Source organism: Strix uralensis, chromosome 22 (genome assembly GCF_047716275.1).
Source record: "Strix uralensis isolate ZFMK-TIS-50842 chromosome 22, bStrUra1, whole genome shotgun sequence".
Lineage (NCBI taxonomy): Eukaryota > Metazoa > Chordata > Aves > Strigiformes > Strigidae > Strix > Strix uralensis.
The window spans coordinates 10,058,328-10,298,509 of record NC_133993.1 but is presented as its reverse complement, the minus strand read 5'-3'; the positions used below and the strand labels follow the sequence as shown (position 1 = coordinate 10,298,509).

The 240,182-nt window shown below is 54.7% G+C and overlaps 11 protein-coding genes, 1 long non-coding RNA gene and 15 other non-coding genes across 41 annotated transcripts; 20 read left to right on the top strand and 7 right to left on the bottom strand.

Annotated features, from left to right (window-relative positions):
- Positions 1-3,069: 3,069 nt before the first annotated feature.
- Positions 3,070-16,400, top strand: CACNB1 (calcium voltage-gated channel auxiliary subunit beta 1). Of its 4 annotated transcripts, XM_074892033.1 has the most exons (14): positions 3,070-3,274; positions 4,997-5,083; positions 6,840-6,959; positions 7,418-7,540; positions 7,668-7,804; positions 7,901-7,977; positions 8,293-8,438; positions 10,101-10,181; positions 10,269-10,327; positions 10,839-10,948; positions 11,741-11,892; positions 12,026-12,121; positions 12,890-13,075; positions 14,340-16,400. In XM_074892033.1, exons 1-14 carry the CDS (start codon positions 3,188-3,190, stop codon positions 14,778-14,780), a joined length of 1,902 nt encoding a protein of 633 aa, XP_074748134.1. In that variant the 5' UTR covers positions 3,070-3,187; the 3' UTR covers positions 14,781-16,400. The 4 variants fall into 4 exon arrangements, with proteins under 4 accessions (XP_074748134.1, XP_074748138.1, XP_074748137.1 ...); XM_074892037.1 differs by lacking the exons at positions 8,293-8,438; positions 14,340-16,400 and adding an exon at positions 9,889-9,908 and having other exon boundaries at positions 12,890-14,198; XM_074892036.1 differs by lacking the exon at positions 14,340-16,400 and having other exon boundaries at positions 12,890-14,198.
- A 1,490-nt stretch (positions 16,401-17,890) lies between these two features.
- Positions 17,891-17,981, bottom strand: TRNAI-UAU (transfer RNA isoleucine (anticodon UAU)). Its single transcript is given in 2 exon segments — positions 17,891-17,926; positions 17,944-17,981. It is a non-coding gene; the product is annotated as a tRNA-Ile (tRNA).
- A 3,445-nt stretch (positions 17,982-21,426) lies between these two features.
- On the top strand, positions 21,427-21,498 carry TRNAC-GCA (transfer RNA cysteine (anticodon GCA)). Its single transcript has one exon. It is a non-coding gene; the product is annotated as a tRNA-Cys (tRNA).
- A 1,905-nt stretch (positions 21,499-23,403) lies between these two features.
- On the top strand, positions 23,404-45,501 carry PLXDC1 (plexin domain containing 1). Its single transcript, XM_074892087.1, has 14 exons — positions 23,404-23,497; positions 25,000-25,148; positions 27,923-28,066; positions 28,448-28,517; positions 28,919-29,041; positions 29,501-29,619; positions 29,828-29,927; positions 31,899-31,994; positions 34,025-34,106; positions 36,409-36,469; positions 37,375-37,510; positions 39,094-39,129; positions 40,267-40,427; positions 41,592-45,501. Exons 1-14 carry the CDS (start codon positions 23,443-23,445, stop codon positions 41,709-41,711), a joined length of 1,452 nt encoding a protein of 483 aa, XP_074748188.1. The 5' UTR covers positions 23,404-23,442; the 3' UTR covers positions 41,712-45,501.
- An 11,591-nt stretch (positions 45,502-57,092) lies between these two features.
- FBXO47 (F-box protein 47) lies at positions 57,093-69,159 on the top strand. Its single transcript, XM_074892176.1, has 11 exons — positions 57,093-57,228; positions 58,980-59,186; positions 59,611-59,781; positions 62,578-62,654; positions 63,201-63,278; positions 64,381-64,489; positions 65,391-65,567; positions 66,154-66,300; positions 66,892-67,034; positions 67,401-67,560; positions 68,154-69,159. The coding sequence occupies exons 2-11, from the start codon at positions 59,006-59,008 to the stop codon at positions 68,270-68,272; spliced, it is 1,362 nt and encodes a 453-aa protein (XP_074748277.1). The 5' UTR covers positions 57,093-57,228; positions 58,980-59,005; the 3' UTR covers positions 68,273-69,159.
- Positions 69,160-72,062: 2,903 nt separating this feature from the next.
- Positions 72,063-73,271, bottom strand: LOC141953544 (uncharacterized). The gene is made up of 2 exons (XR_012631924.1): positions 72,942-73,271; positions 72,063-72,393 (listed from the first exon to the last, which is right to left on the bottom strand). It is a non-coding gene; the product is annotated as an uncharacterized LOC141953544 (long non-coding RNA).
- Positions 73,272-74,402: 1,131 nt separating this feature from the next.
- On the bottom strand, positions 74,403-109,894 carry LASP1 (LIM and SH3 protein 1). Its single transcript, XM_074892144.1, has 7 exons — positions 109,726-109,894; positions 104,674-104,768; positions 89,312-89,396; positions 80,911-81,018; positions 77,767-77,923; positions 77,555-77,643; positions 74,403-77,282 (listed from the first exon to the last, which is right to left on the bottom strand). Exons 1-7 carry the CDS (start codon positions 109,792-109,794, stop codon positions 77,109-77,111), a joined length of 777 nt encoding a protein of 258 aa, XP_074748245.1. The 5' UTR covers positions 109,795-109,894; the 3' UTR covers positions 74,403-77,108.
- Positions 109,895-110,259: 365 nt separating this feature from the next.
- On the top strand, positions 110,260-110,331 carry TRNAC-GCA (transfer RNA cysteine (anticodon GCA)). Its single transcript has one exon. It is a non-coding gene; the product is annotated as a tRNA-Cys (tRNA).
- A 2,807-nt stretch (positions 110,332-113,138) lies between these two features.
- TRNAC-GCA (transfer RNA cysteine (anticodon GCA)) lies at positions 113,139-113,210 on the top strand. Its single transcript has one exon. It is a non-coding gene; the product is annotated as a tRNA-Cys (tRNA).
- A 293-nt stretch (positions 113,211-113,503) lies between these two features.
- Positions 113,504-115,866, top strand: RPL23 (ribosomal protein L23). Its single transcript, XM_074892166.1, has 5 exons — positions 113,504-113,620; positions 113,875-113,958; positions 114,609-114,737; positions 115,404-115,517; positions 115,736-115,866. The coding sequence occupies exons 1-5, from the start codon at positions 113,608-113,610 to the stop codon at positions 115,816-115,818; spliced, it is 423 nt and encodes a 140-aa protein (XP_074748267.1). The 5' UTR covers positions 113,504-113,607; the 3' UTR covers positions 115,819-115,866.
- LOC141953733 (small nucleolar RNA SNORA21) lies at positions 114,910-115,042 on the top strand. The gene has a single exon (XR_012631984.1). It is a non-coding gene; the product is annotated as a small nucleolar RNA SNORA21 (small nucleolar RNA).
- A 2,117-nt stretch (positions 115,867-117,983) lies between the features above and the next one.
- On the top strand, positions 117,984-118,055 carry TRNAC-GCA (transfer RNA cysteine (anticodon GCA)). Its single transcript has one exon. It is a non-coding gene; the product is annotated as a tRNA-Cys (tRNA).
- A 280-nt stretch (positions 118,056-118,335) lies between these two features.
- TRNAC-GCA (transfer RNA cysteine (anticodon GCA)) lies at positions 118,336-118,407 on the top strand. The gene has a single exon. It is a non-coding gene; the product is annotated as a tRNA-Cys (tRNA).
- Positions 118,408-118,837: 430 nt separating this feature from the next.
- On the top strand, positions 118,838-118,909 carry TRNAC-GCA (transfer RNA cysteine (anticodon GCA)). Its single transcript has one exon. It is a non-coding gene; the product is annotated as a tRNA-Cys (tRNA).
- A 361-nt stretch (positions 118,910-119,270) lies between these two features.
- On the top strand, positions 119,271-119,342 carry TRNAC-GCA (transfer RNA cysteine (anticodon GCA)). The gene has a single exon. It is a non-coding gene; the product is annotated as a tRNA-Cys (tRNA).
- Positions 119,343-119,721: 379 nt separating this feature from the next.
- On the top strand, positions 119,722-119,793 carry TRNAC-GCA (transfer RNA cysteine (anticodon GCA)). The gene has a single exon. It is a non-coding gene; the product is annotated as a tRNA-Cys (tRNA).
- Positions 119,794-120,152: 359 nt separating this feature from the next.
- Positions 120,153-120,224, top strand: TRNAC-GCA (transfer RNA cysteine (anticodon GCA)). Its single transcript has one exon. It is a non-coding gene; the product is annotated as a tRNA-Cys (tRNA).
- Positions 120,225-120,623: 399 nt separating this feature from the next.
- On the top strand, positions 120,624-120,695 carry TRNAC-GCA (transfer RNA cysteine (anticodon GCA)). Its single transcript has one exon. It is a non-coding gene; the product is annotated as a tRNA-Cys (tRNA).
- A 361-nt stretch (positions 120,696-121,056) lies between these two features.
- TRNAC-GCA (transfer RNA cysteine (anticodon GCA)) lies at positions 121,057-121,128 on the top strand. Its single transcript has one exon. It is a non-coding gene; the product is annotated as a tRNA-Cys (tRNA).
- A 375-nt stretch (positions 121,129-121,503) lies between these two features.
- Positions 121,504-121,575, top strand: TRNAC-GCA (transfer RNA cysteine (anticodon GCA)). Its single transcript has one exon. It is a non-coding gene; the product is annotated as a tRNA-Cys (tRNA).
- A 950-nt stretch (positions 121,576-122,525) lies between these two features.
- Positions 122,526-129,489, top strand: CWC25 (CWC25 spliceosome associated protein homolog). Of its 2 annotated transcripts, XR_012631922.1 has the most exons (11): positions 122,526-122,623; positions 122,942-123,114; positions 123,333-123,569; positions 124,260-124,329; positions 124,843-124,970; positions 125,216-125,285; positions 125,777-125,967; positions 126,540-126,626; positions 127,223-127,384; positions 128,636-128,805; positions 129,252-129,489. XR_012631922.1 is itself a non-coding variant. In XM_074892117.1 (10 exons), the coding sequence occupies exons 1-10, from the start codon at positions 122,606-122,608 to the stop codon at positions 128,748-128,750; spliced, it is 1,251 nt and encodes a 416-aa protein (XP_074748218.1). In that variant the 5' UTR covers positions 122,526-122,605; the 3' UTR covers positions 128,751-129,489. The 2 variants fall into 2 exon arrangements, 1 of the variants encoding a protein (XP_074748218.1); XM_074892117.1 differs by having other exon boundaries at positions 128,636-129,489.
- A 759-nt stretch (positions 129,490-130,248) lies between these two features.
- PIP4K2B (phosphatidylinositol-5-phosphate 4-kinase type 2 beta) lies at positions 130,249-155,174 on the top strand. 6 transcript variants are annotated; one of them, XR_012631964.1, is made up of 13 exons: positions 130,249-130,505; positions 139,925-140,022; positions 141,632-141,728; positions 145,640-145,792; positions 146,561-146,707; positions 147,069-147,107; positions 148,475-148,588; positions 148,889-149,147; positions 149,538-149,641; positions 149,748-149,947; positions 150,347-152,425; positions 152,611-152,647; positions 155,083-155,174. XR_012631964.1 is itself a non-coding variant. In XM_074892456.1 (11 exons), exons 1-11 carry the CDS (start codon positions 130,329-130,331, stop codon positions 150,369-150,371), a joined length of 1,413 nt encoding a protein of 470 aa, XP_074748557.1. In that variant the 5' UTR covers positions 130,249-130,328; the 3' UTR covers positions 150,372-155,174. The 6 variants fall into 6 exon arrangements, 3 of the variants coding, with proteins under 3 accessions (XP_074748557.1, XP_074748560.1, XP_074748558.1); XR_012631963.1 differs by having other exon boundaries at positions 152,611-155,174; XR_012631962.1 differs by having other exon boundaries at positions 150,347-152,647.
- A 382-nt stretch (positions 155,175-155,556) lies between these two features.
- PSMB3 (proteasome 20S subunit beta 3) lies at positions 155,557-158,453 on the bottom strand. The gene is made up of 6 exons (XM_074892460.1): positions 158,308-158,453; positions 157,672-157,856; positions 157,179-157,286; positions 156,621-156,798; positions 156,288-156,382; positions 155,557-155,682 (listed from the first exon to the last, which is right to left on the bottom strand). The coding sequence occupies exons 1-6, from the start codon at positions 158,308-158,310 to the stop codon at positions 155,634-155,636; spliced, it is 618 nt and encodes a 205-aa protein (XP_074748561.1). The 5' UTR covers positions 158,311-158,453; the 3' UTR covers positions 155,557-155,633.
- Positions 158,454-160,611: 2,158 nt separating this feature from the next.
- Positions 160,612-160,685, bottom strand: TRNAN-GUU (transfer RNA asparagine (anticodon GUU)). The gene has a single exon. It is a non-coding gene; the product is annotated as a tRNA-Asn (tRNA).
- Positions 160,686-162,445: 1,760 nt separating this feature from the next.
- On the top strand, positions 162,446-173,806 carry PCGF2 (polycomb group ring finger 2). Of its 2 annotated transcripts, none has more exons than XM_074891982.1 (10): positions 162,446-162,742; positions 166,382-166,521; positions 166,789-166,885; positions 169,051-169,106; positions 169,688-169,738; positions 169,824-169,932; positions 170,499-170,547; positions 170,737-170,832; positions 171,049-171,129; positions 171,508-173,806. In XM_074891982.1, exons 2-10 carry the CDS (start codon positions 166,410-166,412, stop codon positions 171,844-171,846), a joined length of 990 nt encoding a protein of 329 aa, XP_074748083.1. In that variant the 5' UTR covers positions 162,446-162,742; positions 166,382-166,409; the 3' UTR covers positions 171,847-173,806. The 2 variants fall into 2 exon arrangements, with proteins under 2 accessions (XP_074748083.1, XP_074748082.1); XM_074891981.1 differs by having other exon boundaries at positions 162,449-162,742; positions 170,734-170,832.
- On the bottom strand, positions 173,687-174,983 carry CISD3 (CDGSH iron sulfur domain 3). 2 transcript variants are annotated; one of them, XR_012631918.1, is made up of 3 exons: positions 174,688-174,983; positions 174,112-174,344; positions 173,687-173,964 (listed from the first exon to the last, which is right to left on the bottom strand). XR_012631918.1 is itself a non-coding variant. In XM_074891983.1 (2 exons), exons 1-2 carry the CDS (start codon positions 174,946-174,948, stop codon positions 174,189-174,191), a joined length of 417 nt encoding a protein of 138 aa, XP_074748084.1. In that variant the 5' UTR covers positions 174,949-174,983; the 3' UTR covers positions 173,687-174,188. The 2 variants fall into 2 exon arrangements, 1 of the variants encoding a protein (XP_074748084.1); XM_074891983.1 differs by having other exon boundaries at positions 173,687-174,344.
- A 5,586-nt stretch (positions 174,984-180,569) lies between these two features.
- On the bottom strand, positions 180,570-226,868 carry MLLT6 (MLLT6, PHD finger containing). Of its 4 annotated transcripts, none has more exons than XM_074891999.1 (20): positions 226,749-226,868; positions 223,173-223,252; positions 218,184-218,238; positions 216,504-216,613; positions 215,937-216,040; positions 215,131-215,224; positions 213,797-213,904; positions 204,553-204,669; positions 196,749-196,923; positions 195,382-195,972; positions 193,724-193,905; positions 192,862-192,979; positions 189,080-189,146; positions 188,600-188,742; positions 188,130-188,318; positions 187,853-187,941; positions 187,078-187,433; positions 186,821-186,929; positions 184,937-185,314; positions 180,570-184,133 (listed from the first exon to the last, which is right to left on the bottom strand). In XM_074891999.1, the coding sequence occupies exons 1-20, from the start codon at positions 226,855-226,857 to the stop codon at positions 184,089-184,091; spliced, it is 3,219 nt and encodes a 1,072-aa protein (XP_074748100.1). In that variant the 5' UTR covers positions 226,858-226,868; the 3' UTR covers positions 180,570-184,088. The 4 variants fall into 4 exon arrangements, with proteins under 4 accessions (XP_074748100.1, XP_074748102.1, XP_074748101.1 ...); XM_074892001.1 differs by having other exon boundaries at positions 204,571-204,669; XM_074892000.1 differs by having other exon boundaries at positions 213,797-213,901.
- Positions 226,869-240,182: the final 13,314 nt, after the last annotated feature.

Here is a 240,182-nt window from a genome sequence, read left to right as displayed (position 1 = left end):
CCCGGGCTCAGGCTCCTTGTTGGGTCTGAGGGGAAACCTGGGCCCGGGTTGTCCCTCCTCACCCTCCCCGCCTGCCCGGGCAGGTGTAGGTTAGGAGGAGTTGAGCGTCAGCTTTGTCACGTTGCTTTTCGTCACAAGAAATGGGATGTCGCGTTCTCCAGCGTTGGTGTGCGGTCAGTCCTGGTTTCCCAAGAAATCGCCCCAAAGGAGGGTGGTGTGAGCGTCCGGGCGTTGGTGCAGGAGAGTGGCGAGCTGGGAGCTCGGATCCTGCTTTGTTTCCGCTGTGGATCAAGTTCCACCTCTTGCAGCGATTGGGTTACGGTGCTGCTGAGAAAGGGGGGAATTTGTATTTTCCTGTGAAATAACCCCTTGGGAGGGGTGTAACAGCGCTACAGCGAGGGCTGGTGTTGGCAGAGAGCGTTTCACCTTCCCAATATTTTGTGATCGAAAACACTTAAGTGAGGTCTGGGCCTGTTAGTGGCCCATTTTGCAGCTGGAAAACTGAGGCAGGGACAGGCGGAATGATGTTTCATGGCTCTCCCAGCCAGAAGCGCTTCCCCAGAAAATGCCGTAGTGAGGCTTGAAATGGGCCTGGTGGCAACTGGTGTCCCCGGTGTCAGAGAAACGACCCAGAAAAACGCTGGAGTCTCTCCAGGAACAGATTGTTGAAGAGTTCCTGGAAGAAGGGAATGCTTATAAAACGCTAACGTATAGATTGTAACTGGCCTAAAAACACAGGGGTTTCTCCATGACTTGAATTTCTACTTTAAAGCGAACTTGTCCAGTGAAAATGTTGCTTTTTAACCACCCAAATGTGAAGTAGCACCCAAATTTCATCATTTTGCACCTTCCTTTCAACCGCTGAAGGTGGCGAGTGGCTGGAGAGTGAAAGCCTCCAAAGGAGCCTCGCTAAACACCCGAGACAAGATGCTAACGGTTCCTTTTGAATCTGGCGGCCGTAGCGCAGTCAACATATGGCGTGAGAAGAGGAGCCGATGGCAACAGATTTTTGGTTCATTTTGAGAGAAAAACACGGATAAACACAGGCTTTTGCTGTTTAAAAACTGACTCATCATTTTCATAAAACAAACAGCAAAATCTGGAGGTTCCTGAGGCAGGAGAGTGGCTGGGTTTTAATTATCGGCCCGGGAGTGGCTCTTGGGGTTTTGCCGATGGAAATTAAAGCGTGGAGGGTGCGTGGGAGACGCGGGGGTGCGCGTGTCCCCGAGCCCTGGGGAGGTGTCCCGCTGGGTGCTGAGATTCCAGGGGGAGCAGGAACAAAGAGACCGATTTGCCCCCCAATTTGAGGAGAGGTTTCAGCCTGGGTCCCCCAAGCGAGCCCCCCAGGAGGGGCCGTGCCCCTGGCAGCGCCGGGGGGGGGCCCGGGGAGCGGAGGAGCTCTGGCAGCTGGAAGGGAGAGATGCTGTAATTGCGTTACGCTCCCACGCAGCTGCCTGGGAATGGTGCGTTCGCCCTCCGCCTCCGGGCCCCCGCTGCCTCTGCCCTGGCACCCGGCTCTGCCTCCCCAAAACACCCTCGTCACCACCCTCTGCTCCCCACCACAGACACCCCCCCGGGGCGGGGTGGGGGGGCTTCAGCTGCATCAGCCTCATGGCCCAGGCCGGGGCGAGGAGGGCAAAGCCAGAGACGGGCAGGATTCGGTGTTGGGGGTCAATGAAATCCCAACACCCGGCGCTTGGCCAGGCACGAGGCGCAGAGTCAGGGCATGGTTGGGGCTCCGGGGTTGTGTCCTGGGCTCAGTGTGACCCCCCCCTCCTCCCCGAGCCCCCCTTCCCCACCTGCCCGGCTGCCACGACGTGTGCGCCGATGTCGTCATAGGCACCTCGCGGTGCCAGTGATGGACGGGGGCTGCGAATGGAAACTCTGGTGGCAGCTGTCCCGCTTCCCCGGGCGCATTGTCCCGCAGCTGCGGGAGCTGGGCCTGGAGCAGGAAAAGACCCGCTGGCGCGGGGCACGGAGCAGGGGAAGCGGGGGCCCAAGGAATTTTTAACTTTCCAACAGCCGGCGGCGGCAGCTCCTGCGGTGCAGTTGCCATGAGATGAGTGCGGGAGGTCTCAGCCTGGTCCTGCCCAGGGAGGAGGTGATCGGCCCCGGCGCCGGCAGGGTCCCCGGGGAGGGGGCAGAGGCAAGCTGCGTCCTGCCCGGCACACGCCAGCCCTCGCCCACCCACCGGCACGCGTGGTCTGTCCCTCGGAGCTGCTGGCGGGAGGAGGCAGGGACGGTGCTGGGGACAGGGGCCCCCCCAGACTCCTGGTTCCCCTATGCACTATAGGGGGGACAGTGGGTGCCAAGTGAAGCCCCTTCCCCACCGTGCGTGGGGCCCATCGGCCCCCGGGGAGGGGGGTGTGTGTGTGTCCCCAACATTGCCACGGGGTCCCCAGGGTGCCTTTTCCCTGGGTGCTTCACGTGGGGGGGTGCAGATGGCTCTGGGTCTGGGTGTGGGTGTCTCTGGGGGGCAGAGGGGCTCGGGGGGGGTGTGGGTCACTCTGAGGCTGCAGGGATCCCAGTTTGGGGGGGGGTCTGGGGAGGCAGAAGCTGGAGGTTTAGGGGCAGCCTGATCCTGAGGGAGCCCCGGGTTCCCCAGACTGTGGCACATCCCGCTCTGGGCACTGATGTTTGGGGATGGGGGCACACGTCCCTGTGCGACCCCCCCAAAATGAGCCACACAACAGCCTGGGGACCCTGTGTCCCCCCCCCATCTCTTTTTGGGGTTCCCCCCCACTAGCAAGCAAGCCTGCTCCGGGCTAAAGTCTGGGCGTGTGAGCCACGGTGGGCACCACTGTCCCCCCCCAATTTTGGGGAGGGGGGATCCTCCTCACCCCCAGGGGTAGGAGCCGCTTTGGGGGTACCCTACGTGGGAAGGGAGGCGGGGGGGCCGCATCCCCCCATCCCTGCCGGGAACGCGGTGGGAGCGGCCGAGGCGGAGGCGGCCGCCCGCCATCCCTTGTCCCCCCCTGCCGCCGTCCCTACTCCTCCTTCCTCCTTCTCCTCCTCCTCCATCCTCCTCCTCCTCTCGCTCGCTGCACGCCGGGGCCGCCGTCACCGCGGGGGCCAGGCCTGGGCTCCATCGTCATCGTCATCGTCTTGTCCCTCTCTGTGTGTGTGTGTGTGTCTGTGTGTGTGTCCCCCCCCCGCACCCCAAAACCCGCCGACCCCGGCGAGCTCCATGGTGCGGGAAGGCGGCATGGCCCGAACCCCCTACAGCTCCACGCAGGACATCCAGATGGACGTCTTCGACAACGCCGCCCTCCAGGTGACACCCCCGGGAATTTGGGGACGAGAAAAGGGGGGGGAGTCTGCGTGGGGACCAGCGCGCCCACTCCCCGGGGTACACTGGCGGGGGGGGGGGTGTGTGTGGTGAACCCCATCGATTCCCAACCCCTACACCCTGTAACGGGGGGGGGATTTCACCCCCCAACATGCAAAACAGGGTGTCCCCCACCCCTACCCAAAGGAGGGACCCCAAATGCAGTCACCCCCCCCCCCCCGCAATAACAACAAGCATTCCAGGGAAGGGGGTGTCCAGCCCCCAGGTTTGGGGAGCGCATGGGGGGGGGGCTCTGTGCTGCTTGCTGTGTCACCGCACCCCCCCACCCCATCCCCTGGGGTTTGCCCACCCGCAGCACCCCGGGGTGGGGAGGTGGGTGTGTGGGGGGGTTGTGTGTACCGGGAAACTTTTAGGAATTAGGAAAACTCTGCCGGGGTGGTGCCCCCCCCTTTCCCCCCCCCCCCTCCTCCAGCTTGTCCCCTTCAGCCTGGGGGGAGAGAAGGGATGTGTCCCCGGCTGGTTCCAATGGGGTGGGGGGCACCAGTGGAGAACCTCATCCCCATGGCCTGGCTGGGTGCTGCCCCCCCCGTGCACCCCCATGAGGACAGACACCCCCCCGCCCCCCCCCCCCCCCGTGGCAGCCTGGGGAGGATCAACCAGTTGAGGTGACAGTTTGAGGGGGGGGGGACACACACGGGATGGAGACACAGGCCCTGGCTGCATCCAGCCGCCCGGGTGCTGGCAGAGCTGGGTGTCCCCCCCCCGCCGCACTACCTCAGGGTGGAGGGGGGTGTCTCTGTGTGGCTGTGGTGAACCCCGCGCCGGCAGCGGGGCCACTGTGTCCCGTCCCCCCCCCTCTCCGGGGACCTTCACCACTGCCCCCCAGCCATGTGCATCCACTACTGGGAGCGGCGGATGGCGGAAGGCGGGGCGGGGCGGGCAGGGGTGGGGGGGGGTCCGGGGGCGAAGGACCTAAAAATACCCGGTGCTGCCCGGCGTGGGGACCACCCGTCCCCCGGCTGGGTGGCAGCTGGGCCCAGCTGTCCCTCCGCGACGCCGGTGAGGTGACAGCCCCGGCATGTCCCAGCCTCTCCCACCCCCCCACAGGAGACCCCCCCACCCCGAGGAGGTGCTGCAGGCACTGGGGCATCCCCATCTCCTCCAGTCCATCCCAGTAGGAGGCACTGGAGGAAGCAGGGCGGGGGGGGGTCCCTTTGGAATGTGGGGTGGGTGGTGGGGGTGGGCACGGGGGTGCACACGCATGTGCGTGTGCTCTGGCAGCGGGGGGGGGTGGTGGGGGGGTGTGGGGGTGCCCCCCCATAGCAGCCACCTCCCTGTGGCGCTGGTTGGGTTCTGGTTTGGCCAGGCCCGGGGTGGGGGGGCAGAGTGTTTGGGGGGTGCAGCGAGGAGCCAGGCTCTCCCCCAAATCTGATCAGCCCCACCAGCTCCCCCACTCCTCCCCATGGGGATCCAGCCCCCCCGGATAAAGCAACGCCGGGTCCCTGGGGGGGGCTGCACGGCCCCCATGCAGGGGGGCAACCCCATCCCTTCCCTGCCTCAGTTTCCCTGGGAAGGAGCTGGGTTTGCTTGCGGGGGGGTGGAGGGGGATGAAGCATCCCTGGCAGCTGGGGCTGGGGGGGGCAGAGTTGCCCCCCGAGTCCTGGGGCTCCAGCGCTCCCCTCTTGCCCCCCCCCCTCCTCTCCCTAGAGCAAGTACAGCAAACGCAAGAGCCGCTTCAAGCGCTCGGACGGCAGCACCTCGTCTGACACCACCTCCAACAGCTTCGTCCGGCAGGTGAGTGAGGCGGGGGCAGCTCTCCCCGGAAGGGGGGGTCCCGGAGGTCCTGCCTGCTTGTGGGGGGCCCTTGTCCCCCCAGGGACTAAGGTGGGAGTTCAGGTTTGCAACAGAGCCTGGCCTGGAGGTGGGGGGGGGGGTGGTGCAGGCGTTGCAATGGCTGAGCCAGACCTGGCCGTGCCCCCCACCCCCTCTCTGCCCTGCGGTGGGTGCTGGGGGGAGTTGTCCCCCCCCCATATTGGGAATATTTGGGGTCCTGGAGCCCCCCAGGTGTTCCCTGTCCCTGCTGGGGGTGCCAGGCAGGGGACACAGCCCTGGCATCACCCAGCTGGCATCAAAGCCGCCCTCCCCAGCCCCGGCCACCCGGCTGGCTTGGCAGCGGCCCCTGCGGCCCCCCCCTGGCCCCCCCCACCCCCTGCCCGGCACCGGGCTAAATATACCCGGGGCGGCTGCGAACATCCCAGGGCTGAAACCTGACCCACGGGTGCCCCAACCCAGCGCCCGCCCGCCCCACTCGCCCCCGGCCCTGCCACCATGGAGATAGCCGGCAAAGACCACCCCGCCGCCCCGGTGAGCGTCCCCCCCCCCACCGCCCCGCAGCCCCCCCCAGCCCCCGGGGCACCCTCCTCCTGTCCCGGTTTGCCGGCTCTGCCCTGGGGGCAGGGTCCCCCCCTCTCGGCTCCATGGGGGTTGGAGCGGGTGGTCCCAGGAGCTGGGGGGACCCATGGGGTGTGCGGGGTGAGGGCATCGTGCCTGGACCCCAGGTGACACGCCCCCCCCCCCCCCCCCCAAAAGGCCCCTGCAGTCTCACCATGGGGCTGGGGGGCTCAGGAGGGGCCAGACCCCCAGCAGCGGCAGGAGGAGATGGGGCAGCTGGTCTCTGCCCTGTGGTTTTTGGGGGGGGGGTCCCCTGGGGGGCTGCTGCCCCATGGCCAGGGGTAGGGGCCTGTGTGAAGGAGAGCGGCCCCCACCTCCCTGCTCTTTGGAAAAGAAGGGGAAAAACGGGGGGTGGGGGGTCCCGCAACCCCGGGGGGCTCTGGGGCGGCTGAGGGGGGATTATAGAGGGGCTGGGGGGGAGCAGCCCCTCAGGGCAGTTGGTGCCTTTGCCGTCCCCCGCAGCACCCACTACCCCGGGGCTGGGGGACCCCGTGGGTGTCCCCGTTACCCCCCCACCCAGGCTTCGTCCCCAGAGGCTGGGGGGTGAGCAGAGGGTCCCCAATCCCACCCCAGCTCCCGCCTTGTCCTGGGGTGACCCCAAGTCGCCCCATAGCACCCTTCCCCCATTGCCATGGGACCCCTTGGGGGGGGTGGAGGGACAGCGCTGTCCCCGCTGGCCTTCCCTGAGGTGGGGGACAGCCGGGGGGGGTGCAGCGGGCAGGCGTGGGGGGGTCCTCGTGGCTTTCCCAGCTCTGAGGAGAGGCCCGGGGAGGCCGACGGCAGCGGGACGGGAGCAGGCGCCGGCTCGGTATCACGTTCCACGCCGGAGCGGTGGGAACAGCTGCGGCCCTCGGCCTGCCGTAACCCCGCCACCGGGGATGCCACTGGGCAGGATTTGCCCCCGCCTGGGCAGGAGGCAGCTTTTGGGGGGGTGGTTTCTCCCCAGCGTGCCCAGAAGCCACGATGATGGGCACCAAGCCCTAACAAGAGGATCCTGATGGTGCAAGGGGGGGAAAAGGCTGCGGGGTCGGGTTTGGGGGTGGGTTCCCCCTTTTGGGGGAGGGCCAGCGCGGGCTGAGCCCTCTCCCCGCTCTCGCAGGGCTCGGCGGAGTCGTACACCAGCCGCCCCTCGGACTCGGACGTGTCGCTGGAGGAGGACCGCGAAGCGCTGCGCAAGGAGGCCGAGCGCCAGGCCATGGCGCAGCTGGAGAAAGCCAAGGTGGGAGGGCTGGGATGGAACCCCCCCCCCCCCGCTGCCTCCCCAGTCACCCACCCAGACCCCTCCGCACCCCGCTGCCCCGGCAGGATGGGACCCACTGTGGGATGGGGCTGACCCCAGGCACAGGGACCCCCCCCGGCGCTGCCCCTGCTCTCCATCCCCGCAGCGTCCCGTCCCCCGGAGCAGTGGCACTGGGAAGGCAGTGGGGTCTACTGGTTAGAACTGGGAGCCCGGACACCTGAGTTCTCACCTTGGCTGAGCATCGTGTGGGCCCAGAGCAATTAGCTAATGAGCCCCTCGTTAGCTCCTGGGGTGTGGTGACCACCCTGTCCCCAGCCCAGGCTTCGGTGAGCAGCTGCGGTGCCCGTAGGAGCCTGGGGGGGGGACCAGCTCTCCCTGGGGGGGTGATCTCCGTGGGTTGGGGTGGGGGGAGATGCTGAGCCCTCTCCCGTTGGCAGACTAAGCCGGTGGCGTTTGCCGTGCGGACGAACGTCGGCTACAACCCTTCCGCCAGCGACGACATGCCGGTGCAGGGCATGGCCATCTGCTTCGAGCCCAAAGACTTCCTGCACATCAAGGAGGTGGGCACCGGGCTGGGGTAGAGGGGGGGTGGCAGGGGTGCGGGGTTGGGGTCCCTCTGGGGGTGGGTGGGGGCGTTTGGGGGTTTCAGGTGTCCGCCCCCCCCCCCACTTCCCTTTCCCGGCGCAGAAGTACAACAACGACTGGTGGATCGGGCGGCTGGTGAAGGAGGGCTGCGAGGTGGGCTTCATCCCCAGCCCCGTCAAGCTGGAGAACATGCGGCTGCTGCAGGAGCAGAAGATGAGGCAGAACCGCCTGAGCTCGAGGTGGGGTTCATCCCTGGTCCCCCCCCCTGCGTTCCCCCCGGCCCCCCCCATCCCACCCTCACTCCTGTGCCCCCTCTTTGTGCTTCTCCCATCCAGCAAATCAGGGGACAACTCCAGCTCCAGCCTGGGCGACGTGGTGACAGGGACCCGCCGGCCCACCCCCCCGGCCAGCGGTAAGAGTGTCCGGGGTCCCCGCAGCCTCAGCGGGGCAGGGCCAGCCCGGGGGGGGGTTGATCCTTCCCCCGTCCCCCACTGGGTAACCCCCCTTCGTCCACAGCTCCGGCCCCTCCGCCCCGGGTGCAGGCAGGCGGGTGCACACCCCCCTCCCTTGGGGACCCCCTCTCCCCTGCTTCTCCTCCCACCCATCCCCCCCACCCTCCTGCTCTCTCCAGCCCCCCCCGTCTCCATTTTCTCCTTCTTCCATCGCCATTATCGCTCTTCTTTTCTCCCTCCCCTCTCCCCGGCTCCGGCTGCCCCTCCGTCCCCAGGTGCCCTGGACATGCCTAGCTTTGCCTTTGACCCCGATGAGTTAGAGGAGGAGGAGGCCATGGAGACCCACCGCTCCCCTAAGAGTAGCGTGAGCAGTGTCACCACCCCCCCCGCCCACACCAAGCGCATCCCCTTCTTTAGGAAGGTAACGGCACCCGCCGGGCCCCCCCCTGCCCCGCTCGCCTGCTGCACCCTGCCTGCCCTAACACTGCCTGGGAGGGCTGGCGGGGGCTGCGGGGGCACCCGCCGGGTGCTGGGGGCCACGCGCTGCCCGAGCACCCTGCCTGCGCCGCCACGGCGCGTCCCCACGCCGCAGCATGGGCATGAGAGTCTGCGGGGGACGGGGCGGCGGGGGGGTCCCCCATGCACCGTGGGGTGGGACAGGCCGTGGCTGATCCTCCCTCCCGTGGGCCATGGGGCGGATCAGTCCGTGGCTGCCCCCCCCGTGGTCTATGGGATGGATCAGTCCGTGGCTGCCCCCCCCGTGGTCTATGGGATGGATCAGTCCGTGGCTGCCCCCCCCCGTGGTCTATGGGATGGATCAGTCCGTGGCTGCCCCCCCCCCCATGATCTTTGGGATGGATCAGTCCGTGGCTGCCCCCCTCCATGGCCTATGGGATGGATCAGTCCGTGGCTGATCTCCCCCCATGATCTATGGGATGGATCAGTCCGTGGCCGCCCCCCCCCCGTGGCCTATGGGATGGATCAGTCCGTGGCTGATCTCCCCTCATGGTCTATGGGATGGATCAGTCCGTGGCTGCCCCCCCCCGTGGTCTATGGGATGGATCAGTCCGTGGCTGCCCCCCCCCGCCATGATCTTTGGGATGGATCAGTCCGTGGCTGCCCCCCTCCATGGCCTATGGGATGGATCAGTCCGTGGCTGATCTCCCCCCATGATCTATGGGATGGATCAGTCCGTGGCCGCCCCCCCCCCCGTGGCCTATGGGATGGATCAGTCCGTGGCTGATCTCCCCTCATGGTCTATGGGATGGATCAGTCCGTGGCTGCCCCCCCCCATGGTCTATGGGATGGATCAGTCCGTGGCTGCCCCCCCCATGATCTATGGGATGGATCAGTCCGTGGCTGCCCCCCCCATGATCTATGGGATGGATCAGTCCGTGCCCCCCCCCACCCCCCCCCCGTTGCCTGGGGTCCCCCAGTGTGCGCATGGTGTGTGCCAGCACGGCCGGTGTCTCGTCTCCCCCCGCGAGTGGGAATGGACTGTTCCTCCCCCCCAAACTGGGCAGAAGCTGGGGGGGGATTCGGGCGCAACCACAGCCCGTGGCGGGGGGGGGGGAGTGTCTGCAAGGGCTTGTGGCCCCCCGCCACCCCCCCATCCCACTCTCCAAGCCCCGCAGAGCCCCCGCTTGCCCCCCAAATGGAAGATCAGGGCAATGCTTCATGTGAACCCACTCATGGAGCAGCCCCCCGGGGGGGGGACACACACACGCAGCCCCCCGGGGGGGGGGGACCCACACGCACACCCCCGTCCCCCCCAGCCCAGCTCGGTGCCCCCGCTCCCCGCGGATAACACGCATGCCTTGTTTGTCTTCTCTTGCCCCCCCCCCGGCCCCGTGCGGCCTCTCGGGACGTAGCGAAGCAGAAGCAGAAATCGGTGAGTAGCGTCAGGACCCCCCCGGGAGGGCCCGCGGGGAGGGGATGGGGTGCCCCCCGCTTGCAGCCCCCGCCCCTTTCCCCCCCATCCCCAGAGCTGCCCTTGCAGGGGTGAAGCTGAGCGTCCCCCGGTGTCCTGGCCCCCCTCCCCGGCCCCCCCAGCCCCACTAACACCCCGGTTCTGCCCCCCCAGGCCGAGCACGTGCCCCCATACGACGTGGTGCCCTCCATGCGGCCCATCATCCTGGTGGGGCCGTCGCTGAAGGGCTACGAGGTGAGGAGTTGGGGGGACGAGGTGGGAGACAGGATATGGGGGACACACACACACCCCCCAGCCCCCATGCTCTTCCTCCCTCCCCAGGTCACAGACATGATGCAGAAAGCGCTCTTCGACTTCTTGAAGCATCGCTTTGACGGCAGGTGAGACAGGCGGCTGCATGGCCGGGGGACCCCCCAACACCACGGGGGATCCTTCACCCCATGGGGGGACCCCTGACCCCTTGGAGGACCACTAATCCCATGGGGGGACCCCTAATACCACAGGGGGACCCCTAATCCCATGGGGGGACTCCAACACCACAGGGGACTCTTCACCCCACGGGGGGACCCCTAACCCCATGGGGGATCTCTAACCCCATAGAGGACCCCTAATCCCATGGGGGATCCTCTAACCCCATGGGGGACCCCTAACCCCGGGGGGGGTCACCCTCAGCCCTGCCCCATGGCTCTTGCTGTTGCGGGGGGATCTGTCCCCAAGGAGCAGGAGTCCCGTGGCCGCAGCTCCCGGCAGCGCCAGGGGTGGGAGGAAGAGGATGGCAGGAGGATCCCATTCTGCCCCCCCAGGGGGGTGGGTGTGTACTTGGGGGTGGGGGGAGGGTGTTTGCACCCACTGTTGCTCCCCCCACCCACCGGTGCCCTCTCGGCCTCGCAGGATCTCCATCACGCGGGTGACGGCCGACATCTCCCTGGCCAAACGCTCTGTCCTGAACAACCCCAGCAAACACACCATCATCGAGCGCTCCAGCACCCGCTCCAGCCTGGGTAAGGCTCACCCGCCCCACACTGACCCCCCCAAACCCCCCCAGCCCCCCCCCAAGCCTCCATCTGTATCAGCCTGGCAGCCTCCTGCCCCCCTCAGCTCGTCCATCCCGGGGTGCTCGTCCCGCCAGCGCCAGCGCACGGCTGGTGGGGGTGAGGTGTGGGGGTGTGGGGTGACTAACGCGGGGGGGACCCGGGGCTGTGCGCTCCCCCCTGGCTGGTTTGACTCGGTCTCTCTCTCCCTCCTCCTTTTTATCTTCTCTCTGCTGTGTTTTTCTTTCCTTCCCTTTTTTTCCTTTCCTTTGGGTTTCCTCCCCTCCGTGCTGCTTCCTTCCTCCCCTGCTCCTGATACAGATGTCTTGGGTATGTAGCGTGGACCCGCCGGGACCCCTGGCAGCCCCCTGCCCGCTGAGGGGTGGGGGGGCAGCAGGGGACATGTCCCCTGAGATCCCCGTCCTCCCTGCCTGGCTGTGACCAGGCTCTGGGATGCAGCAGGGTCTGAGGGTTGGGGTCACCTCGGTCACACAGCCCCATCTGACCCCCCACCCCAATTGTGTGTGGGCCGGGGGGGGCTTTTTGCCCCTTCCTCACCCAGCCGGTGCCAGTGCTGGGGGCCCACTGTGGCGAACTCCCCCCCGTCCCTGGGGCTGGAGTGACACTGGAGTGGCCGAGCCCCAGCACAGGTCCTGTCCCCATCCTGTTGCCCTCGTCCCATCTCCCAGCCATTGTCCCCTCAGCCCCCACGTCCCCCCCGGCGCTGTCCCCCTGACCCTCGCTGTCTCCCTGCTCCCACAGCCGAGGTCCAGAGCGAGACCGAGCGCATTTTCGAGCTGGCCCGGACGCTGCAGTTGGTGGCCTTGGACGCCGACACCATCAACCACCCGGCCCAGCTGGCCAAGACATCCCTGGCCCCCATCATCGTCTACATCAAAATCACCTCCCCCAAGGTGGGTGCGGGCCCCGGGGGCGGGTGGGGGGCAGTCCTAGACCCCACCCTGCCACGCTGTGGAGGGGTGGGGGGCCGGGTGGTGACAGCCGGGTCCCTATGGCCCCCCCCGGGGCTGCCCTCCCCTGCCCCAGGTGCTGCAGCGGCTGGTGAAGTCCCGGGGTAAGTCCCAGGCGAAGCACCTCAACGTGCAGATGGTGGCGTCCGACAAGCTGGCGCAGTGCCCACCCGTGAGTACCCTGCCCGCCCTGCCTGCCCTGCCTGCCCTGCCATGCCCTGCCTGCCCTGCCCGCCCTGCCCTGCCATGCCTGCCCTGCCCGCCCTGCCCTGCCCTGCCATGCCCTGCCCGCCCTGCCCGCCCTGCCCTGCCCTGCCCTGCCTGCCCTGCCCTGCCCTGCCATGCCCTGCCCGCCCTGCCATGCCCTGCCCGCCCTGCCCGCCCTGCCCTGCCCTGCCCTGCCTGCCCTGCCCTGCCCTGCCCACCCTGCCCTGCCCTGCCATGCCCTGCCCGCCCTGCCTGCCATGCCTGCCCTGCCATGCCCTGCCCGCCCTGCCTGCCCTGCACTCTGACCCCCCCCAGCCCCTCCTCCTGGTGTCGGGCTCCACCCCCTTGTGGCCCAGAGGCACCGCCGGAGTCTCCTCCCAGCACCTCGGGGATGTCAGTGGCTCCGCCCCGAGGCCGGAGGCTCCGCCCCAACGGGCCAGATGCTCCTCCCACCCCCTCAGCTTGGACCACAGGCTCCGCCCTGGGTCTGGAAGCCCCGCCCTGTCCCCTAGGCCCCACCCTGTCCTTTAGGCCCCACCCCATCCCTTAGGCCCCGCCCTGTCCCATAGGCCCCACCCCATCCCTTAGGCCCCACCCTGTCCCCTAGGCCCCACCCCATCCCATAGGCCCCACCCTGTCCCCTAGGCCCCGCCCTGTCCCATAGGCTCCACCCTTGGTCCTGGCACCCCGCCCCGCCCCGCCCCGCCCCACAGCCTCCTCCCGTCGTCCCCAGGAGATGTTCGACATCGTGCTGGACGAGAACCAGCTGGAGGAGGCCTGCGAGCACCTGGCCGAGTACCTGGAGGCCTACTGGAAGGCGACGCACCCCCCCAGCAGCAACCCCCCCAACCCGCTGCTGAACCGCACCATGGCCACGGCCGCCCTGGCCGCCAGCCCCGCGCCCGTCTCCAACCTCCAGGTACAGGTTCTCACCTCCCTGCGCAGGAACCTGGGCCTCTGGGGGCGCGGGGGCACCGAGACCACCCCCAGCCCCCCCGCACCCCTCGAGGAGCACGCGCTGTGAGACGGCAGCGGGGACATTCCCCCCCCCCCCAACCCCCTCGTTCTTGGGGATACCCTTGGGATTGGGGACACCCCGCGGAATTGTGGCCTCCCAGGAGTGGGATCATCCTTGGGCTGGCCCCCTCTGGGGATCTGTGGCCCCCCCCAGGGGTACTGCAGCGCCCCCCAGGGGTGGGACCATCCCTGGGATTGCCCCCTCCCACCCCCCACAGGCACCTGCTCCCCTCCCTGGGTTTGGGGCCACCCTGGGGAATTGGAGCACCCCCGGGATGGGATTGTCCCTGAGATCATCCCCCCTGGGGACCTGTTTCCCCCACCCTGGGTTTGGGGCCACCCCTGGGGACCTGTTCACCTGCCCCCTCCCCGACTTTGGGGTCAAACCTGGGATCAGGGCCACCCCTGGGGACCTGCTCCCCTTCCAGGATTGGGGTCACCCCTGGGATCAGCCCTGGGGAGCTGCTCCCTGCCCGGGACTGGTGCCAGCCCCAGAGTCGGGGTCCCCCCTGGGGATCTGTGTCCCCTCCCAGGCCTGGAGCTCCCCTGGGGATTGGGGCCCCCCCAAGAATCTGGCCCCTCCAAGACCCCCTGGGTCCCCTCAGTGCCTCCCTGGGGGCTCCTGGGGTGCCAGCACCCCCCTCTCACACCTCTCCAGAGCTCGGGGGGGCCGTGGCAGCCACGAGGCCTTATGGGGTGTCCTGGTGTGAGTGAGGGGGGGACACAGAGCCCCATCCTGCCCTGGGGTTCACGGTGCTGAGCCTGGGGGGGGCCGCAGCACCCGCCCGGGGCAGGAGGCAGAGGAGGGACGTCTGTCCTGTGTTGTCTGTCGCTAATTCTTCCAGCGAGCGGGACGCTGCAGGCACGCCAGCCCCCCCCCTTTCCCTGCAGCCCTCCCCATGCTGCTTGTCCCCCCCCCCACCTGCCCCCCCGTCTCTGGCTCTGCCCCAGTGACCCCCCCCACTCCCACCCCGGGGCTGAGACCTGCCGCCGTCATGTCCCGAGTGAGCGGTGCGATGCAGGCAGGCCAGGCTGGGCAGGAGTGCATGTGCCACCCCTCCTGCACCCCCCCAGCTAACCCACCCCCCCACTAACCCCCCCCCACCCCGTCCCTCTGTCCGTCTGTCCGTCCCTCCTTGCACGGTGTGGTTGCTTCTCCTAACCAGGGTCCGTACCTAGTGCCCGGGGAGCCGCCGCGCGAGGGGGAGCACGGCCGCCTCCGGCAGGGCCCCGGCGAAGCGGGGGGCCGCGGGCAGGGCCGCCCCCCCCCGCCGCCCTCCCGCCCGGCCCCCCGCAGCCTGTCCCGCCAGGACACCTTCGACTCGGAGACCCCGGGCAGCCGGGATTCGGCCGGCACGGAGCCCGGTGATTCCTGCTGCATGGACATCGAGACCGACCCCGGCGAGGAGGAGCCGCCGGGTCCCCCTGGGGCCGCACCCCACGCCCCCCCCGGCCACCAGCACCCCGGAACCTGGGACAAGGACGAGCCCGGGCATGGGGGCCGGGGGCCACGGGGCCGAGACCGCTGTGACTCCGACCCGCCGGAGCCCCTCGGCCTGGACCGGAGCGAGGCGGAGGGCTGGGGCCAGGACGTTTACATCCATTAGGGTGAGGGGGTGCAGGCAGGGATGGAACCCCCCCCCCAGCTCCCAGCGTTGGTTTTGGGGTGGGGGAGAACCCCCCTGGTTGCCTTTGTGCCCCCCCCCAAGCCCGGCCAGCTGTGCCATGGGGAGCCCCTGCTTTGTCCTGGGGGCTCCCCCTGCCCCACTCCTTGGTGTGTGGGGGGTGTCTCCCCTCGCCCTCCCACCACAGCCCCACAGCATCTCACGGTGCCTCGGGCCTTCCCCCCCCCCCGCCCCCCCAGGGAGAGCAAGTGACCAAAGGGGACCCCGGGTGGCCGGCGTGTCCCCATGTCCCCCCCCCTCCCCGGGTGCCCCCGCTTCTCCATGGTGCTGTTTGCCACCCGGCTGTGGGGGGACCCCTGAGCTGGCCGTGGCAGTGGGGGGGGGGGTCCCTGCCAGCTGCCCCCCCCCACATCCCCCCCCCAGGCAGTGTCTGCAGCCTAGCTCTGCACCCCTGCAGGGCTGTGACCCACAGCCCCCCCAGCAGCAAGGTGGGGGGGGTTGTGCATGCGTGTGCGGTGTGTGCAGGACTTTGGGGTGCTCCAGTAGTGGAGGGGTCCCCGCTGCCCCAGGTTGTGCCCCCCCCAGGGGTGCTGCCTGCACCCTGGGGGGGCAGGGGCAGTTTGCATGTGTTTGCCTTGGAGGGGCTCTGCCTGAATGGGGGGGGGGGGGTGGGGGGCAAATCTGAGCCAGTTTGGGGGGGTCTAACACGTGCTAACAGCTGCCCAGCCCTGGCCTGCTGCGGCAGCACCCGGAGGGTCCCTCTGCCCTGGGGGGGCTCCACGCTGCCCCCCCCTTTCCTTGGGACCACCGGGGTGCGCCGGACAGTGCCAGACCCCTGCCCCTCCGCCCCCCCAAACACCCCCTGTGCCAACCCCCCCACCCCACCGTGCCTGACCGCTCTCACCCCATCCAGCTGTGTCTGTCCGTCCGTCCGTCCGTGAGCCTGTCTGTCCGTGTGTGTGTGTCTGTCCCCCCCAGCCCCATAGGGCTGCCTTTGCCCCCCCCCCCCCCCCCCCACGGCACTGCCTTCTCCTGCGCCCGCCCCGGGGTGTCCCTCGGCCCCCCCCCACCTCTGCGGGGGTGACCACACCAGGGTGGAGCGGGGACACCCCACATCCAGCCCTTGCCGTGGGGCTGCGCTTGCCCCGCTTATGGGGCAGCGCCTTGCCCCCCTCCCCTCCCCGGGGGGGGGAGATGCTGGGGGTCCCCGGGGTCGCTGCCTTACCCAGACCACCAGCCTTGCCAGCCCAGGCCGGGGGGGGGCTCAGGGGGCACCCAGCCGCTGCCAAGCCGCCTCTGCCCATCGCGTGCCTCAGTATCCCCTTTTTTTTGGGGGGTGGGGGGGGGGGGGGGGGGGGGACACGGCACTCGGTGTCACTGCCTGCCAAGTGCTTTGAGACTCGCCTGCCCCCGCAGCGGCCAGGGTCCGGGCAGTGGGTTCCCCCCTCACGGGCAGAGGGACGTCCCGTATTTATGTCACTCCACAAACTTTATTTAAAAAGACCCAACAAAGTGTATTTTATTTATTTATTCTCGTTGGTGTGTGGGGGGACTCGCCCCGCTCGCTTGGTTCTTTGTAATAAACATTTCGGTGAGACCTGCCCCGCGGCCGTGCTTGGTGGGGGCTGCGCCGGGCTGGGGGGACACACACACACACACATGGGATCCGCAGCCACCAGGGAGGGGCCAGCGCTGAGACCGGGCACAACTCAGCTCTGCAGTGACCCCCCCCCATATCTCTCCGTGGGGTGGCCCTTCAGCGGGTGCCCGGGGTGGGGGCACTGCCAGGGCTGGAGCTGGGACCTGCCCAGCTCCTGGGAAGGGGCGAAGACCCAAAGCAGGAGTTAGTGGGGCTCCTGCTGCCCCGCTGCCAGGGTGATGGTCGCCAGCGGCAGCCACCGGGGTTTAGCGGCGCTCGGCCGGCTCCAGACACGTTATTTACAGGGAATAAATACAGCGCTGCCGGCTCAGGGCTGCCGGCACCTCCACTCGCTCTTCTCTGGGCCGTACTCGAACGCCTTCCTGCGGAGGGGACACGGGGATGTCAGTGCCGCCGCGGTCCCCGGGACCCAGGTGTCCCGCAGTCCCCCTCCCCCGCTCGGGGGGGTCCCCAGCAGCCCCCCGTACTCACTCTCGCCCGGGCGCTGTGGCCCGGCAGACCAGCCCGGCCTGGCACGGGCAGACCTGGTTGATGCTGAAGGCCAGACCCCCGGGGGGCACGTGGCAGCTCTGGGCCAGCTCCAGCCGCCGCTGGCACACCCGCTCGCCGTGCCGCCGCGCGCAGCAGCCACCTGCGCCGCAGTCCTCGTCCCGCTGGCACCGGGCTCCTGGTGGGGCAGAAAACGGGGTTAGGGGACCCCCCCACATACACCATCGCCAGGCTGGGGGACAGGGATGGAACCACAGGGGCTGGGAGAAACGGGGCTGGGTGCCCCCAGCACCTGTTGGCTTCGCACCGTCGAGGCTGACGCTGGAGGTTGGCGCCCGCCCCATCAGCGTGACTCAGGTCACCGGGGTGAGGCTGGCAGGGCTGTCCCTTGTGTCCCCCCCCCATCCCCGACCCCGTCTCACCCTCCTGCCCGTCGGGCACCGGCTGTTGGCACTTCCCGAACATGCAGAGGAGCCCGTGGGTGCAGTGGGTGTCCCGGCGGCAGTACTGTCCCGCGGGGCGCGTGGGCAGGCACAGCCCGAAGTGCTCGTCGCAGAAGTGTCCGTGGGCGCAGGGGGTGGCCGGGCTGCACGGGGTCACCTGCGGGGGACACACACACACACAGCACGTCAGGGCACCAGGCCCCATCCCTGACCCCCATCCCTGACCCCGGGGACAGGCCAGAAACAGCAGCAGGGGGCAAGAAGCGTGTTTGGACGTTAGGAAGCGGAGCGGGGGGGGGCGGTTTAGGGAGTGGGGGGCGAAGGCCGGGGGCAGCTCAGCAGCGCTGGGGCGACCCATCCCCGCGGGAAACAGCACCCCGCAGCGTTCCGGGTTTTTTTCTCGGGAAAAGAAAACCCAGCGGGGGATTGGGGGGTGCGTTTTGGGGGGGAAGGGGAAGAGCGAGGGGTGGCGGCGGCGTTGCCGGAGCCCGTAAAAGTCCTGCTCCAGGTGAGGCTCGAACTCACAACCTCGGCATTGCTCCGCGTACTGCCCTATAAGTACCGCGCGCTGACCGATTGCGCCACTGGAGCGCCCGGCGCCGCCCGCCGCGCCCGCGCCCCCTCCCGGCCCCGCCGGCCCCCGCCCCCCGCATTGCGCTGCCCCCCCCCCCCCCCCCCCGCTCCCACCTTACACCCTTACACCCCCCCCCTTGCTGCAACTCCTGCACCCCCCGGCTGTAAACTCAGCTCCCACCCTGCTGCGAATCCTGTGCCCGCTCCTGCTCCCACCCCGCTGGAAACTCAGCTCCCCCCTGCTCCCGCTACCCCCCTACCAGCTGCAGACCCTGCTCCCCCCACCCTGGCTGCAAATTCTGCATCCGCTCCTCTCACCCTGCTCCCCCCCGGCTGTAAATTCAGCTCCCACCCTACTGCAAATCCCACACCCGACCCTGCGCCCACCCTGCTCCCACTCCCACCCTGCTGCAAATTCTGTGCCCACCCCTGCTCCCACCCTGGCTGCAACCCCAGCTACAAATTCTACTCCCACCCCAGCTGTAAACTCAGCCCCCACCCTGCTACAAATCACCCCTGCGCCCACCCCTGCGCCCACCCTCTCCCACTCCCACCCTGCTGCAAATCCTGCACCCACCCTCCTGCAGCGGCACCCCCCGCTCCTCTCCCCCAGGAACCCCACGCCCGAGGGGGGGGGGGGGGGGTGTGTGTGTTCGTGGGGGGTCACCCACCCCCACTCACCTCCTCCAGGTTGTCCCCCGGGCTGGCGGCTTCGTGGGGCGGGTGCTGGGGCAGGGAGTACATCCAGGCCCAGAGGTGCGCGGGGGCCACGGGCAGGAGGGAGGCGACGAGGCAGAGGATGGCTGGGGACGTCACCATGCTGCTGGCGGGTGGCACTGGGGTGCTCGGGCCCGCGGCCGCTGGGTTTATGTAGCCCACGGGCTATCTTGGCCCCCGCTGCTAAAACTGTTTGCCCACCTAATGGGGAAGGAGGAGGCAATCAGGGGTTAAGGGATTAACATAATTGCCACCTTCCCCTCGCTGGGGGCAACAGCCCCAGAGTAAACGGCCCCCTCGGAGCAGTCTGGCTCCGGCGCCGGGGGGGGGGGGGGGCTCCAGCCTTGGGGTGCAGCCCGGGGTGCCCTGGGTCCCTGCCAGCCCCTGGGGTCCCCCCACGGCTCGGGGTGGCAGTGGGTGCCAGGTCACAAGCGGCTCCGTGCAACAACAGGCTTCGGTTCCCGGGTTTGTCCCCCCACTTTTTTTCTGGGGTGGCAGTGGGTGCCAGCACCCTGCCAGGTCACAAGCAGCTCCAGCAACAACGGGGTTCAGTTCCTGGGTTTGTCCCCCCCCCCTTTTTTTCTGGGGTGGCAGTGGGTGCCAGCACCCTGCCAGGCCGCGAGCGGCTCCGTGCAACAACGGGGTTCAGTTCCTGGGTTTGTCCCCCCCTTTTTTCTGGGGCGGTGGGATGCAGGGGACAGCGAGGATGAGGGGGAGGCGGAAGGAGAAAGCGGGGGGCAAAGGTTGGGACCCCCAGGAAGGGCAGCGGTGGGCACCTGGTTGGCATCTGGCCTGTGTTTTGTGTCGTGTCCCCGCTCCCCAACCCCGGTGCTTGCCCCCCCCCACCTGCCCCCCTCCCCTGCACACAGTCCCCGGGGGTGACGGGCTTTGCGCCCTCCCTAACGGGTTTGCAAACGAGGTGTTTGCGTGTCCCGCCCTTATCTCCCCGCGGAGCTGGCACCGGCCTGGGCAAACCCGCAAATGGCCCCCCCTGAGCGGATCCCCCAGACAATGCCACCACCATGTCCCCAAACAGGCGGGGGGGCTCAGCCGGGGCCCCCCTGCGCTCCCCCCAACCTCTCCAATACACTTCGCAGTGGGAAGAGCCCCCCCAGGACTGGCTCCCTGTTGCCAGGCTGTGACACGGGGGGGGGGGGGCTTTGTCCCCAGGGGCAGGAGTTGGTGGCTCGCTGGGAGTGGGGGACACCTGGGTGTCCCCTCCTTTGGGCTCCAGGGACGTGTCCTGCTGCGAGGAGGGAGGTCACCCCCCCGTGGGGTTTCCCTCGCTGCGACTGGGCGATTGCCCCCTGCTTCGTGCCTCAGTTTCCCCGTCTGTAAAAGGGGAGGCTGATGGGTGACACGGGCGCAGCTCAGTGAGGGGACACCCTAGATCGGGGGCTCGAAAGCCACCGCGGCTGCTTGCACCGGGTGGGGGGACCCCAAACTTCCTTTCTCCCCGTGGTCCAGGAGGTGCCGGTGCCCCGGGACAGGATCCGGCCCCGCACATCTCCGTTTGCGCAGCGGCTTAAGGAGCAAATATTGACCTCGCTCCTCGGGCGCGACCCCCCTGCGCCCCCCATCCGTCTCCCACTGGGCGATTGCCCCGACACTGCTGTCTCTGGCTAATCCTCCCCCGCGCCACGGAGGCCCCCCACGGCAGCTCTGCTCCCCCAAACCCCCCGGGGCTTACCCCAGCTGCAGCAGCTCGGGGGGGGGCCCATGTGCTCCCCCAGCCCCCCGAGCCCTGTGGTGGGCTGCACCCCCTGTGCCTGCTTTGCCAAAAACTCGGGGTTTGGCCCCATCCCGCTCTCTGCCGATGGGGTTTTGGGGCTGATGGGGCCATGTCCCCCCCCACCCTACAACCGCTGAGGCCTGGGTGGAGTGTGGGGGCTGGATCCTGCTTCCCCCCCCCAACCCGCTGTGCAGGCAGAGATGTGGGGGGACACTGGGCTGGGGGAGGCCGGTGAGGTGTGTGTGGGGGGGGAGTGTGTGTGTGTGCACCATGGCTGGGTGTGCACGTGTGGTTGGTGCACAGGGGTGCACGTGGGTGTCAGTGGGTGTCTGTGGGTGTCCATGGGTGCACGCAGGTGTGCAGGGGTGCTCGTGGGGGCATGTGGGTGTCTGTGGCTGCGCAGGGGTGTCTGTGGGTGCACACGGGTGTCCATGGGTGTGCAGGAGTGTGTGTGGGTGTCTGTGGGTGTCCGTGGGTGTCCATGGGGGTCTGTGGGTGCACACGGGTGTCCATGGGTGTGGAGTGTGTGTGGGTGTCCATGAGTGTCTGTAGGTGTCCGTGGGTGCCCACGGCTGTCTGTGGGTGTCCATGGGTGTCTGTGGGTGCCCGTGGGTGTCCATGGGTGTCTATGGGTGTCCACGGATGTCTGTGGGTGCCTGTGGGTGTCTGTAGGTGCCCATGGGTGTCCATGGGGGTCTGTGGGTGTTTGTGAGTTCTCGTGGGTGTCCATAGGGGTCCGTAGGTGCCTGTGGGTGTTTGTGGGTGCCCGTGGGTGTCCATGGGGGTCCGTGGGTGTCCACGGATGTCTGTGGGTGCCCATGGGTGTCCATGGGGGTCTGTGGATGCCCGTGGGTGTCTGTGGGTGCCCATGGGTGTCCATGGGGGTCTGTGGGTGTCCAGGATGTCTGTGGGTGCCCGTGGGTGTCTGTGGGTGCCCGTGGGTGCTCGGGGGGGGGTGCCCAGGGCCCGGCCATGCAGCGCTACAGGCCCGAGGCGGGGGATTGGCTGCGGCGCGGGGGTATAGCTCAGTGGTAGAGCATTTGACTGCAGATCAAGAGGTCCCCGGTTCAAATCCGGGTGCCCCCTTGTTTTCTTTTTCTCCGTTGAAGGTTAAATTTTTAGAACAACGTAGCAATATTACGCTCTAGGTCAAGAAAGCTCTTCTTTTGCCGCGTTAAAGCCAAAGATCCCCGACCAGCAGAACCAGTCGGCAGCCGCCTTTGAGCAAGGACATCCCGGAGCAATTAGACCCTGACGAGGATTCATGGCCAGCTGGGCGAGCAGAGCCACGGTCCGTGTGCCCTCCGCTGAGCCCCCCTCGTTCGAATACCAAAAATCCCGCCTCTAGGTCAAAAAGACCCTTGTCCAGGTGAAGACCCTTCCCCTGAGCATGCGTAGCAGCAGAAGTGTTGTGTCAGCAGTATTATAATTGTATGTAAATTCTGACCAATCATTGTAGAGGGGATGGACTTGGCAAATCACCAACTCTGCAAGTTTTGTGTCTAAATGTTGCTCGAAAAGTCCCGTTGGGGGGTTTGATTTGGGGGAGACCACCGAGCCCGCGGGTTTGCGCAACCCGGAAATAAATAAGCGATGTCTCTCCTGAGGGTGCGATTGTCGACCTATCACCGGGCCATGAACCCGCTTTTTGGATATTTTCACCCTTTTTATTCGCTCCCCAACCCCATGGCAGCGAGGGGAGGTCGTGTCCTGCTCCCCCCCGCTCCCCCCTGCTCCCCCCTGCTCCCCGCAGCCGCGGGTGCCCCCACCGGGGAAGCACCTTCTCTTGCAGAAGGATGGAGCGAACTCTCTGGCAGTGACCCCCCCACTCCAGACCGTTGCCCCCCCCCCCAGACCGTTGCCCCCCCGCCCCCGATTCCTCAGTTCAGAGCAGCCAAAGGGCCCCGCATCGCTCCCGCACCCCCCGGCTTTGGCCACGGGTCGGCGGGGGCCAGAATCGCTCCCCAGGCCCTCGGCACGGGACGCGTCTCAGCAGGTGTTTGCACCCTCCTCCTGCCCCGGCACCCGGGACTGAGCCACCCCCCAGGGAACCAGCGAGGGAGGGGATGGGGGTGCAGGCTGAGCCCCCCCAAAACGCTGCCCAAAATGTGGTGTGGCCAGAAGCCAGCTCGGCTGAACATGGGGCTGGAGCGTCGGGCAGCTGCCGGGGCTCTGCAGTGCCAGCTGGACCCCCCCCTGTGACCCCCCCACCCTGTGACCCCCCACCCTGTGACCCCCCCAACCCTGTGACCCCCACCCCACCCCCCCCAGCGCCCCCAGTAACCAGTGCTCCTGCTACAAAGGGAAAAACTGGGGGGACAAACACATCTGCTGCGGAGACGCATCCCCTGTGCGGGTGGGTGGGTGGGTGGACCCCGGGGGGGGGCGAGGGGTGCTGGACCCCCCCCAAACATGGTGGCTGCCATTGCCCTGCGGCTGCTCCGGCTCCTTGTCCCCGAGGGCAGCGTGTGGGGACAGGCAAGGCCACGGGCTGGGCTGGGGGGGCCACGTACCCCCCCCCCACCCGGGGCTGGGGGAGCTCAGCCGGGCACACTGCCCCCCCCCCCCCGCAGCCCGGTGCGGGGTCACCGACCCCCGGCTGCCCGCAATGGGGACCCCCCAGCCTCATTGTTGCCCCCCTCCCCGTGTTGCTGGGGGCGTTGTCGGCACATGGTGGGGGTCAGCATATGGAGGGGGGGGTCAGCATATGGAGACCCCTTTCCGGGGGGGGGGTGTGCAGCGCAGGCTCGGGGCAGCCGCCAGCCCTACCCGGGGTGGGGGGACACTGCCCGAGCCCCCACTTCGGGGTCGGGGGGGGGGTGTGGGGGGGTGTCCTGCCCCCGGCTCCAGCCCCACCCCCGGCCCCACCCCCGGCGCCACCCCCGGTTCCCGCCCGGGCTCCGGCACCCGCTCCCGCTCCGGCTCCGTACGCGGCTCCCCGGGGGTGCCGGCCCATGGCGGGGCGCTGAGCCCCCCCCCCCCCCCAAAAACCCCCAGAGCCGGGGCCGAGCGGGGCCCCCCGCCCCCACCATGCACTGGGGGGGCCTGATCCTGCTCTGCCTGCTGCGCGGGGCGCTGGGAGCAGGTAGGGGGGCTGAGGGGCGAGATCTGAGGGGGGGGGCCGGGAGTGGGGGTCCGGGGGGGTTGCTGTGCCCGCGGTCCCGCGTGTCCGTGGGCAGCGGGAGGTGTCGCGCCTCGCCCCGGGCTCGGGCTGCGCTTTGGGGGTGTCTTCGCGCCCCACTGGGCACGCAGGTGCGTGACACGCTGCGCCCCACCGCAGGCTGCACCCACAGCAGCCACCCGACGTGGGACCTGACGTGGGGGGGCCCTTCCCCGCCCCGTGTCCCCCCACCCTGCGAAACCGATGGGACTGTGGGGTGCCCGGACCCCCCCAAGCAGTGCGGGGCAGCCCTGGGGTGGAGGGGGGCTGTGGCTCCGCTGCCGGGGTGCCCCCACCCAGAATTCCGCCCCCCTCGTGGCACGGCTGGTGCTGGCCTGGCGGGGGGGGGGGGTGCAGCTGTCGAGTGAGATTTTAGGGGGGATGCCGGAGCCTCCGTGGGGGGCACCACAAACCTCCCAGCAGCGGTGAGGGGTTGGGGCCCCCCAGGGAAGGCGAGTGTGACCCCCCCCAAGCACAGAGCCCCTTTCCCCGTCCGTCGGTAGCGGGACGCGTCCCGCCGGCTCCTGCCAGCTCAGCCCGGCTCCCCCCTGCCTCAGTTTCCCCTCCCGGAGGTGCTGGGAACAGAAACCAGCCCCACGGGACCAGGAGGGGACCAGGAGCTCATTAGGCAGCAATTAACTCCCTCTCCCCAGGGAGCAGGTGGGAGCCCTTTCCCAAGGGTGAAGGGAACAGCCTGCGGCCCCCCCGGGTGGTTTTGGGGTCCCGCTCACAGGGGACAGACGTCCGGGCTCTGTCCCTGCCCGTGGGCGAGCATGTGCCGTCTGCACCGCCTCCGCCCGTGCCGAGCTGCCAGGAAATCTCATGAATCTCTGCAGATTTGGTCCCAAACGGTTTTTTCATCCCCCCCCCACCCCTTCATGCTGCGCTGTGTTTCTGGCCTCCGCTCCCTCCCCAGGGCTGAGCCGGGCAGGGAGAGACGCGGCAGGAGGGGACGAGGGACACGTTGCTTTTGGAGATGGGTGCTCAGAGTCTGCCCCAGCACCCACACCCCACGCCAGCCCCGACCAGGGGGACATCGAGGACACGGCCACGCTGGTGCCCCGTTGTTGAAGCTGCATCTTCCCCATCCCCGGGGCCTCACGCTCCTCCCTGTGCGAGGTGTGAGCCAAGCGGGGAGGGGTTGTAGGTGTTTTGCCTCTGTTCACCCCTCCATCGCAGCTCTCCTCCCCTGCCTGCGGGTGTCTGTCACCCGTCCCTGCACCCGCAGCCACCCCTGACCCAAGAAGCCCTTCCCTGCCGCCCCATCATTGCAGGGATGCTGCTTATCAGGGCTGAGACCCCCCCAGACTCGTGTCACCTAAGCAGAAACTGCCTTGCTGGGGGAGAGGGCTGATCCCAGCCCACAGGCCAGTGCCCTCCTGGTGCGGGACCCTGCTGACCCATCCCTGTACCCCCCCACACCCCAGGACGCCCCCCCAGGAGCCCGGTGATAGGCGAAGGGCGGCGGAGAGCTCGGGAGACCTCACCGGGGACCGAGGGGACCCGCATCAGCCAGGACCTGGTGGGGGGCAGCCTGGCCATCGACACACTGCCGGCCAACGAGACACGGATCGTGGTGAGTCGGGGCCCCCCCCAGCCTGCCCCGCGGCAGGATCCGGCCAGCGCCTGACTGCCCACAGCTATTTCCAGGCTGGGCAGGGACCTGGTGGAGACGCTGGCTCTGATTTAATGTGTGGGGCAGCCCAGAGGGTAATTACAGCCCAGCGCGGAGGTGGCCGTGCCCTGGGGATTCCGCCAAGCCCAGTGGCCGTCCCTGCCAGGTCCTGGAGCCATCCCTGGCCTGAAAACCCGGGGCTGCTTCGCTTGCCACGATGCCACGTGTGCGACGGGGACGATGCTGCCGAGGGTATCGAGGCCGAGTGGGCTCGAGGCCGGGGCGAGGGGGCTGTGTGGGAAGAGGGGGGGTCTCTGGCTGGGGAAGGCGACAGCCTGTGCTGCTGCTAACGAACTCGTGTAGCAGCAGTGTCACCTCCTGGGACATCTCACTCCGGTTCTCACATCCCGGCTGTGCCTAATTACCTGCCCTCAATTAGCTCCTGGTTATTTGTGGCAGGGCCATGTGTCCCTTGGCAGCTGGGGGGGGTTTGCCCAGCGCTGAGGGCTGGGGGCTGCGTGGCCGTGGCTGGTTTCTGGTGGAGGACGCGCTGGCCGTGGGGACTTGTTTTTGCCAGTGGCTGGTTCTGGCTTCGGTGGAATCGGTGCCCCCGTGGCACAGCGTGCAGGGGAGGGAGGAGCAGCTCTGGCTGTTTCCACTCCGCTCGAGCTCCAGCTTGGCCTTGCACATTGTTGGGGTCGGAGAGGGGCCAGAAGCCAGAAAAGTCCCTGATGTGGAAGTGTTTAAAAAAAACCCCAAACCAGCCCAAAACCACCAGTGTCACCATTTGGAGATGCCGGGCAGCCACAGGGAGGGTGTGATGGTGCTTGTGGTTCCCAGGAGGAAAAGGCAGCAATTTCCTGGCGCTCGGCGCTGTCGGGGGGTGAGGAGCATCTGCCCCGAGAGCGGGGCCACGTTCAAGGTCAGGGATGCTGCCTTTCCACGTGTCACTGTATCTCGCTGTGTCCTACCTTGGGGGGTGCCAGCCCAGGGTCTGGAGGGGTTTCCCCACTCTCCTCCCAAAAGGTTTGGGGCGCAGAGGGGCAGCTCTGGACCCAGAGGATGAAGAGGGGTGTGATGCCGGGCATCGTTGGGGTCCCTCCCCGAGCTGTGCCCCACGGCGGCTGCGCTCCCCACTGCTTTGTGGATCCAAAACCTTCCCTCTCTTAATTCCTGCTGTAACCAGAGCAAGGTGACAGATTAGGACATCCTTCTGAGTCATCGATGAGGTCAGGAGCTCGGCAGCCAGCTCCCCCGCGCTCCCGGCCCTGCTTATCCCCCCCTTTTGGAACACATTAGGAAGGCACAGGCGGGGGGAACACGACGAGGGCATGGGAGGTTTTGTCATTTGTCACCCAGTGGTGGCCTGTCCCGGCGTCCCAGGGGGTTTCCAAAGCTTTTGCGTGGGGAGGTGTGTGCTGGGATGCAGCAGGTGGTGGCACAGCCTTCCCCGTGCCTCAGTTTCCCCATCCATAGGGAAGGGGCTGCACCAGTCCCTCCGAGCGAGGAGGGGCTTTGATTGCCGTAGGGAAGCTTTCCCGGGGTCAGAGCTTACGCAGGAGGCAGAGGAGTGTAACGACTCTCCCTGAACTTTGCCGAAGCTGAAAAATTTACACATTGCAGGCTTTTGCTCAGAGCGTTTTATTCCTTGTGACTCCTGCAGACCTGCAGGAGCTCTCCGGGGAATAACACGGGACTGGGGGCGAGGGGGGGTCGGAACGGGCCGAGCAGCAGAAGCGCAGCAGACGGGGACGAGCGGCGAGCGTGGCGGCACGCCAGGTGCTGGCGCGGAGCAGCGGAGCAGCGCTTTCCCAAGGAAAATTAAGATGCTTCTCTGTCCGTACCACCCCCCCGGGTGCGAACCAGCCTCCCCTGACAGGCGACGGCTCCCAGCTGTGTCCCTGACCGGCCGCACGCCGAAGCCCGTTGGAGAGGCCCTGGGGGGGGCCAGCGTGGCCAGGCCACAGGCTGTGCAGGGCTGGCTGCGCCCCGGGAAATGGCCGGTGTCCCCACGGAGCTGCCCCAGAGCCACGTGTGCAGGTCCCCGGCGGGGATGCACGTCCTTTGTCAGGCTCCTGCCCAGTTTGGGATGGTCTGTCAGGGTTCGGGGAGCCTGGGGGTGCTGCTGGTGGCTGCGGGGGGATGCCCGGGGTCCCTCTCCTTGTTCAGGGTGAGAAGAATGAGGGGGGATCTGATCACAGAGCCGTGCCCCAGCCTGCGCTCCGGGGGTGTCACCCGGGAGAGCAGAGCCCCGCTCCCCACGCCAGGTCCCCCGTCCTCAGCCCCTCGCTCCCGCTCGGCTGGCTCGGCCGCTTTCCTCGCGCTGCCTGTTCCAAGGTTAATCATTTCCTCTGGGCTTCCATGTCTTCAGTTGTTTGCTTCGCTTCTAGTGGTCACTTCAGCTGTAACTTCCAGCCCCTGGCTCTGGAGCAGGATATTTTCTTGCCGGGAAGGTTGCATCTGCTTCGCTCAAGTCTCTCGTGAGTCACGTCTCGTTCTCGCCAGCCAGCCCATCCTCTCTGCGCTCAATCGGTCTCGTGGGCTTTCTCTGCACCTTCTCCAACTGCTCAGCATCCTTTGCTGGCTTCACCCGGGGTTTTTCAGTGCTGGTTTTGTTGCTGTTTTGTGCTGAGGTCGGGTCCTGACTGCTCTGAGCCGTGCCTGGGGGTTTGCATCTCCACGGAGTGAGGTGGGTAACGCTGTCCCCTGTCCCCCCCGTCCCTCCCCGCCCGCAGGAGGACAACCACAGCTACTACGTGTCACGGATCTACGGGCCGGGGGACGCCCGTCTGAGGGGGCTGTGGGTCGACATGGCGGCGGCCAACAGGAGCCAAGTGAAGATCCACGGGATCCTCTCCAACACGCACCGACAGGCCTCGGTGAGCCCGCGGGGCTGTTCCGCCACCGGGCGCGTCCCCCGCGTCTCCTCTCCCCGCAGGGATTTCCCGATGGTGGCACCTCACCCGCGGCAGCAGCATCCCCTCCACGTCCCTGTGACAGTCTGGGGGAGACCAAGGCTTGGGAGGCGTTTGGTCCCCCCCCAGCCCCTGTCCAGGGCTGCAGGGGATGAGCCATGGGGACCAGGCACCCACAGCATCCCCACTCCCACCCCTCTGCCACCCCTCCAGGCACCGGCCCCGGGATTTTGCTCCAAGCCAGGGCAGAGCCAGTGCCGGTGGGCACAGACCCGTCCCCCCACGTCCCCAGCAGGCGTTTTGCCAAGGACCGAGCGTGATTGTCACCCCATTTCCCTCCCGCAGAGAATCGTCCTCTCCTTTGACTTCCCCTTCTACGGCCACCTCCTGCGGCAGGTCACGATAGCGACGGGCGGTGAGTGGGGATGGAGGGGGTGCCCGCGCTCGGTTGGCGTTGCTGTGGTGGGAGGGCTGGACGTGGCTCTGACCTCACCCCACGTCCCTGAGCCCCGGGGAGCTCAGGCAGAGGAGGGGCTACAGCCCTTCTAGCTTCCTCCCTGCACCCCAAATCTAACCCCTGCCCTGCTGCTGCTGTGCGGGGAGGCGGGTGCTGCCGGTGCCTCGGTTCCCACAGCGGTTGAGGGGATGCAGTGGGGTCTCACAGGCTTGGAGGAAATCTGGGAGGGGATGCTGGGGGTGAAAAAAGGGCTGGGTGAGCCAGGGCAGGGTGGTGGGAGGTCAGGAAGAGGGAGGGAGCATCCCGGGGCCGTCGGTGGAGGGGAGCGTGCGCTGCTTCACCCTCCTCTGCTCGCTCAGGTTTTATCTTCATGGGGGACGTCATCCACCGCATGCTCACGGCCACGCAGTACGTCGCACCCCTCATGGCCAACTTCAACCCCAGCTTCTCCCGCAATTCCACCGTCCAGTACCTGGACAACGGTGAGCCCTGTCCCAGCCACCCCCCGCACAACCCGCGGCGGCTGCGGCCGTGCGTACGGGCAGAGAGCAGGCAGCCTGCCTGCCCGCTCCCGCCTCGTGAAACAGGGCAAAGCTCAGCTCTCCGGAGCAAATAGAGGGGCCGGAGGCAGGTGGGGGTGTGGGGAAGGGGAGCCCAGGGCAGCGGGGGCTGTTCAGGGGGGCTTTGGGCAGGGGCAGCAGGGGTGTTTGACAGGGGCTTGCTCATGGGTCTGCTCAGAGCGAAGCGCTGGGGATTGGGGGATGAGGGGACGTGGAGCTTCACTGGCGGAAGAGATGGGTCAGGCTGTTGAGATGTGGAGTGAGGAGAGATGAATCACAGAGTCATCTCGGTTGGAAAAGACCTTGAAGATCATCAACCATTAACCTCACACATTACATTGACCTAATGAGAGGACTGATCCGCGCTGGTCCCTCCCCCAGGGACGGTTTTTGTGGTGCAGTGGGACAAGGTCTATCTTCAGGGGAAGGAGGACATGGGCAGCTTCACCTTCCAGGCGGCCCTGCACAGCACCGGCAGAATTGTCTTTGGCTACAAGGAGGTGAGAGATGTTTTTCTGCTGGGGACAGCATGGCAGGAGGGTCCCTCGGGGGATCCCTCTGGGTCTGGGAGGAGACTTGCTGTTGTAACCGTTCACACGCTGAGTCTGGGCATTCCCAGTGCCACCAAAGCACTGGAGAGCTCTGCAGCAGCACCAGGAGCCCCGGGGCCAGGCTGGGGTCCATCACCCCCTCTCTCCCTGGCTGCAGATCCCCGTGCCGGTCCTACAGATCAGTGCCACCCAGCACCCCGTCAAAGCTGGCCTCTCCGATGCCTTCATGATCCTCAACCCATCTCCTGATGTGCCTGGTGAGTTGCTGCATTCGAGGGACTGGGGAGGCGGCTGCCAGGGCTGGGAAGCAGCTGGTCCTGCGGGGATGCCAGGGCTCGCCAGGCACCGCAGCTGGGAGAGGGGGCACGCGGGGACGGAGGGGTGAGACCTTCACGTCTTGGGGCACTTTAGGACATGAGGGTGCACGGCCTGGATTCACGGCGGGGAGCAAGGGAGCGTGAGGAGGGGCTCGGCTGCCCCTCATGTCCTGTGTCCCCTGGTGCATCTCTCTTGGGCTGCATCTCTCTTGGGCTGCATCTCTCTTGGGCTGCATCTCTCTTTGGGTGCATTTCTCTTTGGGTGCATTTCTGCTGGGCTGCAGCTCTCCTGGGCTGCAGCTCTTGGGCTGCATCATCTTGCCCAGACCATGGCGCAGCCTCATGCTCTGGGTGGCCCCAGCCCACGAACGCTGTGTGCTTTGGCGAGGCGCTGCAGGCAAAAGGGCTTCGTGCTTCTCGCCCAGTGTGTTCAAAATCGCTGTGAGCAGCCAAGCTCTCGCTTCCCTGATTTCCAGCTGATGAGGAGGAGGGGAAGAACATTTGCAAACGAGACTGCAGATGGACGAGAGGCTTGGGGGATGCTCGGTGCCCCATCTCGGTAGGCGTGGGGGTTCAGGGGAGCCTGCAAGCCGCACCGCTGCTGCTCCGGACCGTCCCTGGACGCGTATCACAGCACGGCTGCCGCATGGCCGCTGCGGGCAGGGCTGGGACCTGCACCTGTGTCGGCAGGACTTGGGGACGGCTACGTGCATGTCCTCATGCTTATTCCACGTGTGCTGCGAGCTGCGGGCCTGGGCCGAGCTCACCAAAAAGGCTCTTCCAGCCTCTCCCGTCCCCTCTTGTCACGAGGAGCCCAACCTCGCTCCTGCCTCCCCGCGCTGCACCCGGCGCCGTTGCTTTTTCCTTGTTATTTATGGAGCCTGCCATCTGGCCCTCATTTATTACCCGTTTACAACAGTTTGTGTAAAAACCTCGGCCAGGCTGGATGGTGCCTCCCCTCCCCACCCTGCCAGCCTGCCCTCGCCGGGCTGCTGCCCTCCATCCCCATGGGCTTGCCAGCCCCTGCCTGTACCTCCTGCCTGCCCTGGCGCTCTGAGGGGAAGCGGGGGGAGAAAAAATGCAAGAACTGGGCACGAAAACCTGATGAGGTGAAGAAAGAAAGGAAGGAGAGGAGGGAGTAGGAGGGGAGAGTCCTGCTCATCCGCTGGTCTCCAAGTGCGGAGCAGAGCTGTGAGGAGCCACGGCCGTGCTGGAAGGGCGGGTGTGATTCTCCTCGCAGATAAGCGTGATGCCAGAGGAGCATCTTGGCTGGTGTCACCATGTGAATTAGTGGCAGACGCTGGGAGAAAATTTGGGAGAAGCTTGAATCCAGGATAGACCCCTCTGGCCCCCAGGATGAAGGGGAAAGAGAAGGAAGGGGGCAAAGCGTGAGGGAGATGGGGGAAGGAGGAGGCTTTGGGGGGAAGGCGGCTGCAGAGCGGGAGCCTGGGGAGCGGTGCGGAGCTCCGGGCGAGCGCTGCGCATGGGGGAGGCTCACAGCCCCGTGAGTCACTGACGAGCAATGTGTTGTGCAGCTTCGTGTTTGTTTAGAGCGATGCAGGACTGGACCGCATCCATCTCGGGAGTCTCTGGTTGGGGAGAGGGGGACAGAGAGCTCCAAGTTCCTCCTAGCAAAACAAGAAAGAGGAGCTCTGTGCCCTGACATCCCTCCTCCCCCCAAGCACCTCCTGCATTGCTTCTGCTGCGGCCTGAAAGCCTCCGACACCGTCCTCCCCCCCAGGAACGACCCCAAGACCTGGGGCTGCCAGCTGGGAGTCAGCAGCAGCCCCACAAGCTTTCCCCAGGGGCACACGCTGGGATTGACCTGTGGGGTAAAACCCCTTCGCAGGGTGGGGAAGGGTGCGCAGGGTGGGTTTGTGCCCAGTCTAAAGCCGAGGCTCTGTCTTTCAGAGTCCCGCCGTCGGACCATCTACGAATATCATCGCGTGGAGCTGGATACCAGCAAGATCACCAACATGTCAGCCGTGGAGTTCACCCCGCTGCCCAGTAAGTGGGACAGGCTGGCGTGGTGCCCCAGAGCGGGTTTCCCTCCTGTGGTTTCATCCAGCAACTACAACAGCCTCTTATTTAGAGCCAGAGGGGGACACCAGGGCTGGAGGAGGCAGGTTCAGTGGGTGCTGGGTGTGGGGCTGCCACCCATCACCTGATGGTTGGGAACCTACAGTGCACCGGAGCGGTGGAGGGTGGGGGGGTGCTATCAGTCCTGCTCTGGGGTCCCGTAGCCACTCTCTGCCTTTGTGAGGAGGCCTGTGCGTGGCTGTCGCTGAACGTACAGCCCTGGCGGGAATTATCAGCTCAGAGACCACCTCAGCCAACAGCAAATCCCACGTGCGTGCCGGCCTGGCTGCGCCACAGCTGAGATGGGATGCAGCAAAGCTCAGCTGGCACAGGGGAAGCTGATAAAGGAGGGATCTGCGGGCAATTACACCTTACCCAATTTGCTCAGTGCTCCCCAACTGAGTGACCAGAGCAGTGGTGCCAGCCACGATGTCCCTGGGAGCGATGGGCCACGGTCCCAAGCTGTGCTCCACGCTGCTCTGCCACCACTCAGTGCGCAGCTGAGTCGATGGCTCTTGTTGCTCACCAGTAGATCCCCTCTCGCCCCAGTTCTTTAATTCCTTATTTCCTGCACTGACAGCTCTTCCCACCTCTCCCATCGCTGAAACTCCTTCTCTTTGCTCTATAAGCTGCAGCTAATTTTGCTGGACACTGGTTCACTTCAGGTCTGTCTACAAGACATTTTCTACGCCTCCACACTCAGATGAAATTTCTTAAGGATCCTGTTAAATAGATACATTTTTAGTGTTTGGATCCAAGGACACATGCGCACGAGGGAAAGTCGTCATGCAGTCCATAAATACAGAGCGGAGAGTAAATCTGTCATGAAGATACCAAGGTTATGCATTTAAACGGTCTCCCCAGGGTATTTTATGACAATTTTAACAGCAGGCAGGGTTACTGCAAAGCAGATCATAAATAAGTATTCTGCAATAATTCTATTTTTTCTCCTTAAGACTTGCTATTTTGTATCTCCCCAGCATCTAGGATAGCTAAGAGCAGTATCTTCAGAGGAGCCACAGAGGTAGAGAGAACTAGCCTCCACTTTTTCTTCTGGGGATTTAATTTTTAGCCTTATTCAGGTCAGAAGTGGATGAACTGGGTTAGCCTTGGCCTCTTCTCCAGAGGTCCTTGCTTGCTGGCTGCCTCCACGTCTGCTCGGGAGAAGTCCAGGGTGGGAGAGCGGAGGAGATCAGGACTGGAGGCCACCAGAAGAGTGTGGGCAGCCCAGGTCCGGGGCAGCCGCTGTGGTGAGTTTGGAGAACAGGGAGCCCGTGGGTGGAGAAGTGATGGAGTGTGCGGGTCAGGACGGAGGAGTGCCAGGCGTCCCCGCTGGGATGGGGACGCTGCTGCCTTTCAGGGTCCTGTGCACCGAGGCAGGACGGGAACCTCTCGTGCTCTGCCTTCATCACCTGGTAGTTCAGAGCACCACATCAGCTCTCGGCTCTGTCACCGCAGCTGTCAGGGACTCCCCAGGGGCTTGTTAAAGCTGCCAGTTTCCTTGACTTTTTTTGCAGACAAGCCCTCTTGGCCATCTTTTCTAGACAGGGTGACAAGCAAATGATGGTGCTTTACAAGCAGCTAGTCCTCCCCAATGTGGAGATATTCTTGCAGAACTATTTAGTATGGACATAGCAACAGAGGGTTAAACTGCTTGTATTGCTTCCTTCCTTCTGAGAAACACCCTCCGTACAACAAGAAATGGCATAAATCTCAGATGTGTTTTAATTCCCAGCCAAACAGAATGGGAAGACAGACGTTTACAGACGGACTGTGAGTCCACTCCTGCTAGAAAGGTGCTGCCTGGTGCTGCAGGTCCGTTGCAGAGAGAGGTCGGGTTAGAGACTCATCTGTTGATGCTCCGGTTCTACCCAGGCCACCAGCTTTCAGCAGATGCTCCCTTGTGCCCATGCAGATGCTGGCGCATCGCTGGTACGTCTCTCCTCTCTCTTTTACAGCTTGTCTCCAGCATCAGAGCTGTGAAATGTGCGTGACCTCGGAGCTGACCTTCAACTGCAGCTGGTGTCATGTCCTGCAGAGGTAGCTGGGATGAGTTTCCTTCCCATCTCTTCTCTTGCTAATGTTTCTGTAGCTGGGAGAGCAAGTGCAACTCCAGGTCTGATGCCTGTATCAGTGGTGCTGGTTTTTTATTATTATTTTCCTTTTTTTATTGTTTTTTTTTGTTGCTTTTTGGTTTAGTTAGGGTGCTGCTCTCAGTCTCATAGCCATGGTTAAGCAGTGATCTGATCTCCGGTTACAAGCCATTGAAAGGAGACATTTCCCGAGGCTTGGGTTTTTGGTCCTGATGTTTCCATGCAGCAGCTGGAACAAGTTGAGACCAGAAGCAAGACTCACATTTTTGTCAGTGAGCTTAAACGTGGGGGAAACTTGCCCTGACTTAGGATGTGATTGCAGAAAGAAGTGCAGGGCAGGGAGGCTGGGACAGGCTCAGGTCTGAAGGACGGCCGGGGATGCTCATCAGCCCCTCAGCTGCAGGGGACAGGCCCTCTTTGTGGGGGACGAGACACAACAAGGGTGGGGGGCTGCTTTTTTGGGGGTAAACAGAGGATCTGGGGGACGGGGCTGGCCCTGCTGCAGTCCCAGCCATGCAGCAGTCCTGCTCCGTGCTCTCCTTCAGCTTGAGCAGCGCGATACGGAGCATGAGAGAGTCTAATGAGATTTTGCTGAAGTATTTATTTAGAGCTAGTGGCAGGGGAGAGGACCCAATAACACAGATCCTCACAGGCGGCACGGGGACGGCCGTGCTCGGGAAATGCCCGGCTCTCCCAGGAAGGCACATGGGCTGGCCCCTTCCCCAGCTGCCTCCTGCAAGAGCTCGCCCTGGCATCGCTCGCAGGGCACCTTCATTCCTCCTTTCTGTAGCCCTTCCCTCGTTACGCTCAAGACTTGCACCCTTTCCTTACACGCAGCAATTTCAGCAAGGTATGAGCAGGGCAGCTGGGATGAGGAAAGATCCTGAGACATCAGCAAAGCAACCCTATAAATCAGTGTTGATTCACTGCCTTTCGGTGGGCTGGAGAACAACCCGAGCCAGGGGAACATCATTTTTCAATGACAGTTGCTCAGCGGTGGCTTCAGATCAGAGAATATTATGTTCTCGCAGCTGAGAGAGATGCGTGAAACCAGATGTGGCTTTGGTAGCAAAACCAAGCCTGAGATACAGCGGCTTAGTCTGGATCTTGTTTGGGCTGAAACCCCAGGGTTCAAGGACTTTGTCATTCTGCTTATTCCTAATCCACGGTGTTTGCAAACCCCATCTTCCAAAATCCAAGTCGTCGTTGCTGATGTTTGCTCTTATCGCTTGTAGTACGGTGACTTGTTGATGCGTTGGCTAAAAGCCACGCTTCCCGCAGCCGCAACGGCGGATTGACAGCTCGGCCCTGAAGAGCTTAGGTTACAAATGGAAAGTACAAATGGCAAGCGTGGCGGAAACTGCAGGCTAGAGCAAGCCTACTGCTATCTTGTTGGCTTTCAACCAGGTTGGTTTTGTAAAGCCAACATCATCTTTTCCAAGGAAGCTGGTAGGGTGGCTTCCAGGGTTTGAACATAGATCCTGAGTCCAGCTCATTGGTTTAACCCCAGAGTCCTCTTAGCTCTCTTCTGGATGGTGGAGTTTGTATTTTTGCTTTTGCTGAGCCCGTAATTGTTACAGGAACTGTACTTTCAGCAAAGATCTCAGTGACTCAGCAGGACCTGAAGTTCTTTGTGGCTTCTCCTCTTTTACTGGTTGGTAGTTGGGTACATTAGTGCTTGTATGAGCTGAACCCCTGATTCATATTTTAGTATCTCCAGAAACTTCCCAAAGGTCAGAGTGCTATTTCATTCCCTCTGTTTCTGTAGAGATTTCTCTAGCTGGTGTTTTCCTGATGCAGTTTATAATTTCTTTAATGTGTTTTTCCTGTGCAGATGTTGCTGGAAAAAAAACCACCTCGTGAAGATCATGGCCTTGTCCTGGCACAGAGTCTGGGGAATGGAAATTCAAACTCAGTCTATATATTTTTCCTATTTCTCTGCTTCTCCGTTTCCCTTGGAGAAGCAGTGTTGACCCTTTTCCTTCTCTGTGAAGAGGAACATTTGGGTCCTTCCAGCACAGCTGTACTGGAAACCCCATGTCTTTGGAGACCAACTTGTATATAATCTTTCCAGTCCTCAGATATTTGTTTGTCCAAGTGTACACAGTGCCCATCGGGGCAGTGTTTGGGACTCTCAGGCAGCTTAGAAATCGCTAGTGATGCCCCCCCCCGCCCCTAGAGTGAGCATTATTATTGCTGTGTCTTTTGGGAATTCACATGCCACAGGTTAATCCTGCTTTTCCCCGCAGATGTTCCAGCGGCTTTGACCGATACCGTGAGGAGTGGCTGTCCTACGGCTGTGGCCAGAAGGTGAGACTGAGAAGAATCACATCTCTTAGGTCCTCTGCTAGGAATGATGTTGATCTGCAGAAAAAACAGTGGTCATATCCCAGCTCAAAACATTCACGCTCGGCTCCTCTTGACCCGTGCTGTTCTGGAACAGACCGAGTATCCCTTTGGATGTCCCCTTCCCGTTACAGCAGGACCTCACAGAGGATGTCTGTACTGGAGTGGTTAAAACATGGTCCATCTAATCCAGCATTTGCCTTGCTGGTGTCTTGTTTCTGTGTTGATCGGTGCTGGATATTCAGTAAAGGTGCAGAGACCTCCATAAATTACCAAACGGTGCAATCTGAGTACACTGGGATATTTTTTCCTTCACCTTCTGAAGCATGACTCTTAGTCACTCACAAGCCAGAAGACATTAGCCCTTGTGATTTTTTTTTTTTTGTCCTTGTTAGCACAATTATCTCCACATTGGATGAACTAGTTTCTTTGTCTCAGAAAGATCAACTCTAACGAAACATCTGTTTCTGCTTTGGGTTGGGTTTTTTTGTTTTATTTTTTCCCCACTGAAAACTCGGCTTTGTTCCCTGTTAACCAAGAGGGCTGAGTGAGGGAAAAGGAGGTCACAGGACCGCTGTAAGGTCATCCAGTGATGCAAGAAGGTCAGACTGTAGGACCTTGCCAGATCATTGTCATTTGTCCTACTTCAGTGGTTCCAAAACATTTCCTCCTCTTCTCCAACCTCCAGGTCACCCCCCTGCCCCATACTTGTGGCACTTCTGGACTATGTCCCCTGCTTCCACTCCAGTGTTGGAACCCCAAGGGCTCGGCAGCCCTAAGCCTGGGAAGCACAGTCCTCACCACTGGCTTCCTGGCACTCCTGCTGGAGGAGAGCTGGGAAAAGTAGCTGTTCTCCATTTTCCTTCCAGTCAGATGAGAAGACCTGCGAGGATTTAGCAGAAGGCGACCACTATTCAGCACCTCCCGACAGCTCTTTCTCACCTCTGGATGAGGATGTCACCACCTCCACGTCCTCGCTCTTCATCGACAGCCTCACTACAGAAGGTAGGGGCAGGTGGGGTGAGCAGCTGTGGCAGGGACACCCCATCCTTGACGCTTATCCCTGGAGAGATCTTTCCCTCCAACGCCTCGTAAAGGCAACTCGTATCCAAATAAATGCAACAACAAACCCGTCTTTGAAGCGCAGGGCAGGGGTGGGAACAGGAGGCAGTGGAAAGGAGAAGCAGGGCCAGCCTAGGAGGTGAGAGTCGGAGTGATGTGGGAAGGGGAGAGATGAAACCCGCCAGTGGGAAGAGTTTTACAGTTGCATCGCAGCCTTTTTACACATTTGTGAAGGTCAACGAGCAAGCAGTTCCTGGTGGACAGACACCCCAGCATCGTAACAGGTTAATATTCTTATAGTGGGGCTCAGGCTTTTAATGTGCTTGGTCCTGAGGGCTGCCAGTGCTCTCAATAATACAGCCCAGGCTTGTGATTGCCCCCTGCTCGGGAGTGGTGTTCGTTCCAGCATAGGAAAGCTCCACACAAGGACCCGAGTTTCCCTCGAGACACCCATGTTCTAAAGCTTGATAAGCCTATTAAGACAGGGCTGGCTCCTCCGATCCTAGCGGCAGGTATCACTTCAATTTTGCTGCTTAATAGTCCCTAACGCAAACTGCTAATTAGAATAAATAGAAAGGAACATTAGTAATTGTCCTTCAGCAATGGGAAGGAGTTGGGGAGGGGGGAAACGGAGCGCCTGGCTGACAGAGTTGACTTTGAAAGGAGCAATTAAAGGAGGGGGGAGTGTAACACCACCACTGAGATTATTTTCCAACTCATCGCCAATTCTTGGAAAAAGAACAAGAGGCTTTCTGTGACATAGTCAAGCATGAAGTTAATTTGTAATCTTGGAAGGAAACAAACAGCCAGCTGCATCAGGCAGCGAACTTTATCTGGAGAAGCACAGCAAAGGAACAAGCAGAGCAAAGGAGTGGAGCCACCCCTCTGCATCCTCCCCAGCCAGCCCAGCTCGCTGGCTCTGCTCATGGAGATGTTTGTGAACGTCTCTGACTCGCTGGTTGTGTGTCAGCGCTGCAGCCACCCAACGCGTCAGCCCAGGAGGAGAGACTCCTGGACGAGGATTTCAGCTGGACTCGCAAGGGTGGTGGTGTGGAGAGCACCAAGACACAAAGCCCTGTACAATATATCCTGGTTCTTCCAGAATGAAATGAAGAATGGAACTGGATTTTGGGCCCCTGTGCCAGACGTCTACAGCGTAACATCCCATTGATTATTCAGGGTGTATTAGCAGCATATTGTGCAAATGCCACAGTCTGAACGCTCGCAGGGGCTCAGGGCCCGTGCAGCATTCAGTTATTGTTCTGCTTTGCACACTGAACATATTTAGGTTTCCTCAGATGTTCGTGCTCCAGGTGCCACCTTTGTGAAAGAAGACAATAAACTATAAGCCACGTGCTTCCACCAAACTTGGAGGTTTAAAACTGTCGCTGGCCACATAAATGCTGTGCAGGAGGTGTGTTCTGTCACTGGCCCCATTACAGGGGGATGAAAGCGGGTGGGAAGCATACAGAATATCATAGAAGGCTCCTAACTTTACTTTTGTTGCCTTTGTTTTCTTCTTTTAGATGATACAAAGCTCAATCAGTATGCCGGAAGCGAAGGTAAGCCCTTAATCTTCTCTCTGCCTGCTCACATTCGTTCCAAGTGAAAACATGTTACACTGAAATCAAATGCACTGGGGAGTTGCGATCAGTCAGCGGGGTGGACAGGTGACTGAGATTGGAGGGATGTAATCAAGATAAGACTCCTGTTGTCCTCACCCTGATTAATACCATTTCAGATAGTGAAAAGTGAGAGTCGGGACTAATCTGTTTTACCCTGATGCTGTTTGTCTACTTTTCCCACTTAGTCCTGCTGCGCAAACTAAGATGATGAATTTTCTCTTTGCATGTAATTCCCTTTCTTTGCAGTTTTTGCGTAGACACAAAGTCCTTTTTTCTTTTGAATTTCCCCAGCTGTGCCAAAGAGCACTGTAAAATCCAAATATAAAAAGTCTCCTTAGCCCAGCTCTGCCTTTTTCACCTCTGTTCCCATGAATCCCCTCTCAGGCCGAGTCTGTCGATCACCCCAAGAGCAGGGAACCAAACTGCCCTTACTAATTCCAGAGTGTGGGAAGGATCCAAGCCCTCTTTGCCTGCAAGACCTGTGGTCGGACGCAAACCACGAGCCCATCCCTCTTACCTGAAAGCAGCTCGTGGAAGCTACACTGGCTAAACTGGGTGCAGGATCCATTCCTTTGCAGGCACAGGGCCTTTGAAATGCACGATCTTCCCAGTTTCAGCCAAATTGCTCCCCAAATGGCTGGTAATGTCACTGTTAATATATGCCACACACCCCCTCTGTGGCTCCGTGCAATTGCATATTCATAGCCGAGCACTGAGGGCAAGCTGGAGGGCTGTGGGTAAGACACACTGAGGACCCTGCTCAGCATATGGCTAATGGCTTTCTATCGGAGTGAGCAGCCAATATATAAAGAATATGGATTGAGGAGGGGGTTTACTGCATGGTGGTGGTTTAATCTTCTTTTAAACCAGCTACTGCCATCAACTGAAAGGGATGCTGGAGCTCAGACTACTCTCTGCTGCATCTTCCCCTCTTGTTGAGCCAGACAGCAGCAGGCTAAGTTGCTCAGTCGTACGTGCAGAGCTCTGGAAGGTCTTGCCTTGCTTTTCTTTTCTGTCCTTTCTTTCCCCGAGGTCTCAGCACAGTTCAAGACTCAAGTGAATTCTTTTTCGCAGGTGTGGGAAGCAGCCTTCCTTCCAAGAAAGCAGGCGCCCCGATTCACACAGGTACTATTGTGGGGATCGTTCTGGCTGTGTTGCTCATTGCAGCTATTATCCTTGCTGGGATTTACATCAACAGCCACCCCACCTCCAACGCTGCCCTGTTCTTCATCGAGGTGAGTGGACAACCTTACCCCTGGCTGTTTTTTTCCTCCTCTGCCATCAACACAAATCCCAACCTAGAGGAGAGCAGGGAGCAGAGAGAAAGGGAGAGAGGAACTTTGACAGAGTTCATATCTGAGTTTCTTTTCATGGTCCTACAGTCACAGCTAATCTTCCAACCTCCAGTTGATGATGTTTTAAACTTAGGCTCTCTCCCTCCCACACTGTTTTATTTTGCTCCCTTTCACACATTGCCTTTTTTTCCCCCATGCAACGTTAGACTTTTCCACCTGCTTGCATGAGCAGTCGACATGCAGCCTGGTTGGAGGGCTCAGTTGGAGCTATGACATAATTGAGATCGCTGCCTTTTGAATTGCCCAGCTGGATTTTGTTGACTAAAATTGTCAGACTTTACTGATAGATGTCATGCCATCAGCTACTGTGTAAGTGGTGGTGTGAATGCTCTAAATGGAAGATTTTAATTCTCGGAAAGACAGGGGGTCCGACAATCTCCATCTGCTGTTAAAAGCCAGAAGACCGCTTGGTGTAGGATCCCGAGGCAGTCAGAAGTGGGCTGAATCCTGGCATAGGAGCTGCTGCGGAGGGAGTGAGCAACACTTAGCCCTCAGCCTTTCCTTATCACTTGCTGACTTTTTCCTAGAGCACTTGTCTTTCCTCCATCTGTCCTGTTTGCAGAGACAGGCTTCAGAGAATTGATCTACACAGCCTCTACCAGCTTAGTACCTGAGCGCTTGGCAATGTTTGATGCATTTATCTACCCCCGGCTGAGAAGGGGCAATGCATTGTCCCTGTTTTGCAGATGGAGGGGACACACAGAGCTGACGTGTATGTGGTTGCACGGGAAGCCCACGGCCAGCCTTGGCCGCACAGGGCACCCTTGTTCTGAGGCTGATGTGGGATTTCACTTCAAATTTCCATTTCCTCCCCACTCCCCATTTTAACCTTATTAGCGGGTCAGCTCAGTGAGATCGATGCATTGTAATGAACTCTTTATTAATAAAAAATAAATTTTAAAAAATCGCTTCCTGCTTAAAAAAAGTCAAACTTCCACAAAGACAGCATTGTTTTTGTTGCAGGACCGAGTTTCCAATTTCCCCGCAGGCTTGGCGTAAAAGGCTCTGTCACAGCTTCTGATGGGTCTTTGTTTCTGTCCACAGCGAAGGCCACATCACTGGCCTGCCATGAAATTCCGAAATCACACCAACCATGCAACGTACTCGGAGGTGGAGCCGACCAGCCAGGAGAAGGAGGGCTTTGTCGAAGCAGAACAGTGCTGAGCGCTTCTCTCCCTGCGTCTCGAACCTCCCATGTCTCAAGTGTTGGAGTCTTCTGTTATTCTATTGCAAAGTCTTTCCCCTCTTGGAAAAGAAACGGCAAGTAGAGGAAAAAGACCCAATGGAGCATTTGGAAAGAAAGAGTCAGGGTGATGTGAGGCTGGACTTGCCTGGATTCCCCACGGGACAGCAGAGCCTGCAGCCCCGCACTGAAGCCCTGGATGTGGCGGTAGAAAAAAACACAGTCAAAGTTTTGGTTTGGCGTGGGTTTTTTGTTTTGTGGTTGGGTTTTTTCCCAGCTGTGTGTGGCTGACCTCTTCCCTCCTCCACCAGGACTCTTAACAGGGGCAGCAAAGAGGGGACAAATCTCGGTACGGGCAAAATACGCAGTTGCTTCAAGCAGCAGGCCCTTGGGGACAGCAAAACAGTTGATTTTTGCTGCACACCGGCTCTGCCCGCACTCAGGAAAGTCGGCTGGTTGCCTCTTCCCCTCTCCAGGGAGAGGCTGGGTGGGTAGGGGTAGGGGCTGTTGGTGGCCCAGAGAGGCAAGGTTGGCTCTCCAGGGCTCACCTCCCCTCTCCCATCCCCTCTCTCCCAGCTCTGTCCCTTTCTCCACTCTCCCCTTCGCCTTCTTTTGGGGCAGGCGACATTTAATTTTGTCCTCATGGCTGAGAAGCCTCGAGCCCTTGTCTTTTCATCCTGCAGTTGGTCTTCCACCACCACAGCTGCAACTCCCTCCCCTCCTCTCCCTTCAAAGCAAACAGCTTCCACCCCCTGGCTCTGGAGAAGGGGAAACCTGATCTATTTTAAGGGCAAAACCCTGCGGAGGATTCACCTTCAGGATGTTTGTGAGCCAACGGCTCTGATGCACTTTTTGGCATCTAACTAGTTTGCTAAATTACTATGACCCTTAGCCCAAAGGAGACAGAGTGTGAAAAACATCTTAAGATTCCTTCAAAATATGTCCTCATGATGTGGCCACTAATCCAGCAGGAACAGGGTAGGTTTTGGTGGAAGAGAAAGGGGACTAGTGAAAGCAGTGTCCTCCCACGGGCTAAATCCTGAAGTAAATCCAAGCTCCTTCATGGGCATTTCACATAAATAAGGAGTGAAGGCATACACGCCTTGACACTGTTGAAAATCTGAAAATCACCTTGTTAACATCATAGTTTTTAGAGCCTACTCAAGTCAGTGGAATTTTTTTCTATTTGTTTATTTTGTGACGTCTGTGATAGGCCCTGGTCTGGATTTGTACGTATATCATGATTCCAGAATCTAACCCTGACTAAGGGCTTTGAGATTCCAGAATCTGACCCTACCTAAGGGCTTTCTCAGGGTTTACTACTCCTTCTGTGCAATCAGAATTCAAGACTAATCTGCAGAAACACTCTACCCTACTTCCACAGACACCAGCTGCAGGACTGGGCCCTAAACTGAGGAAAGTTTGTATAAAAAAAGAGACCAAAGTCCAGTGTAAGGTAAAGTTTTCTTTCCCCCACCAAAAAAAGGTGTTGGTTGTATGGGGCTTCTTTTCCTTTTTTTTTTTTTTTTTTAATTTTCCCTTGATCCTCAGTTATTTATTCTGATAATCATGTTTGGTGCATATTTTATCCACTGGCTGGTTCAGCTGTCACTGGTGGTGATTACTGCCAAAGGCAGGGTCTGTCTAATTAATGTTTTCCTTCTCATCTGCTGAATTTATATAGCCATTAAAGATAAATATGGATGCTTTGTGGCATTTAGACCCCAGATTATACTTTCTCATACATAGCCACTAGGGAGACTTTTGCTGCATCTTATTATGGCATAAAGGCACCAAAACGCTCAAACAGGGTAAGTCAGACTGAGCCGTGCCAAGTTGTTAAGGCTCAGACAGTCTCTCTTTAGACATATTTTGAAGATAAACTTTATTCCCAAATAAAGCTTGCAACTGGAAGGTTGGTTTTTTCCCCCTGTTTCCCTGAAGTAGAAAGAATTCAAAGGGATGCTGTCATCTAGTTTTTGCCCAGGATCTGATCTCCTTTGAAATGGTTATGAGCTGGTAAGGAGTTTTCTCTGGATTTAACTCTTTTCAAGTAATGGCCTTGTTTTTACTGTTTTTCTGAACATGCACACACAGTAACAGCAAGATTTTAGGTACTCCTCTTACCCCTAGAAATGCTAGGTAACATCCGAGAGTTCTGGAATGCTGAGAATTTAGAAGGAATGAGACTTTAAATAGTGTGCAATTGAGCTGTATAAATCACTGGTGCATTACTGCAGCCAGGATCTTAGAAGGATTCAGAAGAGGATCAGATACTCAGGTGGAGAATAACAACATCCAAGTGCCATAGCACAGAAATGGCTGAGATACGTAAGACACCTGTACTTCAGGGGAGAAGCCAAGTTCTGAGTGCCTGGAGTAAAAAAGGCTTTTTTTTTTTTTTTTTTTTTTCCTTTAAGGAAAGAAACAAAACAAACCAGGCTTTTCTGTAGCTGTGCACCAGATGACTGGTCTACCTTCTACTGAGGAATGTGGTTTGGGGTATTGTCAGGTAGAGCATTAACGGCTCCAATTCACCATCTCTAAGACCTTGTGGTAGAGTAGGTGGAGAATTTACTGCCCATAGTCATGTGCGTGCTCGGAGCTGAACGTCTGGATCCAACCAGCATCTCCCACTGCCCAGCCTGGAGAACCTTGCTGTGTCTCAAGAAGGAGAAAAAGAATATTCTGTCCTACCTTTCGACATGAGGTGTAGCTCTGGGCACCTGAAGTACCCATCTGGGAAGCTCGTGAGTCAGCAATATTCTTTGCACATGGCTTTGTAGTGGAAGAGAAGAGGTTTTCTATTAAATTCTGGAAAATGTAATGGTGGCGTTGCCGATGCCTAGAAGAAAGAGAAAAATGTCTTTACCATCAACAAGTACTGCTCTAATGTTGAAGAGGAGAGTCTGGGTGCAAGTTTAATGCTGGCTGCACCAAGTCAAACACCTCAGGATCAACACTCCCTTCCTACCCGTGTAACTCTGACTTCAAGATGCCGGTTAATCTTGGTAGTCTCGAGTGCCGAAGCAAGAACGTGATGATGGCAACTATGGCATAAAAAGAGTTTGATTTTGCTTTTAATCGTGTGGCTTCTCTAGCCACATCCTGAGGTTTTCCTCTGGATTCTGATGAACCCAGCATTGGGGCTTGCTTCAAAGCAGACTGCATAATGTACATGTGTATATTGACCTGTATATTTTATAGCTATCAAATGGGCTGGGGCTGTTAGCTGTGCTCAGTCCGCTGCTCAGCTGGTTAAAAGAAGATGCAAAACACAAACAACTGCTACGGCTCCTCATTTGTCTTTCCAAGCACCGTGCCCTGGCAGTTTGTGGCGACTGCTGAGCACGTCGTTCGGGCGTAAGGCAGCTGCCTGTCATCAGGCAGAAAATGGCATCACGTGTCTGCGCCTTGGCCACTCGCCTGCGTTCAGCAGTTGGGAAAACACAGCGCAGGGTTTATCGGAGACCAACGAGAGGTTGGTTGGTTCTGCTCCTGTGAAAGTTGGGGGCTAACCCCCCCATTTTTGACATCAGTGGGAGCAGGACCCAGATCAAAAAATATTCTCTTAATAACTAAAGGCCTACTTTCCACATACTTGAATTTACAGCACAGTTGGACTATTTTGAGGGACTAAAGGCACTTTAACTGTCTTTTAATGCAATGTATTTACTATGGATTATCTGCATGGAACACAGTCTTAATATTAAAAAAAAAAATCTTCCTTTTGGACTGCTTTGTTTTCAAAATAAAACATGCAAAGGATTATTGGTCATGTTATGTGAACTTCTAAGCGGGATGGGAATTATTTTCATCTTGTATTCTTTCAACTGACGTTGTAAGAATACAAGGATTTTTTTTTTAAGACATCCTTTTCTGTCTTAGTAATAACACATCATTATCAGGAGGTGTTCCCAGGACATCTCTAGGATAAAAACTAATGTAATTGAGGTTTGAATCAAGACTGTAATTTTCTTCTCATTTTATTCTGCTCAGCTTATTTAGATTTTTTTTGCAGGCTTCTCAGCTTGAACTATGAAGTTTGCTTGGCCCATTTGACTTTTTGACAGTAGTCAGGTTAAGTGCTTTGATCTCTGCATTAGCACCAAATTAGTTCAGAAATGTAAATCACTTTAAAGGTCATTATCTGAGACCTCTGGGTAGCACCTCCACCACATCGCTATTGTACATCAAAAGCACGAACAAATTGGCATGATGCAGTAACTGAAAGGAGATGATGAACTGTAGGAAAAGGCCCATCTTGCAATTAACTACGGATATCAATAGATTGAACCCCGGGGGAGCTCTGACAGCACCGCTTCCATGCGTGTTACACCTCGAGCAGCTGATAAGGACAGAGCCAGCACAAGGACCTACCCGTAGCCCTCTCCACGCGCTTACCCTGCCAGCTGCTGTACCACACAGAAATACCCACGGCAGCACAGAAATTGGAGCAGTTCCGTCCTGCTTCACATCCCCTACGAGAGGTCAGCGTGAGCCTCGTCAGAGACATACCGGGGCTGTTCGCAGAGGCAGGATGGAGCTGTTAAGGTACTGGGTTGTGGGCCAGGAGTTGGAAGTCTCCGATGATAGAAGATCTCCTGGTATCTCAGTTGCTCGTCTGTAATATGTGAACAACAACACCGTGTTTTGCCTGTGGCTGGTTAATTGTAAACTCCCCAGCCCGGGGCTCTTTCCTAGCATGCACATATACTGTTCTGGGCCTTGATTCTGCTCGAGGAGCTTCATGCACAATTTTCTAAGCGTAACTTTGTCCCTGCTGCTGTTCCAAAGTGAACGTCAGTATTTTTTATACCTCCTTTCAATGGCTATGACCATGTTGCAATATTGGAAAAAGAAGTAATATATCAGCTTCTTCTCATTTTCCCTTTCATCTTCCCAAGCCCCTCACACCCTGTTCATCCCCTCTTCCCCCAGAGTCTTTTCCAGGTTGGGAGAAACCAGAGAAATTAATTTAAACATGATCAAAGAATTCTACTCTCCCAATGCCTTGCTCTATTTCTCTGAGCAGAAATGCAGCAGATATATAATTAGAATATATATATTCTATTTTTATATATATATATGTACACACACACAAGCAAATACTTTATAATATGCAAAAATGTCAGCTCTCCCGAACAAATCGTTGTCACACTAGACAACATCCCAGAAACAGGGGGAAAAAGACTTTAGCCATTATGCAAATAAACAAGGGTTTATACCCTGGAAATGCAACTGCAACCTCAGGTACAACAGCATGCTGAACCATAATTAATAGCACTGAAAGCAAGTAGGGAGCAGATTGCTACAAAAGGGCCTGTGGGTGGTGGAATAAAATCTCAAATAGATGCACAGCTCTGAATCTGCATTTTACAAGTGCTGTGGAATTAAGCTTTGGTTACAACTGGGAGCAGGGAATTAGGGCTCCTGAAGTCCTTGCCTGGTTGTATATTAAATGTCTTTATGCCTCGGGTTGCCTCACCTAGAAAGGAAGGATGGGAATAATTTCCTTTCTCACAAACAAATAGTAAATTTGCTAATATTTGTAAGATACTGACAGGTGCTCAGGGGAAAGGTGTTTTCAAGGTGGTGGGGAATTACTTGCTAAGGTGATTGCAAACATCATACACGCATCATCTCAGAAGCTGTTTTTTAAATCTCTTACACTCACTAAAAGAATTTAGAAATCTTCTCGAGTCAGCTTTAGAGAGGAGGAACGGGTGCTGCTGTAGCCAACCTGTCTGACTGGAATACATAAAGCTCACGCTCGCCACAGCTGGGGCGGGTGGCAGCAGCACTCACCCAAAGTGGGGCTCAGACAAACCCCGGAACAGGTTTGAGGGAAGCCATGAAGCCAATTATAACGCTGGGTTTGTTTTTATCTTTGTGAGACAATTTTATTAGTTTGCATAAAATACATTTCTGGCCCATGGGTGTGAGAAACAGATTTTTTTGTTGTTGCGTTCAGCAAAGGGAAATGTATTTGTACACCCAGAAGCACACCCTTCTCTCTCTGACACACCAGCTATTTGCCTTGCTCAGCCACCTCTCTGCCTCCCCGTCAGCAGGGCCCCGCGAAGGGTGAACCGCTGCCGTAAACATCTGCAGGGTCTGCGGGTGAACCTGCTGGGTGCTGGCCAGGACAAAATTCAACTGGCGCCTGCAGCAAGGGCCGTCGGTATTTCAGGCAGGTAGTTCCCCAGAAAACTTAAGAGCGCGACTCTTTTCATCCCGTAATCAGACTGAATTACAAAATTACTGATCCAAAGGCTATGCTAAAATTGCAGCGGTGATGCCCCCCCGCCCGTTGGCAGTCCCCTGCAGATGTACTTTCCCCCCTGCGCGCTGGCACGCTTCTGCCAGCCGGCTTTCAAACGGCTCAAGCGATGTTTCTGCCACCACAAATTACTATCTTAAGCTCCGCACCACTCTCTCAAACGGCAGATAGGGAAAGATTAGAGGGTGGCATCCTGTAGTGTGATAATTATCAGCACAGCTCCCAAAAAAGGCTCAGCTAACAGGCTGGATCTAAGGAAGCAGAAAACACCTGCACATTTCCATTCAGCTATCACGAGAGGATCTCTGCAATAACCTTCATCTCCTCCCACAACTTTCTCATTACAAAAGGATGAGGAAGAACTTGTGAACTCAATTCACGTACTGAAAATTTTCCAAAGGCTGGGTTTATTTGTCTTATCTTTTCCTTTTTACACAACAAATCCTGATTGTTTAGCAACCAGGTCAGAGCAGGCAGCAATTTTCGCAGAAAAACTGAGCTAAAATTTGTTGGTCCCCTCCTTAATTTGAACATAAAGTTATAAAAATTGATGTGTGGCTTTGTTACATTTTTTAAAACCTGACAAAATCTTCAGCATGTGCTGGCAGGATGCCTATAAAGCCCTTTTCCTCTGCACAAAATACGTAACTAATAAAATTGCAGGATTGCTGTGATAAAGAAAAAAGAAAGCCTTTTATATTTGTTTTCTTTTTTTTTTTTTTCTTTTTAAAGTACTGAAAAGAGCGGGTTTGCTATTCTTTTAAGAATAATAGCAGATTTCATGCTCTGTGACACCTGCACACAAGTACTGGCTTCCTGGTACCTGCTCTTGAAGGTTATTTCCATGACTCCACTTTGCTGCAGAAGGATTTTTAACTCTGCCAGCCTACAGACCTACAAAATAATAAGAAAACCCAGGGTGAGAATTTGTGAACTCCTTCACCCTTTCTAGCTGACGGAGGTGGGGATAACTTGACGTGCCTGACTGTTCACAAAGAAACGAAGATCTGTGATAGCTCCGGCTGTTGGCAAAGCAGGCAAGTGATGCCTGGAGGTGTCTGACAGCAATAGAGATGCACGAGGTTGCACGTGAATCTCCAGGAAACAGCCTGTGCCACGAGCTTTGGTCCTGGGAACACGGGACTGCTTAATACGCAGCAGTGAAGAGCAAGACAGAGCTTGAAGCAATCATCAGGTTAATTTCTTTAACATTTACGCTATCCCTTGTTACTGCACTTTCTTGATATTTCCACGCCTCTATTGCAGGCCAGATTATTTTCCCTCCCCAGACAGGACAGCCGCCTGGGCTTCTGCGGAGTTGCTCTGTAACTTCGACGAGAATTTGCATCCCTACGGAAACAAGGTTTTTCTTGGTGTTTCTTCAAAGGAATAATAGGGCCTACCAATATGCTCAGCCTGAGAAAACTGATAAGATCATAAAACAGAGTGGTATTGGCTGCAATAACTTCCTATCTGTTATGAAGCTTCCCATGGCTCAAACGGGTAATTATCTCCATGTTGTGCTGACAGGTTCCCATCTGCTTAGGGCTGAACATTGCATCTTAAAAAGAAGCAGAAAGGAAGAGCACCAGTTACACTCTGACAGGTTTGCTCAGCTCTACAGAAAACCAGAGGAACTTGATTTGAGATGCTAATGAATTCTTAGTAATCCACTTCTTTTTTTGTGCTGGTCTCTATTTCTCTGCAAAACTGGAAGATGGAGAAAAGCTGAAGATAGGAAAAATATAAGGACTATTTATAAGGAAGGAGCAGACTGGAAAATCTAGAGGCCAGATCCTCAGCTAGATTTGACAACTGCAGAGGAACAACTCTGATGCGAGGTAAACCTTTAATATCTGATGAAATATCAACAGTATACACAGGGCACAAACCTGCACCACCTTTGCATCCACCTCATCCACCCACTGCCTTGCCTCTTTCAGTCCTACATTTTCTCCATCCAAACATTTAGTGCCATCATCTAAGCCAGGAAGCAAGAGCTGGGACTCTGGATGCTGCCTCCAGTATCTTCTAAACAACCTTGAAGAAGTCCCTCGGCTCCTCCTGCTTCAGCATTATTTAGATAAGGGTTACCTCCTCCACAGGGCACGTTACACAGCTCTGTGATTTAATGCACGCAAAGTGCTTTAAGATCCTTGGTTGACAGGCACGGTAGAAGGCCAGAGCATTGTTAATTTATCTCAGTCACCATCACTGTCCAAAATGAGGTGGAAGATGCAGGGAGAAAATGGCAAGTCCTGGCATTAAATCTGCTTCTGCCTCACGTGCCCCAAACCAAGACACTTATGATCCTAAGAGCAACAAGGACATCTGGAAATTCTGTGTATTAGTGAAGATCCTGCTGTGGTTTTCTGCAGCCCTAAGTTTCAACAGGATGCCGCTTGGGTTTGATATTGCAGTGAGGACACGGATGATGCAGCATCACAGAACTGCAGTGAGCATCAGAGCAGCCAGGCCATGATTAACCTCAGTCCTTCACTGCATGGAATGTATTAAATAATTACCTCTTATTTTTTCCCTGTTTACCTATTTTTTTGTTAAATTTTCCATTATCTTTTTTTTTTTCCTTTTAATTCCTCCAGCTGCGTCTCATCCGTATCGCTGCACAGTTCCGCAAGCAAAATAACAATAAAATTGGGCTTTGTGTTATCAAAATTCTGATCAGCTCCTCAGCAGATGAAACCATTTCCGAGGTCTGGGACGCTGGATGTATACATTCCTGCCCTTCTTAGCCCTGTGCCATACATCAGCCCTTCCACACTCTGCCGCCGGTCCTTCAATAGAAATGCCAGCCAAGGAGGGCATGGAGATTTTATCCTGAGAATTCATTAAGGATGGTACAAAACAATGCCTCAATTCGCTCCATATCCTTGCACAACGCAGAGCAGAGCCTGTGCTGGATGAGTCAACAATTCCCCACTAATTGTGTACTTTTATCATTTTGTAACAAGCCTTAAACTGCCTTCTTCAAGTATAAATGAAAGGCTGTATCTAAGCGCCTTAATAACGTTTCAGAGTTTCAATGAAACCTCGAGAGAGAATAAACATTTGGCAAATGAGGAAAAATTTGATTTAAACAGGGTAAGTACTGCAGAAATTTCACTGCCTAAGACTGCATACAAAGTGACACAAAACTTGGAGGCATTATGTCTTTCTTCTGCAGTTTATATTACTATTATTTCCATTTTGTAATGCTTACAGCACACTAGATGCTGCTCTTATTAGTGCTGGTCCTAGTGGTGCAAATTTTCCAGTATTGTCTCTTGCCTCCCACATTTGGTGTTTTCTTTTAATGCCCCAGAACAATTCGAGAAACCGCAGAAGAATGCCAGCTTTCTGCCTGTTGCTCAATAGTTTTCTAGTTATTTACATCTAGCCCTTGTGGTGAGAGGGGATATCTGAAGACAGGAAGAATACATTTTCTAAAGAAAAGGAAAAACACCTTAAATAAGTAATATATGAGGCCAGTTTTGGGAGGCTGAACACACTGGCTTGGCACATACCTCCTGCCCCCAGAGACTAAAATGGAAAAGGCTCGTTTGAGCAGGATGGAGGGGAGTGAGACACAATCCTTCCCTGGCAAAAACAGACATAATTTGTCCCGGCCTGACAGACTGCAGAGCCCCTTCCCGGACCCTGGAATCATTTGAGCTGGAAGGGGCCTTCCAGGGGCTTCTCCAGTCCCCACCCCGGTGCACAAAAGCTTCCTTTAGGTATCCCTATCTAACCGCTCTTAATTCCTATTTGCACCTAGTTTTACTTTTAAATATAGGTGCCGCTCCTATCACAGGGCTCTCCCATGATTTTCCTGAAAATCAGGCCTGTGATTAATGAAATAATGACTGAAAACTGTGCTGTTTCAATAGCACAAAAGATTTAGAACTTGCCCACATGGCCATTTCAGAGGAATTTAATGACATGCTTAAACACGGCTTCGGCGCGCTTAGGGCTACCTCCTAGCTTCCTAGGCATCCTTTCAGAAGCCTAACGTGCTCGGGCTCTTTGGAGAAACAACAACCAGCAAGTGTCTGCCATCTAAACCCCAGGCGTTTGAAAAGCTGACTCTGCCGCAGTCCTGCTCTTGTCAGTTCAATGTTGCCACCGTTTCTGCCACTGACAGTAGCAGAGCACCAGAGACACAACTGATATTTTTACCAGACTTACATAATGTTGCTCACACGTTCGGTGTAGGCAGGGCAAAGATAAATTAGGTACACAAGGCAAGGCCACTCATGCATAGAATAAGCAGTTAGCACTCTAGCAGAACCATCGCCATAGTTTATAACAACTCAGTTGTACTTTTTTCCTTATTAGCTTTCATCCTGTCATCTCAAAACAGTTTACAAACACTGACTAGATTACAGAGCCTCAAATGAAGAAAAAAAAATAAATAAATCAACTGTGACTCATTCAACCAATTTAAAACAAACACAAGATAATACTTTTACCACACAATGCAATTAAACCGCAGAACTCAGTGTCACTGTTGCTATCGTTAATTATGCCAATCATTATGTAGTTAGATGTATTTATGTAGGTCCACCACTGCATATTAAACATGGGAGGGAGCCTGGATGTAGCTTCAGACTCGGGAAACCCTTAAACCACCGTCAGGCTCCGGAAAGCTGTACCAGAAGAAGGATAATCCATATACATCCCGTTTTATTATATTCTTTCCCCAAGCAATGGTATCTGGTAACTACTGGAAACATTGATATTGGCATAAATGAACAAGTGTGGCAGTCTGAAATTCTTTATTCTGGCATTCCTGAAACGCAGCCCTTTTGTGGTGGAACACAGAGGCACAAACCAGCAAAGCAGCGACGGGGATGAGGTGAACGATACCTCGCTGCGTGCAACGGAATTGCTGAAGGATTTACAGAGGCAGAATGATTCGGCCAGGCACTGCCAGCTATCTCCCAGATGGAAAAAGAAACTGGGACAACGTAAGTCTTTAGGCTGTACCTAGCTGGTGCTGCTCAACTGGATAGTCAGTCTACACAGAAATGCCTTGGAGGCCCATTATTTTTGCACACTTGTCTAATTTATCTTTCACGAAAAAATATTGCAATCATGGTCACATCGTCATGGCATTCCCACTCTCGTTGTCATTCATTTAAGCAGCCGTTATCAGACGATGCCCCATCATTATACATGGGGTTGATTTTTCGTTTGTTTCTATTTCAGTTTCGCTAAGGAAAGTTCTTCCTTCAATAAAGTTCCAGAAAAAAACCAAAACAAACAACTGTCTTTGGGGAGAAAAAAAAAAAAACAACCTACTGGGGAAAAGTCCTTTAAACCAGCTGCAGCCCTCTGCTGCCATCGTATGGGAACTGCCTTCGGAGCAGCAAGAAAACCTCTCCCGAGGGGTTCGGTTACTATCCCCAAGAGAACTAGTTATTTATAGTCAGCTGCTTCAGAAGCAGAATTTGTAAAAAGAAATCGTTATTTTAAAAAGCAGTTTTCTAGTGAATACGAACTGTTTACGGCTCTAACAAAGAATGGCAGCTTGCCGTGGGTTTCCCGCGATCGCAGCACCGTGGAACAATACTATTCTGCAGTATAATGCAATAGTGTGTGACGGCTGCACGGCAATTTGTAACTACTTGTCGTAGCACAGCCTCCGCTAACAATGTTTGCAGCTGGTATTGTGCCACATTTTTGTTTTACAATGCTACAGCTTTGCTCCAAGACTTACGTTACGGCACGCTTAGTGCTGTGACATCTTTCCACTGCAGCATAATTAATTTGTATGCAGGCTTCATGGTCCTGTGTAAGCTTGTCCTCCAGCATCAGACTGCTGCTCTGACGTTAGCAAACGCTGGGGCCTGGCACCGTTGCTTGAGGTCATGTTTTTCCTCAGCAGACTGAAGATGGGGTTTGGCGAGCCTGGTCGCAGACAGGAACAACTTTGTAGGACGTGAGAGTTGTGCTACAAGGCAGGTCGGTGATGCGCTGAGATTTGGTCGTGGCAGCAACCTACGGAGGAGACCATAAGTGTCCTAATGCCCAAAACCTGGAGTGATGCTCCTTGCGGTACCCCTCACCGGGATGTGGAGGGAAGGGATCCATCCAGAGACACCTGGACAGGCTGGAGAGGTGGGCCCGTGCAAAACTCCTGCAGTTCAACAAGGGCAAGGGCTTGCACGTTGGCTGGGGGAATCCCCAGCACAAACTCAGGCTGGGCAAGGAGTAGATTGAGAGCAGCCCCAAGGAGAAGGACTTGGGGGGGGGGGGGGTTGGAGGATGGAAAGCTGACCCTGAACCAGCAATGTGCGCTGGCAGCCCAGAAAGCCACCTGTGTGCTGGGCTGCATCCAGAGCAGTGTGGGCAGCAGGGCGAGGGGGGGATTATCCCCCTCTGCTCTGCTCTCGGGAGACCCCCCTGCAGTGCTGGGTCCAGCTCTGGGGGCACCAACAGCAGAAGGACACGGACCTGCTCGAGCAGGGCCAGAGGTGACCACGAAGATGCTCGGGGGGCTGGAGCACCCCCCTGTGAGGACAGGCTGAGAGAGTTGGGGGGTTCAGCTGGAGAAGAGAAGGCTCTGGGGAGACCTTAGAGCGGCCTCCCAGGACTGAAAGGGGCTACAGGAAAGGGGGGAGGGACTCTTGATCAGGGGGTGTAGGGATAGGATGAGGTGTAACAGTTTTAAATTGAAAGAGGGGAGATTTAGATTAGATCTAAGGAAGAAATTCTTCTCTGTGAGGGTGGGGAGGCCCCGGCACAGGTTGCCCAGAGGAGCTGTGGCTGCCCCCTCCCTGGGAGGGTTCAAGGCCAGGTTGGACGGGGCTTTGGGCAACCTGGGCTAGTGGAAGGTGTCCCTGCCTGTGGCAGGGGGGTGGGACTGGATGATCTTTAAGCTCCCTTCCCACCCAAACTGTGACTCCACGTGCACACACGAGCCCCCACACACCTCAGGCCCCCACACCAGTCACCCACCCCACAGCGGGGCACGGCAGCCTTGCCGGAGGACACCAAAGTACCCCAGCGAGCACCAATAGCTCACCTCGCCCAACCGGGAGGCGGCAGGAGGCGGGTACCGGCCCCCGTTCCCTACCCGCCGCACCGCCAGGGCCGCGCAGCCGCCTCTAGCCCGCCCCTCGCTCTAAAATGGAGGCCCAACGGCCGCCTGTGTTAATTATTCATGAGGGGGTGGAGACACGCTGGGCTCTGACAGGCAGGGACGGGCGTTACGGGGAGGGAGATAATTACATATTCAACGGGGGGGCGGGGACAAGAGGGCGGGAAAGCCGCGCGCGAGGCTCTCCCTTCCCGCTCCTCCCCCTCTGCACTGAAAGGGGCGGCGGGTGAAAAGGCGGGAAAATAATTATTACAAACAAATTAGCACAAAACCCACAGAGAGGGGCAGAATTATTAATAATACTAATGAAACACTGCTGGAATAAAACAATTGTGTTGCCTGAGGTAATTTCTTCCCTCCAACGCTTATTTACCGCCATTGGCCCCCTTGACAACCACCGCCCTGAAACGGAACTGGCTTTTTTCTGTGTTTGCAAATATTTCTGCTCCCGACTAAAGTACACACACACAGGTGTGTCTGCCGGTGTGCACCTGTCTACATCGCTAAACCCAGACTTCCCTTTTAACTCCAGTACCTAGTGACGTTTGACTGAAATGCTTTAAAAAAATTAGTTTTAAATAAGAATTTATTTTTTTTTCCCTCAGGGACATGGGGTGTGGTGCTCACCAGAGGCAGTGGGGTCTGCTCACCCCCCACCCCTTCATTCCTCTGCTGCTCCCCTCAGAGGCAGCCTGGCATGCGCTGAACCAGAGGGTGTTTGTGGGGAGGAAATGTCCCTGAGGTAAAAACCAGCTCAAAAAGCGTTCTCTGTGAGTAAGCATCGACTGCCAGACCTTCTCTATTAACTGTGTGTAGGTTTGGGGGCACAGGTCCCCGTTTTCAGCCCCTTAGCCCCAATTTTGGCAGTCTGGGGGGGGAGAGGGGCTGTGGAGGGCCGGGGAGAACAGGGCCTAGCCAGTCATTTGGCCTAAAGGCCTGTCATAGCCTGGCTAAATCCGATACAAAAGGGCAGGTAAAAGGCCAAATATAATCTACTCCCTCAAATACTGCAGTCTGAGGAGCAAACCAACCCTGGGCTGAGATAAAAAAAAATAAGCGCTGGCATTTCCCCTCCGAGTGGACCCTGAAGGGATGAGCCTGAACCAGTCCCCCCCCACAACAAAGAAACCCCTGTTGCCATCAGCAGTGGGATCAGGATTCCCCAAGATTTGCTTTCTAATCAGGGTTACTCACCAATTTAGATGCTTACGGGACTGATTTGTACTACCAGTCTGATGTAGAGCCTTCAGCATAAATAAAAATATGGGGTTTGTAAATTGTCAGTGTAGGCCGCGGGTAACAAGTACTAACATAGCTCCATGGCTGCACTCGGTGCTCTAAGGTTTGTCATCCCTCGCTTGAACTCATACATTTTTATTTGCACTGACAAGGAAAAAGAGAAAATTGAAAAAGAAAAAAAAAAAAAAGGAAGAAGCCCTGTCGAGTTAATATTTGAGGCAATTCGTTCTATGCTCTTTGTGTCAAGGCAGGGAAACGGAAATGTTCCAAACCAATCTCCAGAGTAAACAACCTTTTGCAATAAATGTTTGCCAAATGCTAACACAGGGCTCAGAGAAATATCAGGACAAAAGTGCATCCATTAGCAGGAGTTTAGCGACTGCTTAAGGACAAGAAACATTCTAGAGGGGGTTGGAAGTTGATGCTTTCTGCCTGGTAAACAAATTAGCTTATAGCAACAAACAAGATGACCCTTCTTGGCTAATATTGTGAGTTTAGCTTGTTAAATATTTAACATTTACCTTTCAATTTCCAGTCTGGATTAAGCAGTTCTCTAAACAAGTGGTATCCCAGCAGCAGATGGAGATGCACAGACCATTGCCCCGCTCTGGCTGAACTCCCCAAGAAATAAAAAACAGTTAAGTCAAAGAGGAAGCAAATGGGAGCTTTCAGTAAAGTCTCTAAGCTTTGGCTTTGAAACTCACTGCTTGTACTCATTTTTATTTACATTAATTTTATCTAGCTCTGCTCTAAATTAAAATAGTGGTAGTCAATTCAGCTTCAATCAGATTGAACAGAAACAGACTGGAACTGGCTGAGTACTTCTGAAAACCTCCCTTGTTTTTCTGCCATATAACACAATTGCAGACCCAAGGTAAGATTTAAAAAAACCCCACTTAACGATGCCATAAATCCTTACAGTACAGTCCTGCTAAAGACAATAAGGGGAGTGGGGGAGGAAAAGAAAGTATCATAGGATTGCACGTATATTTCTAAAGTATGAATCAGACAAATGCATCAGATTTAGCCTGTCTTGAGCAAAGTTTAGCAGTGCCCTGTTCCTAAGCAGGACTGGAGTGGCTTTGTATATTTTAAGTTGTCTTGAATCCACAGTTGTGTGTATAAAATTTCCACCGACTTCAGACTTTGCTTTCTTTGCTTTTAGAAGATAAACATTTTCTTTCATATAACCATATGTTTATCTATAGGTGGTTTCTTGATTGTTCTTAAAGGTGTTACATCAATTTTCTGCCTCTTGGCTGAGCAGCGTAAAAGTCCAATGAAACACTAATTTTAGGAGCAGTTACATTTGCTCATGAACCTCGTCAAACTTTATAAGTGTCTTTAGCTAGCTAGAATTTACCACACCTAAATTAAAAATGCTTCCAGTGAAGTATAACTTCCTTAAATGTACAATGCAAACTATCCAGCACACAAGCACAAGTCGGCCAAACCCATTTGTAACGCTGTTAATGAAATGCCCCGTATTCTTTCAGTTGTCAGTACAAACAGTGCTTCCATTGTGGATGTGGTAATTTTGCTCAGTGGCATATTAGATCGGTCTGGCTTGCGTGCTTTCGTAATAAATATGAAGGATGTTTGGAACTTGTTTTCTGTAATTTTTGTAAATTTTTAATCTTTGAAACAATGAGTCTATTCTCTGAGTGTATTTCCCACTGATGGTAGCTGGGATGTTGCACTGCAGCTTGGACGGGTTCCAGTTATGTTACTACCAGTGCTGCCAGCTCTTGTAATTATACTGCAGCACTCATTCTCTTTGGCAATTTCCCTGAAGCCTCAGCTGCTGGAATCAAGAAATTGTGTGAAAAATCTCAGTTTAAAAAAAATATTTAAGAGGTAGCGAGTCACTAACTCATTGTTGCCTGACAATGTGAAGTGTACCTATTCTAGAGACTCAGAAACCAGGAGGCGAATCAAAAGAACGTATTTATTGATCTTTTAAAACTCATTATTTTTCAGACCCTCATCAATTTGGCAAAGCCTGGGCCACTGGTGGTTTTTTAGATAGCAATACTGTATCATTTGTGTGGATATCACACATACAGTCACTGTATGAAATTTAGCCATGTAACAACTTCAATGCTGCAGGAAAAAATGGTTTGAAACACGACTTTGTTACTTTTAATCTTGTTTTTGGTCACATGCAAGCGTGTGTGTAAGTAGTTACCACTCTAAAGGAAACTAGTAATGTGACATTTCAATAGCATCCCCATAACTTTTTTCTGTTCTGTTGAATAATTAGTGTAACAAGGTAAAAGAATGTTGTTAATTACTGTAGTTTGTACCCCCACATATACTTCCTCAAGACTTTCCTTTCAGAACTATTTTCCTAACTTTCTGCTGTCCCCGGTGCTTTTATCTTTTCCTCCTCTAAGATCAGCTGAATACTCCATTCTCTGAGACATGGATTTAGAAAATCATTTAGTAAATTGCATGTCATTGCACTAAATTCAAACAAAAATTTATCCTACGCATATGACAAGATTTTCACACTCCATCACTGTGACTACAACGCGGCGATTTCCTCTTAGCCTAGTTCTGGGTATAGTATTTTCCTCTTCTGAAAATATTTCTTCTGAAAATACTTCCATATTTTCTCTTCAGGTTAAATTTATGGGACTAACAGAACAATGACATCCACGGCAGGGACCAGCTACACCTTGATTCCCAACCAGAAATACAGACGCAGCAACCGTCGCTCCAGACAGTGCTGGAACATCTTGGGCACAGATTCCCAATCTCTGTCAACACTTGACTATTTTCAAACACTTCCACTAGAGATCTTTCAAATGGTATTGAATTATCTCTCAGGTGAGAATCTGATAAGAAAGGTATTACTTCCAATATCTGAAAATTACTACAAAAGTTTTCCATTTAGAAAAAGCCATTATTATTTAAAATGTTTTAGCTGTTAGCTAGTTGAAGTCATTTTATGTGACTTATTCTCTGAATTTTCAGCTTTTATGTATGGAGAACCAAATGACCAAAATTTAAATGATAATTACAAACTATTTGAAGTGCTTTTTGCCTATTATGTGTGAAAAGTGTTCCTTAGATCTATCCATTTCTAATTACTACAGTTTGTTGGCAAAGGAGATAAACAGTAATTAAATTTTGTTTTATTTGTGAATCTTATTTCTTGGCCTATTTTTCAAGTAAGATAAAGATATTGACTAGTGATCAGCATTTTTCTTGCAGTAAAGATTTACAGGTATACTGGGTTTTGCTTTTTCAGTGAAGGATATCAGCATGCTGAGCATGGTGTCGAAAACCATCAGCAACAACCTTATTAATTACATCTCAACCTCATCAGGAAACCGAAGGCTCTTACTGCAAGACTTTCATAACCTTGAGCTACCTGGCAAGAGAGAAGGATCCTATATTTTAGAGCACTACAAATCTCTAGGTGATCCTTTAATGCAAATGGAACAATTAGGGGAGAACCAAGCTCAGTTAAAAGGTTTCTTCTGTTATACGCATCGATCGGTAAAATGCTGAGGATACGGCCCAAATCATTTGTGCAGCTCCCTCTGAAAGTGAAGTTCCTCCCCATGCCAAATAGCCCCCTCAAATAGCATTAACTGGCAGGGGGAGGTGGGAGGAATTACCTGAAATTGTTCCAAAACCTCACAGTTATGGAAAAAATAATGTATGTTCTGCCTCCTCTATGTTTATTTTTTCCTATTAAATGGCAAGCAGGGGTTGGGCAGAGGATCAGTTCTCAGTAGTAGGTGTTTCCAAATTTAGTTTGTTTGGACACCACCACTGGAAACTGCAGCAGAAACCGCGAGTCCCAGGCCCCACGCTGGCTGAAGGAATTTGGCTGTTCAGGCCTCCTTCGTGGATCACTTCGGAGGAGCTCGCATTCCTCAGTCTGGGAAATGCAGCCGCAGTACTTAAACCCAGCCTAATTCTGAAGTGACCAACAACAGTTGCCCTCAGAAGGGCTGCTTGATAGTCTGCTGGAGATGTATTGCAGATCACATTCCACTGCCTAGAAAAGGAGTATGCTCGTCACAAAAATGTTATCACAGTTGTCCGTGACTAGCATTCTCCTTGGCAGCTTCATATCAGAGTTCAAAGACTGAAATGGGCATGAAGAACACATTTTCCTCTCGCTCTTAGCTTAAGGGCAATGTGAAAATGTCTGCGCTTTTGCTGTCATGGTATGGTGAGTGCGAATCAAAACCTTTCTGGGTGAAAAGATTCTCTTGTTCTTTCTTTCAGCTGCTCAGGCTTCTTCTGGTGTAGCACGATAGAAATCTGGATCAAAATAACACGGGTTCAATAGTAACGAGTGCTGTGCAGCCTCAAATTCAAAATTGTTTGCTTTTTAACTTTTCTGCCAATTTTTAAAACACATAGATTCTAATTCATTCTAAAGCATTCTATCAGAGAAACACATTAAACATGATTTGATCCATATCTATTTACTGTTACCTATCTGATAAAAAAATAAGGTTGTTTGTGTGACAGAAATAAAACGGCGCCATGGTTAGATGCAGGATTATAAGTATGGTTTGAACTGAAGTCATTAAATAAAGGCATTCACAAGGTAAAGGAACACTGTTAAAGTCATTTAGACCAAACCCCTCCTATTGTAAGCAATCCATGTAGGTTTTTTAGGTATCTTAAAATAATCCTAGTGTTTTATTTTTAAAATGAAGCCTGAAACCCTACAATTCTTAAAAAAAATAATTAAAAATTAGTTTAGGCTTTCTAGTAGCCACATACAAAATAGCACCTTGTTATTTAAACGTAGGTGTGAGCCCATCCTTACAGTAGGCCTAGTAGCAAACCCATGACATACTCAAAACATAAAGCTCTTTGGCAATATCTGTGTCATCAGTGGAAGGCTCAAGAGAATGTTTCTGTTAAGAGGTCAGTTGCAAAATCAATATTTACTTTACAGCAGGAAAGTCTGGACTCAATGGCAAAAATTCGTTCAGAGAGCCTGGATGGGGTGTACGTATTACATAAATCTCACTTAAACTCAGAGGGGTCTGGCTCCACTCAAGTCCATGGCAAAATCTTCCAGGACTTGTAATGGGTCAGAATTTCAGTCATTGTTTAAAATGTGAGTTATAAATGCTGGTGGCACTGTCCTTCGGCACAGGGGGGATTTTGCTGTACAAAACCAGGAGCAGTCCGTTTTGCTCAGCCCTTTGTACTCAACAGAGTTTTTCCCGCACGCTGATGGCTGTATCCTGCTTTGCAGCTACGCTGTCTGAACAGTTTCAGCTATTCTTCAGGGAGTTCTCTCCAAAGTCTCATCTAGTCAATAGAAAATTGACTTGACTGAGCTTTGGACCATGTCCTAGGCTAATGAATAAATTATGTCTGTCATGTAGGAATGCTAACACGCTTCTAAATAAGGAAAGAGTCGATTTAGAACCAAAGTAAATGCATAAAGTACTTTTTGACATTGAAGAAGTTATGTATTTTTTAGGAGACTGACAATGCAGAAAAAAAGTTTCCTCCCTCCCCCCCCTCCCCCAGGTAAATGCTTTTCTGTGGATTTCTTGATTAATTAACAGACAAGATATATATATTTTATCCCGGTAAAAGCAAGCTGTTAACCCGTTTTCTATCAGTAGCGTAGAAAAGAAACAAACAGCTGTTCCACACTATAATGAACTCCAGACTTTGACATCCTAAACACATACCATTTCGGTCCTGTATAGGAAAATAATTTTACCTCTTAGCTATGTTTTACATTAACACAGTTTAAAATATTTTCTTTTTAGAGCATGTGGCTATCTTGAAAAAATTTTGGAATCTCAGCTTTCCATGATGTAAGGGGAAAACCAGCGTTCCCCAGGGTACTGTTAAAAGAGGTGCAACAAGTAACATTTATTTCCAATATTTTTAACAGCTGTAATTCTAAAACCAATATAGCCATTTTAATAGGGCTCCAACCGTGACTAACAGAGACTTTAAAACAACACAATAAACAAGTTACGGCGTACGAAGCCTACGTACTCCCCGACAACATTTTTTCGGAGAAAGATGCCCCCGCTACAAAAGCGTAGAGCCCCTCCCCAGAGCACAGGTTGCTCTTGTGCTGCTCCCTTCGCCTGGCGGCAGCGCCTTTGTCTGAGCAGCGTGCGCACGCGTGGCACGTGAATGCTCCAGGTAATGGAGGGACGTACGTGCCGTGTACGCATACTCACAGCCGTGTACGTATTCGTTTTTTTCACAGGGTTGTTGCTGAAAAGATGCACGTTTCTATTGCCTACAAAAGATCGGCTCAAGTACGTACACAAGATTCTCTCGGAAGTAAGTTCACGTTCCTTTCACTGGTGTTTGGAATTGTCCCTTGCACTTACGATACCATTTCTAGAAGGCAATTGCTGGTTGAATTATGCCTTTTACAGTAGGCCTTTGTTGGAGTTTATTACTACTGTGTGATGAATTTATTGATTTGAAAACGGTCTCATTTTAATAACAATAGAAAAGCCTAAGCCAGCGTATTGAACACAGGCCAGTTCTTCTGAGATTTCATACTCCCAGATCAGTGGTTTTCAACTTTCCTTCAGTTTGTGGACTACTAGAAATTTTGCAGTGGAAGAGCACAGATCGTCACAGAAATTTTACTTTTCTGAAAACAGGGTTGGTCTTCTTAGAGACCTTTTGCACACTCTTTTGTCCAGAGTTTTGAGCTTAATGCTAAGCCATAACATAGGTACTATGGGAAGTAAGGGAAGGGAATCCTTCTGACCCTCTCTAATCAGTATTGCTGTACACCAGTAGTACAGAGAATTTCAACCACAGGAATTACTTTATGGTCAGCTAAGATAAATTACTAGTGTTTTGTACTTGCAGGTTTCCTGTTTTAAACTTAATGGCTGTCCAAGTCCTTTGAATTGTTTAGGATTACAGTGCTATGGGGTATTTTTACAGGTACAGTATCTTTATGGAGAGAAGGCAAGTATCACAAACAGAAAATTAAGTTCATTTTCTAAATTAATGTGTGTTTTTGCAAGATATTTAGAAGTGTGAGATGGTTTTGAGCCTTGGAGTGTAGGGGAAAGGTATTTATTCACACAGTCCTCTGAATTTCCTTTCTGGTTGTTAAAGTTGCTGATTGGACTCTTGAGAATTCCTTGGTCTGGATTTCACGACCAACCAGTCTGGATTTTGATTAGCGATTTATTATCTAAGAAGACATGGGAGAAGGGGAGCATTTCATTACACAGCTTCAAATTCACAAATCAAGAGCAGATATGGTTTAGTTTAAAATTAAATGGCTATACACATCACATGCCAGAGTATTTTTGTTAGCTTGTGGTAGCTTAAAATTAATTAAAAAAAAAATCAGCGTCCAATTAATTAGTTCAGCAATCCACAGTTTATTTACTGTAATGACTACTGTGATTGCGAATATGCAGTAAAACGCTATGGGTAGGGCCTTTTTAGCACTACTTGAGATGTCTGATTGTGAAGTGTTAGAATTGCCCTAATGGAGGCTTCACTGGAGAGTAACTTTGTTTAAAAAAACACAGAAACAAATTCCCTCTCAGAAGAACAGGCATTCTGAGCACAGTTTAAATGCATTTAAGTCTTAGAAACTTGTGCGTGCAGGTGTTGTATTTGATAATACAAAAAATGTGATGATCTTTCTGTGGTTAAGGGTTACAGATAATTCTTTGTGCCGGGACATTTGTCTTTGTAGCAGGTACCTTTGTGTACTTTTCCACATAAGGTTCAAAAATTAGATCTTGGCCCTGAATGTGGAACACCACTAGCAGCTTTTGATTCTGGGCTGCGTTAAACCTAAGTGCAACCTCTGCCGTAATCTGCAGCTCCTCTGTAGCAGATAATGGTTCCCCTCCGCTCATCAGGGCGATGCTGTGCAGGCACCACACTCCAGGTGTGACACCTTCCCTCCCTGTTCTTCGGAGAAATTGCAGGACAGATTGTTTATCTAATACGAGAAATGGCATTGTGATCTGAATCTATGGCTCAATGTTCATTTTTACCCCCTTTCTTTTGTGATCTTCAGATCCTAACAGCCGGCTGGGATGAACTAGAGTGTCACCGGGTTTTCAACTTCCTTTGTGAGCTGAGCAGTTTACCCCGTAAAGTACAGACAGTTGTCAGCAGCAAACCGGGTAATCGCCAAAGCCGACAAAAGTCCTACAAAATCAAAACGCGCTGTCATGGAGAAGTCAGAAAATGGATCTTGATTACTGCAGACACAACTGAGAATATTTTAGCTCAGCCAAGCCTTGCAGCACCAATCCTTTCCTGACTCTCCTGTACGCTCTGTTAGCTCCAATATTATGCAGAAAGTGGGCATTCTAAAGCAAATACTTGGCCTTCGCATAGATGAATACAGCTATTTTTTCTTCACCAGAAGCAAAGATAAGTGCTTTTGTCTTCGACATATATCTTGTAGTGAAGAGAGCTGACTTGAGAGGTGTTTAGGTGTTTTTGAATCATTCCATTATCAAACCCATGCATAAGGGATGTATATACATAAACAGCAACATGGACTTGGGTCTTTCCTACTGTGCACCAGTGCCAGTGAAATCAATGGGAAACGACCCAATGTAGAAATAAAGCGATGCAGTAAAAAGTTAAGTTTAATATTTCTAAAACACAACGCTGACATGGTACATGCCTCTCAAGAAATTCTCATGTTTCCCAGCACAGAACTGGGTATTTCTGTGGAAGACTTTATACACAACCATATACACACTTCCTCTTATTTCCACGTACTGGTGCCAAAAACCAGAAACCAAAAACCATAGCAGAGAGCCCTTGAACACATGCGTGAGTTGCTGTAGAAAGGTACCAGAGGGTGCATCGATAGATTTTATGGCCTGAATTAGTGCAATGTATCCAAAAGAGCCCAGACTCAGGAAGTAACAGCTGAGAATTTCATCAAATCCCCCTAGATGTTCTTGGGCAGCTTTAAGAAAATCCTTCTTTCTCTTCCTATTAAAAAAGTGATCATGTGTATTGTATGAGGCTTAATGGATTTATAATATCTATGTTCTTTTACCCCAGGAAGTGCCCGAAATCTAGAGCTGCAGATAAGATTATACTGTCGTAGCGTCTTGTTGAACCACTGGATTTATCAAAGTGATTCTGCGTTTTGGTTGACTCGTATTTTAAAGCCGTGGCCCATTGTTAATCAAGCTCGCCTGCTGTATATCATCTTTGGGCCGGTGTCCTCCCTTGATGGCGAGTAGTCTGGGGGGTTAATTTTCGAGGTTTGCTCCCTGAGAATGAGATTTCCTTGCTGGATGCAGCATTTCTGAAAACCAAGCTTTATGCAAATAAAATGTAGTGTAACGTAAATGTAAAATGTAATCGGATTGCCCAGAAAAAATTGTTCTGCTTAACCAGATCTCACTAACATACATAAACACATAAATTATATATATGTGTGTATATATATATATAAATGTTACAATTCAAGTGAAGAAATTGCACCGCTGTTCCTCTATTCTCCCCTGCTTAGGGTAGAGTTAGCTCCAATGCACCTCAAAGAAGCCCCTGTTTCCCTGAAGAAAAGCATGCTTTCTCACTTAATTATTAGACCTGGGTTTCTTTAAATCGCCCTTTGGTTCATGCTGCAACTACCACCATCCCTACTAAAATGACCAAAGGAAAAAATCTCACTGTCACAAAGACTGAGTCATGTTACCTGAATTCCCCTCCTCTGACTCAGCTCTAAGGCCCAGTTTAGCACCTTCCTTGTTTTTTTTTAAAAAAAAAAAAAAGTACTTTGTCACTTAATAGCAGTTGTGATTAATATATTGCTCAGGACATGTGATCTGGCAGAAAATGATAGAAGGACCAACAGATGAGACCAGTCTGAAAGGTCTGGCAGATGCCATTAAACTGCTGTACGATACAGAAGCGAGAGAATGGACAGCAGATGATGTTATCAGTCTTGTGGATGAGCTGTCAGGTGTGTTTTTGCCTTTCTCATTAATCTGTAGGATTATATGCTCATGTCCTCCAAATCTGGCAATAAGTGTGTTTCAGACACGCAGGTGCCTTGGGAAAATCACTGTAATATTCCTCACAGTAGCTGTGGCGTAACTGGAAAAGTCATTACGCTTGGAAGCCAGGCAGTAGCTGGGGACGAGAGAAACCCAGCACTGCTTACAAATTCAGGCTGTCTCTCCCCATTGTGAAATATTTTAAGAATCTGTGCAGACCTTTAACATTCTAGTCTTGTCTAGCCATTATTACGGAAACGTTGTCCAAGCTGTGTAAACTGAAAACATAATGTTTGTTCAAGCCAAAGTTCTACCAAACGATGTTAATGGCTACAGAGAAAGTTAGTTTGGGGTGAGATGAGATCACATGAAGAGCTGGTAGGAATCGCTTATGAGACTTTGTTGCTGCAACCGTACTCCAGAGGGTATCCCCTCAGAAATTCTGGTTTGCTATCAAAACCAACAGTTAATAAATTCACGTCTCCCAGAACAGTTACTGCGGCACGCCTTTCTTTTTGTTTGAAGATCACTAAAATTCTCTCTATTTTATTACATAGTTGTTCCCCGGGAGTGGCTCATGGAGAACAACGCTCGGCTTCTTGTTCTGAGTGGAAACAACATTTGCTTCACTTTCATGGCCAATAAAGCTGTGAATGGGAGAGCCCTCGATTTAGCCAGACTTGTGGTCTTCCTGGCTTTGGTGAGTACTATTGAACAGAGCAGGCTCAGGCCTTTTGCCTCTTTGCCCCCAGATTTGCTGTTTCCCCAGCTACTCCTACAAACCAGGAGTAAATCCAGCCAGAGGCTGGGTACTCTTCCACCCTCTGGTCCCTGCAAGCTGGCCAGCCTGTCCTTGACTAGCAAAAGGTTGACAAGTTCCCCCGTTAGCGTGCCAACAACGAGAACAACCTCTATGGCCTCCTAAAAAGCCCTGATTTTCCAGGCCATGGCTGCAACTGATCCAGTCATTCATTAGTCAATAGTTAATTCTAAGATTTAATCTTGCCTTTTATAGCGTTGTGCTCATCATAAAAGCTGTGTTTCTAATATTTCCTGTGTACGCCAGGTCTGTGAGAAGGACCTGTACTCCATGGACTGGGTGGTAAAAATGATGCAAAAGGTCTGCAAAGTTTTCAGCACTCCAGGAGAGAGAAACAACTTTCTGTACAGCGTGGAGAGCGCCTTCGCTTACGTGATCATGGACATGGTACAGGCAGTGCTGTGGGGTAAGCCTGTGGGTCTGCGAGCCTGAGGTGTTTTAATGACATAAAATAATTGATCAAGTGTCCTAATTGGGAGAGACATTTATTTTAACCGGTCTCTCTTGTCTAAGAGATTCCTAGTGCCATGGATGGCGAAACCAAGAGTCTTTCAAAGTACGTCCCACCAGAGCTTTGAGCCCGAGGTCCTTCTGGGCTGGGTCTAAACCCAGGCTCTGGGCAGGTGCCAGGCAGCCTGTTCAGCTCCACAAGCTGCAGTCGCTCCCCGTCCACAGCTTGTCAGCCTTGAGAAAGCCTCGAGACCGATTACGATGGCAAGCTGTAAAGATGAACGGCCTGCTCGGTTAGGACAGATTTTTGACTTAACGCACAATTGTTCTTGTCCATCTTTGGACAAGCTGCTGAAGGAATTTTGGAGAGAGTCTCCTGTGTTATTTCGCAGCTGTCCTGCCATCAGGTGCAGTAGTTGATGCCTCATAAATCTAAGCGGGGGCTGCTGATTCAGCCTCTGCTGAAAACACTGAAGGAGTAAGATTTATCTTCGAAGAAGTCATTTAGTTTCACTAATAATTTTAAAATGGTTTTCTTTGCCCTGGTAGGGGAACGTGGTGAAGAGGACAGCATCATTGTGAATTTATTCCATCTTATAAACGCACAAGCAAACTTCCATAGAGATATCCTGTTCCTGACCATGGGAAGCACCAGCAACACCATTTGACGCTCTGAATTTTACAGACCTGCCAGCTACTTCGGCTGGATTTTTTTTTTTTTTTTTTTTTGTTAAACATTTGCAAAGCAGTGTCTGATTATTTCTTAAATTTCCATTCCAGTAAGAGCTGGAGTGGCAGCGGGAGAAGGTAGTGACATACGTGTCAGACCAGCTGAAAGAGCTGATGGAACTGTTGGGGACCTCTGAGCAATCGCAGCGGAGTTCTGCGCGATTTGCTCCTCGGCGGCCGCGTTACGACGCTCGGAGGAAGCTCAGAGGGGCCTCTGGTTTGGGAACATGAACTGCATTCTTTTCCCACTGTGTATGTTTGCATACACAATAAAAATGACATGGTTTTCATATTTGGTGTGCATACACATATTGAAGAATGTTGTCTTAGTTCAGAAGCAAAAACATTTTGATCTTTTAATTTTGTTTTCTCTTGGGAATTGGAGGAGAAAGAGACAGACATAATTAGGGAAGCACAGCTACGTTTTCCCACTTTGCCAGGATCTCTCTTGCTAACTCTTGCATTCTACCACAGAACTGCTCCATCGATTGTACGTTCAGCTTTAGCAGAACGGGGAGATTCCTGAAAGCAATTTAACTGCTTTGATCAAGCAAGGCAGGCTTTTTTCCCCTCAAACTACAGGTGCTTTTTAATCATAAAGCGGAAGAAACTCCAAATCCCTTTCCCTGCCTGGTGTTATAACTGAACTGTTAAAGTGTATTTGCCTTTATAGGACGTAGTTAGGTTGAAGACACACGTTAAACACGCGTAGGTGAAGATCACCGTTTCATTAAAGGATATAAATGTTTGTTACTTATTAAAGGTTTTGATTTTCTGCTCTACTGCCTTCAAAACAAAAATATGTAATGCATAATAAAAGGCACTTACTTTACTGTGCGCTGTTTACAACACGGCTGGTTTCTTCCTACTGTTACATAAACCTTCATCTCCATCTCAATCACTTCCCAAATGTTTTAGTGCTCCTCCAGGACCAGACTGTAGCTGCAGGGCCCCTGTTTAGCTTTGAAAACCCATCTTCAACCGCTGCAAAGAGCCGAGCGGTGCCCATTTATCTCAGCTGCCCTCACTTGATTTCATCAGTAATGAGCTGACAACAGCTCTGTAATGATTTGCTTGGGAGTTTGCATGTTAAAAATTCTTGCGACATTTGTTGAATATACAATTACAGACAGGGTTTGACTGCGTTAAGGATATAAATTTTTTTGGAGGCTCTTTGTGGCGTGCCGGTAGATGGCAGAGGTGAAGCCTTCCCTGAGAGGAGTGTCTGCAGGCGATGGCTTCTAACATCCCTTTTTTCTCGCTGTTTGAAGGTTATATTTAAGAGCACGCTGCAATACTACAGTTGTGCTGCGACTACGTCTTATGTCTGAAGTAAGCAGTGAAATGTCTGAAAATGCAAGACTCTGCTATCTGGTCAGTGAACCGAATGCCTCCAAACACGTCCCTAATGACCTCAAAATACGACAAACCAGACTTGCAGCGCGTGCAGCGACAGGGAACTGCCGCCGAGAAGCCGCTGAGGCGGAATGCTACAGCCCAGCTCGCTGACTGTCCCTCCCTTCCTCCGCAGGAATCGCTACCAATAAATAACCCCAATGGATGGAATCCGGAATAATGGAGCCCTGCATCACCGCGGCTCCCCGGGCCGGGCTCTTGCTGGTGCGTAAGGCAGCTTCGCCGTGCTGCGACACAAAGCCTTGGTGTAGCTTCTCTGCCCGTGTCCGTCTCGTCTCCCGGGGCCGCGGACACAGCGGCAATAAATTACAGCCCGTCACAAGGGATGCCATTATGCGAGCGCGGCGACACAGGAAAAGTGAGTTCTTTGATTCCCTGGCAGCAGCCAACAAAGCTGAAATGTCAGCTCTGCCAGCGCTCGCTCGCTCTCGCAGCAGATCCTCCAGGAACACAAGCTTTAGGTGGCTGCCAATTGTGAAATACTGATGGCACTATTAATTATTATTACCCGCTCTTTTTCTTACACACACAACAGCTCAGCAAGTGTTTGCCGTTCGTTTTCGCAGTGCTCACGCACGCGCCAGCGTTTCCACCAGACAAGGCCTTTCCTCCTCAAAGCTCAAGCCCACCAAAGCGGTGCTTCCCAAACCAGTTTTGTTTGAACTGGAAAACGACACCAGCCCTTGCAGCCTCCTTCCCCGATATCACCCTCCGATCGTCTCTCCCAGTTAACCACCGCCGGGCTAATGGCGTCCGGGTGGGGAGCCCCCGGGCAGCGCCGCGCACGGGGGGAGCTGGGACAGTGATACTTGAGCAAACAGTGCTTTTTCTTCTGCTGCCAAATTTGAACTGCTGCCGTGGGGAGTCGATAAAACCCTCCCAGGACGAGAAGCAAAATTCCCCCTGTGCCAGGGGAGCTCTTTTGAGCGCAGGGCCGCACCCTGACTGCAGTCTGAGCTGCGGAGCGCCGTATCCCATCGGCTAAAGAGCTGTCCCCGGCCGCTGCGGCCCTCGGTCCGGCTGCAAACACCGCTCCTGCCCAGAGCTTCCAACCCCTTTGCAGTCCTCAGCTGCTGGGCTGGGTCGCTTCACCTCCCAGCGCGGCCCTGGCCGGTTTGGGGCACGGCAGAAGGGATTGTTGTGCATAGCTGGCGGGTTTGTAAGGCCCTCCGAGGGGAGAGGAGCCTTCAGAGTGAGAGAAAATTATTGTTCCTGGTTTCACACTCAGCTGAGTTTCCATTCCATGCATTCCTCGTTACTCACTCTCTCTTAATCACTGCAGATGTTGATATCAGATACAGACTCACCAAGTGGAGGTTATTGAGAACATGACTTATGCTTGAAGAAATTCCTCCCGGAATATTTCAAGCTTCTGATTTTCAACTATATTTGGTGGTGGAGTGAGAAGCTTTTCCACATCTCCAGGGCTCAGCGGCGAGGGAGGCCAGAGCACCGAGAACACACTTGGGACCAAAGTCACCAACTTTGTGTTTCTCTCGGGAGTTTTACTAACAGGAAATTGCAGTGTCGAGTATTCAGCTGGCAACACTAACCACATCCAGCATTCCCAGACTCTGAAATCCCTCTTCTTTCTGTAAACACCATCTTCCGAAAGTCTCATCGACCAGTTGCCGCGTACTCCGGCAGTGCCCGCGCAGCCCCCGCGCTCACTGGAGCCTGTTCTCTCGTGCCCACTTGTGTGATGGTGCCATGGTTAACTGACAGGGCATGAGCAGTTTTCCCCATTACAGATATTTCAGGTGCTTAGAAAAAAAAAAATATTCCCAGGATAGACCAGGCATATGAAAATTTTCTCTTCTAGGAGGATGAAACTTTCAGCTGGGAAAGAGCTTTGCTTGTGACTGACAGTGTAAGGGCAGGGATGGATGCAGGACTTCATAAAAGGACAGGAAAAATTCTCCTGAGGCCCCAAATACCTCCCCAGACCTCTCCAAGCTGGGAGAAATTAAGCTCTGAAATGTTCTTTCCATCCCACAGAAATTTCCATCACATTAAGAAAGTTCCTTTTTCTATGCTGATATTGACTGAGACCTCCCAGAGCTTCCCTGAACCTGTGAGGGGACCTGAGTGCGGGGCAGAGCCTGGTTCGGACCCCCAGTCCCAGGTCAGGACCCCCCTGGGGACGCAGAGGTGTCTCGGCAGGGTTTGGGGGGATCTCGTTGTTCTCGGGGTGCCCCCCGTCTCTCCACAGAAGCGGAGTTTGCTCCCGGAGCCGTGTGTGCCCCGGCCCCGCGGTCAGTGCCCAGGGGCGCGTTTTGGCGGAGCCAACACCAGCAGACGCGTTCACTCTCCCGTGTCGTTCCTCTTTATTTCATTTCCTTCAACATTTTTCATTAAAAATATAAGTGCTTTTCAAAAAGAAAACCCAACCAACCGACCTCGGAAGCGCTCATCCCAGGGGGCTAAGCCACCCGGGGCAGCAGGGGGCAGGACCCTTCGCACCCCCGCCCCAGCAGCGGGACGTCCCCTCGCCCCAGCCACCCCATTTCCCTCCTTCGCCCCCCCTGGGCCGTGCCAGCTCGGCCCCCTCCGCAACGCCCCTCGCTCCGCCTTGGGCAGCCGGTTCCTCGCCGAGGGTTAATGCTTTTCCAGAAGGCTCCGAGGGAGACGGCCCAGGCGGTGGCTGCGGGAGAGAAAGGAGAGACTGGGCTGAGCTGGGCCGAGAGCTGTGGGACACCCGGGCGGGCACGGCAGCGGGGGGAGCACAGGCAGCAGCAGCAAACCCCCCTTCACCCGGCACGGGGAGGGGCAGTGGCAGCAGGACCCCCCCCTTGGCCTCCTTTAAAATGATGTAACTGGGATCCCTTCTTGCTTCTCCCCTAAGCTGTTTTATTTCTCTCCCTCTTGGGAACAAAAGCCCCACGTTTGTGCTGCGCCACTATAAAAGGTGAAGAGCAGCTTTTCCAGACAGGAAGGGGCTGAGGGAGCCCGCAGGGAGAACCCAGTGGCCACACAACAGCCGGGGCACGTTTCAGCCGGCGAGGTGGCCTGATTTGTAAAATAAACCCTGGTGCCCTCCTTCCAGCCCTGAGCTCGGCTGCCTCAGCCAGGCAGAGGGACCAGCAGCCACACAACAGCATTAAACCCCAAATTATCCCCTCTCCCCCCTCTCCCTGGACATGTTTCTCCCCAGAAATTAAATCCTGGTGGGACGAGGAGCAGCCGGCTCACCTGGATGATGCTTCAATTGCGAGGCTGATGCTGAGCCGCATCTTCCCCGGCATCGCTCTAGAGCATGTAAATGATGTAGGAGAGGATCACCAGGCCGATGATGGCAAAAAACATCAGGATGAAAATATCCAGCATGGCGAGAGAGGAGCCGGTGGGGTGGGGGCTGCCGGGCTCCCCGCGGCGTGGAGAGGGGATGCTCCTTCGCTCGCCAGCCCCCGCGGCTCAGCCGCTGCGTCCTCCCTCCCCTCCCAGCCGGAGCACGGCTCTCGCTCTGCTCAGGATGGAGAGATGATGCCGGAGCTGACGGAGCCGCTTTCCTGCAGGCAGGCAGAAAATAAAGGGACAAAGACAGGCGGTCAGAGGGGGCTTCGGCCTTGCCCGGGTGGCGGAGCCCTCGCTCAGCCCAGACTGGGGCTTCCAGGAGGCACCACCTGCTTCAGCCCTGCTTCTTCCTACCCAAACTGCTGCCTGGTTTAGGGGGTGCTTACGATGATGTGACCCCTGTTTGCAGCTGGGGAGGGGCCCACCCTATGGGGGAAGAAGCAAAGATGAGCTTTGGGCATCACAAAGCCGTGGTGATCAGTCAGGACCGCTCTGAACTCTCACCTTTCAGGGTCTGGGGTACGCAGCGTCCTTTGCCTTCAGTGTCACACCACCTGCTTCAGCACGGTTTAAAGCAACACGGTTTTAAGTGAGCAGCAACAGCCATGGAGCCGTTCTATTTTAAATTTTTTTGGCTAGTGCTGTTGATGCAAATAACACTGTTATCCCCAACACCTTCAAGATTTTCTTTTCCCACTGCTGAACAGTGTAAATTGCTGAAAATCCCACCTTGAGAGGCTGCAGCGGCCGAGCTAAGCCATCGCCAGCTGCACTCGGAGCACCAGGGCTGGCTGGGTCCGGAGGACCCGGCTGTCGCGGAGCTGCGTTGCCGGAGAGGTCGGGGGAAGCCGGGACCCGGTGCCCTTGCTACGATGCCCGCAGCAAAGCTGAGCATTTCCCTGTGGGGGTCTGGCCTCAGAGCGGCCACCAGCGCACCTGAACCCCAGCAGATCCCAGACCCATGCTGTACCCAGCCTCTGGCCTCCCAGAGCAAGACCCCGAAGCGGGTCAGCAAGCAGGGAGGCATCACCTGCGCCTCCACGAGGGTTTCTCCAACGTGGTTCAGGGATGAATTTCGAGGCCGATCTCCCGGGTGGCCGCAGCACATGAGCCAGACACGCTGCAGCCAGGCTCTGAACGCTCCAAGTGCATCCCTTGGCTTCCAGCCACACTGAGAGCAAGGGATGAGCCAAGAAGCTGAGTCCCAGGTGGGTTCCCAGCGTCTCCCACTCCCAGGGCAGCCAGGCAGACATGAGGACCCCGGCTCTGGCAGCCTCCCCCAGACTCGAGATCCCCACTGTGTCCAAAAGGAGCAGGAAAACAGCCAGAAAAGTGACCACAATCGAACCCAGCACCATCGGCAGGTAAAAATTATAATTTTATTTTTAATTCGAGTAAACCGGGAAGAGAATCAGTTGGTTTGTTCCATTCGATGGTTCGGTTAAAAAGGCCAAATAACGTTTTTTTATTGGTGGGTGCTCAACCCGACGGGAAGGAGTACACAATCAAGCAACGGATCCGGAAGAAAACACGTTCTAAGCTCGGCACTGAGACGCAACCGGGGAAGCTGGGATGGACGGGATCTATTTTACACACGATGAGAAGCAATTTAGCTTTTAATTTTTCTTCTTTTGTTTTTTTTTACTATTTTATTTATTTATTTATTTTAAATACAGGTTTAGGTGCTTTTCAGCTATGAAAAAAGGCAAAAAAGTGCATAAGTCAAGAGAAAAGGCAGAAATCAAGCAGTAAGAGGTTTGTTTCCCATGGCAGGTGAGAAGAGGCAGGGCCTGGGAGGGGAGAATTAGGACAATGGTTTCAAGGTAGCATTAAAAAAAGGTCTGTATACCAAAACCTAATTGCCTGTGTTATTTGGTCCATTAAAAAACGGTTTATTCACATTGATACTCCCCCCCCCATTCCCAGACAAGAACGTGATTAAGAAGAGGATTAGCAGGGGGATGCAGACTCCCCCCTGCCCAGCCACTCCCCGTCCCCTGCTCTTGTGCTCGCTTGTTTTAGCACCAACCGGGATTCCCATCCCGTAAAGCCCATCCTGGCAGCTTCCGGGGTCCTGTTTTCACCCCGAGGGGATGACGGTGCCAGGAGTCCCCATCACTCTCCCCCCCCTCCCGTTGCAGCCAACTGGGGAAAAAGCCAGGAGCAAAACGCTCCCCTCTCCCCGGCTCCCGCCCTCCCAGCGGGTCTCTGCCCTGCTGGAACCCCCTCCCAGCCAGAACAGCGTTTGCTCCAGCAGCCCCCAACTCCGGTCACCCCGACTCCAGTCACCCCGTCCCCAGCACCATCCACGAACCAGCCCTGCAGCCCCGTGTGCACTGAGAAAGGGGACCGCAAGCACGAGGCGGTGGGATCCTCTCCCTCTCAGTGAGACCATCCCCCAGGACGTGTCCCCAGAGCCAAGGAACGTCTCAACTTGGTCGCTTTGGTCCCTAAATTCCCTCTTTTCCTTTGGGAATAGCAAAAGCAGCAGCTTCCCCTTGGAAGCGTAGCCCAAGCCCGGAGCAGCCCGGTAAGGGGACGGACCCCTCTGGCTGCACCATCCCTGTGGTCCGGTCAGAGCCGGGGCTGTGAGCGGGCAGGGGGCTGCAGGAGAGCTGGAGGCAGCACGACGGCATCACCACCGCCCCCATGTTCGGCGTCTGTGACCTGGGAGAAGAGCATCCTGCTCCCACCCTCCCCGCACAGGCTTCCAGTTATACCTGTCCCTGTCCAGCTCTGGGACCTTCGGAGCCCAAAGAAGAAGGGGACAGGGATGTGCTGCCAGATTTTGGTCCACAATGTGATCCTGTGTCTTGCTGGGGACCAACAAGAGGCGCAGGGTGGTTCGGGGTGCCAAACCCCGGTCTCTGCCACTCAAGACCGAGCTGCCAGAGGGCACAGTCACCCAGGACGGCCCCTAGCGTGGTGGCAGAGGGGGAGGATCTTTCACACGTGGCTCAGAAGAGGCACAGGGATGGGGGCTGATCCTGCCGGCTCCCCAGACCATCTGCCCAGCCAGTGGAGGGCTCAGGAGGGTCCCTTCAGCCTGGCAGCAGCAAGAGAAAATGAGGAAGATTCTGGGTGAATTTGGGGAGCGAGCACTAAGAGGAAGAGGCTGCCCCGGCAGGTGGGGCCCAGGGGACCCCCAAAAAAAGCCGGAGCTGCAGGGGGGACTTGAGGTCTTGGTGTCACAGTGCTCCCCCCCAGCGCAGAGGAGTGGGGAGCCCGGCCCATCTCCAGCCCTCGCGCGGGAGCAACAGCCTCTGGGCGAAGCAACGCTGCGGCTGCTCCGTTTCCGCACCAGCACGGCCCCGGCTCAGCCCCGGAGGGATCGGGGAGGCGGAAGGAAGAAGCCAGAGCCCCAGGCAGAAGCAGCAAGAGCTGCCTCCAGGCCTGTCCAGAGCAGCCGCTCTGAATCCCAAGGAGAAAGATTTAGCTTAAGATTTTAATTGCGAACATTTTTCTGTTTTGAGGACTGAAGGGAGCAAAGACTGAATGGAAACACCGCACAGAGGAGCCGGGAGAAGCAATGGGACAAGCCAGAGCCCGAGTGGTGCGGGGTGGAGGCTGCCAGCCCATCCCTCCCGTCAGCCCAGGGCAGCTCTTGGGACAAGCATCCCCCACCTCGTCCACGCAGACATCGCCCATCCCCGCCAGACTGGGGGGAATTTGGTCCTAAGACGGTCTCCTCCCCCCTTTGCTGGGGTCCCGGCAACTCTGGCTGCTTCCCCCAGCCGGGAAACACCGGAGCGCCTGGGAGGGCTGGAGAGGAGAGAGACCGAAGGAGAAGGAAAGCTGCGGCGGTTTGGTCTCTCGAGCCCCCAACATCCCTTGCAGACAGTCCCTCAGTCCCGACAGAGCTAGAACGAAGCTAAATTGGCAAGAGAAACCGGAGACGGCTGCAGAAACACAGAGTAACCGAGATGTCAGGACGCGGCTCCGGCGGGCAATGCCGGAGCGGGTGGGATAAGGGATGCTGGGACAGAGAAACGCACACACACACGGGGGGGCCGGCGCGGGCTGGGGGCTCGGCTGTCAGCCACGGGCCCCGTCCCCTCCCGCCGCTCAGATGGCCTCCACGTAGTTGGCGGGGAGCATGCCCGTGTCGCCCGTGCGCTCCACCGTGCCGTACATCCACCCGTCGTCGATCTGCTGCACATTGATGATGGTGTCGCCGTCCTGGAAGGAGACCTCGTCTTCGTCAGCCGCGTTGTAATCGTAGACGGCGCGGAAACGCTTCTGTGGGGAGAAGAGGGGTCAGTGGGTGCAGACCCTCCCCGGGCCCTGCCCCGGATGGACAGAGCTGCCGTCCGTGGGGGGTTCCCGGGGCAGGCAGCTGTGATGGATCCAGGAGGTTCTCACCAGGCACCGCGCAGGGACACCGGTGCCAGCAGTAGCTGTGAAAGTGGAAACCAGGCACCCAGCGCTACAAACCTGCGCTTCCCCCGCACAGGGGGTGGGACCCCGGGGGGGGCTGGTGTTGGGGCTGTGAGCCCCAGGGCTGTACTTACCCCCCCTCCAGAAGGAGCGTTGCGCTGTGTCGAGGACGGTGCCGCAGGCTCCTTGTAGCCGTAGGACTGAGACGACGGCTGCTGGTAGCCTAGGGGGGGGGGGACAGATGGGGTCTGTTACCCGGAGCTGGTGCTGGGATGTGGGGGACACAGCAAAGCCCCTCACACAGAGCCGTCGGCAGTGCCCGCAGCCCCCTCGCCCCCTGCCTTACCTGGGTTGCTGGGTTGGACGTGATGAGACGGTTGATGCTGCTGCTCTGCGGGTCTCCGGTAATTGGTGCTCTCCTGGGAGTTCCTGCGCTCCAGCTCAGCGCCCTCGCTGGGACTTGGGCCCATCCTGCTCCTCTCGAACTCTTCATGGTATTTTATCTGCAGCGACAGGAGAGGAAGAGGAGGTCAGAGCGCAGCCCTGCCGCGCTGGCCACGAGGCTGAGCCCGGCCCCAGCACTGGCAGCAGCTCCTACAGCCCTTCGGCGTCAGCAATGTCCTTCACCTCGTCCCAGCTCATTTTTTTTGCCAGCGAGGACTCGACACCAGCCACCTCACAGCCTCCCCAGCAGTCCCAGGGGGGCTTCTTCCCCCACATGTCCCCCAGGCCACAGGGACGTTTGCTCAGACCCCTTTATGGCACAGAAAGGAGGAGGTTTAAGCATCCTGTGGGTGGGAGATGCAATTTTTTCAGGCGTGGGTGAGATTCAAGACCAGGCTCCCAAGCCCCCAGGCTGCAGGAGCACGGAGCAAGTCCCCCCCGCCAGGTTCAGCGGGCGCCGCGGAGGTACCGCTCCAACATCTACCCCCAGATCTCTCTTTAACTGAAGCCTGAGAGGGCCTCGGGGGGTTTTGCTGAAGGAGACTCAAGGCAGATACCACCAAACACACCAGCCGCATCGGACCGAGCCTTCCCCCGCAGCCAGCACAGAGGGCCCCCCCGCCCCCAGCGGTTAACCCAACTGCCTGGGTGTGGGTGTAAAAATTAATAGCCACTTGTGTTAATGAATGCATTGCCATCGGAAAGCACCTGGAGCCCATTTGTCTGCTGGTTAAACAGTTATTTACTGAAGGGCACTACAGCAGGCTCTCGGCGCAGGCAGGAGGCAGAGCCCAGAGCAGAGCGCCCCCCTCCTAGGAAGGACCCCCCGGGGGGAGCACCCCGCTCCCCCCGCTTCAGGCAGTCCAAGGCTCAGGCTTTGCACAGCTCCGCTGCCAGGAGGGTTTCCCCACGGGCAGCACCACGGGGTGGTTTGGGGCTCCTCCATGCTGCATCGGGGCCCCAGCAAGTGCAGCCATGCTGGGCAGCCCCCTCCGCCCAACTTTGCTGCCTGTGTGCCCACCCAGCTGCACCCCCGGGAATGAACCCGCTGCGTGCCGAGCCGGGCTTTCTGCAGGGAGCGTGGGTTTGTTTCTGGGTCTTTATGAAGTGGGTCACTGCAGCCCCAGGCTGGCAGCCAGATGCTCATGGGGAAGCTGCTGAAAAACGCTACCACGGCCGAGAGAGGGTGAAAGGGGCCAAGCAGAGGGACACGGCCTCATCTCTCTGCTGTGTTATTTAATGCCCCCCAAACCTCCACAGATTCTCTCTCAAAAAAAACCCCAAAAAAAGAGAGGTGCTTTCTGTAAGAGCCCCGCGCCACTGCAGGGAAGCTGTGCTCATCTCCTGCCAGCTCACACCCCACCAAAAAGCTGCCCCTCAGGGAAAATCTTCCAGCCAGGTCCGTTGCCTTCCCCAGCCCCCGCTGTCCTGGGGTTGGGTGTGCAGGTGACATCCCGCAGCTCCCCCAGGAGAGACCAGTGCTTGCCAGAGACCTGCTCAATGGGATCAGAAGAGGGAATAAAGAACCTCCTCCTGCCCCACTGGGCATTCCCCTGTTTGCGTCTGCCAGCTCCCACTGTGGGCGCAGGCACCCGCCTCCCTCTCCTTGCAAGCACAGACCTTCCCCCCCCCCCCCCGGCCACGCCGGGGGGAGCAGCCAGCAGCTCCCACCCCAGGGGCTTTGTCTCCAAGGCAGGGATGGAAAAGCAAGAGCAGCTCAGGGCCCTGCAGAGCTGGAAGCAGGGGAGGAGCTCGCAGAAGCCGCCCGTCGAGTGGACGCCCAAGAGGTTTCTCACACAAAGCTGCAAAGCTCCAGGGGGGGGTTTAGTGGTCAGGGAGAAGCCGGCCTTCCCCAGCCTTCCCCACAGCTCCGGGGTGAATGATAAGGAACACGCGTGACTTTCGCTACCAGCTAAAGGTTAATTAACTCCCTGCACTCTGCTGAAGGCAGATGCTCCCGCGGGCTCCTGCGCTGCATCGCCTGGGAGCGCAGGGTTGAGTTTGGGCAGGGGACAGATATAAGACACGCCCCCCCCCCAGTCGGCCGCACCCAGTGCCGCAGCTATACGTGCGAGCGTGCATCCTCCTCGTTTGCCATGGCAACGCACGGGCGTCCACGGCTGCCACCAGCACCTGGATGTGGATGGAGGCTGCTGGGTGAAGCGCGAGCTGCCGCTGAACTTAGGCAGGGTTTTAAATGTAATTTTTGGAAATGGAAGAGCTGAGGCTCTTGCAGACAGGATCTCCCCTTCCGGAAGGTCACGGGAGGATGGAGATGGTGCTGTGCAACCCCTCGGCGTCAGCGCAGAGGCGGGATGGCGGCGGGAGGGAAGCTGTGCACGGCCAAGGGACCTCGAGGAGCTCCCTGCAGGTGGGCTGTAGGTGGGAAAGCGGCTGACGCTGCCTGTCCTACCCTCAGGGCGGGTGACAGCAGCTGGAGGGACCCTGGGGACTGTCCGCAGCCTTGGCACAAACCAACAGCAGCAGCTGCAGCCAAGGGGCCCGACAGCCGGATGGCTGGAAGGGGCTTTGCGGGTGTCAGGAGGGGTCAGGGCAAGCGGAGCCTGGCAGAGGACGGTCCCAGCTGCAAAGGGACAGGAGGAAGAGCTGTGCCTTTGGCCGGCGCTTCCACACGCAGACCCAAACCAGGGAGAGCGTGCGAGGGACGGGGGTCCCTCAGGGGCAGCAGCATGGGGCTGGCCCCAGCCAGCGAGCGCTGCCCACGCTGCGGGTTACGGTGACAACCAGGGGCTGTCCCCAGGCCACGGCTGCCCCCACCAAACGCCACGCTCCGCTGCTCCCCTTCTCGCTTCTCACAGTCAGCGTGGACTTGAGCTCCTCGGGACTTGGATGCCCCTCTCGATCCGGCTGCAGCATCTGCCAGCATGGAGGAGCTGGGAGAGGTGCAAGAGGGTCGCAAGATGCCCGGGCAAACACGCTGGAGAATGAACGCTGCCAGGCTGCCGAGATGCAGAGCCCCCCGCAGCCTCCCCCGGCGGGAGGAAGGTCACGGCAATATCACACACGGAGATTAGAAGCTACTCACGTTGCTGATCTGATCCTGAGTCTTTTTGATTCTCTGCAGCTCCGGGGTGTCAGCCACCACGCTAAAGCCCTTCCCCTTGTTCTTCTCAAACTCCTCCTTGTAGCGAATCTGGGTACAAACATGAAAAAACAGATTTAAACACGGGGGAAAGCTGGCGTGCACAGCAGCTGGATTCAGCAACAGCTCCTCGCCGTGACCCACATGCTTCATGAGATGCAGCAGCTTTCTAACAGGGCCTCTGCCTTGCTCAGGAGACCCCCCAACATACCCAGAAATCGCAAAAGGGGGTATTGCCAAGAGCTGAAACACACAGACAACTCCCTATGCATCTGCTGATCTCGTTTCTCTTTCAGCGGGGGCTGGGGTAACTCAGATTTACTTTGAATTTCCTGTGGGCTACCAGCGCGCCCAAGTCACGTACACGGAGCGACTGAGCCACGGCGAGCTGCCTGCTGGAGAGCCCCGAGCACTGGACGAGCTACACCCCTACAAAAGCGCGTCCACCTCAGGGGACGTTTGGCCGCCTCTGGGAAGGAATACACCCAGAAGACCATAACGAAACCAGAGGGTGGAGGGTGGAGGCTGGCAAAACAAGCATCCTCATTTCTGTTTGCCAGACACTGACATCAGCATCCCTTCCCATCACACCCAGGAGCTGAAAAGTCCCATTTTTTGTTGTGCTTTTTTTTTTTTCTTTAATATAACTCTACACAGCTTTAAGACTGGGGTTTCCAGCTCTCCCAGGAGGGAGCTAACACAGAATCACAGAATCATTCAGGTTGGAAAAGCCCCTCGGGATCATCGAGTCCAACCATCAGCCCGACTCTACAAAGTTCTCCCCTACCCCACATCCCCCCACAGCTCATCCAAACGGCCCTTAAACACACCCAGGGATGGGGACTCCACCCCCTCCCTGGGCAGCCTATTCCACTCTCTGACCACTCTTTCTGGGAAACATTTTTTCCTCATGCCCAATCTGAACCTCCCCTGTTGCAGTTTAAAGCCGTTCCCTCTCGTTCTGTCACTAATTCCCTGTGAGAGGAGACCAGCACCAACCTCTCTACAACGTCCTTTCAGGGAGCCGTAGAGAGTGATGAGCTCTCACAGCACACAGCGAGAGCCCAGACGTGCTCCCCAGCCCTCAGCAGCCTCAGCTCTGGGGGCTGCTGGTCCCAGTCCCTGGTCCCAGCCGGCCCCGCTCTGCACAGGACCGCTGCTCCCACCCACCCGTGTCTCCCAGAAGCAGAAGCAGCTTCTGCAGAGGCTGAAACCCAACCGCTGACTCGATGGCTCCAACGGGGAAGGAAACAGCACCCAGCTGCCTGGCCCGCCCCAACACAGCAGCTTTGCTGACTTCAGATCCGAGCGGCCAGAAAGATGCCCCATTTTCATGGGGGGGGAAGCAGACGTGCAGAGAGACACCCCGACCTCCTCCATCCTCTCTGTGGGGATCTGGCCCTTCACTAATGACTGTCAGGAGCTGCCTCTGCCTATCTGGGAAGCAAAGAGCCTGTCCAGTGGCAGCCTACAAGTGTGCAGCCAAAGCTGCCCCTCCTGGGGATTCACCCCTCCCCGGTCACGCTGTGTGTTGTCCCTACAATGGAAAGGTCACCACCGCCTCTCACGGAGCAGATCAAACCTGGGCCCAGCAGCTCGGCTCTGCGGGTGCAACGTGGGGCCGATGCCCACCCCCTCGGGCCGGGGGGAGGCTGCGGGCAGTGGGACAGAGGTGCTGGGGGTGGGAGAAGCAGAGCAGGAGCACTCTTTGACGGAGCAGGCTGGGAGAGCAGCCGACACATCACTCCCCAAGCAAGGGAAATGCTCACCCCAGCACACGGGGCCAGACATCAGCGTGTCTGGCCAGCGCAGGCAGCTTCCCGTAACCCTTCCCATCCCGCAGCAGGACGGCAGCCTGCCAGACAGACGGACAGTCGGTCGGGAAGCCGGGCTGGCCCCACAAAGAGTGAGCTTGCAGGATGAGGGCTCTGCCTGTGGACTGGCGCCGCGCTCACGTGCCATGCCAAGATAAAGCTCGGACGCAGAGAACCGGCAGCACAGCGGAGGAGGCGGAATAAAGCCGATTTCTCCCCGACACACACTCCTACAGAGACACTCCTTCAGACCTCACATATTTGCCTCCCATCCAGACAGCACGTCCAGCTGGGCCTGGAAACACCTTTCAGGAAAAAGCTGCCAAACATGTGATAATACCTTCTGGAGAAGCCAAGACACACCTCTGCTGCCATCTGGGCTTCCCGTGGCCTTGCCTGGCTCCAGCGCGGGCCCTGGCACAGCAGGCAGGGGCAGGCAGCAGCAGGCAGCATTGGGGCCGCACTGATGTGCCCAGGTCGGACCCCCCCGGTGCTGGAGCCAGCCAGGGCTGCGGGCACCCAGCGCAGCACGGAGCAGCTCCTGCCGCCGCTCTGCTCCAGAAACGGGAAACAAGAGCTCTCCAGGGAAAGTCAGACATGGCGGTTTCCATTCTGCAGAGGAGCTGCAGGCTCAGGCCAGCTCCGTGCAGCCCCCACCCCAGCTGGCTTGGGGCGGCGCGGGGGGCCGCAGCGCCCACGGCTCCGAGGGTTTTGTGGGGAGCAGGAAGGGATCCAGACAGCAGCTCTGCGCCGGGTGCTGGCAGGCACACGGGAGCTCACTGTGGCTGCAGAGGTACCCCAGCTCACAAACACAACATTTCCTCTCCCTGTCCTGCGAACCAGGAGAAATGCAAGCTTTGGAAGCACAGCCCCTACACCTTCAGCACAGCCATGGGGTGTCACAGAAACCCTCCCATAGGTGGTACAATCTATGAGCCACGTGAAATTTCTAACTCCGATGTTTCATTAGAAAGCAAAGGCTTAATGGACCGGGCTGCAGAGGCCACGCTGGGAGGACATTAATACAATCAAGATGCCAAAGCACAGCGGACACGAGACCAGTTTCAAGGCAGAAGTCTCCTTTTGCTGGAAACAGTAAGAGGGAGAAAAAAACCAACTTTTGCTAGCTGTGGTAGAGAACGTATCTTGAACATCACCGATTAGGAAGGAGCAGCCTCGAGGTGTGAACCACGGGGCACGAGGAACCGAAGGTTAACAGAGCTGTGACATACAAGCGATGACGCACACCCGGACAGGGGATCAGGAGGGGGTGAGTCAGCCCCGCTCTGCTCAGCCGCAGCGACAGGCAGGCAGAGGGGCCGTGTTTGTCCTTTATCTGCTCTGCTTTCAATAAAGGCTGTTTTCCTTGGGAGCTCTGCAGCCTGGGCGTGGGATGCTGGCCCTGCCGTTGTGCCTGGAGATGCTGCTCGGAGGAAGAGGGTTTATCCCGCAGCCTCCTGCCCAGCCAGCCCCGAGGAAGGGGCACCGGGTGCCCGCGCTGGCTGCAAACACACAAGTTGATGAGCTGTAAGAAATCCAGGCTAGAAAGATAAAGAGTCACCAAGGGAGAAGCTAATCACAAGGCTAAGCAGTTCCTTTGAGAAGTTCTGTATTTTTACCCTCCTAAATCCCACCCCCTCTACCTTCCTTGGGTTTTTTTACCCCTCTAACTTCCAGGATACAGGAACTTGGCTCTAAAAAAAAATGCCATATGGGGATGCCTGACTGCAGGGGGGGACCTGACCCAGGGGCAAACCCAACCCTGGAGTCATGGGGGAAGATGCTGGTACGTGGGGGCAGGTCTCCCCCAAAACACACGTCCAAGGCTCCCAGCTCGCTGGGGTTCCTACACCCCAGCACGCCCGGCCACAGAAATCAGAGCGTGGCAAGAGCACTGGGGTGATGCTGGGAGGAAGCAGGGGAGGCCACGGGGCAGACATTGTCCCCACGCTCAGCACGGGGAATTGCAATTTAACAGGATCCATGGCCCTTCCTGGCTTGGGCACAGGAGCGGCCGGGTCCTGCTGGGCTGCAGCCACTGCCAGGGCTGAGCGAAAAGGCCAGAAAGGAGAGAGGAAACGTTCAGACAAGGCACCTTTCAGCTTCTCCCTGGCCTTATAGGGGCATCGGGTTGTGTAGGCAGGCGTCTGGCAGGCAGTGCTGGGGAGGGGGGGAGAGGTGACCCCTGACCCCCGACCACAGAGGAATCCCACTGTCAGCACAGGCTGCGCTTGGAGAGGCACGAGTCCTTGCTCCAGCCACGCTGCCGGGGTCCTGCTCCCTTTGCTCCCTCAGAAACTGGAGTGCAGGTGACCCTGGGTGACAAAGAGGGACAGAAACGCATGGTTCGGTACCTCCTGACGAGCTTTCACAGGGCACCAGCTCAGCGCTGTGCAAAGGGCTGTAAAGATCCATCGCTCCTGCCCCAGCTGCCAACTCACATACCCATTCCTGTCACTCCAGCTCGTGGCCACGTTTCAGCTACACGTCGTACTAAAGAGCTGAGTGAGGCAGACAGCGCCACATCCATACTTCATCCCATCGTAATGAAATGGGATCCACAATTCACAGAATCACAGAATCATCTCGGTTGGAAAAGCCCTTGAAGCTCCTCCAGTCCAACCATGAACCTCACCCTGACCGTTCCCAACTCCACCAGATCCCTCAGCGCTGGGTCAACCCGACTCTTCAACCCCTCCAGGGATGGGGACTGCCCCCCTGCCCTGGGCAGCCCATTCCAACGCCCAACAGCCCCTTCTGCAAAGAAATCCTTCCTAAGAGCCAGTCTGACCCTGCCCTGGCGCAGCTTGAGGCCATTCCCTCTTGTCCTATTGCTTGTTACTTGGTTAAAGAGACTCATCCCCCCTCTCTGCACCCTCCTTTCAGGGAGTTGGAGAGGGCCAGGAGGTCTCCCCTCAGCCTCCTCTTCTCCAGACTAAACCCCCCCAGTTCCCTCAGCCGCTCCCCATCAGACCTGTGCTCCAGACCCTGCACCAGCTCCGTTGCCCTTCTCTGGACACGCTCGAGTCATTCAATGGCCTTTTTGGAGTGAGGGGCCCAAAAATTCACGTTCCCAGAGACATCGTTCCCTCCACGATGGGAAGCAGAGCAACGACTGGTGCATCCATGCGTTCTCCAAAGGGAGCCCGAGAACGGCCCTTCACACATGACAACCCCTCGCAGGTCCCGGCTCAAGCAGTTAAACCCCGCTTGTGTCCACATCCCCAACGCCACCAGCAGCTCCCTGAGGTGCCAGCTGCAGGGCTGCAGGAGGGACAGGAGATGGGTACCTGCCTCCCACACCACGGGAGCCTCCACCCTCTGGCAGGAAGGGCTGTGCCCAAAACCACCCATTTTAAGAGTTTGAAAAAGGAGCCACAGGACGGGAACCTACAATTTTCTTGCCACACGTGGGCTGTAAGAGAAGGCTGCAGGCGTAAAAACTGTCACTTTGGAGACTCGTTTAGCTGCACAAGACATCATTATCCAGCGTCTACCAGTGACCGGAGCAGGAGACGCCTTCTCAACCGACACAAATAGCGGAGGCATTGGGAGCGACATGAAACCGCTCCAGCTCGGCACGCAGCTGCCCCATCCCCACCCTCCGGCGAACAACCGGCTTTTCCAGTCACACCGCAGTGGACAAACAAGTGTATTTTTGGTGGGAGGAAATATGGGATCAGCCTCCTCAGGGTCACCCACAAGGACAGCAGCTCCCCAGCAGCTCTGCCCCAGAGGAATGGGTAAAAGTGCTGGGGAACATCACTCCCACAGCTGGGGAACGACCCCCCACCGGTTAGAAATCCCTCGCAGAGGACACAGACCCAGGGATCTCCCGTCCCCGAGCGCAGCCCCCAGCCACAGCCTCTCCGGAGGGACACGCTCTCCGGGGAGCCTCACATCGAGGACCAAAGGCTCGGCCACAGCTGAGTTTGGCTGGCAAAGTGCAAGCTTGAAGGCAAGATATGACTGCTCACATAACCCTGACCTTACTCCACAAGGGATTTTACTGCCTGCCCCAGCAGTGTCAGCCAGGACGTGCTTTTTAGGTGGCACTGGAACCGGCAGACGGTAGCGCCGAAGCCCTCCTGCCAGGCTGTCACCGCTGCAGAGCCCAGCCAGCCCTTCTCCACCAGCCTTTCCCTGTCTCAGCTAACAGCTCCAGTTCATCCAGTTAATTCGCAAGAACCCCCCCACCGCTGCCTCTGGAAGGGCTGAGGTGACCTATTCCCGTCCCCAGGGGTTTGCTCAGCTCCTGCGATTAGTAAGAAGGGATTGTCAATAAAGCAGAGCGGCTGCTGGTGCTTTAGCTAGAGCGCTTCAAGAAATACAAATGTTTGGCGCTTGGAAAATAGGAGACTCCCTTTGTAGGCAGAACAAAGACAGAAAGGAATTAAGATCTTATCTGAAGTGTGTTTAGGATCTATCCTCCCCAGGGCTCGGGGCGATTCAGCCTGGCAGTTTCCACCTGGTTCAGCTTTGCCACCTCCCTCCCACTGCTCCTGCGTCCCTCCCAGCCCCTCTCCGCAGGGGCTCTGCCAGCACCCAAACAGCCAGCACCCCCCGGCACCCTCCACCCCCCCCCACTCTGAGACATTCCACTTTGCAGCTCATCCTGGTGTGAAACCAGCACTGAAAACGTGGGGTGCTGGTGTCTGGGAAACGGGAAGACTCTTGCCTGCGCCCCAGCCCCTCCTCTGACACACAACCAAGAGCGTGCAGAAGGCTCCTCCAGCCCTGTGCTATCCCAGCTCCAGCCCCCAATGCCCAGGGCACCAGCGGGATGTGCCAGGGCTGCTTCTCTCCCAGGGACAGTGGTCCTGCTGGCATCTGACTCGGAGTCACCAACTTCTGGAGGTGCAGGCTCGAAAGAAGAGACACCCCCTCCCCTGCAAGGCAGCTGGCTTTGCCTCCAGTCACCTCCCACACACCACAAGGAGCTCAAAGTCCCAACCAGCTACAGAAAAGCCCAGGCAGGAGAGCACACTCCCTCCCCAAGGTCTCCTTTAATAAGCAACAACTAATGAAGAGCCTGAATTCATTGTAAAAACAGCGCTGGAGAGTCTGGACCACTCGGTGCAGCATTATCTCGATTGTTACCATGGAAAAGCAACTGTGTCCCCTCAACCGCTCTAGGAAACACAAAGCCAGCCCCAGGCTGAGCTCTAGCTCTAAGCTTGAGCTGAGCTGCACTTGTGCAAGCCAGGGAGCTGTTGGGCAACCGGCTCTGAGGAAGAGACCTTACAAAAGCAGAGGTTTCAAAACTCGATGCTGGCTGCACCAGCACCACCAGGTCTAACAGGTGAGGTCCTAAGGATCCCCCTCCTCCTCCTCCTCCGGCTGGATGCATTCCCAGGGAATCTGCTTTTCAGCTCCCGACACTCTCAGGCTAATGGGAAGAGAAGGAAGGTCACTGCATCCTTCACAGCCCAGTGGGGAGAGGAGTGCACTGATCCCAAAAAACAACTGCTCACCCTGAAAACTACGGCACATGCCGCGCTCTCCTCCCTCTGGATGACGCTGAGCCGAGCCAACTTGCCTTGCTGACAACACCCCGGGCAGCCTTTTTGCCCCTTTTCAAAGGAAAAAAGAAACTAAATAGATTCCCAGAACAGTTGCCACATCCTGTGTTCTCCTGTGAGACGCTGACTCAAGCCAAAATTGCCGCTGGATGCCTCTTCCTCCAGCGCAGCGACCTCTGAGCACCCGTCTGCAGCTCTGCCACACCGAAGCTCACGACGACGGTTCAGGGCATCGTCTGAGATGCTTCAACACAGCAAAGTCCCACAAGAAGGGTCACCCACCAAAACTGCCCGTTTCTGGGCCAACCGTCCCCTTCCAGCTGTTTCTCTGCAAAACTGATGCTCACATTTCTGTTCTCAGTATCTTGGAGTAAGAGAAGGAAACCGGGGATTGCTCCTTGGCCCCACCCAAGGGACCAAGGGCCAAGCGGTTCCCACCGCATCACCCGGAGTTACCGGCACGAGGACCCAGCCCACAACCCTGCGTCAAGGCTGGGGACTTTTGCTGATCCAGGGACACCTTCAGGGGATAAAATGGGACATGTCTTGACAACACCCTTCTCAAACAGGCTCTTCTCTTCCCACTAGAGAAAGAAATCCTTATCTGTGCCAGTCGTTATCCCTTCTATCTGTTTATTTCTGCTTGCCAGAGCTTTCAAGCCCTACACGATTTGGGTTTACCTGAAATACTCGCCTAGAGAGTCAACGCCTGTCCAGATGAAGCCGTTTGCCATTTCGCCTGATTTTGTGTCAGCTGGGAAAAGGTAAACTGGTGCAAGGCACGGACTGGGAGAGGCAGACTGCCTTCTGCACCCTTCCCACCCCCGGGAGGTCCCAGCAACCACGGATGAAGGGAAACAGCTGCGATGGGTGAGACCTGCGAGGAGGGACCCACACCCCAAACCCGCCTCTCCCTCCTCCGGGTGAGGACGTAGGAAAGCACCAGAGCGCGGGAGGACGCGGGCAGAGTACGGCGGCCCCGGGGCGAGGAGAGACCCGCGCGCTCACCTGGCTCTGAAGCTCGCTCTGCTGCTTTAGACGCAGGTTCTCGGGGGTGTCTGCCACCATGGTGAAGGACTGCTTCGGGTAGTGTCTGGCGAGAGAAGGGGGATCATGAGTCACAACGTTCCTGCAGGCCACGGCCATGCTCGCTGCCCTTTCCCACCCAGCGCCCCCCCCAGCAGATCCAATGGCTTCGGCCCCGCTCCAGAGCGTCACGGTGAGCAGCAGCACAGCCGAGCTGGGACACACCAACGCGGTTCAGCAGGAGCCGTTGGGGGTGACGGGGTTTCTCCCCGTGCACGCTCACCTGCGCCCGATGCCTCCCCCAGCAGGTAACCCAGTGAGAAACGTGTATCTCCCAATCTCAATATGTCAACTTCAGCTCAACGTCAGTTTTATCAAAAAAGGGGAAGGGGAGGTTTTTTCCCCAGGGGACAAAGCCATTCCAGGTTTGTGCCTGTCTGATTTCTGGAGAGACCTCAACCCATCTTCAATGTTTCATTAAACAGTCCTCAGGGTAACATTAGCCCAAGCAAATGCAGCGACTTTGCCCGTTTCCCTGTTTCAGCTGTGAGAGGTCAGAGGGGACCAAGGGGGTTTTACTTGCTTATTTTACTGCTGTTTCAGCCACACAAGTCTCACATTATGGTTTCCTGGTACTGCAGAATATCACAACCCTGGCATAGACCATGTTAGCGTGGGGCACAGGCTGCACCACTCATCCACACCAGTTCAACACGTTTAGCGAATCCTCAGGACATGCCCAGGATGGGAGTGTAAAGCAGGAGACCTCCGTCGTGGTCTGGCTACAAGCCATACTATTGTTCTGAAGTGCCACACAGCAGTTTCTGAAAGCACATGCAGCCTTTGCTGGAGACGACACAAATCAACAGTGAGAAGGACTCAGGTACTGGGAGAAAGTAAATATCTAATCCTAAAGCTGGAGGCTGCTACAAGCCCCGTCCAAGCAGATGAATAAACTTCAAGTGGCCGTTCCCACCTCCAGGAGACACAGAAAATAGCACGAAGCACATCGCTGCCGTGACAGGGTACATCCAAGTGCGCAAAAACCTCCAGCCAGGCTGGGCCAGACCCCAGCAGCAGTTATTGCTGGAGTCTCTCACGCTGACCAGTGGCAGGGTCAGTCCCAGCACTCCACAGAATCCCAGAATCATCTTGGTTGGAAAAACCCTTGAAGCTCCTCTAGTCCAACCATGAACCTCACCCTGACCGTTCCCAACTCCACCAGATCCCTCAGCGCTGGGTCAACCCGACTCTTCAACCCCTCCAGGGATGGGGACTGCCCCCCTGCCCTGGGCAGCCCATTCCAACGCCCAACAACCCATTCTGCAAAGAAATCCTTCCTAAGAGCCAGTCTGACCCTGCCCTGGCGCAGCTTGAGGCCATTCCCTCTTGTCCTGCCGCTGGTTCCTTGGCTCAAGAGACTCCTCCCCCCTCTCTGCACCCTCCTTTCAGGTAGCTGTAGAGGGCCATGAGGTCTCCCCTCAGCCTCCTCCAGACTAAACCCCCCCAGTTCCCTCAGCCGCTCCCCATCAGACCTGTGCTCCAGACCCTGCACCAGCTCCGTTGCCCTTCTCTGGACACGCTCGAGTCATTCAATGGCCTTTTTGGAGTGAGGGGCCCAAAACTGAACCCACTCATCGAGGGGCGGCCTCACCAGTGCCGAGCACAGGGGTAACGGTGCTTTACCATCCTGGCCCTTCACTCGGGGTCCTGCTCTCGCCCACGGCCAGACCCGCTCCGGGCAGCCGCCCTCACTCTATCTGGAGCCCGACACGTGGTGCAGAGGAAACAGTTTGCAAGAGGAACGTTTCCAGATTGCTCAGCACCAGCTGCTGTGGAGGCAAAGCCCTCTGCTCCCCAGGAAAAGCCCAGAGAGGAAACCTGGCACTGAACAGATGGCAACTGCTCTCACAGGACGGCAAAGAAACCAAAGACATCCCACAGCAGCACTTTGGGTTTACAATGCAGATAGAGAGCGAGAGGAGGAAAACTGCCTTTTGAAAGGGTCAGAGGTTTCCCCTTCACAAGAGTTAAAGCAGGATTCCCAAATCGGGTGGCAGAAACAGACTGCAGGATTTTAGCAAAGTTCCTGCCTCGTGCGGAAGAGCGGGTGGGAGGCACAGAGACACCAGCCCCATCCCTGGCTCACGCTGAACACGCGTGGCATCAGGGCAGCACGTCATGCTGCAGCTCCCTTTCACTTTCAAAAACATGCAAGAACTTGAATAAACTCTCTTGCAAAGCCGGGCAATCCGACTGTCCTCTCACTGTAGCAGCTCTTGAAAGAGGCGAGCGGGGCTAAGCAGGCCACTAAAACCAGACTGCAGCTCCTCGTGGAGGACAACTGGGAGTGAGTGGACAACTGGGGCCCTGAAGGCTTTGAGCACAACCCTGACCCCAGTTCCAGGGCTGTAGCTCAGACTGTGCAGCCTCCAGCTCCCACATTTCCATCCACGCAGCCCAACTGGTGGCTGAACCAAGCTCTCACCCGAGGGCTACGCAGCAAACTATGGGATGGCTGCAGCTCCTGTCCCTTCCCAGACCACATGAAACGGGTCTTAAGAAGCCCCCAGGCTCTGCTTTGGGAGCTTCTGTGCTCCAACATTAGCATCTATTCAGAGAATCAGCATTAGCACCTCTGCCCAAGGCTGGTCTAAGCGTGGCCAGGCGAGGGTAAGCGAGCGGAAAGCCACATGTCGAGGGGTCTGGCTGAAAGCTGCTGCCTTCGAGCAGCACTGCTGGAGCAGGACAGCAGATCAGCAACCGCAGACCTGCAAGAGCAGCACATACCTCAGTAAAGCAGCAATGCAGGAAACTCAAGAATAAAAATAGCTGCCTCAGCCCCGCTGAAAAAAATAGAGAACCCCCCCTACACACAGAGAAACCAACTAATGCAGATGTGGTTTGCAGAAAGGGGAAAAGGCAACTCCGCAAGCAGCAGCTCGCTGCCTGCTCCCCTCCCCAGCCCCGCGGTGCACGGCCTGGCAGGGGAACCCACTCTCCAGCCAGCTCCCCAAAACAACACACCACCCCCTCCCTGCTCCAGACCTCGTCCTGCTGGACATCACCGGCTGCCGTGTCCCATCACCCCCACCCCAGCTGCCTGCTGCTGCAGGGGGGCTGAGTCAACACCAGCGTCCTGGAGGGACGGGCAAGGTTTTGTCCATCTGAGGGCAGCCATCCCATGAGCATCTGATGGGTACTGGGCGTGACAGTAGAATGGGAATGGCCTCAAGCTGTGCCAGGGCAGGGTCAGACTGGCTCTTAGGAAGGATTTCTTTGCAGAAGGGGTTGTTGGGCGTTGGAATGGGCTGCCCAGGGCAGGGGGGGAGTCCCCATCCCTGGAGGGGTTGAAGAGTCGGGTTGACCCAGCACTGAGGGATCTGGTGGAGTTGGGAACGGTCAGGGTGAGGTTCATGGTTGGACTGGAGGAGCTTCAACCCACTCTCCAGCACGTCCCTACCCCTCACCAGCACACGGGCATGCACAGAGGATGCAGCCATACCCACACCAAATAAGCCTGAATGAACCCTCCACAGCCCCCCCCAAACACCCAGCAGTAAGATCGAAAAGAACAGGAATCAGTTTTACACAAACAGATCACCAAATGCTTGAAGGATATAGTTTAATCTCTGTTTAAATTAATCTGATTAGAGGGGATATATGACTGTGTGTTTAGGCTCCCTTCCCCACTACCTTCGGGCACTGGTATGTCAAGGCTTCACGCTGGGATACAGCATCAAGGCAGATATTTCACCAAGCTACTGCCTGCGCTTGCTGCAGAGAAATTCCTGCATTAAGACTCCAATAACGACAAAATCCGATTCTCCGGGAGGGTCCTGCACTTACCAGGAGCAACAGACACCAGGTGGACACCACACTGCAGAACCATTTAATGCTTATTTAAGTGCTCTGGACATTCTGGCCGCAGCTCCTGCCCTCCTGGCAGCCGGAGCCCCCGGGCCGTGGGTGTCTGGTGGGTGATATCCTGACCCGCCTCTCGGCCGGACGCTTCGGCAAAGGCTCGGCGACCGCCGCGGAGCCGCATGGGTGAGGGAGATTTTTAGAAGCAGCAAAACAGCATAAAGCACCTTGGGAGCAAATCCACCCCAGCTGCTGTCTGCTGCCAGCAGAGATGAACAGCCTGGGGGGCTGGCAAGGGGGGAGCTCGGTCTAAATGACATCGGCCCAGCTTGGCCTCTGGTTGGCAAAGGCGGCTCCTGTGAAGTCTGCTGCAATCACCCCAGTCACAGGGTTAATGCATTCACACCCTGGAGAGACAGCGTCGAGGGAAGCGGGCCCTTCGTCATCGCAAAGATGTCAAAACCCCTTCTTAGTAGCCAACAAGCTTCGGTGGCCAAGGCAGCGTCAGGAGTTTGCATTTTACACCCCTTGCTCAAGGGGTGCTGCACCTCGGCCACCCCCAGGGACGACTCCTTTCCCCTTCTGAAGGGCCAGCTCGTGTTACGGCTACAGGGAGGCTGGTACCTGCTGGGCAGCGTCAGGAGCAAACACCCTTGGCAGGAGATGGGCATTTTCTTTGTCCAAACCCACTGGGCAGCTGCTGGGGTGCTGGGGTTTAACTAACAGCAGTGCTAACCCAGGAACGCACCACCTCAGGTTACAGGGGCACGAGGTGACAGTCCTGAGACTGATCTCATTTCACCTGAGGTACCGCTCCCATCCTGGAGCCCCCTCCTGAGTTTCTTGGAAGCCACCATCGGACTCATACCAAGGTCAAAGAAAACAGCCACCTTTAAAGGACAAGCAGCCCAAACCCCAAATGCCCTCCCCCAAAATGACTAATTCTCCATTTGCAGAAGGCAACAGGCTGTGCAGACCAGCCCCAGATCTGCCGTGAGGATGGGAACAGAGCTCTGTCCCGGTCCTACGAGCAGAGCCAAATGCCTTCACCACTGCCCGGGGTCTTTGCAAATCCAGCGGATTTTTCCCGCTGCTCTGCAGCAGCTTTTACAGAGATCCCCAATTTTAACAGCCCCATCCCCTGAAGGGCACTGAGCTGGAGGGCTGCGCACAGCCCCCAGGCTGGCAGGGAAGCCACCCAGCGAGACATATGGCTCTGTGAAGGGCAAATGCAATTTTTAAGCTGTGTGCACCGCCAGCCAGAGCTGCATTTACGGCTCAGCCACGGCCCAGGAGCTCCCGTACTATCTGCTGGTGCTGCCAGTCGAAATCATCCCATTGCCATGGCAACCGCATCCCATGCCCTGGGCATGCTAATAACGCTTGGGAGAAGACGAGTCCCCAGCAGCAGCAGCCTCCGGATGCGGGGAGGAGGGAAGCCCCAGTCACTGCGAGGGCTGGAAACGGGAGAAATTCATCCCCGTGGAGCTCAGAGAAATTGAAAAGCCGTGGTTGTAGGGGGAAAAAAAAATAATCTGAAAGACAGCTAAAAGCCCTGCTTCTTGCATTTACAGGAGCGCTGCACCCAGAGCGGGCTGTGCCCTGCTACAGCCGCAGTCCGGTGAGGGAGAGGAAGAGATAGCCATAGACCACACAGCCTGAGCTAGAATTAGGCTTCCGCTTCTGTCAGATTTTTGAGGAAACCTCCCAAGGATTTGAGGCAGCTTTTTACTCAGCCTTCAGCCCCTACAGACTGTTGTGAGCAGGCAGGAGTAATCTGTCCGTCTGCGCTAGGCGTGGGATGAAATGCACAAGTTGAGAGTCCTCCCCTAAGATTAGGCATCGCTTTTTTCCTCGGCTCAGGAGATCTGCCTGATAACGAAAAGGCATTTCAGTCCTCGGGGAATTTAAGGTCGGGGGTTCCTGATGCAGGAGCGGCGACAGTTCCCCCCCTCCCCGCCCACCGCACTTCCCCCTGCCCAGCCAGTACAAACACAGACGCCCAGATTCCTGCCACACACCAGAGAGGGGAAAACCATCTCCTATGCATGAGAATCAGCCACAGTAATAGTCAGCAATAAATTAAATCTTAATGAGAAGGCAGTGAGTGAATTGCCTTGGGTTGGCAGCGCGGGAGGCAGCGTGTGCGTGGGAACAGGGCATCTGCGGGATCCGCAGCGAAGGTGGGCTCGTCTCCCCTCGCGTGGGGTGGGCTCGTGGCAGCAGACCCGGTTCTCCCCCTTCTCACAGTCAAAACGGAGGAAGGAGCAGAGCTGTGGGTCCTCGCTGCCCTCCCCCAGCCGTCACCATAAATAGGTCTTGGCTGGGGAAGCAGGGAAGGGGGAGGGCGTTTATTGCTCAACCTGCCTCGCTCTTTCAGAAGAAGCGTTGAGCGCCACACGCCAAATCCACCCGTGCAGTTACCAGCCATCCTCACCCACAAGGACCAGAGCCGAAGGCTTCCAGAACTGGAACCAGCAGGAACGTTGGTGCCCACTGCAGCAGCTTCCATGGGACACTGAGCCCAGGAAGGGGCTTCCTGCCAGGAGGGATCACGCTGCAAGAGCCCGTCTGGCCGCTGCCGGCAGGTCCCCGCCAGCATCACGCCCGTGTACGTAACACGGGCACACCTGCCCTGGTGCCCTTCGCTCCCTCTCTGCTGCAGAAACACTCGTTTCCTAAGTTAGTGCAACAGGTAGAGAACCACACAGGGAACAAAAGTCACGTTAAGGGAAGATGGAGCTTTGAAAGGTCAATAGAAAAACCCTCCGGGCTGCACAGGCTTCAGGCACAAGCAGCCTGAGAAGACAAACAGAGGGGAAACTGCTTCAAACCATCCCTCTTCTGACAAACTGCAGGGAAATAATTAGTCCCACGCACCCTTAGATGTGACATTTGTGTAAAGTCTGCTGCCAAGTAATAGTTATTCAGGCAAAATGAGTAAACTTTCAAGAACAAATGGCAGCCAGGGAAAAAAAAACCCCACCCGTGCGAGCTACCTGTGGGGAGGTGCCCCGGTTCCTACTTCTGGCTGATGCTACAACAGGATCCAAACGCTTTGCTCCCATTTTGGCAGGAGCATCCCCGTGTTTTCCCGGCCTGAGGAGGTGGGGATGCAGGAGGGTGAAGTGGGGAGGGAGTCAAGTTTCGGTGGGTCTCAGGGACCTCCTGGTGCTCCGCGGCTTTGGTGATGCTGCGGCAGCCGAGCCGGCGGCCGCGAAGCAGAAGGGGTGAGGAGCCTGGGCAGGGCGAGTGCGTGTCAAGCCCTCGGCATCCCCACAGCTGCTCCATCAGACACGGATTATTTTAACAACTGATGGAGAGGAGCCTGCTGGTCTCGGGGGCAGAGCCGCCAGACGGTCAGCGGATTGGCCTCGCACCTCGGGGTCTCTCCTCGCAGACACCGCTGGCATCCATCCTCTGCCTGATTAGAGTTTAACGAAAAGGGACACACAGGGTCCCTCCCCCGCGGGGGGCTGCTGGCAGATGAAGCCAAGCGGCACGCGAGTATGTGGGGCAGAGGGACACGTGACGGAGCGAAGCCTCGCCGGCGTCGCATCCTCGCTCCAGGCTGGCAGAAAAATATCCCCTTTAATCTGCGGCTCCGCAGGACCTCGGGTGATTACACCCGTCGGGAGAGACGCGAGGAAAAGCCACCCCGGATTTCACACGCTGCAAAAGTAACTGAACAGGCAGCTAAGGAGGGAGGAGCACAGCGAGGGCAGAGGCAGCCCCACTTTCCAGAGGTTGTCTGTCCTGGGCAGGCAGCCAGCCCCGGCTCAGCGTGGGGCATCTGCCCCCCCAGCAACAAACAGCCCAGAGCCGCTTCTGGATCACAGCGGCACCTCCAGCCTGGCAGGTGCCACCCACAGAGGGGGCGGCCACTTGCTACCCTTGAAAACCCACAAAAACCCAGCGCACACAGTTCCTCCTCCAAAAAGAGGAGCTTTACGGCCCGCAGCAAGATCCTGCATACGAGCCCTTGGCAGGATACCCCAGCGAGGCTGCGCCGGGCCAGCCCCAGCCACCAGAGACGAGGTGTTTTTTGTTGCATTGCTAAATCAGGTCAAGCGAGTCTCCTCCGGCCAGATAGAGCCTGTCTGGTTCCTGCATTAGGAGCTGTGTGAGTACAGCAACACCGAGGCAGTTGAAAGTTTCCACTGCTGTTAACGGCGAGTCGCCGGGCTCCCGCGGGCGAACCCTCCGTCTGCATCCCGCAGCCCTTCCCCGAGCAGCTCTGCCTCTTCCCCAGCACCACTACGGACACCCTGGCACAGCCACGGCAGAAAGAGCTCACCCGGTTCACCCGAGGGGCCACGAGCGATAGCTGCACGACCGAAGGCAAGGAAGCTCCTTCAGCAGGGACATTAGGAAGCAAACACAGACCCCTCCTCCCATACAACACCCAGGAACAGCCCCATAGCAGCACCGGGGTCCCAGTTTCCTTGTGACCACACCTGGGCAGCATTTTCACCTCCCCAGACGCAGAGCAGTAGCGTAAGGGGTTCCCCAGTGATCTCACTTCCAGATCAATGTCCCAGTCCTGCCACAAAAGCAGGATTTGCCCAGAGAACTGCCTTCGCAGGGAGCAGAGTTGAACGGCACCACTTGAACTTTTGCCTTTGGAGCTTCTCACAAGCTGGAGACAGGGTTGAACTCCAGTAGAGAGACTGGTGGGACCCATCTCTAAAAACTCGTGTAGGTGCAGCATGGCACCATCCAGCTGCTCTACAAAGAGCCAACTGATGCAGGTCTGTTAGCTACAGGGGCCAGACTCTGCATCTTCAGCAGGACTCAGAACCTGTATCTGTTCCTCCAGCAAGACTAATTTACACCATAGATCATGTGTGAGATGACTGAGGGTTTAGAAGAGCCTCTCTAGCCCAAAGTGTTGCTTGTATCCCAGTACCGGCTGCTTTAAAGCAAGTGCTTTTGGCAGACTTGTCCAGCAAGCAGCAGCACAGACGTCAGTGCTGGTTCAAACACACCGTCCCTTCCCCACCCACAAACCTGCACCTCCGAGAGGTGACAGTCACCTTTGTGCAGCTGTACCATGGTTTTGGGAAAGAAAAATTAAACAAAGGAAGTAATAGGGTCTGCTCTGCCAAAAGGCTCCCAAGTTCACATCCTGCCTTTCAAAGAGTTGCTGATTCTTGGGGACAAGCTTAAAAAAAAAATAAACTGCTCTTTTTTTAATAATAAAAGCAGCACCACGCCGCTTTGCAGAGGGCTTGCAAACATCCTACTATAAAAGAGCAGGCTGCAGAGGAAGAGTTCAGTTCCTCCCAGCGTTTTCAGGGAGAGGCTGCCAAAATGGCTGGTCCAGCCCTCCACGTGTGCAGCTGCTGCCTTCTCCCAGCATCCGCTCCCAGCCCGCCCCAAAAACTGGCTTTGCATAAAGTAACTCAGAGCACAACTCCGTAGGATACCGTTTCTCAGAGACCCTCCCGTTGCCCACCCAGCATACCGGTGCCAGGCTAGCACAGGGCTGGAGGAGGCAGGAGAAGCAAAACCTGTGGCCAGCAGCTCTAGCACGGCTGCCTCGGCGCGGGACGGCAGCGGGGAGCGGGGTTTTGCTGTGCCAGCTCTGCTTTCCGTGAGCACAGGCAGCATCTATCTCACCCCCGTCCCCAAAGGCTCTGCCAGCAGCTACCGAGGGTGTTGCAGAGCAGCACACTGCCTAAGGAAAAAAACAGCCTGTTTTCACAAACGTGCTTTAATCCATAATGGAAAGATTTCAAGCGAACGTAGGAGAGCAGGGGTTGCCAAGCTGTGAAGTCAGAAATCACTTCTGGAAAGGGCTCTGCTCGTCACGCTGCTCCCCCCTCCCATCGCTGACCCCCCAAAACAGACCACTGCCTGTCCCGTCCTCCCCCCACCGCTGTTTATGGGAACAGAGCAGGCATCCCAACAGAGCTGGGTTTTTCCACACGGTTTTTTGGCCCCAGGCACGGATAAGCAAGTTTAGGAAAGTCAACATTCATCTGCCCCCCCGCAGCAAGGTCAACGCTGGGCAGCCCTCGCTGCAGACTCAGCCCAAACCCTGCGCTCCTGGCTCCAAGGACGCTGCCTGGCTGCTGCCCGCTCCTCTGGGCAGGGCTGCAGGCAACTGCCAAACCCTGGAGCTCTGCCTGAACCCCCAAACTCACCCCGAGCTGGGTGAGCTGCCAGCCCAGGGCAGGAGGAGCGGGGACGCTCCATGAACGGCAGGACAGTGGCAGCGGGAGGACCCTCACCCACCCAGGCAGCACCCCCTGACTACATGGGAAGGTGTTTCTTGGGAGAACAAGCTCACTCACCATCTGCTTTGCTCAGATGAGATGGTTTAGTCTTTAACACTAAACAGGCACCACACACCTGAAGCAGGAGCACATATTCTCCTCCTAAGTCCAGGAGCAGTTGGGAAACATCTACCAGGTGGGTGGAGAACACCTGGGGGTATTGGGAAGGAGCAACGTGGCAGGGTGAGCTCTGGAGGGAGAGGAGTCATCTGCAGAGAGTCATTGGGAGGTTTCCTCTCGCACACCTCTGGCTTCACCCACAAATGCTCTGGGTTGTGCACCCCATGGCATCACTGGTTTGAACTCATCTCCAGTAGCGTCCACCGCAGGGAGAAACCAGCCCTGGAGAGACGGTAACAGCCACAGATGGGGTGGAGGGAGGGTAGCGAAGCCCCTTGGAAGGGTTTTGGATTTCCAGCTGTGGATTTCAGCTGCAAGAGGTCTGGGGTACACGGACAGCACTTGGAGTAAGCCCTTCCCAAGCACTTCAGCAAACAAGACGCTCCACCCCAAAGAGGCTTCGCTAACATCTGCAGCCTTCCAGCCATGAAGTCACGGCATTACTCAGGAGCTTTCCCATACACCAGATCCCTTCTCCCCACGGAAGAAGCACCAGTGACCCCTTCCCCAAACACAGCAGAGGTGAAGCAGAGGTACCCCGTATCCCCCCAGCACCTCAAAGCCGCGTGTGTTGGGGGTCCTTCCCCCCCCCCCCAGCAGCATATGGGGACACCAGCTTTCATTTACACCAAGACAAAAAGCCGAGGCTGTTCCGAGCTCCACGGCACGCAAAGTGTGCACAGCAAGACAGAAAGGCAGTTCTTCTCATCCAGAAACTCGGCACAAATAAAGCATGGGATAAACACCTGGACTCCGTCCCAGCAACACAGTTGTTCCTCTTTCCCTTCCTGCCCCCCCCAAACTTGGAAGATCGCTTTATTAATGTAGTAGGCTGCTACCAGATGGAGTGGAGAGGAATGCCAAGAACAGATCACTGGCTTCTTGTGAAGCTCAGAGCCACTCACTAACTTTTTCCAAGCAAGGAGTTAGCCCAGAGGTATTGGACCGCTCGCTCTGCATGGAAAGGCAACGATTTTAACAGTGAGAAATCTGCCAGGGAGGTTCTCTGGGTCATCAACAGGAACTAAAAGTTTTACAGCTCCCGCCCTGAGTCACCGTGCCCCAGTAACACCAGGTGCTGGGTCTAGGTAAGCCGGGCAGGGCAACTGCCGAGCTGGGAGCCGCTTGCCCTGACTCAGCCAAGAGGAATGTCAGCACCGAGATCCCGATCCCCCGGGACACATCAGCACACACGCCACCGCCACGCCGGGTGTGGTTTCTCTGCAAGGAAAGTCAACTCCTTGAAGGAAGGCTGAAGTCAGGCGAGTACAGCAGCTGGCGGGAGCGGGGACCCTGCCGACACACCTACGGAAGATATTTTTGGCAGTCTCACTCAGCCTTTAGCCCCTTTTTGAGGGGGGAAGGCAGTTTAGTGAGGGGGATGTGGAGATGCAGCAGCACGGCGATTTCCTTGTGCTCTGCACTGGGGGGGCAGCCTGAGCCAGGAGCACCCGAGGTGAGCGGAGGGTCTCGGTCGGCAGCACCGTCTCCCCGTGCGCGTTCAAACAAAGGATGCTGCGCGTCAGGCCAGGCGGCCGCTCCTTGGTGGTGGGGGAGGAGGGACTGCTGAGCAAGTAGGCCATTAACTTCCTGCCAGCCAGTCTGCAGCAGTAAGGAAATAAAAAAAAAAATCCAGCACTGTGGGGTGTGCAGGCAGCGGAGACAGCCCCTCTGATCAGCCGTGCTCCAGCAGCAGGACGCATGTGCTCAGTCAGAGCAGGGCTTTCCGAACACAGACGCATCCAACAGGGCGACTGCTTGTTCAGCAGCACAAATCCGGGCAAACCCACAGCTCTGAGATGAAGTCTGGCCTCAGGTCTTGTCTAGATGTCCTCAAGGGAGAGGAGCAGAACCACGCTGTAGCCAAGACAGAGGCAGAAAAGGAGCCTCTTGCCCGGGATACTGCTCCTTCTCCCCACCTCCCAGCCCCACGCCCAGGCACACACCAGCTCCTCTCTGCGTTTCAAGCGGCAGCGCTGCCCAGTGATGTCTCTGAGGACGCCGACTCCCAGCCCGAATACACAGCTTTGAACTCTCAGATGGAATTTTCGAGGCCCAGATCCGTGCTGCACGCCAAGCCACCACCGAGGCAAAGCTCGGAGCTGCCAGGCACTGGGGTGGTCTGGAAGGAGGGGACCAGAGCCCTGCTGCTGCAGGTGTCGCCCCCATTTGGGACTCACAGCTAAGGGGCACAGCCCCGATCCCCCAGCCTCAGCCCTGCCAGCTGCAGCACAGAGCTCTGTTATCCCTTCAGCACAAGAAACAACTTAAAGCCTATATATATATATATAAAAATACATATTTGGGAGCAGCTGGTCCCCTTGAACGCACATGCAGCTTTGCCTGTCCTTTACAGCCAGGCCCTCCCCATCCTTCATTTGCAGAAGCCTCAAACTTCACCTGGATATTGCCCTTCCTCCACTTGTACCTCTTAGTTCAAAGTGCTCATGTAAAGAGATAAGCCCAGCCTTGAATGCTGCTCCCAGTGACTCCCAGTCACCCCAGTGCCCAGCTGAAGTCAAAAGAGGAACGGTGAGGAGGGTGGACACCATCACATCTGCCACCAAGCAAGTTCCCAGCACGGATGGGCATGGGAAGGGCAGAGGGCAGAGTTAACCAGCCACCTTTGAGAAAGGCTTCACACAGATCTATCGCTGGGGTACTGTCAGATAGGGAGGAAGCCCAGCCCTCTTCCTCCTGCTCTCTTGAAGAAAGAAATGCAGGAATTTGGCAGAAGGCCACAGCTCAAACAGAGGAGACCCTGTGCTAAGGCATGTTCAGAAAAGCAGCCTCTTCCCTGCCAGGATAAACGTTGCTTTTCCACCCCCTTCTCAGGGGACAGAAGATGTTGCCCCTCAACTCCAGCATCAGCAAAAGCTGTCTGGAAAGGGTGGGCTCCTCCTGGGCTGTCCTCTGCCAGACACACTCACCTTGCCTGGACATTTCTTCCTCCCCAGGATACTCCCCGGGCAGCAGAGAAGGAACCAAAGCCACATCTGGGCATTGCAACCGTACAGCCTCCACCCCAGCAAACAAGGGGCTGGCAGCTGCCAGAGGCAAAGCCTCCTGTGCCAGCAGTTTTCAGCTGCTCTCACTTCCCTTTGCTTTAAGGCATGGCCAGGCAAAGCAAAAAGAACAAAGCATTTAATGCGGGTTTCTGCACAGAGTTTTGAACATCCAGGGCTACCCCGGGGTAGAAGCAAGACAAACAGCTGCCTCTTCTTCAGGGAGGCTGCTAAAGGGTTAAGACAGCAAGCCAGCATCAAAGGGAGCTCTGAGCAGAGGGGGTTGAGAAACTGAGATGGGTCGAGGTTGCGCAGACTCCTTGGAATCTCAGGAATTTCCCATTATTATCCCACTTCCCTTCCAGCAGCTTGGAGGGAGAGAGCACAAGAACAGGACCCCAGGCCCATCCCCACAGCCACCGGGGATGAGCATGCCGCAGCCCACAGTGCCAGGCAAGGCTCTCTGCAGGGCTGCCCACGATCCAGAGGGGAAAGCTTTGCTTCAGGACACTAAGGAGAGCTCTGGGGTCTTATCTCCTGCAGCTCTCTGCAAATCAAGGTCTCAAGCTCATGGATGGTTGGACCACCATGGTAGGCTGAGACCTGCACAGCCCAAGAACAAGTATCCCTCTAATCAAGAGTTCTCCCTGCCCCAGACCATGGGCTTCCCCCTCATGCCGCTCCAGTTACTCCAGGGCAGTTCCCAGTTTCACTGCAGAAGCTGAAGCTCCAGTAGTGCTGTTGGCCCCCATACAGCCTGACAATCAAGAGTTATTTGCTACTTTTCACCCAGTTGCCACCCTGCATTTCAGGTGAGATCCCAGGGCACAGCCACCACCAGCCAAGACTTGAATGCTACAAGTCTCATCTCAGTGCAACAGAAGTTTTGGACTTTGGACAAGTCAGTCGTCACCGACACCCGATATCAGCAATAACCAACCTATAAAAGAGCTACAGAAGTGGGAGGCTTCCACTAAGGCACCATATGGCTGATGGTCTTACTGCTTCTTTCTACTAGACATTAATAGGGTAATACCCATCTTACAAGGATGTTGCCAGGATTAATGTTTTTAGAGCACTCTGTGAATGGCCCAGGCTATACAAGCACTAAGTAGTAGTACGTTATCTGATTTTCTTTCTAAGAACTGTTAATGTATAAGAAGCAGCTACAAAAATCTTATTGCAAAGCTGCTTTATAGACATTAAGAAACACGTCAGGTATGCAGAGCTCAGTGCAATCCTGCGGGCTCAGTAGGGACTAGCGCTCGTTAGGCAACAGCAGGGCCCAGAAAAGCTGTACACAATTAAGGGTCTTTCTTGATAAGAAAAAAAAAAAAATGGGGCCCAGTGAACATCCACCACTCAGAAGCAGCCTGAAAGATGCAGGAAAGTGAACTGAGGTGCAGCAGCTGCTCTTGTTCTACCCTGCTCTGCCTCCACCTCCCCACGCTGCTCAGGAGAGAAGAATTTTGCGTTCCAGCTGTATTTACCTTCAGATGCATTTACCTTGCCAACACCCAGGGCAAGTGCCAGCAGATGAGTGAATGCACTTGGCCATGAGCCCAGCAGAGCCCAGCCTGCAGCGTGACTCCTGTGTCCCTTGCTGTTTCACACACCCCATTCCCCCCCTGCTCAAAAGGGCGTTTCTCTCCCCAGACACCTGTATTCAGTCAGGGTGGTATAAACACCTTTTTATTTCCCTTTCTTTAAGGGGACACAGATTAAGATCAGCTCTGTGTAAATGCCTGCCTGTGTTTGAATTTTATTCACCTTCTGTCTGCCCAAGCTGGAACTGGAGAGCAGGCATCAGCTGGCATTTAAGCCTGGAAAACACTGGTTTAATACCAGCATTAACTGGCCTGGGTGACTCCTTCAGCCAGGGCTTCACATGCACTCCCAGAAAATGCTGCAGAGCAGCAGGGAAAGAGTTTCTGCAGAGGTGAGGGTTCCCCACACGCCTCATTTCAGGGTGTGAGGATGGTGCTTAAGGAGGAAGATGGTCCAGCAAACCCTACAGCATGTCCCAGGCCCAAGGCTTTCTCAGTGGCAACGAGAGCGGGTAGCAGAGACTTACGCGTTGCAATACGGCTTCTTCTCGTAGCCCTTGTAGTTTTTCATGTTTAGGGTCATCTTGCAGGTCTCGCAGTGGAAACATGCTTTATGCCAGAACTGGAAACAGAGACAAGAGAATCATTAACACGAGTGACTTGCAAAACAGGGCCACGTCCCACGAGAATCGCACAACTCAAACTCAGCAGCTCCTCCAGCCTAGAGGTGTCAGTGGTGGCATCCATGGTCCCTGCAAAACCTAGGACAGGCAGATTCTTACTAGTTTAGGACACAAGTAAATCCCTCCCGGTCCTCCCAATGCATCTTATCTCAACAGGGCCTCAACGCTTGTGACTTGCATCATAACAGCATCTTGCTTCCTTACCTCCAGACCAGGAATTCATGGGCTCAGCCAAACACAGAGCAGAAGCCGCCTACTCAGACAGAGGCACAACACAAACCCCTGTGAGCAGGGAGCTCGTCAGCAGAGTTAACAGCTGGTGTTTGCAGGCTTCAAAGTTGCTGCTTTAAGGTTTTTTTTGCTGATGTTAGCCAAGAGATAGCCAGAAGAGCAGGTCAGGTAAGGCTGCACACAGACACTGAGCCAAGGAAACAAAGACAGAGGAGAAACGGTTCTCATGAGAAGCAGACAGTCTGACACAGGCGGCACGAAGGTCCTCACCACAGATACCACCCTTCTGCTGCAGCTTCAGCAGCTCCTCACAAACCCTCCGGCCCCAGAGGATGCAGGATCACCCCAAGCACTCCTCATCCTCGCTCTCCTCCCGGTGGGGCTGTCAAGAGCTACGACTGCTCCTGCCAGGGCTGCAGCCTAACCCGGGGCAGGGAGGAGGAAGAGGAGCTGCTAGCCTGACATTCTGGTGAAGGTCGTTTTTGCATCCTCTCCCCCACAGCTCTGGCACCAGCAGCCTCAAGCTGCCCCCACATCCTACCTGAGGTCCATCACCTGCACAGAGCTGTACAGCAGCAGAGCTCTCCCTTCAACCAGCGAGGCACACTCGGACTTGAGGTTAAAAACACCTTCCCTGAAACTCAGCTCATGGCCCCACATTATGGGTTGCACACCTAATGAACTCTAAAGAACTCGGGACTCAGCTGTTGATCTGTCTTTAAAGAAGTTTTTAGGGCTACTCAAAGAAATTATTCCCACTTGGCATTTAACTGGCCCAAGCGGCTTTCTAGGCTGGAAGGAGCCCGATGAGAACAACTCAGAGCTGCTACCAAGCAATTCTGCAAGGCTGCTCAACCCCACGCAGACCAAGGCTGATGCCCTGCCAGGCACTAAGTGACCAGACTTTGTGCTTCCTCTGGCAGCCACAACCACTGGGACTTCAGGGGTCTGGTGTGACCTCCCGGGGACCAGACTGGGCACCGCAGAGCGGGAAGCGCGCAGGCAGGAGCCAAGCTGGAGCAGCGCAGCAGGCAAAGCCCAGCCCTGTCTTTACTCACTCGAGGGAAGGCAGTGCCGCCCTAGGGTTGCCCTTCCTCCTCAGCTGATCCCCCCCTTCAGCAACACACAAGCCCCCAGCATCACCCCAAAAAAAACAAGCCCAAAGCCACATTAGCAGCTCATAAAACCGAGCAGATTACAGTCAACAAGCCTGCAGTGTGACACCCAGGACTGGGAGCCAGGCACACATTTAATATGCAGCAAGCAAACCCAGGGAGAACAGCTGGTGGTTGTTGCTATGATTTCCACCCTTAAGCTTTCAAAAAGTCATTTCCACCACCGCAACTCCTGGCTCGGTCTGTGCTCCTGCAAGGAGACGGCAAGAGCCGAGACTAAGCCCTTGTGCCACCTACCCACAGGTACCACACCCGGAGCACAAACACCGCCGCGGCTCTACGAGACTATGACTCAGCCCAGAAGGACAATTTGCCTCGTTTCAGTTGCTCAGAGCAACATATTTGTTCTTTTCCTCTAGTTATACAAGTTGCTCCAGAGCTCGCCGCTAACAGCGAGAGGGGCCTTCTGACCGCACCACCCTCGCTCACATCCAGCCTGCACAGGATTATTTTCCCCCCCTCCCAGCTTTCAGACTCTAAGGGTAGACAGATCAACAGCTGAGTCCCGAGTTCTTCAGGCATCCTCAAAGTTACAGCCTTTCAGTTGAGCTACTGCCACATTAGAGGTAATTAAGAGACCTCTCCAAGCTTGTCAGCCATTCCTAGCGCTGTAATAGCTCTGCATAAATACCAGAGATGCCACTATAAATATGTGGAGATGAACTGACAGCCAACATGACTTCAGAGCCTCTTCCTCCGAGGAATACCCAAGCTCCCAAGAGCCAAGGAGTATCTGGCCAGGCCAGCTGTCCCCTGCCTGTGGCAGTCTCCACAATCAGCACAGCAGAAGCGATGCGCCCAGGCAGCCCTTACCCCCAGCCAGGGAGCAATTAATGCTGATTCTCGCCTCAGTTTGCATTAGGCGTTGTTCAGCAGAGGCGCTTCTGTCCTGTGGCTCTTACAAAGGACTCTGCAGCCCGAGCTACCCAGAGAGCACTACCCCCATCTTTAAGTCTTGCTGCCACTAAAACTTTGCCTTACCACTTTGTATTAATGCCAGATCCACGAATCTAAACCAGCACTAAAAGGAGGGCTGCAACACAGAACCGACACAGGGGAACAGCAATTATGTAGGCTTCCAGGAACGCTACTGCTCACCCTCCAGCACGGCTGCGGAGAAAGAGGACAAGCTTCAAATAGGTTTTTAGAGGAGCATTAACACCTGTGCTTTCCAATTCTAAGTCTGAAGTGCTCTGAACATCTGGAGGCGATCCCAGGTACGACTGCACGGCGCAGCTCACCCCACGCCCCAGCAGGCCGTACTCCACGAGCAGCACGCTGGCCGCAGTCCAGGCACGCTGCTTGGGGAGGGATGGAGCCCTTGAAGCCACTGTGCCACTCACAGCAGACTAGACCCGGGGACAGAGCTCGCTGCCACAGTTCGTGTTGGTGTATCCATTTATAGCTCATGCTGGGGCCACACAACATCCCTCCACCGAGCAAAGCCATCGCTCCACACCTGGAGCATCACTTGAGACCCAAGGGTTAGAGGACAAACATAAGGAGAGACTCCTTGGGCCGAAGGCAAATCCTTCATCGGGTTTAACGCACTGTGGCGGCTAGTTCTAACCTCTAGTCATTTCAGAAAAACTCATCTGACATCAGCTTTAGGTGGGTTCAGCAGTTGCAGCTGCAACCACCAAACCCTGCGACGGGCAGCACAGGAGATGTCACTTCCCCAGCGGAAGCCAGGCACGTCGCACAGCACCTTATCCGGAGAGCTGGCGGGAGGCATGGGGGAAGGGAACAACACCCATTTCCCCGAGGCCGAGCAGGGTTATTTGCCTTTCGCAAGGTGACGAAGTGAAAAGTCAAGAGGCAGAACTCGCAGGCAGAGTTCCACCCAAGTCGGAGCTGTCAGCGGTCTCGCTTCTCCGGCTGCTGCGCTGCGTTTGTAAAGCCTGATGCAGCAGCAAGTTTTCCTCATTTACTGTAAATCTCACAAGGGAAATGGAACCCTCCCGATTTCTCTACCAGGAGAAAGCCAAGCACATCTGCTTGTCGACACATCAGCACCGAAACCTGGAGCGCAGCTACGCGCACACGTCTCCTCCCAGAAGCCCTCCACGGCTGCTGCCTGTGGTTCAGCTCCAGCACTCCCAGCGCTTACACAAACAACACCCCAGCTGCCCTTTCGACTTTGCTCCAGGTAGAGCGAAAACAGGGAAGCAGCCACCACTAATAACACCATCCTCGTCCCGTGCTTTTACGGGAAGCGGGTAGGCTCGTCCAGCCAGGAAAAATGAACAGAGGGGGTGTTAGCGGGGGGCTGCTGTTGGGTTAGGGGCGTGCTGTATCACAACGCTGACCGGGCAATGGTTTTTAAGCAAGAAAAAGCTAAAAAGACCCCCTAGAAGTACAAGATGACGATAGCAGCCTCCTCCCAAACAGCCAGAATACGTGGCCGCAGGCGGCACGTCAGTCGTGCCCTCCCAGCAACGCGCAACTGCCAGCTCCGAAGTAGCACAAACCCCAGACACTGGCTGCGCGGGGGGAAGCAGCGGGTCGTGCCCCCCCTTCCCTTCCAATTATCCACAACTGGGACACCCCGCAGCGACGCGAGGCCAGCGCGGGCTCCAGAAGACAGAGCAGCTTCTCTGCTCCCAAGGACCAGGTCAGTCCTCGGGACACTGGGCTGATAGTTCAGCTTCAAGCCCTTCCCAGCTTAAGGAAGAAACATCATCTGTTAAAAATGCGAGCAACAGGGTCTGCCGAAGCTCAGGAATGCCGCTGCCGAGATCCGCGCATTCTTCAAGTTACTTTTTTTAGTCCCTAAACTGGTCGTCCCAGAAGCCTGGAAGAGGAAGGGGAGGAGAGCGGCTCAGCCCCCCAGGAGGGGTTGGGGCAGAGGCGAAGCCCACCGGAGCCGTGGAGCGGAGGGACGGAGCCACCACCGTCACCTCCAGCGCCAGCACGGGCAGGTTTTACCGGAGCTTTGGTTTTTTGATGGGAAAACGCTCAAAAAAAAAAAAAAAGACACTCAAAGCATTTGCGCACCACGTTAAGGCAGGCAGCCCAAAGTATAAAGATTGAATTTTGGAACACAAAAGTATCAATTGGGATGGAAGGTTTTAAAAAAAAAAAAAAAGGAAGAAAAAAGAAAGAAAAAAAGCTCGGCTAATGCAAACCAGATGAGGTTCCCGGCTTCAGGGGGAAGCGTTTAACTGTTGCTTTCCATCGGCCTCCGCAGGCGCCCGGCGGCTGCTGCTTTTTAATTATATATAAGAAAAAAAAGGCCCCGGACGCTGCTCGGGAGCTGCCACCCGCGGTACCCCGGGGCTGGGAGGAGCGTGGGTCCCACCGCGGGGTGCCCCCCCCCCCAACCTTGAGAAAGGGGTGGGCAGCGTGGAGATACCCCACGGGGGGACGGGGGTGACTTAGCTCACCCCGTGGGAGACCTCACGCTTATAGATTCCCCCCCCCCATCACCACGATGGACCCCCCCCACCCACCATGGGGGACCCCCCATTTCCACGGGCGCAGGGCTCACCTTATCCAGGCAGTTCACCTTCTCCGTGGGGTAAACGATCTTCCCGCAGCGAGCGCAGTTGGGGTTCATGGTTAGAGAGGGCGGCGGGGGGACCAAAAAAAAAAAAAAACCCAAAATACCCCCCCCCCCAAAAAAAAAAAAAAAAACCAACCACCTCGGGGCTCGCTCCGCTGCTGCTGCTGCTTCTGGGTCTCCGCCTGCCTCGCCGCGACCCTAAATAGGCGGGGGGGGGGGGGGGGGGGGGGAAAGGGGGGGGGGAAGGGGAGGGGCAGCGGGGGCGCGCACGGGGGCGGGGCGCTCCCCCACGCGCGCGTGCACGCACACGTACACCCTCCCGCCCCAAACTGCGCAAACGCGGGTGTCCCCCCCCAAATTTTTATGACACCCCCCCTCGGGGCGCTTTGCACGCGCGCGCCCCCCCCGTTCCACGCGCGGACGCCGCGGACGCGGCGTCCGCGCGTGGAACGGGGGGGGCGCGCGCGTGGGAAAAGGGGGGGGGGTGTAAGCGAGCGCCCGGCGCGTGTAGCGGCGAGTGGGGGTATAGCTCAGTGGTAGAGCATTTGACTGCAGATCAAGAGGTCCCTGGTTCAAATCCGGGTGCCCCCTCGAAAAAAAAAAAATTCGCTTTTTCTTTCCTTTTTTTTTAAAAATTGTTTTTCTTCACCCCCACGCGCGATTCCTCCTTTCAGCGAAAAGGAAAACGCCGCGACAACCCCACGCAGGTGGAGGGGGAGGAGAGCGATTCTCCCATCGCTGCAGAGTTCCACCTCATTTTTTAACGGGAACCAACATTTTTAACGTTTTTTTTTTTTAACAGGAAACAACATTTTAAACGCTTTTTTTTTTTTTTTTTTTAAACGGGAAACAACCCACAAAAACAGGGCAAGAGACCGGCTTGGGCGAGCAGGAGCACCCTCACTTCTAGGGCTACGCTTGGCGCGACGGTTTCTCAAATCCAATTCCCGGGTGTTGCTTTTGGGTGCGATTCTAGCGAAACCAGGTTTGGATTTTGGGTGTAATTCTAGCGAAATGCACCCACCCGAACGCGAGCAGGAGCGCTCGGACCTCTCTGCAAGGTCAAATCCGGCCCTGCGGGGTAACCCTGGTCGTGCTGGTTCTTCCTGCGTGTGCACGACAGCGAGTCGGGTGGGCAGCGTCGATTTGGGTCGATTCGGGTTATTACATGACAAAAAGCTTCGGTAAGAACATGAATTCAATTTTTCTCCGGAGATAACACCTTAATTCCCCTTCCCCCGGAGCCTGTTACAAAAGAACAAGCCTCGGCAATCGCTATTTGCAGGCGGGCTTTAATAAAGCACACCCACATCAAACGAGGCTGCGCTCGGCTCTCTTCCCCCTTATTCATTTCAGGATGCGGCTTAAAATTGGCTTCCTCCGTTTTAAACGCAGCTTATCGGATCCTCTCACAAAGGCGCCCACTCCTTCCCTTTCTGATCACCTCGCCCAACGCTTCCCAGCCCCCCGAACCAGCCTCCCACCCTTTCCTGGCCCATCGCAGCTTAAAATAAGATGAGTTTTTCTGCTTATCCAGCTCTTTGGGATGTTGTGGGTGGTTTTTCCTCTCTTGGCGCAGGAGACGCTGCCGGGTGAGGGAGGTTTTTCGTCACCCAGACATTTTAGGGCCACACCACCGGTTCCTGCGGATGGCGAAGCTGCCGCTGCTCCCCGGGGGCGGCCGAGGGCTTTGCTCCGCCGAGGCCCAGCTCCAGCTGCTGTTTTTCTTTCTCTTTTTATTTTTCTTTCTACGAGCTTTTCCCATTGGGCCCCTCACTCCAAAAAGGCCATTGAATGACTCGAGCGTGTCCAGAGAAGGGCAACGGAGCTGGTGCAGGGTCTGGAGCACAGGTCTGATGGGGAGCGGCTGAGGGAACTGGGGGGGTTTAGTCTGGAGAAGAGGAGGCTGAGGAGAGACCTCATGGCCCTCTGCAACTCCCTGAAAGGAGGGTGCAGAGAGGGGGGATGAGTCTCTTTAACCAAGTAACAAGCAATAGGACAAGAGGGAATGGCCTCAAGCTGCGCCAGGGCAGGGTCAGACTGGCTCTTAGGAAGGATTTCTTTGCAGAAGGGGCTGTTGGGCGTTGGAATGGGCTGCCCAGGGCAGGGGGGCAGTCCCCATCCCTGGAGGGGTTGAAGAGTCGGGTTGAGCCAGCGCTGAAGGATCTGGTGGAGTTGGGAACGGTCAGTGCTGGGTTAACGGTTGGACCAGATGATCTTCAAGGTCCCTTCCAACCAAGATGATTCTGAGCTGCACCATGTCTGGTGTCTGAAGCATCCGGCCCCTCAATTGGTCCCGCACCCTCCTCCTGGTGACTCTGTGGGGTGACGGGTGCGAGGTGACGTCCCGGGACCCCATTTAAGGGACATGCCGTGCTACCACACATCCTTACGCCAGACGATGCATCAGTACTTGTCTCTCATTAGCTACAAACCACATGTTTACTGTTAGCGGTTGATTTTATAGCCATGAAATGACAGGATACTCTTTTACTTTCTGAAGTTATTATCTTAAATATATATTTCCCGTTATTTGCTTTCAAGCTGTCAAGACGCTTTCTTAGCTCGACACAGAGCGCTCAGAGGAGCGGGGAGATGAAATATTACAAGCAGCATCGCTTGTGCTTTCCTCCTGAAATTAGATTTAGGCAATCCCTGAGGAAATAAAAAATCATTTATTGCCACTAGGCAAAAAATCTCTTTCACTTTGTGGTTAAATGACACTGGAATTTGCAGAATCACTAGGGCTGAGAAATCCACGTGGAGGCAAAAGCCGGACAAGGGCAATTCCTTCGGATAACACTGAAAAAATTCCTGACTTGCTGGCGGGAGCGGGACGAGGGATGAACCGCGCTGTGGCCGCTCTCCTGCCAGAGCTGCTCCCGGCAGGAGCCGGGAATCGTGGGCAGAACTCGGCTGCCTGCAAATGTTTTACACCAGCTTGGAAAATAACGCGTTACTGCTCCCGCTCTTCTGCTCACGCTCTCGGTTCCCCGAACCCCCGCACGTGGCTCCTCGCCAGCCCGGGCTTGGCCGGGTCCCATCGGGAGGGGGGGAACCGCTCCACCGAACCCTCCTGCTCGGCGGCTCCCGGGTAAATGGCCCCGTAGCCCCCGTGGTGCGAGCGGCACCGGGGCGGGATGTCGTGGCCGCCGGTTCCCCGCCCGTGGGGGGTCGTGGCCGCCGGTTCCTGCCTGGGCGGTGCCGGTGGAACGGGCCGGGGGGGTCGTGGCCGCCGGTCCCCGCCCGTGGGGGGTCGTGGCCGCCGGTTCCTGCCTGGGCGGTGCCGGTGGAACGAGCCGGGGGGGTCGTGACCGCCGGTCCCCGCCCGGGAACGGAGGGGCGGAGGTTCCGCGGCGGCGCGGGGAAGGCGGCGAGGAGCGGAGCGCTGGGCGGGCGGGGGTATAGCTCAGTGGCAGAGCATTTGACTGCAGATCAAGAGGTCCCCGGTTCAAATCCGGGTGCCCCCTTCTTTTAATTTTTTTTCCCCCTTTTTTCTTTCCTTTTTATCATCTCCTCTTACCCCGAAACTAAACATCTAAAAAGGATTTTTCGCCCCAAATTATTTCCGGCGGGGGGCGGTCCGAAAGCTCTCCCCGTTGCCCGGGGCGCACCCCAGGTCCGGCCCCAGAGCGGGGCCCTGTGGGGGCCGCGGCTGCTCCCGGTGCTGCCGGTACCGTGGCGGGGGGGGGGGGGGGGCCACGTGCGCTCTCCCGCCGCCTCTAGGGGGCGCCGCAGCCAGCGTCACGTGACTTCCCGCCGCCGCCACGTGAGCCGGGCCGGCCTCGCCACGTGACATCGGGAGGGGCGGGGCAACCCCATATCCCGGCGTGCTTTGCGCGCGTCTCTTTCTCTTCCGGCGCCAAGATGTCGAAGCGAGGTGAGATGGGCTGGGGCGGGGGGGGCGGCGGTATCCGGCTCCATCCGGTGTCCCGGAACCGGGGGTGTCCGGATCGGTGCTGGGGCGGGGTCTGGCGGAGCTGGGGAGCGGCGTCAGGCTTCGGCCGGGCGCGGAGGCCGCAGCCGGTGTCACTAAGCCCCTCCCGGGGAGGCGCAGGCCGCGCTGGCTCCCCGCTGCCCGGCGGCCGTTTGCGCTCCGTCGATCGCGGTTTTAATCCTCTTGTCGACCCGCAGGACGCGGCGGTTCCTCCGGTGCGAAGTTCCGCATCTCCCTCGGTCTCCCGGTGGGAGCTGTGATCAACTGCGCCGATAACACAGGTGAGCGTGGCCGGGGCTGCCCGCTGGGGAGGAGATGGCCCTTGGAACGCAGCGGGCGAGCGGCTGTGGAACGAGTTTGTAAAAACCAGTTTTCCTTCTGAAAAGCTCTTGTTGGGTCTGTGCTTGTGGCTCAGTGAGATGTTGTGGAGCGGCTGAGGGAACTGGGGGGGTTTAGTCTGGAGAAGAGGAGGCTGAGGGGAGACCTCCTGGCCCTCTGCAACTCCCTGAAAGGAGGGTGCAGAGAGGGGGGATGAGTCTCTTGAGCCAAGGACCCAGCGGCAGGACAAGTGGGAATGGCCTCAAGCTGCGCCAGGGCAGGGTCAGACTGGCTCTTAGGAAGGATTTCTTTGCAGAAGGGGTTGTTGGGCGTTGGAATGGGCTGCCCAGGGCAGGGGGGGAGTCCCCATCCCTGGAGGGGTTGAAGAGTCGGGTTGACCCAGCGCTGAGGGATCTGGTGGAGTTGGGATCTGTCAGTGCTGGGTTGACGGTTGAACTAGATGATCTTCAAGGTCCCTTCCAACCGAGATGATTCTGTGAAAAATACCACTCCTGGGTGACGCAGCAGCCCGTGCTGTTCGCTTCAATCGGTGATTTGACAGGGGAAGCGCCTTCCCCGACAGCCCCGTTCACGCCGGTGCGTCTCTCCGCAGGTGCTAAGAACCTCTACATCATCTCCGTGAAGGGGATCAAGGGGCGCCTGAACAGGCTGCCAGCGGCTGGCGTGGGCGACATGGTGATGGCAACTGTCAAGAAGGGCAAGCCGGAGCTGAGGAAGAAGGGTGAGTGCGGAGAGGAGCGGCGAATCCCGCTGCGCCAACGGGCAGCTCCTGCCGGGAGCCTGCCCACTTCCCTTTGAGGGGCGCGGAAGCAGCCCACTCGTCCGAGGGGAGCGTGATTCCTCCCTCGAACTGATGCGGAAGGCAGGCACCGAGTCCCTGGAGCATCACCTCCACCCTTCTAAAAAGCACACGTTGGGTCTGCATGCAGTGGCTCAGCGAGTTGTCGTGGAAGGGCAGAGCAAAGGCATCACTTTTGGGTGAAGTGGCAGCTTGTGCTGTTTATTTCAATCAGTGGTGTGACATTCTGCCTTGGAAAAGGCTTTTTTTATTGTTCTGGAGGGGAAGGGAGGAGTTCTTGCTGAATATTGTCTGTGAATTAATGATATCCTTAAAAATAAAGGTGGGAAAGTGGAAAAACATTGAAATTGTCCAAGTGCAGATGCAGCTGTGTTACACAGTCAGTTTTAAGTGCCCTATTAACTCTAAACTAGTTTCTCTTTGTGAAGTGCTGCAAATATGAGATGTGGGGGAAAAAAAAAAAACCAAACACCCCAAACCTGTGCGTTGAGTTAGAACCTGCAGCAGAACTTCCTCCGGGGTATCTGTTGCTGGACTGGGAGCTTAACAGGATGTTTGTGATACTGAGCTGCTGGTTTCTCTTTGCAGTCCACCCAGCAGTGGTCATTCGGCAGCGGAAATCGTACAGGAGAAAAGACGGGGTGTTCCTCTATTTTGAAGACAACGCAGGAGTGATAGTAAATAATAAAGGTGAAATGAAAGGTACGGCCGAGGATCTGGTTGCAGTGGGCGAAAGGGGAACGCGGAGAGGGGTGGTGGGTCGGCGTTGCCAGAGGGCTGCGCTGTGAAGGGCCCAGATTCTCCTCAGACACAGGAAAAACGCAGTCGGGCTGAGATAGTGTTTGTGTAAAACGTTGCCCTGAAGAGTCTCTGCACCTACTCCGGCCTCTAATGCGCCATCGTCTTTCTCTCTTCTCCAGGCTCTGCAATCACAGGCCCTGTGGCTAAGGAGTGTGCGGATCTGTGGCCCAGGATAGCCTCCAACGCAGGAAGCATTGCATAGACGTGTTCATCTTCGCAGAGATAAAATAAAAGTCCTTGTACCAAATAAGTAGTGTCTTTCTTGCCAAAGCGCCCTCCTCTGCTGAGCAGGACGGTGTTAGAATGAGGGAGGTCGTGCTGGGAAACCTTTTTACGGAGCTCCTTGTGTGGATGGATTCAGCAGGAAAATGGGATTTGGCGTTTTTAATATCCAGTGATAACTCTGTTTTTCAGGCAGGTTCCTATGTTATTGGAAAATATCTGGAAGGGGGTTGCACTGGAATGACTTAAATCTTAGCAGTACTGACTGAATCAGTCCAATTTACGCACAGATAGAAACTGGGAGGCGTCTACAAAAGCCCTTCCGCAAGCAGCTGTCGTACAGGGGCTCTCAGAATTGTAGGTCTGGATTTTTTTTTTTTTTTTTTCCAGAATGGGCAATTTTAACTGCTTAGAGATACCGGTCTGATTCTGTGTGTGGGGAAAAGTATTGCCTGGAAAGTGATCTGTACCGTGAGCTGCAGAGTTCGTTGTGGACGGCGGGCTCTGAAGAACAGTTCTTAGGCCTTGCTGAAGACTTGCAAGGACACATCGAGCCCACTGCTGCTGGCTGAGGTGGTGGCTGAAGCACATGCCCCCACGCCCCCATCAGTGGTGAAACAGGCCCTGCGGTCACTGATTGCTAATTGCAAGTAGAAGGGGTGATCTGAACTTTTCAAGATGAAGAAAGGCTCCGAGATCCGAGTTGGAAGGTATGTCTGTGCAAAAACTCCTTGTGCTGTGTGAAGTTGTGATTTTCCTGGTGTCCTGGCTGAAGCAGAGGAAGGAATATTTGGCTGTGAACTGCAGGTCAGCTTGTCCTGAGCGAGGGCCACAGGAGGGGCAGGGAGGCTGCCTTGTACCCAGGCTCACGAGTGGAAGTGGGGGTGACTTTGTGCTGGCTGTCGTGGCCCCCAGGCTGACCCCAGCGCACACGCAGCTCCTCCCTCGGGCAGCCCCTGGTGCGGTTGGGCTTGGCTGCACGGGCCCTGGCACGAAGCTGTTCTCACAGCACACTTCAATTTCCCTCTGCTTAAAGATTTCTGATACTTCTGTGGTATTCCTGATGCTTTCCGTGCAGAGGGGCTATCGTGGAGGGTGGTGAAGGGAGCAGAGCCTCAGGGATTTTGTACCACACACAGGTAACGATGGACAAGAGCACCAGGGTCTTGCAGTGAGTTGTAAAGTGGTTTTGAACAGCTGGTTGGCCTGACATGAATCTGCAAAATATTGTGGCCTGAAAATGGTTTCTCAGACATTCCCACTGGATCCTTGGGAGCTGTGCGCTGGCAGCGGCTGGGGAGGGGAAGCTTGGAACAGGACTCACACGGACTGAAGGCCACTCTCGTTTCTACAGGCCGTTCCACGGACCCTGCGAGCGGTCGCAGCTTCTTCCCAGCAGACCTGGCACCCACGGAAGGGCCCAGTGGGTGCTCTGGCCGTCACTGCAGTGCTCCAGACCTGTGGCTGGAGCCGAGCTCTTTCTTTCTGAGCCGTCAGCATCTTTCCAGTGCGCTGGTGATGAAGGAGCTGTTCCTCAGACCTGGGGCGAGGTGCAGAGACCTGCTTACGAGTAAGGAACCACCGCTAAAATAAAAGTGTTCTCCCTTGATCTATTTTAACAGCTCGTGCTGGAGTTTTGACTTGTGAGGGATGTTTTTCTGAGGCAGGGTATGGCACAATAGTTGGATGAAACGCTTTGGGTGTTTCTTTTTGGGCATCACCTGCCTTTGGGCTGCCAGTTGTGGAAGACAGAGAGGCTGTGGGGGGTGTGGGAGGTGTCGTGGCAGGTATTTCTCTGTGAGGCCGGTTGTGCTTTCAAAGGGCAGGGCACACCCCGAGACCAAACAGAGGTGCAGCCCAGCGCCGTCAGCGGCGTGTTGAAGACAGTGTTTCAGTGTTCGTTCTTCTCCACAATGGGATGATTTAGAGAAGGATAATTGGGAATTCATGAGCTTGGCTACCAGGAGCCTGGTTGTAAGTGTGGTGAGAGAGGTGGGGAGGGGTTTAAGGTGACCCGAGGGGTAATGCCAGGGCCGTTGTGTGCGAGAGGCAGCGCAGCAGGAGCGGTGAGTGCAGGTGGTGGAATGCAGCAGAGCCGCCTCGTCCGTGGCCACAAGCAGCCGTACCTGGGAGTGTTGCCCAGGTGGGGGTATAGCTCAGGGGTAGAGCATTTGACTGCAGATCAAGAGGTCCCCGGTTCAAATCCGGGTGCCCCCTCCCCTTTTCCTTCTTTTTCTCCAGAAAACATTGCTTTGGAGCTCTTTATTTCAATGCTTTTCCCATAACCTGTCTGCAGGCTCCAACCTCTGTCTGATCAGGTGCTGGCCAGAGATAAAGCAGCAGATTCCCACGAGAGAAGAGGAGAATCAGGGAGGAGTTTGCGAGGAAAGAGATAAGTATTTCATGAGAAGCTGCTTTTTGTCCTGGGATAAATTTGGAGGGGTTTGATGTGAGACAATTAGCCAGGAGATTTCTGCTGGACAGTTGTGTGGCAGCAGGGGGTATAGCTCAGGGGTAGAGCATTTGACTGCAGATCAAGAGGTCCCCGGTTCAAATCCGGGTGCCCCCTCCCTTTTCCTTCTTTTCTTGGGATTTTGGGGTGCTTGTTCACTGCAAGGCTAACTGGTAAGATCAGCTCAGCTCCCTCTCCTAATAATTCCTTTTCACATTACAGTTGGAGCTGGAAAGCGTGGGAAAAATGTCCAAGACTGAGGCAGTTGCTGTGTCAAGTCACAGTGTGCTGAAAGAGAACGGAGTGAAACTGGGGGAGGAACGGGAGAGGTGGCTGGAGAGGAACGGGGCCAAGGTCGTCTGGTGCGTGAAGTAGAGAGGCAGCGTCTGTCTCCGGTGCTGGAGTGCCGTGACGCAAGGTCTTTGGTGCTGTCGCGTTTCAGTCTTGTGATTTCTGCAGCAGGATTTGATTCCTACAGGAAAGAGAGGCCAGAGGCTGGGGAAGGACACACTTTCCATGTTGTTCGGCGAGTGGGCAGGTGTGTGCAGGGGGTATAGCTCAGTGGTAGAGCATTTGACTGCAGATCAAGAGGTCCCTGGTTCAACTCCAGGTGCCCCCTCTTTTCTTCTCCTTCAACCCTTCTTTTGCCAGAATTTCTCACAGGAAGATGACGGAGAGCTCCTCTTGGGTCTCCTGGGCTTGTGCTGTGCAGTGATCGTTGGTTTCTGAGCTCCAATACTCAAGATCCCGAGCTCCTGGCTATAAGGAAACTGCAGGGGTTGTGCACTGAGTAACTACTCACTGTCTGTGTGTACTTGTCTCTTTTCTGATTCTGTGTAGTTAATTCCCTGCAGAGCCTTTGGCAGGCACATTAAGGTGTGTGGTGGGCTGTCAAGTAAGAGAATCTAACCAGTGGGCATAAAAACTTGTCTGTCTTGGAGAAATGTTTTTAAAATGTCCTTGTGAAGGCTTCGTGCGTGGGGGGTATAGCTCAGTGGTAGAGCATTTGACTGCAGATCAAGAGGTCCCTGGTTCAACTCCAGGTGCCCCCTCTTTTCTTCTCCTTCAACCCTTCTCTGCCAGAATTTCTTACAGGAAGATGATGGAGAGCTCCTCTTGGGTCTCCTGGGCTTGTGCTGTGCAGTGAATGCTGGTTTCTGAGCTCCAGTACTCAAGGTCCTGAGCCCCTGACTATAAGGAAGCTGCAGGGGTTGTGCCCTGTGAGAGAAACATCTTCCTGACTGTGTGTACTTTTCTCTGCAGTCGTTATATTTATCATAATTTATCATATTTAACTGCTTGTACCCCCTTTGGCAGGCACATTAAGGTGTGCGGTGGGCTGTCAAGTAAGGGAATGTAACCAGTGGGCATAAAAACTTGTGTGTCTTGGAGAAATGTTTTTAAAACATCCTTGTGAAGGCTTCGTGCGTGGGGGGTATAGCTCAGTGGTAGAGCATTTGACTGCAGATCAAGAGGTCCCTGGTTCAACTCCAGGTGCCCCCTCTTTTCTTCTCCTTCAACCCTTCTTTTGCCAGAATTTCTTACAGGAAGATGATGGAGAGCTCCTCTTGGGTCTCCTGGGCTTGTGCTGTGCAGTGAACGCTGGTTTCTGAGCTCCGTTATTCAACGTCCTGAGCCCAACTATAAGGAAACTGCAGGGGTTGTGCACTGAGTAACTACTCACTGTCTGTGTGTACTTGTCTCTGTTTGTGATTCTGTGTAGTAATTCTCTGCAGAGCCTTTGGCAGGCACATTAAGGTGTGCAGTGGGCTGTCAAATAAGAGAGTCTGCCCAGTCCTTGCAGCACCTTGTCCCTCTTGGATTAATGTTTTTAAAATGTCCTTGGGAAGGCCCCACGTGCAGGGGGTATAGCTCAGTGGTAGAGCATTTGACTGCAGATCAAGAGGTCCCTGGTTCAACTCCAGGTGCCCCCTTTGGGTTGTGCTTTTGCCAGGAAAAGCCTGGGGAGCATTCCAGTTTTGGATCTGCTGTGTGCAGAAGGCGGGTCTCTGAACTTGAGTATTCAAGATACTGAGCACTTGATGAAACACTTCCTGTGAAAATCAGTATCTGTGCCAGTAACGAAGCAAAGACCTAATGTTGGTTGCTTGGCTGTTGCAGTAGTTGTTTTGATCCATGAGGAAACTGCCGGGGCTCTAGTTTGTGTGTGTAATTAGACCCTGTCTGAGTAATTTGTCTCCAGATTGTGTGCAGCGACTTTCTGTGCAGAGTTTTGCTTGTACATGAGTGTGCCAGAGAGGGTGTTGTCATGTGGCACAGAATCGGAGCTATGTATGAAGATTTTTATTGCTCCTTCCATGAGTATTAACCCAGGGGGTATAGCTCAGTGGTAGAGCATTTGACTGCAGATCAAGAGGTCCCTGGTTCAACTCCAGGTGCCCCCTCTTTTCTTCTCCTTCAACCCTTCTTTTGCCAGAATTTCTCACAGGAAGATGACGGAGAGCTCCTCTTGGGTCTCCTGGACTTGTGCTGTGCAGTGATCGTTGGTTTCTGAGCTCCAATACTCAAGATCCCGAGCTCCTGGCTATAAGGAAACTGCAGGGGTTGTGCACTGAGTAACTACTCACTGTCTGTGTGTACTTGTCTCTTTTCTGATTCTGTGTAGTTAATTCCCTGCAGAGCCTTTGGCAGGCACATTAAGGTGTGCGGTGGGCTGTCAAGTAAGAGAATCTAACCAGTGGGCATAAAAACTTGTCTGTCTTGGAGAAATGTTTTTAAAATGTCCTTGTGAAGGCTTCGTGCGTGGGGGGTATAGCTCAGTGGTAGAGCATTTGACTGCAGATCAAGAGGTCCCTGGTTCAACTCCAGGTGCCCCCTCTTTTCTTCTCCTTCAACCCTTCTCTGCCAGAATTTCTTACAGGAAGATGATGGAGAGCTCCTCTTGGGTCTCCTGGGCTTGTGCTGTGCAGTGAACGCTGGTTTCTGAGCTCCGTTATTCAACGTCCTGAGCCCCTGACTATAAGGAAACCGGAGGGGTTGTGCACTGAGTAACTACTCACTGTCTGTGTGTACTTGTCTCTGTAGTTGTTACATTTATCATAATTTATCATATTTAACTGCTTGTACCCCCTTTGGCAGGCACATTAAGGTGTGTGGTGGGCTGTCAAGTAAGGGAATGTAACCAGTGGGCATAAAAACTTGTCTGTCTTGGAGAAATGTTTTTAAAACGTCCTTGTGAAGGCTTCGTGCGTGGGGGGTATAGCTCAGTGGTAGAGCATTTGACTGCAGATCAAGAGGTCCCTGGTTCAACTCCAGGTGCCCCCTTCTTTAGCTGCTTTTTCACCCTTTTTTTCCTCAAATCTCCTCACAGTAGACTGCGAAGCGACTTTCTTACCCCTCTGAGGTCTTGGAAATCACTCGGTGATCTTTTGCCAAGCGTGAAATCAGACTTTGACGTTTTTCTGTCTCTTCTCTGAAGTACTGCACGTACGCACAAATAAGGTGGCTCAGGTGAGTTGCTGCTGGTCTAGTTTTTCCTGTTTGAGTACTTAATTTAAACAGTAGACATGTGTATAAACAGTATTTAAACTGTAACTGTGTATAATAATGTCTTTCTAGAAGTGAAGATCTCTCCAAATGTTTTCCGCAGGGAGCTGGGATGGATGATCAGTCTGTGGTCAGGTTGCTGAGGTGAGATGTAGCGCTCTCGGGCCCGCCCGGGGCTCGAACTCCGCACCTCTGGCCCCGCAGGCAGACGCTCTGCCCCTGAGCCGCGTCCCCGGCGCGGGGCGCTCGGGGGAGGGTCTTGGGCGCGACGCGATGGCTCCGGGGCAACGCGCCGGGCTGGGAACGGGGAGGTCACCGGTTCTAAGCCCGTCCCCGTCCGCCGCCAGAAACCACGGAACCACCCAGCGCTTGCGACAGTCGCACTTGTGCGACTGCGCGGGAGAACTTTCGCTCAGGAGCACCCGAATTCCAGCGCTGCAGCCCCCGGGGCCTCGGCCACTGAGGGGGACAGGACCGACACCAGGCCCTGCCTGGACGGGACCGGCGGCGCTCGGGGCTCCACACCCGCAGGGACCGGGCAGCCTCGCCGACTCCCCGCCGTTCAACCCGCTCCGCTACCCGGGGAGCTCCCGCTGGGTCTTCCAGATCGCTCCATTTCCCCACCGCACGGCGCCGGGAGGCGCGGCGGGGCCGGCTCAGCTCCGCCGCCATCTTACCGGCTGCCCTCGGCGCCGCGGCGGAAGTGACGACACTGAGACGCGCCGCGCGTAGCGGGCGCGCCGTGATGACGCAGCTCGGGGCCCGGTAGCCGCGGCGGAAGCGCGCGCTCGCCCGACCGACCGCCGCGATGGGGGGAGGCGACCTGGTGAGGAGGGTCCCGAGCCCGGAGGGGGCCGAGAGGGGCCGGGAGTCTTCCCCCGGGTCTGCGGGGGGCGGCCGGGGCTCGGGCGGGCGGGCGACGGGGCCGGGACGCGCGGCTTCGCCGGGGCCTGCGGCCGTTCGCCGCCGGTCGCAGCGGGTCTCGGCGCGGTGGGAACGAGCGGGTGGCGTTCTGCGGGCCTCGACCTCGCGGTGGAAGGGCTGCGGGCGAGCGTGACTCGGAGCGGGCCCTTCCCCGCGGCCAGCGGCGGGGGAAGGTGGCCCTTTAATTAACGGGCCCGGTCTGTTATCCCCCCTCCTGCAGAACCTGAAGAAGAGCTGGCACCCCCAGACCCTGCGCAATGTGGAGAAGGTGTGGAAAGCCGAGCAGAAACATGAGGCCGAGCGGAAGAAGATTGAAGAGCTGCAGCGGGAGCTGCAGGAGGAGCGAGCACGTGAGGAGATGCAGCGATACGCCGAGGACATGGGCACCGTCAGGTGAGGTGGTGCTGGTACCCCCCCGCCAGATTTGGGGTAACGAGCCCTGGCCATCCTCGGGGGGCCGATGAGGTGTGGGTGCTCTTGGTGCCCCTGATCGAGCCATGGATTTACTGTCTCTGATGATAAAATGTTTCCACTCACCTTCATAAGCTAGTGCCTTAAAATGTAATTTCAGAGCTGTGAGAAGGAAAATAAGACGGTCTTGTTTTCAACAGGAAAAGAGAAGAGAAGTTGGAGTGGATGTACCAGGGTCCTGGAGGCATGGTGAACAGAGAGGAATATCTTATGGGTCGCCCTGTGGACAAATACGTCTTTGAGAAGACAGAAGACAAGGATGCAGGCTGTTCCAATGAGACAGGGCTTCTCCCAGGCTCCATTTTTGCCAAGACAGGTGCCAATTCTGTCCTAGATATGGCAAACAAAATCCGGGAGGATCCGCTTTTCATGATAAGGTACTAAACGTGGAGCTGAGAGCAGTAGTAGAGGAGGCAGAGCATCAATATTAGTAACTCGCTCAGAGCCATCTTATTTCTCTTTGTAAAGACCACTGTTGTGCCTGTTCCTCAAAGCTGAGTCTGCCTGTTTGTGAGCTCTAGGCTGTAGGTGGCAGTCCTGGCCGCAGAGAGGTCACCGGCCACTTACACGACTGGTAGGATTTTGATTGTGTGTTTTAGACACGGCAGTATAATCTCAAATAACGTATTTGAGTCAGTTTGCTGCTTTGGGATAATTTTGCTGACTTGATTTCAAATCTAAGATTTTGTCATCTGAATGAGCTGATGATCATCATATAGATCATCAAGCTGTAAGGTGGAAAAGATATAAATGCAAAGATTTTTATTCTGCATTGATTCATCTCTACCAGCTTAACTCACCCTTTATGTGAATAAATATATCCGGTCTGCTCTGAGAGCATTGTAGGCAGATTGATGGTAACATTTTTATTTACCCTACTAGTTGCACTCTTAAGTGGTGAAGAAATGGACACACTCCTAAATTGGATTTACTTTGCTGGATGTACAAAACATGCCTGTTTTCCTGCTTTATATATTTTTAGAGCTTGCAGTTGATTGGTATCTTTCATGAAAGTATGATCTTTTCAGTTGTCTGAAAATACTAATAATTTTTTTTTCCTGCTTTAGAAAGAGGGAGGAGGAAAAGAAGAGAGAAGTTTTGAATAATCCTGTTAAAATGAAGAAAATCAAAGAATTGGTAGGTGTATCTCAGTGCTCCTTTACAGACTCAAAGCACAGAATACCTGGCACCAAGGGGAGGATTATAGGTCAGAATTAGTATTGTTTAGGATAAGAAGCTGAGTTCTGTTTCCTGATTCTTTCACAGAAAAACATAAATTCACCTTTCTATAAATCCTGAGCAAGGTTCCTAATCAGTCTCGCAGCAGGAATTACTTTCTCTTCCTTTCAAATTCAGTGTTATTTTACTCCTCTTGCTCTTCTGGTGTGCTTTTTTTTTAGCTAGTGGTTAATGGTTGGTTTAGTACAACAGGGTGGTTGCAGACATGGGATTTGACACACACCGATACCAGACTGACACCAGGGAAGACTCCATTAAGCTCTTTAGTTTTGAGAGAGGACCTTGTTAAAGGGTTTAGGTTTTGTTCCAGGAGCCTTTCCGTGGAGAACTCTGTTACTTTGTGTTGTGATCCTGACTGCCCAAGTGTAGAGACAGTGATTATTCCTAATGAAATGGTGTCTTGCTTTATAGCTGCAGAACAGTTTAGATAAAAAAGAGAAAAAGAAGAAGAAAGAGAAGAAGAAGAAGCACAAGAAACATCGGCATCGCAGCTCTAGCAGTGAAAGTGACAGCAGTGATGAGGAGCGAAACAAAAATAAGTATGTTTTGAGGTTTTGTAGTAAAACCACCACGTTTTCTGGTTAATTTGGTTTGTTTTCATGTCTTTCTAATCCTGTCTGAGTTTTATCTTTCCAATTAATGCTTTTAATTTGCCTAAATGTTTCTATATGTTACTTCATTGGTTTTGCATCATTAAATTACTTTTATGACATTTTAATGTTAAAAAAATATTGTATTCTTGAATTTCATCTGCTTCAAAAGTACTGTTCTGTTTTCTCTTTAGGTCTCAGAAGAGGATGAACAGTTCCTCCTGGAAACCTGCTCCTTTCAAAGTGTCAGGATATGGCTTGCAAGTAAGTACGTGTGTTTCGCACAGCTCTTCCAGCAGCAAGTGCTCTGAGTGAGGGAAGAACAAGAATTTTGGCAGTTTGTGGTGAGACTGCTTCACCAGCTAGAAGAGGATGATGAGGGGGACATGCTATAAGAAAGTTCATATTCAATTTGGAGTCATCTAAGCCTTGAAACTAAAGTTGTTCAGATCCTGGTAGGACTTTTGTCTACTCTGAATTCAAGTTAAGCTGTAGTTAGTTTCTCTTCACAGTTACCCATCTGTTCAGATATGCTGCTTGACTGTCTGGGCAGATTAGCTTCACTGAACATGATAAATAATCTTTTTAGACACAGGTGTTGATAAGAAGCTAGGAAGTGAGATAAGTTAAATGCAAACCACAACGTACGCTCCTTCCTGCACTTAGCTTAGTCTGAGGTCTCCTCTGTGGCCTTATGTTGTTGTTGTTGTGCTCTTCCAGGAGGTCTCTCCTTAAAAGACACTTTTGAATTCCAGGTTAGAGACCCTGACCAGAGCCACAGGTCTCGGAACTCTCCAGCTGGCGGCCAGGAGAGGGCCCCTCACAAGCACCGGGATCGCTCCAGGTCCAGGAGCCAGTCCCGCTCTCCTCAGAGACACTCTAGCAAGAGGAACTCGGAACAGTCGGGGTGCAGGGGGTCACGATCTCCTTCCAGACACAGTAAACAGTGAGTGTGACTAACCTGGATGATGTAAACCTGGGGCTGCTGGGGCAGGAGTTCTCTAGAATCAAAATCCCTCTTAGTCATCTGTCACTTCAGTCTTCTGGCCACGTTGTTGCTCAGTTCTGGCTGTAAAGACAGGAGCTGTGCGGTTGTACAAGAGTGCAGAAGCACACAGGTTAGCTCCTGGAGGGGTCACGCTGTCTGCAGTCGCTCTCTTCATCTGGGAATGTACCCTCCTAGGCACACCCTTTAGGTATTGCTTGTGCCTGTGCTTTATTTGGGCTACCGAGTCTCTTTTAAAGGTATTTATAATTGTTGGATTATGTTTACTAAATGCTGATAAAATCAAGTACCAGGTATTTATTGTTTGCTGGTGAAATAATTAAAACTGGGTAAAAATAGATGGAAACTTGCAGTGTATTAAGGGTGATTAGGATTTCTTTTCAAAGTGGACAGGTGACAGTCCTGCAGTTATGGGAGATGTCTTGTTTTTGAATGTCTACAAAAAATCCAGGGAAAGTTTAGAGGTGTGATTATGTTCATCTGTCCTAATAAAAGGTGTTTCTGGGTTACAGACATAGCAATCGGGAGGAGAAGGGGAGAGCTAGGAGCCCCTCCCCTAAAAAGAGCTATCGACGACAGCATACTCCAGGTTACACGAGGTAAGCAAGATCTCGTTCCTCTGCTTTTGGGTGGAAGTTGCCCTGGTGATTGTGAAACAGCTGGGTGTCATCTGTGAACCGAATTTTATTCTGTTGGCTAAACCAGATTGGATCGAATGTCCAGAAAGTTGGACACGCAGTCCTAAAGTGCTTGGTTTGGTGCTTTTGAGCTTGATGGTTAGTTAACACCTTGGACAGCTTCCCAAACCAATTCACATGGTTGCTGGTTCTCCGCGTGTCACGCATTGCTGTGCAAGGCAGTAATGTGAAGTCAGTCTTTGTCCCGTGGACTGTTAATTAGAAGCATTCGGTTTCACTGTCATCAGGGAAATACGACCTTGACAGCATCGTCTTACCAGTCGATTAAAACCAAGAAAGCTGAAAAGAGGGAGAAAACAGACTCTTGCTGGGGGTGTGGTAAAGCAGAACATTTAGACATGTACTTACAAGCTCTGCTGATTGGCTACTAAAGAAAAAACCCTGTTAAACACCCCTAATTTTGGGGATTGTAAATCGTCTTAAAGAACGGAAAGCAAGAAGGGGGTGGGGCCCAGCGTGCTATTGATTCACAACAGCGCTGTTTTCCACACAAATAGAAAGATCTCTCCAGAGGAACTAGAGCGTAAACGCCAGGAAATGATGGAAAACGCCAAGTGGCGGGAAGAGGAGAGAGCAAACAACCTCAGGAAACACCGAAAGGAGGAGGAGCTGGAGCGAGAACTGGAGAAACTCGACTCCCGAGATGGGAAGTTTTTCAAGTGAGCGTCTTCTATTATCTGCTTTTTCGTTCAAGGGAAACACAGGCCACAGCTGAGGAGTGAGCGATGGCCTCCACGTTCGAGATGTTTCAGATTATGGTATAAGATCCATCTCTGCTGTGTTTTACAGTAGAACTAGTGACATCTACTGTTCCCAAATTCTCTTTTTAACCCCAAAAATAGCTATTTCTGCAATGGCTTTGGTAGTCAGGCTTGGGAATGGGTAACCAGTTATTTTTTTGCCAACCTGTAGAAGTGACTACTAGTGTTTTACATGCAGATATGAAAAAGCTCTCTATTTTTAGGAGCTTGCAACAGTTTTAGGCCTGCAAGTCCACTGAGAGTCTGTGTGCCAAGAGCTTGTGGGACTGAAACCTGTGCTCAACATAAATAAGACCATTTCTAAACACAGGTGGTAACTTAGAGTCCCTTGTGCAGGTGACAGGCAAAGGAAATTGGAGCAGCACAAGGCCTCCCAGAAAGCGCAGGGCTGTGTGAGAAAGATCCTGTGGCAGTGTTACGTGTTTGGGAGTCGCTGCAGCATAGTGTTGTCCACCTATGAATTAATCGGAGGAGAACGTATACTTAATTCCTGAAGCTGCCCAGAGCTGGGATCATGTAAGGGTGCCTTAAAATCACGATAGATTTTCTCCATGAGCAAAATCTCTTGTGGACAGAGATATTTGTGTGTTTCCCTGTGCAGAAGCAACCGGTTGAGCTAAAAAACTTTGTGTTTATTGGCACGTTGTTTGAAGGGGGAGATGGGCAGGAGGAGATTGTTCAGAAAAGCACAGCAGTGTGATCTGAAGCAGTGAAAGAAAGCGAGTGGTCGCAAGGATCCCTTCTCTCTCCCGCAGCTAACACAGTTAGCTCTGGCGTTCAGGCTCCCAGAGGACTGCTGCCCTCAGTTCAGGAACACATTGCTTTTCCCTCGTTTGCTTCACAGAAAGCAACCAAGTCCCCTGTGACGGATGCATTTGTAATTAACAGTTAGTTATATTTGGAAGACGGAGGAGACTTGAGAGCTACTGAAAATATATTTCTGAGCACTGACCTTAAATAAGGCATTGAATCTGTTACAAGCCAGACTGAAAGGTATTCAGTTCTTTCTGCGCAGACTTTAATAGGAAATAATTTGCTGTTTTCTGTGTTAGATTGAGGTAGAAGAGTTGGGGATGGTGAATCCTGCTAGAAGTGGTGTAATATTTGGAAAGAGATTCTGATTTCTCTCTTTGGTTCAATTTTCTGCAGTCGCTTAAAACTAGAGAGTGCATCTACTTCCACCCTAGAAGATCGGGTGAAACGCAATATCCACTCCCTTCAGAGAACCCCCGCTGCCTTGGAAAAAAACTTTATGCAGAGATGAAACTTGTTCTTCCTCTGCTCCTGTGCAGAAGTTAAATGGACACTTATTCCCAAAGGTGAGAGACCTCCAGCACAGACTCGCTGCTCTCTGCAGGAACAGTTGCTGTCTCCCAAAGAGGCGCTGAATTTCGGTCCTGCAGCGTGTTCTGGACTTCGGGCCTTGTGAATACGTTTGTAATGAGTATGACCTTGCAAGCAAACCTTTGTTAGAGAGCTCGTGAGCCTTTGTATTCTATTTTTAACACATTGCCAGATCTTTTCCTTCTCTCTCCACCTTGCCTGGTATTTTTGTGTATTGTTATTATCAAATTATACCAGGTGGTGACTGCTTTCTACGTTGGGCAGATTGTCCAAGCTCTTTATAGGACAGAGCAAAAGACCTATTTTTGTTAGTCCTTAAAAAGCGTAACAGAACAAATTCACATGTGAGTTAATTTCGTGGGATTTGATAAAGCTACATGAGTAACAGACAAAATCCTGTTCAATGCTGTCACCGTTTCAGGTTTGGGTTTGGAGGGTGATGTTAGACGAGTCTGCAAAATACCTGTAGCCGTTATTTGATCGCTCACAGATTTGAATGGTTTGACCCAAAGGAAGCTGCTTTGAAGGGAAAGGAAATGAGCAGAGCTGATACAGCAAATATATCTCTGGGATTTTGTAATGTAAGTAATGTGTATTTGTACAGCAGTGTAGATCTCTTTTTTTTTAAAAAAAAAAAATATTAAGAAACTTTACTGTCATTTTTAAACGTTCTTTGTGGCTTTTGGGCCTGGGAGGGGCTTCCTGTCGAAGGGGAGGTTTTGTGACCGGCCGTAGCAGCCCCTGGGCGGGTTGACCCGGGCCCCGGGAGGGCTCTGCGGGGGTCCCCGCGCCGCCGGGGCCCCTCTGCTGGCCCTTTAAGCGGCGGCCTGTGACGTGTGTACAGTCCATTCATAATTCCAGGCGCCTCGCTGCTTATTGGCCCGTTGAGAGCGGGGCGTGGCCCGGCCGGTTACGTCACGCCAAGCGGGCGAGACCATCTCCGGGACGAGGAGGAGGGGAGGCGCTTTCTGTCCCCTTTCCCTCTTCCTCCGCCCCGCCCTTCCCGTTGTTCCCTCTCTCAGCCCAAGCCCTGCCGCCGTTCCTCACGTCCCTGCCGCAGGTCGAGTCGGGGAGACCCAGCGGGCAGCGCCGCGCTCTCGCCCCCCAACAGCCGGGGCTCCCCCTCCTCGGCCAGGACATGGTTCCGGCCGCTCCCCACCTCCTCAGCCCTCCGCCATCTTGGCGCCTCCTCAGAGCGGGGCCGGAGCGGGCTCGGCCGGGGCGGCTCCTCCTCAGCGGTGGAGCGAACCACCGCGGGGGCGGGGGGGGGGGGCAGGGGGAGGCGGGGACGGAACCACTGCGGCAGCGGCGGGGGGACGGCGAGGGGGAAGCTAACGGGCCGGGCTGGACCAAGGGGCAGGGGCTGACAGGGGCGGGCGGTACCACCGGGGGAGGGGGGGGGTGTGCCGGGCAGGGCGGAACCATGCGGAGGCGCTGGTAGGGGGGGGCCCGAGGGAGGGGGTTCGGTCCGGCTCCCGGTGCCGCCGCCGGGTCCGCCATGGCCTCGAACTGCGCGGGGGGCTCGTCGGCGGGGGGCGTCGGGGCGGCGCTGGGCTCGGCCCTCAGCGCTAGCAAGACCAAGACTAAGAAGAAACACTTCGTGTGCCAGAAGGTGAAGCTGTTCCGGGCCTCGGAGCCGCTGCTCAGCGTCCTCATGTGGGGGGCCAACCACACGGTGAGCGCGGCCCGCAGCGGGCCCTCCCCGCCCCCTCAGCCGCGGCCCTTCTCCCCCGGGTCCGGGCCCTCCCCAGCCCCTCGGGACGGGGCCCTCATCCCCCTCATACCGGGCTTTTCCCCTCAGCGAGAGCCCTCTCCCCTCCTCCCCCGGATCGGGCCCTTCCCCTCTCTCCCTCAGGCAGAGCCTTTTCCCGCCCCGTTCAGACCAGGGCCCTCACCCCCCGGCTCGGGCTCTGTCCCCCACGCCCTCTTTCCACCTAAATCGCAGCCTTCCCGCCCCCTGGCATCTGCTCCCTAATCCGGGTCCTTCCCTGGGTTCCCCCTCCCAGGGCACCCCTGGATCTGACCGCTCTTCCTCCTGGCCTGGTGGATGCCCACCCTGGGAGGAGGCTCTCCGTGGGCTCTGCTCCTGCCCGCCTGTGGCCCTGTCCCTAGGGGTGCCTTTCTCTTTGGGTCAGGGCTCCTTCCCCAGAGTGTCCCCATCTCCGGGCGCAGTTTGGGTCCCCCCTGGGGTCAGGGTGTCTCTCCTGGCCATCACCTTCCTCACGCCTGGGGTGGCTCTACGCTTCTCCGCTGCTAGACACGTCTCTGCCAGCGCACGCCTGCCCCCTCACACCCACCCGTCTGCCTGCGTCCTCTTCCCCGACACCTTTTCCAACACCTCTTCCTGACACTCTTTTTACCCAGGACTGGGGAGGGGGAGCGATGCCATTTTGGTTTGCGTCCCTTTGTGTAGGGTGCTGTTGCCCTGGCACAATCCCCTCTCTGGCATCGGAGACCCTGAGGACACTGTCCCCTGTCACAACCCCTCCCTTTCTCGCTCAGGACAGTTCCTGTGGCCCCGTTACAGTGAGGGGACTCCCACGTGTCACGACCTAGAGGTCCCACGCGCACAGTGACAATCCAGTTCCTCAGTTGGCTGTATGAGGACAATTACGTGTGTGTCTCATCTCCATCCCAAAACACAAAAGGGTCTTTTGGCCCCGCCTGTCCAACCTTGTCTCCCTCTGACTTTAGGCTTCACCTACCAGAACTTGGGCCCTGTATGTCCCCTGGACTCTCAGCCCCAGTTTCTCTGGGCAGTGTTGATACAGGTCTTAGGAGGGAGCTGGGAGAGGGTCCCTTGGAAATGTCTGTGATGGCTCAGCTCTTTAATCCATCTCCTTTGGAGGTTCCTAAGACTGTCTTTGTTCTTCTCTGGAAACTTCTCCCTCATCTGTGATGGCAGGCACAAATCTCGTGTTGGAAAGGAGGATTGATTTACCACTCTTGGATGTGGGATGCTGTTCTAGGAGAATATTCAGTAGGTCAAAGAATTCAGAAACCTCATCCCTTCCTAAATTAATATGCTTTTAGGGCTCAAAGACACCTATTTCTCCAGTGGATTAGTGGATGTTTCCTAGAGAGTGAAAGGGATTTAGGCTTAATTTTTGCAGAAACAAATAACACACCAAAAATAAAATTAGAATTGCATTTCTAGCTTGCCTGACGATGGAGTGAAAGCTTCCAAATGTAGTTCAGCACAGCGCTGTCTTTCTGAGTCAAAGGATGTTCCAAGTGCTCGCTGCTCAGAGCCTTGCCCAGGAAGCAGGATAATGAATTTAATCAGGCTTTGATCAGTGGCGCTATTAGGAGCCCTGAAGAAATGGAAATTGGTGGGATTCTTCTAAGTTTCGTTTGTGGCCTCTTAGGGACAGTTGTTGCTTGGTGGCAATTAGCTTTTTTTTTTTTTTTTCTTTTTTTCTGTAGCTGTTTGGGTACTAGGAATCTGGCAAGTTTTTTGGGCACTGGATCAGGACAATGCAACTTCTGGAACACTTGGCTGTGAAATATTTAGGCAAAGGGAGGAAGGCAAGCTGTCAGTTCTGTATGAACACTAAGCTAGTAATAAGATTATATCAGATGCATGTTACGAAGAAATTGCTGCCAGAAAGGAGAACCGTATCCTGAGGGGCTGGGAAGAGGGTTAGAAAATTTCAGCTGTGACCTCCTCACCCTTGGACAGGCATCCGGGATTTCCCAGCAAATTCTTGCTAGTTCATTTTCCTCCACCTCTCTGCCACGGGTGTCCCTTTGTGTTTGGGTGAGCCTTGTGAGTACCCCGGAGGGTTGGTGGCCGGTGTGACCGCGCTGCAGAGCAGGCTGCGAGCTCAGGTGGTTTTGTTTGCTCAACACATGAGCAGCTGCTCATCCTGGTCTGCGTTCGGGAGATGATGTTGGTGCCCTGGTTATGTGGGAAGTGGAATTGCTTATGTGCTTCGAGCAGATGGGTCTGGCCAGTTGAGGAATATTTTCAGGAGTGCCTTTGGACTTGGTTGGAAGTCTTTTGGGGATTTGTTTAATGTTTGGCTTCTGGACCACGGTTTTAGAAGAAGCGATGAATCTCTTGGCTGTGCCTGCGGAGCCCTGCCTTGGGCTCCCTGCAGTAGGAGGGGGAGAAAACTGCTATCAGCACAACCACAAGGTTGTGCCAGGAAGATTCTGTCAAACATACTTGCATTTGAGATGAACTTTTTCATGGACAAATCAAACAAACAACCATTTTATGCAATCCACCGTTTCTGTTGACTGAAGAAATTCCCGTGGGTCCATTAACCGAGTCTGGCAACAGTTCGGCCCTGCCTTGTGTTTAAACAAGCTTGTTAGCAGCTGGTGTGAATACAGGCAGTGATGGGTCTGGAGAGGATCAGGAGCAGTGATGTTAGCACACCGAGAACAGGAACTGGTTTCTGCAACGCCAGTTCTGAGCATTTCTGTTCAAATAGTGAGCTGGGTCTTGGCTGTCCTGCTGGTCCCCAGCCAGCATTTAAACCGAGTAAATCGGGATCGGGGTGGGGCTGTGGCTGGTGTAAGCAGGGCCAAACGTGGGTGGTTTTAGTCCAACAACTAAATTTTAAACTCAAAAATGGTGGAGGGGAGAACTTGTGCAGCTAGGAGGAGAAAGTGGAGTCCCGGAGGCTCATCCTTCATTTCTGAGTTTTCTGTAAGGCAGTGTAAAATTCAGCAGACGTGGAGATGGTTCCTGTGGAAGCTTTGCTTGCGACTGCTGTTGTCATGGCATTGGAAGAGGCGATGCAGCTCCTCGCTGTTGGTTATGTGCGTGTTGCTCCGTGCACATTCTCCATGCCCTGGCTGGACGCGTGTGCATGGGAGCTTGCCAGCGGCGGGGGGAAAGTTGTGATGGTTCTGGAAGGGAGAAGCCATCTCGCACTGAACACGACAGCGTTGTGTGATGCTCTGGAAACCATAGAAACGGTTGTAAGGTGCTGATTAGACAAGGCACTGGGATCCCAGTGAGTTTGGGGGTTGTTGGAGGGGTGACTCTTCTATCTGTTTGTTAAATGGACGGTCGAGTTCGCACGAGTCGTGGTGATGCTTCTCCAGGTGGCAGTTCATCAACTGGAAATGATCCCTGGAGCTCTGTGGATGTTGGCAGGGGCAGGGGGTAGGCATAAACAAATCTCATTTTTGTGGAAATGGGTAGATCTCTTCTGTTGGCTGCGTGGATCTTCCCCAAGGCAGCCTTTGGAGCTCCAGAGGCTCCGGGTGCTGGCTGAAGCACCAGCCGATCTCCTAGGACCTTTAGGAGTGGTGCCAGCCAGTACAAAACACAGCTATTTAGTATTCGAGTGAAATAGCAAAATTGGGATTTGCAGCACGCTTCTCCCTTCTCTGCAGTGTTGTTTTTGGTGTTGCCATGTTAATTCTAGCCAGAGCAGCATCTGCCACATATCAAATGTTGAAGTCCTATAAATTGGTCCTGGCGCAGGGTGAACAGCATGTATTTGTCCTTTCCAGTACCTGCTGTCTGCTGTGGCTCTAAATGACCTCTGGAGAGGGCAGCGTATGGCCGTGGCCATGGCAGCCCGTGTTCATGGTCGAGGCCGGTGGCTCTGAACCTTCTTCTCTCAAGATCTCCTGTTAAAATAGAGATTCCAGGAGCCCTTTTCCTTCTCGGGGCATGGAGAGAAAAGAAGGTTTTCCTGGGTAGTTCAGCGAGGGGAATGGGGCTCAGTTGCCTGCTCTGCCACTGACTCACGTGGCCGTGGGTGGGTTGTTTAACCTTCCCCTTCCTCAGCTTTTGTCTGAACCGAGGGCAGCGACTGGGAGGCCGGGTGCTTCCCAGCGGTCCTGAGGCCGTGCCGACGCGGTGGGTGACAGGCCGCCCTGCGCTGGCGGGACGCAGGGTAGCACTGACTGAGTCCTCTGCCTGTGACGCAGCGTTGGGCTGCAGCTCCGTCAGGACACGGGAGTCTTTCCAGCAGGCTTCAAAGTACTTTGGTTGGGAAGAGGTGGGTTTGCTGTCACTAGGGGATGCTTTTTTTTCCTCTTAAAGCATGCTGGTATTCCCAGAGCGCTGATAGAAATTATTGACCACAAGATTCAGGCTTCCATAGCATTGCATGGGGGTTTTGTTAGCTTGGATACTGATTAATCATGCTCTAATTCAGGGAAAACAGTATTTTTTTTCTCAAACCGTTGCCCAGTCGCTGTACTGTGTTAAGCAGCAGCACAGTTTTGCTGCAGATGTGGGTTTGTCTCCATGCTAGTTAAAGTGATTTTGCTATGTCTTTTACCTACTTCCCCAGAGTATTAAAAAGTTTAACTAATGCTCACAAAGTACTTTGAGATGCCTGATTGAAAGGCTTTGAGAGGAACAAAGTATTTTTATTTTCCTGAGCAAATTCCTGTTGTAAAGAATCCTAGAGAGTAGACTCACACACTCCATCATCTGGATCTTGTTAGTAAACAAATTGCATTTTCCCATCAATTTACTAATGGTAATTGCCACTTTGAGGCTACAGTCAGGTTTTGAAACAAAATTATGCCTGGCCTATTCGTTCTAACAGCTGTCCCTGAATGACACAGAATATTGATGTGTCTTATTAAAAAAGGAATTGGCTTTGGTGGGCAAGACAAATTATCAACTACCGATAAACCCAGAATCGTACTGACTGGTGTTGCTCAAGAATTCAAGTGACTAGGAATTAAAAGCTGAACAGACAGAGGGGAGGTGGTGTTTTTCCAGCCCTGTAAGGCCAGGGGTGGCTGTAGACTTCTCAGCGGCGTAGGCAAAAATGAATTCTGCTGACTGAGGATGAAGGGCCCGGCCACTCCTGCGGGGGGAAGGGGGGAGCTGGAGAAAGTGCGGAGCTGAGCTTGCTGTTCCTCTGGCTGCTGGGCAAAAGGAAGAGGAGGGTGGCGGTTGCAGCTTTGGAGAGATGAGGCTCTTCTCTCCCTCACCCACTGCTGGTGCCCCCAAGCCCCGATCCCTCCTCCGGTGGCATCTGGCTGCCTTTATGCTGCGCCTCTGGCTGCGACCGTGCCGCTTTGACACAGCGGGCAGGCTGCTGCCTTACCTCTCTCCTCGCTGGGGTGACTTCTGGACACACTGGGCTGCTTGCCTTGCTTGGGAAATTGCTCCTTTGTTCTCAGAATATGGTGAAAGCAGCAGAGAAATGTGAAGCATCTTTTTCTTAGTGCCCCTGCTGTTGCCTTGTGAAGATGTCAATTGGTTTATCTAAAATGTGTCTTGGTTTTAAATCCTCTGAGCTCCACTCAGAGCCTCCGAGCCTGGTGCGTGTCTGAGCCTTTTGTGAGGCTGAGGGGCGTGCGCCATTCACGCTGCTTCTGGCCTGGGGAGGGGCAGGACCAGCGTCTTATGTCTTTCTCCAAAATGCAGGTGGCAGTGACAAAATGTACTTCTTAGTGATGCTTTCAGCCTGGACTGGTCCCTGCCAGGTTGTCTGTGCTTTCTACCCAGTGGGGGAATAGAAAACTCCTGGCTGAAGAGGACTGCGTAAAAACAGGCTTATTTTCAAGAGGATTCAAAGGCAGATTAGGTCTAAAAAGCTGGATGCCTTACAGAAAACCAGCATCATGCTGGGTCTGGAGACAGATCCCTGGTCTGAAGAGCTTGTGCTCTAAATTAGCCGTTCTTAACTTTTTCCACTTTGTGGACCTCTAAAGCCTTTTTAGTGGAGGTGTGGAAATACCCCAGGCACAGACTGCTGTACAGCACGGACCTGCTCTTCGCAGTCGCTCTGCTTCTCACAATAGCCCCCGGCCCCTGCGGTGAGGGACCGAGGTGTGTGACTGCGGTGCTGTCTGCTGCCGCACCTCCGCTCTCTGCAGCTGCCTCTTCCAGAACAAAGCACCGAGTCCGAGATCTCGCTGCCCATCTTGTGGCCAGCGCCAAGCCCCAGAGATCTCCAAAGCTCCAGGTACAGGCAAACTTTCTGTAGCTGGGTGACATCTCTTTGTGGGAGACAGGCGGCGGGTCAGGCCCATGGGAACGGGCTCCCTAGGAGCCAGGGCTTGCTGGGCACCTCATTGCTATGCACCTTGCTGTGACCTTGCCTTCTGTAGCATAAACACACAGAGACACACACTCTGCTATATATAATCTCCTGCTACACGCCTCTCCCTGGGGAGAAGGCGAGAGAGCAAACATGTGCCAGGCGTTAGTCACGTTGCTCTCGGAGGCTGCTCAGATTCCACCATGATAAGCACAGGAGAGGATCCCTGTAGAGCGGTGCTGTCCGCTGCTCGTTTGGGCAAGGTCTCCTAGTGTTTCACTTGGCACCGTGCTGCAGGACCTGGCCCGATAAGCCTTAGGAAGGGGAACTGGATGCTGAGGATTGTACTGTGAGAAGGGAGGGTTTGGGATATCCCTTTTCCAAGGCGGTGTGGGGGCTTTTCATTCCTCTCCCTTTGGCATCCTGAGGGAAGCGTCAAGCACGGGAGTTACTGTGGGAGCACACAGTGCAAGTCCCTCTTGCCTAAAAAACAAGTAATAAAAACCAACAAACAAACAAAAAACCCTAACCAAAATCGTGTTTGCTTTCAGGCTGGTGTCAGGAGCAAAGGGCCAGTAGCCATCTGACCAAGAGCTGCTTTGTGCAGTGGAGGCCAGCCTGGCAGTGCTGGGACTAGAAATGGCCAGTTCAACTCTTGGGCAGTGATTCTGGGCCCCAGCGTGAACCCCTTCCTTCTCCCCATCTCCTTCAGTGCCCGAATCCCAAAACATCCAGAAAGCTTTGCTATATGCAGCTGGAAGGGGGGAAAAGCTTCTGCAGGAGGGATTTTTTTGGCTGTTGTCAGGCTGTTGTATCTTGGGAAGAGTGAGGGCATCTTTTAAACAGGATGAGGTATCCTGGCGCACCATTTCTGCCAGTCAGGAGACTTGCAACAGGTACAACATTTGCTTTGAGGTTTCTGCTTTGGCAGAAATGAGGACATCCAGAGACGTCTTGACATCTCACTTTGCTAACATTTGTGTCTGAATTTCTGGCAGGGGGGAGACAATCTCCAAATCGCTGTTCCCTCTCAGCCGTCAGCACCCTTCCTCCGCTCTGGAACAAGCTGATAATAGCTTGTTTGTGCCTTACCCACCATGAGAAGAGGGCTGAGAACAGGCGTGTCTAAGGAGCTGTGCTGTCGGGCTTCCCCTCCTGTTAGACAGCAATAATTAGTGGCTGGAGGCAGCGCCTCTTTCTTGATACAGAATTAGCTGTTTTCTCTCTCCCCCCCACTTCACCCTGAGGGGAAATCACCGCGTGGGACTCTCTGATACCGCTCTTTGCAGCAGCTGGGAGCTGGACACCAGGGTCTGGGAGATCCCTTCCTCACCTGCCCTCCTCTTGCCTTTCCTCTCCTTTAGCTGCGGCTCGAGGAGCAGCTCAGTGCAGGATCAAGCCTTTAGCTTAAGCCGGGGGGCACTGGCCTCCCTGCTCCACAAATGATGGGAGGCGTGTGACATTATCCATTCATTTGTGCAGCGTTCTGCATACATCCCAGAGCACTTCACGGGAGTGCTTAATGCTCCTCGGTGCTGCTATAAAGTAAATACTGGGCAGGGTTTTAAAGAGCATCATCTCCGCTCTTAACGGAGCGGTGGCCGGTTTACTTTCCGCTTATCTGTTGTGTGGGATGGCTGTGTCTGAAAATAGTCATCTTTTCTCCTTGCAGTGTGTATGTGTCTTTCTTCCAGTCTGACGTTTGTTAAATCTGGTCTGTTTTTTCATTGGTAATGATGGAGGAAGGATGTGAAAAATACATACTTCATCAAAGGCTGGCTCATATAATTAGCTCACTGCACATCTCCAGAGCTGGGACCTTTGTGGTCCTTGCAGAGTTGAACTGTGCCACAGATCCCGCTGCAGAATGGCTCCCTCACGCCTCCGTTCATCCCCGCCTCCTTGGGGGAGATGTGGCAGCAGCGATTTGGACAGTGTGTCCTGTTGCACGCAAGGAGCGGGGAATCCCGGAGCTGGAGTCCATTTCCTGAGGCGGCCGGCTCGGGCCCCGCTCCCAGTCAGCAGGGAAATGCCGTGTGCTTTCCAAGCCTGCTGGAAGTCACTTGACCTGCCTGAGATTTTGGTGTTGGGAACAGACCCCAGGCCTGACTCCCAGCCAAGCCCTGCTGTTGCCAGTGTTGTCTGCTTCTCTCCAGCATTACCTGCTTGGCACAGTAATTATGGGAATGGAGTGGTAATGAAATTGCTTCCTAAATCCAGCGTGTTAGTAGCGGTTCAATTAGATGGGACTTGGGTGATTCCGGTGAAGTCCATGTGAGTGAATGACACTGGGGCCATCCTCAGAAAAGGCAGCTCAGAAACGTGCTGCCTCTTGACCTCCTCTCAAACGCTGGCACAGCCTTGTCAGTGCCTGGGCTTGTCTGGAGCAGGGTAGCCAGATATAATCCAGAGGTGGATTTTTTTTTTTTTTTTTTTTTTTACTATTGATGCTTTCGCTGCTGGGTGCTGTAGCATGAGCCTGTCTGTACAATAGTAGCTGAACGTTCATTCTTCTGCTTCCCTGTATTCCTGTGGCTGCCACACATGACTAAGGAGCAAAAACAATCTAGTGGAGTGACTCATCCCTTTAGAGAAGGTGGGATAAGAGCAACAAGAGACAGCAAGCATAGAAACAGCATCCACTGGAGAGCTGTGCTGTGCTGCACCGAAGCTACCCAGAGTCTGTTCTGGCTGGCCACGATGTGAAGACTTTGGTCATCAGTGATTTATAGCAGTGAAAACTAAGAAATTAGCTGATGCAACGTTTCCTAAGTAAAGGCAAAGGTGATTTATTTAAAACATAAAATCTGCTATTTCTTGGTCTGTAGGTTTGTCTCAATTCTAAGCTGTGTCTTGGGTGGTCAGTGGAAGGTGAACAGATGAAAGAGCCGAGGCTGGCTCGGGAGTACTCACCACGTGATTGAATGAGATGCTGCTGTGGCTTGTAACCACAGTGTTCTCCAGTTTGCTTCAGCTCAGCAAGTTGCTCTGAAAGTCTAATGGGTTATATTCCTTCAAAACCAGCTTCTGGGATATTTGACATCCCCGTAAGTCCATTGACAGTAACTGCAGGGCAGTGGAACTTGTGTTTTGAGTCTCCATTTCCTTTCTCTTTTAGATCAACGAACTCAGCAATGTTCCCGTCCCTGTCATGTTAATGCCCGATGACTTTAAAGCCTACAGTAAGATTAAGGTGGACAATCATCTATTCAACAAGTAAGTAGGTGCTTCCCAACTGTTTGTCTCTGTAATTAGAGCCCTTTGCTGTGGGGGAAACCGGCATGGTGAAGGCCTTTTGGTTTGTTCCCTGTCATAATGCCAAGAGGATCTGGCGTGGCTGGACACATGCCCCGAGTCTGCACTCGCCTGGACAGGGTGGGGATCAGCCTGTCACCGAGACACTGTCTTGGGGTTTGGTTTATATGCTTTGAGTGATGAGGAGCCTGGTAAGGCCGGGCTCAGAAGTGCCACCACTACACATAGATACTCACTGGACTGGGTAGAAGACAGTTGATGTTTTAGAGTTCACAAAGTGTAACTTGCCCAAAGCCCTGGGTCTGGAGTTTGCTGTGCATCTTGGTTATGCACAAAACTGAGACAGGACTGTCTCTTGAGTCCTGCTGTGCCCTGTCTGGGTGTCCTGTCCTGACCAGCAGATCCCAAATCCCAAGGCCATGGAGGAGAGGGCAGGAATTTGTTCTCCCTGACCTGCCAGTTCCTTGTCTCTGAGACTGTTCACAGGAGACAGCTGTGAAGCTGCGTTACAGCCATGGCCCGTGGGGTTTGTGCAGAGTTACCCCCTTCTCCTTTGCCCAAAAGATCAATTTTTGGAAGCCCTTTTAAAGCTGTGGTGGTTAGTGGTGCTCAGAGCTGCGTTCTCTGCCCTGGCTCTCTGTGCGTGCAGGTCTGCAGTGCTCCCTGATTAATGCTTCCTTTCCACTAAGTTTCACAAGGATCAGCTTTTGAGAGTGGGAGTGTGATTCAAAAGTTTGTCTTCTCTGGCACCTACAATTTGCAATATCTTCTCTTCCCTCTTCTCCTACATAGATTTTAGTTTCCCACGTATTGATGCAAAGGATTCTCATTGAGAATGAGCTGACAAAAATCTCCCACTGTGTCCAAGCAGGACCATCCTCTCTGCCTCTTCCCACTGGGCAGAATAAGAGCTCTGGGAGGGAGTAGGTGCAGCATCCCTCAGCGCCGGGGAGCGTTGTTTCTTGTCCGCTGTGGTGTGCTCTGGGGAGGCCCCGTTCCTGGGTGGCAAAACTCGCTCTGTAACGGTTGGGACTGGTCTGGAACATGCCAGAGTGGAGCTGATTCACCCCTTCTCTCCTTTGCGTTCTGGGTGAGATGGTTTGTCGTGAGTTGACCTTTCTTTAGACGCACGAGTGATCTGATCTGATCTGAAATCAGAGGCCCCCCCCCCCCTTTCCTCCAGCTTTTCATCTTAAACAGTAACAGTGTGTTGCAGGGGGCAGCTGCGTTGCTGAACAGAACAAAGCAACAAAGGAGGAGGAAAGAGAGAAATTATTCTGTCAAATCTGTGCTTGTGACAGGGGAGATTGTTCTGTGAGACAGACATCCTCATCCAGAGAGCCTGTTAGTCAAAAGCTGGATCCTGCAAGCATTTCTATAAACAGATAACTTTTGTAGGCATCCAGAGAAACAAGCTACCCTAATGAGAGTAAATACTTGCAGAATAGCACCCTTGAAGGTAGGAGGGGGCTTGGATATCCTAGGGGGTTAGCAGTGAAGTGGGAGAAGAATTGAGTTTGATTTCACAAGCTGATCATTGCACAAGAATATCTTTTCTGCTTTGCCCTAGGGAGAACTTGCCAAGTCGCTTTAAATTTAAGGAGTATTGTCCACTGGTGTTCCGAAACCTCCGAGAAAGATTTGGGATTGACGATCAAGACTACCAGGTACACTGTCTCTTCTCTCCCTGCCCTCCTAACACCTTTCCCTAGGACAGAATAACCAAGCTGGCAGAGAAACTATGATACCAACATTCTTGTGTGGTCAGTTTTTATGGGTTTATAGTCATGGCTTGAATGATTTTACCATAACCCTAAGGGCCCACAGCAATGGAGTTGATCTTGCTGTGCTGAGCCCTGGGCAACTGCAGAATGGAAAGATGGTCCCTGCTCCAGAGAGCTTACAGTCAGGCACAAAATAAGAGGCAGCAGATGGTTGCAGACAGGCAGGAGCTGGAGGATAACAATGATCTAGTGCAGAACATCTGCAAGGAAAGTGAGTCTGTCATGTTTTTACAGATTCGGGTGCTTGTCACAGCCAAGTGTGTGTGCGCCAGGCATTGGTGCTGTTGAATTGGGTTTATCAAGGTGGCTGCTGCTTTGGGACCTGTCCCCTAAGGCTCAGACTTGCTTTGGAGGGGAGAGACATTTTCTTGTCTTAGTATCGCTGGGCTTAAATCCAGCGAAAGAGAGATGTCGCAACTCTTGCTGCTACAGCAGGGCCACCCTTCCACACACAGCTCTTGGTCTTATGCATGCAGGAGATGTGTAGTAGCAGGCTGCTTAGAGACCTCTTAAATGAGGGAAAAGCCAGTGCAGAAAAAGGCTGGCTTTGATAGCTGCGTGGCCTTTAGCAGGCCGGGTGTTAGGTAATTAAACCCGGTATCTTTGGCACGCCACTGCTGTTGATAAAGGCTGGCAATCTGCCAGCACTGACTGGTCAAGGGCTTTAACTAAAATACTCTCTGGAATCTGCCAGCCCAGAGAGGCACTTCTTGCTCTCTCCCTTCTCTGCTTCAGGTACAAGCCCAGCCATGCTCCCTGCTGCCTGTGTTGTGGGGAGAGGAGATGCTCCTGCTAATCCCACCAAACTGCTTCCTTCTAGCAGTGTCTGTGTGCCCACCTCCACATACGTCTGTGTGTACGCCCTCCCCAAGCGTGTCAAAATTCTCCCTGATTATATCTAAATTATTGCCTGATCTCGCCCTCTTTTGAGGTTAATATAATGAAGAGATCTGTTTTCTTACTCCAGCTGCATGGCTTATTGCACTGGTGAGACACTGGGTCTACTTGATCCAGTTTTTGGTCTTGTGAGGGATGAGACAAGGAGCAGATGTGCAGCACCTGCATCCCATCCTCTGCCTCTTGTTCCCAGACAAGGGGGGAGCGCGCTGGTCCCTCTGCGAGAACGGGAGACCTCTGAGGATACCGGGATCGGTGTTTGGGGCTTTTTGCTTCTTTGTGTAACCATGTCTCAGTTGCCTCTCTCCTGGCTGCCAGGGCCCATCCTACTCTGCTGCCTGTTCTCAAGCATGCTGGGCACTCTGAGGGTGTTTGTTCAAAGTGAGACACGTTTTTTGAGCAGAACTGACAGCCGTCTTTGCTTTTCTTCTGCAAGGGGCCAGCCGTCCCCAGGAGGAATGGTAAATGCCGCTGCTGCCTCGCCGCTGCCTGTGGCAGCCCCGGTCTGGGCGACTGCCCGTCTGCTGTCGGAGCCAGAGCTCAGCGCAGCCTCGGGAGGCAGGTGGCCTTCGTTGTGCCTGCGTGTGCTCAGTGCCTCCTAATTACCTGCGAGCCACGAGCTGCACACACAGATCTCTCCTGCTTGTGATGGAAGATCTCTCTTATTTTCAGGACACGGCTGCTCAGTCCATGAGCACATGCCTGTTAGATTATTAATTTTATCTTTTCCCTCCTGCCATCAGGCCTATTCTGTAGGCAGCGATGGCGTTTTGCCAGGAGCAGCAGTACCATTGCCTCCTGCTCTGTTGACAGTAGTCCATGCCAGGCTGTGTATGGCTCTTGAGGAGACTGCTTGGCCAGCAACACCCTGCCCCTGGGGCTGGCTGTACCAGGGAATGAGTCTGTGCTGGCTTCCTCCATACCCTGCAACGTACTTGCATGCAGTGAAGTCATTAGCTCCTAATTATATTTTCTCCCAGTGCATCTGCTATAGTATATTTTAGAAATTTTTTCTCAGTGTCTTTTAAGAAATGATGAGAACCATGTGAAGCCACTTACATAGAAGCACCCACAATCTTGTTGGCTCTAAATGCCCAGTTTATCATTTACACTTTACCTGTTGCTCTGAAGAATTACTTCTCCCATCTCTGGGGTAGAGCAGTTTGGCTCTTTAAAAGTGTCCAGCTAGAACAAAAAGCAGAAAACATTCATTGAGCTAAATTCAGGTGGGTAAAATGTGATGGCTTGAGTGGGAATCGAGCCAGACTGCTAAATATAACACCCGAACTGTGGAAGAGGTGGGAGTGGCAGGAAGGGAACGAAGTAAACCTAAGGGCTGTGAATTTGGTAATGTCCATATGTGGTCACAATTTCTGCTTCCCATCTCCTCTAGCAGAAAAGCTCTGTGGTTTTGAGGTGAGGGTTGATTAAACCTTGTAGCACAGACTCATTTGCAAATGTCAGCAAGAAGCAAGGGGGGGTTTTTTTGTTTGCCTTTATTTTCCTGACAATTTCTAAAGCCCTTGGCAGGAGTAGAGTTTTTCCCCTGCTTCATTAAAGTTTTAAAAGCTTTAAATGCTTCATTCTGAAAGGAAACCTCTCGGCTCACTTGCAGCGTGACATGGTAAATCCCTCTTTCGCAGCAGGCTCTGCTTGCCTGCGTGTCTGCGTCTGCAGAAGAGCAGGCTCCCTCTGCTGTCCGCTCTTCAGAGAGCTGAGGGAAGGAGAGAACCGTCTAATCAGCAGCTAAAAAAATACGGCATGAAATGCATTCTCCAGCCCCGAGATCCTGACAGACACATCTACCTTGAGCTAAAGCTCACTGTCCAGGGGTCAGAACCGCTGTGTTTCAGAGCGCAACTCTCACCTCTCCCCATCTGCTTGCACCAGTGGCAAGGAAATGCTAGTGAGAGCCCGTGCTGTTGGTTGACAAAATGGCTTCTGAACAAACAGGGGTGGCTGGGCTGGTGGAGTCGGAAGGCAGTTGCTGAGAAGTGATGGAGGAAACACACAGGAGACTGGTGACCTGCTCGGCTTAGTCTGGAAGGTGTGAAGAGCAGTGGCTCTAACAGTGGGGTGAGGCTCACAGCAAGTCCTCCTACCTGGGGAGAGGCATCAGAACAAAGAGCTCCGCAGCTTGCATGGGATTTTCCGATTGTGCTGCAAGTATGAAAAAGAAGCTGCAATGTTTCGTTGCTAAGGATGGAGACAGGGATATAAAGACAGATGCTGCTGGTTGTCGGAAGAAAAACCAAGCTATTTATACTCACAGTCTTTTTCGTCTAATTGTAAGAATAGCAGAGGCTCCAGGGTAGCTTTTGGTTTCAGGATGACCTGTAAAGAATTTCCAAACAATTGAGGCTTGCCAGTTTAGGCTGCTTTTTGATGGGAAAGAAGGCAGGTCATTTAATTCATTCTATTCTGTTTTTCCTTAAACCTTGGAAATACCCTGACTGTTCTTAAATTTCCAGGAGGAAATGCTAAGAAGTCTTGGCCTGTGTATACTCTCTCTTTAAAAACCCCTTAGTAAAAAAAATCTTCAAAAATGCATGCCAGGTGTTGGAGTAAAACACATAAACAAATAGAAGGCCCAGATGGAAGCTCTAAAACTCCACGTCCAGACTTCTAAACAATTGGGTTAACCTCAGTAGTGCTGAACACTCAAGGATCTTTGCTTATTAACGGTCACGATCGGAGTGTGTTTGCAGGTGTGCTCTGAAGCTTGGCCAGGACACTGTCACAGTTACGAAGGTGGAGCACAAGGTCCCCGGCCTGGCTCTGGAGCTGGCCTTGGTCACCCCTGTCTCACCTGCTTTCCAAGACTGCTCTTCTTTCTTCTCCAGGGAGGTGGCAGCTTCTGCCTCTCCTCCCCACTGTTTTTGTTCTGCTTTCCTCAGAACTCGGTGACACGAAGCGCCCCGGTGAACAGTGACAGCCAGGGCCGGTGTGGGGCCCGGTTCCTCACCACCTACGACAGGAGGTTTGTCATTAAGGCAGTGTCGAGTGAGGATGTAGCAGAGATGCACAACATCTTAAAGAAGTACCATCAGGTACGGTGAGTCTGGAACCCTGGGAGGGGAGGTGGCAAACACCTTGGGGAGCTTCTTGTGATTTGCTGGGGAACTGGAGCATGGATTCACAGTGTGCAACCTGGCAGAGCTTGCAAATAGCTTTTGCAGAAGAAAACAGTGCTCCTTAGCATCTGAGAGCCAATTATGGCACAGCTGCCTGTTTCTTCGCGGTGCTGAGCCCTTTCACAGCTCACCCTGTTCCTTACATCAATGAATTATGGATCGCTGGTACCTGAGATCTGTAAACATGCTCCTAATTCAATCCTTCGAATTAAACTTTCCAGAGAGACGGGGGAGGAGACGGTTACATGTAGCAAGGAAGGGGAGGCAAAGTGGGACAGCTGGAAATGTTCTACCCTGGTCCCCGTTATCTGCCGGTCCATCTGCTCTTTACTTTCAGACACACTCGCATAACCACGAGAAGTGAAGTTAGCCAGTGCCACCAAGAGACTTGCCCTGCTGAGCCTGAGTGATGGAGGTGCACGCCTAGCCTGGTACAGCAGGCTGGACATGCTTGCGGGATGGGATCCTCTGTCTCAGCTCAGGGCTGGAAGATTCTTACGATGCCCTAACTTGCTTTTCTTGAGGCCCTAGGAGCATTTGCAAGCCTCCTTTCCTTTCACATCGGTGTCAGATGGCTGGAACTGGAGGCTTCGCTATCACCTTGCTGAGCTTGTGTTCTGTCAGAGATGGGTTTTGTGTGACAGTACTGTCTTTCTGTGCCCTCCCTTCCCCGCTCTCCTCCAGTTCATAGTGGAGTGTCATGGGAACACCCTCCTGCCCCAGTTCCTTGGCATGTACCGGCTCACCGTGGATGGAGTAGAGACTTACATGGTGGTTACCAGAAACGTATTTAGTCACAGGCTGACTGTGCACCGGAAATATGACCTGAAGGTGAGGGTTTGGAGGCCAGTCATGGAGCTGAGAGCTCCTTTTCCAGGAGGGGGGGAGTTGGTCTTTGTAACACCTACTTGACGAGGTCCTGGGCTTTGCTTTTTGTTGAGGGGATTAGGTTTTGGGAGCTCTGGATGGGGCTGCACTTGAGGCTCAAATGTTGTTCCATTCCCTATCCCAAGTGGCCTACACTACACCAGGTAGATCTGTAAGTCCATCTCGGACATGAGAAAGGGTTCAAGCACTGATTTTTAAAATACTTTCATTACTTTTCTGCATGGAGGAATTAAATAGTGGCTATGAATTCCACGGGAATATGGCACATAGTGCAGCAATGCTCTTTTCTTTATTCTTTTATCAGGGCTCAACAGTATCCAGGGAAGCAAGCGATAAAGAGAAGGTATGGACCACCCCTGGCCAGCCTTTCCTTCCTCCTGGTGGTTGGAAGCAGATGGGATCCAACTGATTTCCCTTTTCCAAAGGGGTACTGAGCAGGGAATGTTAAATGGGCCCTGAGCGATAACCTGTTTCTGTCCCACCTTTCAGGCTGTGCCCAGTAACTGCTCAGGAGGAGATGGTGCAGATCTGGTGCTGCCCTGCCCTGCTCTGTTATGTTGACACTACCAGGAGTGGGGGGAACTTCTTGGGGGACAATCCCACAAGTACCAAAACCCACATTAGTGCAGTGGTGTCTTGACGGAAGGATTTCTTCATAGTGCTCCCTGTGTACCAAACTGAGCCAGGTCAGCGGTTAGCTTGTGCAACAGATGCTTTTATAAAGCAGATCAGCTCCTCTCAGATTCTTGGCAAATCTCAGCATGTTTGTAAGTTTTTGGTTTCTGGTGCCGTTAGGGAAACTTATGACTCAGAATCCTGCCCCTGCAGAACTTTGGCTGTGATGGTGTCATGAAAAGTCCCGTTGAAGTCACAGCAGTAACTCGTGGCACTACATGTTTTGCACATGCACGTGGGATTTTCGGGTTTGGGACTGCAGAGTAAGTCTACTCCAGCCTGCCCTAAAATTAGATCTCTGCCACGAGCCAAGGGACTTCCATTTACATAGAATGCTCTGGCATCAGGGCACGGCTTCCTCGTGCCCAAGTGTCCCCAGCTTGCTGGCTGTTTACTCTCTAGCTTTTTCTGCTTATGCAGTTTGTCTCAGACCATTCATATTAGATCTAGATAAAGCCACCACACACTCGTATGTCATTCTAAGAACAAAATAATTTAATTCCCAGCTGCACAAAGGGGTTGTATGTTCTTCCATATCGCTGAGAAATCCTCAGGGCCTGCTGCAAACAGATTCCTCAAAAAGCAGTGGTTTTAATTTTTTCCTCAAGCCTTTAGGGAGAGAAGCAATTTTTTTCAAGCCCTCACTCCTTCCCCCCCCAGTCGGAAGCCAACAAAATGCATTTCTTTTCTATTCTGGGAACTGGTTGGACCATCTCTGGCTGGAGCCCAGCTGTCAAGCTTTCAGCCTGCAGCACATCTTCCCGGCAGTCTTTAAAGTTGAGTTGCTCTCTGTGTCTCCCTATGTACAGCTCAGCACATGGATTCATTGACAAATACTGTGCTGTGCCTGATGCCATTTTTGTACTTAGTGGATAGGATGAGCCACTTCATCTTATAAACAGGCAAAAGATCCTGGTGCAACCCCACACTCGATCAGAGTCTCTGTGTAATCAACATATTGCTAATGGATCAGTGTACCAGCCCTCCCCCAAGAAGCAGGGCTTTGGAGAATTTGACACAGGTTTTTTGTTGCAGGCCAAGGATCTACCAACGTTCAAGGACAACGACTTCTTGAATGAGGGTCAGAAGCTGCATGTTGGAGAAGAGAGTAAAAAGAACTTCCTTGAAAAGCTGAAGCGGGACGTGGAGGTAGAGTTTCCGGGGGGGACAGCTTTTACTCTGTCACCCGTAACGGCGTCCTCGCTGTGGTCTCTGGCTCACGGGGTGCAGCAGTGAGTGAAAAGCAAGTCATTCCTGGATCCCTCAAGCAAGTACAGTCAGGGTTATGCTGATGGCAGTGGGCATATGAGCTCATGTGTTGGTTCTCTGGAGTCTAATAAGGGTTTAGCTCTCGCTACAGCCCTTTCTTAGGGAGATACTGGCAGAGTAGGACTGAGGATTTCTCATCCGACATGGATGCTGCTGTTCTCACTCATCTCTTTCTCTCAGTTTTTAGCTCAGCTGAAGATTATGGACTACAGCTTGCTGGTTGGGATCCACGATGTTGACCGAGCAGAGCAGGAAGAGATGGAAGTGGAGGATCGGGCAGAGGATGAGGAGTGTGAGAACGATGGTCTCGGAGGCAACCCCATTTCCTCCTACGGCACACCCCCTGACAGCCCTGGCAATCTCCTCAACTACCCTCGCTTCTTTGGGCCTGGAGAGTTTGATCCTTCTGTCGATGTCTACGCCATGAAAAGCCACGAAAGTGAGTATTGTGGAATATTGCCCCGAAGAAGGCCTGGAGCGCAGAGGAGGTGTCCCATGGTCTGGCTGGGCTAAACGGAGTGGGAGGGCTGTCAGCAGGGAGAGAGACCCTGCCCAGTGTCTCTCCTTTGCTGAGCAGTCCCTCATTGCGGATGGTGTGCGTTGGAAGGGGTGGAAGCGGTGCTTGGAGAGCAGTGGCGTGTTCAGAGAGCGTGTGGGCCTCTGGTGTGCTGTTTCCAGTCATTCTTCTCTGCCCTCTGCAGCCTCCAGCTGCCTCGCTTTCTCTGCTAGTTGCATCAAACCCGATCTGCCGTGTGTTTCTGAAGGAGGGGGGTGCAGCTGGGCTTTGCTCACAGCTCAGGGTGTGCTAGCGACTCTCTTGCCTTGCTAGGTGCCCCCAAGAAGGAAGTGTACTTCATGGCCATTATAGACATTCTTACGCCATATGATGCGAAGAAGAAAGCTGCACATGCTGCCAAAACAGTGAAACATGGGGTAAGCAGCCTGCTGCCCGCAGGGAGGATGGGCTTTGGGGCTTCTGCTTTGCCTGCATGCCTGCGTGCGTATGTGTGATGTCTCCTGACACTGATTTTTCTACCAGTATGGAAATTCTTCAGTGATCCTGTGCCCAAGGACAGCTCTTCCCTCACTTACTGTCTCCTCGGACTGTCTTGGAAAGGCTTTTTCCCTCTGGTTGGTTGGAGATGACTTGTGTTTACGTCCCAATTTGGGAGGTGCTGGATTTCCCTGGTGTGGCACCAACAGCCTCACAGAGCAGGAACGGATTGGCTGCAGGCAGAGGTATTACCCTGCCCCCTTCCTGGGGCCAGTCCTGTTCCCTGGCAGCAATCCTGAACTTCCCAAAAGGGCTTGAAAAAAGCCCAGGTTGGCGGGACATGGAGTTTTTCATGCTCCTTCCAAATCTCTTCAAAACCATGAGGGAACAAATCCAATGCTTTGACTCAGTGGTCTGCAGAAGATCCAGCTGGAGCTAAAATCAGTTTCCTTGGGGATCTCTCTAGACCTCTCTGGATGTTGTTTTTTCCTAGAACTTGCAAGTTTTTATGGGTCTTTCCTGGCAGAGACAGGCTGTGCTGACACGGTCGCTCCCTGCTGTCCTCCCGCCTCCACCCTTCGCAGAGCTGCAGGTCTGCCCTTCGAGGAGGGTGTTGTGACTTGTTTCTCCTCTCTGCCTTGCAGGCTGGGGCAGAGATCTCCACCGTGAACCCAGAGCAGTACTCTAAACGCTTCAATGAATTTATCTCCAATATCCTGACATAGTCGTCTTCAGCCTTCAGCGAGAAATGAAGAGAAGAGGGGCTACTTCCAAACAGAGAATGCAGCCTGTGACACTAAAACAGACACTGTAGCAGCATGTGGGGTGTGCATGTGTGTGTGCGTGCGTGCGTGTGTGTGCAAGAGTGAGTGTGTGGCACTGTGTGACTTCAGAGAAAACTAATTCTAGGTGCACCCTCCAACAGTCCACTTGACCCAGGTGGAAAAGTGGGTTTTTATGTTACTGAAGTGCCCAGACATAGATTTGAGGGCTTTTTAAAACAAGAAAAGTGCATTGTTTCAGCACTGCTCTTTCTAATGACATTTTCTCCTCTCTGATCAAGAGAATCCCATAGGGATATGATATGTGGCACTGTATTAAAGGGGTCGCTCTAGATCACGTTCAGTGGGAGTGAAGCAGTGCCTGATTCCACAAACTACTACTTTTTTTTTTTATTGGACTGTCTTTACCAGAAAGACACACAAGCCCTTTTATTTCCCTCTTGGTAGGAATTGGAAGGAAAATAGCTTACCATTTCAAGGACGGAAAATATTACTCTGATAAGGAGGAGTCGCTGAACTTTAGGTAAATTCAGACTGGGACACTTTATATTTTTTGGTTAATTTAAGTAACAAAAACTTTTTTTGTAACTGCACTTGATTTACAAGAAAGACGAGGGAAATGAACATCTACCAAAGATGATCGCTTAAAAAGGTGTAACTTCTAGAACCTAAAAAAAACCAGTGTGAGAAGTAGTAGAGGCATTGAACAACCTCAGATGATAATGTGCTCGGACCCATTGTGCTTTAAATTGGCCAGCTATGAAGATTTCATAAAAGAAAAAAAAAAAAAAGGCATTTTGTACCTGTAGATATGGGATAGTATTTGACTATCTGGAACGTTTCCCTGTCGCACCTCAGTCAGGAATTGCCGTGTCTCTTAGATTCCAGCTTCACATCGCGGTTCTGCCAGTGTTAATCTAGCTAATGTTCAGTCTTCCTTACTTGCCCGATCTGCAACAGGTACTTGAATTTGTTTCCTGACAGAGGTTCTTTGGTTAGTTGGTTTATTTTTTAAATGGCAATGTGACTTGCACACGAAGGAATTGGACTCGCTACCAGTGGGGAGTGCTGGGAGCTGTGACTGTGGAGCAAGTTCCACTGCTCAAGAGGACTCGGGACTTGAGCTGTGGTTGTTTTTACTCTTCTCTGCTCCATACCCCTCTCTAGAGCGACAGTCAAGGAGTGGAAATGTTTGAACACTTGCGCCAGATTACTTCCCCCCCCCCTCTAAGGAATTGGAACTGATTTGCGTGACTGAATAACGTCCTGTTTTGTCTCCAGAATGCTTGTAATATTTTTCACAGCCAAGCTTGTCAGGCTTGCTTTGGGTTTTGTTAGCTCTGCTGCACAACAGTTACAGACCTTTTGGTTCTTTTTTTAACTTTCTTTTTCTTTCTAAGCAGGATTTAGCGTTTTGAACAAACCTCTTGCAGTTGAAACATGTTGCTTATCTGCCTTGAAACTGTTTTCACATATGCCTTTGTTTCGGGAATAAGCTGTTTCGAATGTCTGTCCTGTGCTGTAACGCGTGCTACAGTTTGCTGTGTGGAATTTGGTCCTTTTGAGAGATAACTGGTGCTCATCACATCCTGGTAATTTCCCTAGACTAACGCTAGCTCTGGTCTGGATTCTGAATGTGGGCTTGGTTTTTTTTATGTTCATACCCACATTCGTGATGTGAATCCCACAGGTCTCAACTTTGAAGGGGACAAAAGGGGGCTAAAGTTTCAGCCCATAAGAGTGCACTGTAAATAGAGTCTTTAAGAAATCAAAAGTTAATATTAGGGGTCATAATGGGATATGAATCTTCTTATTCATTCATGGGTCATTCCCTTTGACGTGGGACAAATTTCTTCTGCCGCTGTAGTCCAGTCCCTATTCTGTGTGATGTGGGGGCGAACACACCGTCGTCTGGGAGGCCGAAGAGTCTCATGTCTTAAGGTGTGTAGCTGGAAAAGCCACAAAACAAATGCAGCTATGAGAATACTTTAAAAAGGGAGGACACAGAGGGTATCATCAGCTTAGTTTTGTGGGCATTATATTGGTTGCTTTTCTCTTAAACAAATAAGCACTTAAGTTTACTATCAATTAGAAATTAAATACCAATCACTTTTTATTCTTGACAGTTTTAAAAATCTGCATTGAATCCGCAACTTTGGCCTGGTAAGTTTGCCGTTCTCCTTTTGGGAAACTAGCTTGTACCTTTTAAACTGTTTGTCTTTAAATCGTATATTTAAAAAAAGAAGAGAAAAAGGGGGGAGGAAGAGAGAAGGAAATTAGGGAACTGCAGGCATCCTGCACTGAGACACTACAAAACAAACAACCCAAAGAAAGTAGAAGAATGAAGCTTGCATAGCTAGGAGCAACAGTGTCATTCACTGAATTTCATAGACACGAATGAAATTAGAATGCAGTTAGTTCCTGCAGCAGTTTTTACAGACGTCCTGATACTAAGGGCTTAAGAGCAGTTAACTGTATTTTCTTATTCCACTCCTAACAAACTCCTGCTCGGATTAAATTGGCTGGCTCTGGCTCAAGTGATACGAAAAGCCCCATAAACTCTATTCACTTTAGCACTTCCCCAATTCTGCCACTTCTGTCAAGTTGCCATACTGTGTGTATTAAAGTAATTAAATGCAATTTTCTCACTTAATGATGTATTACCCAGGTATGTAACTTTGTTAACATAAGCGTTTTGTATATTGTTTACATTTTGAGAGGTAGCATTACGTTAAAAATGCTAATTTTTGTTTCTAGACAGTATTTTTATTACCAGAATAAGAAGTGAAGCTGCAAATATTTGATTTGTTTTTAAAAGGGACTTTTTCTTTTGTTTTCGTTGTTTTGTTTTGGGTTTTTTTAATCTTGTTTTAGGTCACTTTTTTAACTCAAGTATTTAAAAGGAAAACCCAGCCCTTTCAATTCTGGTTTTACAACTGCTTGTGCTAGTTTGTTGTCTGTTTCTGGTGTGAATTTAGTTCTAGTTTGCTGAATGTAGATATTTCTGTCTGTAGCATGTACCCTGCGGAACACTTTACACTGAAGTGCATTTGACTGAAAACCACCCTCAGCTGAAAGAGTTGCAGTAGGTAGGCAGATCACTCAGATCCTGGTCAGAGTGCAGGATTTTTCAAGAAATTGCAGTGCAATTTTTTTTTTTTTTTCAACTGCGAGTTTCAAAAAGAAAAAACAAACTTAGCGTGCAGTGTCTCTCTCCAGTGCCCAAAGGCAGGGTGAGTCTGTGTGAGAAGTGAGCTGCAGGATGCGTAGTCCTGCCTGCACCGAGGGTCTCTCTCTTTCTGAACATGGGCCTGATCTGTCAAAATTTCAGAACTAAAAACTGCTTTGAACCTAGAACTTAGATCTTCCCCGTTGAGATAGCTCCTACAGCGTAAATAAGAGTGGGAGAGGGAAGGCAGAGTGCGGAGTCACAGTTTGGGTGCTGTTCTGCTCCAGTAGTGCAATAAAAACCACTCGAGAGCGCGGTGGGTCACCCTGTCATAGGAACCACGTGTTCTGGAGGTACCAGGCAGCGCCCACCCTTTGGGTCAGCGCTGGGAAGGGGCCTGGTGTTTGCTCTGTGTGAGAAGAATGTCAGCAGGAGTTGAGTTCTCCCAGCGAGGAGTGGTGGGATCCTTCCCTCTGCTCCTGTACACGCCTCTGATTGACCTGGTTTTAATTATAAAAGCCACGATCATGAAATTCGTCACGGGGAGAACTTCTGGGGTAGTAGGTGACTCTAGATTTCCTGCATAAACGAGGCTGTACTCCAAGAACCTGGTTTTGAATTGCATTATCGCAAGAACACGAAATCACTTGAGTCTTCCTTCCTTTTCTGGGAAGAAACTCCTGCTCTCCCCTCCCGAGCGCTGCCACAGCGGGGGACTCGCCTCTCAGCCCCAGAAAGGCACAAGCGAGGTTGTATCGTAGTTATGGGCCGTGTTTGGGAGGGGTTGTGTCTTAGCCTCGACGGACGGATGCCTCCCCGTCCTGTGACTACTATGCAGTCTTTATAGATGCCCCCCTTCAAGCTGCGCAGAGGTCAAAGCGTTGAACCTCGAGGTGGTACAAACCTTTCAGAAGTCAGTGTGCGTGTCCTAAACTCGGTTCCCAACACCGTGTAGCCCATCGGAGACGGATCGTCCTTACAGTAGCTCCAAAACCAGAACAGCTCTCCTCTCCCCGTGTGTGTCTTAATGCCCCGTTCCAGGTTTGCCTGTCAACTTCCCCTACTCTGCAGAGCCATTCTCCGGTATCCGTATTAGCCACTACTGATTTTCCTTGCTCTTTGACACGAGTATCTTGTGTAATAGCGATGGCAAAGCTCGGGGAACCAACTGCTGCTCATCCACCATCTTTAGTGGTCGCGGTTTTCACCGCTCGGAAGTTGTGCTGGTCCTTGTTGAGCTGCACAGCGCTAAACTGAGTCAAGCGAGCGTATTACACACAGGTCACAAGGGTGGGCAGGGCTAATCAGTGCAACTGAAAAAATGTGAATAAATTAAGTTTAAAACTGAAAAAAAAAAAGCATTCTAGGTTTTTTCACTGCTGTTTTTTAAATAGGAATTTTAAGTCCTCTGTGCTTGTCTGTTTGCTAGGAGCAGTTTGAGACACTGTTACTGTTTTGAAATGCATGCATGTTACAAGATGAGTCTCCAACCAGAGAAAAATAAAATTAAAACTTTGTGTACATCTGTTCCTTCCTGCTGTCCTCTTTAAAGGGCTCTAATCAACTGTTACTTCATGAGGTATGTGGTCATTTTCAGTCCTCAATTAACCACAGCTGGGAAAGTGTTTTTATACGTGCCTGTAAAACGGGGTTACTTGAATCAGTAAGAACTGGTTTTACCAAGTCCTGGCTCTGAGAACAAATTCAATTTGATGGGAGCAGCTAATAGCGCCAGGCTGGCTGCAGAGATGCTGCAGCTCAGTCACTCGCGCCCGCGGGGGTCCTGAGGGAGGTTAGTGCAGGCTCAGAGGGAAAGGTAAGCTCTGCTCCCCAGTAAAACCCGAGCTCCTTCTGACAGCTTTAGAGATGAGAACTTAATCCTAGTGTTCAGACTCAAGGAAAGTTCGTTACAATAGAGAGTTTTATTTAAAAAAGTTCCAAGCAGACCGGGGTGTGAAACACACAAGCAGATGTGCTGGGCTAGTCCATGCGAGCTTTGAGGGTCCTGGTGGTGATCTTGTCTTTTTCTCTAGAGGGCAAAGAGAGAAGACTTAGTAAATCCGCGTTTAATACCTACAGATCGTCCCTTCGTTAGGAAGCTGCAGGCTAGTGCAGGCAGGATCACCTGAACTTGAAGGTGGCCGTTAGAATGGAGTAAACCCCATCCCTCTGCTGCTCCACCCCAGGGGAGCCCCGGCAGGTCCAGCGAGCGGCAGCGCCCGCGACGCCGCAGGGAAACGGCACCACAAGCAAAATAGATAAAGCTGCTTCAGAAGTCGGACTGCAGAGCCCCGAAGTTAAGGTCACGCCCAGCTGTGGCAAAGAGCATCCTCTTGGCCAGTGCCACCCCCGTGTGAGGAGTCCCACTCCTCGGTAGGGATGGGAACGCAGGCAGGGAAGCCCCGTGCAGCAAGAGGAACTCGAGGATTCACCTCGCACAGCTCCTGCAGTTCCACAAACTGCAACAGAGCGGCCGTCAGAAATAAAACTCTTAGAATGGACAAAACATTACTGAAGATAGTGCTGGAAGGGAGCAGGATTAGGGGATACCCTGGAAAGCAGTCCCTGAAGTGGCCTTAACGCCCAGCTTGTTAAATTCTACCTCTGTTCCGTAGGGCAGCGAGCGGCACTTACATGATGTGTACTACCACGCCCATTCCAGATATGGCATCTCTGTCCACGGCGTTCAGCATGGCCTGTGAGATTGTTTCAAAGAGGTGATCGGGTTCCTGGGGAACAGAAGCTACTTTAGTTGGTGTCAAAATTGAATGCTGAGTCATTAGATTTTGTTCAAAACCCCCAAGACGTGGCAAGATTCTTCCTCTGGGCTGTTAAAAGCCTCTTTTCTCCTGAGCTCTGTCGGGAAGGACCAAAGGACAGAGCTTTTCACCCAACCCGCGTATCTCGGGTTCCCCGGTGAACAGCAGGAGGCTGAGTCACGGATTTGAGCCTGGCCACCCCACTCACCATGTCGGGCTCCCAGAGGGACTCGCACATGCCGTACATCTGCTCAGAGCAGGTGCCGCTGACCACAAAGTCATCGGTTATCATCGGGCAGCCGATCAGGTCTAGAGAGCAGATGAAAGGTTCGTGTGTTATGGGGTCCAGGCCGGCAATGACGGGTTCTGTGTAGTAAGGTCCAAACCTGTGAAGAACAACATGGCATAGAGCAGTCCCACCACCGCGGAGCAGTTCCACATCCCATGTAAATACCCGTCCAAGGAGAACATCCCACAGATGCCTTTGGCGGAGGGCGGACCTTCAGCTCAACCTAGAAGCATCCTGCAGTGGTTTTAGCATGGCAAACAGAACTTGTACTGCTACGGGATTATTTTAACAATACTCAATATTCTTTTGCAAAAAAGTTGAAGACAACATTGTCACTAGATTGAAGTCTCCTTTTGCTATACCACAAGTAGTCTTTACAGGAGCCCTCCTCAACCTCCCACCTCTCTAGAATCAGAGCAACTCCACCAACCACAGCGTTCACTGACACGTAAACAGCGACTGTTGTTTGACAGTTACCGTCTCTCATAGAGCAGATTGGAAACCATGCTCATAAAAGTCTGAGGTTTGATCTGCCTGCCTTCCTTCAGCTCGTAGAGATTCAGCCTGAACTTCAGTCTCTGGGCACTGCAAGAGATGAGAATCAGCATTAAAGCAGAAGCAGGTTCCTTTTTCTTTCATCTTCACCCAGGCCTGAACCGTTCTGCACACTGACAGATACCAGCTCCTGACGCACGCCTGAGGCAGGTGGGTATTCCAGATACAGCTCCTTTTATACCTGAAGTTATTTAAAGCTTAGTAGTGATGTGATCTTAAATCATGTGCAATTTTATTTAAAAAAACCTCCCTGTGAAGGGAGCCAAGAAAAGGAGTGCTGGCACCCAGCTATTATACCCTTCCCCATGAATAAACAAAGACATTTATGCTCAGCTTAAGCTGCCACTTAGTATTTATTGTAAATATGCCTCTTACAGACTCAGTATGGGAACGTGCAGGCAGGAGTCTCACTTACACCGTCTGCACATCCGTGGCCAGTCCTGCCAATCCAATATACAGTCTTTCTCCCATAGGGAAAATCTTCTGGAAGTCTGTGGTCACCATTTGCGCTTGAATCCCAAACCGCCGGTCCGCAGCAATGGCCACGCAGTTCTTCCCCTTCATGGCCATTACGGCCCCACCGTTATATGACATAATAGACTGGAAAAGAGAAGGACAGCGGGTACCACCGGGGCTGTGGGCAGCGGTTCGGGGGGCGCCTCCCCCGCCGGTTCCTTGGTGAGGCTGAAGGGACCCCCTGCCCCTCGGGCACCCCCCTCCGCCTTGCCCCGGCCCTGCGTCCCCAGCCCAGTGCCGGCAGCCGCCGCCACCCCGGGGGGCAGCGGGAGGGAAGCGAGCACCCCCTCTCCCTCACGGTTTTGGCTTTCATTTTACCATTGTTGGGGGCCACCCCACAGCGGGTCGCGGAGGGCTGCTGCTTCCCGCCACGGCCCGGCCTGAGGGAAGGCCCACGGGGATACGGCACCGCGGGGACGGGGAAGGCCTCCAAACCCACCCGCCTCCCACGGGCACCCACGGGCCTCATCCTGCCGGCCCCAGCTCCTCCCCCGGAACCCCTCCGGGCCGCCCCCGGCCCCGTCCCAGCGCTCACCATGGCGGCGGCTGCACGGACACTGCCAGGCCCCGCTCCGCTGCTCCGGCCTCGCCGCTCCGCCGCTACTCCCGCCTCCCCCCTCCTCCCATTGGCGGCCGCCGCAGGCTCCCGGCGAACCGCCGCTCGCTATTGGTGGTTCGGCCCGCGGAGGGGCGGAGCTGATTGGTTGCGGCGGCGGCGAGGGAGGGGGAGAAAAATGAAGAGTCATAGTGAGTGGGGCATGCCGGGACGGCGGCGGACTGCGCGCGCGGGGCGGGGCGGGGCGGGGCGCAGCTGGAGGGGGGCGCTCGCACAGCTGGATCCATCGGGGTGCGCAGCTGGGTGTGCGGGCAGGGGCGTGACACAGCTGGATGTGCCCATGGAGACATGGCACAGCTGGATCCATCGGGGTGCGCAGCTGGGTGTGCCCATGGGGACGTGGCACAGCTGGAGGGATGTGCAGGTCACAGCACAGCTGGATGTGCCCATGGGGACATGGCACAGCTGGAGGGGCGTGCAGGGCCACTGCAGAGGTGGCAGGCGGGTCATCCTGTCACTCAGTGGCACTGGGGGGTCCCTGAGGCCGCAGCCCCTGTGCCCGCCCAGGGTGGCACCCACATGTCCCTCCCCTGCGTGCCCATGGCGAGGCCGGGGTCAGCGCAGGGTGGCCAGGCTGGGGTCTGCCCCCAGTGGTATCTCCCCCCAGCTTGGCCCTGTGCAGCCCTGGCACCTTCTGTCGGGCACCAGGAAAAAGTTGGCCGAACCTGGCTGAATTTAACTAGAATCTCTAGGAAAGCCATCCCGCACCACTCCACCATGTAGAGCCCGGGTGTGTGTTGGGCCTTGCGCACCCCCTGTCCGCTTTTGCATCTCTGGGACCCAGGGGCAAACCCCAAAACTCGCCCTGTGGGGCTGCCCAGGGGAGAAGAAAATCTCTTTGGAAAGTGCTGGCACAGTAGAGTCGCTCTGTAAAGTCCCTGTAAAGTCGCTCTGTAAAGTCACTCTGTAACGCAGCGAGTCACAGCACGTCCCGGGGAGGGGAAGGGGCCTGGCGAGTGGCTGTGAGGGTATTTTCTATTCAGAGAGCCACTGAAAGGGGGATTCGCACTCTGCGGAGTATTGGATTTCCTTCCCCATCCTCGCTCTCCTGGAGGAGACAGGATTAAATGTTTAATTTAGGGGAGTGATGTTGTGCCAAAGGGAAAGAGATCCATGTGTTGGGAAACGCTCTCAAATGCACAACAGATCAGCCCGCCTGGTTTCAATGAAAACCCCCGGCCTGTGCAGGGGCTGTTCACCCACCCTGAGCCCCGGAGGCACAGCCCGTCCCGTGGCAGTTGTATTTTTAAAGTGTTTTCCATTGTAAAAGGTTTCTCGCAGGGATGAAGCCAGAGGCCGCGTTGTGTCTGGTGGGACCACCACACGCGCTGGGCGAGGAGGAGCGGCAGAGCCCACGGGAATATCTGCACAGGCCGATTTGGGCAGCGCCCGGTTTCTCCGCAGCTCTGGCTGTCCCGGGCAGCAGCGGGGGGATCCCCACTGGCCACCGCTTCTCTTTTTGCTTGCCCCTTGGGCTCCTGCTCTAGGACGGGGAAGGCAGCAGCAATTCCTCTCCCTGGGCCGGAGACCCCCGGGTGCTTCCCCAGCCCCGGCACCGCTGAGCTCAACCGTGGGAGCATTTTGTGGCTCTGAGCTTTTGAAACAACAGGGATCTTCCTGGCACGGCTTTATGCCCTGCATTAAAACATTAACTTCGTTATTTCTGGTGTGAAAATAAAATCAGGGCAAGCGGGGAACATAAATAGATTTTACAAGAATTTGTAAGAGAGGGGAACTTCAGCGATGCAGATTTTGGACCCCTTTCAGCTTATTTTTAAGGCGAAATATGGACTCTGGATGGAAATAGGCTTTCAAGTCTCCCGCTGTTTTTAACGTCCCAACATGTCCTTTTGTTTATGGGAGAAACTGCGGTGCAGAGGGACCAGAAATGGTTTTGTTCACACCAGGGGCTGGTTCGCCCTCGTCCAGCGCCTTGGAGAGAGCCGTGAGCCCACGGGGAGCACCGGGGCCACATCCTGCCCCTTCACACCTTCCCCCCATCCGGCTCAGCCCGGTCCTGAGGGCGAGGACCACCCCAAGGGAGCGGGGAAAGCCCCACCAAGCCCCTGCGCAGCTCTTTGCACAATGAAAAAACCCCCCTGCCCACCCCACGGGGTCTCGGAGGGGCCCCACCTCCGCCCGCCGCCCCCGCGCCGTGTCCATCCCGGCCGCTCCCTTCGGACCGGCCCCGGGAGAAAAAAAAATTAGAAAAAGAGGTGGCGGCGTCCCTGGGTGGGCTCGAACCACCAACCTTTCGGTTAACAGCCGAACGCGCTAACCGATTGCGCCACAGAGACCGCGCTGGGAGCAACGGCCGCGGCCGCCGCCCTCAGCCGGGGAGTCCCGGGAGCGCCCGCGGGGCTGCGCCCACCGGGACCGGGACATCGGGACACCGGACACTGGGACACCGGGACACCGGGACCGGGATACCGGGACACTGGCACTGGAACACCGGGACACCGGCACTGGGGCACCAGGTCACCGGGACCGGGACATCGGGACACCGGCACCGGGACACCGGGACACCGGCACTGTGGTACCAGGACACCGGGACCGGGCACCGGAACCGGGATATCGGGACGCCGGGACACCGGCACCGGAACTCCAGGCTCCGGGACACCGTGAACTGGGTACCGGGCACCAGCATCGGAACACCGGTACCGCCACCGGGAACCGGGACACCGGGACGGGGATACCGGGACACCGAGCACCAGGACACTGTCACTGGGACACCGGCACACCGGGCACCGGCACCGGGACACCAGCATCGGAACACCGGGACCAGGACACCGACACCGGTACCGCCACTGAGTACCGGGACATCGGCACCGGTACCGGCACAGGGCACCAGGACATCGGGACCGAGACACTGGGCACCGACACAGGGACGCCGGCACCGGACACCGGGACACCGGCATCGGGCACAGGCACCGGCACACTGGGACACCGACACCGGCACTGGGACACCGGGCACCGAGACACCGACACGGAGACACCGGCACCGGCATCGGGACACCGGTACCGGGTACCGGCCACAACCGTGTGGACCGCGGAGAAACGCGCGTGGGCGCTGCACCCCGCCGAGCGGCCGGTACACCGGGTGTACGGAAGCGCCCTCGGTCACACCGAGCTCGGGCCGGACCCGCGGACACGCGCGGGGCTGCGGGGCCGTTTAATGCTCCCCGCCGCGCGGGACCGGGGCTGCGGGGCGAGCGGTCGCCGACACGCGTGGGCACCGCGGCTGCCCGCGCCCCCCGAAACCCCCGGGAGCTCCCGGCAAGGTGCCCCCTTCCCTCCGAGCGGCGCCGGGACCCCCGTGACGGAGCCCCCCACGCCGCGGGACCGGCCCCACGGGGGAAAGCGGCGCCGTGAGCCCGCCCGCTCCGCGTCTTTCCCTTTTTTCCCCTCTTTTATATCCTTCCCGCTTTTTCCTTTTTTTCCCCTTCTCTTTCCCTTTTCCCCTGTCTTTTCCTTTCATCCTTTTTTTGCCCCCTCCCCTTTTCCCCCCCCCTTTTCCATTTTTCCCTTTCTTTCTCTATTTCCCTCTATTTTTCTTCCTTTTTTTTTTTTTTTTTTTTTTCCCTTCCTTTCGCTTTCCCCTCCCGCCGCGGCTCCCGCGGGCACCGAATCCCCGCCCGAGGGGCCCGGGGAAGGTCCCGCGGGGTCCGGGATGCCCCCGCCTCGCCTCCCGGGTGGGAAGTCCCCCCATTTGGGGCCCAGAATGGCCCCAGCTCTGGTCGGGGGCCGGGGGGAGGATGTCCCGGGGCACCACCCGCCGTGACCGGGGGACCACGGGGACCCGTTAGCGGGGAGCGGAGCGGAGCTGCCGCTGGGCACCGCCGCCCCGGCTCGGATTTTGGGTCCATTCCAGCGGCTTTTAGGGCGCTCTCCCTTCCTCCCTGAGCACAACGAGGGGGGCGCGGCGGGGGGGCGGCAGCAGCGGGACCCTCCGCTGGCACCGGGGCACCGACACAGCGGTGTCCGCCGAAGGGGGGGGGAGGGAGGGGGCCGTTCCCCGGTGGGGCGGGGCGGGGGGGGGGGGGGAGCCCCAATCTCGGCCCCTCACTCCCCTCCTCCGCAACACCCCAAAGGAATGAGGTCACGTGAGGCGGGGCGGGGCCTGGCGGCGGCTGGAGGAGGGAAAAAAATAAAAAAAAAGGAGGAAAAAAAAATTAAAAAAAAAAAAAGGAGGAGGAAGGAGGGAAAAAAAAAAAGAAGGGAAAAAAAAAAAAAAAAACGAGCGAGAGGAAAAAAAAGGGCCCCGGCCGCAGCGCCGCCGCCGCGCCGAGCCGAGCCGCACCGAGCGGCGGGAGCGGAGGGGCGGCCGCGGGGCCGCCGCTGCCGCCGCCACCAGGTAGGGACGCGGCCCCGGGCCCCCCCCCGCCGTTGCCGCCGGGCCCCGCCGCCGGGCCCCCCCCACCCCCCCCCCGCGCCCTTTTCTCTCCGCGTTCAAGATGGCCGATGGCCGCCGCCTCCCCCCGCTTTGTGCCGCGGCCCCGCTGCTGCCCCGGGGGGGGGGGAGCTGTGAGCACCCCCCTCCCCTGCACGGCGGGTACCGGCGAGGGGCTACGGAGCCCTGACAGCCCCCGCTCCCGCCGCCCCCCCGCCGGGCCCGGCGTGGCGTGGAGCGGGGCAGTGCGGTACGGCCGGGGGGGGCCGCGGCGGGAGCCCCCCCCCCCCCCCCCGGGGCGGGCGGAGGGGCCGGGCCGAGCCCGGGGGGGGGGGCCTGTCAGCCGGTCCCGGAGCACAAAGGGCTGCGGGGGGCACCGGGAGCGCCCCGGGTTCACCGGGGCTGCCCCACCCCCGGCCCCAAATCGTCGTGTGTGTCCCCCCCCAAAAAAAACCCACCGAAGCGGGAGCTGCCCGCGGCGCGGGGCCGGGGGGGACCCCCGGGGCACAGCGCGGGGTCACGCGTGTCCGTGTCAGGCGGGTGTCACGCACCGCGCGGACACGTCTCGCCGCGGGAGCGACGTGGGGGGGTGTGGGGGTGTCCTTGTGCGTACACGGGTGCGTGGACACGCGTGTCCGTGCCCTCCCCGCGGTGTTTCTCCCACCCCCCGCCCCCCTTCCCGCTGTTTCGCTCCCCGGCAGCGGCCGGTGCCCGCGTCCCGCGCCCCGGGGTGGGGGGGGGTCCCGTCGAGGGGGGGGGGGACGGCGGGTTCACGCTCCGCCGCCTTTTTGTCGCGTTCCCGGTGCGTGGGGGCCCGTGGCCGCCGTGCGAGCGCGCGGGCAGGGCCGGGGCGGGGGGGGGTGTCCCGGTTTATTTCCCGGCCCCCAGGCTCGCCGCCGCCGATGGGTCCCCCGGGGAGGGGACAACCGGTCGGGTCCAAGTTACCGGTGACTTTGAAACGTCCTTCCCCACCCGTGCCTGGCCCGGGGCGGGGGGGGATTTTGGGAATGGGGACGGGGGGGGGCACCGTGCCGGGCCACCGCCCAGGGAGACAAAAGACCCCGAAAGTCGGTGCCGGGGGTGCGGGGGAACCGGCGGCGGGGCCGGGGCGGCGGGAGCCGCTGGCGGGACGGGGCGGCCCCGAGGGCTCCGGCGGGGCCGCTGCTGCCGCCGGCTCCGGTACCCGGGGCTGGAGGTGGTTGCGGGGGGGGGGTCCGGGGCTTTGTTCGCCCCCGCGGCAGGAAATCGCGGTTGTTATCACCCGGTTTATTAGAACCGGTTTGCGCCGGTGGCTCGGGCTCCCCCCTCCCGCGGAGACCCGGGTCGCCATTGGCGGCTGCGAGCACCAAAAGCGGTAAAATCCACCCAAAATGCAGCCGGGGGTCGGTGCGGGGGACCCTGCCCCCCCCCGCCCCCCATCCCCCGCATTCTCCTGCCCGGGGGTGCCTGGCAGTGCCCCCCCCCCCCCATCACCTGTGGGCTGCGGAGGACTGAGGGCACCTGCCCGGGGGCAGCAAGTGCCGGGACCCCGAGGGGCCCCCCCGGGGGATGCCCGGGGGTGAGAGCTGAGCCGAGGGGGGGGGCTGGGGCTTCCCGAGCACCCTGGTGCCCCTGGCCCCCCGTTCTGCAAGGGGACCCCGCGGCTCGGCTTGGCCCCTGCTGCTCCAGCCCAGGGGTGTCTTCGAGGTCCCCAGTGCCGTGGTGTCCCCATCCCCGCAGCATCTCCAGCCCCATCGCCATCAGGTGTCCCCATCCCTGTTCCCATGGTGTCCCCATCCCTGTGGTGTCCCCAACACCATCGCTGTGGTGTCCCCATTGCTGTGGTGTCCCCAACCCCATCCCTGTGGTGTCCCCATCCCTGCAGCATCTCCATCCCCATCACCATCCCCGTGGTGTCCCCAACCCCATCTGTGTGGTGTCCCCCACTCCATCCCTGTGGTGTCCCCATCCCTGTCCCCATGGTGTCCCCATCGCTGTGGTGTCCCCAACCCCATCCCTGTGGTGTCCCCATCTCTGCATCATCTCCATCCCCATCCCCATCCCCATGGTGTCCCCATCACTGTGGTGTCCTCAGCCCCGCAGCATCCCCATCACCATCTCCGTGGTGCCCCCATCTCCATCTCCATGGTGCCCCCATCTCCATCTCCATGGTGCCCCCATCCCCATCCCCGTGGTGTCCCCAACCCCATCCCCATGGTGTCCCTGTCCCTGTGATGTCCCGCGGAGGCCAAAGGAGAGGAGGGACCCAGACGGGAGCAGGGAGCGAGCGGGGCCGCGGGGCAGCTTCCCCGGGGCAGGGACCTGGTGTGGCCCTGGCATCGTGCAAAGACACCTGCAGCCCCCAGCCCCCCCACACCCCCCAAACCCCCGGCCCTGCGCACACCCAGCCCTGCGCACCCGCCTGGCGTGCACACACCCCCACGCCCCCCCGCCCCGTACACCCTCACACACCCCCACGCGCGCGTGCACCCCGTTTGTTCCCTGGGCGCGGGGTTCGCCCTGCTCCTCGCCCGGTGGCGGTGCCCGCGCTGTGGCCATTGTGCCCTCGGTGATTGTGGCGGCTGTTGTCTGGTTGTTGGCTGTCGGGTGTTTGCCAAGCGCCTGGCCCCGTGTCAGGCGGCCGGTGACACCGCTCCACGCCTGACCCCATGCGAGCGCCTGTGCGGCAGGGGTGTTGGGGGGTGTGCGGGTGTACTCTGCCTGTGCGCCTGTACGTGTAGTGTGTGTGTGTGTACGTACACGTGTGTGTGTGTCTCCCTGGGGGGGTGGGGGGGTGTGGGTGCGTACGGGTGTTGCTGTCGGCGCACCCAGGCTCTGCCATCGCGCCCACAACTCGTTTACACAAACCCAGGGTTTCTCCTCCCCTCTCCCCCTCGCCTCGGATGGTTGTAATAATATTCTGGCTCTTCTCCAAGTATCGGGGTTGCCATGGAAACAATAAAACTGCAGCGATTTCGGGCCCCGGCTCTGCCGTCTCCCATTGTAAACGTGGAAGTGCCGGAGCGGGCAGGCGGCGATTCCCCCGCGTCTGCGCCCCGCGCCAGGGCCGCTGCCTGTGCCCCATGTGCACACCCGGCCAGGTACACCCGGACGGGCACCCCCGGCCACGCAGGTGCTGCGGGTGCTCCTGGCCGCGGGCGAGTGGCCAACACCGGACTTGGGAGTTTCTATAGAAACCGTGAGGCGGTGGCTGAAAATGCTTTTTCCATCGAACAAAACAAAAATACACTTCGTGTGTGTGTGTGTGTGTGTGTGTGCACACAGCCCCAGGAGCTGCAGGCCAGGGGCTGGCAAAAGGGGGTGATTTCTCCCCTCTCAGAGGTGTCTCAGGATGGGGGGGACCTACCTGGGGACCCCCAGGAAGATGCAGACGTGAGGCAGAGGGAGCTGGGCAGTGCCCAGGGCTGTATGGGGAGGGGTGTGGATGCTGCTTGTGCACGCCCGGCGCAGCCCCAGTGCTCCTGGGGCCAAGCGTGGCCTGTTGGGGGGAGCACCAGGCGCCCCCACCCTGCTCTGGATTTGTCCAAGGGGTGAAGAGGGTCCTGCAGGTCCCGTCCTCGCACGAAGCGGCTGTTAAGGGGGGTCCCGGGTGTTTCCCTGCAGGGAGGATCCGCTGCGGCGCTGCTCCAAAATGCACAGGACCACCAGGATAAAGATCACCGAGCTCAACCCCCACCTGATGTGCGCCTTGTGCGGCGGCTACTTCATAGACGCCACCACCATCGTGGAGTGTCTGCACTCCTGTGAGTGTCCCGGGCCCCGCGCTGCACCCAGGGGTGCCCCCAGCCCTGGGAAGGGTGTCCCCAGCCCCGGGAGGGGTGGCTGTGCTGCACCGAGACCCTCCCGCGTGCCCAAACCCACCCCTGCTGCTGCACGGGGTCATGGACGGGGCTGGAGCGGGGCACCCTGAGCCGGTGTAGGGGTGCGGGTGCTTCACCGGGCTGGCACAGGGGCTCTGCCCCCTCGTCTGTCTGTCTGTCCGTCCGCTCACGCCGAGTCTCTCCCCGCAGTCTGCAAAACCTGCATCGTTCGCTACCTGGAGACGAACAAGTACTGCCCCATGTGTGATGTCCAAGTGCACAAAACCAGACCCCTCCTCAGCATCAGGTGAGCTTCGGGGTGTCCCCGTGCGCCGTACCCCCCCGTGGCACCGTGCCCCGGGCCCTGGGCCCCCCTCGGTGCAGCCTGTGCCCCTGCTCTGGGGTGCAGCCCTGAGCACCCCGGGATGGGGAGCGGGGTTCTGTGCCCAGCCCGGGCGCAGGATGGTGCTGCTGAGCGAGGACCCGTCACATCTCCTGCGGCATCTCTCTGCTCCGGACCCGCGCCCCGCAGCGGTGGGGCTTTGGGGCGCTCCCTGGGCGGATGGGGCGCGGGGACGGTGGGCAACGCCACCATGGAGGGGCCAACACTTGGGGACATCTCTGTGGCACCCTGCGCCCTTCCCTGCGCATCCCAGCCTGCGGTCGTCCCTCCGTCCATCCCTGCGGCCCCACCAGGCGCAGTTGAACTTGCACATCCCCCTGTGGGGACGGCGCCGTGTCCCTCGGGGGATGCCGGGGTGGCAGCGGCGCAGGTGTAAGCTGCCTGGCCGCGGTGACGGTGGCTTCGCGCCGGCTCTGCCCCGGCCCCGCGTCTGGCTGGGGAAAGCCAGACACGTCCCGTCAGTTGTGGAATTGGCTCTGCAGGTGGTTGGCATAGAAACCATGAGAGGCTGCAATACATCACCCGGCTTTTTTTTTTTTTTAGCTTCTCCCATGTAAATCTGTTTCTGTAGTAACACTTTTTTTCCGCCTTTTTTTTTTTTCCGCCTTTTTTTTTTTTTTTTTCTGGTTCACTATGAAATATTTACACTCTGGCTCTCACGGCTCCCTCACCGAAACATCCCTGCCTGCGTGTGGAGACGGGATACGCAGCCGCCCGCGCCGCAGCCGGGCACCGCGCGCGTGGCCTTGTGGTGCCTTTGCATCCCCTTCGCTCCCGGTGGGGGGGGAAAATGTGGGGCACCGGGGGTGGGCAGAGGTGCTGCCGCGGGGCTCTCGGGGGCCTGATCCGGATGTGGTGCTGTAGAAAACTCCCCGCGCCGATGAGGGATTCGCTTCCCCCTTTGCTTCCCGAAGCAGAGCCGTGCACCCGCGCCCCGGGCGTGATGCTGAGGGTGCTGCCCACACGTGTGTCCCCCCCCCGTGGCACCCCGGCCCCCACCCAGCGCCAGCGTGCTGGGCTGAACGGGGTTGACTCATGCGAGAGCAGGGACCGGCTGGTAATTAAGCTGCCAATCAAGTGGCTGAGGTTGCTTTTTCATTAGCTTGCTGTAAATTATAAAGCAAATTCTCTGGGTATGTATTATAAATAAAATCACAGCGGGGCCTCGTCAACCAGAGTGACATCACCGAGGAATTAGGGATGAAAGACATGGCTAGGCTAAAAATAATATAGGGTACGGTCATTTGTTTTTCTTTAAAATAAAGGCCTTATTATTAAAATGGAAATAATTGCAGATATAATTTACTTTTCACCAGTCCCACTGCTCTTGCTTTGTTTTTGAGATTATTTTTTTTTTCATTCGGCTGAGCTGCTGGTTTTAAATTGTGCCAGATGCCCTCCCTGCGGGGTCCCAGCCAAGCCTCCCAGCAAAATCCCATTCCCAGCTCGGGGCTGAGGATGGGACTCGAGCTTCCCCAGTTCCTCAAGTGCTTTAGAAGATCCGACCTCGATTTGTTCACATTTTAGGGAGCCCACCTCTCTTTCCAGGATAACAGCGGGTCCGTGGGCGCTGTCCTGCCACCCTCACAGCAGAGGGAAGTCAAGGCCTGAGCCCTGAACTGCAGCCCAGTCCAGAAATAAAATCAGATGCAAATTAAAACTTGCAGAAACATTTGCTGATCTTAGATTAATTTTTTTTTTTAAGTTCTCGGGGTGTTTTTGTAATCGTTTTGACTACTGAAAGGGAACCTGGCCCCAAAATCCTGCTGTCATCATCCCAAGCAATTACAAGGATTTTTGAAATGGTTTTCTTTCTTTCTCCAGAGTTAACCCTTTGCGGTGAGCGCGAGGGTGGACGCGTTTGCCTGCGGGACAGGGTTGTGGCATCGCCGTGGGACGGGGAGCCGGGGCTTTGTGCTGGGAGTTTCCTGGGAGGGAGATGGGGGGAAGCGGCGTTCGGGCTGGCCGGGGGCACCCGGTGCAGGGCAGCTTTCAGCAGCCCGGGGAAGCAAGCTGCTCCCTAATCCAGCTGATTTCTCTCTCTTTTCCTATTTCTTTTTCTCCCGCAGGTCGGACAAAACCCTACAGGACATAGTGTACAAACTGGTTCCGGGGCTTTTCAAAGGTACAGCCATGGACGAGTGATAATTGTGTGGGTTTGGGGTTGTTTGTAACTCGCTCCCACCCACTAGTGAAACTGGTGCCTTGGATTTCGCGCTGCCCACGCCCGCCCCTGCCCGTGTAACGGGGGCAGCAGGAAAATGCTTGGCGTGACCGGACAGGGAGTCCGGATAGTGCCCATCCCACGCTCTGGCACCCTGGGGGCTGCTGCTGGGGGGCACCATGAAAAGCAAAGCTGGGAGCAGGAGCCACGGATTTGCTCTCCAAGAGCCTGCCCGTCCTCGGGGGAAAAAGTGTGGGGGTCTGCAGGTGTGGAAAGACTGAGGACAGTCGAGCCGCCGTAAAGGCATTCTCACAGCAGCGGATTTGCAGCCGCTCCGAGGGTTTTACTGGTACGACTTGGTTGCTCTTGCTAAAGCGACTGCTCTCCTGCGGGTCCGTCTGCACCAGGCAGCTCGTGCTGGAGCTGCTGGCGGGGAGCAGGCGCTCGGCAATCCGGGGCTTCCTCTTGCTCCCCTCTTTGCACCCATCTCCCCCTTGGTGTGATGTTTTCCCCCCTCACCTTCCTCCTCCCTTCTCCCGCAGATGAGATGAAGAGGCGGCGCGACTTCTACGCAGCCTACCCCATGGCAGAGGGTGAGTGTCAGCCTTGCGACCCACCCCCCCGCCCTGGCCGTGCCCCCCACAACAGCTCAGCCTCTCCCTCCCTCTGTTCCCACAGTTCCAAACGGATCCAACGAAGATCGCGGGGAAGTCTCCGAGCAGGACAAAGGGAACCTGACGGATGACGAGATCGTCAGCCTGTCCATAGAGTTTTATGAAGGGTCAAGGTATCATTTTTTGGGGTGGGGGCTGTGAATAAACTCTCATCCTCTCCTCACTCCAGAGACAGAGCTGAGATGTGAGGTGGTGGCGGCTGACACAGCCCCACCTCAGGGCTCAGCGTATCTCGGGGTGCTTGAATGGGCAGAGGAGCACCCAAAACTCACCTGCCCTGGTCCCCCATCCTGTATCCTCTGCGGGTGCTTGCTCTGTCAGCGGAGTCCCTCCTTGCCATTCCCCGGGCAGGCAGGGGAAGGCTCCTTCCCAAGCAGCAGAGCCCAAAGGCTGCCATGTCCCCGGTGCCTGTGGTGGCCTCCAAGGATGTCACCGGCACCTGGAGCAGCGGTTCAGAGGGAGGCGGGGAGGGTGGCAGCGCCGGGCAGCGGTTGCAGGGCGCTGGGTTGGAAATGCAGCAACTTGGGTGTCTACATGGCCAGGGGTGGCCAAGCTGAAGGTCACTGGGTGTTCCCGTCCCAGCCCCTCCACGGATGGCCCTTCTGGTGGGTTATTTTTTCTCGCTGCCTTTTTATTCCTCCATGAAGTTTGCCCTGTGTTTGCTTTCTTCCCCCCCCAGAGAGGAGAAGAAAGGGACCGTCGAGAACGGGGACCTGGAGAAGGAGAAGGTGAGTGCGGTGGGACCACGGCACGGAGAGCTCCGTGTCCAGCTGCCTGCCGGGCTTCTGGGGTGTGTGGGGGGACAGGAGGGCACCCCCAAACTGTCTGCTGAAGGAGGTGGGAACTGCCCATTAATTGCACGGCGGACTCTCAGCAACGCCTCTCCCCCTGGCCCCCTCCCGCTGCGTCCCCAGAAGAACGGGGTCCGGTTCCTGCGCTGTCCCGCCGCGATGACCGTCATGCACCTGGCCAAGTTCCTCCGCAACAAGATGGACGTTCCCAGCAAGTACAAGGTGAGCGTGTGCCTGGGGTGCACCCGCTGCCCGGCTTTCGGGGTGCTCCGCTGGGCTCGGGGGGGGGGGGGGGGGGCGATGCCATTTGGGCCATCCCATGTTGCATCCCCCGCTGCAAACACGCTGTGCGAAGCCCCGAGGCCCCGTGAGGGGTGAGGGGGGGCTGGCGGTGCCCCTGCCCCCGTGCCGGGGGACTGACGCTGTCCCCTGTGCCAGGTGGAAGTTCTCTACGAAGACGAGCCGCTGAAGGAGTATTACACCCTGATGGACATCGCCTACATCTATCCCTGGAGGAGGGTAAGCGGAGCTGCCGCCTTCCCCGCCGTGGGCACTGGCACTTGGCTGGGAGAAAAACTCGGAAAAGCAGTCCTTTAGGGGAAGCTTAAAAAGCTTAAAAACTGAAAAAAATCTGAAGAGCTTAGAAACTGAAAAATTTAAGAATTGGAAGAAAAAGCTTAAAAACTGGAGAGCTTCAAAATTTGAGCGCTTCAATAAATGAAAACCCCAGCTGCCCCCTCTGTACAAAAGGTGTTTGCTCCAGGTGTGGTTTTGAGGGGGCCGGGGGGGCCGCACGTGCTTTCCTCTCCCTTTCTCCGGGGCGGGCAGGAGGGCTGGTGGCGTGGGGTGCTGCGGGGTGCCCCCGGTGCCATGCTCCTGCCCCTCTCCCGCTTGCAGAACGGGCCCCTGCCGCTGAAATACCGCGTCCAGCCCGCCTGCAAGCGGCTCAAGCTGTCCCAGCCGGCCACCTCCGAGTGCACCAACACCAGCGGCGCCTCCGAGTGCGAGTCGGTCAGCGACAAAGCCCACAGCCCCGCCACGCTGCCCGCCACCTCCTCCTCCCTGCCCAGCCCCGGCACCCCGTCCCACGGCTCGCCCAGCTCCACCGCCGGCAGCGGCCCCGCCGGCGCCGCCACCGCGCTCAACGGCACCTCGAACTGCCACCCACTGCCGCCCGCCGCCGGCCGGTGCCGCAAAACGACTGTCAACGGCAGCGCGGCCTCCGCCTTGACCTAAGCGACGGCGGAACAGGGACTCCTGGCTGGGTTTTATATATCTATATATATTATATATATACATATATAAATATATATGTGTACATAGGGAGAAAAAAAATTATACATACTTATTTTCTATTGATTGACCAGATTAATTTAAAATGCAAATAAGACACATAAATGTGGTTGAATATTTTTAAATGATTTTTTTTTTTTTTTTTTAAATTTTCTTTTAACTTATGTAAGCTGCATGCCGGAGCTGGGAGCCACGCAGGCGCTGCCACCTTCCTTGCTCGTTTTCTCTAACGCTTTTCACTCTCCTCCCCATCCCTCTCCCCTCGCGCCCACCGGGAGCGAGACGGGGCCGTGAGCGGGGACTCCCGGCTGCACAGGTAAGGGCCAAGCACAGGTAAGGGCCAAGCACAGAAGCCAAAAACCGCCCCCCTAGCCCCACCGTGCCCTGTGGTTTTTTTGCTTTTTTGTGTTCATTTGGGGGTTTTTGGGCACCAGGTCTGATAACGTGATGCCTGTGGCCGGCTGGGACCAGTGGTCTGGTTGGTGGCATCGAGCATCGCTTGCCGGCGTTGCCCCCCCCGGCTTTTCCTTGCCGTGCACGTTTCTGTTTCTTTTTTGCTTTCCCTGTGTGGTCTCTGGACGGTGTTTCAGGCTCTGATCTAGCAAACCCTCACACAGACGCTTCCCTTTATGCACAGTAAGTAGGTTTGGTTGGGTTTTTTTCAGCTTAAAAAAATTAGGCTTGCACCTTGGCGGTGAAGGGCCGAACCGGGGTGGGAGCACAAGCCCCACTGAACGTTGGTTTCTCCTTTCCGGGCAGCGCTGGGTGCCCACAGCTCTGGGCACCGCCAGGAAATTTTGGCTGGGGGCATCTAAACCGTTGGGGGTGAGACTGGGGGGGACCCAGAGGCTGCAAATGCTGCTGGCCTGCCCGAGCTGGGGGGGGCGCGGGACCCCCACGTCACTGGCTCCCCACTCACCTCCATGGCTTCAACGCCGCGTTTCGGAGCGTTTATTTTTGTTCCCGCCCCGTCCTTCCTCCTTCTCCTGTCCCCACATTGGGTTTTTTAAAAAATAAAATTTAAAAAAATAAGACTACAGTGCCTTTAGCCAGGAGGCTTCGGTGAGGGGCGAGCGCGGGAAGGTGCTGCCGTGTTTCGGGCGGGAGCGGAGCGGCACCGGCTGCTCCGGGGAAGGGACCAACTTTCTACATTGACAAAAAAAAAAAAAGCACACGAGCCCCGGGGAGTGCAGACCCTGGGGGTTTCGCTCCTGCCCTTGCTGGGGAGGGGGACAAATGAAAAAAAAAAAAATATAAAAAGCAAAAAGCAAGTGCCTGCAGCGCCCGGACAGCACCCCCCAGCCAGGCAGCGGCTGCGGCCGCCCGCGACGGCACGGTGAGAACCAAAGGAAAGCGGCACGGGAATTGTATGAACAGCCCGACTCCAAAGGTCAGGAAACATGGGATGTTGTTATTGTATTTCTAATTTTTTTTTTAATTTTTTTTTTTTTTTTTTGAAGTACTGCACCCCCATCGCGGACTCGACAGCGGCACTTTTGCTATAGCACAGCCCGGGCTCTGCTGCCCGGGGGGGGACCCCACAGGGCCTCTTTTATTTCTCTCTTCCCCATCCCCGGGCTGGGGCTGGACGAGGGGCTCGAAGCGTGTCGGGGGGGCTCCATTTGTCTCGACTTTGACACCCCTTTTCTCCTTGTAAATAGGCCAAAATGGACTGAGGGAGGCAGCTGAAGTGCCTCGGTCTGGGGTTTGTGTGGGGCTCTTGGGGGGGGTTGTTTTGTTTTCTGTTTTTTCCTATATGGTACAAACCAAATTGCTCTGTATGTTTGCATCCTGTACGACGTTTTAATGTCTTGTAATATATTCTGATATTCATATATTGTTATTGGTTAAACATTTGTATAACTATACAGCTTTGTAAATGTAATAAATGCTGCAGACTGTCCTTCCCTTCGCCTGCCTGTACAGCTGCAGCCGCCCGGGTCCCGCCGTCCCACGTCTCGCTGGGCACCCGCCGCTCTGGCAACACCAAATCCACTCCGGAAAGTCCCAGGATCCAGTGGATTCTTTTTTTCCGCAGCCACTGCTGAACCTCCGTTACCCCTGGCAGGATCCCCGGGGAGGGGGACAGAAAGTAAAACCGCTGCCCCCACGCTGGGTGAGGCTGGTTCGCTGCAGCTGGGCCCTCAAGGCTCGGTAATTAAGGTTAATTGGGGTGGGAGCTGAGCATCTCCCCACTCCCTCCCATACCTGAGTGGGATGAACATCCCGGCGGCCCCCAGCTCCTGTGGGCTCCGTGACCCCCATCCCCGGGGGGTGCAGCCCTGTCAGGGCTGGGTGCCCTCTTTATGGGTGCCGTCGCAGTAGGGGGGGGTGCGGGTGCGCTTGCACCCACAGAGCCAGACCCTCTTGTCCTCCTCGGGGGTGAAGCGCAGCGGGGAGACCCCCGGGGCCGCTTTTCTGTGGGCGCCGTCGCAGAAGGGCTGCAAAGCAAACGGGGAGCAGGTAAAGGCGGGGATTTGGTGGGGCGGGGGGTGTCTGGCTGGCTCAGGGGCTGCGCTGATGCCCCCCCACCGCGCTGGGCATGAAACTGGGGGACTACCACCCCGCTTTCCCCCCCCACCCCGGCTGCGAACCGCCCCCACCCGTGGTGCAGCGCATCCTCCGGGAATTGGGGCGCTGCGGGAGCACCCGGGGGGGGCAACAGCACCTCCTCGCCCCAAATCCCTCCCCACTGGACCGGAGCGGGGGGTGTCCCCGTGGGTCCTGCCCCGGCGCCATCCGCATCCCGACGGGGGGGGCGGGGCTGGAGCCCCCCGGCCCGACCTGGCTCTTGCTGTGCCCGCAGGCGCACCACGCGTATTTCTTCCCGGCCTTCAGCTCTACCGGGAACGGCTCCGCGGCGGCGGCCACCGGCGGCGGGGAGGGGGCCGAGCACCGTCGCACTTGGGGGGCGGAAAAAAGCGAAGGGATGTACAAAACCCCCGGAGGATCCCGACACCGGCGGAGACACCCCCCCAAACCCCGCCCCCCGCCCGCTGCGGCGCTCATCAGTGTCACAAGCGCAGCCGGTCTCCGCGGCAGCATGGCCCGGCCCCACGCCCGGTCACCGTCCCCGGGAGCGGCTCCTCCCCCCGGCCCCGCCGGAAGGACCGGGCCGGCCGGGCTCGGCGGGAGCTCGGTTGCTCGTTGCAGAAAGGTTCCCCCTTGCACGGATGCTCGCACGGATCCTTGCAGCCCCCCCCGCGGCTCCTTTGCACGGTCGCCCCTCTCGCACCCCCCCACCGGGGGTCCCCGGTCCCGGTGCGCGGCCCCTTTGCACCCCCCGATCAAACCGGGCTCTGGGTGCGCTGAGCCCTTTGGTGCCGCCGCTCCCCCCCCCCCCCCCCCCCCCCCCCGCCATCTCGCCCCTTCGCGGGGTTGGGGGGGTTCGCCCCGACCCCCCTGCGGAGCTGGAGGGGGGGTCCCTCTGCTCGCCAAATGCGGGCTCCGCCGAAATTCATCCTCCCTGGAAATTCATCGTTTAAGCATCAAAGGTTTGGATTCCCCCCCCCCCCCCGCGCCCCCCCTTTCTTTTCTTTAACATTTAACTACTGGGAAAAATGAGCTTTTTTGACAGCTGCAGTGATTTAGCTCCGCAGATGGCCGCACGCCGGAGCGGGGGGGGGGTCTGCAGCTGGGGGGGATCTGACCCACGGGGACGATCCCACCCGCCCCGGGGGTCACGGCCCCCGCGTGTCCTGCGTGGGGGCTGCTCCCCCCACCCCATCCCAGCTTCCCGGTGCGATGGAGCGAGGGGCTGAGCCGGGCACCGAGAGCATCACCCTGGAGAGCTGTTAAGCCCAATGTCCAACCCAAGGCCGGTTTATTTTCCTTCCTAAAGTGCCCCCCTGCCCCCCTCAAGGGCTCATCCCCACGCCAGGGGTAGAAAACTCCCCTCCAGGCAGCGACTCCCCAACCTCCAGGCCCAGGTTTGGTGCTTCAGCTCACGGCGTCACTCGGAGACGTCCAACCAGCCACCTCTGCACATTCTGAGCTGCGGAGGTTGTAAATTCTGTGTTTAATGTCGCTCTGCAGCCCGGCTGCGGGCCACGGGGCGGCCTTTCCCCATTCCCCCTCGTCTGCAAGTCGCTGGGGAGCTGCTGCGCTCGAGTAACCTCGTTCCTCTGCGGCCGCCGGCGCGTCTGTCCAGAAACACCCAGAAAATGAGCGGACATGGAAGCGGATCTTTTCAGCCTACTTTTTATTTTTTGGAAAACATTCTTTTCATAAAAAGTACAAGGACTGTGACAATTTCTCAGTCATACAAATACATTAATGATACAAAGACGTTATTTGCGTTATACACAAGGGAGGGAAAATGAGGCGCGCTGACTTCCTTTCCCACTGAAGATGGAAGAAGGGTAAACAGGAGCCGTTTTCCAAGAGGTCCTGCTGCCCTTAGCACCTGATTTGGTTTTTGTCCTTAGGAAGAAATTAAAACGGAACGCGTCCTCGCCAGCCTCCGGCAGCGAGCGCGGAAGACGCCGACGTGCGGCAGTTGTACAAATATGTAAGAAAGTGCGGCTACAAATCTGCCCATGTAGTTTTCAAATAAAAACCTTTTCTTAGGAAAAAAAACAAAACAACCATACAAATATCTGCTTAAATGTTTATGTTCTTGTATTTTCAACTCCTCGCTTCTCTCCCCGCTCCCTTTTCCACTGGCCCCTCTGGCCCACTCGAGACCGGCTCCGCTGTGGGGAGCCTTGTAACACTTAGGCTGGGCTTAAATCCCTCTGAAATCCAGGCTGCGCAGGGCCAGACCTCTGCCTCTTCCCTGCTTCCCCAAGCAGGGGGATCAAACAGCTCCCGTGGGGCAGGACCCTGGGCCGTGCCCTCGCAGGGACGTGGCTGCAGCCCATCATTTCATTCGGTCCCTCCCTAACCTGGGTCACAGACCCTTCTGCTCGCTGTGGCTTTTGGGGCTGCAAGTGCTGTTTAATCAAATTGTCTTGCAGAGGCTCCCTACAGCCCAGGCAGGTGCTAAAACTTTGCATTTGCTGCTTAAATTAAAAATACAAACCAGGCCCTGGAGGGGTTTTCTGTGCTTTACCCTTCAGCTGCGATGTCACACGTAATTTGGAGCACAGTCACAAATGGGCGCTGCTGGGCAGGGTACCGATGACTTTTTCAAAGTTAAAATGATAATCGTTAACTAAACAGAGTTTTTCCACTTTCTTACTTTTTAACCATTTTTAGCACAAACTAATTTCTTCAAGTTCTGATAAATGTTGAAATATCAATTAAAAAAACCCACCGAAAGCTTCCCTCCCTCCCTCCCGCCAGTCTGAGCAGTGGGTTTGTGGCGGGGAGCTGCGAGGGGGGAGCCCGTCCAGGCAGAGCAGCTCCACCACCTGCACCAGGGAGGGAAGGGATAAATGGGGATTTGTGGATTTGGCTGAGCCCGAACTCTCCCCTTGAGCACAACCTCGCCAAAGGTCTCACCAGCCAAAAAAAAAAAAAATTTGTAGCGCTGCCACTCCCACCATCTACCCCCGTCTGTACTCCGCAGCTCCCACCGCAGTGATGCCCCGGGCCTGGTGTCCCAAGGCAGGCAGCTGTGGGTTGGGAGGGGATTTTCTGTGCCGAGGATCCTCACACAAAACCCACGGAGCTAAAGGAAAGGCTCCACCTGCCCTCGCTGCCCCGCGCAGCAGCGACTGCCCTGAGAGGCCGGAGCCGGGCTGTGCCCATGAGGTGCTGCTCTAAGGACCAGAAGGGCTGGCAGCTGCACAAGCTTGTGAGCTCCTGGGCTGTCTCCACACCCCGTGGGTCCAAGAAGCTTCCCCGCAGGATTGAAGCCACATGGGACACCCCGGAGCCCACGGTTGAGTGGGCACCACAGAGCTGGGGTCCCTTTTCTGGGCAGGGGAGGGAAGAACAAAGCGCAGGAGACGTGGCTCCTGAGCAAATTAGTCCTTTCTGTGCCTCTGCTTCCCCATCTGGAAAATGGGAGGGGAGAGGACACCTCTGAATTGCAGTTTCAGACCTGCTGCTGCAAAGCTACTATTAAAATTATTGCTACTTCACCCTTTCCTGCAAAGGTGACATCCACAGCCTTTATGACAACGCCATTTCTCAGACTAAATGCACAAAGGAGAGGCACCAGGGACCCATTCAACTCCCTGCCTCAAGGCTGTTTTGATCACAGGCACTTGATTATTTTTACTTATGTGGGTTTAAGAAACCGCACAGCACAGCATATACCAAGGGCAACGGTAAATAACAGCGCAGCAGGAGCTGCCAGCTCCGACGGACCGGCTGGGCTGGAGAGCCCTCGGAAAACTGCTTTGGGCGCAGCGCTGGCTGCTCGGCCCCGACCAGGCTGGAACCTGAGGGATGATGCAGGTCTCCTTCACGGCAAACGCAAAGCAAAGCCCTTATCACCAGCCGGACAGGGCGACGCCTGCGCTGGAGAGGGGTGTGCAAACAAACCAGGCTTTAAGGTGAAAGGATCTGGGAGCGACGGGCACTGCTCTGCGTACAGCTGGCCCCTGGTGCAAGCCGTGGCCACGCCGTCCTCCAGAGAGCTCTCGGGGCCCGTTAGACCAAGGGGTGGACTTGCAGGGAGCAGCAAAGGCCCCGGGCAGATTTCCTTTTCTGCAGCGGGAAAGTTTCTGTGTCCTAGAGCCAATCTGCCGCTCACGCCAAACAACCGCCGCCTGTTCCGAGCCCCCGAGGGAGCCGCTCCACCACCGCCGCGGGCGGGAGCCCCACTCGCTTCAGCCGCATCGGTCACCTCTTGCCCTGCCAACTAGCCTGAACATTTCACCCCAAAGAGAATGACACCATCTGCTTGGTATGTCTTCTCTGGAGTCCTCTCCTGAGCACGTGAGAAGACCTCATCCATGTCTCTATTGTCTTTGGTACAGAGCCAAGGGGCTCAAGCCATCTGCATCTGCGCAGTCTGCAGGGACGGTGCTGGAACCTGAACCTGCCCCGTCCCGCCGGGGCGGCCGGCTCGCGGCTGGAGCACGTGTGCCAGCGCGGCAGCAGAGAGAAAACCAGAGTCCAGCGAGTGCCAGGGCCGCGGGAGCCCCCGTTCGTACAAGAGCTGTGTCCAGGGGACACTGGTGACTGGTTGGGCGAGACCTGGAGCGGAGTGTGTCAGACCTAAGGCCCGTGGAAGGGAGGGGCTCGGCGTAGGACAGCCGCGTTCCATGCACCTGCTACAGAGGTGTTTCCCTTGTTATTCCGGTCCAAGAAGATGCCGCGACCTGCTCGTTGGGCACAAAACCACTGAACGTTGCTCAGCACCTTCCTCACACATCTCTCCAGTCCCCACCCATGCAAAGGAACAGAAACGCTACCGAGAGCCAAGCAGTGGAAAGAGACAAACCATGCCAGGAACAAGCCAACACAACTCTGCGGAAATATTCATCTTCTTTTTCATATTTCAGGGCTCCAAGAAACACAGCACAAGGACCTCAGTGCTCCACAGGCCTCCCCTGGGGCTCCCTCCCAGCCCGCACCCCGGCACTAACCACTACCAGGCACAAAGAGGAGGATCCGCAGCCACCAGCTCCTGCAGTGAGCAACCGAGTCCTCAGAACCAGACACCAAACCTCCTTTTCCCTTCGAAAATCAGCTGGAAGTTTCCTACAACGACCCAGAGCATTTGATGGCCCGACTCTACAAGACTTTGCATGCCACACTCTGCTTCCTCTGGATGACCCTTTGAATGACCAAAACCACTCTTAAAGATAAAACTCCCAACCCCTGTGTCTCCAGCTCGCTCTGTGCTCCCTTTCTGACATCTCTTGGGCTGTCTGGAAAAACCCGGGCAAATTCTTTGGCGTCCAGTTTGCCCCTCCCAGGTGGCAACGCTGGCTGCTGGTCAACGAGAGAAAAGCACTGCGGAAGGATGGGGTGTGGGGGGAGAACTTCTCCTGGGCTGTTGAAAGGAGCCCCACGAACCCAGAAGGCAAGCAGGGCCCAGCTCGCTGATGGGACGCGGGCACACGTGGGTGGGGAAAAACAAAAGGTCAATAAAACCAGTTTCTGATTTAAAAGCATAAGGAGAAAGCAGAACCATGGAGCCTGTGGGCTACGAGACAGAGAAGCATGCAGTTTTGAAGCATGACCCAGTAAAGTGCCAAGCCAGATCTAAGAGCTGAGCACTGGAGCAGGAGCGGGTTTTCTCCAGAGCAGGACATGTCTCCAAACCATATTTTGAAAAGACCTCATCACCCAGCTATGCGGGGCTGTTTGGGGGAAAAACAGAACAAAGCAGAAACAGCACGAGCCCTTCCCTTTGGTGCTTAAGAGAAAGAAACTCTTGGGAGCGGGGCGGACCGAGGAGCAGCTGCAAAGCTTAAAGTCAGTGAGTTTGGTTTTGGGCATCTCTACCGACTAACACGGGCTCTCGCTGTTCTTTGGGGGAGCGAGAGACCTTTTTGCTAACAACGAACCACCAACTGCTCCTCCCTCGCCCTGGTCTCCCTTTGCTCCCAAGGTGTGAAGCCAGGAAGGAGCCAGGCGGGGAACTTCCCCCCGGGCCTCGGTGCTGCCTCCTCGGCGGCATCGCGGGCTCAGGGCAGGGCCAAGCGTGCGCCCACGTGCGCTGCGGACAGCGGGACCTCAGCACAGACGCAGGACGGGAAGCACACAGACCCTATTCTCATCTCAATTTTGAAACCCTAGCTGTATTAAAAAAGTCTTTGATATCAATATTAATATTATTTATTATAATAAAGAACAGTCAAGCAGCGTGAAAAAAATATATCTTAGCTACATTACCTTAAATTGGCAAAAATATACACATTTTTCTCTTTTATTTAATAAAAAAACAAATCAAAACAAAAAAAGACACATGCAACATACTAAATGAGACATTAGCATCAAAACGGGTAAAGAAACGTACCCCAGTGCAACTGAAACACAGATAATCTTTAGCTTTTATTTTTTTCTTTCCCCTGCTCTCCCTCTTTTTCACAGAGATACAAACGTTTCATGTCGACCTTCCAGCAGTGCCCCCTTCTCCCCTCAATCTGCCAAAGGGACCTTTGGCTCTGGGACAGGTTGAGGCGATCAGACAAGGAGCACACTTCAAAGGGACCGGGCGCCTTTGGAAGATGTCAGAGAAATGTGTAAGTGCTATATGTCTCTCCCCCCCGCCGTCTCGTCCCTCCCTGCTCCGGAGAGCCCCGGAGAGCAGAGGGGCTTCGTCCGCAAACTACTGCCACCACCAAACCTCAACGGCACGGCCAGGACGGGGACGCAGCGCAGCTCAGCCCGCCCTGCTCCCAACAGCAACCCTGCCTGCAACACCCAGTCCTTCACTTCAGGCCTTGATTTCCAACCTCTTCCGACACACGGGCTCCCAGGAGCGGTGCGGAGCCCCGTACAGCACGTTTCAGCCTCCTGACTGCAAACTCACCAGGAAGTACCTCTCAGCGACCCCCTAAAAGTTTTCTGTTGTTGCCCAGGGATTTGGGCACCAAACCACTGATGGTTTTTGTTTGTCCTGCAAGTCAACGCACGTACCATGACTCACTACAGAAGGGACAGATGCCAACCAGCCTTCCCTCCTTCCCGTCCCCTCTTCCTGGTACTGGCGTGTTTCTAATTCCAGGGTGTGAAATGTGGTTAAATTTCGGAAGAGTTTGACCAGGTCTGGGCACGAGGTCAGGCCCTTGTGGTTACAGACTGGTTTGAAGGCCGTGCTGATGGTCAGCGTGACAGCAAAACAAGTGGCAACGCAAATTTGGGACCTTAAGAGTAAAAAAAGTAAAAAAATAAAATAAAAATCAACCCCCAGAGCGACCCAGCTGGGCAAGCAGCTGGCAGAGACCACGTTTGCACATTTAGCGGCCGCTGTTTCACCCCGAGCCCTTCTGCCCATCACCTTGCTGACCCAACCCAGCGCTAAGGAATGTCAGTTCCCGAATCCCGAGGAGCTGCTGCTTGCCCAGGGCGGGCAGGCACAGCCTCCGCGTGCACGCAGCCACCACACGCACGCGGGGCACGTCGGGGCTGAATTCAGCACGGCAGCCCCAAAACAGCAGCTTTCGAGCCCAGGACTCCTCACGCGTGGAGGGGGCAGCAAGGCAAGATACGGTCTCTGCCCCTCGCAGAGGGAAGGGAAGGACAACACAGCTGGGGGAGCAGGGGGGGAAATTAAAAAAAAAAAAAAAATTAAAAAAAGTGCAAGCACACAATTGTGCCAGAGCAATTTTGGGGACAGGGAGCCAAAATTAAACCATTTGCAACTGAAAGATCTCATTCACAGTTTGTACCAGGCGGATGGAGGGTGGCACAGCTCAGCCCCGGACTTCCTCGGGAGGTGGCTGGGGACAGGGACCGTCTCAGCCAGAGCCTCGGCTCAGCGCTCCTCTCGGTCTGTGCTGCAGAGACTTGCAAGCAAGGAAGGGAGACTTTTTTTTTCCTGCATTTTGACTTTTAGCTGCCATCTCCATCTTTCCAATAGCTTCTTAACCTTGTTAAAACATTAGTTTTTCTTTATAAAAAAAAAAAATCATATATATATAATATATATATATTTCTGAGCAGACAGCAGTGTTCTGCCCAGTTCACAGAACTGGAGGCTGAGATCAGAAAGGTATTTTCTCTCCTTTTAGCCTTATTCAACCATTGCGGTGACAATCTTCCAAACAAACAAACAAAAAGAAATAAAATAAAATAAAAAGGAAGGAAGATATTTAGCAGATGAGTTTTGCCTATAACAAGCTTTTCTAGTACTATCAGCACAGACCCACTGCCGACAAATTTGAATAGTGCAAACTAGTTAGAGGCAGCGGGAATGTGCTGAAAAATATCCATTAAGGTCTGAATTTTATTTTTTTTTAAGACCCTCAGAGATTCTATTAGCTGGAGTCTTCCCACCTGCCCCCAGGAGCTCTGGATTTAACCAGGGGATGAGGAAAAGAAGGGGCATTTGTACGTTTGACGTAGATGTTCCCCCTCCCCCAGAGCTGCCCCACCTGTCCTTCAATCAATCCATCGCATCCGAGCTCAGAGGAAGCCGATTTCTGTGCTGAGGTTCCAGGCTGCAAGACGGAGTTAAGGTCAAAAGGTGGAGAACAACGAAGGGTCCAATGTCCTAGCTCAGGAGACTGGTAATTGTCCCATTGCTTGGAGATCCCTCTTCTGAAGTGCCCAAGACCAGTGGAAGAACGTGGTTTGGCCAGACTGGAGCGATTTGTGGTGGGTGAGAAAGAACAGGTACCGGATTTGGGATTCCCTCTTCCCCACACACATTTCTATCTGCCAGCTCAGGCCTGGGAAACAACTGCCAGGTTCAAATGCACCTTCGGAAGTTGGCTACGACAGGGGTAATACTGGCTACAGCCCCTTTTTGCAAGCTGAAGTTTTAGCCTTTGGAAATCTTGGAAGGAAAGAGAGATGGCACAAGGAGCAGGAGTGTGCTTTTCACGGGAAAAGTACAGCACCGAACCGACAGCAGCTGGCGGAGCAGATGTGGCAACGTCCTTCAAGGAAGCTTTCACCTCCTCCCCCTGCACCAGTCCTTACCCATCGCTCCACCGCTCGTGTCTTTTCAGGCTGGGTTTGGATCCAGCTGAGGCATCGGGGCTTCGTACGGTGGCTATCGAGAGAAGAGCATCCTAAGAGCCCAGCAGATGAAAAGCAGGTGAGAAATCTCAGCTACAGGACTTCTTCTTAACCTCCCCATCTGGGCAAAGCAGACCACGTAGGCAGCGCCACCACGTCCCGCTTCCCCAGCTGTGTCACAATCCAGTGCTGCCTCCCAGGGCACCGCCAGATTCCTCTGCACTGGGCAGAAAGTCCTCAGCAGAGGGGCCTCCCTCCGCCAAGGTCTTGGCCAAGGATGCGCGGTGGTCTCCAGTGCCTCGGCCTTGGGGGGGGGCTTACACACACAAACACACTCACGGCAGGGAGGAGACTGGCAGCCATCTGGTGTTAACTCTCTCCTCCACTCTGCGTGGAAACGCAGCTTCGTTTGGAGCGTGTGTGGCACGGACCAGGGTGGCAGGCAGCCCCCCCGCCTTCGCTCCTCCCGATACCAGGGCTTGGTCAGAGACGTACTGTCTTCCAAAGCACCTCTTGGCATTGCCCAGCGGCAGGAAATGCTTCTTGGAAGCCTTGTGCTCATTGCTCTAACAGTATCAAAGTTGACTGTGGAAAGCCACATTCCCCTGGCTGAGAGGAGTTGGCTGCTGGTTTGTTCAGGGTGAGGGGGGAGCTTAGCCCTTGTCCTGGGTAAGAGGAGCTCCCTTTTCATTCATGCTCTTTAAAAAACAAACAGAAAAAGAGACGCAGAGGAGACATGTATCAGTACTGGATGGGCAGCAACACGAGGGGGCAGAAGCAGAGAGCCCTGCTGTGCTGCGGACCTGGCCCTGCTCACCGCAGCCTCTCAGGCTCCTCCGAGATCAACGGAGAACGGGAGCCCCAGGGTTCCCCTCTGCCCAGTTCAGGCCGAACTGGCCCCTCAACCCTGGCCTTTGGCTCCTAAATGTTTCCAGCCAGGGCTGGACCTTCTGGGCACAGGTATAGGCCAGGGGAGGGATGGAGGAGAGATGAAAGTATCACACCATCAGTCCCTAGACACTGGTGTTCCAGTACAAGGCTGCTTTACCGAGAGGCTGTAAACCTGGCCACAACCTCTCGGGCGTAAGGTTCCTTCTAAACCCTGGGTTTCGCATGCAGTCACCTTCGTATTTCCTCACAAGGCTCCAGTAAGGGCCAGGGGCACATTGTCCCATCCAAGTCCTAGGGTTAACAGAGACAAAAATCTATGGCCCGTCTCTGCCATGCTTCTGCAGCAGGTCTGGTGTGTGTCTGCACACACGCGCGTGCAAGGACACCTTGGGAGCCTCTGGGCCTACCCACGACCCTGTCTGGGCCCTACGAAGTCCTTGGAGGTAGGATCAGGACGTGACAGTGGCTAGCCAGGGATGCAGCAAAGCCAGGGGAGCATTCTGGCTCTGTTGCCTAAGCGGTGCCCTGCTCCCCCGAGTTAACCGCAGTCTGTACAGCACCTAGCACCACGAGCTCGCTGGGGTTAGGGTAGTGCTAGCAGCATACGCACCGTTCCTTTCGGGGTGTTGCCATCAGCCTGCAGGTTGAGAAACGGGTTAGTCTGTGCTGTAAGGACAGGTGGGATGCCCGTCCCCGAAGCCAGGAGGTTGCTCCCAGGAGCACTGAGCGGTGGGGTGGCCTGGGGAGCCAGGAGGGCATTGCTAGGGTTGAGCTGCTGGGGGGAGAGGGAGGCCATGAGAGAGCTGCTGCTGGGGGGCGGCGGAGGGGCCGAGGTCATCAGGGCGCTGGTGCTGGAGTGCAGGGGGGCGGAGGTGGCTGCCAGGAGGCTGGTCATGGACAGCTGGGACGAGCTGGTCATCTGCAGCCGCTGCAGCTCCCTCTTCTGCTGGATTTGCTGCATCATCTGGAACACCAGGGCCTGCTGCTCCTGCAGGGAAGGGTGAGGAAGAGAAGTCAGAGGGACAAAGGGCTCAGGAAAGGGTGACACCTAATACAAAGGAGCCAGGAGCCACATGGGCACTCTCCACCCTGGGCAAAGCTACTGGGGACAGGGAGAAAGTCCCCTTGATCACATCTCTATAGGTAGAGAGAGGAACAGTCTGTCCTGTGTTCATTAACAGCCTGTGCTCGTGACCGTTCCAAGCCGGCTGTTTCCTGGAGCGGAGGATTAGTTAACCCTGACTAAGACACCTGCAGGCACACAGATCTACCCAGCTCTTTCCAATCAATTGACCCACGGCTTTTAAGTCTGGGGCATTCACAATCCTGAATTTCTAGACTGGCTGCTAATTTCCTTCCCCAGCCCCGTCCTGCTTCACAGCTCAGCCCTGACCCACAGGGTCAGCATAGGTGAGCCGGGCTCAGGGAGACGAGGGCCACAGCTCACCTGCACCCGGAGGGACGCCCTCGAATCCAACCAAACCACAGAAATCACTATAGCAACCATCGACCAATGCGGCAGGCTGAGAGCTGACATTGTTCCCGTACCCACAGGGATGCAGCTGATGACACGGTGACATCAGCTGCTGTAAAGAGAAGCCCTTTGAAATTTGCTTTTCCCCGAGTTATAAATAGCCTGACCCAGAAATCTATCCAAAGCAACGGGCCAAGTTGATGGGAGATATAAATGAGCACAGCTTCATTGACGGGAACTGTTAGCACTCCCGTGCAACTCCACCGCAGGGGAGGGACACCACAGCGGGTTCTACAGGGCAAGTGAATGTGGTTCTTACAACTCAAGGGCTTGTTTACCATCTACCCATGCAGCCATTCCCACAGCAGCCTGGGACGGGGCTGCTGTTTTGCCCGAGAGAGTGCAGGCAGAGCGCCAAGATCCTCACAACAGCTGCCTGCTCCTTTTTCTGACCCCGAAATCCTCAGCCACCTACACGTTACAAGTGCCCCTGGCACCTCCAGTTTGCCCAGACACAGCTCACCTGCCTCAGGACTAGACAATTTGGTGCTTATCTCTTTCTAAACTCAAGAAGTGTCCTCAGGCGAGTTCCTCTTCTCCTGTGGGCCCTGGCACATGTGCAAGCCCAGAGACCAGCGTGCTCGTGGCAGCAGGAGCAGACAGGATTTGCATTCAGAGATGGCTGGAGGAGGTAACGGCACTCCTGACTTTGTGGTGGCTTTAGTTACCATGTTCTCACACCCTCAGGATGTGGGAAACCCATATTAAATTCTTTCCTTTGTATGAAAAAGTTCAAATCCCCATCTCCCTCCCTCCGGGAGGCGCCGCACCTTCCTGCCTGAAGCTTTTCTCCTCACACCACCCACCGCAGCCCGGAGCCAAGGACAAGGCACATGACTCTCGCAGCCCCGTGGGCAGGGGATTCAACAGTGCAGGAGGGAGCCCTGAGTTTTGCTCTCTGCTCCGAGGCTTTCCCATTAAACACCTCATCAGATAAAAGGTGCCAGCAGGCACGCTTACCGGATTAAGCGGCTGGGAAGTCAGGAGCTGCTGAAGCTGCTGGAGCTGTTGTTCGTGTTGGTGCAGGACGTGCCGCTGCTGCTCTGTCAGGGGACTCAGGCTGGGCACGCTGCAAGGGGAGCAGGGCGGGGGACGTCAGCGCGGCCCGTCTTGGTCCTGCACACACAGGGCCTCCCTCCATCCCTCCCTCCCTCCCTCTCGGCGCTACGCTTCTGCTGGAGAGGGCAGGGCTGTCCCCGCGAGCTCCCCGTCCTCACCTGCTGAGGCTGGTGGAGAGCTGCAAGGTCGGAGGCCCGCTCGCCTGCGTCAGCGCGCTCGGAGGCTGGGCGGCCTGAGCTCCGTTCAGATTCCCCAGGATCCCGTTGATGGGCATCTGCTGGCCTCCTGCCAGGGTCCCCATCAGGCCGTCCACCATGGGCACCGTGGAGAGGCTGTGGCTGGCAGTGGTGCCTCCCCCCAGCCCGCTGCCTGCCACCCTGGCCAGGCCATTCACCTGCTGCACCCCGGGCAGGGGTAGCGAGGCAGGACTCTGCTGCAGCATGGGCAGGGGCGGAGGAGTGCTGTGGAAGGACAGGGAGGAGCTGCTCCTGCTGGGGCAACCTGAATGAGGGTCCTGGGGGAGAAACGGACATAAGAGCATCGGACTGGGGCAGCTTGTGAAAGGTCAGCTCAGCTCCAGGGGGGCTTTGGGCAGGAGCCGGAGGCAGGAAGGGGGGGCTGTGAGTGCAAGTGCAGGCGTGCGCTTGGAGGGGTCCCAGAACTCACACCTGCTTTGCCGGATCTCTAGAAGCGTGGCCAGAATAACCTAGAAGCATCCTCACCTCACGCTCCCAGCCTCAGCTACTCTGACTCCGACCCTCAGCGCTGAGATGAACTGAAGAACGGGCACTCCAGAGAAAGAAACCTGATTTCTGGGCCTGGACTACAAGGCTTTATGAGGTGGCTATCAAGTCAGAGGACTGGGACTGCGCTGCTCTGCTCCCTCCCCAGGTCCCGTCCCCAGCTGGCAGGCAGATGCGGTGGCCAGCGTACCTCAGAGGAAGTGGAGAGCGAGTTCTCGATCCCAAAGCTGTTCTTGCATGGGGGGCTCTTGCTGATGCTCAGGGAATCGTTGTTGCAGACTGTAGGGAAGAAAGAAGTGAGGATGCAGAGTCAGGGGTGGAGCCTGACGTTGCCACAGCAATAGCAAGGGACAGTGGCTACAGAGAGATAAATGGGTCAGGTCCTCCCCACTGCGACCCCCTCCCGCTCACCCCAGGGCACCGCTAGGAAAGGGCACAGGGTGATGCCCCCCACCCCGGTTCCTCACCGTTGGGAGGCAGGATGTACTGGGCCTGGCTGCCTGGGCCGTTGCTGCTGGTCACCACGGGGAAAGGGACGGAGAGCTGGACGTTGAGGAGCTGCAAACGCTCCTTCTTGGCCGTCAGCGTCATGATCTGCTCCTGGAGCCGCTGGTTCTCCTTCTGCAGCGAGTGCAGGGCTTTGAGCATTTCTACAACTGCAGGGAACGGAAAGGGGGAAGGGGGACAGGGTCAGGGGAGAGAATGGAGGACGGAGGAGAGAGGAGAAGGGGATCCACAGGAGGTACCACAGTTAGACCGCACTGGGGGAGGAGACTGGCCCCAGATCACAGTCCCACTGCCAGCTACTTCCCCACGGCACAGACTAGTGCTTTGTCCACCACCCAGCTCCTTTGCCCATGGGCAAAATCCCAGCTGGCTCCCACACAAACATGCAGAAGGACCTCTCCTCCCACAGCCCATGCCCTGAGCGACTCACTGTTTACGCCAGCTTCCCCGTTGCCTTGCTTCTCCAGGAGCTGCTCAATGTTTGGGGTCGCCTGGGGAACATTCTCCAGCTGCCCGCTGCTGCTACAGGACACCGTCTGGTCGAAGAGGGTCGGCAGGCTGCTGATGGGGGACCTGGGAGAGGGTTGGGGAGATGTCAGAGATGCTTTCCGAGTCTGCACCTGTGCTCCGCTGCTCCCGTCTCCCCGCATCTCCTCTGCCTCACCCTGGGAGCGGCTGCATCCCTCCCAGCCTGTCTCCTCCGCTCCCGGCTCGTGTCGGAAAAGCAAACCTGCCTCCTCCCATCCCACTCCCAGCCCCAAGGAGGAGGGAAGGAGCTGCCTCTACTTCCCCCAGACTCTCTCCCTTTCCTTGCTGTGTCATCCCACGGCATCCCGGGGTACCGCCCTGCCCACCCAGATGCGGAGAGACCCCCCCCAAAGCCCGGCGAGGACTCCTGAAGGACACTCACATGGAAGAGAGACTCTCCTGGGGCGACGTCCCTCGGCAGCCAAAACTGCAGTCTTCCAGGTCAGGCTCTGGGTGGGGAGGGGGGCAGAGAGGCACAGTGTTCATGGGCGCCCAGCCCTCGCAGGTGCCCGGTTTGTCACCCGAGGGCGGCCGGTCCCCGCTAGATGGGAGCACCGAGCAGCGCCGGGCACCGGCATTGCATAACGGCTGCGGCCCCGCCCGCCGGGGGAGGGGCTGCGTGTCCCTGCGTGTCACCCTGTGTCACGCCGGGAGTGGGGGGGATGGTGGTGTCACCCTGGGAAGGTCACCCGGGTGACCCCCTTCTTAAGGGCAGGGGCCAAATCTGCCGGGGGGTGCGGGCGCCGGGGCCGCGGGGAGCTGGGTGGCCCCATCCTGGCTCCCCCCACCCCAGCCCGGCTCCCCAGCCCCCGAAACCGGAGGGATGAACAGAAAGCAGCTTTTCTTTTAGCTGTAAAGCTGCTGGGGGTGGGACACACACACACACACACTCGCTTTGCTGAGCCTGCAAGGATGCAGCAATCCTGTGCAAAGCCCCCCCGCTCGGCTCTCCCAAGTGCCACCGCAGCCCTCTGCCTCCAGGAGCCTTTCCCGAAACGCAGTGGGAGTCCTCCAAAGTTTCCAGATGCTCAGCTCCTTTCTAAAGAGTTTAAATAAGTGCTTCAGTGTCCAGGAGTTACCCCCAAAGCCATCCCTCTGTCCCGGGGAGCTGCGACACCGCGGTGCTGGGGACGGAGCTGCCGTGCACACGGGGGGGATATCTCTCATCCAAAGAGTAATCGAGAAGAGAAGTATATTTATCTGCCATTTGCCCTCCATCCCCAGAGCCTGCCAGCCCGTAAACACACGCTCCCCTCGCTCTGGGACGTGTCAGATGTTGTGACTACAGCCTGCACCAGCTGGTTGACTTGCCCCTCCTCTTCTTCGCACAATAAGAGACATTTCTTATGTGCAAGAATCCAGGAAGTCTCCTGCAGGGAACACTGTGATTTACAGTGTAATGCCCTGAGCAGGGCATTAGTTACTGGCAGTATTTTCTACTGCTGAGAACAAGCAAAGGCAGCTGGTGTTCAGGAGCTCCGACGGACAGGTATGAGTGGGATCCTCACTCCTTCATCCCCGTAGGAACGTCTTTCCGGCCATCAATTATAACTGGTCCACCCTCCTGGGGAGAAGCTGCCACTTTCTGGAGATGACCAGCAGTTGCCAGTATAAGACACCATGTGGAGACAAGTCTTGATTTCAGGGACACCACAAGGCATGAAATCTTCCTAAATTCAACCAGGATCAGCTACCAGAAGGCTGGGAGCAGTCAGACCACAGCAGTGCTTCTCAGTATCGTTTCCATCCAAGGACCACCTAAACCCTTTGAAAAATATCCGCAGCTTCGCCGCAGCGGTTTTAACTTGCAACCAAATAAACATTCAGCTAAGCCCTGACTGCCTGCTTGTTACTGCCGCGGTGTTTGCCTGCAGCCCAGGGAAGCTGCACACATATATACGATTCTGGTTTTCTGAAACGCTACCAGGCTCCATGTTCAATTATCTCCTGGCCAACACCATCCTGTTGTCTACAGAACGGGGAGATGACTGAGTTATCACACAGAGACAGCACTTTCCAAGGCAGCAAGTATGAAAAGAAGCTTGAAGACAACTAGAGAAGATAAAATACATTTGGCCTGTCATCATAATGAGGCAGGATCCAGGACAAGCCGTGGGAGGAAGAACTAGACGGTAGCTAAGGGAGTGGGAAGATAAGAATCAGACTTTTTGTACTGCCAAAGGCACCCTGGTATCAACCTGCATCAGTGATAACAGTTTCTCAGTTCCCCCATCTGTAAGACAGTGTAGCACCATTTCCCTACATCACATTAGAATTGTGAAAAGCTCAAATATTACTGCCGTGAAGGCCATGTCTCCATGGGCTCTGTCTACACACTCTCAGGAAAGGTGATCTGAATTAAAGACAAGGCAGGATTACTTAAAACTTCACAACCACCCTGTTAACGATTTGGGATTAAAGCAGTCACAACACTTTTAAGTGCAAATGGCCCCATACAGGAAGTTTAATGCATGTTAATTAATCCCTCTGGAAAAAAAAAAAAAAAAGTGAATTCAGCTTAACACCCTCTGGGCCACTAGCGCCAGCAGGAGGAGATAGCGATGGACAAACCTTAAACGGGACCAAAAAAAAAAAAAAAAGGAGCTGTTCTAAAGGCTGCCTGGAACTGCAAAAAACCACGTCCCGAAGCTTAGGAGATCCCAGTCAAACAAAACGAGCAATCTTGGAAATGGAAACTAAGGATCAGGCTTTTTTGAGCACTTTTGTATGTTGGATTTTGCCTCCATGATTCATTCATCAGTAGCCGCAGGGCTGGAACAGAACCCAGACTGCGGAGCCTCCACGTTGTGCTTGAACCACAGGGCTATTCCTGACAGTTGACTCGCTTCCTCCTCCTGTCAGCACCTTGCCAAAATAACAGCAAAGGGGAAGTGGCAGTGGGTCATCTCGCTCTCGTTGATTGCCGTAAGGGAAGAATAACTCTTTGAATCATCCCATTTTTTCCTTAATTCCAGGTGACTGAATCACTCCTGACTCAGAGCTCCCGAGCGAGGGCCCCGGCTCCCGCTGGGCTCAGCCGCGCAGTTGCCTTCCCGTCGCACTCAAGCAGATGCAAGCTGCCGGCGGGGACATACAGACAAAATGCTGCCACTGACACACAGAGAGACAGACAGGCACCTCCACGGGCTTGCAAAGGTCGTAAGTAAGCATACGTGTTCATTCATGCTTTACATGCAGGCATGCACACTTGTTAAGGCAAATAGGGGCACACTGGTGTCAGATTATCCGGAGAACTCAGAGCCACCTCTAACGAGGACTGTGTGTTTTAAAGTGCTTGTCACTCAGCGTGACACTGGGCAGAGTTTTACCTCCCAGGAGTTCAGCATCCAGCATGCTGAGCTGCTAACACTTCTGGGCTAGGGGAGCAGGAGACAGTTGCACCACTAACTGCAACATCTGAAAATCAGGAGGGTGCTTTTGTTTAACTACTGGTGCAAACCAAAAACCAGGCCCACTCCGGTTTCGGAAAAAAAGCAATCTTACGATGCTTCAAGTTTCCTGCTTCTTAACGAGGCAATTTTCCAAGAAAAATGAATTTGCCTTGGTGGGAAAAAATGAGCAGTTGTAAGTAATTCAGTGTTGGCATGTTCATGTTTGGAAGTTGAAAACGGTGGATTTTGTTGCATTCATGACAAAGCCAAAGGGGAAGGGCAGAAAGTAACTCAAAACAGAAATGGAAGATGAAAATTAAGAGCACGAGGTATTTCTCATTTAAAAAGAAACCCAGAAAACAAAACCCTAACAAAAACTTTTAACTTATTTTGAGCAAGCAAAAGCTCACAGTAGCTTTCACTAGGTTTGTACAGCTCCGGTGCGTAAAGAGACAACAAATTTCCACAGGGAAGGACTTCACATTCTTGCACTTTTCTAGCACGTGTCCAGGGACACACGTTATCCAATGGACACAGCAGCAGATAGATGTGCTTTTACAGGATTGCAAGCCAGCACTTCATTAAGGCAAACACAAGCACCCCCTGCCTTGGGGAAAAAGCCACTGTCCCTCTCTCCTAGCCCCTGGCTCTCACACGCACAGGATGGGAGCAAGCAGGGAGGGCAGCTGGAGAACTAGGGATGCAGTTGTCTCGACTCTTCCAGGGAGACCCCTTTGGAAGTCCAAACTCACATACCTTCTGATTCACGTACCTGCCCGGCTGCTTTCCGACTGATTTAAGAGTGGGTTGATTGATAGCCCAGATGCAAGGGGGCTTCCAAAAATATGTGAGGAAGGGAGGCTAAATGTTGAACCTGCCAGGGAGAACACCTACATGGCAAAACAAGGAGGGGGAGAGAGAGGAATGACTTCTCCAAAACGCAAGAGGAAAATAACTTCATTGTTCCATCTCTTTCTGACTCTTGAACCCAGCTTGCTCATGAGAGAGAGCGTTAAAAATATCTCCTTGGAAGTCTCGCTAGACAGTTGAAATCTTCCCAGCTCTGTCTCGGAGCCAAGAGGTCTGAACGAGCTGTGTTAACGCTAAGGCTGTAAAACTAACTCTCTCCTCCCTGTAAAATACCTCTCACAGTGAGGTCCCGACGAAGGACAAGGCTCTGTCTCCTGGCACACGCAGAGCCCACCCAGCTGGGACGTGCGAGCCCTCCCACCACGTGATCTGTGCCGCAGAGCAAAGGTAGGGCTGGCGCTGGTGGCAGGATCCAGCCGAGCAGCGGCACGGGGACGAGCAGCACGGGACACGGCACACACCGACAGCCAGGCCTCTGCCACCCGAGCGCTGCCCGTCCTCCCCTTACAGTCAGGGGAAGGCAACATCCTTTTAGGTTGCAATTCCTCCCACCCCGAAACAGGCTGCGTGGGGCTGTGACACAAAATCACCTACATCTCTCTACCCACTCTAAGGGAAGCTGCAGTTGGCAGCTCCCCTCCGAACAGAAGGAAGAGTAGCTGTTCCCGAGTGGAAAAAGCAGTTCTTCTGTGCCCACAAACTGGCCCTGCTCTGTCCAACGCTCTCCCAAACTACAGTCCCTCTCCTGGTCCTGATGTTCTTACCTGCGTGGTGGAGACCGAGGAGGAGGAAGCTGGGATGGTGCTAGCAAAGGGAGACCGGTTGAGCTGTGGGAGAGACGACGTACCCTGGTGTGCCAGCAGGCTGGAAGAGAGGGGTGTACTGCACACAGCTCGGAGCACTCCGCCCCCATGGGAAATAGGGTCCTTGTTACTGGTGTAGATCCCTGAAAGAGGAGGAGACGTGTTAGAGAGCCACGCTCCCCTCCCGGGGCCGGGAAGCAGCTGGTTTTCCACAGGGCTCGATCTCAGAAAGGGAGGGTGGCACCAGTGCACAAGACCGAGTGTAACACGCGCTTCAGCATCTCGCAGCCTGGCGTGCAGCGAGGGTGCTCACAGCCCACAACCCTTCGATCAAAAGGCATCACAAATTTTTCCAGCCTTGCCCTTGCCCCCCTTTTGTTTGCTCCTCGCACCCCGATACAATCCGACAGAGAAATTGCAGCATAAAGTGACTCACCGAAGGCACAAATCAGTGGCAGAACAGGGTAGTGGGGCTCAGAGTCCCACCCTCCGCTGCCCGTGCTAGTCAAGAGACTGCACTGAGCTAACCTGGCTGAGCATCCCCTTCCGTGATGCCCAGGGACCACAGTGGAGCACGGACAGATAAATGAGGAAGAAAGGGTGAGGAGAGAGCTGCTGCGGAGGGAGGGGACCCATCTGACTTCCCCTTGGCTCAAGCCTGTGGCAGAGGCAGTGCCCAAAGCCAGGTCCCTCACAGCCCTGCCAACATCTCTCCGCAAGAGAAGAATGGGAGAAGGAGCAGGCAGGAGAGTGGGGCCTGGCAGCCTCCTTCTCTTTGAAACATCCCTTTGTTGTTCCAGGGGGAGGCAAAAAAAATTGGCCTAAGGTTATGATTATGGAAGTTGCATCAATTCCTGCAGCTCCTCTCCTCTCTCGGGCAGCGCAGACAAATGGGCCAGGGCTCCCGGGCGCACACAACAAAATTATACCTCCCCCCCCTTGCAATCTGACCTAAATTGGAGCATCTGCAAACAACCCACAATAGACCGATGACAAGTTCTGCTGCCAGAACAGTGTCAAACCTCAGGCCTGAGAAGCAGGCCCCTCCTCTGCCTGCTGCCTTAACCCCTTCCTGCCACATGTCCTGGCTGCCCGCATCCCTGCCAGGCCAGGGAAGGGGACTCAGGCTGGGAGCAGCTGTAAGCTCTCGGCAGAGTTAATGCTGTGCCAGTCTCCCAACCCTACGGGGATGTGGCAAGACCAGGATGAGAGGTTTTGCTTTTAAAAGAGGGGTTAAACTTGAACCACTTACGAGAGTCCCTCATTTGGGGTCAGATTGTGGTCCTTCCTGTTTGGTCTGTGAATATCCCTCTCTAGCGCTTTGGAAATTAAGCTCTGGCTAGCTGAGGTTTTCCAGCACTTAAGCAAAAAGGGTTTGAAATGCTCCCCAGCTCCGATCTGCAGCCCAGCTCCAACGAGAGAGGTGCTGACCTGGAGGAGATTCTAGGATGAAGGCCAAGGTGGGAAGGGGAGACCCAGACGCGGATTTTTACAGCTCCTGGGACTGAATTAAAGGGACTGGACTCTGTGCAGACAGGTCCGGACACCAGGAAATGTGATGAAGAGACAGCAGGGCTGGGGGGAACTGTGCACACCTGGAGCCCTAAGGGGGAACATACCTGAACCCAGCAGCGGGGACTCCATGCTGAGGCTGGGCAGATTCCCTGTGTGGCTGAAGGGCCGTGAAGAGTTGCCGATGCTGGAGCTAACAAGAGAGCCCCCGGAGAAGGGTGACGAGGAAGTAGACGTGGACCCAGCCAGCTGGGCACCCAAAATCTCTTTGCTTTTGCCCCCTTTTGGCCTGCCAGGCCCATGCTTGTTCTTCTTGCTACCCTTGTGCTTCTTTTCCTTCAGCACCTCTCCCTCCTCCATGCTGAGGGACGGCATGCGCTTGTGGCTGCTGCTGCTACCACTGGTCCCACCGGTCCCCACCGAAGGGCCGCTGACAGGGTTCGAGGCCTTATAGTCCACAGGGGAAGCATCACGGCCTCTCTGCTGGCTCACCGCGGAGGTGGAGAAGCGCATGATGGACCCAAAGCCTGAGAAGATCACCTTCTGCTCAAAGATGTCCCCCTTCTGGCCTTCATACAGAGGGGAGCAGTGGGAAGAAGAAGAGGAAGAGACAGGCTTCCGGTACTTCTCGTCGTCCTGCTCAAGCTTGGGGAATGTCACAAAGTCCTGGGAGCACTGCAAATTGCTGCAGGAGGTACCTGGGGGAAGCAGAGACAGGAGGGCTCGTGGTGGCGGTAACTCAGTCCATATGGCCACGGGAAGGTGGCCACAACACAGGTCCTTGGCACTGGCTAGTAACCCAGCTGAAGGCCATCCCTGTCCCCTCCTGGCCCTCTGTTTTGACTTTCTCTGGCAAGCACGAGAGGTGCTCACTAGCAGCTTCATCCCACCCAACCGTGCACGTCTCTGCTCCCCCAGGGCCTGTGTCACTGCTGTCCCCCCAGCCCCGATTAGGGTCCCAGGAGAGGAACATGCTAGCCATTACAACAGCTCGAAAAAGAACTGAGCAAGGTCAGAGCAGATGGGAGCCCTGCACGGCTTTGACTCAAAGCTCAGGGGAGCCTGGATATCAGGTTTTGGCTCAGTTCTCTCCACTAGTACTCCTTAAAACACTGCTGCAGACAGTACCACCTACGGAGGAGAGGACAGGTGCTGCCCATATTGCCTGTGCACAGTATCGCTTCCCTCCTCCCTCCACTCAGACATCTGGATCTGTTTTTCCTTGCAGTGCAGCAGGCCTGCACAGGAGGGGAGCTGTAACACTCATCTGACTCGGTTCTTCCCTCTGTGCATGGACTTAGTAGCAATAAGACTTTTCCCTTTCTCTTCAAGGGGTTAAAGAGATACCCACCAGCAAAGTGTCACAGCACTAGTTGGTGAACCGGTATCTTTACAGATACAGACCTCAAAGAGGAGCAAAGCAAAACATCACCCCCATCCTCCTCTCCTCTCTTGCTTCTCCTTCACCCCTTACCTGCAGGCTGGAAGGTCCCGCTGGATGAAGCTGAGCTGAAGCCAACGGAGCTTTTCCCGCTTCCCGTCTTTTTCCCTTTGTGGCTGCTGCCATGGCTTGAGGACTTCCTGCCTTTCACCTCCGACCTGCCGACCTCCGAGGTCTCTTTGCTCCCCTCATGGTGGCTGGTAGAGCCCTGGCAGCAGCAAACACAGAGGTGACTCACTCAGGCCAGATGTGGCCACAGCAGGGGCTCTTTTTACCAATTTCCCCTTAAGAGAAGTAATTGCCCCCTCTGCCCACAAAGTGATGGTCAGGTCATGTTACGCAGGAGAGAAAAAAAGCAACATTTCCCTCTATTGCTGCTTGGTGGCACCAGGCTTTATACTCTTAGGGATTATACTCATCCCATCTAATGGCAGGAAATTAAACAGGGCGCTGACAACGAGGGCACAGACATCAGAGATTCCTCACATCGTCATCAGAGGGGAGTACCTCAGAGGGTTATTCAGCCCAAATAAAATGTGAATTTGGCTGTGATTCAAACATACATTTCAGCTGCATCTCTCAGGTGTGCTGTTCTCAGCAAGGTCATTCCACCTGGGGGAACCTGCTTGTCCTTGTGCTGCGACAGGAGTTTCTCTGGATTCCCTAAAGCATCCACCGGAGCAGCTCCGCTGCCAGCCCGGAGCTTTCCAAATCTACTGCAGTAAATATTTCACAGCGATATTGTTAGAGCAGCATCTGACCACGCAACAGATGCTAGCCAAACCCCATATAAGCCTGCAGGAGACAGGGAAGCAAGGGGGATGAAGAGGCTGGCCAGATGCTAGGAAATCCAGGAGCTTGGGATGAGAGAGAGAAGTGTGGGAGCTTAGCAGGGGGAGAGTGGAATGAACTGAAAACCAGATTCCCCGGGGCACCCACGCTAGGATATGAAACCTTCACCTTCAAGTCACTTCAAAGCCAAACCAGCAGCGTTCAAAGATCACTCCTTGCAAGATATTACTGCAACCAATCAATAATATAGATACAGTTCTATTGTGATGGCTACAGCCCAAAATATAACACCTGTGCATTAGTGCTAACACCTTTTATTTCTGACTGAGCAGCTACAAGGAAGACACAGAGAAGCACAATACCTTTCTTACATTCCACTATCCCTGACTCCAGATGACCTCTTCTTGGGGAGAGCTCGAGAAAAAAGGGCTTGTAATGCAGACTCATGAATGCCCAGATAAAAATCTTTCCCCATTCCTCCCACATGGTTTAATCACTCCGCACAATGCAACAGCTGGCAGCCTAACACACACCAGATGTGCCGGGAATATGAAAGACAGGAGGAAGGGAGTGGTGGAAATTAGGGGGGAGAGGAGGGGGAATCTGTATTTTCTCATCACAGACTCCTGGATGTAGGAGATTAAGCCTTCTTGATTTATGAGCTCAGAGGGAGCATGAAAATCTTTCCGACTTTCCACATCTGCCTGGGGAGGGAAAGGAGAACAGTGTCTGGGGGCTATGGGAAGTCCTGAGACTGCTCACGAAGTCGCAGGAACGAGATGGCTCATGTCTCAGCAGAAATGCAAAGCCCTGAATTTTCCTCCCATAAATTCGCCTTTTGGAGCTCCACACAAGGTGCACGAGGCCACAGAAGGGCAGGGGGAAACCACATGAGAAGACATGTTCTAAATCCAGAGTGTCAGGAAGGGAGTGCAGGGCAGGTAATGAATTAGTGCGGGGTGGAAAGGGGAAATCTGAGCTGGGAAATAAATCTTAATTGCAAAATTAAAGGGGAAAAAGAAAGGAGGGGAAGAGAGGCTGAGCTGGCTCAGCTGAAGGCAGTGAATGGACAGACACTCACCTGTAGGGCTGATCTGACCTCACAGACCTCCCTGAGAGACTCTCAGAGATTTCAGGGGCAGGATTTTCCCATCTCCTGCCAAATGCTATCCTAGATATTGTTTGCCAAACAGGTCACGGCAGACAGATCTGTATGGTGCTGCCACAAGCCCTCCTCACCACAAAGGGCCCTGCTCTAGCAGCCGCTCCAGAGAGCCTGAATTTGGAGCAAGAGCCCAAACATTGCAGCCGAGGAGCAAAGAGAGGGAACCTGAAACCACACTAAATCACTTCCCCTCTCTGTGCCTCTATTTCTTTCCCACTTCGCTCCGTGGAGCCTGTGAGCTCTGTGTGGCAGCTGAACCTTCCAGGAGACACACGTGGACTGCCAAGCACAACACGGCCTTGATTTGAAGGGGAGGGGTCTGCTACCATAATGCCAATATTAATAACAGTAATGAGGGCTGCAGTCCCCTCGCCTCCCTAATGAAGGAGATTCTCCAGCTCAGGGCTGCTGCCTAGAGGGAGCAGGGCTGGAGAAACCTGCATGCCTGCTGCTTGCCTTGTGCATAAACAGAGGGCTCAATCTCTGGGTCATTGGCTTTTCTCCAGCACGGAAATCTGTGTGTGTGTGTGTGCAGAAGCACCAATGTTCTGTGTGTTGCAAACAGGTGTGTGGGGGAGAGCATGCTGCAGAGGAAAAAAAAAAAAATAGGGAAGCGCTGAGGAAGTGAGAGCTCTCTTTCAAAATGAAGCAGCAGCTACATTTTGAAGGTCTATTTAAAGCAATCAAGTGAAAAATGTCATCAGAATAAACCTACTGCCCCAGCTAGAGGTGACAGTCTGAATAGGAAACTCCTGTCTCAACCCCGGAGAAGTGAGACGACGTCGCGCAGGCACCCAAGCGCAGGCATGCACGTACCTCCTCCCCCCGGCGCTCGCTGTCCCCCACGGGGCTGTACCTGTTTCCTGGCCTCTCTGTGACACTGTGCAGCACCCAAGCTCTTCATTCATTAATTTATTTATGGGAAATCAGAAGAGCATCTCTTTGCCTCCTGATTGGCGGGGCGAGCTCCTAGAGGGAACCACTGACAAAATACAGAAGGGGTGGGGGAGGCTGGTGCCGCGTCGGAAACACAGAGTGGCTTTGCCCTGGATTAAACTACTGGTGAGGGGAAGCAGGGAGGACACGAATGAGGAACGATGCGACGAGAGCAGGAGCTCCTCCAGCCCACGCACGGCAGGGCGATGTGCTGAAGCAGCCGCCCAGGCAGGCTGTAAGCATCAGCTGCCTTTCCACGCTGCATCACGAGGTAGAGGTCGGAGTCTCCACCAGGAGCTCCGGGCACCAGCTACAGCATCTCTGTGTCAGAGCCACTCGCAGCCTTTACCACGTCCCTTCCCTCAACCTGGAGATCAGGCAGCACCGTGCTGCTGTTCTTTATAGGTGGGCACAGGAGACACAGATGGCTGAAGATCATATTTTTCAGTGCCTGATGTCACTGGCAAATCCTCACTCAAGTCAGGACAAGGGATGCTAAAAGGCTCAGGGATTTTTACTGCGAATACCCACGCTGAGACACGCTTTGCTTAGCAGGGGTAATCATCAGCCTTCCCCCACAAACCCCTACCCCACCCCAGCGACTGTGAATTTGCCTGAGCCAGGCGCAGTGCAGAGGTTCCCAGGATCTGTCAGCTCCAGGCTGGCCCTGAGTAGATGCCGAGAGCTCAAATAACAGTGGGAAACCTGGAAAGTCTCCCTGCCTCCGGTGGCGTCTGCAATCGCGAGCCCTTCGCCCCGCTGCGCTCCCTCTCCAGCACCTGACCGGGAGCGGGTGGGTGCGGGGAGGCCTTGGCATCCGCGGCTTAGATTACAAAACCCAGAGCGAGCCAGATGTTGCAGCCCAAAACACGTAGCATGTGTGAGTGTGTGTCAACAAGTGATCACGATGTCTGCAGCTGGCAGGAGGAGGCAGCTGGGGTGGCTTGCAATCCTGCAGATTTACTGCAAGTGCAACACAGAGCGGCAGGACGGCTCCCCAGGGGCATCTGCAGGGGGAGGGAAGAGGCACGCTGCTTGCTGTTCACCGAACCCAATCCCAGCACCAGGCACCAGCTACACGCAGGGATCCTGAGCACAGAAAAACTACCTCCTGAATTTGTCTGGCTATAGAGCCCTGGCTGCCAAGACTTACAGGTGCAAAATCCTCCTCTGCCCCAGGCCCGCTCCATCAATGCCATCTTTCCACCAGGCTGTTCGGAAGTGTTACTAGTTGGCAGCATTTTGGTGTTTTTGGAGACACCACATAAAATAGCCAGAAATTGTTATAGCCAGAAACTATTACCCAGAGGGGATGTTTTCTGCCTCTTTCCCACTCCCCAGAAAGTCTGTCTGAGCTGCAAGTACCCGGCGTGACAATGAACGAGAGCCTGTATCCAGCACAAATTCCCTCTCTACAACCCCTCCAATCCACCCAAAAGCCCTGAGCACCGCTGGGCCAGCCGCTCTGGACACTCCTGTGCCCCACAAGCAAGGTCTGTGGCCCCTCTCTGAGAGCCATGAAAATCACATCGCCCAAAGACACTTTCAGAGGCAGGAGGAGAGCTCAGAAGAGGTGTTACAAAGAGTCCTTTGCATGCTGTGAATTCACACCCTAGTTTCACTTTCCGGTGTAGACCAGAGCAGAGGCCACAACAGCACTGTGTTTTCAGTCTGTTTATCCCCCAAACCTGAGCGAGGCAACGAGAGCTTGTCACTGCACAGACAGCACACGGAGGCCTGGTAGTGCCAGATATTAATGGTATTTAGATTCCTAGAAGACACAGGGAAGCACTCAGTGGGATGTTCAAAAATCTGGCAGAAGTCAGAGGTCTAGCACAATTGATTTCAAGAGGAAGACTGAAACCACATCAAAGGATCTTCTTCACAACTAAACGGTTCAAGAGGGGAGCACAGGGTGGACGACACATTAGGTGAAAATTGGAACTGAAAAATAAATCTGGATTGAAAAATTAAAGAAAAACGTGAACCCAGAGGCCAGGTTGTTGGAACAAGGAAGTGGGACATACCACAGTTCCTCCAAAGCAATGAAACAGTTCCCCTGCTGTCAGCCTAACCTGGTGAAGTAGCTTGAAAAGTCCTACTATATAGGACTATGGCTCTGAAAATCCATTATTAAAGGCTTGCTGAAAGCTTCAAAGGACTTTGGTAGCAAGATCAGATGCTGGGCGTCAGATGTCCCAGGCTCCTTTTAGGCTAAACAAACTGGGAGCAGACTGGAGCGTGGCTTCAGTTACCAGTAACGCCTCTGCACAGCCCGGTGGCTGGTGCCACACTGCAGTCTGCCCGCAGCCCCGGTGCCCAAGGAGCAAGTGGTGCCAGGGCTCTCCTGCTGATCCGCCTGACTGATGCTCCTGCTCCTCACTGCTGGCTCCAAAACACTGGTGATGCTCGGTGCCCCCCGCCCAACCCCTGCTCCGGCACTGCCAGGATGGGAGCCTGGGGCTCGCTGTGTGTGGTGCCACTTTGGCTGCAGCATGAGCAGCACGGCGAGCTGGCAGCAAGGGTCTGGCACGGACACCAAGGGCTGCACCAGCCTCCTGCGGCTCTGCACGGCTGCTCCGGGCCACTGGCCTTCTCCCAGGAGCCTGGACGTGACCATCTGTCCCAAGATTATCCCTGGGGAGTTTATGGTCTGGTCCATTGGGTAACTTGGAGAACACCGTGGAGGCGATAAATTATTTGCCCAAGATCATGTAAGTGGTAAGGAGAGGAAGAGACCCCAGTTCTCTTCAGACTCTAACCACGGCACAGCGGGGACTAGCAACGCTCTTCTGCGTAGTCACACCGTGAACGTCAGCTTTTGGTTTGCTGCATCTCCCCAGTGCACTCTACTGGGAAGAGCTGTACTAATGTACGATCCAGAAAGGACAAGGATGGTTTTGGCTTCCAAGAAGAAACCTGTTTGGACATGCTCCATTAATGTGTCTCAAGGTTTTACATTAGTTTTACATTAGTCTAACCTGTGCAATGTTACACTGGTGCAACTCTCCAGCCAGCCTCATACAACCACCCCAAGGGGTTTGTGCGGGGTTGTAGCACGCTGCTGAGCAGCTCTTACATTTGGTCTGGAGTGAGTACCTTTGGTAACAGAGTTTGAACAATACTTTGGGATCTATGCACAAAAAAAAGCAAGGGAAATACACTCTCTGTTATGAGGATTAATAATAACTCCCTAGGGAAACACTAAAACCCTGTCACTCAAGTACAGCTACAGTAATTAGGATCTCCTGAATTTTAGCTTACAAAGAGTTGAAAGCTGCCTGTAAAACTGAATTGCACCCTTCCCTCCTTATTTATAAAGGTCTGGCAGGGCTTTGGAGGAGACAGTGGGTAATTGTCTAACAACCGCTCTAAGCTGGCCAAGAGTCAGGTTTTGGATTTCAGTGCAGCTTGAAAATAATCTTCTTAGGCCATCGGTTCCTGACAGCTCTGTTAACTGGGTGAATCTGCTGTTCCCAAAAGCCAGAGCTGAGCTGCCCTAACATGAGCACAGGTAAAACCAAGAGTGACTGCAGCTCAGAGGCTGTTCCTCCACTCTGTCCCGCTGTAACTTTCTGCTTCTCCCAGCCTGAGAACCATGAGACCAGCTTTGCCATTTCAGCTCTGACCTACACCTACTCCCTGCTTCCAGGCTTGGCCTCACACAGAACAGAGAAAATCCTCTTCAGCCCTAACCCAAAGCAACCCCGTGCTGACTGGCAGGAGCTTTCGCTCTTCCAGACTGCCCCTGCAGTGCTTCTCACACACGCAGACACTGCTAGCCTGTGAATTCTCATTTTCACAAGGCAGTCCTGCCACGTAAAGGACACCCAAGCCTTTCCAAGTAGCATTTCTGTGCACAAAAGGACATTCCTGGGACATGTTGTTTATTTGTTCTAGCAGGAGCTTGGCCCCAGTCCTACTCTCACTTACACCAGAACAGCCCTGCTGAGGAGTTGCATTAATTTACATTCCCACTCAGAGAGGAAAGTACAACTCTAAAGGTCCAGGTGCTGGAGTAACCTCACTTGTTCCCTGACCCTGAACAACTGCAAACTTGGCCTTCACCTGGTTGCATGCAATCTCGAGGCAAGTTCCACTGTGTCTATTCTGCATTAGTGGAGTCTGGGGCTGGCACAAATTACAGAAAGCTCAGGGCCCTCCTGATTTACAGCCAGGTGCAAGAGGCCATGTCAGCAGCATGATTTCAGCAGTGAAGAGCAGACACACACCGACATCCCGACCGCGCCCCGCCAGCCCCACACACCCCGGGCCCTGAGGAGACAAACCCACACAAGTGACATCTTCCCAGCAGGGCACTGGGCTGCCTCTACACCTCAGGAGCGAAACAGGCCACCACACTGTGCCCCTCTGCCTGAATTTCCCTGAAATGGAGGAACTAAATAGAAACCAACCTCCCATTGTCTCACACAGAAAAGCTACCTCTATTACGCACTTTGAAGATCTTCTGTGCTTGCAAGATTGTCTGGGGTTTTTTTTCCCCTCAGCTACATCAGTTTGTCTAATAAAGGCTAACACATCCTCCCACAAGCCTTGCCTTGCTTATCCACCTGCCTGAGCTGTTTATGATGTGGCAGCAGAAAAGGCCAAAGCATGGATATTTATCTATTCCGCAAGAGCTTCAAATCTGAACATCTGCTGCAAAACAGGCTGGCACTTACAGCTCAATCACTTGGGAGTTTAGCTCCATGATTGTGTCGTCAGTGCTGACAGAAATCAAGACAGCTGCCGTGTTAAATTCCCAAGGTGGGCGTCGAGGTGGGGAGTCAGGCAGAGCGAGCGAGAATGTGACGAATCAGGAATCAAAATAAACGGACAAAAGCCCTTTCTCTGCTCTTCTGCCCTGTCCACCCCACTTCTAGGAAAGCCAGCGTCGATGGTTTCCCCCTGCCCTCCCTCCCCACTCTGCATTCACACACTCACATCCTGGGGGTTTGGTACCTTCTCCGCAGCGACGGGCACTGAGGATGGGGTAAGGCTGGTGGGAGACTCTGGACGTTTTTTGTGCTTCTGTTTAGGTCTTTCTTTGTCCTTCCGACTCTGCAAAAGAAATGAGAGAGTACTGGAAGGCTAACTTTTCCTCTGCTGAGAATAACAGTTGTAAGGGAAAAGAAAGCAGGGTGTGTAGGGGTGGATTTACAACCATACATTCATATTCCTCTTTCCTTCTCCACCCATCCACACGAGCCCAGTATCCCTTCCCCCACATCCCAGCTTCTGGCTGGGAGCGTCCCACTATCTCTATCCCAGCTGCAGCCAACATCTGGAGTGCAGAATATCAACAGAAGCCCCCAAATCAGTTTATGGTAAGATGATAGGGAAGGACTTAACAAGCTCTGGCTGATTTCAAGAAACCTGAGCTTTCCTCTTGTTATTTCCCCAAAGGGACTCTGTGCCCCCTTACCCTCGCTCTCCACCTTCTTCAAGGGTTTCTCAGATCCACCCTGTACAGACAAGGGGAGAGTCTTGATTTCAGCACATGTTGCATGTGCACAGGTAAAAAGATCAGTCAGCAGATACCTCAGAACCTAGGCTTGAACCTAACCTAGAGATCCCCCCCATCTCCCCTCCCAGCAGCGACAGCTGGTCTGGGTCCATCTCTGCTAACAGGAGACAGACTATTCAGTTTGATTTCTTCATCCTGTTTTCTCTCTCACTAAAACCCCAGAAACACAGGATTCTTCAAATTGCAAACATGGAAAAATCACAGCCTGAGAAACACTGAGTCCTGTCTGCCCTGACTTTATATTCTCCTGGGGAATGGACAGTAACCAAGGAGGTTATTATACAGTGCCGTCTGGATGTTTATGCTAAAACTGAGATGTTTTCCGTGACTGAAAACACAGGCCTGTGTGACCCCAGGCTTGAGGATGCCCAGGCCAGCTGGCATACAGGATGGATGGATCGAAGAACACGCTCCATCACACACTCCTGCTTCCTCCTTGTCTTCCTCAGCTGCACGTTCCCATGGGAACACACTCAGCTGACTGCAGGAGCTTTTCCGTGCTACCCATGTCAGCTAAAGATGTGGCTGCCTTTACTGAAGCTGAAGAAACTTCTTTACCAAGTTCCAAAGCTCCCAGTGTGGTCACTGGTGCGTGGACCAGTCAGATAAACACTTGCATGACATGCAGGGCTTTGAAAAATCCATCCTCCTGTCTCTGAGACCTTTTTGTGGGAAAAAATGCCTATTCTGGTACGCCTCCCTTGCACGGGCGTTTTATTCTAAAAGCTGAAGTCCTCAGTCTGGACCGAAGGTGCGTTCAGAACAGAACAGTCACATCAAAATTCACTGACTCTCCAGAAAGATGCTGACTGCTTCCTCACGCAGGCAAAGCCCCGAGGCTACGGCTGCCAGCACATGCCAAAGTTGGGATGCTGTCAGGGGAAGATGCAACTGCAGCAAATATATGAGCTCCGCTGTGTGTTTTTGGGGAGAAGTGGCATAATTAGCTCAGGAAACAATACACTAAATGGGAAAAAAAATGGGCAGGAGGAGGGACAGGGCAAGAGAGAAAGGCTGGAGAAGGCCGGCATGAAGTGAAGTGGAGGTGAAGCAAAATTGCTCCAGAAATCAGCACCTTCCAGTGTGGGTTTGGCTGAATTTCCACTGCACTTGAAAAGGAAGCCCATGCTGCAGCCACCAGTGCCCCTGCCAGCGTAAACCTGCTGTGACACCGCAGGAGCTTTAACTGGGATGAGCTGGCGAAAAAAGGAGACAAATCCAGCCTAGAGCTTCACTGCACTTGCCGAGTGCCCAACCAACACTGCCAATATCCATAATTTTATCACAAGACTCCTGGCGTTTGACATATCTGTTAAAGCCTCTGTTCCGAGAGCTACAGTATTTTACAAGAATCTCTGTTTCCTTTTTTCCCCCCTTTCTTTAATACACATTTTCAGCTTTGGCAGTGAACAAGGAAAGCTTGAAAATGTGATTTCTACAGACTAAGTGCTGAAAGATAAATTAAAATTAAATCTTTACTAAATCTCATAATGTTTCAAATACTTGGGGGCTTCTCATGCTATAAACTCTATCTAAGTCTCATGGGTCTTCTAGGACAGGAAGACGGGGAAACTGTGCCCAGTTAGTGAAGCAGCTTGTTACAGACCACGTGCACGTCAGCGTTCAGTACTCCAGTGGTAGTAACAATTTGCACTCACTTAATAGCACACAGCAGAAAGTTTCAACGAGCTGAATAGAGGTTTTTAATATCTACATCTCATTTTACAAATGGAGAAACCAGCACACAGGGGATGAGAGAACTTGCTGGTATTTCACAGAAAGTCATCCATAAATTCAGAAGGAAAAGTCAGGGATCCCCACCCCACCTGGACACACGCTCGCCTACTTGCAGATGCTGCCAGTGCCACTCATGGAAGCCAGAAATGGAAAACAGAAGCCAGACACCTCATTACAATACATTTTGCCAAATAACTGCACAAACCCTGGTCCTTAAACTTTCTGAATACCACAGAGCTTATTCCCTCATGTCCAGACCCTGAATCTCAAATGCATTTCAATCATGAAGTCGCAACAGGAGGCAATAAGATGCGCTGCTGCAAACGCCAGCAAGACAGCACCGTAATGATTTAATTTCACGTATCATGGTCAGGATGAGACAAGGCAGAGCCAAACCACTCTGGCTAATGACAATGAGCCTACACATCTCATACATACACATACACACGTGCACATGCGTGGGGAAAGGGAGAAATGTCCTGACTGTCACCACAGTGAACCAGAAAACCTCCCACAATTACATTGTGATGGCAACCACCGAACTCACATCTTCCAGCTTCAAAATCCTGGCTGTCTCCCGTCTGAAAAACCTCCCTTCGCTGGCGGCAGCGCAGAGCCTACGACAGCTAACTGAGCAGTCCTCTGGTTATATGTAGGAGTGCGTACATATGTACATATTCAGCAAGAACCCAGCCTGCACAATAGGGACCAGATTTCTGGAATGCCTCAGCTCCCATTTAGATGCTTGAATAAAGGGTCAGGTTTTCCAAAAAGCTAAACACTGGGTATTGAGCTCTTTTGAAGATCTGGCCCCAACTCCATGTGCGGAGCAACTGCACTCAAACTATTTAGCAAATCTGTCCCACAGAGACCAGTCTTCGTGCTCTGCTCAAAGGACTGCACTGAAACCAGAACCACCGCAGCCTGACGAGGAGCTCCCCACTACTTCTGCCGGGTGTCCCTGCACGCAGCCCCAGGCCATGCCCACGGGCACACCTTGCTCCTCTGTTGAGCTCACCAAGCACTTCTCCTGCTCCCACACCACTCTCTGTGCTGTGTCACTTCTGCTCGGGCAGAGCAGAATCCCACAGGACTGGGCTGCCACGAGCCTTCCGGGCTGCAGCCTGGGTGTCCGCTGCCTTCGCACACCCAGCAGCACCCACCTCCCACCCTTCAGTTACCCGCTAATACTTTTGGCTACTCAGAAAGGCAACAGCATCTGACACCTTCTTCAATATTACTGGAGAAACGCGGTGCCCTGTGTTAAACGGGCAGGAAAATTCACTCTGTTGCCCCACAGACATTCTGCAGACGGGCCGGGCTGCCCCCAGACCACGGCACCGATGGGAAGGTTACGCTGGCTGCCGGCCGAGACCACGGCGCTGAGACGGTTGGGGTGCCCTGGCACTCCTGGCTATCTTGGCTGTGTCGACAGGCCCTCAGACAACCCTGGGCGTCCCCCAGCTTGCACCAGAGGCTTTTAAACGTGTGGGTTCTCTCCAGGAACCGGAAGGCTCCAAATGCTTCCTGCAAGAGCCACAGAGCGCAAAGGGCGGGGAGGGCAAGGCGAGAGGGGGAAAGCAGCACTCGGTCCCTTGCCTCTGAAATGTCCCCTCCCCACCTGGCTCTTCTGCATCCAACGCTTCATCTCCCCGGCACACAGGCACCCTCCTCTGCAAATCCTCCTTCCAGGAAACTCCACAGGCTGCCAGCAGCCCCCAGAGACCTGCCTGGCTGTGCCATGAAGTGGGATTCAGGGGAGGAAGAGGAGGAGGAAGGAGGGAGGACGCTCTGTGAGAGCAGGAAGCCTTTCAACACCCCCCGTCCCATCTTCGCAAGCAAAAGCCGAGCCCTACCTTGCAGCCGCTCGGCGCTCCCTGCAGCAGGCTGGCTGGCTGGGCGAGCTGTGGTCTGCAGGGAACGTGAACCTGCCCCCAGCAAGAAACTTCATGGAAAACAAACTCTCTCCATGCAGGACTGAGCAGCTGGGGCTTGGCATGTGGGCATGGAGCAGGCCAGGCCTGCGGCGGGGGGAGCGCGGCTGCATGGGGGGGGGGGCGTGCCGGCGACACAATCTCCCTTCGAGCTCCTCAGCCCAGGAGGAACGAAACAGGATCTCTCGCTGCCAAAAAGGGTTGTGCACAGCTCCTCCTGCTCCCCCCACCGCCGTCTCCCCTTCCCCGAGCCCCCTCTTCTAATCTGCTGGACACCAGCAATTGGATCATTAAAAGTAGATTGGGCAGGGGAAGGAGGGAGGGAAGAGCCGGGAGCTGGGAAGAGCCAAGTGGGCTCTGCTGCTCCCTCCCCTCTTTCCCAGGCTCTCTGAACTCCCTCACCCGGAGGAGGAGGCCTGGCTCTGGGCTGCAGCCATGGCAGCCGCAGCGAGGAGGAAGGCAGCATCGGTGAGGAGGAAGGCAGCACCGGGCAGAGGGACGCTAAGCCCCTGCCGGCAACCTCACTTGCTCCGGGGCTGTGGTGGGGATTTCACGGGTTTGCCTTGAGTCACCCTGGGAGTGCATGAGAGCTTTTACACAGGGACAGGCGGCCAGTCCTGGCGGGGCTTTGTGTGCTCTCAAATTATTGCTGCACGCCCCGCCGATGGAAGGAATTGCTGGGGGCGGTTAAACACCCACATAACGAAAGGTCACAGAAAGCCGGTCAAGGATGCTGCGGCTGCGAAACACGGGTACTAGAGGTAGATTAGGGCAGGTTTAGGTGGAGTACTCCCTCCCCAGAAATCTGTGCTGCTCCTGTAAGCACCCACCTGCATCCCACTCGAAAAAAATGCCCACTTTGCCCTGCGGTGCCTGCGTGGACACAAAACTCCAAGAGGCAGAGCTCCGTCACCAACCCGAACGCAAACACAAAGCTCCTCACAGACCCACTGGGTTTAGATTTCAGCCCAGTAGAACTTCTCCAGTGTGCTAAATCTGCCGGGCTGGATCCTTGGCTCGTTTCCTCCACTGGCATCGGGTCTAGACAGACAGGCAGTGGCAGCGGGGAGGCAGGCTCTGCCGTGCATCTGCTCCGACGCCACGGGACCGGGGGCTCATGCACCGCCCTGCCTGGGGCTAAAGGGATGAGGGGGGCAGGACAGACACAGTCCCTGTACCCCAATAAAGTCGTCCTCTGCTGTGGCTAGGGAAGCAGTTCAGGAGCTCAAGGTGTGTTCTGATTGTGGAGAACTGGCTCTGTACCCAGACCTGAGGAACAACTGCAGGTGGGCTTGTTTGCTCCAAGTGCCTGCCTCTCCTTCCCATGTCACCGGGCAGGGACTGTTCCTCTTGTAACAACATCCCATATCCAATTATAAAGTCCCCTGATTTCCCTTATGGCTTCCAGGTGTTCAGTAAGAATAACACCGGACGAGTGTCTCCCTCCATGGGGTATACGCCTAAAAATGTTTTACTGCATGTGCTCCCGTCTGCTCCTGGCGTGACAAATTTCATTCCACGGAGCGTGGTAATTTTTTTCTGCGCGTTTCAAGCAGACAATATAGGTGACAGAACATCTGTACTTCATTCAACCCCTGTGCGTCATCCAGCATTTTCTTGGTATTTAGCTATTGTTTTCTTTCTTCTTTCTTTTTTTAAACAAACACTCCAAAGGCTCCCACAGGGTAGAACACAACCACTGCAATACCAACCCCGAAGAAATAAATGCGGCTGGTTTTGCTAAGGCTTGGTATGTTCTGAGGAGAACCCAAAGCCTGGAGCTTTCCCATTTTCAGGACAGCACAGAAGGAAATGCTTGGGCTGGCATCATTTGCGCCTGCAAGAGGCGGGGGATGCAGACGCTGGCTTGCAGTCCCACATCACAATTGTCCCTTGTTCCACAGAGAACAAGACTCTTCACAAATGCTGAACTGTTTTACAGCACGGCTTAGAAGTCCAAATCCCAAGTCTTTGCTGTCTTACTGAAGCCACTGGGTTAAATCCTGTGCCCCTCACTTAGTCATTAGCTCAGTCAGGGTTTTCCTCCATAAAGCCTAAGCAAACAGCCACAGCCCTGCACTGGAAGGGAGCTGTCAGGCTCCTTCTGGAGCAGAAAGCCAGGAGCACCTGCAGCTGGGGGACTCACACACAGGCTCTGGTCTGCCGCTGAGTGATCAGCCCCCCTGCAACGCCTCCGGCTCTGGGAGGACGGGACCAGCCGGCTGCACAGCTGGACAGGCTCAAGAAAAAGCTGTTCTACTTCAGGTCAGCACAGCAGCACGCCCAGTTCCCCTGAAACATGTGCAATTAGATCATGCACTGCTAGTCACGTACTCCAAAACCATGTGGGAAGTAATAGTTCAACCCCCTCTTCGGGTACCCCTTTGAAAGGTCTCTGTTCCCACACCGCCTCGCACCCCGTCCTCCCTCCCTGCACTTCACAGCCGCTCCCAGACCTGCAGACTACCCAACGCCCCTGGAAGCCGAGAGTGCCTTCCTCACCCTGCCCATCCCAGCTGCTTGGCACACCTCGGCCCCCTTTCCGTGCTGACTCCCCCTCTCTAAGTGGAAGGAGTTGATTTTGCACTCGCGCTGCGGCCGTGCCAAGCGATCCCAGCCCTGGAAGGGGCCTCCACGGGATCTGCTGCTCGCAAACCCAACGAGCCATCAGGAGGGGAGAGGGGTGAGGCAGCAGCGCGACGGAGTCCCTGCACGTTTGTGAGGAACCCAGAGGCTAACAATAGTGGCAAGCGCCACTGAGAAGCCTATAAATAAATCCATATTCCTCCTGTTTTCGCTCTCCCCCTGGCGCTGACCTGCTTTCCAACCAAAGCCGGGGAGCAGCACCACCCCTGCTCCTACCTGCCAGGCACGTGACTGCGCTCCCACCCCCGCCACCAGAAGCTGTGCAAATATAGAAACCCTCGTACGGTCCCCAGCCTTGGACTCGCACGGTCTGTCAGTTATAATTACAGCTGAGCTGCTGTCAATCACCCCGATCCTGCCCTCTCCCCCACCCCCTCTGCCTGTTTGTTGGCTAAAAATAGCACGTTCCAGTACAGCCGTTCACCTTGTGCCAAGCGCTCGCTCCCCGGCCATGGCACAGATGCTCTTTCTCCCTCCTGCCTCCTCCTCTGCTCGCAGCAGCTGAACACACAAGAGGAGTAAATACTCCCCAAACGCTCCAGCCTCGTCGGCAGTAGGAAATTTACTGGCGGTGTCGGCAGCGTGAGCGAGGTTCGCCGTGTTTGCCCACGTATCAGGTACGGTTTGGGCAACCTTCCCAAACACGTAATGGGCATGGTGGGCAGCCTTTCAAACTGGATATTGCGGGATAACCTCTGTAAATAGAGAGGGAGATGGCTTTCCTGCCCACACAGTTTATGGACTCTCAGCCGGGCGTGCCAGGAGGGTGTCAGTCAGTATTAAGGGATGGCCGTACTGCTTTTGAAAGCCTGGATGCCCTTGTCCTCCAGAGACTGGGCTGGGATCCATCAGACTGAGCCCACATAACCCACCGGAGTGTCATCAGGCTGTTTCTGCGTGTGGGTCACTACCATTACCATTCAAAATCACTTACGCATTGTGAGGATGCCTACTGCAACAAGACAAAAACAAACAAGAAAGTAGTAAACAGCCAGGCAGCTATGGCAAGACTTAAAATGTGATTCATGCTGTGATTTGCAGGGGTATCATCAATCGCGTTTATACAACAAGGTAAATCTGGCTTTTGACTATAGAGAAATGTATCCAGGGGTTGCTTGGTAGAGTAATCCAGGATTTCTGCTAGCAAAAACCAAGATATGGCCCATAAAGTATTAAAAACTATCTGACCACGCTGACAGTACCCCTGTAAAAGTTATTTCTGCTTTAGATCCTACCCCACTGCTTTGGACAGACGGGGTGCAAAGGAGGGTGGCAGTACTACGTTGTGGATTCTTGCTGTTGCGAAAGCTGTATCCATTGAGGGGTAAGAAAGATTTCTTATTCTGCTGCCACTTGCCTTAGAACCTGAAACCTCCAAAAAAACGCATGTCCTGCATTTTAGGGCTATTTGTTGTTATAAGTAACAAATACCTCACAAGCCTTTGGCCTCCTCGTTTCTTTTGGTACAGACCCTTCCACGCTGGAACCTGCACCCCTGTCAGAACCCAGGAGTCTGCTGCGGTTCTGCCTTACATGTTCACTGCTGCTTTTCCTTGAAATATGAGCATTTGTCACGTGAGTCAGTTGGTTAATTATGAACCTTGGTGTGCTGTTAACATGTCCTATAACACTGCAGCAGTTTTCATGAGTACATCTTAACCAGCAGAGTTAGAGAAATAACTATTGTACCAGTCAGATCTGGCATGCGATGCTCTTCTAAATAATTGCCTAACAAAGACAAACTATTTTCACAGGTAGACTTGAAGGTGGAATCCCCGTGGCTGGTTAATCTGACTAACAAAGTACTACCTAGTTCACACTAATTATTGTTCTTGCCTACAATCAACCTGCTGGCCACAAGGCAGATTACTAATCAGTATCTCTTTGTCCTTTAAAACTTGGACTCTGGGAGCTGAGGACAACGACCTCGAGTTCATGTTCTGGAGCTGCTGCATTTAAATCCACAGCCCAAACTACTTCCACACAGATGAACTCGGTAGCTGGAAACCACAGTCCAATGTCAGACTCAAAGTGGACTGGCCACAAGACAGGAAGGGGGAAGCTGCACGTTTCACAGGTGTGTTGTGCCAGGACTCCTCTGGCATAACCTGAACATGCAAACTCAGCCTCACGTTCCCCACGGCTGCGCTGCTCTGTTTGCATACACCCTTCTAGGGGCCTGTTTAAAAACGCAGCGACTATTCAGATCTCTGACTGTGAAATTCTTTGTGGAGTCAGGGCTCACCCAAGGAGCTGTCAGTGCTCTCTGCACACTTCTCCCCTTCTCACCTCCATCCCACATGACTGTGCCTCTCTGGACTGACAAACTCTGTGCAGATCTTACCTTCTTTGGCCTTTCGTGGTGGGATACATGCTTCTCTTGAGCGGGGGATGTGGATCGACTCCTTCTTCCAGCAATGAAGGAGCTACCTCCAGAGTGACGTGAGGTCTTCTGAGGTAAGTGGGGAAGCAGAGAGGAGTTGGAGAACAGGAGAAAAAGAGAGAGAGGAAACAGTGTTACAGAGTCCAGCTTTCACTGTTACAGTGAGCAAAGTTCCAGTAAATGGCTTGCCTACCACACGCAAGACCAAACTCTTTTTGGACCAGATGCCCAGCCTGGTTCCCAACACGGGGACCACAGCGGATACCGTGGCAATGGGCTTACAAACAGCATGTAGACCTGACTCCCAGATCCTCGGTGGCCCATGCACACTGACACTTGCACAAGGAAGGCGCAGCTGCTCAGAGACCATTCTGTAAACAACAAGATAAATGGTAGCAGCAGTGCTGCTTAGAGAAGCCACTCCTGAAGGGCAGCGCCCAGCTTTCAGTCCTGAGCGGGGCGTGGGCTGTGTGCGGAAGGATGCCCTGTTCTCAGGCTCCAGGCACCAGCAGAAGTCCTGCTATCTATCTCGGCATCAGTTAACTTGATACAGAGCTACACTTGTGTCAGATACTGAGGGTACCTGAAGGGCAGGGAAGGTGTCCTCCAGTTTGACTTTGAGGGGAAGCTCAAGGCATCAGTCACTGTATGTGACAGCACTGATAAGCGGGAAGGAAAGTGGGGAGGGCCAGCAACAAAGGAGCCACTGAGACATAAAGCTGTAGTGAGAGGATCAAGTTTCCTTTTTGCTGGAGGGGGGAGAGCAGGTGTCTACTAATTATGCAGAACAGGAAAAGAGTTCCTCTCTTTCCTCTCGGTACTGTAATTAATAGGGGGGGGAAGTCCTTTGCCCCAATATCCCTCAAACAGTGAATGACTCCATGTCTCTTCTGGGCTGCCTCTGTCCTCAGGCAGAAGGTCTGGCTGCTCTGTGTTACACCCTCCTGCCCAGGGTGTCTGCGCTACACCCCCAAGTCCCTGGAGCACCAACCATCACGGCTGCTCTCCTTTCTTGGGACTTCTCTTTCAGCCACACAGAGTGGGTCAGGGAAGCCAAAACAGATGGGAAGCATTCAACGCCTACTTTTGAAAATGGGTTTAAAGATGCTACAGAAATGAAAAATATAAATTAATCTTTATTCCTAAGTGACTCTGGCCGGAAAGGGAAGCAGGCTGCAGACCTCGTTTATGTGTTTGTGGCATTTCTTACTGCTCTGAGCACAGATACAGTCTAGGAGGAAGACAATGCCTTTTATGTGACAAAATAATTCCATTGCAGGGATGAAGAAACTCACCATTTTATTGAAGTGGTACTTGCAGTAGCCACAATATTTGACATTGTCGACTTCCAGCACTTCCTCTTCACATAAGAGGCCGGCCATCTGGGCACTGAAATACATGCAATTAGAAGGAGGATAAAGCAAATTGTACAGCCAGACCACATATCCCATCAAAGGGCAAAGAATAGTTCAGGGTACCCAGGCAGGGTCTTGAAGTTTCCTGTTCTGCTTGGCAAATGGTATGCAAGGAAGGGAAAAAAGTTCAGACTATTTTTAGTTCATATTAAGCTCTTCAAAATGGTCAGTACTTTTCTACCACATTGTCTTGCGATTTTTGTTTTTCTTAAGGGAGGCCTGGGAGACCAGTAACAATTCCAACAAAAGACATGTCATGGGCAAAGAATCCATGTAAAGCTGGGAATCTCCCTGCTCTGCTAATAGGCAATGTTGTTTTCAGGCTGCGAGGGTACGTGAGGGTATCAGCCCTTCAAATCACATCATCTAGATGATACTTTTGCATGTGCTCTGCTGGAGAAGGAACATTCCTGGGTTGTGAGTCACCTCTTCTCTTCTTGGATTCCACATAGTCTTAGGGAAATCCCCAGCCTTCGTTCTCAGCAGGGAAGGCTCGCTGGTGAAACCTCAGCCTTCCTGGGGAAGTTCCCCTCACAAACTGAACAAGGATGAGATACCCCTTGCACAAAACCAACCCAGGGTGATCAGCCCAACTCCCCACACCACCCAGTTAGTGCCGCCTCAAAGCCACAGCAGCAAAACCAATAGCTGGGGCTATTCTTGGGGTGATGCCGTGGGGAACTCACCAGGTGACATGGAAAGCTTGCCGGCAGCCGTGTCGGTTACAGGCCATGCACGCTCCCGAGGCTGCTTTGCTCTCCCTGCCCTGCTCTTCACAGATGTAGCAGGTCTGCAAAAAAAAGGAAAAGTGCTCACTCAAAGAGGCAGACAAAACGTCTACTTCACTCTCACTGTTCACCAGGAGGCAAAGCCTTCGAGAACTCCTAACTCTGTGTCCAGTCATCTCCCTCCTACGACAACAGCTCTGGGTTATTTCTCAGTGGCATGCACGAAGCTCACACATCTTCTTTTTCTCCCCAAATAACCATTGTGTCAGATCAAAACGTGGAGTCACCAACACACAACTCCAAGGCGGAGATTGCTCAAGTTGCAGGGAGTTGGGGAAGAGAGAAATGGAGGACCAAGAAGTTATTTGCAAGAACACAGATTTACTTTGTTAGTTATTTTAAAGGAATCTGAGTAACTGGAAACTAAAATAAGTTGGACAGGAGATGTGGTAGCATAAGATGACCCCAAAAAGCCAAGGTGGGGCAAGCGCGCTTTGGGGCAGCACTAGAAAGAGGTGGCGTTACCTTGTTGAAGCGGTCGTGGGGTACATACTGCAGGACAATTGGCTCCATGGTGAGCACATTGGCAAACTGCACCTCTGGGATGTACAAAGCACAGACAACGTGGGCCCACCCTGGGGAAGCAAACAAGACAGAGAGCGGAGATTCACATGGAGCAACCCAAGAGAGTCTTAAACTTAGGCAGGGCTGCAGACAAGCATGGGAGGGAGAGAAGGAAGAGAGTGTAGGAAGGGAGCCAACTTAAGTTAGATGTTAGATTTGAAATACTGCCTGTTGTAACTTGGTTAGGAATCAAGTCCTTTGTGGGTGAAAGATAGACGGATACCACCTCCAGATTAAATGAGAAAGCGGAGATTTCTTTGGGAAAAGTGTACAACGCTCATCGTTCTTAAAAGCACCCCCTCAGGACTTGAGGCCTGGAGTTGAAGACCTAACCAAACCCAAGAAAAGCATCCAAGCAGTAAATGATGCTGATGGGACAGGTTTGACGTGTAGTCCCACGCCACTGGAAACAAAGCTCCCTTTATTGGCTGTTATCAACGGCTAAAGAAGGCTCTTTTTCAGCAAGCCAAGTTAGATTAAAATCTAAATCCACCAAGACGCTTCCCAAATCAGATGTGTAAGTTGAAATTCCATCTGGTCAGGACAGAACTGAGAAAGTTTGAAAGTCAGGAGCCTTTGGGGGCTGATCCATGACCAGTATGGCTACTGCGCTGGAAGGATTTAGCTCCAGTTAGGATGGAGTCACCTGGGCAGGCAGAACCAAACTCCATGGTTACAGAATCATACAGCTGTATAATTCTGTACAGTGACACAGCTGTAACACTTCTTATGCCTGTCTACACAGACCTGACCAAACCACGCAGTAACACGTTTGGAAGAAGATGCTATGTTATGATAAAACAATCCCCCAACATGATACTTGTGCTATTGCACTAAGACTCTTGGCACTTATGACCTGCTCTAGCAGATGCTTCTACAAAATAACCTGGATTTAGCACTTCTCTAAATATGGGATCTATCAGAATAAAGACCTCCTTGCCTAATCTAACTCTTTGGGTATTAAGGTGAGTGGCAGGCAGGTGCAGAAGCCTTTCTGAAAAAGCAAGAGAAAAATTAAGTTTGATCTATACAGCCAGTAGCATTGACAGCTGCAAGCTCTGACAACGGAAATCAGAATCCTCAGTACTTCACAGCCCCAGAGGCTGAGAAGATCAACGATGAGCACATAAATCCTGCAGAGAAAAACATCTTTACTGTGTCCTAGTCCCTGCTCTCGGATGGGGACTCAAGGCTGAGGCTCTGTTAACTTGAGGATCACAGTGCTGCTGTGCAAGCGTGCAGCAAATAACTCTGCAACGTCCACATTTCTGTAAACAATGCCAGATCAGGCACCGATTCCTGCAAGGTTAAACTCAAGAAACTGCACATTTCAGGGGCTGGGCTTTGATGCCAGTCAGAGGTCAGGCAGGTTCTCCCCCCCAGGGAAAGGTCTTCTCACCATAGAAGCTTCAGAAAGGGAAGTTTTGTAAGAAAAAGGCAGAGTGTTTTCAATCCTCTGGAGCCTCCAGCCTTCCCTTTCTGGTGACACAGGCTCAGAAATTAATTATTTTGTGCCTGGGACAGCTGCCGAGTCCCCAGAGGCTCTGTGTGACATACCCGGCTCTGCGCAGAGGTACTCACCTCCGTTGTCGGTCCGTTTCAGGGCTCCATCTTTGTGGGGACACAGTTCACATCTCTTGAAATTAAGCAGAAACAACAAGTTTAATCTAACTCCCAGGGGCGTGGGGCCAGAAAAGAGATGATTCATTTACAACATGGTTATGAAAGATGGGGCTGCTTTCAAAGAGAGGAAGTGGAAGAAGGGCTGAGAGCAGTTTGGGTGCAAAAAGATACTCTGACACAGCTCGATATCACCCTGTCTGATGGGGACGTTTTTAAAGCCTCAGCCCAAGAGCCACAGGGCTACAAGTGAACCTTGACTTTCATGGGGCTTTTTTAAAAAAAAGTTTTAGACTTTGTGGTTGGGGAGTAAAACTGAAAACCATGACTCAGAGAGCAGAACGCAAATAAAAATAAGCCATTATCTATCTTTGCCTCTTTCCTTCCTTCCTTCCTTCCTTCCTCCTCTCTTGTGATATTTTTTCCAGTCTCATGAGAGGCGGGTGAAGCTGTCGTGACATTTTTGCAGGCAGGACATGGGGAGCCATGGCAAGCCTGGCCCCAACGGCTGGGACTGGCGAATGGGCACCCTGCTGCCCCCCAAACCCAGTCTCGGGGGTGGCTGAGGTGTGATGGAGGGGGCATGAGCGGAGCGTCGGCGCTGGAGAGTCCCTGCCACCCGGGAGGGTGGAGGAAGCTCCCTCGGCGCCAACACGCCAGGCAAGAGGCCGCAGCCTGGCACCATGATGGGCTGTGAGGGACCCAGTCACTAATGTCTGCTTTTGGGGAAAAGCGTGAGGGGGAAACACACCGTCTCCTCCACCATGGGGCAGCAGCCACAGGGCGATTGGAGATGGGCCCCCTCACGCCAGGCCCAAGGGCAGGGGGGCCTCCGAGGCCAAACCTGCTGAAGGGTCTCCCTCATGGCCGGGGTGGGAACGGGCCTCACCCCACCACCATGCACACCCGGCGAGGGGACAGGGAGGGTCTGGCCAGACACGATGGCACGAGCCAGGGAAACCCAGCGCCATGGCCCTCGGCGCTATTCCTCGCCTCTCAGCAGACGGCCTACACTCATTTTCCCCACCTCACTCATTTCAGCCCTGCCCAGCCACCACCAGCCTCCAGATGAGGGCTCTCCCCCGGCCATGACGCCCTTTCGAAGGGTTGGTGGAAGGTGGGGTGGTTTCAAGGCGCGTTGCCACGCATGGGGGAACACACTCCCAGCCCTGAGGGCTCCTCCCAGGCTGAGCCACCTGAAAACGGCCGCTGTCTTCTCACGGCATCACTCGGGGAAAATTTCTACGTGCTTTCTGTTTTCTTTGATTTTAAAAAAGCCCTGAAAACCTGTGAGGCGCAAACCTTTTCCTTCCCCAGCAGAAATGCTTGATTTGCTAAAAAAACCCAAAACAAAACAAAACAAAAAACCCCTGTTTTTCTGTGAAAAATGTGCTTTGTCAGAAAGTCTTGAAATGAGGCGCTGGGTGTCAAAGTGAGACAGCGGGCTGTGCCGCTATGAGTGTGCGGGACCTGGCGTTCTCGCCTGCTCGTGCCTCACTCCCAGTGCTCGGCTCTGGGGAGCGTAACGGGGCAGGTGCTCCCTGCTGCGACAAACACCAACGTATTGAGCAATAACTGGCCATGAGCAAAAGCCTCTGCCACTGAGTAGTCCCCAAGGACCTTCCACAAAGGTGGTTTTCCCCAAGCAAGATTTCCTCTGTCGAAACTTCACCCCCTGGACAGACAAGCACAATAAATAGGACGGCAACGCAACGGGCAGCAGGGAGGCTCAGCCTGACCCTCCAAGGCTTTCGTGGGAGTCAAGCATGTGGGGCTGTCAAACAAGCACCTTTGGCAAGCACGAAATCCCTGTGATAACGTATAAATAAGATGAGGGGACAAAGACCAGTGTGGTCGTCAGCGGCCTGTCTCGCTTTCCCTGCAACTTAGTTTGAAAAACGGATGGATGGCCACAGGAGGTGTTTCTCACCACTCCTGGTTAGGTCTGGGCTGCCAGAGGGCTGGAGAGCTGCTCTCACAATTACTATGGAAAGCCCGACAGAGCCAAGACAGAAAAAGAACTGGGTTAACTGAGACACTGTAATAAGAAATTTGCACTTGAAAAGGCCCCTCTGCTCTCCCCTCCACCCCTCAGATCAAAGCGGCTCTCCCACCATGCGATTAGCAAAGCTCTGATTGTAACAAGAGGGGTTAACAGCTCCATCGGCCCCACACAAGACTTTTAATAGCCCTGCCTCGAAATGACAGCTAAAGCCTTCACATGATCCCTCACATGAGTGCCCTCTGGCCATTGCAGCTCACCGGGCTTCCTAGACAATTTGATTACAAAGCGGATGGGCTTTCAGTTGCTTACTGTAAGCACAATAGCATCCACAGCATCCTTCGGGGACCTGAGCATCTGAGGAGGGGTTAGGAGCAGGATTAGCGGTACCTCTTCCTTTTATTCAACCTGCATAGGCCCAGGCTGTCTCCGGGGTTTTTATTTCAACTCTGGGAAAAGAGCAGAGTTTGGCTGATTTAAACCAGGTTGTGCTGGGTAAGGTTAGAGCTCCTGACCCCCTGGGGTTTCTAACTCCGGGATCTACCACCTGCTGCCTGAGAGTTAGGGCTCCTGCGCTCTCTTTCCAAAGCTGAAGAGCAGATGGAGTCCATCTCTCTAAAGAAGGTATGCAGAAATCAGACCTATGTTTTAAAACACTCGCTAAGGAGTGCACTGTTCTCCATGCCTCTGTATCTCATTTTCAAAGCAAAAGTATCAATATTTAGCCAATAAGCATGTTTGTTATGGACAAAGCTTGTAAGCTGCTTTAAGATTCTTCTACGAAGGCAGATGTGGGAAGAAACACACTGTTGTTTTTCAAAGGAGTTTGCCACACAGTCATTATGAAAGAAATACAAATATGAATTCGCTCTGCTGCTGTTGCCAGTGCTTTTAGTGCTCAAACAGCAGCACCTCTCATTCAAGATTCTCAAGGCAGTGTCTGCAGGCTGATAATGTCCCTTTTACAGCTGGAGAAAGCCAGGCACAGAGAGGTGCAGTGACACCCCAGGGCAGTCACACCCTCCTGCCTCACTGGACCACGGAACCCAAACTCAGCGTGTAGCAGAGCCATGCACAGCTCTCCTAAGACCTGACTCATTTCCCTTACTCTGATCATGCCGTTCCCTACATCAAAGAACTAGATTCTTTTTAAGTATTTACCCATCTGCGTGTCTGTTGCTATGACTGCTGGTGTTTAACTGAAAAGGTGAGGGATTTAGATAGGAAATCATCCCCAGCTCTGCTTAGGAAGGAAGATTATCACTGTTCAGTTATTATAGTAGCAGGGCTGAATGCCACAGGACTGAGTGGCATGACTGAAGCCCATCACGCATTGTCTAACGGATTTCACCGAGGGCAAGTTAAATAAGGAGCCACCTGCAGGGGTATTGTTTTCCTGATACCTTGGAGGCAGTTTGAAGTGTGCGATGTGCAAGTAAAAAGTTACAGTCCTTGCAGTGAGCGCAGGTGAGGAGGGCCTGTGTGTGCATGTGTTACTACAGCCTACACTGAATCGTAGCTAACGCTGAAGAGCTTCTCTCTGCCTGCACGGTTGGGAGAGCTGGGGGAAGGAGGCCCATGAAATCCAAATTCCTTTCTTTGCTATGAAACTATCTGCAGGATGTAAACCCACTCAAAGACACATTTGATCTTCTTTACTGCAGCGCACATAAAAGCAGCATCTTACAATGGGAAAAGAGCTCAGGTCTGAAAGTCTGGTCTTGTTTACACTCCCGCTTCCAATGAGGAATGAGTTAATGCAGTGTAGAAAGCATGGCACAGATACCTAATTCCCCCATTCACTCATCTTTGCCAAGTTCTTCGCCCATCTGTGAAACAGATTAAACTTCTGTACTGCAGCAAGCAGAGAGCCCAGCTGAGATGGAGCAGGCTATTTGCTCAGGCCTGCACAGATCCGCACGTTCAGAGGTCACCTACAGCAGCTTCGCTAGGTGTGTACTTTAAAAAAGGTTTAGCTAAACCAGTTCTGAAGGCAGTGCAGGCATTAATAAACGTTGTTTGTGCTGACTGAGGCCTTCTGTACTTAAGGAAAGCCAAAGTTTAACTTCAATCCATCCTTAAGGAAGCGAAGCGGGGAAGCAGGCCCAGATTTACTGTGTGGCACAAGCAGCATCCACGGCATAACTAACACGTTAAAGATCTCCATCCCGGCACCTCGGCAGTTGGTTGGTGCAGCCGTATCGGGTAAGGGCTCACATGGGAAGTTATTGCAGGGTAGCTGGTGTGCTATAAACTCACAGCCTACTTTACTGCACAAATAACTTTGCCACATAGACAGACCTAAGAGGCAGTCCTGGCCTGATTGTTTCCACTTTCCTGCCTCACCGGGAAATGCCAGAATTAATTAAGAACATTTGTAAAGTGTTCTATACCGCTAAATTGCTACTTAGACAGAAACTAAACCCTGATCCAGCTTCCTGTCATTTTCTCGGCTGTTTTACAAATGCAGAAGACTTTATGCAGGAGACTGTTGCTGCAAGATATGAATGCCAATCCACCCTGTCAGTCAGTATGATAACTTTGACAGCACAGCATCATCTCAGGTGATGCCAACTTTCCTCCACTCCAGAACTTCCTCAGGAGTTGAACAGAAAAAGCAGCAGGGAAACCACCTTTTAGAAGAACGCCATTAATTTTTGAGGAGATTGAGGTCTCTAGACTCAAAAATTTTGACATTGGTAACTTGCTTAAAAACACCTCTGGCAGCATCTTCATCAAAATGGCTAGCAGCGTTGTATAAAATCATTTGATACAATTATTCCTATTGTCTAAAGGAGATAGAGCAGGTTACAGGCAGAGCCGGGATTACAGTCACTGAAATGCCAGGCTCTACCACTTTTGCCAGGGGACTACACTGCTCCCAGCAGAGACGTGAAAGGCATCGAACAAACCTACTTAGTGTAAGTACAAGTGTGCTGCGTACTCACCACCCTGGCGGCTCTCTCTTGAGATTCACATTTCCGACAGAACCAGGGTCCGGTAGGAACCTGGACAATTCCATAGCAAGCTGGAAGAAAAGCAAAGAGAGTTCATTAGACCATCTTTAAATTGACTGTTTCATTTCTCAGGTGTATATAAAGGTTTGCCAGAGCTGTTATCAGTCAGAGATGGGCGACAAAACCAAACATTGCATCTACGCAGCATTTTATTCCCCTTTCCAGTTTCCATACCCACCGAGAGCAGACAGCCTTTTGCGAGAGGTCCAGTGTTACACATTTATTCAAGCTTCCAAATAAGCTCATGCCCAGTGTGAAAAATTCCAATGAAAATCTGGCCTAAGTGGAAATCCAGTGCTTCATAAACTGCGTCTAATTCTGGTCTAGCAAACAGAAACGGACAAATTTCTTACCCTTTAACTTTTCAAGTGTCACTAGTGATCTAAATATAAAATTATGAAATGGATGGCTATGAAGCACCTTAACCATCAACAGGACTAAGATAAAATCTCAGCATCACGAAGGAAATTATCTCGGTGAGAATTCAGACAGACACCAGGCAAAACTCCCGTTTATCCTGCACGCCCTCAGGTCTGTAAGTCACGTCCAGCCGCAGCCACGCTCTCAGGATCACTGAATTCAGGCTTTTTAGGACTACTCCCAGGAACGGGTTCTGTGTTAACACAAGCCTCCAGCTGATCACCCAACAAAACTGCCGGTTTTATCCAGCTATACCATGCGTCCCTCTTGCGTTCTACATCGCTACTGATGCTCTCAGGGTCTCCCTCTGCAAGCTGCAGCTCCCTTTTCTTTAAAATTAGCTCCCTTCTCTGATGGGGCAATGCTGCTTGAAGATGGTTCACCTTTTTCAGCGATCTTCTCCCTCTAACCATCCAAGGATGGTCTTTGTGAGTCCCAAAGGAAGCGTTTCTGACCCTAAAAGGGCTTTTAGCTACCACACAGGTGGGTTTAAAGCCACAGAGGCTGGTAAAGATGGTAGTAAGAAGTAAGGGTATGCATCTCAGACGAGGGTATGAGTCTCCTAGGAAAGAACAAATTATATCTTCCTTATTCCTCCTTCAAATGCGAGCTGACGGTTGGAATGGAATCCCAGTCACTTGAGACATTTGAAACTAGGTTGGACAAAGCATCTGAAAATATCCTGCTGGAAGCAATCCTGTGATGTTCCCTGGGGGGTGGACCAAACACAACCCGCAATAGGTTCTCTCCATCTCTCTGATGTCTATTATTCCACATCAGCCAGGAAAACGAATGCAATTGTAGAGTTAAACCAGAAGAGCTGACTGCAAGATGAGCCAAGGCATACACATAAGAAAATAGAAACTACATGAAAGCAACGACAGAGGAGCCTTGGGTCCATCTTTAGCAGTGGGCTTAGGGCCAAAAGCAAGCACTCAGCTGGAGCCAGCACGAGCTTCTGTGCCCACTGCTTCAAAAAGGAAGAAAACAAGGGAAAATGCAGAACATAAGTAAGGCAGAGTTGAAAATACAGTTTGTACATGTTCTTAACTATCCTGTTAGAGTCTTCATCTCCAAACAGATGCTTTCATTAACATTTTCAGTTTTTTACTGGAAAGGTAAGATTTCTAACCATCATCAGAGAAATGGCACTGATATTTTTACAAATCAGCCCTAATGCGTAGCTATGGTACAAGTTTTAAAAAAATACAGGGTTCTTTATTTAACTGTACAATCATTTCAAAAGGTAACTTTGGTTTTGCGGATATTCAAGCAGTACAAAGAGATACCAAACCCAGTGTGTGATCGCACGGAACGAGACTAGATGACCCAGATGATCCCCTGCAGAGGTTTGTTTCTATTTAAGAAATAAAAGCCCACCAAAACACCCCACTACGGCTAGGCTTATGAGCAGCCTTTAAAAAGAAGGTTGAAGAACATCCACTACACACTGCTACACTCCTTTCGAATTATTATATCCTGAAGGACTCTTACAGGACCTAAATAGACAGTTGTGGTTTTCAAACACGCGAGCTGTGCCCTCTCTGAGACTTTTCTAACACGTGCCAACTCTACCAAGACAACGCCACGCGCCCGCTCCCCCACCGCAGCGGCGAACACATCCCGACTCCGTACCTGCACGGGCCTAGAAACAGGCACCTGAAAAGAATAAAAGTACTGCCCGTTTGAACCTGCTCTTGCCCGTTTGAAACTGTTCTCGCCAGCAAACAAAAGTGTTTATATTAATCTTGGGAGCGAGCATAAGGATGTCAACACCCTTTATCTCCCCCCCCAAAAGAGAGCGATGAAGAAATCTACTTTCTAGCGTAGGGTTTGATAAATAATGGGAAGAATGAAAGACTTAGAGCAGCAAAATTAAACCAGAGAGACCCTTACATGCTGCCGGGTCACTGGGAGCCACCCTGGCGAGGCTGCCTGATGACAGGAGACACCCAAGCATCGCCTCCGAATGACAAGAAATCCCCCGCGAGCTTCGCTTCCTCATTCTATCTCCCCTTTAGTCACCTGGTTGTAAGCGACTTGTTACTACAGCCGCGAGCAGGGATCCACCAACCGTACGAAAAGCAACAGAAAGCCCAACCTACAGACCCAGAGACCTGCGCCTGACAGGCGGGCAGAGGCAGGGCAGGACACATTCGCAGCTGGAGGCAGGAGCGCGCATCAAGACACCGAGGGAGAGATGATACAGGAAGAGGCTGGAGATGCGCTGCTAGAGGGATGGGATAATAATAGATGGAAAAACAGACCCGCCAGATGAGACCAGAAACCTTCGCGTTATTCAAAACAAACCAGCCAGGATAATCACCGTGCCTTTCTGCTGGAGAGGAACGGAAGCAAATATATATTTTGGGGGAATTTTTAATTTTTTATTTTTGTTCGGAGACCCGAGGGCAAACTTTCCGGCCCGATACCGTGTGTTAGGGGCGTGCTCCGAGTCATTTAAAATGCAAATAGCCCGGAGCTCTGCGAGGAGAAGGGCTGCCTCCCTCTCTGCCCTTGCAAGCGTCAGCTCCGGGCCCCGCGGCCGCCCCCGGGGGTTACCCGGGGCCATGTGCGGCACCGGCCCGAGCCCGGGGCACCGGAGCCCCGGGGGGGTGCTGCGGCGCTCCCCGGCCCGGCGCTGCCCTCCTCCCGGCCCGGGGCTCGGCCGCCCGCCCTTCCCGGGGCACCGGGGGACAAGGGGACCTGGCTCCACCGCCCCGGGCGACACCCCCCCCCCCCGCCTCCACGGAAGGAAGCGGCCGGCGCTCCCCGCCGGTACCGAGCACCCCCCGAGAGGTTCGTCCCCGCCTCCCCCCCCCCGGGGGCGCAGCTGATGGCCAACTCCGAGCCCTCGGCACACCGCGCTGCCCCCCGCTTCCCCCCCCCGGCTCCTCCGCCGAGCCAGGCCAGCGGCGACACCGTTATTTTGAACAATAGGGATAAAACAAAGCCCCCCCCCCCCGCCTCCGCCGCCCCCGCACTCCCGCCCCCCCCCGGCCTCCCCGGGGCGCCCGGCGGGGGAGGCGGCGGCGGCGGCCCCGGTGGTGGCGGGGGGGGTGTGGGGGGGGCCGGGCCGGTGCTTACCTTGGTGCACCGCCACATTGCAGCCGTGCCCGTCGCAGTACACCAGCGGGTTCTCCGCCCAGCCCCGCTCATCAGAACAGACACAGCAGCCTCCCACCATCTCCTTCATACTTCCATGAGGGTTTCCTTCCCCCCCCCCGCCTCCCTCTACGCACACACTCCTCCTCCTCCTCCTCCCTCCTCCTCCTTCTCTTCCCTCCTCCTCCTCCTCCTCCTCCTCCTCCTCCTCCCTCCTCCTCCTCCTCGCCCCCCCTCCCCGCTCGCAGCCTGCCTTTCACACGGCCGCCCCGCCAAGGGCCGCGGGGTGTCCGACCCCCCGGGGCGGCGGCGCGGAGCCGGGCGGGGCTCCGGGGGGGGGGGGGACGGGGGGGGACGGACGGGGCACCCGGGGGCGGCGCGCCCCCGCCCCGCTCCCATGCACACGCACGGACACGGACACACACACACACATAACACACACACACACCCCCCACCCCCCCACACCCCCCCCCATGTACAATCATGGCTGCGCCGCCCGCACGCTCCTGTAAAATTTGAGGTTCAGGGATTGCAGGCTGGCTGGGGCGGGTGCATTTCTCTGCGTGTGAGATTATTTATTTCTTTTTAAACCACCCCCTCCCCGCTCCAGCCGCTTTATGTCGCTTCTTTCTTCATGTTTTTGTTCCCCCCTCTCCCCTCTCCCGAGCAAACCGAGCAGGAATCCGAGTGTGCACCCGTGTGTGCAAACCGCTGGATGCGTGCCCGAGCCAGGCAACATGGATCGCTCCGGAGGGATGAGTTGGGACCGTTCCGCAAATCCTATTATCTCCGCAATTCCTCTCTGACAGCTCGGGCTCCGCGAGCGCCACCGCCTGTCCTGCTCTCCCAGGCTCCTTCTGCAGGAGCTTTTAACCCGTTGGCACCTGTTTTGTTCTCTTTAGGGAGAAAAATACCCCCTTGGAGGTTTATGCCCAGCAGGACAAGTATCAGAAATCACCTGGAAACCAGTAAAAAAGAAATAATCCTACTGTACAGTGAGTAGCTGTATGGGATTGCACCTGCAGGTCCTGTAAGCCCACGCGGTATCATGAGGCTCCTGGTGTATCATGAGAAACAGCCCTTGCCTTGGCCACATCACCCAGAACAGACAAGGAGAAATGAAGAAAACCCAAGTACAGAGCACAAGAATAATTAAATCTTAGAAAAGAGGCCTAGGAGGAACCCAAAGAATCCAGGTAACGCCTTCCCACAGCTCCAGCTCTACCTGAAATCATCCACCCGAGGAGACAGAGCAGCTCTGAGGGAACAGAGCCTGGGCTTCATGATCTCTGGTGTAGGTCCTTACCCAGCGACCTCAGGAAGAAAAGGAAGTGCCTGATGCCAGACTGGGCAAAGAAACAGTAGAAGGTGTAACTGAACAATTTTTTGCCTGCACTGATAAATAAAAATATGTCCTCTTAAGTTGCTACGCAGTATAGTAGGGCTTTTTGTAGGGCTGATGGAGGAACGTCAATAAAAAGGTGCATATAAAGGTGCCTGATTTGCATTACTACTTTTCAGTTCTGTTCCTCTAAATGCTTGGTGATTTAAAAAAGAAGTGCCGTAAATTAGATCAAAAGGAGAGAGGCTTGTATCTTGCTTGGGAAATGTACGGGGTTCATGGAATCACTAGGCTCCCTCAAATCTTTTTTTCCTCATTCTCTGTGGGTTGTGAGTGCTGAAGAGAGATGGTCGCATTAGTGAAGGAAACACCGAGAAAAAAAATCAAAAGCTGTTCTCTCCGCTTCCAGGAGTAGGCACTTAAAATTGTTTTCAGATGCTGGCACGTACGTGAGCAGCCAGGAGGTCACACCTTTACCTGAAAGTCAGTCTTCGAAGCCATCAGGGTTTCTGCAGAAAGATGCCTCCCTGGAACACAACCTCGGCAGTTCTGCTCTCCTGCCTGCAAGCGCATCGCTGCAGTGACTCCGCGGGAACTAGTCCTGATTTACAGCAGCTTCAATAAGACCAGAAACAGTGTCAACGCCTCAGACTGGCGACCCTCTTCTTGCTCAAAGAGCTTCCCTTGCGACAGGTAGTCTTTGAAAGGTCAGTGTATCCCATCGTATAGTTTCTTTTAAAAAAATCTTCTCATCAGAGAGCAGAGAGGAAACCCGTTCCCGCAGCCCTAATAATCACCAGTTTAGCATCCTTTATATTGCACCTGTTCAAGCGTTACATCAAGGGGCTGGAAGGCAGACGGCTCCCTGAGAAGCTGCCTGCTGGGTTGCTGTCTTCCTTTTATTACATTCCTTTGAGAGTCACAGGGGCAGACAATACGTTCACCACATTGCTGGAAATTCACTCAGCCTTAGCTCACTTTTCTGGGAGGGTTTCCCCTCCTCTCCCCCTCTTCTTTTTTCTTTTATCTATTGTGTTATGAACTTGTTTAAAAGAAAAGGGGGAAAATCTGGCTGGTTGCCTTTGTAACCTGAAGGAGATCCTTGCGGTTTAGGATTGTCTTAGGCTACAGGACAAAATGCTAAACATCCGCCATCCCCTGACGGTCTTGGTTCCAGTTGGCCATGCTAGCAGACACTTGGACTTGAACTGCAAATTTGCCTTTAGGGGATTAAGTTCCAATTTACATAACTAATCCCTGTGGTGAGGAAAGGCTAGGCCAGAGAGGAAAGGGCAGGATGGTTTCTTGAGAAAAATTTAGGGGAAAGTTACAACTGTGAAAACTGAGACATGGCCATATTTAATTTATATTATTCATTTGTTATTTTATCAGTCAGAGTTTTTAAAATGTGGCCATATGTAGGGAGCAGGCAAAATTAAAGTACTGACTCATGGGAACCACTATCCTTGTGTATCTCAGTCATAACTGCAGACCTAAGTTACAGAAGTTGTTACTAAACTTAGTCGTTTACTACTATATCTAGAAAATTGTGGATAAGGGAACTGGCTTCTGCACAGGCTCATACATCATGAGCAGAGCTGTTGGCCTTATCTCCATCTGCAGAGGCTTTGTTACAGACGATCTTTCATTTGCAGGGGGATCCTTTGCATTTACTTGATTACTATTTAAAAATAACGTAAATTTAGCATCTAAGTGCTTGACATGGAAATTCTTGAGATACAATAAATAAAATACTCTTACTGGGGTGTAAGGCCATATTATTGCATTTTCCAGCTTATTCATACTTCAGCTATTTTATCTATAAAATACATACATGCTATATTAAAGAAAAGAAAAAAAAGGCAAGAAAATTTATCTTTCCTATGATAACCCCACATGTTCTTAGGAAATGTAAATACTGATCTGTATTAGAGAAGTGCTTATGGCCCAGCTTACACAAAGGGTCGATGCGAGGAAACACTGGCATGCACAGACTTAATGGCTTGCAGTGATAGATTGCCTCTCTGCACAGTGTCCCAGCCTTTCCCAACGGCTTCTCCTGGGAATGAAGACTCTTCCTTCCTTCATTTATGGGGAAGCTGTCACTTGAGGTTATCATGAGTAAGGACTGTAATTTATCCGGGCCCAAGGAGGGCTAAAACTTGCCTATTTGCGGACAGGCAAATCTGTGCCCCTGTTTAACGAACCTGTTTGCTCCGTCAGATTTTATCTTGTTCCCCTTGGGCAGGTTGGAGGAAGAGGGAATTGTGCAGATAAGAGTAGTAATCCTCACTAGGCAGCCAAATTCCTTCGAGTCACTAGCAAGAACCGCTACTTTAAAGTATAAATCTGTCAGCTGGCACTGCAGGATCACTTCCACAGATAGCAGCACAAAGTCTTATCCTCCGTTAGCAGCAGCCACCAGGGAGAACGTGACAGAACCGGAGAACTCTCCAGACCATATCTCTTTTAGAAAGTTGTTTTCTCATTTCAGACCAAACTTTTCATCCATCTCACCGGCGCATATACCCTGAGCTCCTTCATCTCTCCATGCACGCTTACTAGAACAGCGAGAAGACCACACGCGTTATTTAGACACGTTATTTAAACAAAATAATTTAGTTGGGCTTTCTTTAAAGCTTTGCTTGTGATGTTTTTCTCTGTATCCTTTGTTTTGGATACCACAGTGTCTCAAAACATCAGGAAGGATTATGCTAGCTGTCAAATTTCAAGGCCAACAAGTGTCCCTCCTTGAAGAGGTAGATCATCTATGGCAGGGAACTCTTCTGCGAATCTGGAAAGATGGGCTCCAGCTCTGCCACTGACCTGTTGCAAGACATTAGGTAAATTATTTTGCTTTTCCCTTCTTCTCTGTCTGGATTATTAGACCTTCGAGGAGGGGAAGCCAATTTATCACACCTTCTGCGCTATTCCAGGATCAGTAGGGTCTTGATGGGACTCAGAGTCCCTGCATGTTCCATCATCATAATTAATAATAATTGTAATAGGAACAAAAATGAGAATGTTGGTAACGATAGTGACAAGTCCTCAAATGTGACTCAGTGGCATGCACAAAACTTTACCCTGATTTATTTTTTTCCTCTCCCACATATAATGCTGCTAACCAGCTAGTTGTGAAGTTTCACAACCTATGTGGTGGGTTGATAAATGATATAAACTTTTCCCACTTCTCTCCACCAAAAATTGATTTTATTACCTAGCAACAAAAGGTTCATATGCACAAGGCAGGAGGGACAAGGGGTCCAAATCTTGGTATTTCTCTACGCCGTAGATGGGGGAGAGGTCTTCCCATCCAATGAAATCGCAGTTGCAATCAGCCCTCTGGTGCACATTTTCCTGCAGTATATACGGCCTCTCTTCACATCGTCAGACAAGGAAAAATCCCACTGAGGTCCGCAAAGGCTTCTCGTGCCCTGCAGGACTGGCAGCTGGGAGTCTGGACTGCGACCTGCAAAGGCAAAGGCTCTGTTTAAACAGGAGCTTCAGCTGCCGCCGCAGCGTGTGGTTCCCGAGGGAGAGAAAGTGAGACCTTTGCCCTTGCTCTTCATCAACCACACCTACCAAAAAGCCCCACGCTTTTCCTCTCTTTTCTGCCCTGCTCATATCCCTACGGAAAGCATTTTGTCGAGGGATCTTTTCTTAAGAAACAACTCTGTTTAGTGAAGATATTCCCAAAAGAAAAAGAAACAGTCAGCTTTCAGAACAGATTGTTGACTCAGCGCTTATAGTTTTACTCTGTGCTTGCTCCATTATGGGCTAAATGCTGCATTTCTAATGTACAAACACCCTCAGAAAGATTCAGAGAGTCAAGAAAGGCAAGAGCCAAACACACTCACCCCCGGGGGCTTTGCTTCGTCAGTAACTTTCTGGCCTTGGACAAGTCACTTCCTCCCTTTGTGCCTCATTTTCCCTCTTTGTCTGACCAATTCCCTACTGCAGAGCACTTCTGGGTTGTTTATCTGAAAAAGCACTATATAAGTGCAAGTTATTATTCATTAAACAATGTCATTAAGGACTTTGAAAGGAAACAGTGATGTCATTAACAACTTTGAAATGAAAGAGTGCCATTAGTGACTTATAAAGGAAAAAAGTAGCAATTGAAATATCTTCTATGCCTGCCTTTTTTTTTTTTCCTCTAGCAGCTTAAATCAAACAAGACAGTGGATCATATTTGTCTTCATGGTTTTGATGCATTCAAAACAGTAAAATTGATTAATATAGTAGGTCATTGTACAGGAAGATGACAAATTTGCTTTTGGTACTAAATTACTCTTTTATGAGTGGAAATATTTTGAAGGGATTGTTAGAATCGCTCTGTCTCTTCTCGCCCTAAAAGCCGAAACTCCCACGCTTTTGTGACATACCCGTATTTACGACCACTTTCCAGCCCGCTTACCTCACTGTCCTCTCCCGCTGGGGTGACAGGAATTCCTCTGGGTCATGTATTTAAAGTGGTTTAGCTGTTTATTCACTTTTTCCTGCAAAAGAGAGAATGTGCTACAGACCATGTAGTTGAGGAACATCTCTAAAACAAGTCCAGTTTAACAAACCTAATGGGATAGTCATAAAAATCACATAAACATTGCTTTGGAAGGAACTTCAAGAGACCAATTAGGCTAATTCCCTACGGGGAGGCAGAACCAAGGACTTATTAGTGTCATATTATTTTTATTATTATTATTATTTACATTAGGCAGTGAAAGTACACAACAATTACTAGAGAAGTAAGTGATGTGGTCTGTGTCCAGAAACCAAGAGTATTTCTAAGGAGCCTGTACTTAGGCTTTCAAGTTCATTTTTAGGAACCTAAACAGATGCCCTGGCTTTAAAACCAAAACAAGCTTTGGAGCTGCTCCAACCTCTCGGTGTGCCCAGACCTCTGCCGATGTGTGCGGAGCAGGACCAAGGCTTCGGAGAGCATTTAAACTGTCCCGGGGTGCTTTGGCGTGGCAGAGTGTTTGGTACGTCATAGATACAGGCCCTGAGTCTTCAGCCTGGGTCCTGATGTGAAAGTGGGGATTCATAATCACAAACAGATTTTTTTTAATGGGAGTTAGGCACCTGTTTCCCTTTGTGCCTTGGGACTTTTTCCGCACATTCCCGCGTTTTTAGCGCCTTTAGAAAACAGTTGGCAGGGTTGAAGCTTTGCCTATACCCACCAGTTGCTCTCATTTAACTGGTTTACAAACCAGTTTAATTAAACGCTCTGCTCTGACGTCCTTGCATGGGTTTGGAGCGTTGCATCAGCTTAGCTTGCACTTGTATGTTCAGTTCTTGGCTGCGCTATCGGAAACTGCCTTTAAGACAGGAAACCTGAGGTAAAAGCCTGAAGGTAACAGCCCTGCAGTGACGGCACAAAACCAAGTCGTTGTTCCAGGCCGAAGTGATTTTCCCAGGGCTGAAAATATCCCGCGTGGGACCAGCCCTGTGGCACAGCAAGGCGGGGGGCAACTGGGGGGGCAAAGGCCACCATCCCTCACCACCCTGTGGCCAGGCTGGCAACGGTCTGGTGTGTTAAACCTGCACAGGGTGAGGCTTTCTGCTTCCTTCCACCCAAACTGCCTCTATATATACTTTTATATAGATGTATATAATGACTTCTCAAGCTGGTTTCCAGTGTGCAGAAGGATCCATCACAGAACACGTCGTGCGTGGAGCTGTGTCAGCTCCGCGCTGCTGCTCACACCTTCCACCGGAGAGCACCCAGGGCTGGGGAGGGGTGTCAGCTCCCACCCCAACCCCTCCCACTCCCTAAGATTTCTGCCAAAACATCTTTACCCACAGCCCAGGGGGGTGTTCTGGGTGCTGCAGGCCCGGGGAGGGGCTGCCGGGACCCCCGGAGCGGGTGCCGGGGCTTGGTGGTGGAGCTGCCCGGTGCCCGGTGGGCCAGCCCGGCCCCTGCCCGGGGCTGGGAACCGTCGGGGCTCAGAAAGCCCCGTGAATATTGACAGGAAACGATCGGCGGCTTTTTTGGTTGCGAGCTGCAGCGCTGAGGTTCAGGCAACGACATCCTGCCCCCGCGCAGCGCCGGGGCCGCGGGTGCGCAGGCAGCGGGGGCGGCGTCGCGCTCCCGGGAGCCGGGCAGGAAGCGGGGGACGGCGGGGGGGCCCCAGAGCAGCCCCGGCCCGGGACCGGGCGGCCCTGAGCGCAGGCGGCCCCATGACGCCCCTCGCCCACCCCACAGACGGCAGAGGCAATGCACCTCCCTGCAGCACGGCTGTCCCTCCATCCCCCCTGCATCCCTTCCTCCATCCTCCCCTGCATCCCCCCCTGCATCCCTCCCTCCCTCCCTCCTGCATCCCTCCCTGCACCCATCCCTTCATCCACCACTCCTGCATCGCTCCCCACATCCCTCCATCCCCCCCTGCATCCCTCCCTGCACCCATCGCTTCATCCACCACTCCTGCATCCCTCCCTACATCCCTCCTGCATCCCTCCCTACATCCCTCCCTCCATTCCTACATCCCTCCCTCCATCCCTTCATCCCTCCCTCCTGTATTCCTCCCTCCATCCCTCCTGCATCCCTCCCCACACCCACATCTATCCACCACCTACCACTTGCAAGCAGCGCCAAGGAGAAGGACTTGGGGGTGTTGGTGGGTGGAAAACTGACCCTGAACCAGTATCGTGCACTGGCAGCCCAGAAAGCCACCCGTGTGCTGGGCTGCATCCAGAGCAGTGTGGGCAGCAGGGCAAGGGGGGGGATTCTCCCCCTCTGCTCCGCTCTCGGGAGACCCCCCTGCAGTGCTGGGTCCAGCTCTGGGGGCACCAACAGCAGAAGGACACGGACCTGCTCAAGTGGGGCCAGAGGAGGCCATGAAGATGCTCGGGGGGCTGGAGCACCCCCCTGTGAGGACAGGCTGAGAGAGTTGGGGGGGTTCAGCTGGAGAAGAGAAGGCTCCGGGGAGACCTTAGAGCGGCCTCCCAGGACTGAAAGGGGCTACAGGAAAGGGGGGAGGGACTCTTGATCAGGGGGTGTAGGGATAGGATGAGGTGTAACAGGTTTAAACTGACAGAGGGGAGATTTAGATTAGATCTAAGGAAGAAATTCTTCCCTGTGAGGGTGGTGAGGCCCCGGCACAGGTTGCCCAGAGGAGCTGTGGCTGCCCCCTCCCTGGAAGGGATCAAGGCCAGTTGATGAAGCTCTGAGCAGCCTGATCTGGTTGAAGATGTCCCTGCCCATGGCAGGGGGTTGGACCAGGTGACCTTTAAAGGTCCCTTCCCACCCAAACCATTCTGTGGTTCTACGATCTCTCCATTTTCAAAACTACAAAACCTACCGTGCCCCTTGAGCCCCCCCAAAGCCCCACAGGGCTGGTGGGACGGGGGACAGCGGGTGCCCAGTGTGGGGCAGGGTGGCCGCAGGCCCGTGGGGGCTGAGGCAGCCACAGGGTGCACTTCGTGTTTATCAACCAGTGAGTAGCTCTGGTTCTTAGCAAGAGCTGCAAAAACGGAAAAGAAAATATAATCAAACCTTTAACCCTTCATTACTGCTCTTAGGAGATTTGCATGGACCAGTCTGAGATGCCTGTTTACGATAAATGTCCTAATTATTTGTCAGAGGAAGCAACTGTTTCCTTTACTGATAATTTCAGTGATTTATCAGGGACTCTGCCGATCTGCCTCGCTGTCAGGATCAGCCTTTTAACCATGTGTCTACTTAGTGACTGACAGAATGGGTTAGATCCACTCGCACACCCTATTACTCATCAGAAATGTTGAGGCTGTAACCTGTTACTTAGTCACTGGTGAGTCATAGCTTGTCCCCTGGAAAATAAAAGATGGCCAAATTCTGACACCCTTGAGGTTTACCTCCAAAACAGTGTGTGAAGTCACCGGCACCACGTCCCAATGAGAGCTCAGGGATCAAAATTAGGCTCATGGTTTCAGCCTAATTAATGAGTAATATTTGGAATAAATCAGTTTAGCCATGATTCATATCTATCTATCTCGACGCTCAAATATTTTTGCACTTAACTTGAGAGACCCAGGAACGGGAATCATTTCTAAAACTCAAAAATCGGTGCATAAAGGTCTCTGAGAGCAAGGCCGTCGCAGGCTGCTTTGGAGCAAATCTGTACATGTGATGTGCTGACTCACCTATGCTGAGGAATTTCACAGGTGCAAAACCTGTTCAAGTGCACTAAATCCAGTTTACATTCATTTAATTCGATCTGGTTAATTGCTAAATTAAAATAATCTGCCGTAAGAACAGTATAAAGTAGTAGTGGGTCTGGATGAAAGGTTTGCACAAACACAGCGGTATATTTAGAGTAATTTCCTAATATAGACAAACCCACTCTGTTCTCTTTCTTTCTTTCATTCTGTTTTGGCTCGTTGACAGCGGGATTATAAAAATAGTGAGAAGACCTGAAATTGAAAATGCAACTCGGTTTACAGAACTGTGTCACTTCGGGGGGCAGAAAGGCTTTAGGCTAATGTGATTTTCTAAGTGTCAGCTCTGACGTGGCAGGTTTTAGTGGTGCTTTTCCCTGCACACACCCCCCCACCACCTTTCTGCAGGGCAATTGTGGTGTTGGGGTGGGCACATTTTCCCCCCGCATGGCTTTAACCGCATCTCCCCAGCCCAGCGGGTGTATTTCCAGGTCCCTGCCCTGATTTTTGCTGCCCACTTCAGTCAAATAAGCTCCCAGCGATCTCTGCACAGTCAGGCTGCTTGCTCCGTGCCCTGCCATGCATCTCGGCACGAAGTGTGCCGAGAAAGGGGATTTCCCCCCCCCGCTGTTTCTTTCTCCCGTGCGAGGAATTTCTATTTCTGCCGGGTAAACCGGCAGCTTTGCCGTGGAGGAGGAGGAGACACACACACACCCCCCGCCCGCCCGGAGGAGGGTCTGTGCCAGCCCCACGGGGTCCCCAGCGCCTGACGCCGCCGGGATGTGATGCTCAGGGCCGGGGGGGCTGAGCAGGTGCCCTGGGGATCGGGGTGGGGGGGGGATCACGGCGTTGCCGGGTGGGTGCAGGCAGCTGCACCGGCCCGGGACTGGCCCGGGGTGCCCGGGAGCCGCCCGGCTGCTCGTGGGAAGGCAGCCGGGGACCTCTGCTGGGCAAAGCCTAAAAATGCCCTTTTTTATCCCCAAACGCGTGCCCTGCGGCCAGGCTGGCGGTGGGAAACCTCCGGAGGGCGCCCGCATCTCGCCTTTCCCCACCGGGCCGGTCCCCCCCGTCCCAGCCCGGCTGCCCCGTGGTGGGGGTCTGAGCCCGCGGGCGGGCGAGCCCCAGCCCCCCAAAACCCCCATCCTCCGGCCGCGCCCCCGGGGCAACGGGCAGGGACGGGGACTAGCCCCGGGCAGATTCTGACCCGAGAGGGCGAGGAAGGGGGGTCATGGCTGGGGGCATGTGTCGGCTTTTCTGGGGGTGTGAAACCGTTCAGAAATGGGAATGACCGCGAGAGGCAGAACTAGTCCTCGACTATTTCTCCCACCAACCCATCCCTCCCTCCCTCCCTCCATCCCCTCCGTCCGTCCGTCTGTCCATCCTCCTCTGGGCTCCCCTGTCTGTCCAACCCAGCCCCCGCTCTCCCCTGCCCCATCCCGGCAGCCGAAGTTAAGCCGAGCTTTCCCCGGGAGTAAACCGGGTTTAGCAGAGATAAAACGCGACGCACTCAAAAGCCAGCCCGGTCCCGCAGGGAACGGGGGCAGCGGCGGGCACAGACACACACACCCCCCCCCACCCCCCCCCCCCGGGCAAGGGACAGCCGAGAGGTTCCTCTGATTTATTTATTGGGGTTTTTTTTAAGTGTATCTCCGGAGGCAAAGGCGAAAGCTGCCGGCGAGGCTGAGCTCGGAGCCGGTGCCAAGAGGTGCGGGCGTGGGAAGGGGGGGCTGGGGAGGGGGCTGGCCCGGGGCGGGGGGAGGCGCAGCGAAGGGACGCTGGGCTGAAGGGATGGAGCCGGGGACGGGGACCGCCGCTGTCACCCCGCTTTTTCATGCCCCGCTCCGGCGGCGGGGGGGGGCGGGGTGCAGCACCCAGAGCCCCGCGGCCGGCACACTCCTGCCAGTGTATTGAGAGCAACCGGGGGGGCGAGGGGGGGGGCGTGTTTTTATAGGTCCCTTCTGACAAGCACCAAAGAGAAAAATCAGTGGAAAGAGGCGGAATAGCAGGGACAGAGCCGGCTCCAGCAGCACCCCCGGCCGAAGCCGGGCACCCCCAGCCCTGCACCCCCCCCAGGCCCCCCCGCGGTACCCACCGACCCAGCTCACCCCGTGCGATCGCCGCTCGCCCCGGCCGGGCACCGCTGGCCCCGGCTCCGGTGTCCCCCCGCCCCGGGACCCGGTGTGTCCCCCCCGCCCCGGTATTCGCTCCCTCGGGGACCTCGATTTTTAGGGATAACCTGCGAGCGGCCCCGAAGCCGCTCCCCGAAAGCATCTCTGTTTGGGGACGAGAGACACCCCCCCCCGCCGCCGAGGCAAAGGCGGCTGCAGGAGCTGCCGGGGAGGGGGGGACACAGCCACAAGCTCTCCCGTCCCTCCCCCACGGAGCGGGACATTTCTGCCAGGCGATTCCTAGAAAGTGGAGCTGAAGCTGAAATGTCCATTTTGGAGCGAAAGGCAAATATTTTCTATTTTATTGTTTCCCAGCTCGGTGCCTTCCTCTTCCTTTAAGTCTTAGGAAACCGAGAACCATTTGGCAGCTGGGAGATGCCACGGTCTTAAAAAATAATAATAAAATCAAATAAAGACAAACAGATGGAACCTCCGCCCCCCCCCGCCCCCCCCCCCCCCGGAGTAACGCGCGGAAAGTACTTGAGAGCAATTCTCAGCCCTATAAAAACTTTTTTCATCCCAAATTCCAGGGTTTAACCCAGCTCAATAGCAGGTAGAGAAGCTCCTGCCCGGGTCGCGCTGGGCACGGAGATCCCCCACCTCCGTCCGTGGGTCCGTGGGTCCGTGGGTCCGTGGGTGCACAAACCCGTTCGGGCCATGCTCGAGTCCCCGAGTCACCCCGGTCCAGGGCTCCTTGAGCCCCAAGAGAGTTTGATGTGACTCTGTACCTCTGTACCCCAGGTTTGGTGTGAAACTCTCCCACAACCCAAGATTTCCATCAAAATTCAGGCTATTTAAACACACACACTCAGTATAACCCCCAGATCTTGCCTTCAGGTGCGTGGGCCCCGCGGTTAGGAGCTGCCAGAGCTTTTTCTCTTCGGATGCGCAGAGCTCTGGTGCGTTATCCCCTGCACCCACCGCCGGGGAGGGCTTTGGGATGTGCACACGAATGTACATTTTCTGTACATGTACAAATGTACATCTCAGCTGGGTCGAGCCGAAACCCTGGCGAAACCCTGGGGATCTGCCCGTACGGTGAGAGATTTTATTATTATTGTTGCTGTTGCCAGAAACCAGCAAACTTTACAATCCAGATGTTTTGAGAGTGTCAGAACAACTTGCTGCTGCTGCTGCTGTTGTTTTTTATGGTGAAATCAAAAGCAATCGCCGTGGTTTATAATCTGAGAGCATCCAGCCTCGCAAAGAATGCAGGTTGCTCTTTGCTTTATACCTATCTAACCCAGATGCTCTGGGTATCTCCCACTGCTGACAGCCGTTTTCTTCAAAGGCTTGTCTTCAGCGATCCATCAATTAGGATAAAAAATGAGCTCTCGTTCTCCTGCATTTGTTTTGGGAAGAGGGAAATTATTTAAACAACTGTATCCCCATTAAATGAGGGAGTGAGGGTGGGGAGCGGATCCCCTTACTTTCTGAAATGGAGCAAAATGCTGTTTCACAAACCCACACCCTCTGGGCTACACACCAGCTCTCACAAATAATTATTAGCTCGCCCACAAACCCTGTACAGTAACGGAGCAGAGGAGCTGCCTTTCGAGGGTAGGAGGAGATGCTTTTCCCCTTCATTTCCTCACTTAGTGGGAGAAGAGACAAAAGGGTGAATATTAACGCTGATATCCACTCTAACCTTTTTTATTTCACTCATCCCTGCTGACCCCATTTCCAAAGGCCTTGCTTCCTCTCCCTGCACGAGCACCAGACCTCGGCACAGAACGAGGGTACGGCCTCGCACGCCGGCGGGGCGCAGAC

Coding starts and splice junctions, on each gene's coding strand:
- CACNB1 (XM_074892033.1), top strand. CDS start 3,188: ATGGTGCGGGAAGGCGGCATGGCCCGAACCCCCTACAGCTCCACGCAG. Junction 8,439..10,100: donor GCATCCCCTTCTTTAGGAAG/GTAACGGCACCC, acceptor CTGCCCCCCCAG/GCCGAGCACGTGCCCCCATA. Junction 13,076..14,339: donor CGCCCGTCTCCAACCTCCAG/GTACAGGTTCTC, acceptor TCTCCTAACCAG/GGTCCGTACCTAGTGCCCGG.
- PLXDC1 (XM_074892087.1), top strand. CDS start 23,443: ATGCACTGGGGGGGCCTGATCCTGCTCTGCCTGCTGCGCGGGGCGCTG. Junction 23,498..24,999: donor GCGCGGGGCGCTGGGAGCAG/GTAGGGGGGCTG, acceptor CCCACACCCCAG/GACGCCCCCCCAGGAGCCCG. Junction 28,518..28,918: donor GGTCACGATAGCGACGGGCG/GTGAGTGGGGAT, acceptor CTGCTCGCTCAG/GTTTTATCTTCATGGGGGAC.
- FBXO47 (XM_074892176.1), top strand. CDS start 59,006: ATGACATCCACGGCAGGGACCAGCTACACCTTGATTCCCAACCAGAAA. Junction 66,301..66,891: donor TCTTGTGGATGAGCTGTCAG/GTGTGTTTTTGC, acceptor TTTATTACATAG/TTGTTCCCCGGGAGTGGCTC. Junction 67,561..68,153: donor GGTACAGGCAGTGCTGTGGG/GTAAGCCTGTGG, acceptor TTGCCCTGGTAG/GGGAACGTGGTGAAGAGGAC.
- LASP1 (XM_074892144.1), bottom strand. CDS start 109,794: ATGAACCCCAACTGCGCTCGCTGCGGGAAGATCGTTTACCCCACGGAG. Junction 77,924..80,910: donor CTCAGGATCAGATCAGCAAC/GTGAGTAGCTTC, acceptor CTGTCGCTGCAG/ATAAAATACCATGAAGAGTT. Junction 77,283..77,554: donor ACGCTCCTTCTGGAGGGGGG/GTAAGTACAGCC, acceptor TTCTCCCCACAG/AAGCGTTTCCGCGCCGTCTA.
- RPL23 (XM_074892166.1), top strand. Junction 113,959..114,608: donor CAACTGCGCCGATAACACAG/GTGAGCGTGGCC, acceptor GTCTCTCCGCAG/GTGCTAAGAACCTCTACATC. Junction 115,518..115,735: donor TAATAAAGGTGAAATGAAAG/GTACGGCCGAGG, acceptor TCTCTTCTCCAG/GCTCTGCAATCACAGGCCCT.
- CWC25 (XM_074892117.1), top strand. Junction 124,330..124,842: donor TGAAGAAAATCAAAGAATTG/GTAGGTGTATCT, acceptor CTTGCTTTATAG/CTGCAGAACAGTTTAGATAA. Junction 125,968..126,539: donor CCTTCCAGACACAGTAAACA/GTGAGTGTGACT, acceptor TCTGGGTTACAG/ACATAGCAATCGGGAGGAGA.
- PIP4K2B (XM_074892456.1), top strand. CDS start 130,329: ATGGCCTCGAACTGCGCGGGGGGCTCGTCGGCGGGGGGCGTCGGGGCG. Junction 140,023..141,631: donor GACAATCATCTATTCAACAA/GTAAGTAGGTGC, acceptor GCTTTGCCCTAG/GGAGAACTTGCCAAGTCGCT. Junction 149,148..149,537: donor CGCCATGAAAAGCCACGAAA/GTGAGTATTGTG, acceptor TTGCCTTGCTAG/GTGCCCCCAAGAAGGAAGTG.
- PSMB3 (XM_074892460.1), bottom strand. Junction 156,383..156,620: donor CCCTCTGGGAGCCCGACATG/GTGAGTGGGGTG, acceptor TCTGTTCCCCAG/GAACCCGATCACCTCTTTGA. Junction 155,683..156,287: donor GGCGTGGTAGTACACATCAT/GTAAGTGCCGCT, acceptor TTTGCCCTCTAG/AGAAAAAGACAAGATCACCA.
- PCGF2 (XM_074891981.1), top strand. CDS start 166,410: ATGCACAGGACCACCAGGATAAAGATCACCGAGCTCAACCCCCACCTG. Junction 170,548..170,733: donor GGGACCTGGAGAAGGAGAAG/GTGAGTGCGGTG, acceptor CTGCGTCCCCAG/AAGAACGGGGTCCGGTTCCT. Junction 171,130..171,507: donor ACATCTATCCCTGGAGGAGG/GTAAGCGGAGCT, acceptor TCCCGCTTGCAG/AACGGGCCCCTGCCGCTGAA.
- CISD3 (XM_074891983.1), bottom strand. CDS start 174,948: ATGCTGCCGCGGAGACCGGCTGCGCTTGTGACACTGATGAGCGCCGCA. Junction 174,345..174,687: donor GCGGGCACAGCAAGAGCCAG/GTCGGGCCGGGG, acceptor TTTGCTTTGCAG/CCCTTCTGCGACGGCGCCCA.
- MLLT6 (XM_074891999.1), bottom strand. CDS start 226,857: ATGAAGGAGATGGTGGGAGGCTGCTGTGTCTGTTCTGATGAGCGGGGC. Junction 189,147..192,861: donor GTCGGAAAGCAGCCGGGCAG/GTACGTGAATCA, acceptor CTCCCCACCCAG/AGCCTGACCTGGAAGACTGC. Junction 186,930..187,077: donor CTCTCCACCAGCCTCAGCAG/GTGAGGACGGGG, acceptor CTCCCCTTGCAG/CGTGCCCAGCCTGAGTCCCC.